Source organism: Tachypleus tridentatus, chromosome 13 (genome assembly GCF_004210375.1).
Source record: "Tachypleus tridentatus isolate NWPU-2018 chromosome 13, ASM421037v1, whole genome shotgun sequence".
Taxonomy (NCBI): domain Eukaryota; kingdom Metazoa; phylum Arthropoda; class Merostomata; order Xiphosura; family Limulidae; genus Tachypleus; species Tachypleus tridentatus.
Window position 1 is genome coordinate 35939357 of NC_134837.1, and position 272891 is coordinate 36212247.

Consider the following 272891-nt stretch of genomic DNA (forward strand, 5'->3'; position numbering starts at 1 on the left):
GCGAGGGGCCTGAAAGTGGATCAGCGATGAGCTTACACTCTTGTAACGCTCAAATCAATGGCTCGATTTCACGCAATTTATAGAGCGCAAGTGGTATTTTCTGTACCTTTGAGTTAAAACAGTTTTAAGAGGTACCTAATTAACTAAAGAACAATATGACGTTTTGAAACAGCTACATGTGGGATATCATGTTTATTTCTGTATAACGTTTCATCTATCCTCGCTGTTAGAGTTTGTTTGTTTGTTTGTTTGTTTTGGAATTTCGCACAAAGCTACTCGAGGGCTATCTGTGCTAGCCGTCCCTAATTTAGCAGTGTAAGACTAGAGGGAAGGCAGCTAGTCATCACCACCCACCGCCAACTCTTGGGCTACTCTTTTACCAACGAATAGTGGGATTGACCGTCACATTATACACCCCCACGGCTGGGAGGGCGAGCATGTTTAGCGCGACGGGGGCGCGAACCCGCGACCCTCGGATTACGAGTCGCACGCCTTACGCGCTAGGCCATGCCGGGCCTCGCGCGTTTTCTTATAGCAAAGCTACATCTGACTATCTACTGAGTCCACCGAGGAGAATCGATCTTCTGATTTTAGCGTTGCAAATCCATAAACCTACTGCTGCACCATCGGGGGGACAGTTTGTTTATTATAAAACACAAAGCAACACAATTGTGCTCACCACAAGTATTGAAACCAGTTTATGGCGGTGTGAGCCTATAAACTTGCCGCTGAGCCATAAGGAGCTATAATAATTTATTGTTTTATATTTTATCCACCAGGTGGCTAAAATTGATGTTATGTTTAACTTAGTTCAATTCTTTTCTGAGGGTAAAAACAGTTAAGCCTAATTGCGGTAGAAGTTGATGAATAGTTATTTTGCGTAAAGCACGAAGTTATAAAACAAACAAGTAAGTTCATAGATAGTTGCAGAATTATTTGTAAGCAAAGCTTTTCCAGGTATTTTAAAGTGAATTAAAATATTCAACACTAGTGGTATAGCCGCAGGGTTCGGTAAATTTCTGTGCAAGTTTTTGTGTTCCTTTAGGTGAGCAATGTAAGTGTAAAATTTATAAAAGTAATTGTAAATCAATGAACCAGCTTTATTTCTGCAGTGACTGGGAGGGGAGAAGTTAAATACATTCTATAAGTTAAAACTAAAAGTATACTGTAAAAGCTAGTACTAGTGCTGGTAGTAGCAGTGCACCTAAGTAATTCAAATTTCAAGTCATTACTGAATACTACATATTCCCTAAAGTATTACAAGTATTTCAAATTTATTTGACGTTATTTTTTGTTTTTTTGCTAGTAAAAACAGTAGTCAACATTCAGCTGTGATGACAAAGAATGTACCATTACTGGTCAAGTTTACAATAGGTTAGAAGTAAAGAAATAGGAAGAATCAACTTGTATATAGTTGCAGGTGAAATTCTGCCAGTATTCACTGAGTACTAGTGGTTATTTTTTAAGTACCAAGACTTATATGTGCTACTTGTTTTGGATGTGTGTTCCATTGTTCTGTCAGAAAGCATTTATGCATTGAAATTGTTTTTTATGTTTACATATAAATTGTTTTTTTCAAAAAGTGGTCTACTTCACCTAGCTGAGTACTTTTTTTGTTGATAATTTCACTCCTGCATACAGTATCTCACTGGGAGTAAGTGCGATAACAAATGTTAAGGTAAAATAAGTTATTAAACTAATACAATTAATAATATGTATATATATATGTGTGTGTGTGTGGGAAACTTATTTTAAAACTAAAGTCCCAGATATTATGAAATATACATTTTCAGTTAAACTACCACTGGTATCATTGTGAGATTGACAGATTAATCCACAATGAATTGGATAACACTCGTAAATGTACTTTTAGGAAAAATTATGTATGAAGTGCTAATTTTCTTTTGAGTTAAAGCTCTCAAAATTTGGACATTGTAGTTTACAGTACTTTTACTCTGATTTTAATATACCAACTCAAATGTCTAAATTGTATATAAAAACTCATTTTCCTATGTCTGACCTCAATTTATAATATACTAAACTAGTCTTCTCTTAAATTCTTTTAGTGTTGCAGTTTTTACCTCATCTGAAATTAAAATTTTCTGATAGGCTGACCATTGTATCAAAAATTAACACTGCTTTGATAACTAGAGTTTAGTATTTCCCAAGAAAATAGTTATCCTGATAAATCAATTTTAGCCAGAAATGTATAAATATAATATAACTTTATATCAAGACCCCAACCCATTAATACCCTTCCCCAACAAGTTTGCAACCCTTATAGAATTTACTAACACCAAAACTACCTACAAATAAATGGCTTAACTATTAGCAATCCTGTGTCACAAGTTCTGGCCAACAGTTTTATGACACAGATCAAATCTCAAGCGATCAATTCAGCCTTACACCTTCCATTATACTGGTACAAGTATGTTGATGATACAGTTGCTAGATTCATGCCTACAGAACACAATTTTTTCAGTCGCATTAACACCATATACCTCAACATTAAGTTCACCTGTGAACATGAGAAAACTAACCAATTAGTGTTTCTCAACCTCAAGATTACAAGAACCAATACACATTTCAAAACAGAAATCCATGGAAAAATCACATACCCTGGAATGCACATTCCCTGAGACTCAGCACATAAAAATTCAACATACTAAGAAAGCAAATAAACAGAGACACAAAGCTATGTTCACCTGACAAAAGTAATGGTGAACTCAACAAAACAATGGTTCATCAACATAAACAAATTTCCTCAAAAAAATTTTAAAAAACTTATACATACATACCTAGATCAACAACAAAAAAATAATAATATATTCCAAGAAACAACAAACTATAAAACCTTACACTGCTGCATACCATATATTCTTGAAATCAGCAAAACAAACCCACCAATATTTGGAAAAAAGAAACTTGTAACAAAACACAACATTCCAGTAAACACTAAATTTACTCAAAAACCAGGTCCAGGACTAAAGTCTATACTATGTATAAACTACACTGACAAACACAATACCAACATTATTTATTAAATACAATGTAACAGCTGCCACAACTTCTACATTGGAGAAACAAGCAGAGAAATGGAAACCAGATTCCAAGAACACAAAGAAAACACCTTTGCACGATTTTGAACACTGCAAATCAAATAAGCACAACATAACTGCAGAAAACACCCACATACTAAGTAGGGAAACAAATACAAGCAAATGTAAAACCAAAGAAGCCCTGCTTATACAACAACTCAAACTAAAATTGAACCAATATAAAGGAATACCTTATACCAAAACTAATAAATAACCTAACATCTAACTGCAATGCCTCCTGTAATCCCATACTTGTTTACACTCTTGTTCCTAAGAGGTGCCCACAATGGTCAGTTGCAACTCTTTTTGTTAACCTGAAGATGACCTAAGAAGGTTGAAACATTCTGTACTTTATTTTAATTAAAGTTTTAATCCATATCTGCTGTCTTGAGAACACATTTTCACTTCAAGTGGGTTTCGTGTCATCATGAATATAACCTAGTATGAAACTTAACATAAGTTATGTGCATTTCTGTTCTAGTGTCCTGGCTACAGCAGCGATATGAAAGTTACTGTAAATATTCTGTTATAGCTTACAAAATTGAACTGTAAGAAAAGAATTAAAGATTTAGATCTAGAGTGTAGAAGAACAAGAGACAATTTGATTTGGTGTTTCAAACTTTTACAAGTTTGGAAAATCAGTTTATAAATTATCTGAAAGATTAAGTGAAAAGGTTGGAAAACACAAACTTAACTCAGGAGGATTAAGATGGAATCTTCACCTTAATTATTTTGCTTGTTATTTCTGTGATCTTTCAGAATAGTTCGATGTTACGACATGTGTAGGGGGAATTATTTCAGACATTTATTTTGGACAGGTATACAAATATGAAGTTTGATTTAATGTTCTGGCTGATTGTGGTAGTGAGTGGGAGTGATGTAAATAATTTTATTTGTTGTCAACTAGTTTTATTTTATGTTCAAACTGCTAGGCAGGTGCTTGTAGATGATTTTCACTCTTGATTTTGTGTAAATTGTACACCATTGGTTGAGCTCCAAGTGTCTTAGTAAATGCTATAGTTATTATGAAGTATGAAGATTAAAAATCAGGACACAAACTAATAATACTTATGTTGAAAAAATCTTTTGATGGATGTTTTGTTTCAGTCGTGTTTGTTAATTCAAATATTTTTCACCAGTATTTTAATGGGTATATTATTGTCATGGTAATATGTGTAATTTTTTATTATTTTTTCTGTACAACTAAATTTTCTCTTTCACATCAATATTAAGTTAACTCAGTTTACTTTTATTAACTAAACTGTGCAAGAATTGTTGTTGACTTGTACTGTAATCTCTTTATTAGGGTTTGAATGTGTATCAGCTTCATGCTTTGTAAAGACTATTTGTCTTGCAATGAATTATTTAATTTTAGTTTTACTTGAATTATGAGGTGTGTCACTGGTCAACTAACGCTACTAGAACAAAGGTCTCACATGAATAAGTCTGTATATTCTAAGATTCTCAACCAACTTATTTTTAAATATATAAATAACATTAACAGTGCATTTGTTCAGTCCTAAGATAATCTTAGTGCTTCAAAAATTTCAGAATGAATTACAGTAATAATGTTTACCAGTTTCTCTATATCTATTATTAGGATTAAGGAATTTTTTAAAATGTTTTTCCTCATTCTTTTTTTACAAACAGTACTCCTGTGATTTAAAATAATTTAAAAATTTATTTACTAAAAATTATTAATTAATTTGATTATAAACTAACAGCTTCTGTCATGACTTAAACATGAGAAACTTTGGTAGAATGATAGTTGTTTTAGCCCTATTTGCACAGGTGGGAGTCAAAGTGTGTATGTCCTCATGTTGTATAATTTCATTCAACATGGTAGTTAGCATGCATTTGATTTCATGGTTATTGTTTCATGTTACCTCACATTGCTTATTTCACAACAGTTCATTTTAAAGTAAAGAAAATGCTAGATACAATACACAGAGATGCTCAACAAAATTTCAATGTGCATTTGGGAGACAGCAAAGGTTATTCAAATACAGTTTGCAAATTGTATGATGGATGAAAGTATTTTTATTCTTTCAGACTGGCATTGATATTTCAACTATTTAGAAAAACATTATTACTACATCTGATTTTTTTTTATGTAAAACAGACTTGTACTGTTGACTAAAACTTTGTAATGTTTCATGAAGAAATATTTTATCAGAATTATAGCTGACACTAACATCACTTTTGCCATACACAGTGAGTTAAAATGATATTAAAGTTAATTGCAATATTTATAATACTCTAGTAATTTTTTTCATATCCACAATTTTACTTCAAGTGTATACAAAGACTGTATTCTGTTTTTTGTTAAACATATTTTTGTGAAACATAGTTACAAATATTATATTAAAAACTAAGCTTATATTATGAATGTAAAACATTCAGTAAAGTAATAAAAGCATTTTTGAAATCATAATGAATCTCTTGATTGCATTTGTTTTAAGGGATACAAACAGTGAAATTAGTATTATACTTATTGGAAAATACTGTATCAATAACTTATTAAAATTAATATTAAAAAAGGAGAAATATTTTGAACTTATTTTGCATATACAAATTTTTCATCATTCTATTAATGTGGAGTCAAAGTATAAATAAAAATTATATCACTAAATTATTTTGGCATATCTTTCATCTTAACAATTAACTTGTAGGTTTATAACACATTTATATTTATTTAAGTGAACTGAGATAGATGAGCTTAAATATACAAGTGTGGATTATATGAGTGATTTGTTTCATATTAATCTTCCTTAATTTAAGCTCTGTAAGAATTACATTTTAAAACTATGCTATTAGTTTTGATAATTTGATTTTAAAATATCCATGTAGTAAAACACCAAAATACTTAACCAAAGTTAAAATTCTCTGATGTAGTTGAGTTAATTAATATAATATAAAAAATATAGCCTAAAAGATTGACTCATTTAGCACAGTTTCCAGGATGTGAAATAGAAATGACAACTGGCAGCTTCCAAAGATGGGACAATTGTATTTAAACAAATTTCATAATTATTTTGGTTTGTTGCACCAGTCCAGTTAATTCTATCATAACTTATAGTAGGCTATGTAAGGTGGTTATCAAATATTTTAGTTACTAGTATTTATATTTAGAAGTTACTAAGAAACCTTAAGAAATTAAAAGGAAAATGTTTGGTATAATGACATGTTTTTTTGTTTTTTTCATCAGACATGACATTTCAGTTTTAGTAATAATTTTGATACAGAATTTACAAGAAAATATGGTGGTAGGAGGTATGTTTGGTAACCTCAAGTCCTATGCCAATTTTCATCAGACTTATCTGTAGCCCACTCACATGCATATGTTTTTGTTCTGAGAAAAGGAGATTGTATTGAAGTTTACAAGATTATCCAAGAGATCAGTAAGATAAGGGCATCTTCTTTTTTTTTTTTTTTTGCTGTATTCAGAAGATAATAGGCCAAGAAGACACAAGTTTAAGATTAGAAAAAAGTTTTATTTAAAGATTGCTATTGTTGTATGTACTGAGTTGGTGTTCATTTACAGTAGTGGATGCTGGCAGTCTTAAGAGGGACATCAATGACTCCCTGTAAAATAAGGGATAGGTTTTAATTTCAATTCTTTGGATGTATGTTTTTGCAGGAATTGTCTTTGAGGATCCAATACTGTCCATATGTTATTAAAATATACATGTTTGTGCTCTAAAGTGGCACAGTGGTATATTTGTGGACTTGTACTACTGGAAACTGAATTTTGATACGTGTTATGGGCTGATCATAGATAGCCCATTGTGTAGCTATTCTCTTAACTACAAACAAACAAGCATTATATTTGTACCTTCATGAAAATATACATTTGTATTAAGGCATAAGAATTAGGCAGTGTTAGCAACTAGTAATGCTGCTACTTGTTAGATTTTACTATTGTGATGACAGAATCTGTCTCATTGAACTTAAGAGACATCCCAATGTAGTAATTGTAATGTAACACTGGATAAAAAGTACAAAACTGTAATATATTTCAGGATGTAATGAACATTTAATTATAATGATTGAATTTTCTCTGTGACAGAATTAAAAGGTAGAATTTAAATTATATAAAATGATGTGGATTAACTTGATCTTTGTTTTATAAAACACTGAGAAAAAGGTATTAAATCCTAATTACAATACAGAATATTGAATAAAATGATTTTTTAAGTATTTATCATTGACACTGGAAGGAAGAAGAAATATCTAAGGCAGTGAATTCTAAACTTTTTTCATTGATGACACCATAATCCGCTTACATTGATTTGCATGACATTCCTGCTACCATATGCAACATTTTTTTATTGATTTTTTTTGGTTTTAACCTGTTGACTGCCAAGTATTTCAGCTGCTATGGCAACTCTGAACCAAGTTCAAAATACAACTCTAACGCTTCTTCATTTTGTATCTTATTTTTGTGGCTCCATTTTGGATCAAAAGTGAAACAATTTGTAAGTAGGGCAAATGCACGTGTGGTGCTGACATCTAGTGTTGAAGTTAGATATTATTGAGAACGAATTAACTCGTCCATGGCACTGTGTTACCCATCGGTTTGGAAGAGTTGTCTTGTCTATGGCACTGAATAGGGTAATTATTCTGTTTGGTGAAACTTTTGCAACACTCCCAGCATCATGTTGCAGCACAGCTTGCAAACCACTGATGTTATGCTAGTATCTTTGGTAACTAGGATTATCGGAATACAGTATTTAATAAGTCCATCTTAATGATAGTGAACAACTGTGGAACGAAAATGTTGAACTAAAGATGGAATTCATCTGTTGTATTAGGGTGCAGCTTCAATACTTTAGTTATAATTACCATAAAAATCATAAAAGAAGGTATGTGTGCTTAAATAGCCTAAAACTATCACAATATTGTAAGTACACAATAATTTATTGAAGTAGTGTCAGGATTGTTGTACAACTCTGTTTCATTGGTAATCCTACCTTGTTATCGGTAGGTCATTTGTTAAAATAGTCTGATGATGATAGGGTATAATACTGCTAATAAAAATGTTAAAATATCTGATTTTTTTTTCATTTTCGAATGAAATCACAAGAGAAAATTCACCATTATTTACTGGAGCTGGATGATTAGCTTGATTGAGTGATATCATCTATTAGTTACGAGAATCAATTACGTTGATTAGTGTCCAATAAAATAACTGATTAATTAAATCAATTTATATCACAGAATTAATTAACTATTGGAAATTAGTGTTTCCAGTCATTACTGTTTTTTATTATTCCAACTGTACAACTGATCAAATTATTGCAATTATGATTTGAAAAATTTTTATTATTTTCTCATAATTCAACTTCTTTTGCATCATCAGTTAGTGTAATAATTCATAAAAATGATCATGTAATTAAATTTAATGTTTTCAGGCCAGATCTTGTGAGAAAAATAAATTAGTTGAATATAATCAATCAATGAATCCAATGATTAATTAATTATTAAATTTCATTAATCTCCCAGCTCGTTTCTCTACTATTTTTGTTTACTGAGAAATCTGTTTAGCAAATTGTATGCATGGGGCATAAAATACTCAACTTTCATAATTAGTAATTATCTAAATGTATAATATTAGTATATTGTATTTGATAATAATGCTTAACATATTAGAAACTATCAGTCATGTGTTTGAAATGTATTTCTGTTTCAGTTTTAGATAAGTTGTTTGATGTTTGACAGAACTTTGTGTTGGAACTGACTGTAGGTGTCACCTTGCAAAAACAGGGAGAGGAAAAGAAGTGAAACAGAAACCAAAGTGAGTCATCATGATAGCATTTTAGTCATTGTAGACTTGTGTTAAATTTATCAGTACTTAAGTGTTATCACATTCTAATATTGAAGAAAAAAAATTACAATCTTCTTGAATATCTAACCAAGGTTACTGCTAACGTTTTTAGTTGACTACTTACAGTGAATAATGAGAAATTTATTGCACTTTCTTTAAAAAGATGCCAATATTAAGTAGGTCAAAAGTCAGTGAGCACAGCATGAATTATGACCACTCCCAGGGTTTGATTATTCTTTTCAGCTGCAGCTTAAGCCCCATCCATTAAACTCAAAATTCAACTCGTGAAGCCACAGTGCTGATAGCTTTTTATGTGAAACTTATTATGTCAAAGTAGCTAGAAAATACTTCTGAAGTGTTACATTAACATCTCTTCCATTTATTTCTCAGTTACATGTAAAAGAACAGAAAAGAAAAAATATTTTAATGCAGTAAACATACTTGGCATGATGTAATATTTTTGTTTATCAGGTATTTTATTTTATTAAAACAATGTTTAAAACTGTAAAAAAGAATACTATTTGTAAAGGACGATGAGTGCTTCCAAAGCTTTTTAGAGTTGTAATATGAAACTGTCAGAAATGCAGTAGTTTGGGCACTTGAAGAGACTCGGAAGAAAGTCTGTAGTTTCATGTATGCTGGTTAGTGGTACATGCATTAAAATGCTAAAGGTTAAGTGTTAATAGTTTTATACATTTACCTTTGTGGTGAAGTGAAAATCACTTTTGATACTTTTAAAAATACAGTATTTGCTACTGGAATGAAAAGTCCATTGTATAGACTTATTTTGTTTTGGTAAGCATGAACAATTGAGAAAAAAGTTTATGTATTAGTGGATGTTTTATTTTTATCTAAGCAATATATTTTTTTATTTTCTAAAATATTTAACTTCTTTCATATTCTTTGTGATTTTTGTTTATAATATTACGAAGTGAAACTGATAATTTATTTTTTAACCTCAACTATTTTTTAAAAAGTTTTCCTTTGTAATATTGTTACTTGTAACTCAGTTTTGGAGAAACTGGCATGATGTAAGCTACTAGTATCCACAAAGTTAGACTAGAATTCCAAAAACACTAGCAAAACCTTTGATTTTTGGCATTTGTTCTTGTTTGATGGAAATTTCTGTAGGGTTAACTATAATGCACACATAATATGTGTAATACTGACATTTTCAAGTTTTATGTACAATAATTAAAACTTGATGCATGTGACTAACATGTAACTGTTTGTGACACTGAGCTTAGGGTATATCTGGTACAGAAGTGGTGTGGTCTCTCATCTAAGATCCTCTCCTGTGAAGGTCTCCTCTTTTTTACTATTCTTTGGACACTTCTTTTTCTTTTCTCACCCCTGTCCCTCTGCTGATTTAAAGTGCAATTCTAACTACATTTGTGAGAAGAAGTAATGTACAGTATCATAAGTTATTTTTCTATACTGAAGGTGTATTTCTTTTACTTATTTACTTATCTTGATGTTATTCATAACTTTTAAAGAAAACCTGTGTGTGATTCTGTAAGTAGTAGTAGGAGTAAGCTTTTAATTACATGTAGTTATTCTGTAGGCTCCTGTTTGCTGTGTACTTTCTATAAACATTAGACTGTTAAGGAAATATGCATTGGTTACTAGTCAAACAATCAGCTCATCATTCATTATTATTCTCTTTTGATTTATGGAATGTTTTATTTTACTGAAAGTGTTTTTTTGCAAGCTAAATTTTTTCCCAAGCTAACTTGTTGACATGCATGTTCTGTGTTTTACAGTTCCAGGCAGCTTTTAAACACATGATAAAAACAATGGTTTTATCATTTTAAATTTAAAAATATGCCCTTTTTTTACCATGTGGTACATAAATATACATGGAACAATGAATGGGTGGGAGTCATTCATTGTCTTTGTATTTTTGTTTACAAAGGGGATAAAGAACTAATGCTTTTCAAATATGTAATATATGAATAATACATCAGAAAAAATATATTTTGGTCAAACTATACATTGGTGATTTTGCTCCAACTTGAAAAAAGTATATTATGGAAATTCTAACTAGATTTGCATGAACAAGTTCCAAACTTTTTAAAACCTATTTTTAGTGTTTGATTAGCTTATATGCATACTGTAAATGTTTTAGCCTTGTAACTGGTATATTGATAAACTACTCACTTATTTTAACTTTCATTTCACCTCTCAAACTGTAAGGGTAATCTTTAAGAAAATAGGTATCTTCTAAAGTTTTGTTTGAGCTGTGGAATTCATATGAAAAAGGGCATTTGAATGATATATACTTTTCATTTTAATTTAGCTGTGAATCAAATATGTAATGTAACTTAGGTATCCTTAGTCTTATAGATATGTTCTCAAGTTTTTGTTGTAGTCTTGCAATTGATATGAAGGTCAGTTGTGTGTGATTGACATATTCTGAGTTTCAGTTTATTCTTGAGACTTGTATGCAAAATAAGCAATATCTACAATATTTCTCTTCTGAATTTGTTGTAGTTCTCTTCACAATACCCAATGAGTAATTAACCTTTCACCAATGACTAATATATATATGTTCTCAATGTTTTCACATTCATTCAGATAAGAAGGTTTATCTGCCCAGTTTCCTTCTGTCGACCTAGTTGTGCATGCTTCCTCAACAACTACCTAATAATTTCAGTTAAATATAGATGTGTATGTTCTTGCTAACTTAAAATATTATAAAGGTGGTTAGTTTTGAATAATATCCTGGTAATGGAAGTGAGAAGTATTTACTGTATCTGACAAAGGGGCTACTGTTTTAAATGTTGCATAGGTAGGTTAATGTTTCTCACACATTGTACCAAGGCATATTATTCCTGTGGGAAGGAAATTAGTTTAATACTTTTCATTTATGTTAATAATGTTCTGTAACCAGCAGGCAAGTTAATCAAGGATTATCATTTAGCATAAAAAATGTGATTCTAATCTATATAGTAAGATTTGTTTTAGTTATAAAGGAACATATTCTACCCAGTTTTATGTTGACTCTCTTGCTTTCAAAGCATCAGAACTGCTTCTGGCAGTGTAACCAATAAATTGAAACTTTTTAAAGTAATGTTAACACGTGTTGTAGTAATCTTGATTATCATCATATGTATATAGTACATATTAAATGCTCATTGTGGCATTTAACGTGTAGACAGTACACAGAATACAGTTCATACCATAAAACCTGTAGAATTGTTTATCTGATTCATTAACTGTTAAAGTTTGTAGTACTTCCTCCAGAGAACCTGGCATGGCCAGGTGGTTAAGGCACTCAGTTTTTAATCTGAGGGTCGTGGGTTCGAATCCCCATTGTACCAAACATGCTTGCCCTTTCAGCTGTGGGGGCATTATAATTCAATGGTTAATCCCACTTTTCATTGGCAAAAGAGCAGCCCAAGAGTTGACAGTGGGTGGTGAGGACTAGTTGTTTTCCCTCTAGTCTTACACTGCTACATTATGGATGGCTGGTGCAGATAGCCCTTGTGTATCTTTGTGCAAAATTCAAAACAAACCAAACCAGTCCTCTAGATATGTATTTTGATTATTACCGTCCAAATTAGGCAAAGTGACTGTCACTGCTATACATGCAATTTTTTGAACAGTTGTTGAGAAACCAGTACTGGTTGGTTTCCACCTTGGTTGTAGAAATCATATTTCAAGGTACTCACAGATTGTATCCATTCAAATGTCTCCACATTAGGTTTAATAAATCTATCTACAAAAATCTCAAAGTTACTTTTCTCTTCCATTGTATAGAAACTAACAGCTGTCATGTTGTAACACCATTCAAACTATTGAATGGTCTTGTGTTCAAAGTGGATTGCTGTTATTTAGAGCAGAACATGTGTACATGTGTTAATTTTCATTGCTGAAATTATTTTAGGTGGTTTGCAAATTTATTTCAAATCAAATACAAAACAAATATGTACAGGGTGTTCGGAAAGTCACTCTGCACTTGTATATTTATTAACAGACATGTTTCAATATAGAATACGGGAGCTAAATATGAATGACAATTATAAACAATGTTGAAAGTGACCCCCATTGGCATCAATACAGGTTTGGATCCTTCTTATTTTGTTTCTAAACACTGCTATCAGTTGCTGGCTTGAAGTAGACTGAATAAAATATGATTACAAAACTGCACAGTGACTTTCCAAACACCCTGTAGTTTCATCAGAAGTAATTACCTTTTTTTATATTGTATTTTTGTGAGCTAAATAATTTCCTTGCATCAGCTATCAGTAGTATAAACTAAAGTAATAATGCATATCTACTGGTGCTCTTGTGTCATAATCTCTTTATTCATTGTCTTTGGTTTTCTGCCTCATACTGTTTGTCGAATTCCAGAATCAAGAAATAATATACATTTTAACATCTATGAATGTTTACTTAATTGGTTTCTATAATAAACTGTAGTATTTTCAGTATTGTAGAGTTTATGGTACTAGAATTTGTAGTTCAATCCTTTCAGCAAGTGAACTTACTGATTATTGGAATCACCTATTGAATAAAATAATAAAGAGGAAAAACATACATTAATCTACAATATGAACATATTTATAAACCTACATTTCATACAAATGGCTTACTTTGCTTGCATGTGTTTAAATGTAGTGTTTCATTTTACAACCAAAAATGTTCCAGCTGTTGCAAATTTATTATATATTCTTTTATGAATAAATTTGTAAAAGAATAACTAACGTGTAGAATATAATGGTTTATTTGTTTACGTTTATTTTATCACAATTGCTAATAAGCTATTATTAAGAATTTGATTGAAGATGACTCGCGAAAATGTTTAATTAGGGTCCATATATACACACTGTTTTTTAAATGTGAATCTAAACCACTTTAACTCATTTCACACTTTTTTGTGTATTTACCTATTACTTAGTATTTTAAACACTAGATGGCGCTACGAATAATGTAGTACATCGGTACATACCGTGTTTCTCCGAAAATAAGACAGGGCTTATATTAATTTTCACTCCAAAATATGACACTAGGGCTTATTTTCGGGGGATGTCTTATTTTGATATATTAAAAAAATGAAGTTACAAAGTAAAACTATTAAACTAACCATTTAAAATAAACTATTATTAAACTATTAAACTAACTGATTAATACTTAAACAAACTAACTAACTATTAAACTAATTAATAAATTAATTTTTTTTTATTTCTTTCCTCTTCCTGCCACTCTTAACTAGGGCTTATTTTAAGGGTAGGGCTTATATTAAAACTATCCCCAAAAATCACACTAGGTCTTATTTTATGGGTAGGTCTTATTATCGGAGAAACACGGTATCTAAGTAGAGCACTTTCACAAAACGTATTTATATTGAAAACTGTGTTAGTTTATATGTGCATGTGTTTCTTCACAAAACGTTTCTTTGTAATGGGGCTTGTTCGCCTGTTAATGGTTTGTTTACGCTCAGTTGTCAAAATTATTTTTCGCTCGTGTTGTATTAATTATGATAATTTAATGAAGAGAAGACTAAGTATTTACGGGCCCCATAATCAAACCGGTCACTGATCATACTTTCCCTTTCAACCATGTGAGTGTTATAATATGACGATTAATCCCACTATTTGTTCGTAAAAAGTAGTCAAATGATTGGCGGTTGATGGTGTTAACTAACTGCCTTTCCACTATATATTTATTCCAAAGTGTGCACGGTTTTACGCATATAGCTCTTGAGAATCTTTGTGCAAAATTCAATAAAAACAAGCGAAAGTGAAAAAGTGGTTCATGTGCAACATATCCCGGTAATCTGAGGGTCGTGAGTTCGAGTACTCGTCCCACCAAGCATGCTCGGCCTTTCAGTTGTGGGGCGTTATAAGTGACGGTCAATCCCTCTATTCGTTCCTGAAAGAGTAACCCAAGAGTTGACGGTGGGTGGTGATGACTAGCTGCTTTTCATCTAGTATTTCACTACTAAATTAAAGATGACTAGCGCATATGGCCCTCGAGTATCTTTGCGCGAAATTCAAAACAAACATCAAACCCTGAAATCTTTCCCTGCGAAATATTGAAAGCAAAGGAACAATTGCAATACATGAAAGAAAAGAATGTTTCCAAAGTAAAATACAAAGAAAACTATAAGTGAAAAAAGAAGAAAACCATTTCTTCAACAGCAAATGATGGTTTTTTATTGATATCCTATGTAGTGATTCATAAGTTACGAAGCTCATTCATTGCCTCCTTTGCTAAAATATTTTATACACTTTTTATAGATTCCGACTGCTACTACTCACATTGAAATACATTTCAATATTGTGTAACTTGGAATATTTAATTTTCTGGCTAAGTTTATACCAACAGCAAAAGTCGAACCCCGTCAAAATGGGTTAACTTTGACAATCAATTTGGGAGTTGTATTAAAATCAGTTTCGGCTGTTACGCCAGTTTTGCTTTGTTTTTTCACCCACGTCTAATCAGCACAATTATCAAGTGAAGTTATAGCAAGGGATTTGCTGATGCGAGAAATTTAACACCACACTTAAAGGATATTGAACGGGGTACGTTGCATACTTAGGGCTAAATACCATAAATAAAACTACAAGCCCAACAATCTAATTAACTCGTATAGCGATTGTATTTTCTCTAACATGTTTCAATGAAACTTTAAATGTAAATGATGCTCCCTCAGTGTTTTCGCATATACTGGTACATTTTTCTAACTTGTTAATATGTGGCCCTACTAGTTAGTTATTAAGGTGTTTACGTTCCTAGTCGGTTATTCGTTTCCTTTTTTGTTATATTCAGCTGTTTTAATGTAGTGAGATTTCTAAAAATTGTATTAAAAGTATCTTGATCAGAATTATAATTATGCGCATATATCTCTTTAACATTTCTTACCCTGATAAAATGAATGTTTTATTATCTGTTATGTTTAACAGTTGAAATGATTAACGATAGTTCACATATTTACCAGTGTACAAACATTTGTACACACAACTGAGTCGTAGCTTGTAAACGAGATAAAGGTAACTCAGATGAGTTTGTTGCTAGTTTCCTTTTTCTTGCGCATGCGTTATGACCCATGTTTATGATATCCAGGAAGTGATTAACTCGTTACTTGCCTTTTTATCATCATCTCACATCCGTGCTTTAGTCGAATAGTAAGGGAGCGGCTTCCTTATCACGTTGTATAAGAACCATCACAGCCACATCAGTTTGTGGGTTTACGTGAAAATGCACGTGCCTGTTGTGGTTTGTCTTAGTTAATACTCGTCTATGGCTTATTTCGTTTGGGTGATGATTTAACAACCTCTTAAGAAACGATAGTTCTCGTTTATTGGCCACTTTGTTGATATATATGATTCATTGAGCAAACATTTCACCACATTTTTACAAAAATGTTTTGTGTTACTTTTATAATATACAATAGATAAATTTACATTCGATTCTTTTCTTATCATGCATATTTGTTTCAGTCTTATGTTGTCGCATATGTTTTTCTTTAAATCTGTCAGTAATTATCGAACGCAATTGTGAAAAAGAATCGTTTGTTTAATCCATTTGTTAAATTTTCCCAAACTTAGGTGACAAATACTCAGGATCAGAATTTGTTAATCTAACGTAGTTTATTCATATCAATCTTGTTTTGGTTGATCAATTATATCATTTGTTACGTATATTTATTACAGCTTTGTTTGTATTTGATATGTTTTTAATACATGGTTTTCTAACCTCTGTGCTTGCGCTATATTAATTATGCTCTTTTTTTTATACGATCAAAACTGAGCTGGGTGGTTAGGGCGTCTGACTCGCAATTTGAAGGTCGCGGATTCGAATCCCCATCTCACCAAACGTGCTCGCCCCCTTCAGCCGTGATGGCGTTATTATTTTACTGTCAATCCCACTGTTTGTTGGTAAAAGAATAGCCCAAAAGTTGGCAATGTGTGGTGATGACTTGCTGCCTTCCCTTTAGTCTTGCACTGCGCGAAATTCAAAACAAACCAAACCAATCGAATCCCCGTTCACCAAACATTCTCACCGTTGTAATCGTGGGGGCGTTATCATGTGAAGGCCGTTGGTAAAAACGTGGCTTAAGAGTTGATGTTGTGTGGTGATTACTAGACGTCTTCCTTTGGTCTTTCACTGCTAAATTAGGAACGGTTAGCGCAGATAGCCCTCGTGTAGTTTACACAGTACTCAAAGCAAACGATGAAAAACTTGATGGTGTGGTTGGTTTTTTGTGACTTGTTAGACGGCTTTATCATCCTACTACTACACAGAATGTCTTGAATACCAACATTAAATAACGCATCGCGTTGAATACATAATTTTAGTATTTCTGCAGTGAAAAAGGTCGCGGATGAAGTTTCATGTATTGGTAGGTTACATTCAAAGGCACTGGCATAACTGTATTCACTGAGAGATAACTCAACCAATCCGCTAGCAAAACTATTGATCATGAGTTTAAATCTCCACCTATAGGGAAGCCACACCTCTTGATACGTTAAAAAGTAATGCACAACACAACTGAAAGGTAATTTGAGTATGAAGTGCTGTATACAGATAATCCATTGAGCGTTTGTTGACCTGTTACACGTGAATAGTTCACATTAGCCTATTTTTGTTTGTGTTTTCAAGAAAATATAGGTCTCCTAAGAAAAGAAATCATAAAATGTTTCTCAGTTACCTTGACTTATAGAATAACAAAACGATAAAAAGTCGTTTATTGTTATTATCCGGTTTTAATACAAATATTTTACAAACGCGCTAATCTTTTGTAATCAAGCAGTGAGAAACCTTGGAAACGTTGGACAACAAATATTTTGTGTTACCCTCTTTTCCACGTACTTTTAAACGGTACCTGTTACAGTTTCAGTGAGATTTATATCGGTTATATTTGGTGACCTTGATATGCACAAACCTGCATTAATGACAAACATTGTGTCCACATGGCTCGGAATAAACATTTTTGATACATGAAAAAAATCTTAATTTCGTAGTGATTAGTTTGCTTTCTTAACAGTGAGTTTAAAGTAGTTGCTAGACAGTTACTCGGGAGCTTTTGTTTTTATTTATATAAATAATATTAATATAAAGTACAAAAAGTTTCAACTCAAAAATCATAATCTGAAGCACATTCACTGCAAAGAAGACCTAGAACTAACTTTGTTTTGACATTTGATGCAAAGGCAACAAAACCCTGGTCTCAAGAAGACGTGATCTCAAAGAAACGCCAGATGCTCATTGTGTTTATTTTGGGCGTCAGTATTTTTTGTCGCATTGTAGTAAGTCAAATGATATTACGCACATTTTGACACCTGACACTTCTTGATTAAAGCAGCCAGTGAAGGCGAATCCAGATAATAGCAACTAGGACGCCCGGCATTGACAGGTGGTTAAGGCACTCGACTCGTAATCCGAGGGTCACGAATCCCAGTCACACCAAACGTGTGGGCGTAATAATGTGACGGTCATTCCCACTATTCGTTGTAAAAGAGTAGCCCAAGAGTTGGCGGTGGGTGGTGATGACTAGCTGCCTTCCTTCTCGTCTTACACTGCTAAATTAGGGATGGATAGCGCAGATAGCTTTGCGCGAAATAAAAAACAATAACAAACCAATTAACTACGAATGTGAAATCTCGCGCGATAGCTGGTAGGGTGTGCGAACATTTTTAATTGACTGTTAATCCTCAACTAACCTTTTAATCTTTCGGAGCTAAAGGAAATTTACAATGACTTCTTGTATTGTCACATTAATTATTTCACCGCTGTACCCTCCAACTTTGACTGTAAGATAGAAAATTTTTTTTTTTTTAAAAGCGTGTTTTAATATTTCATTTCTTATCAGACAACCCTGACAAACGTTGAAGGAGAATACCCCTCCTTCTTAGTGGTTCAAAATTCGTGGCTGTGTTCTGGAGAAGGATATATTCCCAAGGCAGTGAAATAGTTGAACACTAATTTTGTTTTCTTTTCATGAATGGCCTAGGAATGTTCGGGGCACGTGACTTTGATATTATGACAGGTAATTTTTAAACTATTTCTGAAAAACAGAGACAGAGATCAACTAAATGAGGAGACATAAAACTTGTTGTACCGGAGACTGTGTTTTATTTTACTTGGAAGTTGTCATTGTTTCTTTTTTATTTTAAACAATACTAATATTAATATAAACTAGGAGACCCTCTCCTTAGGGGTAAAACGAATGTAACCAGATGCTCATGGTAAGACTGCCATTAGAGTACTGTTATTACAAGAGACTATTGTTTCATGAACGTGAATTGTTTCTGTGATGACGAGAAAACCCACTTGTAGATAAAAATATATATGTAAAAACGGCTGGTTATGAGTTGAACATACGAATTGTTTCAGTTGATAAAACTTTGTTGCGTACAGACCCTACACCTCTATTAACAATGTGACACGCAAGTTCGTCTCTGAAGTATTGAGAATGTTTGCGTTCCTCTAAGTATTACTTTTCCCACGGTTTACTGAGCAATGTTGTGAAACTGTGTGAAGAATACCACATAACAGTATTCGAAACTTACTGTTGTAGGTAAATAATTGATTTAATCCTAAAATAAACGACAAAGAAACCAATAAATTTAATCGTTTTTTGAGGTACACTATATTTCAGTAAAGTATTTCGTGTGAGTGTATTCGGTAATATTATTTTAAAAGACGTGTATATGATGCGCTAACAGCTCGCACTGGAAAAAAAATACATTTTTCCTACTCAGAGCAGCTTTACATTCGTTTCATTGTGTAGCAGTTTCGATTTGTTACGATATTTAATTTTGTAAATGAAAAAACAATCTTATATTAGAATTTCCTCTGGATGATTTACATTTGAGTGTCATCTGTCAGTTTGTTTACTGACTAGAATTATGCATATATCGAGGTCAAAAATCAGGTCGATAAACTAAATGCATTTTGATATAAGGAAATGTGCATAGAAGCTAGTTTGTAACTGTAATAATTCCAGTTACTTCTCTTCTGGCCATGAAATAAACTTGTAAAGTTCAATCAAAAAGCAGAACATGATTTGAGTATTAAACGTAATGACTACAAGAAGAGGTTTGTTTTTCGTGATTGATAATAGTTGTTTGATACAACTTGCTAGGGGGCTTTCATGCTCCACCTATTTTGCGTATGTTACCTGTCAGTTGTGACCCAAACGCAATAGCCTTCTTGTCGCCATCCAAGAGGTATGCATATATAAGGAAGTTGTTTATAGCAAAGAGTCTCAATTCCCATTTTTTTCCCCCTTTATTTTAGTCTTTGCCTTCTGGGGATTGGGTAGTAGCATCACATTGATGAATGCAATTTGTTGACATGATTTTAATGCTGTAGTAATTAAAGGATAACGTTTACGATTGGCCCACTAGTTTAATTAGGTAACCACTTCGTCGTATATTAATCTGCCTGCGAGTTTAACGTGAAAATCATGATAATTGTGTTGTCTTTAATATAGAAACTGCTATTTCGTGTAGGGTATTAATTATGCTTTTAATGAATATTTTCATAAAATAAATTATTTAGGAGAAACAGAGATAAATTTATACATGTGGATTACCAAATCGCGATTATAAAAGATCAGAAATAAATATTTAAAAACATCTCTAAAGCTCGAGTTTTCGAAGTGGCCCTTACATCGTTGTCCAAAACGAAAAAGCTTCTCAGTGCTGGCACTTTAATGGAAAGTTGTTTTTTTTTTAGTCTTTATTTAAATGTAAAACGAAGAGGCTTTTCGCCGCTAGAAGTTTTTTAAATTTTTTATTTTAATGTAAATTTACGAAGAGGGTTATGAGTGCTAGAATGTTTTTAAGTCATTATTTTGAGGTAAAATGTGCTAGAGTGTTTTAGTTAGCGTATTTGACCTTTCCTTCTAACATGTTACCGATCATCCATTTTTGTTTGTTTCGAGAGATTTTCATTTAGGTGGTTCTTCAGAAAAGATTCCAGATACATTTTCTGATTTCGTCTTTAGAACGTGTGTGTGTGTGAATCTGGAAGGTTTCTCATTTCCAGCCCTTATAATTAATTTCTTTTCACATTTTATATTAATTTCAGCTTTAGATAACCTGTTTTTAGCCGCAGCACAAGGGGCTCATAGCTTGTTTTTTCAGGGGTGAGTAGTTGGTGGTAATCATTTTGAAAGTTAATATGCCCAGGATTTTTTTTTTTTTTTATCTAGGCCAGTTTTCCAATTTTACGGAATCAAATATCAAACATTGAAACAAGAGAGAATCCTCAGTAGCCACGGCTCTCTAAATTCTTTTAAGCAGGATTAGAGTAAATTAATTATGATACTCACCACCCATTTCTATTAGTTACACTTTTTGTTTGCCAGCACAACAAAGCATGGGGCGCTCGTGCACCCGATTCGACTTTATTACTCATTGGGATCTATATTCACCCTCCCATAAATTGAAATTATTTTAGGCACGATTAAATTAATCTATGATACTTTGGGAGTAGTTAAATGCATCAGTCAAAAGGGTTTCATTTCCCGAGTCCAAAACTATAATTAGATCTCAAATTGGTCATAATGTAGTTCTAAGCTGAAATTTGTATTTGAAAAAACACCTTCAAAAACCATTCTGTGAACCACCACAAGCACTCATTCTGGCCTACAGTTAGTTCTTTATATTTCCATCAGTCCCAGTGAAACTTGGTACAAAGTTTAACAGCATCTCTCATAGACTGAAGAAGGCAGATGTGAATTTTGTCTGCCTATTTTAAAGTGCTCAATGTTAAAATTGTTTTCAAAAGTCTAGGGCTTTAGGTCTACAGTTACATTATATTATGATAACTCTGAATTAGACTTTGCACAACGACACCTTACGACAGTCCTTACAGGGTGAAACAGAGAGGTTTGGCATTTGTCATTTTCTAATTCCATCGGTGTCAGAGTTCAAAATATTTTTTATAGTCGGAGGTTTCGGCCGGACATTCTTCTTCATTCCGACCAATATAAATGAGACTTCTAATAAAGACATATCGCGAAAATCCCTTACGTTGAATAAGATTGGTTTTTGTCATTGTTTATAATTTTTATTATGCAGAGATAAAAGGTGAAAATTAATTGCTATGTATTTAATAGGGATCTCTGAACCTAGAGACGTCTGCATATGTAAATGTTACTATGGGTTAATAACAGTGTTGTGATTCTGATTCATACAATGCGTGAAATATATCTTGTTTACCCAGAAGTTACCAGCAAAGTTTTTGTTATTGTGAATATATTAATTTATCTCAGATACTGTTTATCATATGTATTGTAAGGTCACTGTATTTCTTTCCCTCATAGATATCTTATGTTGATACTGTGTTAAGTGCCTATCTCTGAGAAGTAAATTGTATTTTATTCACCCCTAGCCAACCTTGAATAAAATTACATCTTTAAATTTAATGTACTTCATACTTCTAGCTGACACTCCCCTCCACCCTAGTGGGGTTTTCACGCTAAAAATCGAGTTTTAGTACCTGTGATGGGCAGAAAAATACAGCCCATCGTGTAGTTTGCGCTTAACAATGACCAACCAACCAACTAGATGAAAATTATTTTTTATGTGCGAAGTATTTGCATTTTCAGTAAGGCCATATTTTCCTCGTATTCGTGTATTAGATATATATGGAAACTACAGATACAAAACAACGAACTTGCAAATTCTGTCGTTTTCGAGGTTGTCTGTATTAGTTTCTATAGTAAGTCTTCGTTCGAACCTTGTTATTGAGTTTCTACCTCTGTTGTAGTTATAAGGGCTGCCATTTATTTTCGTTATCCCTCATCACTTAATATCGTTAGGCACAGTCTTATGTTTAGGCCTGGTATAACTTGGGGGTTTAGGGCGCTGGATTCGCAATATTCTCATAAAAAATAATTTATGACGATCAATCCCACTACTCGTTGATAAAAAAAAAAAGTCACCTACGAGTTGGCGATGAATAGATGGTCTTTTCTAATTACTTTCCCTTTGGTCTGTCACTGTTAAATTAGGGAAAGGTAGCGCAAGTATCGAATACTTATGTGCGAAATTCAAACCAAACCCTCATCCTTAACGTAGTTAGGACATTTCCTCGTGATTTTAAAGGTGAATACACTTGGATGCGTGACTGTTTGTTTGAACTACATTTGTTGAAGGATTTTTGTTGCTGTTTTTTAATGAAATTTATCTCACAACTTTGGGTGTTCTTCCTTGTTACTTTGAAAGGATTTAAAAGAATTGCTAAACTCAGTTTTCTAAGTGATGGAATACAACCCTAAAAGAATTATAACATTGTATGTAGTTAAGTCAGTTGACGGTCTAACTACCTGTTATGGTTGAAAGCTTCAGAAGAAAGGTTGGTGTATAGACACGCTCACCGTGTAAATGTAATAACTTCTCGGAATTTACCCAACTTGCACGTGAAGTTATATATGGAACACGAAATAGATGAATAAAAGGACGTCGTGACAGTTCGCTATTCTTTTTCTCTCAAGTGAGGGATGTTGGCATTAAGTGGGTCGGTTAATCGATGATTTAAGCTTGCAAAGAATGTTATTTGAACATTGTTGAAAACCTTTGATTATTTTAATTAAATAAATTTATATTTATATACCTATTTTTAAAATCTGAGCAAAGTCTTTTAATCAGTTTAACGCCCGATCTGCACTGTGAAGATATTCCGTTCACACATGTCCATACAAAAATCAAATCTTCGTTTAACGTATTTATTTTCGGGTAAGCACTTCACCAGGGTTACTCCAGACAGTGGTTTTACAACTTTTTTTTTCGTGTCTCTTTGATTAAGGGATAATTGTGACACTTTTTTATGTGCACATACGCGAGAGTGGAATGTTGTAGTTCTCGTTTTTAAGGTTTTTTTTTAAGTGACGTGTATCAAAAGTTCTCTGAACGACTTGTCCAACTAGTTTTTATAGTTTAGAATACAAAGCTGCAACCAGTCGTACAGTCTGAGAGCGTCTACCTTTAATAACAGATCTGTGTAATAGTTCAGGCTGATGTTGCATCATCTCATCCGATTTTATCTGTTTTCCTTTTCCACACGTCTATATTTCACTAAATTAGCATTCCAGTCACACACAAACACGGTTAATAAAAATGGATAATTTCATTCGACAATAAAATACTATCGTTATACAGGGTGATCCAAAATTGGCATTCCTATTTTTAAAATTTAATAATTAAACAACTTAAGAAATATAACCATGCGTGTTTCAACATCTTCTAGTTCAACTCAAACAGTTTTTATTGTTTGTTTGTTTTCCATTCTACTGAATAGTGTTACTTCACAAAATGGTATCTGTGCAAGAACAGACTCAATGCGATGGATTGGTCGAGGTGGCCCAATTCTGTGACCTCCACGTTCGATAAACATCACTCCACTAGATTACTTTCTATGGGGGTATGTTAAGGACATCGTTTATCGCACACTACAGTAAATATGAAGCTGAAGACCAGGATAACGGACACCATCGCTACTGTAACTCTGGGCATGTTGCAGCGAATGCGAACTGAAATAAAATATCAGTTACGTAGCAGCCTACTGATAAGTCAATAAAAACTGTTCGAGTTGAGCTACGATATTTTGAAAATTGCTTAGTTGTATTTCTCTAGTTATTTGTTAAATTTTAAAATATAACTGATAATTTTGAACCACCTGTTTAATTAATTATATCCATGCTTCGCCATCTTAGAAATTTTAACGTGTTTTCTACATAAGCACTATGACTATTATAACGAATGTCAAAAAAAAATCGTACAAGAAGCTGCTCTACAGCTTATGTCATGGTTATTTTGGATCCTGCTTTTTGTAGTTTTTAAGTTTAAATGTTCACATTTTCCTAAGAAGTTTAATCTTCTTATAATGAAAATAGAATGCTTCAAAAGTTTGGAACATTTGAATCCGTAAATGTTAATAATGATATACCCTTCCCACGAGGAATCCACTTTTAACGGATATAACCTGCATGCGCTGACTGCAACGCTTAACACACTTAGTATACTTCAAACAAACCAGGTTATCAGTCGACTGTATATTGTTGTCCATAGCTGTGTTGTGGATACTCTGCGTGTACACTAGGGTTTTCTGACTACTTGTGCAATATCTGTGTGCCGTTATACATATGGTAAAATAACGTTTATTTTTCTTCTCAAAATCAGGTGTGGCGGTAATTGCCGTTAACAGCTGGTGAATTCAGATCTACTGTAATATTCATTAATTTGTTTTATAACTTTGCACACTTCTATAGGTAGACAGGTATATAAATTTCTTTGTAATTTTTACTTCTGATCTGTGTAGGTGTATCACTCTGATAACAAGTTATTGGCGATGACGTGTGATTCATTTGTGTGTCACTTTTAGATCGTGATAGTAAATGGTAGTACATGCGGTAATTTAGAAAAGTTCTGAAAATATATCTAGTTTAAAAACATTCTGACATTTATTATGGAGGGCTTGACACGGCCTGATGGTTAGGGATTGATTCGTAAGCTATGGATATTATTATCGAACACGCTCGAACTTTCAGCTGTGGGTCGTTATAATGTACGATTAGCCCTACATTTTCTTGGTAAAAGACTTGCCGATGGATAGTGTTGACTATTTGCCTTCTCTATTAATCTATGACTTCGAAATCAAAGCCGGCCAACGCAGATAGCCTTCAAGTAGCTTTGAGTAAAATGTAGCAAACAAACTTTTGTTATAGACAGACACTATACCGATAAACGATTTTTATATGAATCAGGGAACTTGTGTGTTTAGAGTCGAACATATCGATGCAACTATTTTCAGCTTTTAATTTTAAAAATACGTTTATTGATATGGTGAAATAATTTCACAGTGGAGTTGAGAATTACGTCGCATCTGGTTTACTCCGGTTTGTATGCGTGGTTGACATTGTGTGCACTTGCATATATTTTGATGTATTGCGAGAATTTTTTTTTTGGCCTTGTGGTTACAGCTGAACAAAAAAGAAACTTTTTGAAGCTACAGTGATGTTATTTTAACCGAATCTATTTGTGTTGGATGCCTAGAAGTTTGAGCACAACTGAAAAAAGAATGATATGTTATCAACGGAAACCGAGACAAGTGCCACTACATTAGAGCTACATAAACATACTGTTGCAGTCTCCTTGTTGTGTTATTTTTAATTGTAAACAACACATGGTGTAGCTTAATTTTCTGTAATTAAAAAGAGATTTTGCTTGGCCTTGCATAGGAGAGTGACCGACACCGTTTATTCGTGACGAGCCGTCGTTGTTTCCCAAACGAGGCGTACTTCCTCAACGTATACTTTGTCATCTTGGTGAGTACCTACTTAAGTAGATACAAACAAAAGTATTTCCGTAGATGAGACATGTTAAGAGCGACTAATAAATAGGTAGTGCGTACACACGTACAATATGTGACAGTTAAAGTTCGTAACGTAATCAACTTTACAAACAGTTAATTTCTTGGATTTTTTTTCTTTACAAAACGCAACTCAAGCGCGACATAAGTATGTAAATATTCGGGAAAGTAAAGATGTTGATAGAAGGGGTTCTGTCCAGGACTGCATATTACGTGTATATGTATATATACGCTGCTGTAATTTCTACTGAACTGTATACCTAAAGAAGCAGAGGTCAGCACTTCTGTCTCCGACTTCCGGTGCAAAAAAACAAACTATATTTAGCCTCGAGAAAAGTACTGCTGTAGCATTCAAGACAACTATGTGACGCAAAAAGTTACACACACTTTTAAACAAGGTCGGATGTACTTTGATATACGTAGGGCTAAAAGACATAATTATGTTTAATTAATTCCTATTACTGGTATAAATATAGATTAGGTTATTGGGAAACTAAAATTACACTGTACGACAATTTTTTTGAAAAGTTTTGCTTACTGAAAGGTTTATGCTGATTGTGACAGGTATCTGGTGGGTATGCACAAATATAGTTTTGGTTTTGCTTCATCACGTAGGAACTCTGAGAAGTAGACAGTTAACTTTTTACCGACAATAACGTATTTAAATGCGTTTATGTTTCTAATACGCTATTAAGTTCAACATAATTAAAAGTGTTTTGCTCCTGATTTTCGTTAGTGTTCAATGTCCGGTGCATCACTTTGCAGTGTCCAACAGTAGTCAGCAAGCATTGACGGATTCCAGTTGCCCTGATATCGTTTTTCCATTGTAGCAATGTCCTGGTGAAACTGAAGATTTCGATGAAACTGTTCGTGATGGGCAAATTTGGATGTGATTTTCGTGATCACCAGCCAAACATCTATAATGAACACTCAACAGTGTTCAAGAAGCGAAAACTTTATTGTGCAATGTTATCAGCAACAAAACCTGGGGCAAAGTTGTGTCTTTATTTTCATAGAATTTTATGGTATGGTATGTGTCGTATGCTTGTAACAGGTAGATCGGTGTGTGTGTATATATACGAACGATTAAACACTTTAAAATGAATTGTTATGAGTACCCAAAGCGCATATCTGCCTGAAATTGGCTCGTCACTGTGGTGTAAAATACATTGATATGTGTATCACGTAATATATGGTTTGTTTTTGAAATAATAAACTAAGAACAACTCATCTAGTTCAGAATTACCTGATACATTCCATCTTACTACTTGTGCCGATAGAATATCAGTGTTGAAATGGGTGAGTGTGTGTGTTGTAATGTATATATACATATAACTTGAATGTGTAATATTGTGTAATAAACTGGACAGGACATATTACCCAGGTTTTTTTTTCTTCTTTTCCTGTATTGAAATACATTTGATCCGCCTGTTAGACATGCTTAAAGAAAGACGTAAGTGAACACAAAAACTGTTACCAAGCTGACGAAACCTACATTGTACATGATACCTGTTGCTGTTTTTTAACATACGATAGTTACAATCTCGTGGTATTTACCTTGTATTTTAACTTGTTTTATCATGTTTGGAAGTTGCAGAGATCGCAGTCATGCATATCTCAATGTTTATATGAAAGATTAAATTCTATTGATTGTTCTAAAGCCTTGTTTATAAGGCTTGCCTTTATATAAAAGCGCGAACATTGATAGCAGTGTAAAATGATACCAAACATACGTTAAAACGGCTCTTCACTTTCCCACAACGATCCTTCCTCCTTCGTGTGCTGTATCTATCGACACACCCAACCTATAGATGTAGGAAATGGTTCATTTAGTTACATCCTGCGAAACTGTCACATGTGTATCGCACTGTGCGCAGTAGATGTGTGTAGAGTGATGCGATTTGGTGTGAAATAGCGGGCCACTTTCGGTGCATGTCCTTGCTCCAGCGTCATTACGCGCCACAGCTACGGACTCGAGCAGTTCACTTCCTGTCCCAATAGGCGTCGCGAGCCGCGTTCATTCAGATTTAGACTGACTACAGAGAGCGTGGGCGTCCACTCTGCTGCAGTCTCTATTCCCGTTGTCTAGGTTACGGGAACCTGAATGGATAGAACTACATCTGCACTGATGTGTTTCTGCGTTTTTCCTTGAGTCGACCTTGCGAACTAGTTGTAGTTGACGTTATGATGATCGGCCTCTTGATGGTGGTCGACAACTTAGGGTTACTTGCCCTTGTTGTCTTCTAAATTTCGTGTATTAAGTGTGTGCTGGTGACAATGTTGAAGTGTTTTCCCTTCGCTTATCATAACTTGCAAGAAGATGATTATTGTCATGTGTCCATAGGTAAACCATCGGTGCGGACGTTTCGAAAGACGGACACAGCGGCTACCTTACCAAGACCTAAGCCCTCACCACCCTCTTCGCAGTTCTTTCTAACTTTCAAACCGAAGAACACAAGACATATTGAGAAACAGGAGGCCCTTCGTACGGGGCTCATTTCGACGAATCAGGGGTCAGAACTTGCGGACCGCTACACTCGGTTCCCCAGGTCATTGTCCCAAGTTTCTGATCTTCCCGGTCACAGGATCGAGAATATGAGCCGCGTGAGGATCCACTGGGCAGGCGGCGGTGGTACGAGTTCTGCCGGTGGTGGGAATCCAGGTAGCGGTGGTCCCGACAATTTTATCAACAAACCTCCCCGAGGCTGGCTTCATCCAGATCAAGAAATTAGAGATGGCGGCATATGTTATGGAATAAGGGTGAGCTAAAATCTATTATTGTTTTTATGTGAATGTTATATTTCAATTTTCATGTTCATGAATATCTTGTTTATTACAATATTTTGTTTTGTGCCATATTTATAATTAAATATATAAGATATCAAATTTGCTACTTAAATACAGTAATAGTTGATTTAACATGGATAATATTGTGAAACGATTCGGTTGATAGAAAGGTTTATCACTCTTATTTTCGACACTATGTAAATTAAGACCTGCTAGTCACGTTTGACGTACAAAATACTGTTACCTGATTGGCTGGAATTTTAAGTACTGTACAATATGGCGGCGAATAGTATTCGTGCAGTGATATTTGTGTGTCATGAAAACTAGTAAATAATGATAGACTGTGATGTTCCAGTGTAGATTTTGTAATTAAAGAGAAGATTTTAACACGTGATGATAATTTTATATTTTCCAACACTACAGTTCATTCCTCTTCGTGCGTCTAGATCTATCATTATGATGATTTCTGGTATTCTACGAAAGGCCTCATCGGCACAAGATATATCATATCATAACATAGTCTCGTTTACTTTCACTACGGATTCATAGAATTAATGGTGAGGTTTAGGCAATCTCCAATAGAGGAAAACGTTGCTTTTCGTTTCGTTTTTTTCTTTATTTACATTTATTGGGGAAGAAGGTCGTTATGATTCACTTTGTACTGTAAGCAGCAGCCAGCAGCAGGTTTAATACTATATCTTATATTATTTTAACTTTCATATTATTTTTAGAAACTTTAAGATTACAAACTTGAAACAATAAGTTATTAACTGTGCATACTAGAGTTGATTCAATTTGTAAGCAAACATTCCAACAAAAGTACGTTCATGTCTTTTTGTATCATTATTGATTATATTTTGTGCTATATCACTAACAGTTGTGAGGTGTAAACTTGTTTATATCCTTTTGAGTTCAAAGAATTCGCGTTTTAAAAAAAAATTGTGTCCAGATTTTATCACTATACTATTTGCGCTATTGATATGTGGACTTCAAAAATAACCAGACAAATGCGTTATTGTATATTTTATGAAGTGTGTTTAGTCATTAGCGTAACTCTTTAAGCCCAGCTGTAGAATCATATTTATCACAACAGATAAATAACTTGTTTTTATCATTTACGTTGGGCCTAGCATGGCCATGTGGTTCAGGTACTCGACTCGTAATCTGAGGGTCGCGGGTTGGAATTTCCGTCACACGAAACGTGCTCGCCCTTTCAACTGTGGGGGCGTTATAATGTGACGGTCATTCCAACTATTCGTTGGTAAAAGAGTAGCCCAAGAGTTGGCGATGGGTGATAATGACTAGTTGTCTTCCTTTTAGTCTTACACTGCTAAATTAGGGACGGTTAGCGCAGATAACCCTCGAGCAGGTTTGCGCGAAATTCGAAACAAACTAAACCAATCATTTGTGATGTAGAGAAAACCCACTTGTAGAGAAAAATATATATGTAAAAACAGCTCGTTTGGGTTAAGAAAAATTTTTACGTTTTACGTTTTCAACCCAAACGATTTTGTTATATATATTAGACCATTCATTTACGTTGAACATTGGAGTGGTTAGAATAGACTTTACATTCATATCTAAAAGAACGTAAAGCCAAAAACGAGGGGTGATTATAACGAATATGCGCATTGGAATCCTAAAAGAACGTGTAATGCATTAGTTTATGTTCTAGTCATAGAGTTTAACTATTTTGGATTCACAAGTAGTTTAGTGTTGGAAATTAAAGTAACACATGAGTGGATTAAAATTTGTAAATAGTAATGCTGAAAACGTTTACACATTATTAAATACAAGTTAATGTTTTAAAGTTCCCCATTTAAAACTTAGTATATAATTGGTTAATTTTTCTCTGATGTGAGCCGTAAGTGCTTTGTGGAATATTATCTTAGGGTTGTCCGAAATTTAATAGTTAAATAACCAAAGAAATGTAACTATACGGTTTTCAACATCTTATAACCCGACTCAAACTGTTTTTATTTCCATGTTTTTTGTTTCTATTCAACTGAATGTTGTTACCACATAACATGGCATCTGTGCAAGAACAGACTCAATGCGATGTTCGCCAAACATCACTCTGCTAGAATACTTTCTTTGAGGGTATGTTAAAGTCATCGTTTATCACACACTATAGTAAATATCATGAAGCTGAAGACCAGGATAGCGGACACCATCGCCACTGTAACTCTGGACATGTTGCAGCAAATGTGAACTGAAATGAAATATCAGTTGGACGTGCTGAGACCTACTAATAGTGCAAACGTAAGAACCTACCGACATATGAATAAAAACTGTTTGAGTTGGGCTACAAGACGTTGAAAATTACATGGTTGTATTTCTTTAGTCTTAAAACAGGTGAAAGAATTTTGGGCCACCCTGCATTAGGCCTCAGTTTTCCTTTGGAATTTTTGATATTTTTTTTGAATAATACATCTTGTTTAATAATCCATATGATAAACTATTTAAAATGTTATGTTTTATGGTTTAACAAAGATAATATTGTGCAACTGTGGATCAGTGCTATGTTTTAGGGCATGTAACACTAAGATACAAGAGCTCGGTTCCTGTGGTGTGCAAAGCGCAGATAGCCCATCATGCAATTTTCAGTATAAACAAATCATAATATTAATATATCTAAGCAAATTATCGATAACTTTCGTCCCTTCATGAATGCTATTGCTTTCACTGATTACGTAATCAGTAATAAGTAGTTTTAGTTTTAGTATATTCGTGTTTTAAACTACTGCAATAAATATTGAATTTTACACGTACGAAAATTAGTTTGTATTGTAAGCTTGGTATATGGATATGGGACTAATCCAACTCTCCTGCGGGATTATCGGGATTACGGACGAAAATAACAATATTGGTAAAAATACACAACTGATGATTCAGTGCGTTTTATTTATTGTAGATTTTAGCTTCAGTAATTTGTTGTGTATTATAATTAATCTCGGACAAGTCTCCAATTTATTTTGTTATGGATACTACGTATTAAGATTTCAAATAGCCGGAACTTTTAATTTATAAGTTAACTAAATGTTAATATGTAACAAAGTTATGACATTTGCCAACAAGATCGATTCACGCATTTTTCTTTCCGTACACAAATATATCTTAATATATAAACAAACAATACAATGTATAATAACGGCTGTTACACGTAATTATTTATATACAAAAATTGAACAAACTCAACATTCAGTCTTCTACCTGGTCTGGACCTGAATATTTTAACAACGGTCCAAATCCACCTTTATATTGCCTCCCCTCGCTAATAGTAGCGGTAAGTCTACGGATTTGCAACGCTAAAATGAGGGGGTCGATTTTCCTCGGTGTGCTTAGCAGATAGCACGATGTGGCATTGCTCTAAGAAAACACGCACATCTTTATATTGATACACTTGACAAGAAAGCTTGCTAGCTAATTTTTTTTTTCCTGAAGTTATGTGATAGTTTCATAGAAATACTAACGTCCGAAATTACTTCATTTGAAGCTGAAAGTTTCGTATTATTCGGAATCTATAAACGTTTTCAGTCAAATATCCGTAGTTTTCCTTTTAATAAGCGTTAATTACAATTATAGCTTCCGAGGCTTGTAGTTTACTGACTGCAGCTGATCAACAATATTATACAACTTTCGTTTGGCGCATCGATTTATAAACTTTTTCAGGAGACGTTCTCGAAAGTTCACTTGGTAACAATACAGTAAATCACTAGTATTTTACATACATCGTACATTGTTGAATCTTACTCTCGAGAATCTTCTACAAATGTAGAGAACAGACGGGGCTTATGCAATGCAAATCCAACAGTGTACGTCACACGCATAAAAGAAACTATTGAAATAAACGTAAACACTAAAATAAATGTACAACAACACTGTTACAGTCCCCCGCTGGGACGGCGGTAAGTCTTGGAATTTACAACGCTAAAATCAGGGGTTCAATTTCCCTCGGTTAACACAGAAAATAGCCCGATGTTGTTATGCCATAATAAGAATACTCAAACACAAACCTGTTACATATTTAGCTAATTTTTATCAGAATTTACTAATAATACATTAATTACTTGTATTAGTATATTTTTATATTAAAGTGAAGTCATATCTTAAGGGATTTAAGATTTTTAATAATACTTCCAAGAATTTTTTAAATATTTAAATTTCATTGGTAGGTTCTTATTTAAAAGAGCTGAAATACTTAAATCGGTATTAATATATTGTAATTAAACATGTGTCACTGTGTGTGGATTTAGCTGGAATACGAGGTAGAGTGCTAAAAAAAAAAAAAAGACTCCGTAATTGTCAAACAAACAATGACTAAAACTATTATCGAATAATAATCTACTATTTACATTTTTGTGTGTGTGAAAGCTCTGGAGTTGTAAAATATAATTGAATTTGTTAGCAGGTCACGCTACGTAGTGTACGTGAGATACAGATTGTAAGATGTGTACATTAATTTCACGAGATATCCATCGTGAGAAGGAGTTCCAGTTGACTAGGCACTGCATTAGGAACTTCCAGGAAGTATTTGGAAGGGTGAAAAGATATCATTATAAAAGTCTGATGATATAACTATCCTTGCTACGTGGCGGATTCACATACAGTAGTCTGGAAGAACCATGTAGACCTGTTTTGTCTGGTGACCCTATAGAAACTCAGAAATTTGTATATAGTTGTAGACCGGCTGTGATTTTTCTGGCTTTCAGACCGGACAGCAATAGCAGAAGGCCAAACAAAAGGTTTTTGTGTCCACTTTCGTATCCTGCTGATACGGTTTGGCTAAACATCCACCCCATGTGTTGGTTAACGGGACGGGAAGCAGGCTTCCTTCCGGCAGCCGTGCCTATAGCTTACACACGGACTTCCGGCCTCCCCTTCACTCCCCCTACCACTGTTGTGATGGTCACATGGTAGATGGTATTGTAAGATCGAGTTTGTCTGAATGAACAGATCACACGCATGTATACTTTGTGCATGTGACACTGACACACATGTTTGGACCAGTTGACGCTCAAATCGTTTGGGAAAAATTTCATAACTTTGGTTGTGTGTTGTTGATTCCATGTGTGTGTGTGTGTGTGTGTGTGTATATATATTTCCTGGGTGTATATGCCAAAATCAGATGTTGAGGCCCCACCACTTCCTTCACCTGCAGCTCCGGAACTAAATCACCAGATGGCAGGACCGTATTAATATTAAATGGATTGGCGGTCAAACAGAATTTAATGATATAACGTAACCCTCTGTAATGCTTTAATTGCATAAAATCGTAGTTTTTCAAGTAAGGAATCTAAGAAACAGAAAAACAATTTTTGAAACATGATTGATTTACATTATTACACATGATGTTCTCAAACTCTTGGTTAAATTTATGTTTTATTTTTCATGTGTAACCTTTAACTAAAGTTATGTTCTGCTATTATGTTACTGAAAATTTCTCAGCATTATAAAATCGTGTTTTGTTACGAAAAAAAATTCCCATTCATCATCAGATATTAACACTTGCGTAATCTGATGTTTATATGTTAACGTGCGTCTGGTATCACGTATTTGGTAGTAGCAAGTTTTTGTTTTGTTTTTCTGTTAAAACTGTCCTGAACATGGCTTTTCCGTAAAGCGAGCAACGTGATGATAGTACAGCTCCTTTGTATGTCTCTACAAGGAAATGTATGTACTTGGCCAGATTTTTTCTCTCTCCATTACTGTCTTGCTAGATATATATATATTTGTGTGTGTATGTGTTTTAGTTTACGTTTCTTCTAACACAAAGAGTTATTATAGGTTATATGCCAGGAAATCCTTTTTTAACGTGTTTTTTTTTTCTTGTAGTATTGGTTACTAGCAAAACAAAGTTGTAGTTCAAGGCAGACATGAACATAATCTCGTAAGTTGTGTATTAGAGTAGTGATTCTCAATTCTTCCTGCATGAATCAAAGACAGTCTTGCGGATCGCCCCTTCCCTCAAGAATTGGATAGGTCTGTCTGCGGAACCAGCCCTACAGTTTATTAATTTAAAAGGGATATTAACATGAACGTCTCACTTAATATAATATTCAAGTTAAGGATTAATTATTTTGAGTTAATGAAAAATATTACTGGAACTATTGTATGGGCCACCTTTAAGCATGCTGTCTATATTATCGATACCTAGGGGTTCGCGCACTGTTGGATGAATACCGGTATTTAAAATTAAAAGTTAATTATATAATATTTAGAATCGCTGAAGGTTTTTTTTTCGTCTCCAGATTGTGTTCTATTCTAATTTAGATCGAATTTGAATGTAGTTGTGGATTATATTGGATGAAATCTCGCTACTTTGCCTTTAGTTACAAAAATGGTTTGTGCAAATATATCGTATTTGACTGGGACACCATGTTTTAATACGGAAGATTACAACTGTATTTTATAGTATTTTGACATTGTTTTGTTACCAAATGTCCAGTTGGTTTTTCTTCGTTTTATAATCGATGTACGGAGAACTATATAATCTGTACACTTGCAAAAGTCAGTTCAGTTCATATATAATGCATCTGACTTTTAAATGCTATATTTGTATTTTACTAAATAAAGTTTATTATTAGACTTTGCTCAACCAGACATTAACGTCCATTCTAAGTTTGTAACGGACTTGTTAGAACCTGAGTGCAGTGAAGCATTTTGTTTGTTTGTGGAATTTCGTACAAAGCTATTCGAAGGCTCTCTTGCTAGCCATTCTTAATTTTGAAGCAAAAGACTAAAGGGAAGACAGCTAATCAATACCACACACGGTCAACTCTTGGGCTACTATTTTACCAAATAATAGTAGGATTGACCATACATTTTAACGCCGCCGTGGCTAATGGGGCAAGCATGTTCGATGAAGATTCGATCCCGTGACCCGAAGATTGCAAGTAGTGTCCTAATCACCAGGTCACATGCCAGGTTCTAAAATACATTGTAGCTTATAAATACCATATGAAATCCCCTTGGTTGGGAAAGTAATGACTACCGTGGGGATGGGGGGAAGGGGTTTGCGGTTAACTGGTGAACTGCGTAAAAGGAACTCATAATCAACCCATTTATTCGATGACGTATATTTTTTCCATTTCCAATGTTATGACTCATCATCGTATTTCATACAGTTGTCATCACTCAATAAGTCACTTCATTCCTTCTGTGAACTGTCTTGACATCATGACAAAGTTAATCATAATGATGTCAGGAAGGGAATGTGGATGGTATTTTTTCCTTGTAGTGATGGTTGCTGTTATTAAACCAGTTACTTTCAAAATCTCCAATTTATTCAGTACGTGTGTTGAGTCAAGAGCTAGGTTGTATTTTTCCTTATTTTTTTACCTCAGTGATTCTCTCCCCCCCCTCCCGCTAACAATCTTACGTACTTTTAACTACACGTTAGTGGAATCAGCTACTCCCAAACCTGCTATTTTAAGCATTCAAAACTTAAACTGAAAGAGAATACTTTGTCATTGCATTAAAATTTATTTAATATATTTTTTAATATCCAGTTTGATGCCTAAATATAAATATTTTTGTTTATCGTGTAGTAAAGTCTGAATTTTTTAACATATTTTTTTAGTCTTGCAGTCAGGACTGAAGGTTAGATTAAGGGTCGTCGTTAGAATATAATACGCGGAAAACAGTTACATGAAGTTTAATCATGATGATTAAGAGCTATAGTGACAGCAATATAGCTGCAAAGCACCAATGGTAACTGTTGTACTGATGTTAGAGATCGTCGTCCTTGAAATATAAATTCGAATGAACATTAAAAACGCATCTTGGAGGTCATGGGCTATCCCGTGAAAAATTAACAAGAAATCCATTATAGAAGGTATGGGTTAAGATTTCACATGAAAAACAGAGCAATACCAGCAAATAACAAAAGGATTTCTGCGTGGAGGTCACAAATCTGTGGTCAGTTTACTCGTAACTTACAGCTAAGAGTTGAGTCGTGAGCCAAGTCATAGTAGTAATTCTGCAAAGTAAATGAAGGCACTTCTGCATTGCATTTTCGTAGGTGGTAGTTTATTAGTATCATAATATTTAATATTTGCAGCACATGGCGTTGATGAGGAGTGAACCTCGTACGTATTATATCTGACTGATGTTCATCATGTTATTTCGATCAAGTGTGTTAACATTTTACTATAAATTAACATTTTACATATGAATGCTACAGCATTCATTGTAGCAAAGACTACAAGATGCTATATGACTTTTCCACTTATGTATACATCACGAAGTTTATTCTCCCACTAGGTTGAGATAAATGATTTAGAAGATAACTTGCTTTTGGTAATGTCTGCAGATAAGTGTACTTGTTTTGCAGTATGCATTTAGGAAATTTTAAATTATCTGTTTACTAATCTATTTTACGCTTTAATTTGTTACACATATATTTTAATGGTTTTCAATTCAGTTTTTAAATATCTTAATAATATTAGATAAATTGAGTGAAGGCACTTTTCTAGTTCGATCTCTTATCCACGTTTGGCTGGATGAAATTATTGAAATTTTTTTATGATGATTTGTGTGATGGATCTGTAGAATTTTATTATACGACTTTGCTATACGTGGGTATTTTTAGTTTTTATTTAAAGAATAAAAGATTGATTAAACGTTTCTTAAAATCTTATAAATTGTAATTTGAAGGAAGGACTGAAATTTGACTGTTCACTGGTTACGTATGTAGTTCAACATAAATTATTTCGCTTATGTCTGTTAAATAATCCCCCCATCGTCTCAGCCGTAAGTTTAAGGAATTATAACGCAAAAATTTAGGTTTCGATCCTTATGATCCACAGATAACGTATTGTGCAGCTTTGCCCACAACACCAAACAATCGACCATATAAGTGTTTCAAAGTAGGTGATCGTTAAAATATTACACTTGCTTGCCTTTCCTTTTGACAGTGTTTTATCTAAAAGCTTTAGTGTAAGGCGATGAGTTATAAAAACACTTGTAACTTAAGATGTACGCGTTTTTAATACATCACAATTTTTAAAAAGGATGTGGAGGATGGGGCAACAGAAGTTGCTAATGTTTCAGTAAATTGACTCGCCGACCTTTAACCTGAGACATGAGGATATTTAAATATAGTTCAGGAAATGGTAAATTAATGTGTACCTTCAGTGTGTTTTTAGTGGCTTCCCTTTAACGCTATTCTGGCAAAGAGGAAACGTTAAATGAAGTAAATAAAAACTAAAATACATGTTGTGTTTCTTTCCATATTCGGGAAGATCTTTGCATAAGTGGGCAAGACAAGTTTTAAAAATTAATGTATCAGACTGTGAATCTGAGGGTCACAGGTTCGCTTCCCGTTGCTGAAAATAAAGTGGCGCTACACGTTTTAGTACTGAGAATACATTAATACTAGTGGTCTAAATCCCACTGTTCGATCAGAGTAGCCTAAGAGTTGGCGGTGAATGTTGTTAACTATCACTTATCTCTCTAGTCTATCCCTCCCCCATTGGCACAATGGTATGTTTGCGGATTTACAGCGCTAGAAACCGGGTTTCGATATCCGAGTTGGGCAGAGCACAGATAGCCCATTGTGTTGCTTTGTGCTCAATTCGAAATAAACAAAACAAAACCGTTTCGTCTATACAATCGTAATTAGAAAGAGGTACTCTTTATACAGCTTTATGTGAATATCTGAAGCAAAAACATCACGGACTAACAACATGTATGTTTGTACGTTTTGTTATTTTAGTTGTTAAAGTGGCCTGGTTACCGTTACATATGTAAAACGGGCTGATTATTAATTTTTCACAAATAATGATATGCACGACTTAATTTTTAAATTATCGAAACCTTTCGCGCCTGAGTTGATTTAATAACGGAATTCTATGGTCATACTACAGTTGTTATTTCAGGCTTAAAACGTACAGCGACTCCACTTAGCTGTTCACCCACGACCCAAATAAATGCACATATAACTAATAAAAATATATAGTTGAAGATTAAAGTCACAAATAGAAAATTCCCGTGTATTAGAACTAGAAGCTTGGCAGAAACACATTTTGTACTGAAATTACTTACTCAGCAGACTTGTTGTTTTGTTTTTTTTAGCAGGATGAATTAAATGTCATTTTCAAGTAAATATTTACATGCTTAAGACGCGTGTTGTGAAGTTGATCTTTGAAGCCTACAAATATCTCCAGTAAGGAAGCATAACGAACTCTTAGACGTAAAGTTAGTAAGTTAAGTCAAAATAGTTCCTAAAATTTGACAATTTACGTGACATAAATAGATCGACATAACACATAAAATTCAGAGTTCTTTGCACTAAAATAAACGCCGCACAACTGCAGAAACTGGCATTCAGATGTACTTGGGATTCCAAAACTTTTCCCGCGCCATTTTAATTCTTTTGTCTTTTGTAGAAAGAAAAGTTTCAATTGAACTTCTGTGAAGTGTAATAGACAATACCGTTTATTTAGACTTTTTACAGTGATTCTTGTTTTATCGCTTATTATACAAATATATTGGTTCCTGTTTTAGTAATTCTGTTTTTCAAAGTTATATTCAATAGCTAAATTATAATTACTCAATAAGCTGCTGTAAAGACAATCATCAAGAAACAAAGCAATCAGTGTTACTTTAAGTCGTATCGGGAATAATACCGTATAAGAAATATTTTAGACTGACAAGTTTGTTGAGCAAAAATATTAATTGATATTGTTCTACATTATCTAACTTCCATCATTTTCTTGAGCTCGTTTCTGTGGTAATTTGGATCGAAGGATTTATAGTTCGTAGCCTTCCGCATTTTGGGGTCGTGAGTGGGTTATAAGAGTGACGGTCAAATCCCACTATCCCATCAAACAAACACACGATCATTAGCGTGCTGCTCACGCCACCCTCTGTTTCTTCTGCTGTTTCATTTTTGATTTTGGAATGCAGTTTTATGTTTAACTTGTTTGTTTTTTTTCCAGATTCTTCCAAAAGTGTGTAAACTATTTTTTAAACGGTTTTACGATTGTACGTACAGTACAGCTCAGTCACAAGAAAAAAAAAACAACTAATTATTGTATGATCTTTTCCAAACTAAAATACTGGATTGTGGGTGTATGTATTTATATATTTATTTATTTTAGTAAAAATAATTATATTTTAATGAGGTTAAATAGGCAAAATTATAAAGAAAGACTGCGTTAAAAACAGCAAATCCAAACTTCTGACCAATTGTATAATTTATTATTTTAATATATAATTGTATTTTAAAGCTAATTTGTCATACAATAACGGACAAAATTTCACGATTTTGTGGTTTATTGTAACAGGTGTGTGTTTGAAAAAAAAATCACTAAAAATCAGTAGTTTTTTGATTGCTAAAGTAATGTGAATAAAAGAAACATGAGGTGAAATAATTGTAAGTAGAACCCTAAATATAATTATTAATAAATAGCATTTGATAATAAAACTGATCAATGTATTAGGTACTTAGTACCACCTAAGAATATGATATTTAGATTAATACCTAATTTAAGCACAACTTGAGTACAAAACATAAACTAAAAATCCATTTACAAAAATAATTAATTACCCGATTATACTCGACGAAACTAGTCTGGTACATAATTGAGCGTCTTTGTAAATTAGGTTTAGTTCATTTTTGCCTTAAAAAAAGTAATTGTTGGTATTAATACCAGTCTGAAACAGTTTTGACTTCTGAGTATTAGGACATACACATAAAGTGTCCAAATAACATAGGTTTACATTATAAGACTTTGACACATTTGTCTGATGTACCGGACATGTTAATATTGCCTTTGAGAAGTGTTAAAGTGAAATGCAGACATACAGGAGCCCCTGGAGAGTGGCGCTGAGGGTATACGGGGGCAGACGCAAATGTCAAACACCCTTTCTCAGGCCCCGGGTGCTTTCGAGATTTGGAAAAGATAAAAATAGTGAGAATGATGCATGTTCTTCCCCAGGGGGATCTGATTATAACTCCGAATCTCCTTTTTTAACTCCCTAGAAAGGGCGTAAAGGTATATTCGTTGTTTGATTGAAATTATTTTAAAACAACTTAAGGTGTAACGGCAGGACACCCGTAATCCTCTCGGAGCTTTAGGGTGTATACTGTGGTTGAATTCAGTTAAAGTGTGTAGGTGTAGAAATAAAGAGACAGGGATGACATTTGTTTTATATATACACAGTGGGATCAGTTGATTGTGAAGAAAATACTACAAAGATAACTGAAACTAGTTTGTTTCAGAGTAGGACGTAAGAAATTAAAACTATTAGTGTATTAGATAAGATGATCGTATAGTGAATTCACACCAGAAAACCTCTCATTTCTGTGTGCATTATACATCACACATAAAATGTAAATATCTTGGGGCCCCAGATGCTCAAATGATTTAGGTACACCCCTGATAAAATAAATAAAATGGCTAAAATAAAGATTCATGGAAATACAAGTAAAGTTCATTGAAGAAAACTCGAGACTTTTCATCCCTCTGAGCAAATTGTAAAGTTCATACAAAGGCAGATTAATGGATAATTATGGACGACGTATATGTAAGAAGTCGTGAAGCAAAGATATCTAACTGCAGATACGCAGTACGAAGTGAAGCAAAGATATATAAACGCGTGTAGTGTATAGCGAAAAGTCAAGCAAAGAAACATAAACGCGGTAATGTATAGCGAAAAGTGAAGCAAAGATGTCTAATCGCAGATAATATGAAGTAAAATGCTTTTTTAAAGACCCGATGATGGCAAATTATAAGTTTCTTTTGGATGTCTTTTGTAAGATGTTTTCTCGAATGTAATAAACAGGAACTAAAAAACTGTATGAAGTCATGGTAGAAGTTAAACAGATGTTGGAAATGGGGCCTATCATGTCGCTTGTTTCTTTTGGAAACAGTTAAGTGTTCACCCATCGATCAGTGCTTTTGTCTTGTAGCGAAGACGGCTTTACACTGTTCCTGTTGCTGAGCTGTGAGCCCGAAGAAAGTGTTTTCTAGAATTATTTGTGTGTGTCTAATTCTGTCCCTGACCTATGTGCTCTAAGCACGTGCCTCGTAGCCGCTAAAGGGCGAGCGGAAGTCGTAAAGTATGCCTTGCCTACGTGTCACAGTAGGTGCCGTTGACTTCAGTTGGCAGGCTCGGAGGTGTGGCGAAGCCAAAATGAAAAAAAGCCCTTCGCCCTTGTCAGCAAGAAGCTTTTGTACCAAGTTTTAAATGGAATCACATTAATATCTGATCCGTTGTTCCTGAAATACTTCAAAGTACATTTACACGTAGTCATTTCATTTTGGTTGAGTATTATTGAAACAAGTGATGTTTTTTTGAAAAATGCAAGTTATTTATTGTATTTTTTATTGTATATTAATCGATTCTGGAAACTGGAATCTTTATCAGTGAAAACTATTCTACGGAAATGTAATAAGATTTCCCGTATCGCTATAAGTAAAACTAGTTGAGTCTTTTTACAGAAACGTTATTTTTGTTTGCATTTGGATATTTTTGCTTCACTTTTTAGCAACCTGCTGTAGAGTGCTTTAGAAATATTGCAATGCTTTAAGAATAATCAAATATTCATTAAACATGGTGTGAACAATCCAACCCCAGTTTTCTGAAGTCAGGTACCTCTCAGCTTCAAAAGTTAAAATTATGTAAACCATTCCGTGTGGAAGTTATGAAGGAGAAGTGTGTTGAAACCTCGATTTTTATAGATATATTTGACTGACATGAGATGTTTTACTCAGAATGGTTCTGAAATAAGTTTCTATGTAAGATAGCGAAGAAGGGGTAAAGTATGAAGTAACAAACATCAGGTTATCAGAAACAGGTATTATTAGTTCACCCAAAGGGGCCGAAGACGGTCTGGATGGGTCACCTGTTTAATAAACCACTCGTACCTCTGTACAGTAGTGTGTTGTCTGTCAGCTCGTAAAATACCAAGGACGTCACATAAGGACGTTTAAAATTGCATCGTGACATCAGTAGAATGTGTGCACGCTATGGACCACGGGAAGAATTATTCACTCTGTGGGTTACAACACAGCATGACGTATGAACTTTAAAAGCAAGAATTATAAATATTTGTTACTGTTAATTAGGTTTTACTTAATTTTTGAAATTAACAATTTCAGGGACCTTGCTAAAGTACAACTAGTAAGGCGTAAGAACATGAAATGAGAGATAGAACTTTTAAAGTTATGTTTTATCATTAATTGTCACTCAGCATTGTTAAATAATTTAAGAAAAACTTTAAATCCACTTCTCTGCACTTTTTTTTTTATTAGTAATCACAGGTTAGTGTGGCTCATGTAAACTTAGCGCTTGTGAATTATTCAAAAGAATATGTGTTTTTATGTTAGGTGCGTTGTAGATGACACAAAATCGGTTTAAATGTTCAGCTAACCATCTATTTCATCCATTTTCAGGAAGTATTTAAATCGTGTTTATATATTCGTCAGAATTAAATTCTATCAAAGAGCATGTGTGGTGTTTAAACATGACTTAGTTTAAAAATTATATACAAGTAGTGAAACATGTTGAGCCACTGTAAGGGGAGGTTAATAGTAGTATCAACAGCTGACCTTGAGATCGCTTTTGAGTGAAACAGGTGACCTTGAGCATACGCTTGTTATCAACTTTCAAGGTCAGGAATGTAATGGTTACACTCGTCTTGATTGAATTATGTACACCTGTGTAGTATGTATCAGAAAACGGCTTCTCTGGTACTTGAAAGTAGCTGATATTTATATATTCGTTACCGTCGTCAGTGGAGTCAAAATAACCAGGAAGGTATAGATAGTGTGTTCTCATTTCACACAGTATGCAGTGGAAATTTGATAGAAGTCTACATGTGATATGTATTATTTGGTCAGTCACACGTTTGTTTGTTATTTACCATATTGTACTCATATTTCCTCTATTGCTCTCTCCTTTTTCTTTTTAATGGAAGGAGTGTGTGTCTTGTTATGGGAAGATTGTATTGGTTAACCAGAATCTTATTTACAAGTACATAATACCTCCTGTGTGTTTGGGTTTCATGAGATTACACGTGTTTTTCATATTCTTTTAAATCAATGCTTATATTACAAAGTAGAAAAATAAAAGTGGCTGGATTAAGTATGTGCCCCTTTCTCGGTGTTCTAACCATATGTCAGCCATGTTCTCAGTGTTATGCTATGGTAACTAATAAATAGTGTGTGTGTGTTACTGATAAGAGGTGCACATTAGTGAAGAAAATGTGGTTTTTTATCTTTTTATTAGCAGAATGGTGTTAAAGTATATATGATGGTGTTACCTTGTGACAACTGTTTATGTAGTAGTTTCGTGATGAAAAATATTCATTGGAAACTTGGTATATTTCTTAAGTGTGCATGATTTATTGTTTGTAGAATTGTTTGTGAGACTGTAAAATTACTTTTTTTCTTTTTATTCACTGAGTGTGTATTAAACATTTATGGAAAGTCTAAATTGGTTCATAAATAAATTCAAAAGTCATGACTGGTTGATTTCTTCATTGAGTGTGTGTTAAAAAAATTATGAGAAAGCTATATTGGTTCATAAATAGACAGGAAAACCAGGTACAAAACAGCTTAATAGTTGTTAAGTTGTCAAAAATTGTATCTTGTTTTGTGATTTTTATGGAGTTACAATTTTTAAATAATGTTGTTGTATCTTCTACACTGTATGTGATTCTTTAAAGACTGAAATTTAATTCCACACTGGAATGCTAGGTTGTTCTTGAATTGCATTTTTAACATTACTGTTTCAATTAAAGTCCACATAATATTTATTGTTTTTTTCAGTATGTTGGCTGCTTGGAGGTAAACACTTCGATGAAAAGTTTGGACTTTGATACTAGGTCTCAGATAGCCAAGTAAGTCACTTTGTTATGCCTTATTATTATTCTAATATTTCCATCCAACGAAAATGCAAACTTTTTAATATTTTTAATGGAACATAAATGAAATAACTATGGTTGAATGATGTCCATCTGAAAACTAGATTTTTATAAGTATATTCTATTTGTACTTAGCATTGTATATGATTTTAATTTAAGGTGAGTACACTGTGTTGAACTTAGTCATAAACCTGAAATTTGCACTAAATTCAGATCAGTTGTGTTACATACAAAACTTCTTTATTTTACAAAATCTGGAGATTAATTAAACTTTCAGATGTGGATAAAATTCTTGTTACAAGAACATGCAAGTATACTTACATTGTAAAATCATTAACTATTTAAACACCTGAAGGATTTGAAACTATGTAAAGACTTGGATCCACAGAAAAGCCAGTAATGTCCCCAAGTACTGTGATAATATTATGTTGAAAAAAAAACCTAAAAACAATAAAGAAACATGCTTTGTAGCAGTTTTGTCCAACTATCATATTATGGATAAGTAAATATTGGTGAACTCTTAGATCAGTTATTTTGAATAATTAAGTTATTAGTAAAAAATAATTTCCAAAAATTTCTGAATATGCTACTAGCACAAACTGTTGAACTTTTTAAATCCAACTTAATAGCATGAACTTACTAGAAATTTTGAAATGGAACAATTATTTCACTTGTTTTAAATGGGTTAGTATTAACTTAGCACATTTTTGAACAGGCTTGTTATCAACTAGTTTACTTTAGTTCTTTTATAGCCACATTTTATATGATGAATAAGAGTTACATTTTTAAAGATGTTTAGATTATAAATACTTCAATAATAACAAACTCTTTTTCTTCATTATCAAAGTAAATAATGTATCACGACTATTTTTCATTTTTTCTTCTCGTAGGGAATGTATTAACCGAGTTTGTGAAGCTGCTGGTCTTAAGACAGTTGACAAAAAACGAAAAGTTAGTTTTTTGTAGTATTTTTATTTATAGGTTAGTTATTGTACATTTATCAGCATTATTTTAAAATCATTTTAAACTACTAGTTGATTGAAAATAAGAAAAAGAAAGACAATACAAATGATAAAAGTTCATTGGATTTCTTATATTGTTACTATCTTTAATTTTTAAATTATTCATATTCCAAACTATTTGGCAAAATGCTTAACCTCTGGCAAAAGTGCTAAAACTTACATCATTTAACTTTTATGGAAGTATATGAAGAAACTTCTTGAGTTTGGTTTAGATATTTTTTTAAGCAGTAGGTGTATAAATATGTCTAATATTAGTAGATATGTTTATTCATTGTTTGAGATAGATCTGGGGTAGCTTTATATTTGTTTACACTTTTTCACTTTAATTATGAATGTCTGGGTTTTGACACAATCATCAAATAAATCTTAATTTTAATGTAATTTAGGTGAAGAACAAAATTACTTATCTTTGGGCTTTTGATTAAACAGTCTCAACTACGTGCAAACCTGTTACATTTTTAAGTTGATTGGAACTATAATCTGTATATTAAAAAATCTTTAAAAGTTGTATAATAAATTGTTTATAACAAAATGTAGTTTATAATAAAATACAGTGGAATATATGAATGTATAATAGACTACAAATGACAAAATGAAGCTTGTAATAATATAGAATGGAAAATATTACTGCTTTAGTAGTTTTGGTACTGAAATTACTTCTGTTTATAATTAGCAGTGTCTTTACTTTTGAATAGTACTTTATAAGTACCTAATTGTAGATGTTTCTGAATTTAATAAAAGGTCTTTATCCCTTTTTTTAAATATCTGATATGAAAAGGTAGTCAATTTAACTTCTTTACAGTGACTGAATAATAAAAATACTTGTTACTTACATCAGGTGGACAAAAGAATTACCAGAATGTTATCAGAAAAACCAAACATGGATTTTGCTGGCTCTAATGTCAATTTGACGATAACCAGTTCCTACCTAAGTTTGATTGTTATGGAATCAGGAGAGGTAAATAGCCTAAATTCATGAATGAAAACTATAATTTATCCAATATAGTTGTTTCTTTTCTCTCTGACTGTGCTTGGTCACATACACTAATTTTTATTCATTTACTAGTTTGTTTCCTGACTTTTAAAATGTTTTAGGAAAGAAAACAAAGCAAAGCTTTCAAAATATGTAACTTGTGAAAATTAAAATAATATTCTTTTCCACTTATGTGAACTTCTAGTAAAGATAATTTAGCTTTTGTGAACTTTCTATAAAGAACTCAAAGTTAACTAAGTCTCTTGAAATATACAGCAAAATATCTTTGTTTTTGGGATAATCAGTAATTGTGGTTTAAATGGTTATTACTTTTATTAATATTTAAAAGGTGTAATTTATTTACAAAAGTAGTGGTGGAAAGATAGGAGTTAGGCTTGATATAGCCATTTTATCCAATGTACTCTTGTTTAATCAATCAAAAAGTAGAAACCATCTGAATGAGCATTTTCTTATTTAACTTAATGAAAACAAAATTGAAAAATACAATACTTTTTTTTCAGGTTGTGGTAAATCATGAAATGCCAAATATATCATTTGCTTCAGGAGGAGATGCTGTAAGTATACAAGCAGAATAGATACAAGAAATATAAAGGAGGGTTAGATGTTAGAGTACATTGTGATTTAATATATAACTTATCTGTAGTTGTATGATATAAAGGTGATGGTAAAGGTTCTGTGATGTAAACCTGGAAGGCTAAAGATCTATCTTAAAATATTCATTTGTAAAAACCAATGTCAAAGACAGAAGAGAAAACATTTTGTGAAAAATATGAGTACTCAGAGCTGGGACACTGTTTTAGTGTTGTGGCAACATGCATGTATTATAGTTGCCAGTTAAGATTTTAGTTTGATTAATAATGACAGTGATTTTTAAAATTCAAATATTAGGCATGAATGGAGTTCCTCAAATGTCTGAAAAGAACTTTGAAAATTCCAGCTCTGAGACGAACACAACTAACACTGGCACATTTTGTTTGTCCCCAGATTGGTCTTATTCAGTGTTATCGAGATGTTCATAATTCTAATATTTTACAGATCTCTGTAATACTCTTAATTTATTTTACTTTTTACCCTGTAGGACACTTTAGATTTTATAGCGTATGTGGCAAAAGACCAGCGGTATGGCCGGGCATGCTTTGTTCTTGAGTGTGGTGGAGGTTTAGCACAAGAAGTGATTACTACTATAGGTCAAGCTTTTGAACTGAGATTTAAGGAATTTCTCCGTAGGGCTCCCCGTGCCATCAATGTTCAAGACAGGTAACATTCCTATTACATTTGTGAACCTAGTTTCCTGACCTATGCCTTTTTTGTCATTTTAAACTCATTACTGTAATAAATAGTAGTGTTGGTAAACTAGTAACCATATGTTTAAGCCTAACTTTTAGGTGTATTGATATTCTCTAAGTGCAAAGTGGGTTAAAGAAGTAATTTTTTTTTTAAATTATAAGCATATATTACTAGTAGTTCATACTTATAATAAGACATAATGAAGTTAACTTTCTGTCAAAGATGAAATAAAATGATCATATGCTGGATTTTAAAGAACACACATATTATACTTCTGAAACTAAATTCTTTTTCTGTTTTGTACCCTTTTGTAACTGTAAAATCAAAAGTAATATTTGAAATATTAGACCAGTTCTGCCTTCACTGCTAGTCACTTTACTTCTGGAAATACTGAAACAAATATATGGCATCTTATGTTTTCACTTTGTTAGATTTTCTTTTCTGAGTGGCTTTTTCACTTTACTTGTGTTGTTGTACTGTATAAAGTATTGCCCTTTCTTTACATATGTTATTTTGTTAGTTCACCAGTTATAAATAGTGAAATACTGGAAGTCATGCTTTCTACAGAATGGTTCTTCTAGTTTCCAAGTGATGTGTAGTGAAGTGTTGTGGATCATACTTTCGATATGGTCAATTGTTTTGTTAGTGCAGTAGTCATTCATGCTTTAAGTCATTTCATCAGTATTGACTTCTTTTATATGTATGAGATATTATGGTGTTATATATTAAATAGTTTTTGTTTTCTTTTAACTAGGAAACATTTCAAATATTATATTGGGGGAAGAAAACTATCTACAGTAGTAATATTTACATGCAAGAGATCTTTTAGTGTCCATGACTCACCAAAAACAATGCTTAATTTTGTGATTTTTTTTTTTTAAAGTTTAAACTTCTGCTAACACATTGATATTCAGATTGTGGTTAAAGTGTTTATTTTAAGTAAAGTAATAGCAGTTTAACATTGCTAGCATAAGGTGAAATTGTCAGTATCCTGATGCTAATAACGTACTTCATTTCATAGCCAGCGAATGGAGAATTCTGTAATTAACGGTACCAGATCAACTAGCACTGATGACCCAGAATACTATAATGACCTGCCAGGAAAGATCCCACCAGATGGACCACCTCCTGTTCCTCCACTACCTGATTATCACACAGCTACACAGAATGGAGCAATGGCAGTAAGTGAAAGAGAACAAATTTGGCTGTGTGTGTGGTCTTACTAGTAGTAATAGTAGGAGGTAAAATAAGACTGATAGCTTAGATTTTTAAACAACCAGAACACATTTAACTCATAAGTATAATGTTTCACATAGTTAATAAATGCACATTACTAACAAGCTTTTGGAGTTCTCCAAATATATAAAGTCAGACAGCATTAACTGCAATTAGCTATTTGAAGTGTGGGCACATTGATATGTATCTGGTTTCCTTTACATCTGGTGTTAATTTTCTAGTATCTGGAATTAAAAGTTGTTTGACATGTATGAAGATGGTACATCTGTATGGAGCTTATTTCTCTCCAAGAACATATGCATTTATAGGATTTGCTTCTTTATGTCATCTTGTTCCATAGATGAATAATATTAATTATTAAAAGAGAGAGGAACAACCATGTAGCAAATGAAAAAAGTTACATGTATAATAAGGCTTTAGTCTTCATCTTATAAATTAGGAGTGACAATGCTAATGATTTTGTTTTCTTTTTAGAACTACTGAAGTTCAGTACTTTTATTAATATGCAGGTTTAGTGTTTCATGAACACATCCTAAAAGTGATATAAATTTATTAAAACCTTACTTTAAATGTGTACAAGATTTAGATAAATTACTATCATATTTTTACAAGTATACAAGTTAACTATTGTAACTTTCTGAAATAAAAATAAATTCCCCTTCTCTTTTGATGAAGAAAGTTATTACAGAATTATTTTATTTAATTACAGGCATTACAGTATGCAGCAATAAAAGAACCAACCCCATCATCTGCTCCTAAATCTTCAGCTGTCACAGAAGAAAAAGAGAGCACAACCTCAGATAACTTGATAGACTTTGGTCCTGAAGGCAGTGTAGTTCCTCTTCCAAAAAGACCTGAGCCAGGTGTGAACCATATTGTCTATGTTCTTCTCACTTTTAGTAAATTGTGGTGTTTTGGTTGTTGTATATGGACCTTTGCATATTTTTTATTCACTAGGAAACATGCTCAAATAACGTACCATGAAATTGACGTGCATAATGGTTTCTTGTAAAAATTTATTGAGAATAAATGACATTAATTTATAAAAGGTATAATTTTTATTTAAAGTTTTCCTCACAGAGATCATTATATGATATTAAGAAAAATATGATAAATCTATAAACTTTTATTTTCTACCAGAATATGTAAACACCACATTATGTATGGGAACTAAAGTTGGAAATGACATACCTCCTGCTTCAAGTAACCATTCCCCAACTCCATCTCTATTGCTGCCTAGAGAACCTCCTGTTTCTAGGGATCCTTTTGACATGCGTAAGTATTGCATGTGGAGATAAAGAATGTATATAACCACTGTTGAGTGTAAACTAATAACATAGTTTAAATTCATGGCTTATGCTGTCCAATTTATTAAAAAAGAATATATTAACACAATTATATCATTATCATTGATATGCTTGTTATATTTTTAACAGAACCATTTGACAGTAACCTTCCATCAAATCAATATCCTCTTCCACCACCCCCACCTCGTCATGGACCTTTACCTTATAACAAAACCACTGTCCAATCAGTACCAAAAACTGTTTCACCTGCCACTCTGAAAGCAGCTCTCCAACAGGAAGAGTGGTTTCATGGACCAATCAGTCGGAAGGACAGTGAAGCTCTGGTGGTACATGATGGAGACTTTTTAGTTCGTGAGTCCCAGGGGTCACCTGGACAATACGTATTAACAGGCATGCGAAGTGGGCAGCGCAAACATCTACTGCTTGTGGATCCAGAAGGAGTGGTAAGTATAATAATGTTACTTTGTGACACAGCTGTTTGTATATTACAATTATTTATTTATTGGGAGTGATAGTCTCATTGCTAACTAATCTGATGCATTTAAAAGCAGTTTATTTACCAGATTGTGTATAACTTGAAAAACCTCTTGTTTTCATAAATGAGTTTCTCTTAACATATACCATAGATCTCGCAGGATAAACTAATCAACAAAGATGTGATGAGATAGCACTGTAAGACAGTATAGAGTGAAAAAATTATATGTAGTTTGAATTCCTCATTGTAGGAGTCTTATTTAAATACTTAAAAAGGGTATTTTTAAAGAGATAGATTGAAGTGCACTAAAAGCATGTATTCACAGTTTTAACCTCCATTTATAGGTAAGAACAAAGGACAGGACCTTTGAAAGTGTTAGTCACCTGATCAATTATCATCGTGACAATGGCCTTCCAATCATCTCTGCAGAGAGTGCTCTTCTCTTGCGAACACCAATCCCAAGAACAAAATCAGTTCGTTGAGGTGGAGAACTTTTCACATTCAAAATTTCATTTGGATAAACAGCTGAGGAGCAACTAGAGTCAAATGTGGTTGTCTTACAAAGAACACTAAAAACTGACAGGAAATAGTAGTCAGAAGTTGTTTTGTAAAGTCATCAGATATTTATCTTGTTGAGTTGCCAAAAAGAAAGTCTTGGCTAAGGAAAAAAAATTTAAGTATAAAAAGCACAGGCTTCCAACCACACCATTTTATATATTACAAACTGTAATAAGCTTTTTTGCAAAGTATTGTGTTCACTTTATTGTAGAATGTCTGTACAGAAAATAAAACAATCAAATGAAGGTTTACATGTTTCCTAAACAAAAAGCCATTAAAAGTAATTGCCATAAAGAAGGCTCAAAAGCTACACTATTAATACAGAGAAAGCAGTAAAAATGTAATATTTCTCAATGGCATTCTCTGAAGTTTTCAATAATATTTTACTAATGAATCTTGTTACCATCAAAAACAGTGATTTACAAAGTGAGAAAATGCCTTTAGAGAAAAAGTTATTTTTGTGGTAGCTAGCTGCAGATTGCAAGAGCAGTTAATTTTTAAACATACTCCATTTGAAGACTCAGAGCAAATCTGGGATTAAGACTTGTTGAGTTCACTACAATGGCTAAAACAGCTGATTATAAATGGATACTTATTACTTATACCAACAAATTAAGCTATGACATGCATGGTCAGTGTTGTACAGATTTGTGATATTATGTACTAGAAAATAGAAAGGCTCGTGTCCAATTATAAAAAGTATAAAACCATCAAGATAGTGAATTTTTGTTAATATTTAAACTAAAGGCAGCCAAAACTTTCCTGACCTTAAGTGGTGGCTAGTAACTGCAGTTCTTACTTCTCTAGAATAAGCTATCAACTAGTTTAGCACAAAGTTCCCGATAGTGCTTGTGCATTGCTACTACATTCCTAGGTCTATAAGTTATTATAATAAAATACTTTAACTATCAATACTGTACATGTTTATTAAAAAAAGACTAAGAAAGCAGGGTAAATAACTTGTTTCAAGTCTTAACATTTTCATTAAATACAATTTTTGTACTTAGTAGTATACCTTATTAAGTAATTAGTTTTGTTCTGTGTAGGTGATCACTTACTGTACTCTTTCTTTTTTAATGCTAATTTTAGCTCTAAGATGCTGTAGTTTTAAAATGTGTATAATGCTTTGTTTTACCACTAGAAAGAAAATTATTTTAAATGTAAATAAAAATGAATTTGTATTTAGGGTTTTATTGTATATCTAGATGATTTCCTTGTTAATAACTTTAACACTGATGTGTGATGCTGTTAGTACTCTTTTTGCCTAACATTGTACTTACTGTTCTATCTTTGCCAGAAGTATCTATTAAAAGCATATCATATATGAAAAATGTAAATATAATTTTACTGATCAGTGTCACAGATTATATATATATATATATTTGCTGACATATATATATGGAATTGGACAATCATCTTCAGCTTTATCTAATTACAGGTTACTGATGCTGAGAATTAAATATTCTTGCACTTACAATTGTGTCTTTTTTTTTTAATGGATTCAAAATATAACACAGTGAAAAATTCTTTTTATCTTTCCACTTTCCCCAAGCAACATAATAAAAGACAAAGGTATGATAATCATGGAATTTAAAACAACTCCATTTTGCCTTGTTTTACAACTAGAATCCCAAAATATTAGTTGTAAACACTTACAGACAACACTTTCATTACTGTGTTTTTTATATAAGGTTTCCAATCAGTTCATAAATGTGTCACTTTTCTATAACTAGTTCCTTGTATTCTTTGGTTTAGTTCTCATCAAAAATTGATGATTAAATATGACTGATCAATTTGCATGAAAACTTATTGTAATACTATTGTACAAAATCTATAAAATATCACAGAAAAATATTTGATTGAAAAAAAAGGTAATATATAATTTAAACAATACTAAGACATGAATCAGGTATTACAACTGAATACTTAATAAAGCCTTATTAGAAAGTGTAAAAATGTTGTCATCTTTTCTACCTTGTTGTTAACTCCAACTGCATTCACTTAAGGCTATTGATAGTTTCCAATTTTGTTATTGGAAACTAAGCAACTCAAAATTTCCAAATGTTTCAAAAATAGTTTGTATGAGAAGAAACTTGGCAAAAAAAATTGTAGCATTATACAGAAAAGACAGGCTCTATTTTCACATATTTATTGGAAACAATGCTAATAAGCTTCAATACTTTAAGTACATGGATGTACATAAAATTATTTCTGTGACCCATCATTTACACAATACTACCTTATAAGAATTTCACAATTTTTGGTTCAGATTTCATAATTCCTTGGTGTGAAATGTTTTCCATGGGCTCAGCATCTACACTTTGGGTGGTATCCAACGTATCTAGTGTGATACATGTTGTTTCTGGTTTGACAGAAGAAAAAAAGAATACTAGTAATATAGTGGTTTTCACAGTTGTCAGGTTATTCATCTCTAAGTAGTTTTTAACATTTAAATTATAGCATTAATTTGAAAGTTTAAATTCTAACAAAAAGAAAAATTGTTCATCCCTGTCGATACCAAGAATAAGATTGATCTTATAATTTTAAAATTGTTCTTATCAGAAAATTACACTGGAATTGGTCATATATATTATTACAATAAGGTATGCATCAGCTAATAATCTTTACTAAATTAAACAATTAGATGTTAAACATGGACAAAATGCTACAACATTTTCCTTATGTTAAATTCTGTATGGCAAGAGAGTGCTTAAATAAATACTATAATATCACCAAAGACAGAACCAGTATTGATCCTTTCATTATCATCAGCAATTCCTTCAAATATAGAGAAAATTAGAGCTTTCAGGCTAAAACAACAGCAACCTTTGCTTTTAGCAATATTACCATAATCTTCATACTAAGTTTTTACCAACAATTTGAAAATCTTTTCTGTTACAGATGTTTTATTGCACTGTTACTCACAACAATTATGTCTATGTCACATTAAACAAGCTATGTATTTTTAACTTGAAAACTTATAAGATGTGAAATTTGTTCAACATATCTTTGAACAAATACAAGTAATTCCAATGGGAGGTAAACTTTGCCAATAAGTTGCAGGTTTATGTTCCTTCAAACATAAATCATTGCAAGAAAAGCTAGAATAAAGCTTTAGGTATAAGTAATGATATCTACATTACAAGGTTTTTCTACTATTCAAACAAATTTTTATCCACTAAACAAAAGCTTTCATTGAAAACAAATCACATTACCTGGATTTATTTAAATATTAGAATCACTGATTAAACAGTAAATGACAATTTTGACGTTCTAAACTTGGAATATCCAAATACAAATATTCCAACCAAGTAATGTTTAATACATCTTATTCCCCATAATTCTTTGAACACTGAAATCATCATATTTTGCAGGGAATTCAACAGTTTCCTTAATACCAATCTCTTCACTATAGTAATACAACCTTACAATGTTAGTAAAGTTGCACAAGGTTTGCTAATTACACCTTGTCTTATTTACCATTATTGTTACTTTCTTTGTTAAGCCTTATTATTACTGAGATTTTCTCCAATCTTATGTTTATTTTTGGTTGTTCTTTTTTACTGAGGATTTAATTTTACTTATTGTCTTCCTGCTTGTTCAGTGTGTTTTGTAAAGCTACATTAATTAGTTATGCTAGACAACACTACACTCTATATTTAGTATATTATTATTATTTTGTTTTTATTACCTTTATCTTGGTTACATTTTAAATATAGTAACATTATTCTTGATAGTTATGATACAATTCAGTTATTTATTATTTTGTATCTTCATAAACAGTTTTTTGTTTTACTGTCCTGCTACCTAACTCTACACTTAATAAATAAACATGTCATATTAATACATCTTGGATGTTCAGTTACTAAAAAGTTACGTAGTTGGAGCAATTTAACTAAATAAAGTTTGGTCCACTGGACTGACTCCATAATATAGAAGTGATGTTGACTATAGTTCTGAATTTATGTAGAAATGTAGTAAATATTTAGTCAACAGGAAAAGTCTATTGTACAAAACAAATATCAAACGTATACTACATTTGTACCAGAGGTATGTCTATGAAATGCCAAGGTAACCTCTACAACTTCCTAAATGCATATCTAATATTTTCTTCAGTACTTTTGTATATTGTATCTGGTATGTTCTCTACTTTAATGTCAACTGTAGGGGTAACATGAAGTATTGACAACTGTAATATCTAATGTATAATACCATAGTGAATGGTACTCTGTGCAAGTTCAGGGCAAGCACATTTTGACCATCATTGATGCCTACAGGATTAATGGCCTTTCAATGGTCAAAAGATGATGCTTTGGATAATTGTGTAATGTTACAGGAAGCAAGCAATTAGGGTCCATGTGTTCCCATCAGTAAGGTGTGCTTTACTTCTGTTACTGTACTTTCACAAACAGTACTGGTTAAAATATTAAATATGTAAGTAAGTTTTATTTTATTGTATTTTTATTATAAAGATTATTTTCCATTGTTAGCTTAGTATATAGATCAAGGACTAATTTAAATCTAAGTTGGCTAAACCTACTGAGATATTATTGAGTTTAGAGTTAAAAATAAAACAACAACAAAAAAACAGCTAACAGAAATTGTTCCCAAATGATGAAACAATGCATTCTAACTTTTATAATAATTTAAGAACCATATAATTAGATATACTCATTATTTGGCTCATTTTAAGTTTTGTTTAATAACCTGTTCTAATTTTAAAAAAAATATATATATTATATAATAATGGCATGACCCAGAAAGAATCAAGTATAAATATATGTTTTGGGTTTTAAGAAAAGAAATGTACATCAATTTATTTTAAAAATAGGTTTTAGTTGTATCAACAAAGAAGCATATTTATGTTTTTGATACTTAAACAGTTTACAATTTTAAAATGTGTCAGAGGGTTAAAGACCAAATCATATAAAACTTTTAAAAAATATAACATATTACTAGCATTAAATAGATAAAAATCTAAAGAAAACTTTATGTAACTTGCAGTATCCCAACAGATGAACTTTTGATCTAATTAATCCAATATTAAATCTTAGTGGTTGAAAATATTACCTTCTTGTGGCTGCAGCTCAGGACAATCCTTTTTTAAATGTTCCACTGATCCACATGTCTTGCAGCTACCACCTGAAGTTAACACAAACAAGAAATATACAACAGACAAACAACCATGATTCTTGCATCATAATCATAAGTTTTAATGGTAGGTAATATTTACCTTTATGACTTGATAATCAGAGTTGAGTCTGATGATATTATTTTGATGCCTATGCTATAATCATTAAATTTATGTAAGTTTATTTAGCGTTATTGTTACTAGAATTACTGAAAATAATATTTTTATATCATAGTGAGTATAACTAAGAAATGTAACAAATTTTTGTTTGTTTACATAGGAATTAAGTACTTTACCTCAATTACACATTCAAACAAAATAACTACACACATATATATGAATAAATAACAACTTTACAAGTAGTAGTATAATTACCAGCAGAAAAGTCCCCCTACTGGCAGCTATTTGGGCTAGTAATTACTAAACGTAGTAATTACATTTCATTAGAAAACAATTTAAGAAGTGAACATTTTCAAAAAAAAAAGAACAGAGTTCAGATTCTACTGATATACATCAATATTTTTATATAAAAGTGGTATCCTTTATATAAAAAATAAGTTTTTTAATAACACTTTTTAGGACCAAATTAAAAAATTATATCAATAAAGATATAATACAACCCTCACTTACAGTCCAAGTAAAGGTTGTTGTGAGAAGAATAATTTTATTTAAAATTCTGTTCTGTGATAAATAAATGCTTGTTACACATACTGTAGTAATTTTTGTAATTGTCTGAGTTTTAAATACCCAGTGTGAAATGTTTTTGCTATTAGTCAATAGGTGGCACCACATTGTATACATTAATTTGTTCCCATACATAGATAAATATATACATATTATAATCAGACAGATATGAAACAAAATCACACATCAAATATACATAGCAATAAAAATTCTTAAGGAAAAAAAATTAAGAGCTTTTAAAACTAAAATGACAAAGTAAATCTCCATAAAGTTCTTTCGGTAACAGACTTGAATTAGTATAAAATATCATGATTCATTGAATATAGAATATTTCAGACTTCTGCCCTTCCAAAAGGGGTAGTTATCCAACTACCTATTAATATTCCACATTAAAACAAGAAACAGAACTAACTGACCAGATCTATTTACCACAAAGCAGTGATATCATATATTTTGTAAAATTGTTTCTTAGTTCTGTTTCACATAAATAAATGGAAGGGTCCAATGCCAGCAAGTAGAATGATAATCTTACTGCAGAGACGAGCCGTTACATGTGTCTGTGTATGTGTGCATTAATAACCATTATCCAGAGTTAAATGGTTCAATTACTGGAAACTGTTGGATAACATAACACGGGCTATCTTGTTTTAGGATGTTTTTCCCCAGGAAAAGGGATAAAAACAAAACACCCTGAAAAACACAAATTTCTACTTTTGGTTTTGAATTTAAAGACACAAGTACTTTACCAATTATGACCTTTCACAAATCAGGGTATCCAGTTAGCATCTTATGAGGTCATTAGGTATTTAATATTATAAAAAAGAGAAACATTATCTAAAATTGTTTTTTGTACAGTTTTTGATTCTTTAATGGATATCTTTAGCTAGTAATTTACAAACATGTATTCAGTAACAGACAATACATGAATCCCAAAGAATAACAAACTAAAACACTGATCTATTCAAAATATCAAAATATGGGATATTATAAAAATTGTAAAGACTGTAATTTTAGTCCTACCTTTAGGATAAAGACCATTGGGATTCTTACTGCATTGTCGACTTAAATGCCCTTGTTCACCACAAATAAAGCATTTAGCAAATGGAAAACTTTCTATGGAAATAAATAATGATTATTAAATCTTTTAGAAAAAACAAACATACAACGATAACTTTGCCATACCTTTTTCATATTTATAATTTCAAAAACAACAATTAAAAAGTACATACTGATATTTACCACATAAATGTGACTGAAATGTGTTAAAACTTGTTTCATTCGGTCTTTACCAGAAGTTTTTATAATTTATACAACAATCGTAATAGAATATACATTTAATGTTTGTTTTCTTTTATGAATGAAGTTCAAGAAAATAATTTGGGCATTTTTGAATAACTCTATGAAGATTTTAAGACATACACTGGATATTTATTAATGTATATTGATCCAATTTAAATAAACTGTGAACACAAACATATATCACAAGCTGTCCTTTATTACAAAAAGGCTAAAAAGACAAACAAAAACTTCAAATGAAATAAAAAATATTAAAATATGTTTTGGTGGAAACAATTCAGAGTCAGTGGTTAAAACAACAATAAAACAAAGTTAAATTCATTTTGATAAAAAACTTACCCTTATAATCCAAATGTGTATAAACAATTTTAAAAAATTTCAATCAACATTTCACCTTTGCAGCTTTACCAGGGTTAAGATACTCAGTTATTTGATGTTAAAATATCACATAGTTGTGTACCTTAAACCTGTTCAAGCGACAAAGGCTAAATGTTGGTTAAAATGGAAAAAAAATATATTTTACATATATCTGAAGTATAAAGGGTCATTTTTTCTAAACTTTTAATAAAATATGTAAATTCCTCAAGTTTACACTACAAATTTTGTAAGAAAAAATTTAATTATGTATGAACAATATTCTAGTTGCCTAAATACACATGAAATTCGACACCATGTATTAGCAGTCAACATATACTAAAGTGGTTCAGATCAGATCACATACTTTAGCTATATTTAAGTGGTGACCACTATTTACTTAGAGAGAAATCCATATTCTGAATCACTCTGAAACATTTTTATAATGGAAATATACAGCATGTTTCTCAGTTTGTTGATAATAACTACATAAAAGGTTATTGGATTTGGACCAGCTTTCAATTGCACACTGAAACCAAAAATCCAAAACCTTGTACAGGAGCAAGGGTTGGCAATCTCTCTGATTGCTCATTTATTTCAAAGCTGTTGTGCTTTGTATCACTAGCCCCTTAAGAAATAATAGAAAAGCATTATAAAGAATAAAACAGTATGTTTATCAAGTATTGGAAATCACATAAAATTATAACTACAAACACAACATTTTATTTGTAAAATAACTGTAACAGAAGTACCACAGTATCATACAGGCTTCATGTTCTTTTGTTTGCTGGAACAGACAGACATAACTCATTTTAATTCTTATAAGCTTGTTTCAGCTGCCTTTATCACAAGGTGACAATGACAATAAAACAGGCAACTTGGATATTACTTGATGTTTAATTTGACAGTACACCTTGTTATTAGCACGAAAAATAAGATTTAGTCCTAATTTAACAGGACAAACATTCAAACAAATAAATCATTCCAGCAACACAGTAATGATAGAAAGAAAATAAATATTATCTCAAAAATGTTATCTAACTGAGCAGAATGAAATCTGTTGTTGGACTGTCACCTTAGTCACTGAACAACAAGTACTAAACTTTATTTTACCAATTTTCCAAAACACAGTTATGTTATTGTTTAGACGTATGCAAATAAACACTAATAGTGATATGTCTTGGAATGTATGTTTCAAGAAAGTCATTATGTGAATTTGAGAAAATAAAAATAAGTTTGATTAATGGGTGTGTGTTTTCTTATAGCAAACCCACATCAAGCTACCTGCTGAGTCCACTCAGGGAAATCGAACCCTTGGTTTTAGTGTTGTAAATCCATAGACATACTGCTGTACCAGCAGGGGACTAGATTAATGGGAGAAACAAAATATTCATGGGCCAAGCGACAGACCCTCAAACCCACTGGTCATATGACCCCCATATAGGTGTAACAAATAAAAAATCATACATTTTGATAAAAAGAGCTACACACACACACACAAAATATATTTAACAGATTTCTGCTCTATCTCCCTTCTAATGATTTAAAAATACACTGTAAACAAAAAATAATAAAAGTTTATGTTTTTAACTTCCTAGTATTAATGCACCAACAAAACCTGCTGGTATCACATGTATATGGTATTAATTTTTTGCATATCACTTATGTTTATCAAGATGTTATTCTTATGATGTGGTGACAGTCTACATTTAACACATGAATTTCTCACCATTGATTTATGTCATTCAGCATTCTATCATTTTATAGTTTTTGAATCCAACCAGCTTTTTATCAATATCTTATTTATACAATATTAAAAGTGGGTTGCTGTTTTCCCAAAGCTTAAATGTATAAGCCCAATAAATGATCTTTAAGAAAACATTAAAGTAATAAGGGTGGCCGTTGGTTATAAATCATATATTTACTACAGTAACACTGCATGTTGTGATTTCATATATATACACACACACACACACACACACACACACACAATTTTTCAGACCAGTCCTTACAAGTAAAAAAATATGAGCCTAATTACCAGGTCATAAATCCGCGAGGTTCAGACAAAGTCATCCCTAATTTAAAATTGCTGACCAGAAAGAAAATAACCAGTTAACAGCACTCACTGACTGTAGGTGACTCTAAACTGAAGAACAGAATTGACTGTCACGATTATAACACTCCAAAGCTAAAAAATGTAAAACATTATACATTATGGCTCCAAACTACGACCTTGTAATTCACAGTCCAGCACACTAACTACCAAGCCATAACTCTTACAATTAAATAATATAGTTTGTTAACATACCTTTCCCTGATTTTCTTGCTGGACATTTACTAATCATGTGTTCTGTTGAGCCACAAATGAAACAGATGGATGTTCCCTGTTCCATGTCTTTCTCTAAAATTGGACATTGTGCTACCAAATGACCTGGTTTTCTACATCGGAAACAAACCTATTAAAAATGTTAAGCACATGTGACCAGCTGTTACTCATGAAAAAAAAAAAAAAAGCATAAAAACCTTGAAACTGAGAGACAGAACAAAAAAAAAGTAGATAATAATATTTTTAATATACTTAGAAGAGGCAGAATTACCTATTCCCAGTGATGGGAAAAAGTGTAAGTTAATCTGTCAAGTTAAGTTATTTCATGAGCATTAAAAAGGTTGTGTTGTACTCTTTGATTTCAGTCAAAGCCAATGCACCAAGCTACTTATACCACTCAATTCAAAAATTAATAGCTGAGTATTTCAGTCATGCTATAAGTGGCTAAACAATAACATACAGAAAATCTACCATTTTATTCTTTAAATACATTACATTTTGAAATGTAATATTAGTGTAATTAATTCATAATGTAGTATATTCTGTTTGTAAAATAAAATTTGGCATCAGCATCATTCATGTTTGTCCTTCTGTCATTTCAAAAGTGAATGATAGACTCTGCTGTGAGTGCAGCTATTCAACTGGGAGACAGACGAATCCTCAGACAGAAACCATGGTTTCAAATATATATTATTTTCTTATGTTTTTGTACTTTTAATTTAATCTACAATAGTTTGCTGTCCATACTCATAATAGATAAAGTGACAATGTAGAACTTGGAGAAATAAAATAATGATAATTCCTATTTAATTATGAGTACATTTCTCTATATGATTATTGAAATGGGATTATTCTGGCTAACCCTATATTAATTTAATTTGTATATTTCTGTGTATGTGTATGTATGTACATATGTACATCCAACTAACTCCTCTCATAGTTCTAAAACTGATACAACAAAACCTGATAGGGAGGCTTTGTATCCTTATCTACATGTGGTCTAAGACAGGTTTACAGGGTTGCTCACCCCAAATCTGGCATTGGATTTGTGTTCCTGATATGTTATGATAGTTGGGTAATGCCAATATTTGTGTTACTTTAAATGAAGAAAAACATGCATTAAGCCTCAAGTGTTTTAAATTGCAACAACAACATCAATTTATGTCTAGTTTGTTTTTTACTTCCAATTTTTGCAACAGAATACAAGATAGTTTTATGGTGGATGTTACTGGAGTAGGATATTATTAACTAAACTAACTCTCATGAAAGTTGTAGAGCTTAACTACTTACAGGCTAGATGGTGACTGATTGGAACTGTGTTCTTATTAAAATCATTCTAGAAATGTGTTGCTACTGAATCTGTAGAAAGATGTGTTTTTAGAAGCTGAAATCAGTATTACTCTTGGTAAAAGTTTCGAGTTAATAGCCACTGAATCTCATGCATCAACTCATAATGATGGAAACTTTGTAACAACATTTCGTTTATAGTAAATCATGGCAATTTGGTTGTGAAAACCAAAAATATTTGTTTTTAATCTTTTTTATTTATTTTTCAAAATGGAGTTAATTTTAAACACAAGTATTGTTCAGTCAGCATCAGCCACTTGTTATCATTTATATTTATTCCCACACTATATTGAAGAATTTGCCACTTTCTCCTATTTCCAATAGTTTGCTTGGAGGTCTTCTAAAAATAATGTCCAATTCAAAACAATTTTATTAAGCATCAGTACTTTCCACATACTTTTATTCATGCTCCACTTTTAAACTACAAGTATCTGTCCTACAGTTGACCAGTATCATCTCCATTTCATATTTCCTTTTTCCCTCAGTCTCCATGGTCTTTACTGTTAGAGGTCAATTAGACAAAATATGTTGGAAATGTGCTTAAATCGAATACAATAAAGATAATCAACTATAATACTGGGTTTCTGGTCAGCACAACCTGTGATTATCTCAGCTATTCAAGTTATAAAATACTGCAAGAACATTCTATTCACTGTTATTCATTTTAAACTAGTGAATAGAGGAAAGACAAGTGTCTGGCAGCACCATCTGCCAACAATTTTTGTTGTTTTTTGCAGTTTTTAAATTACTGACTAAAGAGATTGAAACTGATAAATGGAGCCATCATATAATCTGTTAGCAAATACCACTAGTTTTCCAGCTCTACTAACAGATATTTGACTATAAATAAAAAGATTCAAAGTATATTTGAATTAAATATTATACCACTTTTCATATTTCTGTGAATGAGCCCCTGTGTGCATACTTGCAGTTTAAAACCTACCAAGGGGGAGAAGTAAAACACAAACCAATGTATTGTACACAAGAACAAATACAATTATATGAATCATGATACAATAGTCTATGTAACTTGACTGGGGTAAACCATAACATTTAACGTTCCTCACATGGAAGTTTTTTCTAGTTGTTTCCAACTAGTTATTCTGTGGTTCAAAGTAAACCTACTACAGACCGAAAGAAATGCTTCATGTAACATAACACATATATACATACAGGATTTCCTATATTTATGGAATCATACAAATAGCACACTGTGCAACATAGTTTGTTTTTGTGAACCTTGTCACAGGAGTTCATTGGAAAGGTGTATCGAGACAATAACTAATATATGACAAAGTCGCAGTATTTGAATTTTGAACTAAGACCAAGATGATCTTGGTTTATACAAATTCACTGTATTAGCTACATCATCAAACTATATAAAAAATTACTTGATAATTTACGAGTAATATGCTAAGATAGGCCATACGTAGTCTGTTTAAATGTTCTTAGGCACATTTGAAAAGTGCTTGGCTACTGACAAAAATTATTCTTTTAACACTAAAGTTATAATTTTCCTATACTGAAAATGTATTTCTGATAGGTACTTATCTCCACAAGATTAGTTATTTTCTTTCAGTGCTGCCCTCTATATGCACACTTTATGCATGCCACAAGCCTTACGTCCTCCCCTCATTCAAATTAGTATATTTTAACATCTCTCATGCAAATTACCATGTATCATCCATCAACTAATAGTAGTGTAGCATGCTCACTTGAGCATGTGGCTGACTCTACCACACCTTCACTTCAAAGTTTGGCAGAAGATTCAAGTTTTGGAAAAATGGAGAGGAGGTAATTATCTAACTGAAATACATTTTCAATATCTAAAATTACAAGTTCCAATAAATTACTTACCTCTTCTCACAAGAATACCATTCTTAGGAGGAGGAGTAGGAATAATCTGAGATCTGGAGATCAGAGGAGAGGAGCAGTACCACTTGTAAGCCAAGTATACTCCTCACTTGTGCATATAATTTGTATAACACAAGGGCATAAGTCATGAGGTTTAAAGCAGCTCAGGTGTGTCGGTCCAAACACACAAGTTAGCAACATCCAAAACCTCCTCTATAGGATGTCAACATCCATGCAAGGGTAGGATGAGGATCACACTTCACCTCCAAACCAGTAATCATGGATTAAGACCTACACTGATTACTGGATGCTAGACAAGGATTAACACTCTATAGTAATCCCTGACTGGCCATTCAGCATCAAGACAATGGATTCAACTTGTGTAGGAACTTAAGTTGACTGATTCACTCAAATCCAATATGCCAATGCTGGGAACAGACATCCACATGAAATTAGAATGAGGACTCCTAATAAAAAAAAAAAAAAGGTGAACTATGTTTGCAATGGATCAACTCTAGTGGTTGTGGATGTTGTTGAATGTGTACATAGTATAAGGAGGTCACATCACTCAGTAATGTTACAGATCAACACATGCAATAGTGTAAATAGTTTCTGGAGGCAATGTACACCAGCAAGGCCACAGATCAGCAGAACACCACCTCTCTACTCTCAACTTTTATATTTCCAGATTCACCTCAGCGGTTTGGAAGTAGAAAGTGATAAAGACTACTGTATACATATATTACTAAGAAGAGTGAGAATGCATTGGACAGTCTAAGGCACATCACCTCTGAAGAAAGCACAAAGGGTGACCACAACATCCTATTTTGAAACAGACTGTACCAAGTTATTCACTCTAGGTATGGCAGGGATGAGCCACTCAGTTCATGATTGGTACAATCTGAAACATACATTATTATGAATCAATCATTATGAGGTAAGTAAACTTCAAGTAATCTTGTAGAGCACCCCATCTCTACAGTGAGTGTGTGGAGCCATAGACAACAGACCACAAGTCAATATGGCTTACAGTGCAGATTGGTCAGGCACCACTCACCACAGAGCAGAATCCATGTGATAAAAGGGAAAAAAGAAAGGTCTCTGAAAAACAAGATAAATGAACAACATACAAGTTAAAGTCACATTAAAATCTGGAGTACAGCCACAGGTGGAAGACAAAATCCTGACATGGACGAAAGCACTATGTGAAGAAAAATAGTGGGAGATGAATATACTGGGTGTGAAAAATTTCCTTCAATGGACAATGAAGACAAAAAGTGAAGAAATATGTAAGACGATGTAGTGGCTTAGAAGAAACATGAGATAAGGTAGAGAGGTGTAAGCCAAACAGACCCAATCTGTAAGAGAGAAGGTGAAAGATTACAAAGGAAGTATTGTTAGGGAATAATAATATGGTTGTGACTAACCTAGAGGGTAGCTGTATGTGCACTATCACATTTGAGGTCCCTAACTAGACACAAGGTCAGGACAAAGGTAAAGATGGGAGACAGAAGGTAGAAAATAGAAGGGGGAGTAGTTCTCCTGAGAAGCTGCAGACATAGGAAGAAAGGATGTGTACATGAAACATCAACAAAGAATTTAGACTGGCAATGTCTGCAGGCCAAAAGATGAAGGAAATATGTCTTTAGGGACAAATGAAACAAGAAGTAATTCAAAAAAAGGTAAAGTAAGAACATGTAAAACCACATTAACCAATCTATAAGGGGAGGATGACTTAAAGGCCTTTGAATTCAGAAGGAATGTATAAGCAGAGTGAAAACAGGGTAAGTAAAAGCCCTACAATAGCCCTAGAAAAGCAGAAGGTATGGAAGAGGGCCAACTGACCAACAGTGGAAGACCTTCTACCTGCACTGATACACTTGCATAGAAGATTGACAAATGGAAGGAGCTAACAGGGAAGTGACTCCACATGTAAAGACAGATCGTTTTGCAACAGACTGGACAAAAACTAAGCATGTAGATTGGGTGTACAGCAGGAGATTGAGACTGACACAGAAGGGAGAGAAACAGACAGAGGAAAATGAACAGGTGGTAAAAAGAACAGACATTGGAGCCTTAGAAACCAAGGTTGTACTGGCTAATGGAATGCAATTAAAAGGACACAACAAGGGGTGGAGTGTAGCAAAGAAATCACCAGATAAAGCAATTCAATGAAAGGGTACACATAAAAGTATGTGCAAGACCAATCATGGATGAAGGCATTGACAACCAGAGTTGTGGAAGATGTATAAGTAACCAAAAGAAAAGCACCTGTGTATTGAGATCCATGGCCCCTGAAAATGAGTGAATTAAATGATCTCTCTATTATAGAGATTCAGCCCAGGTGTGAAAGGCAATTTGCAACTGGATTGAAAGCACTCTGCACATTACAAGCAAGAAGATGAATGTGATGAGTATGAATCCAGTACAGAAGATCTAAAGTCCAAAGACAAGAGATCTCTGGGCTGATTGATCAGAGCCACCACTGTAGACTTGTCTAAAAGAACAACCACCAGATGGAGAAGGGCAAGAAAAAGAAAGTTAATGTACTGCCTAACAAACTGCAAGAAGGTTGAGAAAATCAATAAGCAAAACCAACAACCTTAAGCTTCCAGCTACCACTGCAGACTGTCTCTCAGGAAAGGAGGAATGTAAATGATGACAAAAAGGATACAATGTGAGAGTTTACTGCCAGCAGTAGTGACCATACCAAGAGGCCTTGGTGAACTTAAAATGTCCATGGAACACAGACATAAAGAAGGAAGAGAGCTACTGACATTGTTGTTGAAGATTTCCAAATGCATAGTAACTGTGTAGGTCAAAATAAGGACCTCTAATGTAAACAACCAGTCCCTAGGAGATGTTGAGTGTGAATAGACAATTCCTGCTCACAATGATATAAAAAGAGCCATATGTCCATGTTATAATGGAATCATAACCTCAGAGCCTGAAAATGATGAACAAAAGCTTGTACAATGTGCTAAAACACTAAGAAACCAAGACAAATCCAAAGATATTGTCTGAAATAAGCAAACCCAAGAGAATTTTGAAACTGATGTGCTAAAGGGATGTGGAGGTAGGCATCCATTACCAGCACCTACCACCAGGTGAAAACACCAATCTCATGGTGAAAAAGACTCCACGGTGAACTTGTGAAATGCAAGGAAGTGGCTGAGGTGAGAAATCAATGACCAGCCATCAATTCCCAGTTGCCACTGGGACAATAAAAAATGGAAACAAAAGCCCTCAGAGGGACAGTGAACTTGTCTAATTGCTCGATGCAAAGTAAATCCTGAACTAAGTGTAAAAGATAGGGGCATGTCACAGGAACTCAAGGAGGAAAAAAGAAAACTCGGTAGTGAAACCTTCTGCAAGAACCTTTAGCATTTATTGATAATTGACAAAGGGAAGACAGCAAGGTATAAACAATAAAGCTCCAACAAGACCCAAACTTTTACTAAAGTTGTCACCAGTACAGGTGGTGATGAGTGGTAGTCCATCAATGAAATCAACAAAAAAACATACCCAGAATTAAAGGAACAGGGAAAAGTTAGGAGGAATAGGTGGCTTATAAGGTTCCAACAGAGACATATGGGCTACAAATGATATAATGGTAGATTGTTGTCAAGCTGATATCACACAAAGCTTGATATTTTCAGACACTATGAAATGAGAAAGCTGTAAGACCCTGAGATATATCAATGGTAAAATGACCCAAGTCAAAACTGATTTCCTACCTGGAAGGTCCAAACAACAATAACAAAAAGATAAGGCCAGAGTCAAAAATAAAGTATAGATTAAAGTGTAGGAGATAAAATGAAAAGTGTCAGCAAAAATCCATTGTGATATTGGTAGAGATCCTCTGAGAGCCAATTAAAGGAAGGAAAAACCAGAGAAAGGTATGTGTAAGACTAACAGTATACCAGAATTTAGTTGGCCAGTTCAATAATATCATCTAGTTAAGAAACCAACAGATTAGGACTGCAAAATAGTGTTGGAGGCATATCAGAGTCACTTCAAATTACATTCTAAGGTGAAAGTATATAGTAGTGAACAATAAGCTTTTCAATTTGTTGCTCATTTAATATGTATAGTCATAGCAACATTAACTAATTTTCCAGCTGAAAGTTGCTACTACTTTCAAACATCAGTGGATGCCTTATCAAACAGGTTTGGAGAAACATACCTGAAAATAAGTTAAAACAAATTTCAGAAGCAAGGCAAGAAGGAAAAATGAGATCTTAACAAAACTTCTGGAACATGTGTAAAAGATTACTTAGTTCTTTTATCTGAATGTTACACATGAAATGATGGATTTATTGATTTGTGACCATTTCACAAATGCCAAAGTGGATGAGGAGATACAAATTAGGTTAAAGCATAATAGATGTACATTTTTAAAGAAGCAGTGTAGTTGACAATCAAACTTGAATCAGTTAAAGTCATAGATAACCTACTAAATTCTCCATCTAGGAATTATAAGATCAAACAGTATAAAAGTATCAGCTCTATCTGATGAAGTAAAATAAGAACCCAAAAAATTCAGTAAACTTTTAATTCAGAATGGAAGAAGTAAACCACAAGACAGAAGGCTTTTAAATGCCACTTAAAAGGACATATTGCTTGAAACTACTTTTAAATGATGATAGAAGCTGGTAGAAGTGTGAAAAACAGTAAATTGATGTGAAGTTAAAGCAAGAAGGATGTTGGAAATCACCCATACCATGGAGAGATTCACTATATAAAATGATGTGTGGGCCACAGACATTAGAGAAGAGAGTATACTGAGAACAGACTTGATGTAGAATCAAGGATGTGATAGTAGACTATCTTCAAATAGCTTCACGATCTATGACCAGGAAATGCCCATGTAATACTTTATAATAGTTACAGCACTAGAGGTTGGTTTTCAAGTAAGAACAAAGATGAGTGCAGAGGGTAATGAAGACAGCCAATCTGGAGTACAAGAGAACAGAATTCGAAAGAATAGGTAGTCCAAACCAAAAATTACACTTCACAACTGTCTTAGGAAGTATATCAATTGGAAAATAGCCAGATGCTTAACTTCAGTGAAGATTCAACTAGAAGAATGCTGTTGAGACCATTTCCAGTGTCTTCAAGGCTGGAACCACTACTGGATTCCAATGACATCTACTGGGAGAGAAATAGATTGTAAGTAACACTAAAGGGCAAGAGGCCATCCCATCTCCGTACCATAAACCATGGGGGGAAAAGAACCAAGATTCAATGGTAAGATAATTTAGATAATATTAATCAATAAAGAAAAATATTTCCTTGATCAAAATTAAGATTGTAGTTCACATTTTTTATATTTAAGTATTGATTCAATAATTATGGTTAGATGTATAAAAATAATGTTAACTGTAAATTGTGTTCTTATCACTAATTATCAGATATTAAGTTTAATGTATTAGAACTGTTCAGGGAATCAAATTCCAAGTAGGGGCAGTGTTGGGAACTGTGTTTTAATATGTTAATTTAGTGATTTTATGTTATTTGTCAGGGTTTCACACGATGTTATGATTATCTGTGAAGTGCACCTGATCATCTAGAGGCTTGGGAATAAAAATAACAGTATAAAAATCAGAGAGAGTTAGTCAGTTGATTAAAATTCATTTACTTAGTTGGTAGGTCTGTCACAGTGTTGTATTCATTAATTGAATTAACAAATTTTTGAGTCGCTACAGACAGGAGAATAAATTTACTACTGAAGTTGTTGTTAAGCATCACTTGTAAGTTAGGGTTATTGTTAAGTTATCTTAGTTCATGAAACTATGCAAGTTGTGAAAGATTCAGTGAAAGAAAATATAAACTCTTTCCTTTCATTAAGCAGAATAGACTTTGGATTATTTTTACTGAATAATGAAAAACAGGACTCGGTGATAGAAAGTCATAACATGTAATCAATGTCACCAGTGAAATAAACACAAAAAATTATATTTAATTCTCATTACAAATTAAGTCATCAGAGAAAAAAAAAGGTTTAGATTATGGAAATCTGTATATTAGATTTGTATTAGGATGACAGCAGTGAAAGTGTTATCACAGTCAGAATTTCAGCTTTTGAGAAATTTTGATGAAGTTGGTAAGCCACTGACAAGTTAGGTTACTACTTTAATGTAACTTCATGTTTGGATAGGACACTAAAAACTTTATAAACAAGTTTTGCAACAGTTAAAATGAATGAATACAGCTAGAATTGTGATTATTTTTATATAAAGATTTCTGACACATTGAAGTAGTGAAGCAATTTAAATGTGAAATGGTAAATTAAGTACATAACTCAAATGAAAATTAAGCTCTTCATTCATTCTTAATACATGTGCAAAGTTTAAGCAACCTTACTAACTCATAGGGGTCATTCCATGTCAAATCATCAAGATTTTGGAAAATTTTCCAGGTGACCCCCACAGAATGCCTTGAAAAAATTTGAATGTACTCATCTACCCATACAATGAAAAACTGCCAAAGATTAGATCAATATCTCTAATAGTTTCTGATTTACAATTTTCTAATTTCCTATAACATATCAGTTGATAAATCAGCAATTGTTGTAACTAAAGTCTATAAGATATCCTGTAAAAAAATGTAGTTGCATGCAACTTTTTATGATTTAGCTTAAAATAGCCCTACTTCAGGCCACAGTATGACCATGTCACCAGTTATTCAGCCTTTTCAGATTTTTACCATATATTCTTACATCTCTGAATATGATCTACAAAAAAATCAGGATGGTGTTCAACCTACTTTTTGAGTTATAATTTTTTTAAAGTATCCTCTGACCATATGTTGTTTATTTGAAAAAAAAAACTTCAATTCAGATGTGTTACTGTGTGCAAATATATTCATATAATTTTGAAATAATTTATGAATCCCATTAAAATATTCTAATCAGCTTTTACCATACATTCTTACATCTCTGAACATGATCTTAAAAAAAATCAAGGTTGTGAAAAATAATAAATTATCAAATTTTAAGAGTCTGTGATATGTACCATTGGACAAATGACCACATTCAGGACATTCAGTTCTTTCTTGTCAATCAGTAATCAGTCTTGCAGAATTGTGTAAAGTTTTGTCTACTTGAGCACAATGAAAAATGCAAAACTGTGGCAGGTATTAGGTCACATCATAGCTTTATTCCTCACTCTACCAACAAATTGTATATAAGAAGGCTATCAGATGATGTGTACACAGTTGTAACTGTTGGTAGTAGCAGTGAAAGTCATGCTGCAGCAGCTCAAATAGGGTCTAATGATAGCAATGCCAATTATCAGCCAGGGAAATATGTGGCATGCACATACAATCATGAATGGTATGTGAGAAAACAAAAGATAGATCAGATGAACATTCCAATGTGTTGGTGTCATTTATGAAGAAATCAAGAAACGAACTGTTCTCATGGCCTGCAAGGTCACAAAGATGAAAACTGGATTCCTTTCCAACATATTCTTTGTCTGATAAGTGCACCTACCATGCAAGGCAGTAGTGTTCACCACTATGTTCTAAGTCAAAGTTATCTCAACATAATCAAACTCGAATTTTAGAAATGTATTCAAGCTGTCTGAACAAAGCAATGTTTATTTGATGTTGCTAAGGCTAATTTATCACCAAAGCAGTTTTTGAAACATTTCATTGTCACGATTATTGCAGTTTGGTGTGACTATAATCTTTCTCAGTTATCCCCTGTTGTAGCACTGTGCTTTTTGTGTCTGATTTACCTTTGTATTTATTATATTATGTATGTTAAACTCAGCCATATCTGCATAACTGTAATGCATACACAATATATTTGCATTGCCATGTGATCTAACTAGTTATGCCAATAAACTTGTTCAGAAATGAATTAATTCTTTCTTGTTTTTACAACTTCATTATTTAACACTGTGAAAGGCCAGTTAGAATATTTCAGTGGGATTTATAAAATTCTGACAGGTATTTTTCAAAATTGTATGGATATATTTGCACACAGTAACACAACTGAATTTTTTAAAAATAAAAAATGTATGATCAGAGGATACTTTAAAAAATTATAACTGAAAAGGTAGGTTGAACACCATCCTGATTTTTTTCATAGATCATATTCAGAGATGTAAGAATATATGGTAAAAATCTGAAAAGGCTGAATAACTGGTGACATGGTCAAACTGTGGCCTGAAGTAGGGCTATTTTTAGCTAAATTATAAAAAGTTGTATGCAGCTAAAGTTTTTTACAGAACATCTAACAGACTTTAAATTACAACAATTGTTGATTTATCAACTGATATGTTATGGGAAATTAGAAAAAAAAAATCAGCTTTGTATCATATTAAGTCTTAGAACTATAACTTATTCAATAAACCAATGATTTTTACAATTTTGGGTTTTCAGGTGATTTTACTGCCTCACTATGCAAATCCTAAGAGAGATAAACTTGGTTTGAGACCATTTTTGAATTCTGTGAGATTAATTCAGTCAGTGTAGCAACTTTCAGCCTTCTACCACCATCACTCTTGCAGCTTTAAGCAGCCAAAGTTGCCCAAAAATGAATTCGCCTAAAATAAAAATAAAAAAATTACTTAAATTTTACAGGGCTGTAAATCAGAAACTATTAGAGATATTGATCTAATCTTTGGCAGTTTTTCATTATATGGGTATATGAGCACATGTGAATTTTTTCAAGGCATTCTGTGGGGGTCACCTGCAGCCCCCTGGATGATTTGACATGGAATGACCCATAAGAATGTAGTATGTTATCATATTAAACACTTCTTTATCTTTTGGTTAAATTAATAAACTCATGATAGCTATAACATATTATTACCTTCAACAGTGTCTTTCGATACTTCAATTCTTCTCTTCGTCTCTTTTGGCGAACTACGTGACGAATGTCTTCTCCTGATAATCCTTTATTTCGCAAACTCTTCTTTAATTTGTAAATTTGTTTTTCAACTTTTGGTGGTAAGAGAATTATCCCCTTTTCTTGTCTTTTTTTTAAAAGCTGTCTTCTTTTTATTAACTTCTTTTTGTTTCTCAATGTTTTACTAACATCAGTCTCTATCTTCTTTTTCTTTTGTAGTTTCTTCACTAAATGATTTTTTGTTTTTAGTGTTCATTGATATTTTTTGCTCTCCTGACTTTTCTTTGCTTTCTCTTTTTTTCTTGATTTTCTTACTTGGTCCATTTTCAACATTGTCACTACTTGTTTGAATAAATGCTATTTTATTTTCATCTTGGAGTACAGACTGACTGTTCATTCTCCTCTTGGATTTTTTAGATAACTGTGACTTTTCACCAGACTGTTTACTCATATGAAGCACTTCATTTCCTTTACTTTGAGAATCAGACACCTCACTTTCTTGACTCTTAACATTACACAGATTGGTTATAGATTTAGTTGGTTCACCAGATTTGCAAGAATTTTTAAGTTTAGCTTTTCTTTGTTTTTTGACAATCAACTTGGACCTTTTATTTTTCTTAGAAACTTCTGCATCACACCTATCTAAACTTTGTAAGTCACAAATACCATTTCTACTAGTTCTTACTTTCTGTCGGTGTGTTTCATTCCTTTTGTCCCGAATCACATCAACTGATTTATTTTCATCATTTTTTAACTGAGATGATTTCTTCACATCTTTCGATCTATGAGCCTTTGATGCATTTTCCTCACTAGTTATATGCCCAACAAATTCTGACCACGGAGTAGAGTCTGTAGGAAGCCGCTCATGTCTATGAGCACTCTTTGTTCTTGCCCAGCGTGTCATACTTACGAGTCAGACAAGTATCTAGACTGAAAAGATGAAAAGAAGCCAACATCAATTGAACATTATACAACTGTCTAGTTTGTAATTACACTTATGCAAAACAAACTTTTACAAATAAGTATATACTTACTATAATAAAAACAGTTCAGTCTCTTATCTGTTTAATACACTTAACTGTTTGAAAATGGCAAGTATCACTATTTTAAAATAGTTATATCCAGTTCTTATATATAACATTTATCTGTTTTACTTGACGTTGTGTATAAAAATGTTCTAGTGTGCGTGCGAAAGGGGAAGAGAGGAGCTTAAAGCTCTGATAGCTTAGTTGTGCCAGACATCCTAAATTCAAACCCTTAAAAGGGCTGACTGACCCAAAACAGTTGCTGGCTGTTTGGAATACAAAACTAAAGACCTTCAAACACTTACCAGATGGAAACACAAAAGAGCAAAAATTAGTTACCTATATTCTCAACCATGGTCTTCAATTTACAATACATTAAATCACAATAAAGTTACCAAAGATAAAAGTATGTGAACAATACATGTTACAACTTTTGTTTATTCTTGTTTGCATGTACAATTGAAAAGTTGGTTTTTAAAATTATTTATGGTTTCTAATATTGAGTTCTTCATTGTTAAACCAAAAATAATTTTTCTCATACCAGAGTATATGGTGATCTTTTGTTTTAGTGTATAATATAATATGTAGTCATTATGGTTAACATGTTAAGATACAAATAGAGCTTAACAAGGTAACTGATTAATGTCATGAAAGTAATCAACTAAGTGAAATTAGTGTTTTCAACTATCAACTTATCAAACTATGACTAAACTGCCTGTCACAAAAATAACAAACTAAGTAAAATTACATGCTCTAATTTTTATTGTCTTCAATTATTTCAAGAAGCAATTGATCAAAATTAAGATTAAAATGACAATCACAAAAAATAATGAATTAAGCAAAATTAGTTATTCTGGTTACTGCTATTTGTAATTATTCTTTCTATTATATAATAACATAATGAGCCTGTGACTGGTGGGTCTCAAGTTCAATTCCTACTGCCCTTAAACTTTGTTATCCTGTCTGTGTTATTGTAAAGCTACTAGAGTTATCTGGTGATACCACGAATTTTGATTTCCTGAATATAGGAAGGGCAACTGTCTGCAAGCCCCCAACAAACAAACTCTTTGGCTATTGTGTTATATTCTTAATTTATAATTGCTTAACTATATTCTTTAATCTCGTATAAGCAAGCATAGATTTTGGGAAGGAGTTTAAAGGGCTGGATTCCTCTTGGCTTATTTTTTCATAAATTAATAACTATATTATCTAATGCTGTATAAGCAGATGCAGACATAGAGTAGGTCAAGACCCCTATCCCATTTGTTTTCAGTAAAACTTTATATGTTGTTTTCTGTGCTCTTTGTGGAGTTTGTCATTTGACCAACCTTGTAACCATCATAAAAAATTAGGAAATAGATATAAATTATGCTTTTTCATGCTAGAATGACTACATATTTTAATACAAAAATACAAATGTTTAGTTTTAGTAGGTGAAGTCTCATAATGCTATATATTTATTTTTTATTATATTGACCTTCCAGTTATGCCTAGCTAACATTACACATTTTGCATTGATGCAATGCATGTGTACTCATGCATCCAATGATATAAAAGTGACCTTTTGTCTTCCTTGTCTTGACTGTGTTTTAGTGGACTGGTATTTTGTAATGTACAGTCACATTTCAATTACTATACATTATATATGTATATAAATTATTACTATTTAGAAATAAATTATTAAATTTGTTTTTCTTAAAATATAGAACAATAAATCAAGAATAAAGCAAACAATTATCTCTTCCAACTATAACCTTTGAACTTGGTTGTTGCTGGACATAGGTTGCTAAGCCTTTTAAAACTTCCTATGTGGAGGATATCAATTTCAAGGTTGAATAGCCTAAAAATCATAAATTTTACTATAATTTATTAAGCTTAGTAACTAAAATGTATTTAGATTTTAAAAAATATGAAACTTCAAGCAAACTAAAAACACGACCTATATTCTTAAAATCTTCATTTGAAAGAACGTGGTAGCCTTTTCACAGATTAAAATGGCTGAGAAAACCACTATTGGGACATTCTAAGCTGTTGATTGGTTATTTACATCATATATTGAAGTAAGTGTATACAAGGGACTGTTTCCAAAAATGGAAAACATTTGAATGGTGTCACTGTGTTTGATTCAATATATAAGCCATATCTCAACAAAATAAAAATATACGAGAACTTAGTTTATATTCTACCTTTTTAATATTAGTAATTTGAGTTCCTAATTTTTATGAAACTTTAAACTTAGTATTTTGACATCACAAACATCTAATTTTAAACAGTGCTGCATTCAAGATACCACATGACTACAATTTATATTTAGGTGTGTTCTTTTAATATTTACTTTTATATTAAGAAATTAACTCATATATAATATTAAAGGTTGAATTATAATCTACAATTTGATTCCAAACTTATCGACATGAATTCATAAAATAGTTCAATAAAATTTTGAATGAAGTCAACAAATGTAATGGCATGGCTTTTAACCTGCGACACATTGCAAAAGGGTTAATGTTAAATAAGTAGATGTAGATCTATGACTGTTTGCATTTATCATCATTTTTTCACAAATTAATAACTTTACTTATTAATTTTACTACAGCCAGTGTAGATCTGCAACACTTTGACACCTCACTGTGGTTTTTGGAAATTAATAAAAACAGCCAGGTGTTTTTACATTACTAACCAGTTTCAAAGAAACATACAATGTCATTGTTTTTAATTGATTGGAGAATTAATTACCAAAAAAGCTTTACTGAGGTTTTCTAAAATCAAGACACATGGTAGTATGTCATGCAACCAAAACAACTTGCAGGATACACTGTGTGTTATTAATAGAAGTGATAGTTTAGCAACCTTCCACTTTCTGTATCTCAAACTGTGGTAATCTAAACTACAACATATTATTAATGGATGTTCTCTACTGAACCCTCACTTCACACACCAAATTTCAAGGCAAACTGTTAAGCAATACCTGATACAAAATCTCCAACTGCAATTTAATTTCTTATTTTATTTTTTTTCTTCTTTGCACTGAAAATACAGGGTGTTCGGAAAGTCACTAAGCAGTTTTGTCTGTTAATGAACATATAAGTACACAGTGACTTTCTGAACACTGTGTATAAAGATCTTATCTGATAGAATACATACTTTAAAGTTGTTGTTTTCCAAATTTGGTACACTAATAATATGTACAACCTACAATTAGGTGTTGAATTAGGTGTTAGGTCTAAGTATAAGCTATATGTGCAATGCTATTTAACAAAAAACATTCAATTTTGACCAAAATTTTTGTGCATGCCCACGCAAAATGTCACACAACTAACTGGTCTGAAATATTTACTACAGCTTCATCTGAGTGAACAGATGGAGTATGTTCAGTATTTTGATACTTGGATTAAACACAGCTGATATATAGAAAAACTACAAGGTGAAAGCATATGCAGATACATAAGTATTGGTTAGGCCAAGCAAACTAGATCAAGTAGTTTCTAGCTCAAATTTTAAAGAGAATCATACTGGTGGACAGTTATTATACATTGCCTACTTTTAAGTATAAATTTGCTAAATTTTATGAAATTCTCCCAATTAAAGACTGTTTAATGTCACACAATATTAGCTTAAGCAATTGGCATGTATAATGATACTTGATACGGCTGTACCAAGTGCACATAGGTGATGATAAGCAACTTATTTCCCTTGATTGGTTACTCAGTATTTGAGTAATATTACAGTTATAGATGCAGCAGTTATGGCTTCAAGACTGTCAAACTAGGGGTGTTAGAGTAGACACATGAATGTTTTCAAAAAGTTTTTAACATTTAAACATTAATAAATCAATTAAAAAACATTGAAAAAGGCTGTTACTTTCTTGTACACAAAGGTTTATATATATATATAAGAAGTAACATGAAAAATAATTGCATTTGGGACATGATAATGACCTGTTTCAATTACACAGTGAGGATTAATCACATTATTAGAGAAGTAGAACACCAGTTGTAAAACTGTCTCATTTCTGCATAGCTGCAAAAATTTTTGCTTATAAACAAAACAACACACTTGTAAATTTATTTTAGAATTTTCATGTTCATCTCAAAGAATAACCTTGTCTTTGCTATGATCTTATAATAATATATTATATTTTATCCATTTCTTGATTTTCAGGTACTTCCCATAATTTTTGCACATGCCTTGATTGAAACCTCACTATGATGCCATTTCAAGTGGTTTGATCATTTAATAACAAAATACAGCTTTAAAAACAGATATAAAAGATGTTTCAATATGAGTGGATAGAGCAAAATATAGACTACCATGTAATAAACAGTTTGTTGGTTTAATATTTTCTTTCATAATCCTTGTACATACTCCTTTCATATTTGCTTGCTTGTGAATTATGAGATATTTATGTGTTAGTTTACATTTGAAAGATACAGAAATATTCTTCAATGAGAAGACATCAGATAACCTTAGGTAAGGTAAACTTTATATTATAAAAAATGGGTTGAAATGGGGAACAAATAATTTACCGAGACACAGAAATAAAGAAGTCACATAACTGGAGACTGTTTAAAGGTTAATAAAGGTACTTTGGTTGATGTTTGGTTCTTTATTTAAATATAATATCTTTACTTCTTGATGGCTATACTAATATTTTATTGAGTTACAATACTGAAAATATGAGTTTTTTTTAACCATTATTATATTAATGAGTATGGTAGGCAACTAACAAATATTTTAATGATTCAAATCTTTACTACATGTTTTTACTGTTATACTATTCAAACAATGCACATAAACTGGCTACTTCTAATTGCAATCAAATTATATAAAAATTCTATTGTAATTTTAGGTGACAATAAAATATGTTTTCAGTACTTACCTGGTTATTTGATTTATGAAAGATCAGTGAATAATTACTACAAACAAACATGATGACAACCTCATTATGTTATCTACCCAATATTAGCAATTCACTGACCAAGTAAGAAATGCCAGGTTAACTTAAAAAAAAGTTTAAGGGAAAATTTATTTTCCAGACAAAATGTGCAAATATATCTTTCAGAAAAGGTCTATTGTATAAATCAAAGGGTAAATAAAAAATACTTAGAAATGAAAACACAAAACAATAATTGATTAATCAAATGTAATAAATTAATAAGCTAGTCTATTGATCAACTAACAAATACCATTATCACTCAGCTCTAATTACAAATGCTAAATTGTTCTTAACTTTATGCATTACAATTCTAATGTACCTTGTTTGTCATTAAATTCTTCATTTGATCACAATCAGTTATTTATAATACTCTCCATGTGTCAAATGAAGCAATTTGAAACAGAAAAGTAACACCATATTTACAGCAAACACTTTACAATTGAGTCACCATCCCATAACATTTTTGGGACAACATGGGATTTATTGGTCTATTTTGTCTATTTCATCCTCCAAATTAAATTTAAATAATTTTTAATAAATATTAAAGCCAGCCCCTATCATTCATATACTTATTACGTTTTTCTTAAACTTACTTAAATTTACTGCTTCTCAATATGATAATCATATAAACATTTCTGCATGTGCTAAGAACATAAACATGGAGTGTTAGTTATGCTTGAAAGTTATATCTTAGCAATTTCTGCACGCTTGCACTTTACTCATAACTCAGAAAATCACACACTGATGATGTAGAGGTAGAAAGAAATATAAAATGAGTAAATTAAAGCAAGTATCACATAATATAAATAATTTAAGAATAATATTAAAATATTAATTATAAACTACATTAAGCCGCGTATATTCACATACATTGACAGTTTTAAAGTATATATGAAACTAAATAATTTTATCACCTGTACCTTTCAAAATACTGTCGGTGTAAAATTCAGTATCACTCTTTCACTGTCCCAGGGATTTTTCTCCCTTAAACTTGGCCTAAAAAGAGCACGAATACTAAGTAGTATAAGTAGAAACTTAGGCAAAGCCCTTATACTGTTGTCTAATACAACATTATTTTTATTTTTCACTCATAGTTTCTGTAGATCACAAATGTATTTTTTATCTTCTTGTGAACAGTAAATTTGTAGAAATGGTGGTTATAATAAAAATTGAACTACTTAACACCGCTCCTCATCAAGACCATTCATAAGAAATCACGCGCGCCATCTTTGTATACCTTTTTATTGTAAAATAAAGAGAAAAGTTTTTAAAAACTCAGAATTATTTGTTTCATAAACAATTAATTTTGAAGGTATATTTAAATATTTCATGCCTATGCGTAATATATATGTACATAATTTTTTCTATTGGATTTACTTAATTTATGAATGAATTTTTTAAAGTGTTTATTTTCGTACATTTAATAGTGGTAGTGTAATAATTATCAGACACCAAATGACCCAGGATGTCTCTAACAAGGAATAAAGATTACAACCGTCAAGTATTTTATTGTGTTCCTAGCAGCAGAGCGAAATGTCTGCGGACGTATAACGTTAGGAACTATATTTTAATACCCGTGGTAAAATTGTTTTGTGTTTTTTTTTTTTAATTTCGCGCAAAGCTGCTAAATTAGGGACGGCTCGCGCAAATAGCCCTTGAGTAGCTATCAGAGTAACGGTCAAGAGTAGTCCAAGAGCTGGCGGTGGGTGGTGATGACTAGCTGCCTTCCCTCTAGTCATCACCACCCACCGCCAGCTCTTGGACTACTCTTGACCGTTACATTATAACGCCCTCATGGCTGGAAGAGCGAGCATGTTTGTTGCCATCAGGATTCGAACCCGCGTCCCTCGGATTACGAGTCGAACGCCTTAACCCACCTGGCCATGCCTGGCCACCCCCGTGGTAAGAAGGGTAGTGATAGCCCTTTCTGTAGCTCTGTGTTTAACTTTAAACAAACAAACATTTACTGCAATATTAGTTCCCCAAATATTTGTTCAGTTATAAGACCTTGTATCACATACTGCATTTTTGTGTTTTTTATGGTAAAATAACAAAATTTTGTGTATTAGAAAATTTTACGGTTGATAAATAATTAATTGTCTTTCCCTATTTGAAACAAAGTGTTGAGGCCTGGCATGGCCAAGCGCGTAAGGCGTGCGACTCGTAATCGGAGGGTCGCGGGTTTGCGCCCGCGTTGCGCTAAACATGCTCGCCCTCCCAGCCGTGGGGGTGTATAATGTGACGGTCAATCCCACTATTCATTGGTAAAAGAGTAGCCCAAGAGTTGGCGGTGGGTGGTGATGACTAGCTGCCTTCCCTCTAGTCTTACACTGCTAAATTAGGGACGGCTAGCACAGATAGCCCTCGAGTAGCTTTGTGCGAAATTCCCAAACAAACAAAACAAAGTATTGATTTGAAATTGCTCGTAGCTTTTGTGGGCAATAGACCCATAAGTTAAACATTAGTTAGTAACGTCAGTATTTAAGGAACACTGTCTATAATATAGACAATTAAGTAAAATCATATATAAAATATGCTTAGATGTTTTCAGATGTTATTACCAAGTTTTTACTTTTTCTGCGTGGTGGTGCTGGACGGGAATGTACGTACATCTAGAATTCTTGGTTTTGAAAGTGAGAATGAATACCTCACTAATTCCGATACTGATGAAAATCATAAACCTCTATCTCTCACTTGCAGTTGAGATGATAGTGATTCAGATAACACCAAAGATAATATAATAGAACAAATCACAGTATCTGTCCTAATACTTTAGCTTACTTGTTTGCAATTAAGCACAAAACGAAACAACGAGCAAGCTGTGTTGTGTTAATTAACAGGAAATAGATGAACAGTATATCAAATGAGTCTCGGAATACAGATAAAAAACTGGAGCTGAATGTAATTTTAGAGAAAACAGACATTATATGTTACAAGCAATCTATATCAGTCTTTAGATTACTATTTAACAATGATTTTGTGAATGGAATTTTATTTCAAACCACGTATATAATAATTAGCATAGTCAAGAGTACAGTAGTAGGCCTTTGCTCGAGATCTCTAAGAAATGACTCTTGCAGGTTCTATGTGTTGTATTATATACGGAAATTATTAAACTCTCTCCTGAGATGCATCTATTAAACCACTGCAACGGTTGCTGACAGAATGCCTCGTTATAGGTTTAGAGAGATTTTGAGAATTATTAATTCTAGTGATAATATTTTGCAGAAACAATAATTCGAAGTAGAATACACCTACAAAAAAAATTAAAAGAAACATACCAACCAAATGATGAGATGATTGTGCCATTCAAAGAGTGACATAAGCTCAAACAAAACATGTTAAAAATAACAAAATAAAAAAATCGAATGAAACTACAAGTTATGGCACCATGCTGACATTTCAAGTTACATTTATGATTTTGAATTATATAATAATGACACAAAAGGCAGATCTGAACTTGTAATGCAATTCTTACTGCAACTACTAGAGAGCATAAGTGTTTAGTTTTGAGATGAACTGAGATAGAATTATCTTAAACTATTTTTTGACAGTTTGTTTTTATGTTCAGAATTCTCAGAAAATATTCGTGAAAAGTGATAATGTGGTGTTTTAACATTGCAAAAAACACAAATATACTTGAGGCTAACCTATACCTAAGGAGAAATACTTGAAAATCTGGCATTCATGCGATAAATCTGAATATTGATAGCAAAGTTAATGTTGTTTCGAGTGCATGGCCAGACGATTGGAAAATTTTTTTTTAGTCGTGAGGGCGTTATAATGTTATGGTCAATCCCACTATTCGTTGTTAAAAGAGTAGCCTAAGACTTAGTAGTGGGTGGTGATGACTAGCTGCCTTCCCTTTAGTCTTACATTGCTAAATTATGGACGGCTAGCGCAGATAATCCTCGGGTAGCTTTGGGTGAAATTCAAAAACAAAACAATCCTAACAGGGTTCTGTTTTACATGAAAAGATAAAGTTGAATCTTGTAACCGAAATGGAAGAAAGTCGTAACCGTTACCTACCCTGCTATAATAGAGTCACACAACAAAGGCACGAGAAGCATTAATGAAAACGACACGTTGTTGGTCTTGTATTGGACAAAATAGTATTGTATTGTATTGGACACAAAGAAATAGTACATGCATATATTTTTCTATTTAATTAGCCTAGGTGTGGTCAATTTCTAGTCCTTATAGGCATTTGAATGGAATGGAGTGTTCTATTGATTTCCTACTTCGTGTTGCTTCCTGTCTCATGTATGGAATGAAACCTGATCCCGTCTAGTAACTCATAGCGAAATGTCCTTTTAGGTCACTAAAACATTGTGGTACACCCCAAACAATAAATTACAAATAGAATTACTGACCACTTCAAACAGATGGGAATACACCAAGTTTTAAAAACTCAGGACGTCTCAAAAGAAAGAAATTTAAATACAGTAAATATGAGATACATCTAAGTGTGTTTCAAGCACACTGCTTTCTTGAATCTCACTTTGTCATAGGACATGGTTGAATGAACAAAATGCATCTATATGATCTTTGTAAACTTGGAAATAATATCCAACATACATTTAGCTTCTTTATGCTTTGTTTTTCAAATAAAATGTCTTTGAAGTAATTTGAGCAGGTATTCATATACTGTTTTAAGGTTTCATTTTATGAAAGTTCCTGGTGTCCACACCTGTGTTTCTTTCTTGTTGTATACAAAAACATACAATATGTTATCTGTGGTATGCCTACCACAAGTATCAAAACTCAGTTTGTAGCGTTAGAAGTCCATAGACTTGCCGCTGAATCACTGAGGGCATATCACGTATAAAACACATATCCTAAACGTACAATAATTTTACAAAGTGTACCAGAAAATTGATAAAAGAAGTAACTAGATTTAAGCCTGATACAAAAATGTCATTGTAAGTGTGCAAATTTACCGTTGATACGGTGGAATACATGTAAAAAACCAAGAAAATCTAGTTAACAGTATATATATATATATATATATATATATATATATATGTGTGTATACATATGTATATGTATATATATATGCATCGTTTTCATTGTTTAAGCGAAAGAGACAACTAAAAGGAAGCTAACACACTAAACGCAAGCAAGACTTTAGCAACCTTCTTAAAAACATGGCCAAATATTGCGTTTAAATCTGCGTTTAAATATATGAATCACATATATGGACGTATTAAAATTTTGGTTTATTATGAAACTTATCAAAACAACTCAAAATATATGAAGAAATGATAATTTTTACCTTATATATCATTGATTTTATTTTATTAACTCAAGACTCTTCCCAAACATTGAATGATTAAATAAATTACACAGTCTGTAATATATAATATTAAAGTAATATTTACAAAAACAGATTACACTTATGCTGAAAATAAAAAGTAACTGAAGTTGTTTTCTAATGTTAACAGTTGTTAATAATTTATAGAAACAAGCAAATAAATAAAGTACAACGTTTATCAGAACAAAACTACAAATATTTTAATTACCGTCTCTAAACACACAAGAGTGTTTTTGAAAGGGATGCTATATGATAATATCAATAATTATGTTTGAATTGTATACCGATAAACGTTCGGTTGATTGTTGTTAAACATAAAGTTACACAATGTGTTATCGTAATTTCTCTCGAACCTTCTATTTTCTTAGGCTTAGGTTCTTGTCTTAAGCGTTCACAGATTGAGTTATTAAATTAACCTTTTGATCTCAGTAACCAATACTTATTACTGATGAATACTCGTTTAACGCGTTTTTTTTTTTTCTGTTTATTACTTTCTTGTTTCGTACTCTTGTTGACTTTTAAGATTTAAGCTTAGTTAGAATGTTTCTCAAGATGAAGAATTTATGTTCAGGAGAAAGACATGCCCACTGGAGTGAAGTTGACGTTGGAAAACTTGCAAATGGGCCAGGATAAATTATCTCCTGGATACGGAGTCTTCCTCAGCACTCTGCCGAGCCCTGCAGGAATAACAACGCGACCTCCGAGTCAGGGAGTTGAACCACAGCAGGGATCTCTCGAGTTGCTGACTGGGTTCGCTCTTCTTACTTCTACCACTTCTTGGCCAAGTCACACTATGAATACCAACTGCTCTTGAACCTCCTGTTTGGGGGTTCACTAACTAACCCACTGATGCTAAATTTCACCTTGGAGCGCCGCATGCATGTTTCACCGAAATGTCCTTCATACACTCTAAAATGTATTAAAGGATTGCCATTAATCACACATCTCTATGATTTATTGTGTTATTCACGCACATTTGTTTCTTATAGCTGCTTAATATGCACTGGAGTTCGTTTGTTTCATAGTTTAGAAATAAACCAAAACAAATGCTACTTTGCATAGCCGTCAACAATTTTAAACCAATAGTCTAAAGGGAACGACAGCTAGTTAACAGCACCCATTTACAGCTTTTGGACCGCTCATGTCTCATCGAATAATGCACCCACAGCCCCAATGTGCAGAACTTGTTTACACCAACAGGCCGTGACTCATGAGCTCTCGGCTACACAATCCAGACCCATTAACTACTAAGCCACGCCCGTTCCTGATGATGTTGTTGGAGTTTTTAAAGCAACATAATGGGCTATCTGTGTGGCGCTATCCTTCACGGGGAAATCGAATCCTGGATTTTAGTACTGTAAGTCAGAAACTTACCGCTGACTTGTCGCGGTATCTTATGCTGAAGAAAAACATGTATTTGTTTCCTGACGGATAAGTGTGGTAGTCAAGTTCACTGATGTTTAGAAGATTGCAAAGTGTTCGCAAAACGCAGATTTTAGAAAAGTACTGTTGTAAATTGTTTGTTTGTTTTGGAATTTCGCACAAAGCTACTCGAGGGCTATCTGTGCTAGCCGTCCCTAATTTAGCAGTGTAAGACTAGAGGGAAGACAGCTAGTCATCACCACCCACCGCCAACTTTTGGGCTACTCTTTTACCAACGAAAAGTGGGATTGACCGTCACTGTATAACGCCCCCACGGCTGGGAGTGCGAGCATGTTTAGCGCGACGCATGCGCGAACCCGCGACCCTCGGATTACGAGTCGCGCGCCTTACGCGCTTGGCCATGCCAGGCCTACTGTTGTAAATAATTTTGAACTCGGGCTGTAAAGGAAAGAAACACACAAATAGCAGCGAACAATAACAACAAAATCAGTACTGTAATTCACTTACTGGACGGCATCCAAAGTTTTACTATTCAGCTATAAGTGTGTCTAACAAAATTTGAAAGTAAGTTAATGTCTAAGTAACTGGTCGGAGAACATTCAAGTCCTACACTTGCTATAAACAACGAATAATTGAATACGGCTTCTGTTATAATGCTTTCATTTCAAGACAGCAGGAAGACATTTTGTACTAGTAGTCTGTTTTTCTACACGTGTATTTGAAAAGTTTTTGTGATTACGTTTCATTCCTACTGTTTTTTTTTTTATCCAGGAAAGTTTTGTATGTGTTGATTATTCATCGTTGCTTGTGAGAATTTTGGGCCTTTTGGAAGCACGTCCGAATCTTTACGTTGACATGAAGGACAGTGAACTTATTAATTTATGCAAGAATTCATTTCGATATAGCGGATATAATATTTGGTAATAGAAATAGTAGATTTTGTTGTTCTTGCATGAGTGTGAAAATAATTTTGAAGAAGTTTTCCTAGGTTAGAGTGGTGAGAAGATCAGTTAGAAGATTTCTTAAATCGAGAATAATGTTGTAAGTTGCCAATCTGTTGGGGAGGTTGATTAACTGTGTTTATACTTTGTGTTATCTGTTTTGTTTCTTCACATCTTTGCTTATTAAAGGTTATGGTATTTGTGGTTGAAGCAAGCGTGTGTTCTTATTAGAGATGGTTTTTTTTTTTTTAATTTGTGTAAAGACGGTGCTAGTGTTGTATGTTGCGTACTGACCCGGCAAGGCCAAGTGAGTTAAGGCGTTCGACTCGTAATCTGAGGGTCGCGGGTTCGAATACCCGTCGCATCAAACATGCTCGTTCTTTCAGCCGTAGGGCCGTTATAATGAAAAAAAAGTAGCCCAAGAATTGACGGTGGGTGGTGATGACAAGCTGCATTCCCTCTAGTCTTACACTGAAAAATTAGGGACGGCTAGCGCAGATAGCCCTCGTGTAGCTTTGCGCGAAATTCCAAAACAAGCAAACATGTTGCGTACTTGTATATAAGTTGATGTTTGAAGTGTTTCGTATTTCAAATAATTTCTTTTTTTACTTTGTGATAATTCATGTAATCTTCATACTTTACACAACCAATTTTGTCTGCAAATACAGCAGCTTGGCTTGTACGTTCTGGGATGTTGTGAAATGTTGTTTTGTCTGTAATTTATAGTCACTGCTAAATGATCGTTGCGTTGACAGTAGGTGACTGACATTGCCGGAGTGTTACTTGCTGTATCAGAATGTGAGTTCATGGTAATCATAATTTAATATAACGTATAACTCTTGTGGAGTTATTTTGATTACACTTGTTGGTGTTTTTGTTCTGTTTGCGAGTTTTCTCCTTATAGATGTTGACGGAATATTTTGTTCCAGAGGGGTTTCTTTGACATATTCTTCTACACTGACGTAGACGCCCCTGATAAAGAAGGTTAGTTTCTGAGTAAACTCACAGATGACTGTCTGCTATGTTAATCGCAGGAAATTGAACCCTGGATTTTAACGTTAGAAGTCCAAAAGCTTACAGCTGTCTCACCGGGGAATAATAACGAAGACTTTAGGCTGCTATTTAAGTACCAGGAACGTGAGTTCTCACGTTCCCAGATTTAAACGCAATATTTGGCTTTTTAAGAAGGTTGCTAAAGTCTTGCTTGCGTTTAGTGTGTTAGCTTCCTTTTAGTTGTCTCTTTCGCTTAAACAATGAAAACGATGCATATATATACATATACATATACATATGTATATATGTATATATATATATACTGTTAACTAGATTTTCTTGGTTTTTTATATGTATTCCACCGTATCAACGGTAAATTTGCACACTTACAATGACATTTTTGTATCAGGTATAAACCTAGTTACTTCTTTTATCAATTTTCTGGTACACCTTGTAAAATTATTGTACGTTTAGGATATGTGTTTTATACGTGATGTATACATGTGTGTTGTGTTTACTAGAATACTTTTTGTTTCGGACTTCATAGTGTTTAGTTTGACTGTTGTAATCTTTGCATCATTTGATGTTTTCTATAGTTTTCAGTTATTTGCATTAGTGAGTGTGTGTTGTTGTTTTTTCTGCTGGTATGGGTTGTTGGCTGTTTCATGATGTGTTCATGTCAGTGTTAGAGAGTTTGTAAACAGAATTTTCACTTATTAATAAATAATTTACTTGAATGAAAGCATTAGTACATGTTTGCGACTTTTCAACTTCCAATTAACGATAATGTGATTAAATATATCTAGAAAAAACTTGAAAACCATTGTTCTAGAAGACAGTACCTCAATTATTACATATTTTTTTTATCACATTAGAGTATCTGCAGATATAAGATTTACCCTGAAAACTATGGCTAAGCATGTCTAATATAGAGAGGATTGAGTGCATTATACTAAAACGTCTCTGAGTATGTAAATCAGCAAGTCACATGACAACCACCAAAGCGGATGGAATGTATCAGAATTACATTTTTGACATTGTTTGGTGTTTCTTAGGTATTGCGACGCCATCTATGACTGATTTTGTTTAGAAAGGATATGTAACAGACCTTAGAATAGAAATATTCATACACTCAGATTAAACAGATGTGTTCAGATAAAGAATTTGGGATTTTCAAGACGAAAATATTCCATTTACCTAAAAGTACTGGCAAACAAAGTAATACGGATCAACTTGGAGGATAGGGACAATCCAGAAACAGACCTGTGACAAGTCACACACAATTCATGGTAATCAAAATGTTCAGTTGGGGTCTTGTAACAGGAAATAATCCAGGAATACATAGGTCAATATCAAAAACAGTTTATGTACCACAGGTTACAGTACATAATTTCATTGAGAAGAAATTTCATCTGGAAAAGTGACACAAGGCACGCGAATACAAGCAGTTTCTATAACATATCCGTTCAACCGTAGTTGACCTCTTGCAGCTAGAAAATGAAACGAGTATCCATTTTATTTCATTGAAAATTATTGGCCAGGTTGATGGACACATTGTCAATGGATTTCTGTGTGAATGTACTATTGAAATTGGCGTTGGGAAACCACTGTTTTAATACAATAAATGGAATATAGAAAGCACTTAGGGAAGAGTGGTGTGGTTTGGATGTGAAGTCTTTACAACGGAGCCTTTTGTCATGGAAATTACGCTGCAGAGTTATTGTCAAATGCACGATTACCAAACAGAGCATGATGGGCCACGGCGATTTGAACTGTAATGTTTCAGTACACACGAATAACTTACTCAGCATTTGTACATGTACCTATTTGTTATAGAGAATAATAATATTGACAAAGTTAAGTGAATTAAAACAAAATTAAAAGGAAGGACTGCATTAAAAACAGCAAATCCAAACCTCTGACTAATTATATTAGTTTATTATAACAAAAAAAACAACAAACGCTGCACTAATTGAGAGTATCCCAGGGAAGACAACTGCTCTTCAAAGTAAAGAAGAAGAAGAAAACAATTAATTGAAAAACAGAAAGAAAAAGATGATAAATAAGACAAACTGTCTGTGGGCAGTGAATGGTGATGTAGATGTGAGACTTTGTGGACTTGAGCATTCGCATCTCGCTCTCCTAATTTCCATTTCTATATCTATTATTTTTATTTTTATTTCTATTGTTATTTTTTTATTTTATTTACTTATGTGAGACTGGCGAATGCAGGTTAAGACTGATAGACGACGTATCCCCACCGCAATGTGGGTCCTACTTACTTAGTCACCTCCAAAACCTAGGGTACATTTTATATTTCACGTTATAGCTGGGATCCTTTCAATTTGTGCAGCGTTTTTTATTTTTTATTTTATTTTTTGTTTCGGCTTGTTTTTGGTTATAGCAATCTATATATGTACTTAGTATTTTTTCCTTCTTTAATGATACATGACATTAAACTTTGATTAGTTAGTTCAGTCTATTAGATAATAGTATATAATCTTTTATGTATTTTTTTGCGCTAGGATTATTACACTTTCAATTACACTTCGAAAATATAGTCATAATATAGGCAACATGAGTGGACTAAAATAAAGTGATACTGAAGGACTGTTCGTGACTTTTGCTGCATTTGTTTAAGTTTTTAAATAATTTTTGTTTGACAATGCAAAACCTAAATGAAAAGCAACAGTTAGTTTTATTTTCGTAAGGTGTCAAATAGTAGGTTTTCAACATACTTGAGAAGACTAAAAATCATATAATTTACAATTATATTTGTTAGCTCACTTGTGACGTCAGTTGAATATTTCAATCAATATTTGTGATCTGTTCAGATTCGTTTTTACTGTTTATTTATTTGTTTGTTTTCGGATATTTGCATAAAGCTATGTTCAAGGGCCATCGAGTGTTTACTAGTCCTACCTTTGCACTGATAGTCTGGACCAGTGGTTCCCAACCTTTTTTATGCCCCACACCCCTAAAACATTTTAATATGTTCTCGCACCCTTCACAGTAATTATTTATTTCAGAATAAAGGTGAAGGTGGCCAAAACAAATGTTATCTCGCAACCCCTGGAACGCTATCTCGCACCCCTGGTTGGGAACCACTGGTCTAGAGAGAATATAATAGTCAATAGCAGCAACCACCAACTCTTTGGCTACTCTTGTATGAAAAAAGTGTGTGTTTTCTTATAGCAAAGCCACATCGAGGTATCTGCTGAGTCCACAGAGGGGGATCGAGCCCCTAATTTTAGCGTTGTAAAGTTGTAGACTTACCGCTGTACCAGTGGGGAACATTATATAAAAGAACAGGGGGTATTAATTACCACCTTTATAACACACCACTGCCCTTATTATGATAACTAAGTGATCTATAATTTATGCACGATATTGTACATAATTAAGTATAAGTTTAGTTCATATATTTGGCTTTCTCTGTTATTTCTTGTATCAATTGATATATGTAAATCATAGCATATATCATTCTTTAACATTTTGAGAGGCTGACAAAATAAACTGAGCTGGAATCAGCGATTTTATAATTTATTCGTTGGTCGAATTTTAAACGTCAGTATTACAATGATATGTTACTGAAAAGTGTTGGGCTGTTTGTTTACTATTACAGTGTTGGTCCGGCATGGTTAGGTAGTTAGGGTTCTCGACTCGCAATCTGAGGATCGCAGGTTCGAAGCTCCGTCACATCAAACATGCTCACCCTTTCAACCATCGGGGCGTTATAATGGTACGATCAATTCCATTATTCGTTGGTAAGAGAAGTAGCCCAAGAGGTGGTGATGACTGGTTGCCTTCCTTCTAGGCTTACACTGCTAAAGTATGGACGGCTAGCGTAGATAACCCTCGTGCAGCTTTGCGCAAAATTCAAAAACAAACAAACATTGTTAAGCATAAAGCTGCATAATAGGCTAACTGTGGACCCGGATTTTAGTGTTACAAGCCCAAAAGCTTATCGCTAAGCCACCGCAGGTGGTGGTGTGTTAGAGTATTATAAATAAGTCCAATATAATTGTACAATCGAAAAACATATTTATGACTCTTTTCCTTTTTTTCTACGTTGCACTAAATATCAGCATTAAAAAATATATTTGTTATTTGTTAAGCACAAAGCTACACAACGGGCTCACTGTGACCAACACGGTGCCGAAAAACAGTGTTTAGCGTTATAATTCTTCATATTTACAACTGAGCCATTACGAGGCTTAAAGTGTTTCTTCTCACGCATTCGTATGTGTTCCCTAGCGAGTCGGGTATAAGTTTACTGGCTTACATATTATTTATTATCCGTGTCTCGTTTCACCATAGTTTGTAGAACGCAGGTAGCCCATTATGTAACTAAGCGCTACAAACAAAAGCCATTCCTATGTTCGAAAATTACTTACAAAATTATGTCTTACTGAGAAATATTAATCTGTATATTTTATTTTATGTCACTGTTGTATAGAACACTTGTTCGAGGCTGTTTATATCAAAATAAATCACTAATTTTTTTCACAAGAATACCTCTGACGACACTGCATGTATTGCCTTTCATGGTACTAATATTCTTTAATAACTTCCAAGAAACCACTCTTTAATATATATATTCATAATTTATAAATTAATAAAGGTTAAACCTAAAATGTTAGCGATAAAATAACTTAGAATCCGTTTTATTATCGCGTACCTAAATGTTTATAATGTTTTAATTTTATATTGCACGCATGTACGCGAGGGGGTCGGCCGAACCCACGATTTTTGTGATGTAAAACATTTAGGCTTATATAGTTGTAGCTAACCGGCTTATGATAGTTAACAATTTCAATTTAGTTTATTTCCTTTGATAAAGCATTAGTATTTTTGGCTTGGAACAGTCTCAAACCATGGCTTTTGTTGAAATTTATTCCCGAACCCGCATTGCTAGTGTTATGTTTTGTAGGCCGGGTTCTTTACAGTAGGTGTGTGTGTGTGTGTTTTCCGTATAGCAAAGCCACAAAGGGCTATCTGCTCACACCGAGGGGAATCGAACCCCTGATTTTTTACAGTAGGCGTCTGTGATTCTTTTGTCGATACATTTCAATACTAAACGGCCGGGCATGGCCAGGTGGGTTAAGCCGTTCGACTCGTAATCCTAAGGTCGCGGGTTCGAATCCCCGTCGCATCAAACATGCTCGCGCTTTCAGCCGTGGGGACGTTATTATATAACGCTCACTCCCACTATTCGTTGGTAAAAGAGTAGCCCAAGAGTTGACGGTGGGTGGTGAAGACTAGCTGCCTTCCCTCTAGTCTTACACTGTTAAATTAGGGACGGCTAGTGCAGATAGCCCTTGAGTAGCTTTGCGCAAAATTCAAAAAATGAACTCATTTGGTTAAAAGAGAACGCTAATTCTACGGCTTTTTCGTGAAGTTCAATTTTCCCCTTCATTTTTGCCTACAATTTGGTAGCGTTAATATAACTTAACACTTGTCATAAAGTGGGAATTTCTATTTCCTCACTATCTTTTCCATTTTGTTCATCTTCTGAATCTCTCATACTGTTACCACCTTGCGATTCTATTATAGATTTTAAATAAATTTCATCAGTTCCTGTTAAAACATTCTTGTCAACAAAAGTTTGACAACAAACAAAAGTTTACGTGTTCATAGAATCATCTGCATCAATTTTCTCAGAGTTTGGATTTCACTAGAATCGTCATAACAAACAAATTTTTAAAAAATGAGGGTATTAAGTAAATTTTCCCTAAATAGAATAAGATAGGAATTTATTTTATTTCGTGAGAATTATTCAAACAGTAGAATTTTGCACTTAAAAACAAATATATTTCTACAAATCATGAATCTTATTTAACTGCAAAAATAATGACGGCTGAAAAAATAACAGAATATATTTAACCAACACTTACTGTAACAAAATTTCCGAGAGTTTATTAATATTTAAATAAATTATTAAGCAAACAAGAATTTGTTAATATTAAAAAAAAATATTAAGTTTGCTGGTTTGTTTTTTTTTTTAATTTCGCACAAAACTACTCGAGGGCTATCTGCGCTAGCCGTCCCTAATTTAGCAGTGTAAGACTAGAGGGAAGGCAGCTAGTCATCACCACCCACCACCAACTCTTGGGCTACTCTTTTACCAACCAATAGTGGGATTGACCGTAACATTATAACGCCCCCATGGCTGAAAGGGCGAGCATGTTTAGCGTGACGGGGATGAAATTACTAATTAAACAAGAATTTATTAATATTTACAGAAATTATTAAGTAAACAATAATTTATTAATGTTTAAAAAAACTATTAATTAAATAAGAAATGAGTATTTAATTAAAACATTTTTCCCACCTTACTCAGGTTTCAATCCTACTTGTAGATATATGAGGTAGGTGAAAAAGAGTTTCCGTCCAATTTACACAGGTTCCGCCCTATAAAGGGCCTTTTATAAGAGAAATCTTAAGATAATGCTGCAATATTTTTATATTTCCGGCTTGTACAGATTTCCGCCCTATGCAGTTTCCGGCTTAGACAGGTTTTACTCTATTTATTTTATTTTACAAATTCACACCCTTCCTCCCGAACAACATTAGCAGTTTTGCATACCGATTGGGCTTCGCACAATATATGTGTTGGCTTTTGACCTCACAAATTAGAAAACCCATTTTCAAACATTCTATGTTGGGCCTGAATTGGGTATTTGCAATATTCTGAAAATGAATAGAAGAATGAAAGGCAATCGTAAAGCAGTGCCTGTTAGGAAAATTGCGCGGTACCTTTCTGGTCCACTTCTCACTTTTTGTACTTTCTAAATAGAATTTAATTACTGCAGGATGGGCCATTAAAAATAAGAGTGCTGGGAATAGTTTTGAGACCACCAAAAGGTTTCCTAAAAGTTAATTCGAGGTAATCATTGTACTTAAAATGAGGCAAGGCGTTAAACCTTAACAAAAAGCTGGTCGTAAGACTCCAATTATCATGTTCTCCTTTCAAGGGCGTAGCCAGTACCACAGAGTGGGGAGACTTTTTTCGAAAAATAATGTTGGCTATTTCTTTTACACAAATACTTTAAGTGATTTATATGAAAGCCAAGTATTCATTTATTGTTTCTTAAATCAGAAGATAATGGATGTGTTAAATCTTTTAGAATTTTGCAATTCTTATTTGGCCCCCTATTTTTTTTTTTTGTGATAAATACAGTAAATCGTCGTGTGAAAGATATTCTGATGTGTGTATTTTTCGTTTATATTTTTGCGAAATTGTTACAATGCATGATAAAACACGAATGTTGTACTGTTTAAAGAAAGTGGACAGTATTGTTTTGCTCAATGAACCACAAGCTTAAAATCACGTTTATATAATACTAAATATAGCTTCCTGGTGATTATAATGTCTATCATATTACCCCCATTCAAACCACGTTTAATTCATCAATTTGTTCTTTATCGAAAATTACAGATAGTCTCAGATTATTATTCAATCATGTGAAATAAGTGTACTTACATTAATTTGTTGAAATACGTGTACTTACAAATCATGTGAAATATGTGTACTTATATTGATTTGTTGAAATACGTGTACTTACAAATCATGTGAAATATGTGTACTTACATTGATTTGTTGAAATACGTGTACTTACAAATCATGTGAAATACGTGTACTTACAAATCATGTAAAATATGTGTACTTACAAATCATGTAAAATATGTGTACTTATATTGATTTGTTGAAATACGTGTACTTACAAATCATGTGAAATATGTGTACTTACATTGATTTGTTGAAATACGTGTACTTACAAATCATGTAAAGTATGTGTACTTACATTGATTTGTATTTGTCAGAAAATAAATATTATTATTAATTTTCTAGAGCCATATTCTCGATACGTGCATGCAGAAAAAAGTCAACTTTTATGTGATTATATAGTTTTATTACATTCAAAAAAGCAGATACAAACATTTACTAATCAACATACTGACATGAAACTTACTAGAGCTATGAACGACAAACAAGATACATATATATTGAAACTGTAAACATCAAATTTATTCATATTATAAACAAAATATGGGCCATCGCTCTCATATTCACATAATTACTGACTATTATATTTCACAAAACTAAAACAGTAGTTTGAAATATAGAGAATAGAGATTTACATCGTCTTTGTTTGGTCCTACGACTTTAATGAAAGTTACGGAAAACTGAAACAACTGTTTGTATCAACTTTTATCAACTCCGACAAAAAACAAATGGGTGCTTATATCCAAATTTTTACTGCAATATTGATCTCACATTCAAGATAGTTGGTGTAAAAATAACATTTACACATTGGTGTAAAAATGACATGTCTACGTTTTTAAAACTATTGCTTACTTTGGTTTCAAATAATGATTTTTTTTTCCGTTTTGTTTTATAGTTAAGCACAACGCTACACAGTGGGCAATCTGTGCTATGCTCACCACGGGTATCGATAACCGATTTTTAGTGTTATAAGTTTACAAGCTTTCCGCTGTACTGCTGATGAGGGGGGATGCTAAGAGAACTAATAAAATCTAACATAGTACAGAGATATCGAACTCACAAGTAAAGCACATTTACGGTTGTAGCGCAACATCCCAAAGTCAATATTTGAGAATAAAAAGACTTACAGAGTATAAGACTGTTATCGTTATTTATCTATTCAATGTCTCTCACACATTAATTTATAAAAGTCTTTCATCTGTTTCTCTAATTCTTCATTGACGTAAGAAAGTAGAGTTTTCCAGATCTTCCATTTTCATTAAAATTTTAGGACAAATGCAATCTTCTTTCAAGATTGAAGAAAGAGAGAAGAGGAAAAATAAATCCATAGATATTTTTAACTTAATCACAAATGGTTGTGCATCTTTCAGCAACTATTGTAGAGAAAAAACAACATAATACGTTAAAGGATGGCTTTTTATACAGCTTTTGTAAGTGGTCTAAGTCAATTCACTTAAATCTACACAGAAACATAACAAGCGTTATACTGTTGTTTATCTATTTGTAGGACAAAATGTTTTACATAACTGTGAATAAATCGTTGAATACGTAAATATGTAGATTGTTATTACATGCGACTGCTGAAATGCACGTGCATGTTCATAGAATACACTGAAAGCAGCAGAAGTCAACCACACTCTTCGTATTCATCCCCTCATTAAAAAAAAATCTATCTGTCCTGCCTTTTTTTTAAATTACTAAACTATTTTATGTTGTCATAAATTTTCTTAATATTCTTAGATGGTCCCTTACCGTTGCTCGTATTTGTTCGTCAGTTTGTTTATTTGTCGTTAAACACAAAGATACACGACCACCTGTGCTGTGCCTACCACAGGTATCGAAATCCAGTTTTTAGAGGTATAGGTTGCACAAGTTAGTTCATTTCTTGATTGTGTAAAAAACTACAGTCAGTTTTATTGGTTTTTGTTGTACCCAATAAAAATATTTTGCATATTTTTTTATTTAAATTTTCTTATTATTATGTATACAGGTCAACTAGTGTTTGACTAAAATAATATATATTTTTTTGCAATCACTCAAAGTTTTTCCTCGAAAATGTATAAAGGCTAAAGTATAGAGAGGAAATAACTTCATGTTATTGGTGATATTTTAAGCTGTCCATACAAGAGTAAAGTGTTGCACAAGGATCTTCACAACATAGTTCAAAATACACGTAACCGGATAAATTAAACAAAATACAAACAGTTGACTTTAACTGGGAGACGAAATAGGAACCTTTTGTTTTTGTTAACGCCATTTTAACCATTAGTATGAAATTTCTGTAAAAAGAGCTCAATTTTATTCGGTATGTAACTCATAATTTCCATTTATAAATAGAAATATGAAGTATATTTCATCACTCCGATATTTAGCGGAATATTTGCGCAATAGAATTATGCGACTTATTAGTTTACTCTTTATGAAAAAGTGATTGGGCGGGAGTTGATTTAACTGACAACTCTGACATCTTTTGAACACCACTTGTAAAACTTCCAACTGATAGAAAACATTTCGAGTTTTATTTGTAACATATTCTGTAATAATAATAACTGTTACTAAATAAACGGAAATTTCTAATCACTCCACCAGTTTTCTTGACAATTTTACAAATGTGTACAATTTGAACGATTTTGACCTGCATGTTTCAATACGTGACGTAATGGTGACGTATCTCTTCTGATAATTTTTAATATGCTGTAGAAAATATAATGGTATCGTCAAACGACTTATCAAAATATTTGTTATTAATTTTCGCAGGTTACCAGCGATGTTCTCGTGTGTACATGTGTCGAATTTGATATGTTTTATTCACTTCTATCTATTAGTTCTGACCCCAAGATGGTCCGTACAGTTGCTAGAATTAGAGTGCAAGCCATGTATGCACGTTACTGAGAAATAAAATTATATCTCTTCAGTGTTAGTTGTTTTGAAATATAACTGAGTATAACTTTGAAAATAAATGTTTGGTTTTGCTTCAAAATCTCATAATTATTTACTTATGTTTGTTTAGCTTTATACTTAAAAATAAAAGAGATTACCTAAATAATATTAGTACATACCTCAAAGTTTTATAATGCACTTTTTTTTTTGGCAGTGGCTAAAACCTAAAGCAATAATGAGTTTAAGTTACAACACATTTCTATAAAGTGGAATAATGTTTTAACGAAGATTCTTGTTTTCAAATAGTAATAATACCAAGTTTATTTCTCTATTTATCTTTGTAATGATAGGTGATCAAGTATTTCATTTATTAAATATACATAAAAGTTAAATATGGTATAATAATTACAAATCCTTTTATTATTACAGATTAAATGTTTAGACTGCCAAGTCTTAACTGAGGTTAATTATGATACTTACTAGAACTACATAAAATGAATACCCTATAATAACATATTAAAATTTACAGCTAAATATCTATTGTAAATATTCAGTATTACGCATTCTGAGAATTACTACTTAATTATGCGTACTTTCTTTCAATATTAATGACCGAATGCACAAATATTACCTGAAATTTATGGAGGTATGTGTTAGCGATTAAACAATAACAAAATATATCATAAATTGCATATGTGTCTGATTCAACCAACAGCCAGTACTTATAGGAAACGCGCGAGAAATAAACGAAAGAAGAAAAGAAAAAGAAAAACCTGGTAATTAAAAACAGCAGAGTCAGTTAATTGATTATTAAGTTTCATTAACTCTTTCGTAATTAAAATGTATTCAGTCATGATACAGTTAGCTTATTTGATAGCTGAAGAAAAGAGTGTGAAATTAACTTTATGGGCAAAAACAAATAACACAAACTAATAGCTTACAATTCACTAATTATCAGTTTTATATCACTTTTATAAAAAATAGGGTGGCGTAATCAACAGTTTATGTACAGGTGAAAAGAAGCATTGAATGAAAATAACTTAAGTTATGTCTATGCGATTTCTGATAATAGGGAAATAGAGGAACCCAATAGCGTCAGGTTAATCAAATAAATATTTTATATGTAGTTACATGATAAATAATTAACACAATAAAGCAACTTAAAAAATTCTGGTGACAAACTTTATAATATGTGTGATGCAATATTATTGCTTTTCAGAAAAACGGGATAAACAATTAACTGTCAGGAACAATGAGTTAAGTTTGAATTTGCTTTTTAAGCAAAGTTTTAAAGCGATTTATACTTTAAAATGTACATACGATAAGTTATTACACAATTTACTAACTTATGATTAAAGTAAGATTACAAATGTAAATTAAGCTATTAATTAATTCAACTAAATAAAAAGTATTTATTTTAAAATGGCTAGAGAAGTGCAGTTGTATTTAATGTGAAATAGTATTTTAAGAGGGAAAAAGAAACAATGCAAATTAAGAAATGTATGAACTACATTACATAAAATTAAGCCTTTCGTAGTTCTTCTCGTAGTTGTCATTTCTAAATATTAATGATTTTTTTTTTTTAAATTAAGTATAAACAATGACTGGAGCATCTATACTATTTTTATAGAAGCAATAACATTTTGTGTCATGAATTGTATTTATACATCTTTAAAAAAAGCATTAAACACTAAATGGCCCCTTAATATTATGGGTAATTTTACACGCTAGAACACTAACACAAATGTTTACATAAGCAATTTATTCGGCTGCCAACAACTTAGTTTGAGATTAACTATTATACGCTGTTTTGTGGTGACGAATTTTACTAATTGAGATGTTTACGCAAGTTTCAATTCGAATGACAACGATAAAAAAAATAAAAATGAATACACTTTATTTCGAACTCAATGACAAATTATTTAGTATTCTGATTTTATGGAACTAGTTTTTTTCATGTAATTATACAATAGTCGTCGGTGAGATGCGGCTTTGTTATGTGTCAGGTAATGTTAGAGGCAACTATGACTATACACCACGCTACTTTGCCAGGAGCAATTGTCATTATTTTACAAATTGGCTTCCAATACCCGTTTTAGACAAACAATAAAAGAAACATTAACATTTAAATAAAAGAAATTGTTGTTCAAATTTTTGCCTTCACAAGAATTCTATTCATGCAAGTTAACAACAACAAAAAAGTACAAGTTTCCATGGCTATGACCCGTATATCTCAACTGTGTGTTAATCTTGAGTAAACACAGGAGAAAAGAAACATTTTTCACTCCAGTTATATTATAGTTTTAAAAATAGGCTTCATATAATGAAAGAATAACTCAAACATAAAGTGAAAAAATGAAGATTAATTGTTTACTTTCTATAGTACAAATAACCTTTGGTTTCACAAAACTAACGTCATCTGTCAATAACCATGTTTGTTTGCCAATAAAAAGTTATGACACCAAGAATATAAAATTAATTTTAAAAGGAGTAACAGAAATACCGAAAATTATGTTTAATAAATAGGATTAGGCTAAAACATCCAATTAGGAAGCATAAATATTAAATATTCTTATTTCAATATTAGTTTGTACATAAAAGTAAGCTTTCGTCCCCTTTTAATCATCCATTTTACTAACAGATGGCGCAATTTACGTCTCAACGTGTATATTATTTTTCAGATCGATGGTCATTTTAAGCATGTCACCTGTATTAAAATCGTCTGATTGAAGATTAAGTATAGTTTATATAATTTTCAATTAGCTTTATATGTATATATACTTCAAATTATCTATTTTACAAGTTCAACAATATTATGTTTTGATGGAGGACAAAGATTGTAGATGTCGTTTACCCATATAATTAATTATGTATCAGCCGAAATATTTTGTTATCATACCAGTAATAAACAAATAATATTACTACAAGTTTTTCGAGGTCATTTGAAGATGAATGCGTGTCTTCATATGACCATCTCGACATCGATCAAAGTATGAGAGTCTATTTCATGTTTGTATTATGACCTCAGTGACTGCCTTTTAACCTCCAAAAGATCGTCGATTATTTCTGCAAGGCGACAATATTAAAAGCATTTTTATAAAGAAAGGAGACATTTTCAGAAAGCTAGTCGCCGGAATGTGAAGGTAAATTAAACAACAACATAACAATAATATTATATGACCGGGCTCAGGTTTTACCAAAGGTCATCTAAACAAAAGTCCTTCTGCTGATCTGTCACATGATTTCTAATATCGATTATGTTCCAAAGGATTCACACTCGACTTCGCCAGAGTGAACTCTAGAAGAAAAATATATTTAACGTTCTTTAAATATGGTTACTAAAAGTTAATTTAATAATGTACATGCCTAAAAATGAAAGACAAAACTATCGATACCCTAACAAATAAATGGTTGTTGGAGAGGCATTTTTAAAAATCACTTACAAAAACTACTAGGTCGAAACGAGGTTGAAACTCCATTTTCTTTGGTCTCACTTATTACTATGCTTTTGATTTTCTCAGTGTTAGTAGGATTTACCAAATAATAACCCATACTCTAAATGAACAGTGTAATTCTTTCACTACGAGTGGGTTCTTCTTAGAACAGAAGAAAAGACTGGTTATAAAGTGAGATCGTCTGTTATTTTACTCAACTATTCAAATAAGCAGTGTTTCAGACACTCATTAAATAATTCAAAATACGTACTATTGCAGTTGTGGTGCTAACTCACTAATTTCAAAGTTCTCATTGTTAAGGTTTCACTTAAGCCATAATCAGCATTCGTCTTACAATTTCAGTTATAAATGTTTGTTTTCTTATAGTGAAGACACATCGGTGGTGCGTCCACCGAGGGGAATCGGATCACCGATTTTAGAATTTTAAATCCGAAGACTCACCGCTGTCCAAGCGAGGGACTTCTTTAGTTTTAAATTGTTCAAACTTCCCGTCCATCCCAATCAGTTCAATAGTAACAAACAGGTATATAAGTATATAGTTATAAGTATATGTGATTCAATCATTTCAAACGAAATTGAATAACATAATAATTTTCAAAATATTTTCGCAAGCTACCCATATCTTAAAATATTAAACACGGTTATAAATCTCCATAGAAAACATATATATATATATTCAGTAAGAAGTAAGATACATATCATTAATTGTTCTTTTGCCACAAAGAAATGAAATTTTAAACATTAGATGTCAGCTGTGTAAGAGTACTTCGTTAGTAAAGTGTGTACATAATAACCAATTGAAAAAAACACAATAAAACCAAAACCAATTACTTTGTTTTAACAAATGGCCGTTACATTTATAAATTATTCTCGACAAAAACCTAGTTCAGGGTCAAACCAATTTTTGTTTTTTTAACGTTACTTGTTGTTTGACCCTTATTAAAAAGCAAGGCAGACACACTGACCGCTAAACGACAAAGCATTACACTGAGTGAAAGTTATGACACTCTGGAATCCTCTTTCATTAGAAAGTAAACCATCAAGGACCATTTACGACCGCAGACGACCAAGGGAAACACGTGAGGGTGGTGCAACTGTTAACGCCCCCTACTGGAAGGCGACAGGATCAATATATTTACTCCAGTAACACTCTGGGGGTTAAATTACTATACATTTTCTGAAACTGCGAATTCTTAAGAATGTAAGGGGTCCTTTTATTTATTGCTTCTGCAGTAAAATAAAAAGTAAAAACTCATACATTTTAATAGATAGACTGCATCATCTAACTATTGAACTAGCTATACAAGTGTGTGTGTTTTACAACTTAAAGCTTGTTCATTCTTGAACTATGATTTTATATCCTGTCATTATCTGTTTCTATTACTTTTCGAAAACATCGAAGACAAAAACACGTTTCCAATGTCACTTCAAAGTCACCTACACGCTTCTCTTTCCAAGTCACTTCCTATCATGGCAGTAAAATTCTCAGAGAGGAGTAGAAACGTTGTCCCACAAAAGACAGTCAAAATAACTGTTGGGGCCAGGAGACATACATGCACAATGTTTTGAGAGGCATGCCTCGAGTGTCAAAGTGATGATTTTACAGCCCACTCTAAAGGGGTCTAATTAGAACTTCACTTACAGGCTCGGTACTCTGAGTTCACCCTACAAAAATTAAGGTGTTACGTTTTAGAGAAAAAAAACAACAAAAAACAACAAACCGAACTAGTAGTAACTGGCACGTCAGTTGTGTGGGTTCAAAAGATACAAAGCATAATAACTGCGTGCAAAGTTAACCACTTGAATAGTCCGTCGCAGGGGTCGTGCTCTATTCAATCAAAGAACTTTTCGAGATTAGCCTCAGCCAGAAGATAGAGCATAATCACCATTATCATGTCAAAACACGTTACTTTTGGTTTTCAACAAAACTAGCGTACATTACAGAAAATTGTTACCATTAACTTCATCACAGGGTCTACTTTGCCTGGTTTCCAAGACAGCTCCTATTCTGCAGGAATCCACCATCATTTCGCACCAGCTGCCGTAAGTCTCATTGTTTGTAGCACAAAGTGGGATTGCAGGTTGCCAGGAGCACGTAGGTGGACACCGAACACACCTGGGAAGCCCAGAGTTAGGGTCACTCAAACACTTTTTATTACGCCGACATTTGATGGTTTCACAAGTGGCAACTGCTAAAAATACAAAAACACTAATTATTTCAGTGCAAACACTTACTACACTATATCGAAACATCAGAAGCATAGTTTTGTAAAATATGGATGAGTTGTTTTATTTGGTTTTAAAGGATTTCATTTAAAGTTCCAGCAACTTTCTTCAGCAATTTTTTTACATTGTTTTGGGCCCGGCATAGGGTTGTTGGTTAAGGTACTCAACTCGTAATCTGAGGGTCACGGGTTCGAATCCCCGTCACACCAAACATGCTCGCCCTTTTAGTCGTGGGGCCATTATAAGGTAATGATCCCACTATTCGGTGGCGAAAGAGTAGCCCAAGAGTTTATGGCGGGTGGTGATGACTAGCTGTCTTCCCTCTAGTCTTACACTGCTAAATTAGGGACGGCTAGCGCAGATAGCTCTCGTGTAGCATTGCGTGAAATTCAAAACAAGCCAATCCAATTAGCCAAACATTTTTATTCCACCAATAACCACAGGCGACATTTGTTTAAACACAAAACGTTCATAATTTTGACACAAATTGATTGAACTAAGAAGAAGAAGGAAAAAATATCAGACGGTAATTAGAACTGTAATCAAAATTTCGTGAAAAAATTACAAAATATAACGTGTAATGAAGAGCAAAAAACCCTCGTCTTGATATTTCAATGAAGTTATATCATACACACTATGAGTTATAAATGGAACTGAACTTAAAACATAATTTTCTTAAATGATCACTTATAGAGTTATCATTTAAAGATATCGTTAAATAAACTTTCTTACCATTTTATGTATGTTGTTATTGACAAACTTTAAACCGTAGTAATTTACGAAAAAGGAAAAAGGGAGGAGATTCTGAGAACTCTTAATATGTTGATAATATCAGACAATATTGACAAACTTGTAGAAAATGTGCATTAGAGGGAGTGGGAGATAGCTTACAAAACAAAAGTATATAGACCACCAAATCGCTCTAACGGGAGGCTAACGACTTATGAATTAAATAACACTGTACGTTCGTTAAAGTAGAACAAGCCACTGAATTTATAAATATCTGAACTTTTACTTTTTATATTCAAGTGCCATTATTATCTGAAAACGTTTCCAATGAAAAAATAAAATAATAACCAAGTGTGTTTTCTTTATTTAGTGTCGCGGCTACTTGAAATTGTTTTTGGTAGGATTGGAGTACATTAATCTATGAGACCTTTGTTTCAATTTTTTATTTGTTATATTTTTGTGCACCAGCAATACCAAGTCTGGAGCGCATGCAACGAAATCCGATTTTATTACTTATCTATATATTTACCAGCTTACTCCCAAATTGAAATACTTTTAGGTAGGATTAAACTAATCTTCGAGACTTTTGGTTTGACCAAATATATCAATCGAAGGGGTTTGACCTCCTGAGTTGAAAACTGTAATTAGACTTCAAATCGGTCAAGAGATGACGGAGTTATGAACTAAACGTTTGTACTTGGAAAAACAACAAAACACAAAAAAACTCAGGTATGTTCTATGAACCGCTATGCTTCGGCTAAACATCGGAATTTACACAAAATACCTTTAAAGTTAATCGACATTAACGAAATAATTTGAAAATGTCCAAAATTTTTACGAATTGATAGCTTGAAAACAATAAGACAAAACGAAAATGCAATCTAAAAACTAGATTATGTTGTTGAAGGAAATATGCCACGATCTTATCATGTGTATAAAGGAGAAAAAGATAAACTATTTAAGTGAGCTGGTAAAATTGGAAATAGAAGCTTTTAGAATTTTATTAAATTATTTTGCTGCTAATTTAAAAGACTAGTTTGAATGGCATTAAAGGTGAATTTTCAACAAATTTAATAATTGCCTCAGAAACTGTACTTTGGTTAGGTATAATACCTGTGTGGTTGTCATATTTTTAAACACTTTAGTTTTTAAGTAAAAAATGAAATGAAATATGCGGGTCCTCGAACTCAAGTTCCTCTCGGTCGTTTGGTTGTTTCCGTAACGTTTTACAACTATGACGTAATAGTTGCCAAACACGCTTCGTTGCGCCCTTACCATTTTGTTCCTTTCAGTGCAGGTGTTTTATGTAAATCTATCGGCGATTTTTTCGGATTACATATACTGCGAGACTGTTTTTTGTGTTGACATTGCTACTTTATGTTTGTTTTGTGATAACATGATTTACTGCGTTGCTTATGTTTGTTAAAACGGTTCGGCATCGGGCAAAAGTTTCTTTTCGTTTCCGTGCAAGGAGAAGGAACCGGCAAGGTGGCGACAGTGGGTGCGGACGGTCATTAGGAAGAACTGGACTCCTTCACACCATGCAAAGCTTTGTTAAGATCACTTTGAACGCTCATGTTTTGTGTCGGATCCCACTATTTTGGATTCCGTGGGTTTCAAGCCAGGCAGGTTGAGACTAAAAAAAACTATCGGCAGTAGACAGGATCGTCCCCACCATCTTTCCTCGTGTAGAGCTGAGGACTGATCTCAGCCTGCAGCGTACAGGTTCCACCCCTCTGAAGCCATTCCTTGCCATCAAGAAAAGAACAAACTTAAAGGTATGTGTGCAGTATAAAGCGATAAACAATAACTAGTATAATATAATAATTTAAAAAGTACAAGTTTTTGAAGAATGTAACTAGACATACACATTTCACATTCATGAGCATGTTTTGCATTTATGGCACCTAAAAGTCAGTGAAACCTTGATTTCCTAGTCTAGACAGTGGACAAATCTATTCCAAATAGAGTATATTCCAAGTTTAAAAGCTGGTAGATCATTCTGCAGATGTTTTTGTGTCATTTTTACATGTGGAAAAGTTTGAAGAATACCATATTTCAAATTTAACATTTCAAGATAAATTGAAATAAGACTATGTCTTGAACATGTTGAAGTAATCAAGTACATGTTATGTATTTAAAAAAAAACATTGTAGACTTGTAAACAGTCAAATATAAACTCCATAACATATTTACATAACTCATCATAATAAAATTAATCTTAACACAGTACTTTGACATTGTCATATTAAATGTAAATCTCATAAACCTCATAAAGCATGTTGTTTTAATATATAATCTTATTTCTTCAGTATCACTCACAGTTCCGCTACTCTCGCTCGTGGAACTGTCCTCATCACTAGAACTTGTCAGATGTGTGTCAAAAGTAACTGTTCTAGGTTCGTTCAGAGTAGGTTTGAATTGATATGGTGCTACTCGACACTGTTCAGAACACAAAGTCAAAACAGACTCCGCCTCTGTTTCTCCGTTTGCACTGGCCATGTTTATTTACATTCAACGCGCTGGCGTTGGCGGTTAGTTTGGCAACTATTACGTCACAATACTTTTCCTAGCGGCAAACGTAAAAACTAAAACGTTCGGATTGTCGTTCGGAAAGAGCTCTTTGTGCACCAAGTGCTATGTTTCATTTATTAGCACATATTTTTTATAAAAAATGTAAACCTGCAAAATTAATCACTATGAGTAGTTCTTTTGATTGCAAAGTTTTCTTTTTTCTGTAAAATTCACCTTTAAGTGACCTCCCATTTGAGAGCCGAAACACAACTCTCAAGAGGTTCGAAGTGACACATTAAAAGAAAGTGTCCAGGGCAAGGAGCTGGAACAGGGTATACAGGAAATAAGAGAATTAACTGAAACTACGGAAGATTTGGAAAGGTTTGCCCAATTATTTTTTCTGGATGCTCCACATTAAAATGATGGATTCGTTAGTACATAACCAATTTATAGATGCCAGTTATTCTATAGTTATATAGTGTTGTCACAAATGCAATAAAAAAACGAACATGTACTTGTCTCCAACACCAAGGCCATGAATGTTGTAGGACGTAAGTAATGTGGAACTCAGAGATACTAGGTGTTGTTCTAGCCCAAAGTTATTTTCACCGTTATCTACATGGGAAAAAATTTAAATTTCAACTAGTCATGCAATACTGTCGTAAATATAGTTGAAAAAATCCAGAGGGACAGACAGTCCAAGCTAGAAGTAATCCTCAATGATTATTAATGGAAATACATTGAAAAAGAAATAACCAATTGTGTAATTCCAGAAAATAATTTGTCGAGATAACTTCCAGAAATTTGATAATAATAAAGCTGCTGACGGATTTACTAAATCACCTGCCCAAGAATAATTCTCCAAACGACAGAATAGCAAGCAATAACAAAGAAACCGAAAGCCTTCCCATCTGTATGACATGGCCCTAGAAAATAAAATCACTAAAAGGACATGTTAATGGACAGTTTAGTGTAAGGTTTTATTTTCGTATTAGGATTGTTCAAGGGTCTTTCCGGTCTAGAAAATGGACAGCGTTATAAGCAACATTCTCGTTATTCTAGTTTAGTGGCCTAGCGCGTTAATGCGTGCGCTTCGTAATCCAAGGGTCGCGGGTTCGCGCCAAACATGCTCGCCCTCCCAGCCGTGGGGGCGTTATAATGTGACGGTCAATCCCACTATTCGTTGGTAAAAGAGTAGCCCAAGAGTTGGCGGTGGGTGGTGATGACTAGCTGCCTTCCCTCTAGTCTTACACTGCTAAATTAGGGACGGCTAGCACAGATAGCCCTCGAGTAGCTTTGTGCGAAATTCCAAAACAATATTCTAGTTTAGATGTTAACTGGAGGACGCAAGATGTTAAGATAGAGTACGTTCGTAAAAGTAGTCGTAAAATACCCTGAAATTTCTCGATAACAATAACATCAGGAATCTAGTAACTTTGACTAATATCTTCAACATGAATACGTTGTTATAAATACGAAATTCAAAACAAACAAAACTGATACATAGATAACTTCAATTTAATGGTTCATCGTTTCGATCCACTTGGACATGCTGTGCGGGTTTAAACAAGAGTGATAATTATTCACGCATAAGCCTCATAACGTAATTAACTATTAATTTGATTTTCCAGTTGCCGTGTACGAACATCAAAGATAATTTTAGCTGATAATATGAAATGGCAATTTAATATTTTGATTTAAACGGTAAAAACGGTAGTAACTGAGTTCGATATGTTGGTCTGTTTTGAATTTCGCGTATAGCTACAGGGAGGCTATCTGCGCTAGCCATCCTTAATTTAGCAATGAAAGTTGTTGTTGTTTTAAATTAAGCACAAAGTCACACAATGGGCTATCTGTGCTCTGCCCACCACGGGTTTCGAAACCCGATTTTTAGCGTAGTAGATCCGCAGACATACCGCTGAGCTATTGGGGGGGCAGCAGTGAAAGACTGGAGGGAAGGCATCTAGTCATCACCACCCACCGCCAACTCTTAGACTACTCTTTTATCAACGAATAGTGGGATTGACCGTAAAATTATAATGCACACACGACTGAAAGGACAAGCATCTTTGGTGGGAGGGGACAGGGATTCGAATCTGCAGATTGCGGGTCGAGCTACTTGACCACTTGACCATGCCGGGCCTTTGGATATACACCATTTTAATTTCATTTAACTGTAATGTATTTCAAACATAAAATAAAGTTTCTTCCCAGAAAATATTAAACGTCATCTTTTTCATTCAGGTGATTAAATCTCCCTCGACCCACTAAACTCGTGACCTTATAGTTTTTCAACATTTATTTTTATTTATTTCCCGTACCTTCTTTCTTTGCGCTTATATGGACTGCGTTTTAAGATATGATAATTTTAGTTCATTATTTTTGTGGCTTTTTTGCTTTTGTTATTTTTTCTTCTGTATTTTTATTACTGCTACTACCCCTCTACCCACCCTCCTAGTGGTACAGCGGCATGTCTGTGAATTCACGCCGCTAGAAGTTATGTCGCGTTGTGCTTAAATCCAAACAAAGCTACTACTTCTATGTTATATATTGGTAGTAGAAACGCCGATGTTTATGCCTCATTGAAAAGAAAATTAGAAAGAAAAGTGAACTTTTTAAAGTTATTTTTCTCTGGGAAATACTGCACGGGAAAAGTGTTTGGGTTGTGCTCTTTAGTCATACGCAACTCATTGTATGAAAGTGATTCAATATAGATAACTCAAAATTTTCATACAGTTCAGTCGTATGAACTGGAAGGTTTATATATGTATTTAAAGTACCACCATTTATTGAAAAAAAAATGCAAGAAGGAATCCTCAATATCCGCGACACTTGAAATTCTTTTAGGTGGGATTTCTGTAGATTAATCTTTGAAACCTTGTTTTTATTATTATTTTTGAGCGCGTATACCCGACTCGATATTATTACTCACTAAGATCTCTACCAGCCTACTTTCAAATCAACATTCCTTTACACAGGATTTGAGTAAATTAATTTATGAGACCTTGAGCATTGTGATATATGTGATATAATGCTTTAACCTTCTGAAACAAAAACTGTAATTACACCTGAAATTGGTTAAGGAATGACGGGTCTAGGAACCAAAAGTAAATTTGTGCTTGAAAAAAACTCAGAGTCATTTTATGACCCGCTATGCCGCAGGTCATAATAGTTTTTAAAACAAATAACTGCAGTTTCTCAGTACTACATTGAAAAATTACATCAATAAAAACGTAACCAAACCCTCACTTACAGTCCTTGCGAAAGTTATGTTCTTGTTGTAAGGAGAGTATTTTATTTAAAACTGTGTTCTGTGATAAATAAATGGTTGTTGCACATACCACAGTTATGTTTCTAATTGTCTGAATCTTAAATATCCAAAGTGTGAAATTTATTATGGATATGTATGGGTGATGCTATTCAACAGATACACAGGAGTTGTGGTTACATATATAGATACTGAAATACATGTTACGTACATCACAGTAATATATATACATATCAAGTTTGCAGTGACTTTAGAAGCGCGAGACAGCTCCCACTTTTCAACCAATTCCCAGACGAAGCAAGGTAGTACAGAAGATTTAATTTAAAACCAAAGGGTTTCCAGGGCTCTATGGTGAACCCTGTACCCTGACCGTAATGAGTGCATTAGATTCTTTGTTTTTGAATTTCGAGCAAAGCTACACGAGGGCTATCTGCGCTAGCCGTCCCTAATTTAGCAGTGTAAGGCTAGAAGGAAAAGAGTTTGTCATGACCACCAATCGCCAACTCTTGGACTACTCTTGTCCCAACGATAGTGAGATTGATTAAGAGTCAAGCGCCTTAACAACCTGATCATGGTACTGGGTGTGCCAAATAATCCTTGACCCCCCACTTTTAATTTGCATTCCACACCTCTGGCTCACAAATCAGGCATTTTGTCCATTTAATAGAGCGCCTATAATTCGAAGTGAATATATATGTATATTTTCATTGTACATAGTTGAGAATTATTTTTTTATTTAAGAAAAACGTGAATCGGTGGGTCCTGAACTACACTGACTCTTTAATATACAGGAAGTGCCCCTATTAAACCTTCTTGAAGGCAGAATAAAATCTAAAACATCACACCATGGTTTTACAAACTTTAAATGGCGGCACCCACCTAATTCAGCAGTTTCCGTAACATCCATCCTTTCACACTTTAACAATTTTCGCAAATGATAATGGCAAAAATCAACATTTTTCTTTATCTGTTCTTAAACATTCTTATAAAATAAAAACTGTTTGTAAAAAGGAAGCACATGAGAGAGAGAGAGAGAAAAACCCCAAAAAAACTCTGAAAGCAAAGTGATAGTTTTGTTGGGATGCCATCATTTCCAGCTCTTCCGGTCATTTCGATTTCCCCTCCCGTCAGCTACCAGCACCCGCCACCCAACAATTTGGAAAACACTGCATTAGGAAAATTAAAATCTTCAAAGTAACTTTGAAATCTAAAAGTTTATGCACTTACTCAAGCTAATTTATAGCTTTAAACCAAATGTAAAGGGTAGATTTCTAAAAAAAAGAAAATAAAAAGTATAACTTATTAAAAAGCGAATAATACATCAAATAAAGTAAAGTCTTTAGAAGGACAAATCATAGTCATAAGAAAGAAAAACTAAAAATGCTAAAGAAATAAGTGCTATTTATTCACAACTTTACGCTGGCATTTGTAGGAATTCTTTAGTACTATGTCAGACGTCATATTTGAAATTCTAACTTTCGGCTCTAACAAATATGGAGAAGTAAAAATTTATTGTCTAAATAACAGTTAATAGGAAACTATAGTTCGGCAAAAAATCAAGAATCAAACAACTTTCGGTTGTTACCGCCTTTACTCGCGTTAAAAAATCATTAATAATACTCCACGTGCCGAACCAAAGTGCTTGTTTTGGCCGCTTTCCAAGAAAAGAACTCTGAAATAATTCTTTTTTATCACAGACGCACGTGCAGAATTCTTGAACGGTAATTACATAAGCACACGGTCTGAAGTAAGAACACCGAGCGGTGTGTACCAAGCATTATTTGTGGGCCTTTAAGGCATCTCCTCGTTTCCAAAACACGGTGGCGAAAGAAATTCATCCACATGATTAGCTGGAAAATAAATTCCTCCGTCAAATTAAAGACGTAAACTCGGGAATATCTGAGTGCAGTTTAACTTCGGCTAATCTAGCAAAATTCTATCCGCCTCATTTTGCTCAACTGTGATGCAAACAAACACTGCGATGAAAATATACAGTAACAAAAACCAAAACTCACTTCGTAAATTTAGGGTTATATATATATATAACAAAAAGCAAAGCTACGTTTAAATATAAATACTCGAATTTCTACGCTGTATGAGACATTTTTAGAAACTTTTCGAGTCAAACAAAGAATGAAAACGTTGTGCTAAAACGATCTATTTATACACGTGTTTACTATATTCTAGTTACGTACCTACAAGTTGCAGTATCGGACGTTTCAAAAAATGTGTCACACCTCTGGGTTTCCAAACATTCTCAATACACAAGGCCTCCCCCGGGACATTCCGCATCCTCACTGATGACCCTCACCCAATGAATCTATAGATACAGAGGGCCTAACCAGTACTTTGTATTTTGTGAAGGTGCTACAGCTCTATTGATATATTCTTGTGACCCATTAATTTTTTGAAAGAATCGTGTAATATCAACCGATATGTTAAGGTTGCTTTTTAATGCTGTGCTTAAAAATAATAATAAACACATAACACGGTAACATCTTAGTTTGTCTGCTACCATTGGCAGTAGACCAAACGGGAGTAGGCGGAAATGGAATAAACCTGAAAAACATACAATCATCAGGTTGTCAAATACAGAATAAGGTTCACATACAAAAATCATGAATCTTTTCTGGTTCATGTACTGCATTCAAATAGAAAAATAAATGAATGTAGTTTCTAACGATGATTTCAGTAATATAAATTAAAATTAAAAGAAATGATTTTTTTGTTAGGTTAGGTCAGTTTATGCGAGGTTAGATAAAGCTGAGCTAATTAGTGAACAAATAATGCTTATTTAAATAAATTGTAAATTTAGCGGTATATCTGCTTACTCATTCCGCTAGACATTAGGCTTCGATACTCGTGGTGGGAAGAGCACAGATAACCCACTGTGTAGTTTTGTGCTTAATTCTAAACAAACTAAACGAAAACTTTGCGATTTCGTTTGACGTCGTAGGCATGAAACGGATGATCTCTTGAAGCAAATATTGAAGAATGTTTCTGAATGTTCATATTAATTTGTTACATTGTCACTAGATACTTTCTATTATCTTGACGTTTTGCAATTGTTTTAAATACATTGGTATATGTGTAATGTTAAAAGTACTTCCTTTGTTTAGTAAGAAAATAGACAATATATTACTTTCATTTCTCTAAGTTTTAATTTATATTTCTGAAATCAGCATTAAAAACTACGTTTAAAATGTATATATATATATATATTTCTATTTGACCGCATTGCATGAAACAGAAAAGATATAAAATCACTTTGACACAGTTTTCGAAAAAAAAAGCATTTTTGTATTTATACTGTATACAGTATGACGCAATAGACCTTTAAAACATTCACACATGGATATTTTTTATGTATATGCATGTATACGTCACAAATATATCACATTATAATATTGATTTAACGAGTTTTTTTTCATTTACAATAAATTTACAGTAAAACATAAAACATTTATTTTCGTATGTAATTACATCACAACAGTGTGTGTGTGTTTTCTTATAGTAAAGCCACATCGGGCTATCTACTGCGTCCACACATTATAGTAGACTAAAATGAGGGGAAACCCGTAACACAACATGGATGATGTGACGAAAAACTGAAAGCAGTTGGTCAAGAAATCATTATTATTTCCATACCAGATGACCATACTATTTGCCCGTGACAACACACAGCCTCAAGTAATAAGATTTGACATAAGCTTTCATCCTGTCTAAGGCACAATGCACAGATTGTTTTCATCCACCTGGACAAATCTTTATTCAACATCGACAAATAAAATGCTGAAATGATACTCTGAAGATGAAATGTATTGTAAAAAAAAAAAAGAAGTAAACACATCAGCAAAACAAATATTAATTGCGATGATGGATAAAATTGTCGACACATTGTTATAGTATGTTTTTAGAAAGTACTTGCAAAGCTCTACAAAGAGCTCTTTCTACATAACCGTCAATAATTTGATGTGACAAGAGAGAGGAAGGCAGATAGATTGATAATCAACAAGGTTCATGGTCAATTCTTTATCAATTAATAACGAGATTCACTGTCACATTATAATGACCCCCGTCGGCTGAACGGGCTAGTATGATGTGACGATTTTAGTCTCATTTCTCGCAGATTGTGAGGTTACTGTGGTCTGAACGTCATTGATCCTAGAATGAAAAACGCGTACCATGAACCCTTATGTGACAATTTGATCTGCTAATCATTGAGACACAGCTTGTTCAGAAATGACCAAAAACCAACAACGTTGTTCAACAGAATCTCGTATGTGTGTGTATTTAACCGAAAATATATTATCCAGCTTCTTTACCACAATACAAAGATGACTTATGAACTTGTAACTCCAATATTACCTAACTTCTCTACCACAATACAAAGATGACTTATGAACTTGTAACTCCAATATTACCTAACTTCTCTACCACAATACAAAGATGTGTTATGAACTTGTAACTCCAATATTACCTAGCTTCTCTACCACAATACAAAGATGTCTTATGAACTCGTAACTCCAATATTACCTAGCTTCTCTACCACAAAACAAAGATGTCTTATGAACTTGTAACTCCAATATTACCTAACTTCTCTACCACAATACAAAAATGTCTTATGAACTCGTAACTCCAATATTACCCAGCTTCTCTACCACAATACAAAGATGTCTTATGAACTCGTAACTACAATATTACCTAACTTCTCTACCACAATACAAAGATGTCTTATGAACTCGTAACTCCAATATTATCCAGCTTCACTACCACAATACAAAGATGTCTTAAGTGGTCGTGGAAGCTATCATAATTAATTCTACAATAACTAGTGTGTAATATGAAAGAATAAATATTGTTTATTCTAAATACTATAATTATTAGGATAATAGATCTTGTCCGTATGATATCCCTTTTGTAGCTCGTCCTTTGTTCATACCCAACGTGTACTGGTATCAACTAATTAATTCGACTACAAAACGTTTTAGTAATACCCCTGCCACTGTTATTCTGATATAAACAGAGGAGGAGAGATTACATTCGTCTGTAATCCTTGGGTATTAATTCTCAAAGAAAAGGGTACATTCAATCAAACAAACAAACAGAGAAGCTGAACTAGCAAAGTGCCTATTTACCAACACTTTTACCAAACGAAATTATCCACACATCCAGTATTCTTAAAGATCTTCTGACAGTATTTCCCCAAAAATAAGATGTCGCTTTCCTTTTATTAACATTTCTTAGTATGAGCCCAAGTATAAGAATTTACGATTTAACTTGTTAAATAATTTTTTAAAAATTACTTGAGTGGAAAAACAACAAAATGAAGTGACAAAATGGCGTACATTTTATCGACAAACCAAAATAAAATAAGTTTGATTAAAAAGTTTCTCGTTGTCACGTTCGAAAGAACTAGCAATATTTACTAGACATAGTGTATGAGAAGAGTCACTTTTATTAGACCAGGTGGTTAAGGCACTCCATTCGTAATCTGAGGGTCGCGGGTTCGAATCCCCGTTACAAGAAACATGCTCGCCCTTTCAGCCGTGGAGGGCGTCATAATGTGACGATCAATCCTACTATACATTGGTAAAAGAGTAGCCCATAAGTTGGCGGTGGGTGGTGATGACTAGCTGCCTTCCCTCTAGTCTTACATTGCTAAATTAGGGACGGCTGGCGCAGATAGCCCTCGTGTAGCTTTGTGCGAAATTCAAAGCAAACCAAACCAAATCCCTCGAGCCTTTCACTGCTAAATTAAGGACGGTTAGCGCAGGTAACCTTCGTGTAACCCTGCATGAAATTCAAAATAAACAAACTAAAATATTCTGGAATAAAATGACAAATACAGTTAAAATTTATTAGTAAATTACATCGTGAGAAGAAATTTACTTAATGTTACCTACAAAATAAAAAAATATTCAAATAATAAAATCTCTTGCAAATTTAAATTACCAGAAAACAACAAGCCTGAGTCTAACATATATTTATATAAGAACATAAAATGGCATTGTTGGTATTCATTTGAAGAGGAAACACGTTTTATGGGCCAGACTATGACATTTTAAAGAGTTCTTAGTTCTGGTACTTTGCTGTTTTTTTGAATAGAAATTTCTTTTGTTACAACATGGAAGAAAGTTTACGAGACGTTTTAGGACTAGACAATTGTCCCACGTGTTAAACAAGCAATAAAATGTTGTTTTTATAGGATAGTGTTCAAGTAATCAACGCTTACCTGTTTGTCTTCTCTACAGTTTGCATATTTGTTTGTTACCAGTAATGTAGATATAAGCATTACCGTCACCATTAAATGATCCCATTTACGATATCGAAATGTCTTGGTAAAAAACAACAATAAATGTAACGATCTGGATTGATTTTGCTCCTAGCACACATCATAGTCCTTTTGAAAGATGTATTTCCTTGAAAATGTATAGTTTAATAGTACAAACCCACCAATTTATGGCTGGCTTATCTAAAACTTTATGGCCGTATTGATTGTGACGTGTAAACAAAGAGACGGATTATAAAATAGAACAGTGTCACCGAGATGGGGAAATACATTTTTTTTTTCATTACATAGGAACATGTGGGTGGCGAGTTTGATGCGGGTAGACAAGATGTTCATTTGTCCCAAGTTGCCTTCAGAACTACACACTTGTGTAGCCTTGACAACCTACTTGGAAGTTATTATTGATGAGCAGAAAAATCAAAAGGTGAGGGGGGGAAGCGACGTTTCAAATATCTCGACATCGAAAATCGCGGAACCTTCGTATATTTAAAATATATCAAATTATGATTTACGTTCATTCTGTACGTACGCCTCTTCTCATTATGGCTCCATGCCAAAAGCTTTAAAGTGCGTAATTTTATAAAGACGTTCATGAATGTAGGCAATGATATAACTAGTTAGTTCTTTGTAGAATGAAGTTTTTTTTTCCTTTTCTTTTATGAGAAATAACCACAAACCACGAATATTTAAACGTGGTGACAATTATTAATACTTATGCCTAAGGTATGGGTTTTACCAAGTCGGTACTTTCTTTGCTAGTTTTATGGTCACAAATTATATACTGAAATTCCTTCCTCTATTATCACACAATGCCACTCCTTGATGAATGAAAATAATGTCGTCTGGGCGGATTGTACTTTTTATTGTACTTTGCTGAAAATAGTAACAATACCAGGTTGTTTTATCTTCTTTTTTTTTACTCTACACATTTTCTACGCCTGATGGTTTTTAATTATACATTGAAATATTCCTGAAACCTTCATGCAACAACTGTTTCAAGAGAGACAAATCTGATTGCTCAATCACTAATAAAATGCTATTCATATGGTTGTTTATTACCAAGAACGTATTTGAGATACGAAAAGAAGCGGACATTTAGAGTAAGTATTACCATGAAACTGGCTTCATTTTTATTTAGGAAACGAAATTAGTTATAAGGAAGTTGAACGGAAACTGTTCTACATAAAAAAACTGTGGAGAATAAAAAACCTACAGACAGAAAACTAAGTATGAGCAACAACCATAGACTTCTCGTTTTCGTAATTCGTTTTATGAGTCATAGAACATTTCTGTGGATTAAATTATGGGTTCAGAGCAGTAATTTACCAAACAAAATGCTCATAAAACGTATGGACATTACGACAATCCGTGTTTTCTGATAAAAACGAAACACAGCTTTATGATCAAGTAAATAATGGTGTGCGAAATTTTTTACACAGCATTAGAACTTCATGTGTTGTACTGTTAACAATTTATTTTACATATTATGAAAAACACGTTTGCCCTCATCAGAGAATTTTAGGTTTTATTATGTCACAGAAATCGTCGGTCGATAACAAACTTTTAATTTGTTTGTAATGAAATGCTAATAAGGTCCATTTCATGAGTGTTTTCTTGAGGTCGGATTATATTTCTGTACTTAAAAACTGGGGTTTCCTCGTGTAGCTCACGGACAGATGTCGTTACCGGTAAGGATTATGGGTAATTATTACAGCCCCATGTTGTTTAAAAGATCTTATTGCGTTTACTTTAAACATGCTTTCATTACTTTATGCACTTCATCATATAATGAAGCAATAATATGCGAGGTCTATTGTTTGATTCTCTTTAAGCGCAAATCTGTGCAATTGGTGCAATTTGTGCAAACCGCAGGTACCTAATCTCAAATTTTAGCATTATAATTACCTGAGCTTACTATTGCATTGCGTCAGGGGAGTGAAATAATTACTGCTATATTATTTACATGTTTTATTAAGTGTCTTTCGTACAGTACGTCGCGTACAAGTTTTCCTGGCTAAGAAAAACTTAGATTTCTAAACGTTTTTCATTATGGGACTTTTTGTCTTTTTTTCGTTTGTGAAGAGGATTTCCTTTGTTCATGCAATTATAACTTAGAAGGGTTTTTCATGAGAAAAATTATCTCATGTGATAGATGAAATATAAGATGGATGATTATAAGAGAGTATTCAAGCAATTAACTTTTACCCGTTTGTCTTCTAAACTGTTTTAGGAAGTTGTACATTCATTTGTCGTCAGTAATGCAGCGATAAACACAAGCGTCACTATTAAACAATACCTTTCACAATATCAAAATTTTCTGTTTAGGTGAAAGCAACAACATTAAACACAAATATAAAAGTTTTAATTTGTTAATAGGAAACACCACAATAGATGTATTTGTTTGCTTTGTTGAATCTCAAGCAAAGCCATATGAAGGCTTTTTATGCATTTGCCGACCTTAATATTGAAACGATAGAGAGATTAGGTTTGTTTCTTTTTAATTTCGCGCAAAGCTACTCGAGAGCTATCTGCGCTCGCCGTCCCTAATTTAGCAAAGTAACACTAGTTGTAATCTGAGGGTCGTGAGTTCGAATCCCCGTCACATCAAACATGCTCACCCTTTCAGCCGTGGGGGCGTTATAAAGTGACGGTCAATCTTACTATTCGTTGGTAAAAGAGTAACCCAAGATTTGGTGGTGGCTGGTGCTTTCCCTCTAGTCTTACACTGCTATATTAGAGACAGCTAGCGCAGATAGCGTGTATCTTCGCGCGAAATTCAAAAACAAACAAATCTATGAATTTATGGTCGTTTCGATTACGATTTTTAAACAAAGAAAATTTTAGGACACAAGTGATCAACTGGGAAAATACACACTTGTCTTCTGTTGTTTTATTTTTATAACGCAGGAACAATTAAATTGTAAGTTTGATGTGGTGTTACGCATAATTTATCTCGGACGAGTCTTCAGTTTATTATTACGTACATTACGTATTATGGTTTCAAACAGCCGGAATTTACTATTTTAATTTATAAGTTAATTAAATGTTAATATATATTAAATTTACGACATTTGCCACTAAGATAGATATACACAATTTTCATTCTTAACACAAATAGGCCCGGCATGGCCAAGCATGTTAAGGCGTGCGACTCGTAATCTGAGGGTCACGGGTTCGCATTCCCATCGAGCCAAACATGCCCGCCCTTTCAGCCATAGGAGCGTTATAATGTGACGGTCAATCTCACTATTCGATGGTAAAAGAGTAGCCCAAGAGTTGGCGGTGGGTGGTGATGACTAGCTGCCTTCCCTCTAGTCTTACACTACTAAACTAGGGACGCCTAGCACAGATAGCCCTCGAGTTGCCTTCTGCGAAGTTCAAAAAACAAACAAACAAGCATTAACACAAATATATTTTAATATACAAATAACAATATAATTTATAATAATTATTACAAATGGCTATTACAAATAATTATTTATAAACAAAAATGTTACAAACTTATAAACAATATTCAGTCTTCTGCCTGGGGTCTAGAACAACATTTTATCGACGGTCCAGGACGAACAAATTATTTTTAGGGTAATACACTACACTTAACTAGTTCTATCCTTGTTGTTTGGCCTAACATAGTTTACGAGCTTACTTTTCACAGAGGGAAATAGTTATTTAATGTCCTCACAGAAATACTAGCTTCCGAGGTTAATTCTCTGAAGTTGAACGTTTTATAATGTTCGAACCCTATAAACGTTCCCAGTCAAATTATGTAATTTTCTTATTAATAAGCGTTAATCACAATTATACGGAAGCTTATAGTATACTGATTGCCGCTGACCGACGATATTATATTACTGTCTCTCCGCGTTCTGCGGTTGCTAGTTTTTATTCTCGTTAGGCGAGATTTTCGAAAATTTACTTTGCAACAACATTCGAAGGCACGCTAGTGTTTTTGTAAAATATATGTTGTTGATTCTTACACTCTAAAGTATTTTACAAATTTAGGTAGGCCCGGCCTGGCCAAGCGTGTTAAGGCGTTCGGCTCGTAATCCGAGGGTCGCGGGTTCGAATCCCGGTCGCACCAAACATGCTCGCTCTCCCAGCTGTGGGGACGTTATAATGTTACGGTCAATCCCACTATTCTTTGGTAAAAGAGTAGCCCAAGAGTTGGAGGTGGGTGGTGATGACTAGCTGCCTTCCCTCTAGTCTTATACTGCTAAATTAGGGACGGCTAGCGCAGATAGCCCTCAAGTAGCTTTGCGCGAAATTAAAAAAACAACAAAAAAAACAAACAAATTTAGGTAACAGTCGGGACTTGCGCAATACACATTTAACAGTATGTGTTACATGCATGAAACTGATACATACATAGCTATTATATTAAATATATATGAATAAATCTATTATAGTGGACAGGTAAGACAATCGTTTATACAACAAGTGCTTTTAGCACACGGTTGTATAACCATGATAACCTAGTTACAAGTTGTCGTGGTTTATCCATTACCACAGGGTCCTTTCTGAATTACGTTCATCTAGGACTTCTTAGGTGTTTTGACTATTTTCTTGAATGCCATTTGTCTCTGCTATTTACTAATGTTTAACTTTTGACCAATTAGTTAATTTTGAATCACGGGTGTGGTATAAGCAATGTGTACATATCACACTTATTGAATTCTGTATACATGTACGTGTGTGAACAGGTCGTGTGATGGGCCAAGTTATGACTCATTTCTGTATAGTATTTCATAAATAAACAATATTTTAAGACGTCTTTGATTAATTATATTGTCCATAGTCCGAAATCTTCAAATATTTGGTTATTTAAAAACACGATATTTTCAATAATTCCATTCGCACAAAATTGTATTTTGTTAACTAAGTAGTCTCTTATACAAACCAAATGAACCAAAATACCCTAATTTTTATTAAGAAGAACTCGAAGGTTTGTGTGATTTACCTTTACAACTTCCTTTATAGGCGGCTTGAACTGACTGTCCACTCAAACAAGAAGTTCGACGCAGCTCACAGTAGCTATTGTAAGTCTTGTTGTCAGACCCGCAGACCTGACGCAGACCAAGTCTCGGACGGCAGACCTTTTTACAACGGACGCAGTGAGGGTGGCGGTTCTGGTCCACAACGCATGACTTCTTCCCAGGACATTTAACGTTCTCACATCCGTTGTCTATGGTTCATAAGAAAATCGGATTGTGAATAAATAATACACATTACCTTCTATTCAGCCTGCTTATATCCATTAAAAAATAACTCATTTTGATCATAGTAGCTCAAATGGAGCAGAAAAAACTTTAAGAAATTAAATGTAGTATAAACTGGTGTGTAATTCAAAACATTTGACTTGCTTTTATTGAAAAAATAACATTAATTACTGTTAAAAGAAATACTGCCGTTCGTAACATACATCAACACGGGCAATATTTTTATTCGCTTATAGCTTTGGCTGTAAAAGGATCAGAGTTTCCACAGTAAAAGCACACCATAGTTTATTAAGTTACACAACGTATAACTCGTTTCGTCTGCACTTAACTAATCAAAGTGTACCGTAAAAATATCTTGTAGCACTTAAGGTGTAAGAAGACATGACCTACTTTCAGAAAAGTACGAGTTGCTATAATACAAATCACAATTTGTGGTGTATTAATACAGGAAAAAAAGTCTTAGTATTTTTACTTTTAAATAAGTTATTAATAAAAATATTAATGAAAGTTACTCCATACGGGGACGACCTCACATTAGCGTGGATAGAGAATCCACGTGTAAGAAGACATGACCTACTTTCAGAAAAGTACGAGTTGCTATAATACAAATCACAATTTGTGGTGTATTAATACAGGAAAAAAAGTCTTAGTATTTTTACTTTTAAATAAGTTATTAATAAAAATATTAATGAAAATTACTCCATATGGGGACGACCTCACATTAGCGTGGATAGAGAAGAAAATTCTGTTTCGCGAAACACTGTTACTACTAGACCTTCATAAGTAATTTCGTTTTTTATGACATGTAAAAACGTTTCAGTCTTCCCATTTTTCATTCCTAAAGTAAAATATTTTAGCCCTAGATAATCGATAGATGTCAGGTTAAGTGATGACGTGCCCTAGAAGCGTCTTCCAGTTTGTTTGTCGAATCTTGCGCAGTGCTACACGAGGGCTACTTGCGCTAGTCGCTCTTAATTTAGCAGTGTAAGACTAGAAGGAAAAAAGCTAGTCATCATTACCCAACGCCAACTCTTGGGCTACTCGTTTACCAATGAATAGTGGGATTGACCGTCACTACATAACGTCTCCACAGCTGAAAGACAAAAGCATGTTTGGTATGATGGAGATTCAGACCTGCAACCATAACGTTTCGAATCGAGCGCCATAATAACCCGGCCATGCCGAGCCCGCATCTTCTAGGTATATAAAAAACATTTAAAGTAGTTATTACAAAACATTTCTTCATATGCTTACTGGGGAGTTTCAGAACAATCACTACATTTTCTTTAATAGTTATAGTGATCGAATGTCAGTCGTTGATATGGTTACTAACAATACGTAGTCGATAGTATGTATAGACTAATAACCATGGTAGCATCTTGCCCTATACTAGAATAAACATATTTCCCTCGCCGTACGCTATTCGTGAGTAGAAGCAAATGCTTTGAGCTATGACCGTCTTTTTTTCTTCTTATTTGTCGTGGTTAGAAAACTATCTCTCCAGAATAGAATGGACACGTACTGCCTTCGACATTACCTAAATACGAAATTGATGATGCTTGAACAGCGGGAGGTACACACTTCATGGCTCTCAGTCAAACTTTGAGTTTGTAACTTGTCGTCTGCTTGATTTTGAACTGTTCATAAAATCTAAAGATATATTACTTACGTCAAAGAAGTTGTCTAAATTAAAATTCCTAGAGATTGAGAAGTGTTTCAGTAAATTAATCTGGAGTGTGTAAAGTTTGAGAGAGCAAAACCGAAACGTTTAACTACCGCACATAAACGACGGACAAAAAAAAAATTAGGGTACGAAGAGAGGTGGCTAAGACCAGGACTTAAATATTCTGCCTATTAGACCTAGTTACATGTAAACATACGCATCCACATGTGAGATTGTTTGTTTGTTTTGTTTGTTTTTTAATTTCGCGCAAAGCTACACGAGGGCTATCTGCGCTAGCCGTCCCTAATTTAGCAAGGTAATACTAAAGGGAAGGCAGCTAGTCATCACCACCCACCACCAATTCTTGGGCTACTCTTTTACCAATGAATAGTGGGATTGACCGTCACTTATAACGTATCCACGACTGAAAAGGCGAGTATATTTGGTGCGACGGAGATTCGAACCCCCGGCCCTCAGATCATGAGTTCAACGCCTTAATACACCTGGGAACACTTGTGAGAAGATAGTTTCTTGTGAAGAAGAAGAAAATTAAAATGGAAAGTTAAAAGAATCAACGGTTCATTACTAACAGATTTATTTCGTGAGGTGTGAATTACACTTCAATACAGAAAAAATTACCTAAAAGCCTAGTTACTTGACGTAACTTCAGTGCTCGTCACGAATTAAAGTCAAAAACATAGACAGAAACATATATGTGCTCTAAATTGCTCCAGAAATATCCTACCCCATTTTGTGTAAAATACGAACTGATTAAAAAACAAATAAAAAACGAAGTTGTTTGTTGAATTAAGCACAAAGCTACACAATGGGCTATCTGTGCTCTGCCCACCACGGGTATCGAAACCCGTGTTTTAGATTTGTAAGTCCGCAGACATAACGCTGAGCCACTAGGGGGGGGCAATAAAAAACGAATTACGTGGACCTGGTTACGCGATTCCTGGAAGAATCTAAAGAAGCACATGCTCGGTCAAGTGTATTATCCACGTGCGCTGAATCACGTGCGTCTGATATGGTTTAGGCGCTAAAAGAACTTACAATCTCATTGAAAATTACTGCTGTAAGCTACAGTACTTAATTTGTCTTAAAACAGCTGTAAGTCGACAATAATTATTGCAGGCTGCGATATGTAACTCGATTTAATACGGTTGTACATTCACTAAGCTGTTTTACAAGTACAATTATTAGCTCTGAGCACGGATGTGGAAAGAACATCCACAGATTTTTCCCGTAACAACTAATCAAAAATACAATATAGACAAAAGCTGAGAGAAAGAACAAATTCGTTTTCTTTAACGACATAAAACTGTAATAATATTAATACTAATAATGCGTTCACCATCATTATTTTTAATCTTTAATAATTCTGTTACAAAACGGCGAGGGGCCTGGCATGGCCTAGCGCGTTAAGGCGTGCACTTCGTAATCTGAGGGTCGCGGGTTCGCGCCCCAGTCGCGCCAAAACATGCTCGCCCTCCCAGCCGTTGGGGCGTTATAATGTGACTGTCAATCCCACTTTTCGTTGGTAAAAGAGTAGCCCAAGAGTTGGCGGTGGGTGGTGATGACTAGCTGCTTTCCTTCTAGTCTTACACTGCTAAATTAGGGACGGCTAGCACAGATAGCCCTCGAGTAGCTTTGTGCGAAATTCAAAAACAAACAAAACGGCGAGAACCAACAATCAGCAACGCAACTGAAGCCTTTTACGTAATATAAAAACGAGATGCGTGGTCTTTGAAAAACTGTTCACATGATTTAGTCGAAACACGCAAATTTCAACGAAATTGTTTAAATCAATACAGCATATTTAGAAATTAAACGTTCATTGCTGGTTTTCTAGGATGTTAAATGTTTGAATGACGATTCTACAACAAAACAAGAAAGGCCCAGTTACGCGGAATACAGTATTATATTATATTAGCCCTTTAAACGTACGTAGATCTAAACCAAGGTTGGATTAGGGTTACAAGTTTTCAGAATGAAAAAAATTGGGAGGTTTCCCTTTCCCTCATAGAGGGCTGGTCTTCAAACCATCAATTCTTGAGGCAGCCCAATGAAAAAGTAGGTTAAGAAATTGCAGCAGACAGGAAGGGAACACTGTTCCGTGTTATCTGTCTTTTTTTGGTGATTCTTCAAGTAAACTTTGAAGAAGCTAGGTATGACAACACACCGTACGTGACAAATGAACACTGAGAAACAGAGAAATGGGGATATTTTAATATTTTTACCGTTTCTATCAAAACAGATAAATTAGGGCTAAAAAACTGAGACGATTTCAGTTTTATTGGGACGTTTGCTAACCCCATCACTTAATGTACAGTTAGTAATGAAAGTCCTGAGACATAAAAGCCACAAAAAATAAAAAAAATACCCATAAGACCAGTTACGACTTCTACTTTTAATCTTATGGATTTATAATTTTAGATAGGTAACAGAATTCGTAGTTTCAGATTAACTTGGAATACAGCAACAGCAAGTGTCAAAAACAATCCACAGAGATCACATTGGGAATAGTGAAGTGTTCACATTTGCTTGTTTTTTTTTTTTCGTTGTGTAATATAATTAAAGATGATAAATAAATAATAATAAATATTAAGAAATTGTACCTAAAGAGTTAAGAATTTAAAATAGATATACAAATAAAAAATTAATATTACTGGTCGTAAAAAATGGCAGCCAATTATCTTCTTTGAAATAACCACTTTCAGTATCAAATAATCCTTTCAGAGATCTTGTGTATCGGTTATCCAAATCAAATGTCAAATAGTTAGTTTAGAAACCTAGCTGGCCCAGCATGGCCAAGCGTGTTAAGGCGTGTGACTCGTAATCTGAAGGTCGTGGGTTCGCATCCCCATCGCGCCAAACATGCCCGCCCTTTCAGCCATGGGAGTGTTATAATGTGACGGTTAATCCCACTATTCGTTGGTAAAAGAGTAGCCCAAGAGTTGGCGGTGGGTGGTGATGACTAGTTGCCTTCCCTCTAGTCTTACACTGCTAAATTAGGGACGGCTAGCACAGATAGCCCTCGAGTAGCTTTGTGTGAAATTCAAAAACAAAAACAGAAACCTAGCTTGTGTTTGTATAAACACCGACTGGGAAGAATTCAACTAATTAAGGTTGAAGTCAGAGTCATATTCAAGTAAAACCATGCGATTACCACCTAAGAACTAGGAACGTATACTAAACTTCATGGAGTGTAAATTACACAACTAGAAATCTGTAAGACCAATAAGAAGGTTAGGGTTGTTCAAGTCTTTAAAAACAAACAAACAACGTGTTCTGATGTTAATCGCACTTAAAGAAAAAATGTTTTAGGTTCTCCCTTTGGAAATACTTCTTTTATTATCGTCCAAATTCTGTCTGATGGCCATGATTGCTCTACAATGCAGTTCCCATGGCAGTAAGCTTTTACAAAGGATGACAAAGTCAATGTCAGAACACGCGTTTTCAGCAGTCCTTTCAAGACGTGTGAGCATCGGCTTTTAAGCCCAAGTTTAAAACAGACCAAAGATATACTCGTATAAACCTGTTGGAGCAGCGCGAAGGGACTGGCCACATGTGTGGCCAAAGTGCAAATCCGGTTTAATCAGAACAGTTATTGATTTTCAATTTATGAGTATCTATCAACTTTAAATCCTTGTCCGTCTTCTGCTAACGGTAACAGTAGGCATGTCCAGGTTAATCGCAATGACTCTTCGAATCGAAGATATTTCTTTTGTAACTATAGTTTCCAATTTGTGCAGTTGAGACCTTATTCTGGATTGGATTAGAGCATAGAGCCTGATGATGTCCTGAAGTCTCTGCTGTATGAGTTTTCTTGTTTCTGTGAAGAACATTGAACTTTCACTCTCCTTTCATTGAAACATTTATTGTCTCTACATCTTTTAATGGTCTTTATCAGAGTATTTCCCTTCGAAAAGGATGTTTCAATCGTCATTATATATCCATATATTATTCTTGATGAATTACGGACCAATCAGCAGCCATTACGATAGACATACGGCTGAAACTTTACGCCATACCTTTCTAAAGAGAATTATTCTTAAACGAATAAAGACAAAGAACACTGCACACACGCATATATACATACGCAGACGTTATGACTCGTACTTGTGGTGACACGTCACTCCTTTGATGTGTATCAATCATCCAAAAAAATTATCTTAACCTTATGTACATCCACTGACTTATATTCAAGCCTTTTATTAATACTTTAATGATACAAGTCCACTAAAAAGTAGAAAGCAGCTGTTTAACGGACTTTAAAACATAAATTATTTAACAGTATTGATTAAATTCAAGGTAACTTTCAAGTTATCGTCACTTACTAAACTGATTCCTCAACAAGTGTATAATAAAAGTCGTCTTCAGGTGAGTAAACATTAAACTATTATCAGTGAAGGTCAAAGCAACTTAAGAATGAATCCAAAAGATTAGCATTTGGAAATTTTTACGCACCTTATTCATTTATTAAGGGATAAAGATTATACAATTGTTTATGATTGCACATAGTCATATAAAAAAAGTCAACCCGAATAGGACCTCAAGCGCACGTGAACTAAAAGAATTGAGTTTCAGTTTTGAATTACTGGTCCAAGCAGCAGCACTCGTCATCACAAAATCTCGTCTTCCTCTTTGACCTGAATAAGGGGATTGACTGTTACTTTTACAACGCGTCCAGAATTAAAAGTGCAAAGCGTGTTCACATCTAGTTCCAAAAACCTTTCGATCCGTAGCCCTACACATTAACCAAGTCAACCAAGTATAGGTCTACTTGTCCCTACAATGAGACCTTAACTAGAACAATTTCCGTTTGTCGATTAGGAAACCTTCCACTGCATAAATCCATCGGGATAAAAATATCTGATCATACGAGAAAATGATCTCTCTCTCTCTTTTTAACGCGAGCTATCTATTTTACTATGACATGTGCCAAAATAGGCTGTAGTCAGGTTTTTAATTTTCTGGTACTAGATATTTCAGCAATCCTCAAATATCGGTAGAACTGTACCGTTTTGTGACTGTGCTGTTGTGACTATATACATCCCTAGTCGCTCAGCGGCGAGTCCGAAAACTTGTAGCGCTAAAATAGGGTTTCGATTACCCGTAGTGCGCACAGCATAGAGAGCACATTGTGTAGCTTTGTACTTGAGTACACACAAACAAATACACGGCTACACGTTTGGGGAAACCTTTCTAATCTGTCTCTGCTAACACATGTTTCCCTAATTACCGTACACTGTCACAAGACGACGCTTCGGAGAATCGACTGAAACAATGTATTTTTAAGTATAAAGTCACTTACTTAAGTTCTTTTTCTCTTTAATCTATTATTCGTTTCCTGACATGTAAAGGTTCTTATTACATACATATAACTATTATATAATATGAAATGATGCTAAGAAGCAATTAACGTTCTATTTGCCGATAAAATATGAATTTTGTTTCTCTTTATGAGGAAATTATAAAATATTAGATTCGTAAGATTCATATTATATTACGTCAATAAAAAGAACGTAATTTGAAATCTTAAGAACAATTCCACGAGATAACATTTTTCAATTGCAAGTTTCATGGAATGTATCAGATTAATTTTTACCACCAAAATCTGGCCACGGGGAAGGTCAACAAGTTCTTTACGACTCTAATCTCAAACCTTCATTATCTGTTTGTGATGGGAACTCAGTAATGGTCTAATTTCTTCAGATACTGCACTCATAATATTATAAATTACACACATATATATAGAGATATAATTTGAAGTGTCTACAAACAAGCCCGTAAATCGCAATTTCTGAGCAATTTTCGTATTCAATTAGATACTTTTAATTTTACTTTTTTGTACATCGGAACCTTTAAAAACAAACTAAAGGAAAACGTGATTGTTCACTTACTTGATTGTTTTATACAGCTTAAGATTTGTTCGTTGTTCAGTAAGAAAGAACTTGGAATTTTTTTTACTGGATTTATATATTTATTTTTGTTGAGAAATATCTCAACTTTAATGAGTTTATATATCTCAATTTTTTTTCTAGCTATGACTCTTCTAATGATACGTTTGGAGGAATAACTTTACTTAATATAATATACAGACGGGTATAAATGAAGATCAATTACAAATACGTGTCGAACACCTTCTGCTTATAAGGAAAAAATGTTTACCCACCAAAATCACTAGAATTTTTTTTTATTTTTTGTTCTCAATGTGATTTCCTTATTTTACCTTGACATGCGCCGAAGTAAGCCACAGCCAAATTCTTATTATTTCGACACCGGACCTTTAACAGTTTGCACACGTGCTTATACGTATTTCCGTCGTTACCACACACTGCACCTAAACGGCGTTTTCGTTTGGGACATTTTGGTCTGCAGACACACTGAGGGTGTCCCCGCTTAATTTTACACTTCTTGTCTTCTTCACATTTCACTCCATCACAAGTATCTGAAAGAAGTGATTGAAATGAATAACTGAACGAAATCTCTTAAGCGTTTTAACTAAGTAGCGCAAAACAGATACCTCATAAACACTGTTGCAAAAACAGACTGTTTTCTTACATTTACATTTGTAAATAAATAACAAAAATCACGCCATTAACTTGATAATCACGTGCTTTAAAGAACGTAGTTTGTTTTGAGTAACTCGTTAAACATAAATAGACAACAAAGATAGAAGTGTTAAGCTTAGATTTTGGTTTTAAACGAAATAAGTCAATAACTGATTACAAGAAAGGAAAACATTAAATAATTTAACCCGCATGACTTATAAAAGGTCATCCATAAACAAGCTGGTTGAAACACTATTACAAACAAATAAAATAAAAATAACTAAAGGATATGAAATAAACTGTTTATCTATCTATGTAATCGCCTGTTTGTTTATCTAGCTGTGTTTCTCTTCCTCTCTATCTGTGTTTTCTCTGTATCTCTTTATCTGCCTGTTTGCCGATTTATGTATCCTTGTATTTCAATCTATTTATCTGTCTAATAAGAAGTAAGAAACACTTAAGGTTCATGTTGAAAATATTGGTTCATGTAGCGAAATAAAGCAATTGCCAAACCGATGGACAAAGAACATACTTACCGCGGTGCTAGTCTACAAATCTCAGGGTGACAGTTCTACAAAAAAGGGAAACAGCGCCGTTGTTTGCCATGTACACGTTCAGAGGACCCAGACCCTTGTGAATAGATCAATAACAAATGCCAGCGACTAAGCCAAAATATGCCGACTTGCATGAATCTCATTGTGTAATTGAAAATTTCTTAAGAAGAGTTTGGTGACGCATGAACATGACCGTATCTTATTTTAATTGTCTATACGTCTTTGAAATTTATAACAGTGCAGATGAGGAACAGCGAGTTTGCTAGTGCGCACCTGGAGGCTACGTCTTTACTTGTTTGTTTCAAGTTGTAAAAAGTGGACTGCTGACCAGTAAAGAAGAGTGGTGATTCGGACACACATTTCTTTCAGAATGATTCGTCTCAAAGTTCAAAATACTTCACATAAAGGAAATTTAAAGCATTAATTTGTCTAGTTTAAAGTTAAACGTTAAATCATGTGAAAACGTTTATGAAGATTTCATTAAAATAAATGAGGGTTTTCGATTTTCTAGACTCAAACTTGATGATTTGCAATCAAGTAAAAAAAAGCGTTATTTTAAATCACAAAATCCTTTTGTTTTTGTGTGGATGTAAATTTATCAGGCATCGTATTTCAGCAGGAAGGTGAATCTGTGTATATTACACATAACTCCAGATAATACTGCTTTATGTGTTTAAATGCACACCTTTAATCACTATTACTCATTCAGAACATCGGCTCGTCTAATAACTCCAGATAAAATTGCTTTATGTGTTTAAGTACACATCTTTATTCCTTTTTACTCATTCTGAATATCGGTTCGTCTAATAACTCCAGATAAAATTGCTTTATGTGTTTAAGTACACATCTTTATTCCTTTTTACTCATTCTGAATATCGGTTCGTCTAATAACTCCAGATAAAATTGCTTTATGTGTTTAAGTACACATCTTTATTCCTTTTTACTCATTCTGAATAACGGTTCGTCTAATAACTCCAGATAACATTGCTTTATGTGTTTAAATACACACCTTTATTCATTATTACTCATTTTGATTATCGGTTCGTCTAATCGAAGGACAGTACCATATATTTAGTAAATAGCACCATAAAAAATGAGGTCAAAAGACATTGTGTCTGCTCCGTTTTCTGCTTCAGCTTTTTGCGCAAAGCTACAAAACGACTATTTCACAGAGCTGTCCGTTATGTTGGGTCCCTAAATGAGACGCGCGACAGGAAGTGAACTACATCTATCGCCCACTGCGAAGCTCCTCATTTCTGATCAACTAATGTGATTTGATTGTTACTGTTTTATGGTACCCATGGCTCCAAAACGAGGAGAGTGTTTCTGCGACAACGGTACGCAAACCATGAACATTTTGAATTCATTGTTCGGCTATGCTAGGCATTAGGCTACACTCAGTATATATTGTTTCAACATGTCATTATCATGGGATTGAAAAATAACTTCAATGCGGAAGGTTCCAGATAGAAATATCTATTAGAATAAATTACTTTTATCGGTACAGCAAAGAAAGCTTGAGTCAGAAATAGTACTTAATTTAATAAATCTTCGTAACGCTGCAGGTTCCTCCGGTGTCCTCAGGGGCAAGTCTATGGGCTCATAAGGATAAAGATCGGGTTTCGATACCTGTAGTGGGTAAACCACATTGGTCGTTAGTATGGTCTTGAATGTAGCTGCAGCACAGCAAGTTGGGGTCTGAATAAGATGCTTAAATAAGGAGTCCTTGTTACCATGGCAACGACTATACAGTAAGGGTTCCAAAGAATAATTTTTAGTATGAAATACGTTTTGTTGTTATATTACAAATAATAAGCAATACGAGAAATTTGAGGTAAAAAACAACAACAATAGTTTAATGAAATGTTATTATAGGTGTGAAAAAATAATTACTTTGTTGATAACAACTAGGACTAAAAAAGTGTGAATTCAAACTACATTTTTATTCAAATATATCTGGGATGTATGAAACTGTTCCTGTAAAGAACGACTGCGAAAGATAGGCTGGTATAAAGGATTGACTTTATATCCTTCTTCGTCTGAAACGACTTTAAAAGAAATGACTCTACCACACTTGACAATAATATTGACTACTGAAATTTCCAAGTAACAAGAAAGTATTTTTTTAAACAGTAAATATAATGAGCAATAAGTTTCATTTTAGTGGTTCTTCTTATTAAACTTACAATAATATTTGCTCTGATTGGATTATTGCAAACATCATGATGTAAAAACAACTACAAGTACAAAGATGACGCGATGAAAAGGAAAGAAACTGGAAACTGGTCTGGAAAGAAGAAAATATTCGTGTTAAAACAATGTAATAGGATAAAAATTAACTAAGTGGAATATCTCCCAGGTACTGTACGTTAATTATTATAAGAGGTTTGTTCAATTAAAGATATTTGTGATGTTTGTTTTGAATTTCGCGCAAAGTTACACGAGAGCTATTCGCGCCATCCGTCGCTAATTTAGCAGTGTAAGACTAGAGGGAAGGCAGCTAGTCATTACCACCCACCACCAACTCTTGGGCTACTCTTTTACCAACGAATAGTGGGATTTACCGTCACATGATAAGGCCCCTACGGATGAAAGGGCAAGCATGTTTAGTGCGACGGGGATTCGAACGCCTTAACCCAGCTGGCTATGAATGGATAACAAATGTGTCCTCTATTTACCAAGCTAAGGTGTCTAAAATCACATTTAAATTGGTTTAATACTTCGTGAAATTTAACGACAATTATCCTTGAAAGAAATAATGTTATGAATATCAAATGTGTTAACGTTGCTTTAAAGTAGGGATTCCATAGTTTAGTATTGTGGAGTTTTCGAAGTTTTGTAAAAAAAGCTCTTACGTTTGTTTATTGTAAGATATGGTTGGAATGTCAAGTCAGCATTTAGTGCCAGTCTGTTTTACAGTCATTTATAGCCCACGTAGTACATAGATAGTAACACCTGCCTTCCAAATCGGCGTTTTAAAAACGAATAAAAGTTAATTGCTAAGCGTTGTTTGTTTCACAACAAAGACCACATTGGACTATCAGATGTGTTCACCACAGAGAATTGAATTCCGGATTTTAATGTCATAATTCCAGCAACTTGCTGTTGTCCCATCGAGAACACCAAGCTCTGTGAGTATTTTTAGCAGTGAAGATGATTTGTCATATGGAACTAAAAATAAAATTAATTTGGACTTTAACTGGAAGATACAGTTCATAAATCTCTTCCTGTAGTTTCTAAAACTACATGTTTAACGCTTTACCCAATCAGCTGCATTACGCTGTATATGGGCAATAAATATATAATATATACATTTTTAGTTGAGTTGGTTTCCGCTTGAGATGTTTTTAAGTGAATTTCAACGTGGGACTTAATATCGCTCACAAATGAACCACTTCTTTCTGACACTACCCCAAAATTCCATTTCTTAGACTGAATACAATTTGCCTCACACGGAACGTGTCAACAGTTGAAGAAAGTACACAGCAATATTGAAGAAACACAATAGCATAGATCTGTGGTAGTAAAGGGAGGAGGGGGCTAAACCAGTGGTACGTGTACTGCATACTTAGTTTTGCCCCCTCTAGCTAATGCTGCATTAAATACAAATACCATATCATATCCAGCGAAACCATAGCAATCTGCCATGTGAAAACCACATAATTACGTGAGAAAATGTGCTTTTTTTAAAACACTTTCAGCTTTTAGTTACATCGTGAATTAACTATTCAAAAACTTTAAACACTTACAGTTCTAGAATAAATTCTTAACGGGCTACGATCACATAGTTTACATGATGTACATCGTTCTGTCATAATACATATAATTAAATCTTTACGCTCCAAAATTGTATTCTGAGTTTTCCCTTTAACAATTAAATTTAGAATAAATAACCACTGAACTGGTATAACGTGAACGTTTATCGTGAATAGACAGTCTTTCTCTCTCCAATTCCCACTATAATTCTGCCCTTTATCAAACTCTAGTGTTCTCCATCATTAGATTTAGAATGTCCACCACTCCTATTTATCGATTGTTTGTTTTTTACTTTCGCGCAAAGCTACTCGAGGGCTATCTGCGCCAGCCGTCCCTAATTTAGCAGTGTAAGACTAGAGGGAAGGCAGTTAGTCATCACCACCCTCCGCCAACTCTTGGGCTACTCTTTTCCCAATGAATAGTGGGATTGACCGTCACATTATAACGCCCCCACGACTGAAAGGGCGAGCATGTTTGGTGTGACGGGGATTTGAATCCACGACTCTCAGATTACGAGTTTTACACTACTAAATTAGGGACGGCTGGCGCAGATATCCCTCGTGTAGCTTGGAGCGAAATTCAACACAAACCAATCGTCTTTTAATCAGGAAAACACACACCGCCAATTCTTGGATTACTTTTGCATGATCATATAGTAAGTAGGATTTTATCTCTACTGTTATAAACCTAAGCCTTATATCTAGTTAATCTGTGCGAAAACTGCTATGCGTAGCTTGTGTTTGTGTAACTTTTCCAAAAATCGGAAATAAAAGTATATTGAAAAAGAATTAGCAAATTCTATGTGAATGTAATGACAAAATACTACTGTATGAAGATTTCAGTTATAGTTATTAGTTATAACAAAATCTGTTTCTGTTACACCCTTGAGGTACAAAAAACACATTGGTTTACATTTAAACTCATTTCATTTCGTTTATCAGGGTGAAAATAAATTAGAACTTCATAGCCGAATCGAAAAATAAATCAATACATCTTGATAACATATTATTGTGTATTCCTATTTACATATTGAGTTGTGTAAGGTATTTGGAAGAATTTGAACAAGTCCATAAATAAACAAATATACCACTTCTGTCACTTTCGCAATGCCTGTTGCAATATTTAATGCTTAGTGATAATATTTTGAAGAAACTGTCTTTACATTTTGGTTTTGTAAACTGAATTACAAAGCGATATTTCAAATCATATCGATGACATTATATAAGATTCCGAAACCACAAACCGTCTAAATTATACCCCTGGTATAATATGATTTTATATTTAGGATTTTTGTGTTTCATATTTATATTTAAGCTATCTGTCATTTGACGTTATTATTATAATCTCTTTCGTTAAAACTGAAGTATTACTTACTTAATGGCTTTCAAGTTTTTATGAAAACATTGAATTAACGCATAAATTAATATTTAAAAATATGTCTCGCATAAGAACCCTCTCTCGGTGTATTACTACAAAAGAAAAATTTCAAATAAGTGTAAGTAACATTTAAGATATGAATTTTACTAAGAAAATAAACATATTTAAATAAATTTGATTGATTGATTATTTGAAATTCAGCATAAAGCTACAAAATGGGCTATCTGTGCTCTGCCCACCAAGAGTGTCGAAAACCGGTTTCTAGAGGTGTGAGTCTACAGACAATTTCCCAGATATAAACGCACACCAATTTCCTTAAGAATTTCAATTGTATAAATAACTTTCTCAGGCTTATTAATTTGGAGGATGTTTTTTGTTGTTGTTATTTAACAATAACGTGACTAGAAGGATTAATATTCGTTTCCTCACTGCTTTCATGTAAAATTCGTTCACGTTATTGTACTATCTAAAAAAATATTAATGGTAAACAACCTGTATTTATTAACCATAGCTATTCATCTAACCTTCTTCAATATCTATATATAATTTACTTTTGTACTTAATTTATAATATTCAAACACGTCCGGCAAAGCAAGGTGGTTAAGGCACTCGACTCCTCATCTGAGGTTGGCGGGTTCTAATCCTTATCATACCAGACATGCATTTTTTGTTTGTCCGTCGTTTATGTGCGGTAGTTGACCGTTTAGGCTTTGCTGTATGAAGTTTATATATTTCCCTCGTGTCTTACACTGCTAAATTAGGGACGGCTAGGGCAGACAGCCCTCGTGTAGCTGTACGCGAAATTCAAAACAAACAACATTAAAAAGATTTTCTCTCTCCCTTTTAATGATACATCGTTGAGTAGGAACGGTGATAAGATTCATTATTTCATACCTAATTTCTAAGAACTGTAATAATTTCCCGAACTGTACGAAATTTCAATAGATGGGTAATATTGTGAACTTGTTATGAAATTATGCGTATGGAGAGAAATTCTAAGAAATAAATTTTGGATGTCCCCAGACTCCTAGGAAAAGTGATTCATCATTATTCCAGTAAATTGATGCTTTCGGAGAAGATACCAGTTACGATACGTTCACTTAATAGACGTTTCGAAATGTGAGGTTGTCAGTTGCAACAACTATCCACGCTTAAAAACAGAGTACCCAACACTGTTCTAGACTTGGGTCGGCGAGCAAGTCAAAACCGACAAATCTGGGACGATTTTCATAGTCCTTGGGGTACTGTAGACCCTCTTCCTGCTATGACAATTTTATAATACCATAACTTTCTGAAGTATTACATTAGAAGTAAAAAATCATTTGTTTTCCTTTTTACAGCTTAAGGCTGATACAGAGCACTGTTCCAAACAGTTATTGTGACATAGTTTACACTGCAAATTCCGGATAAAATGTGTGCTTATCTTATCTTCTGATCTTTCGTACATCAAATTATATCAAGTCTGGTACAGATAGAAAAGAGTACAGAATAAGACTACTATGCAGCTTTCATGTGTTTGATCTTTAGTTAGTTGAATATGATAGAAAACTGACACATTGGGAGAGAACGAAAATTACATTTGGTTCAACCAATACAATATATTAGCTTAGTAAAACTATTTGTCAATCAATACTGTCCATAAATAGACTTACAGAACAATATAACTTTAACCTTGACATAGAAACTACTTGATTAATCTTGTTTATTCGTCAAATTAAAACACTTCATCGGCGAAACTATGGAGAACTATGTCGGCATCATATTTACCAAACGTTTGACTTTTCTTTACTGGAAAAGATAACCATTAATTCCTGTGGAAGAATTCCACCATTACAACACTTGTCGATGGCATTTCCTTTTTTGACAATTTTACATCCAGAAAAATCTGGATTGGGAATATCAGAGGAAACGACTATTTCTGGTCTTAAATTTTTCTAGCCAAATAATATCGAAGTTTGTTCATGTTGGTGTTTTTATGGTTTTCTATGTAAACAACACAAAAACTATTCCAGTCTTACAAAAGATGACGCGACACAACTATTAGAGCACATAGTTTACTAAAGATTGTCACATACCTTCAACGTTTCTGGAGTCATCTTTACTTTCCTTGGAAATATATCTGTAGTGTTACAAATTGGAAAAGGTGGGTAACTGTTAACCATGTTCCTGAATAAGTGTTCTAACATTCATAACTGCTGATACTTTCCTGAATAAGTGTTCTAAAATTCATAACGTTGACACTTTCCTGAATAAGTGTTCTGACATTCATAACTGTTGACACTTTCCTGAATAAGTGTTCTCACATTCTTAACTGTTGATACTTTCCTGAATAAGTGTTCTCACATTCATAACTGTTGATACTTTCCTGAATAAGTGTTCTCACATTCTTAACTGTTGATACTTTCCTGAATAAGTGTTCTCACATTCATAACTGTTGATACTTTCCTGAATAAGTGTTCTGATATTCATAACTGTTGATACTTTCCTGAATAAGTGTTCTAATATTCGTAACTGTTGACACTTTCCTGAATAAGTGTTCTAAAATTCATAAATGTTGACACTTTCCTGAGTAAGTGTTCTGACATTCAGTACTTTGCGTTTATTTACTTCACCTATATCAAAATACAACTTCTGTGTGACTGCGACCTTGAAATACAGAGGTAATAGAATCGTATCGTCATCTGAGGGTCTTACAACAATTTCGTCAAACTTTTTCATAATGAAGCATGCATGCAGTGAAGGAGCACTCGAGTGTCAGGTTCTTCTTGGGACAAAATAACAACCCTGGAAGAGGTGTTATGTAATTACTCCCTCAAGGCTAGTGTATAAAACACAGTATAGAGGCTGAGGGACACAGAGATCCTATCGTCATTCAACCACGAGTACCTTGGCAAGATATTTCTTATCATTGCTCGACGGAAAATATATGCAGTCCCATGGTATCTTGATTCACGACCCTCTGACAAGATGTGCTTGAGAAGAGCTTTTCTTCTAAGCTAAATTAGTTTTCCTTGTATGTATCTGTAACAAATTCGATTCTTTAAACTTTAGACAGAGCTTAAAATACCTCCTGAGCAAGATGAATAAATGTATCATACAAATCAACAAAATGCTGAACAAAAAAAAATTCTTCCAACTATATAAAGCCAAATTTTACCAAATTCATTAAAAAAAACTGTATTTTATACACTTGCTCTTGGAGTAGGGTTTATTTTGTTATTTGAGAACATTCTGTGAGAAAAGCATCTATATGATGTAAATAATTTCAAATCTATATGATGACGCGCCGTAAAATTCTCCCTTATGTGATGATTTAAAAAAAAAATCTATAATATTCAAGGTTCTCCAGAATTATTTTGTTGTTAGTTAATAGCAAAATATATAAAATCTAAAAAAGGAAATTCAACATTTATTTTGGAGTCTAAAAACATAATAAAAATTATCATAAAATAATGATTTATTCTTGGTTTACTGTGGAGTGAGATTACAATTTAAGCACCTGGCACCTACTGGAAAGCCAGAAAATTACGACTTTGTACTTACTGAATAAATACTGCACTGATATTGTATTTATCCACCAACCACATGATTAATTAATATTTTTGCCAATAAAAATTTACAGTTTCAGTTTTTCATATATTCTTATAAATATTCATTGAAAACGAATTACTAATTAGGTCGCGGTATCAATCACTGGGGCGGGAATAAGCCTGCGTATTTACAACGCTGTTTGGTTCTGATACCTGTGGTAAGCAGAGCACAGGAGCGCACTGTGTAGCTTTGTGTTTAACAAACACACACACACCTTTCAGGTCTACAAATATGAACCTATGGTGCAAAATAATAACAAAATACTCAATTAATGCTTGGTAAAAATTATCTATGTTTATAGAGAAGAAAGATATTAAAACTTTTAGCTGTTATAAATATGCATTTAATGACTACATAAAGGTAAGTATTCGAAATTTTTGCTTAAAAATTGAAAAGTAAATTGTCTCTAACTTTTTATAAGTATTTACTTTCGATATTCGCTCAAACATGCAAGAAGGCTATTTCTTCTAACCATCCCCAATTTTGAGCGGATAATCTAGAAGAAAGGCAGCTTGTCAACCATACCAACCGCCAACCCTTTAGCTACTCTACTCGAATAACATGATATGATCGTCATTTTTGTAACGCATCCTTCCAAAGAGTGTAGCTCGTTGTTTTGCGGTGCGAGAATGGGAGCCGTTGACTCTCGAATCCACACTGCGACATGCTAATCACTAAGCCAAACCAGACCAATCACTGTATTTCTATCCCACGAGCCCAGAATGGCCAAGTGGTTAAAGCATTCGACTTGTAATCCGAGGGTAGCGGATTCGAATCTCAGTCACACCAAACATGCTCTCTTTTTCAGTCGTGAGGGCATTATAATGTGGCGGTCAATCCCACTATTCGTTGGCAAAAGAGTAGCCCAATAGTTGGCGGTGGGTGGTGATGACTAGCTGCCTTCTAGTCTTACACTGCAAGATCAGGGACGGCTAGTGCAGATAACCCTCGTGTAGCTTTGCGCGAAATTCAAAACAAACAAACAAACCTATCTCGTGTATTGTTGTTGAGTACAGTACTTGCTCAGTGGCAAGTTGGAGTGTTTATAACTTTAGGGTTCAAGGCTTGATCACCGCGGAGTATACAGTGGGATAGCTTTGTGTCAAAACAAACAAATATATGTTTTCCAATATCTTCTTCAGTATATATATATTCGTAAACTGATTTTATAAAACTATACACTTTAACTACAATTTGTCACCATAAGACGACAACGTTTGGTTTTTTTGTTTGCTTTTATTTAGAAGCTACCGATGAAGTGACACCTATTCGAACATGGGCTAGGTGACTAGATCAAAGATCTCCAGGTTTCAAGTACAGCCGTCCCTAATTGTGAACGAGACTGACTGTCACTCTTATAAAGTACTCACAACTAAAAGCGCTGATCACATTCAATGTCATCGTGGCTGAAACCCTGAACTTTCAAGCACGCAGCCCAGTTCACTAACATTTGGTCAATGAGTCTCATTATTGTGATTCTCCAAAACATGTAGTTTTGGACATTATAAAACTAAATAGAAAATCCACCAAGTTTGAAAGAGAGAATACAGTAAGTATAGATGATGATATATTTGTCTTAATGTTTATTAGACTGGTATCAGATGAAGACAAATTTAAAAAACTTCCAAATTTTGGCAATAACTTGTTTCTCGACTTGGTAGTTGTTGTCAATTATTATTTATTGCGGTCCGGCATGACCAAGCGTGTTAAGGCGTGCGACTCGTAATCTGAGGGTCGCGGGTTCGCATCCCGGTCGCGCCAAACATGCTCGCCCTTTCAGCCGTGGGGGCGTTATAATGTGACGGTCAATCCCACTATTCGTTGGTAAAAGAGTAGCCCAAGAGTTGGCGGTGGGTGGTGATGACTAGCTGCCTTTCCTCTAGTCTTACACTGCTAAATTAGGGACGGCTAGCACAGATAGCCCTCGCTCGAGTAACTGGCCCGGCATGACCTAGCGCGTAAGGCGTGCGACTCGTAATCCGAGGGTCGCGGGTTCGCGCCCGCGTCGCGCTAAACATGCTCGCCCTCCCAGCCGTGGGGGTGTATAATGTGACGGTCAATCCCACTATTCGTTGGTAAAAAAATAGCCCAAGAGTTGGCGGTGGGTGGTGATGACTAGCTGCCTTCCCTCTAGTCTTACACTGCTAAATTAGGGACGGCTAGCACAGATAGCCCTCGAGTAGCTTTGTGCGAAATTCCCAAACAAACCAAACCAAAACCCTCGAGTAGCTTTGTGCAAAATTCCAAAACAAACAATATTATTTTTTTGCACACAATCATATTAAAATATACATATTTCTAAAATAATAAAAGTTTATTTACTCGAGATTTCATCTCTTAAAAGAAAGAACATATTTGTTATTCCCCATATTATTTCATCGGTCATATTCGTTACGCAAAGGTTTAAGCGAGAAAATGCTTAAGTCAACATATTATGAATGATGTCTAGATAAACTTTATTTATATATACATATTTGGCCAGTGTTAAAAAAACAACCAAGAACTCTGAAGCTTAGGTTGCTAAGGTTTCTTAAACCCTTGCGTAACGAATGTAGCTCATAAAATAATATGGAAAATGAAAAAAAATGTTACCTTCTTTTCAACATGAGATCGAAAGTTTTTTAAAAAGTTTTACATTATCAAACAACTACATGTACTTTAACGAACAGGCAGTTTAAACTTTTTTCAAATAATTTCACACGAGAAACATACGATTGAATTCTAATATATAGCCATAAATAAGAAAAGCAATTTCTGCACAACTATGAAACCAAATAAACTTAAAACATTCTTTCTGATTGAATGTCTTCTACCGAGAACTCAAATAAATTGTTTATATCTCGTACTTCTTGTAAACTTTTTTTTTTCAGTTTACAATTATTTTATTAAATCAGTTAGATAATACAGCAGTTTCTCATCCACTCCCCACCCACCATCATTGTTTTATCGCAGAAATGTAAATTAGTGTCTGCCACCTATTTATCCAGAAATGAAAAGAAAAAGCTGTCTAAGTAGCTTTTATTAAAAGATGTTTGTAATTCATCTGATGAATCAATATTTATCACTGAGGACAAAATATGATCAATGTTTGATTAAGTGTCAAAATGTATCTCAGAAGGGCTGGTATTAACACTTTCATTGATAAGCAGAGAACAAAGTTTTGACCTTCCTAGGCCATCTTCAGGTTAACAAATAATTTTGATTAAGAGTTGCCGTTAAATAAGAAAAACAAGTACCTTCGAGTAAAGGATGCAACAGGTATCAGCGATTTGTTTAACGGATCTGTTTAGGACTTACAACCAAGAGATGACACCACCTAAGTTTGTTTGTTTTTTCCGTTTTGGAGCAAAGTCACATTGAACTATTTGTTGTGTTTATTGCTGGGACTCGAACCCCACATTTTCAGCGTTGCAAGTCCGTAAACTTAGCGTTTCGCCATCGGAGGACATAAATATTAGAAGCTCTTTTACTGCTCTGAATTATCAATATTTGAAAAATAAGAAGAAAGATTAAATACGAATCTATAAACAACAATTATATTTAGACAAAATATACAATATTATTAATACTTATACATAGTCGATAGGTTCTACGTATAAAATCCGCCATTTAACTAGACTATTTTTCTCTTAGATTTCAGTCGTCCATTAATTCTATAGATAAAATCTACTTTATAAACAGACAATTTTATAATACGATCCAGTCACGTTCCACTAACTGTAAATATAAATTCGGCCTTATAAATAAACCATTTTATTCCTTCTACAGCTCAATCATGATTGGCATATCAACCAGCACGCGGAATAAACGGGTGGAGGTCAAATATAACAATCTCTAATTTTGAATTAGTGGCGAAAGGGATGGCCGTTACAAGAACATTATCTGGATTTTTGAGTGTTGCTTTTATAAATACACTTACAGGTAAAAAGGCGGAGCGTGTTCAACAGTAAAATGTATCTAATTTCGGATCCTTCGATCCATAATCTCATGCTGACAAAAGGTCACGCTCACTGTGAGAAAACAAAGGTAGAAACCTACCGATAAAGGTCTTGAAACATTAAAAATGTACTAATTCTCGTACAGTTAAATTGGATGTGCTCATTATAAAGATAATTTAAGCACTGACTAACAAATCCACCTAAAATTAACAATCCACATAAAAAATCTAGCGTTCCAGATGCTGAAGAGCAGAAATATTCGTTGTTATTATAACTACGTTTTCGGATAGCAAAACATATTTAAGATAATGTAAACATTATGAATAACAAAGATTATAAACAGCACAGATATACAACCAGTATTATGCAAGATAGAATAAAATCTGCTAACAAGTAGAACTCTGTAATGAGGATCAGATTTAATACGCATTTTTAATGCTGATTTATTAGGTGTATATTATGCACTGAAGAAGAAGGGAATATTCTTAAGATTATTGATCTACCGACTTAAGTCTTAAGGATAATATACACCCGGTATTCATGCTTTCTGACGTTACATCTTAGTTTTACAAGAAAGCAATTCTAAAGGGGAGATATTTTCTTTGTTGGTTTTGGATTTTTGCACAAAATTACACAAGAACTATCTGTCCTAGCCGTCATTAATACTGAATTAGATAAAAAAAAAAAAAACTAGACAACTGCCCCAACCGCTAAATCGTACACTACTCTAATCAAATAGTCGGAACTGACAGTCACTCTTATAGCGTATCATCTACCCTCAGCCCCCAAAAGGGGAGAATGGGCGTGAACCATGAACCCTCGTATTCACGGTTCGGCAATAACCACTAAGTACACCAGACACAAGATACTGATTTGTCAGTGGTGTCGGTTTTTAAAAAATTAAAAAAACGTTAATTTCAATGTTTGTCAAAAAGTAAATTTCAGAAACAAAAAAAAAAAGTATTTACTTAGCTGTTGTTTTCAGAAAAGTCACAGTTATGACTGTAGGGAGGTGGGGTTTTGGAACAACAAAAGTCATTAAAATACAACCAACCAGTAAACTCAATCCATTAAAAATCCCCCCATGAAAAAAAAAACTGTACAGATACGAGAAATCTTAATTTAATCCTTTGGATGAACTGTCATTATTTGTTGAAAACTTTAAACATGCTCAATTAAATACAAAACACTGAGTGTATCATATGATTTTTCCTATAAAAAATAATAGTTCAGATGTTGAACTGAAATACGTGACTAGAAAATTAGTCTCTTTTACAACAAAACGGGCACTGCCTGACTTGTTCAGGATTATGTAACCAATAGCCTTACGCACATTGTGTTATACATTTATCTGTAAAAACATTCTGCAGTTTTTTGTTTTGTTTCTTGTCATGTCACACCAAACGTTCACCAGTTTTTGATTAATATTGTCCCATACCTACTAAAAATGTTTTGGATATAATATCAAAAAGACTTGCCTAATATATGCAGACCGCCCCAAAGTAAATTCAGGCTTAACCGGGAAGCTAATGAAATGAAAGCATAACACATTACTGCATCGCCGCGATCTATCTATCCATCTCAAAACAATAGCAATCTATCTATCATCAACAACACTTAGTGTTTATCAAAGCAGTGAATATTTTATTTTATTTTAACAATATGAAATGTATTTGGAGACCTTTCAGGGCACAAAATTCGTGAGACTTTAAATCAGCTTATCTGAAGATATTTATGGCTGCACATGCTTTCGAAAACAAGCTTTAACATTTTCTTCGGTAGAAATATTTTAAAACAACAATAAGATATTTACATAGTTTATACGAAAAGGCTTAATGAATAACCCACTATCAATTTAAAACCCAACAAAAATAACGATTGGTAGGAATACAATAAAATACATTTTTTGTTATAGCACTAGTCATTGGTAGAGTTAGTTTTCCTTCCTGTTACTGTTGCTTCATATTACTTTCTCTTTATTGGTGTAGAAGTACTTCACTTCTAACCTACAACCTATGGAAACAGTTCACCTCGTGCAAGTGCCTAATCTTTCACATAACCATCAATACGGCAGGGAAAAAATAAACTATTTCCCTCAGGAACCTACTAGATTTAGAAAGCTGTCACATATTGGTGACGTCAAGGAGACTTTCGTCTCCTGATATCATAAACACCCTGTTATAAGGTAAGTAACGTGAGAACACAGCAAATTATAAAACATCTAAGTATCAAAACACGTAAAAATACATTCAACTTTGCCTCCCCTGCTAGTACAGCAGTAAATCTCCGGATTTACGACGCTAAAATTAGGGATTCGATCCCCCTCGCTCTGCTCAGCAGATAGCCCCATGTAGCTTTGCTATAAGAAAACACACACACATTTCAACTTTTTAATAAGGTAAGTGTACTTCAAATATTTATAATGAATATACAACACATATAATAATTATACACTAAAGAGGTTTGATTATTTTTTTCAAAATAGTTACTCAGTGATAACTTACCTTTGGAGCAGGCTACATTATTCTATTAACAAGGTAGATTTTTATGAAGTGATATTAGTTAGGTCTTAAAATTTTCTTTTATATGATTTTAGTATTGTCTGCTGAAACTTAATTCTATGTTTTAATTTCCATAGTATTGACAAGTTAACCCACTGCTCAGCCATTTGAACAGTAAACAAGTGCTGTATTCATCTAGTACTAACCTGGCCACATTCAAAGGTACTGAGAAAGGCTAAGAGAGCCCTTGTCAGTCATCTAAGGTTCACAAGAAATCCAGTTATGAACCATTTACACTGTTATGTGTATGTACTCCTAAAGTATCTAAACAATTGCTAAACAAAGGTTGTGTGTATGTCCACTTATTACTGGCGAGCCGCTGTACCAGTTGCAACAAAATCCGGCACATTGTACCATCATCCCTCAGAGTGAGTTACATAGGGATTGGCGTTCGGATTTGACTCTCCTATGTCTTCCCTGTACGTATAACGAGTATGTAAGTTAGCAATAGTTAAGATAAAATATCAATGTTATTTACCCCAAACATTCTTCAATTATTGATAATTAACGGTGGGTTAATTAAAAGTTGTCACAGTTTTGTATAGATTGAAATCTCGTCCATATATTTACTTTTTAGTAGCCACGAAATCTATTTTAAGAAATATTGAAGTTTACTCGGTAAATACATAGTGGTTTGTTTATTTATTTCGCAAATCTAGCATTGGTTAGCAGTTAAAGCATTCTACTCGCAATCTGTCGAGGAACTTGCTCTATTTCTAGCCATGAGGGAGTTATAACATAACGGTCAATCCCACGAAAACCAACTAAAAATGAAGCACACGAGTTGCGGGTGGATGACGTTAGCTAACTACCATCTCTTTAGATTATCAATTCAAAATTAGGGACAACTATACGCAGATAGATCGACATGTAGCTTTGTACAAGAATGGAATAGACCGATTTATTTCGTTTTGCTTTCTGTTACTGATTTTAGTTTTATTGATCACGTTTCCTGGCTGAATAGCTTGTCTTCCTTTCATACTAATGTGATTTGTTTTCAGTCACTGTGTGACGCTATCTGACAGTACATGCTGTTTACAGAACTCTGAATAATATGATGATATCTACTTAAGGAGGAGTTAGTTTTAAAATTCAGTAAATGTTTACCATGTTAACGTTCAGATACATAACTCCTCGCAATTTAAGTTCTTTTCAGATTTTTGTCGGTTTCTATCCGTCAATCTTGTGGTAAACAGCAGACATTTTAGTCAATAGCGAACAATATGATTTGTTTCTAGACGAAATACAAATGCCCGTTTTGTTCTCTGTGCTTCAGCTTAGGTTACTATAGCATGATGTGCTAATATTCCACTGATAAAGGTAAAGTGATGAAAGGTTGGGATGAGAAAAATAAACGTTTCAGTAGGTGAGTTCGTATTATTATTTGAAATTTTGTTTGTCAGTTGTTAACCATTGTAACTCTATGTGTGGCGAACTCCTAATTTTATACAAGCATTTCATATCTAACACGTCTTCCGCTTAAAAACTGAGCAAAGGTATAAAAACTACTGAGGGTTAACATCAATTTTCAATAGCAGTAACATCACATTTAGAAGTCATAGAACCACATTTGATTTGTTTACATCTTTATTATATGAATCTGGTTCTTGGGGAACTCTGAAACATTCAACAGGTAAACTTACAGCCCTTTCCAAGGAAGAACGATTGTTAAACAATGTGGAGCCAAGGATCCTTACGTTCAAGGGAAGAAACTTTGAATGTCTTGAACAGATAATGACAAACTAAAACAGAATGTTTATATTACCAGAACCACACCCCAACCTTAGGAAAAACACAAGGTGAAGACCTCCTCCAAAACAGAAAACAGAGTTGAAATATTGTTAATTGTTTGTTTTTGAATTTCGCCCAAAGCTACCCGCTAGCTGTCCCTAATTTAGCAGTGTAAGGCTAGAGGGAAGGCAGTTTGTCATGACCACCAATCGTCAGCTCTTGGACTACTCTTTTGCCAACGAATAATGGGACTGACCGTCACATTATAACTCCCCACAGCTGAAAGGGCGAACATGTTTGGTGGGACTGGGATTCGAACCCGCGACCCTCAGCTTAAGAGTCGAGCGCCCTAACAACCTAACCATGGTACTGGGTGTGCCAAATAATCCTTGATCCTCTCCCACTTTTAATTTTCCTTCCACACTTCTGGTTCATAAATCAGATATTTTGTCCATTTAATAAAGCGTCTATAATTCGAAGTGAATGTATATGTATATTTTTATTGTACTTAGTTCAGGATTAAATTTTTATTTAAGAAAAACGTGAATCGGCGGTTCCTGAACAACACTGACTCTTTAAGATGCAGGAAGTGCCCCTATTAAACCTTTTTGAAGGCAGAATAAAATAGAAAACATTACAACAGTGTTTTCCCGACTTTAAATGACGGCACTCACCTAATTCAGCATCTTAATCACCTAACCATGCCGGGCGAAACCTTTTTACATTTAACAAGATAATAAACGAGGACTGGAAGTTGAAGACTCATAATTCGTAGTTTTTTTTATTAATTCCACATCTCGAAACCCAAAGGTTATTGTTGTTTTTTTCATGAGATAGGTAGCGAACGAAGATGTAATAACTGCAATCTCACTTGCGACATATACCTGCTAAGATCCAATGGACTTCATACCTCTAATATCCTTAAATACGATTTTATAAGCTGATGTCCACGTAGAAATTTGTCAGGATATGAGATACGAGGATGCCTTTACTATCTTTCGCGGAAGCTTATTATAATAGAAATTGTTACGTTGGGTAAAAGCCTGTAAAACATAGTATTCGGAATGGTCGCTAAGAATTATTTTATTTGGAGTGGATCATTTCTTCTAATATTAGATCAATCCTCAACACGTTCTAGCTTCCGGCCTTTATATGTTATTTTCACAACACGAATATCTAAGAAATTATACTATGGACTACTTGGATACCAGTTTGCATTATTATTTGGTACTGTATGCTCATTACATTTACCATCGCATTTCTAAGTTTATTCAAACTGGTGTCATGGCTGCATCGTAATGTTTCCGATGATGTTCGAAAAATATTCCTATAGTATAATTTTCTACACGTGTAAGAAAACATGGTTCTATTATAAGCCTTTTTTTCAATGCTTAACGGAAGCTGTAGCCGTATCAAAGAGTGTGCTAACATTCTCTATGTAAAGATGACAGAGACCCCCCGTATTAAAATAATACAAAAGTCATCTAGATTTTCTTATCTATGAATCATCAGAAGCTATATATGAAGATCTACCTGGAATACTTCTATCTTCCGTGTATATGCTGCTTTCCAGCTATCCAGAGCGTCTCAGAGTCGAAACTCGGCGAATAGCCAAAATTGATATTTCTTAATTTTTCGTTCGTCATCATATTTCTTCAACAGGTCTTAGGCCTATCTAATTCTAACAGTAACTATAATTTTGTCATCATTTGATAGATCAAAACAGAGTTCACGATCTTTGACTAAATATTTCATTATTATTATATGCAAAATGTATAAAGTTTTAGAATATACTATAACCTGGTAACCCGCGTATGCCATCTTAAAAAAAAGCAAACAAACCAGTATTAGGAAATATATATATATATACATAGCTAAATAGAAAAGCTATGTATGGCTGGCTATTGAATTTGGAAAAAAAAACAACAACAAAGAAACAAGAGACAGATGGAAGTGGACACATCACTCGATCCGATTAATAATCGTATAGCAGACTAAGCCGTTTCTATTTTAAATGAATAATAAAAACCCCTACACTATTGGTTTCCTCACTCTGGAGCCCCCAGTAGCACAGAGGTATGTCTGTCAACTTATAACGCTCGAAACAGGGTTTCGATATCCGTAATGGGCAGAGCAACAAAAGTCCGTCATGTAGCTTTGTGGTTAACTTCAAACAATACACTGTATTGTTGTTGTTTGAAGTTAAGAACAAGGGAAGAAATAGAAACTGAATTTCCAATCATAACATGTTATTGTATTGTAAAAAAATTATAAAAATAGTATAAAAGAAAAATATAATGAAGAAAGATGAGATTCTGTTAAAATATCAATAAATAAAGTAGGGAAGCTTGTAATGTAATGATTTTATTCTCTATGTAAAGACGAAATAGTTTTCCTTTCTTTACCGATCAACTGATATTTCCTCTTCCATCACTATCTTGTTTCGTTCCTTTTTCTCCTGTTAACTAGCCAGCTCTACATAGCTTTTCTATTCAGCGACAATTTCCCCCCTAACAGTTTTTATATCATTTTCCGTGGTGCACGAAAGCTGTGTATGAATTATAACGCCCCCTGTTGTATGCGGACGCTTTTGACGGTATTATAGCAAATTCCGATGGTGTATGGAAGTTTCCTCTGCAAAAATGTCTTTCTAACACCCCAAGTACGTTATGCAGCAAAACCGAAACAATAGACATGGAAGAACTAGTAATAAAGCAAAACTATTTCCCGAATGTATTTAGCAACGTATTGTACAAGTGTTTCAGTTACTACGTTTCTTCTGTATAGTATCTGGTAAACCTAAACGTTAATATACATACAAAATGCATAAACACGAATATATTCGTTTTCATTTAACAACTTTGCGAGTTACAAGTTACGACTATAGGCAATTTCCCAGGTTGTGAATACATATACTATTTTATATAGGTTTTAGTTTCAGTATCCCAGTTTGGAGATTTTTAAGCAATGTGTATGTACATATACCTACATTCTAGACAAACCTGATTTATTTCTTATCATTTTCAACCTCAAATTTTAATAGTTTTCTTTCTCCTTAGTTAGCGGAATTAACAGGGAGTTTTATCTTATTTCTATTTATCCAATAATTTCTTAATTATTACTTTGAACAAATAGTTTTTTTTAAATAAGTTGGCCTAATTCAGAAAATTGTAAAAAAGCATAGTCACGTAATCAGATGATCAAAGTGGAGCCAGATCGTTAGTTTGTTTGCTTTTTAGTTTCGCGCAAAGCTACACGACGGCTATCTTCGCTCTCCGTCCCTAATTTTGCAGTGTGAGACTAGATGAAAGGCAGCTAGTCATCCCCACCCGCCGCCAACTCTTGGGCTACTCTTTTACCAACTAATAGAAGGATTGACCGTCACATTATAACGTCTGCATGGCTGAAAGGGCGAGCATGTTTGGTGCGACGAGGGATTCGAACCTGGAACCCTCAGATTACGAGTCGAGTGCCTTAACCACCAGGCCATACCGGACCAGGAGCCAGTCAATGCTATATTAGTTCTTATAATTACCTAATGAACAGCCAATAAACTAGCAAATGAATACGAACTATAGTGTTTTACAGCAAGTGTTACCGGGTATGGGTTTAATAGTTCTTTACGAATGTACTGATTGAATCTGCAACATAAAATCTTTTTTTACAAGTATAGTTTTCGTAGGGTTGAACAATCTACAAAATAAATACTCTGGAATCACAAAGTCCAAGAATGTTATAAAGCATATTTTACAATAACTTTAATATCAATGTTTTAAACAATACATTCGTCATAGGGGAAAAAATTATTAAGACAAACGAATTTTTGCCATCAGTAATTTAACCCATTTCCTATTAGTTAATGGGTATATTTGTTTTAAAATATACTAATAATTTACAACCAATATCAACTCATTTTAGATGCGTTCATCATGGTTTGAAAGGGCTACCTTGGAGTTTGAAGAAAGAACAGAAAACATTAACAAAGAATGGAACACAAAAGACGATATTCTGTTTACTGATCATTAAATTTCTCAGTTGAACCAAGAGCGTTCTTGTTAGAGCTAGTAGAAATACAGTTCAACTACTAAAAGTGATTCTTCCTTTGTAACTTACTTAGAGAACATTCGAGTTCGATGTAAAAATAGACTGACTATCTCCTTTCTAGCAAATGATTTCGCTATCTTTTCATCAGCACAATGTTTTTCTTTTTTTGGTCTATTTTCGTATAGATCTAAATTTCAGTATACAGGTATGAAGCTGTTAATATCTATCTATAATAGCGTTATTTGAAAACCCTATTAGTATTTTTTTTTTTTTTTTTTACAATTTGAACAGACCCCAATGGCACAGCGGAATGTCTGCAGACTTACAATGTTAAAAAAAACCTGTGCTGGGCAGAGCACAGATAGCCCTTGGTGTAGTTTTATGTTTATCTTCAAAACAAAAATACTTTGAACAAAAGGCTTACTTTGTCACATTTGGGTAATTATATCAAAATTATCACTAATTAAGAAAAAAATATTAGTATTGACTTATTTCTAATCAAAGGGGAAGACGTTACGTCTCAATTACTTAAAGAACTAAAAAAACAAGAACGTCTAAAATGTAGATTTTTTTCTACCTTTACAGAGTTGACATGGCACTCCACCCCCAAGAACCCTCCAGAAGAACAAATCTCCTGAACGTAAGTCTTTCCGACTCCAAGCAGTAGTGGCGCTGTTGTCGGAACAACATTCTTCTTGAGAGACGTTGGCACGAAGAGATGCTGTACATCGGCCATTTCGATTCATAGAACTCCAACATAGGCCGGCTACCGTCAGCAAAATAACAATTATTACGTTAAAGTCTAGGATTTTATACAACATTCTTACAATATTTGTAGTTTGAATAAACTATGCTTACTTGCATTTAATATATAAAATATATAATATATAAAATGTCGCGTCTGCGGATCTATTATCTGTGTGACTGCCATAGTTCAAAGAGGAAAGCACCCAGAAACATGAAATTTTGTGTACATACTAATTGGACCCTGAGGGTTTGTACCTAAGTGTTATTATTTATCTACGTGCGCGTACGCATCTTTTCGTGAGGCAAGCTAGGGAAAAAAAAAGAAAATAATATGCGATCGCTATAGCTCCAAGAGGGAAACACCGAGAAACCTGAAATTTTGTATCTATACTAAGTGAAGCCCGATGGTGTACACCTAGGTACTATTACTTATCTTATCTAAGTGCGTGTGCGCATGCGCTTGCGCATCTTTTCAATAAGATAAGCTATTTAAAAACCACATAGAAAGTTTTCTTTATATAAAAACTTATTAAAAATAGAAAATCCAATGAGTTTTGGCTAAAATGTGTTCCAGCAGTGGTTTTTATGTCATGTTGCTTAGCAACAAAAAATACAGATTATATTTTTATGCTAAAATGAGTTCAGAATACACACACTATGAATCTAATAACCCGAGCGAAGCCGGATACTTTCGCTAGTATACGTATATATGTGTGTGTATGCGTTAAAAATATTACTTTATCCTATTTGCTGCATGACTTCCAAGCCGCAATCGTTGTATTGGTGGAATCCTCTCTTGTTGAGAAACGACACGGTATGCCAGAACATGCTGCGCTCGTCAACACTGATGCCATCAGTTTTGTTTTTTTGTTTTTTTTTGGGGGGGAGGCTGTTTTTAGCTTGCCGACACCACATGTAAGATACACTCCAAAACTTGTGCTGGTCATCCACCATGCTTCTTCATTATAGATGTTTTATATTAACAGTGACATGTCTTTTTTCTTCGCCATCGAACCATCCCGATTCGTTAATTGCTACAGAACATTTCAGAACATTAGATACTTCTATAAAGAACGCAATTTTTCAGGTTTGCTCATTCCACTCGATACCCCTTCCGACTTTTAAGGTTGATGATCTCTTTATAGCAGTGGTTTTGAAGTAGTTAAACACTCCCTGAGCTACACCATTTAGTGCTAATGTGTGCTTGCACCAAAATAATTGGATCTGTACTCGAGTGTCGACTACCTCGTAAAGAACATGTTCAAAGACAGATAACAAAATTGTCCCAAAGTGGTACTGTTGTTTTGTTTTGTTTTACTTCGACCGCTTTATTGTTTCATCTTTCTGTTCAGAGTCTTGCATACAGTTCTTAATGAAACGTTGAGTTTTAATACAGTTTTTTACGCAGTGTATCCTTGACTAACTTCGATTTTATACACGCTTTTCACGCAGTGTATCCTTGACTAACTTCGATTTTTATACACGCTTTTCATGTAGTGTATCCTTGACTAACTTCGATTTTTATACACGCTTTTCATGTAGTGTATCCTTGACTAACTTCGATTTTTATACACGCTTTTCATGTAGTGTATCCTTGACTAACTTCGATTTTTATACACGCTTTTCATGTAGTGTTTCCCTTCTGTAAATTATTACCACTACGTCTAGTGGTTATTGTATGATTATTTGTACTTTTGTAGGCTTTATACCGTGTTTCTCCGATAATAAGACCTACCCATAAAATAAGACCTAGTGTGATTTTTGGGGATAGTTTTAATATAAGCCCTACCCTTAAAATAAGCCCTAGTTAAGAGTGGCAGGAAGAGAAAAGAAATAAAAAAATAATTTATTAATTAGTTTAATAGTTAGTTAATTAGTTTGTTTAAGTATTAATCAGTTAGTTTAATAGTTTAATAATAGTTTATTTTAAATGGTTAGTTTAATAGTTTTACTTTGTAACTTCATTTTTTTAATATATCAAAATAAGACATCCCCCGAAAATAAGCCCTAGTGTCATATTTTGGAGTGAAAATTAATATAAGCCCTGTCTTATTTTCGGAGAAACACGGTACTAGTTTGGATTAGTTGTCATCCAACAAATCACAGTATAAACTACAAACACGTGGCTGTATTCTGGTGCAATTCGTTCTCACAAAACAAAGGGCCGGCATTTATGTACTATATGCCTAGTAATCAATTTCTCCCTTAACGTTTCATTTCCTACTGTATAGGAAATTCATGTCATTTATATCTCTATATAACGTTCAATAGAGTGCGTATCATTTTAAAACAAAGGTTTTTTTTTTACATAAAAGACAGTTTTAATTTTTTTCTAAGCCTATTTTATACACTTAGAGTTCTAACAATAGAGATTAATTGTTCTAAGGTCCTTCGCAGCACTTTTAAAATGTTTTTTTTTTTAAATTTCGCACAAAGCTACTCGAGAGGTATCTGTGCTAGCCGTCCCTAATTTAGCAGTGTAAGACTAGAGGGAAGGCAGCTAGTCATCACCACCCGCCGCCAACTCTTGGGCTATTCTTTTAACAATGAATAGTGGGATTGACCGTCACATTATAACGCCCCCTCGGCTGAAAGGGCGTGCATTTTTGGCGCGACAGGGATGCAAACCCGTGACCCTTAGATTATGAGTCGCACGCCTTAACACGCTTAGCCACGCCGGGCCCAAATAAGTTAATGCCACTATTACTAAATTTGAGCTGAAAATCCGTATTGTATTTTTAACGATGGATCACTAATCGCTATCAATCTCTCTCCTACATTTTAAGAGGGGAACAACAGTATATCTGCGGACTTACAACGCTTGACAGAGTTTCGATGCCCGTGGTGGGCAGAGCACAGATAGTTCTTTGTATAGCTTTGTGCTTAACTACAAACAAGCAAATAAACAGCGAAAGTAATATCTTCAACACAATCATAAAGTTTGATTTCCTTCGAATTGAATGCAAAACAACACGAAAGATATTTGCGCAAGCCATTCCACATTTAGCAGTGATATACTAAAGGAAAGACAGCTTGTTAGCACCACTCACTGCTAGCTATTGAGATGCTACTTTACCAACGAATAGTGAGATAGACTGTCACGTCATAACACTCCACAAGTGAAAGGTCAAGCACATTTGACAGAGATTTAAAAGCGTGACACTCATATTACGAATCGAATGCCCTCACCACCTGGGCATCCCAGGCCTACTAATTTTGATCATATTGTTTGCCAATCAAGTAAATGTATTCTATTCTTCCGAAACCTGCTCCCTAAGTCGAGCGCCCTAACCACTAGGCCATACTAGCCTCAACCGTAAGGTATTCACGTGTAGTGAACAGTCAACAATCACGTGAATCGTGCTGATAATTCAAATACCATATTGTACAATGGGATTCTAGTCATGATAAATGCTTCTTATTTTCATTTACACTGAGGTACCTTCAGCAGCTACGTGTGTTTGTTTAGACCTACTTACACCCAGACAATTCGATATGGTGCTTAAACTGAAAATTATAAATACCATCATGTCTGCCTTCTATTACACAAATGTATGCTAACTATTAATTGAAAAGGAATTTACACAAGTATAACTGTAACGTACACAATAATTTCAATTAAGTAATGGGTAGATAAAATCTAGTATCTGCCGATTCGTTAAATCTGAGGGCTTGTAACGCTAAAAACCGGACTTCGATACTCGATGTGGGCACAACACAGTTAGCCTATTATGTAGTTTTGGGTGTAGTTAGAAGCAGAAAAAAAAAAGAAAACAGAGGTAGTTTCCAATTTATTTCCAAACTCGCATGAAGTATTATTATTATATAACACGAACAGATTTACAACCACACAAATCTAATAAAGATATAGAGGAAGTTCCCTCAAACAAACAAAAAGAATCACGACGACAACTATAAAGATGTTCTTGCTAAATCTGTCAAGCCTTCATTACAATACTATCTTTTTTACGCTTGAGAAATGTGACTCTCTGGAGTTAGTTAATATTCAAAATATTCACATTGAACCTTCGGTGCTATACGTCCCCACATTTGGTTTTATCTTTTTTTTTTAAGTATGCAAGTATTTGATAAAATATCCTTGCTCAAACATCAGTTACACAACCCTCCTCACACTTTTGAAATCAGACCTTCGCCGTTGCATTGATCACTACGGGAGATAATAATAACATTTATTTATTTCTGTCTGATAAAAAAGTATGCTTGACAAATTCTAGTGGGTTAGATTTGAAAAAAGGCCTTCTGGTTAAGGCGTTCGATTCACTATCTGAGGGTTTCGGGGTCAAATCTCACTCGCCATACACGCTCGCCCTTACAGTCTTGAGGGCATTATAGTGTGACGGCCAATTACAGTATTCGCTGATAAAAGAGTAGCTCACGAACTGGCAATGAGAAGTTTGTGCAGACTAGCTGCCTTCCCTCTAGTCTGTCACTGTTAAGTTGGGGACGGTTAGCGCAGATAGCGCTCGTGTGGCTTTACTCAAAATTCATAATAAACCAAACTAAACTAGATTTGGAAGAACTTTAAAAACTACTTTACTATTTGCGTCTTGTTGTAAAACAGAACTTTAAAGAGTTGTTTATTTGAAAAAGAGCACAAAGCTACATAATGAGCCAGTTGTGCTCTACTCACCATGGGTATCGAAACCTGCTTTCTAGTCTTGTAAGTCCGCAGACATACAACTGTGCCACTGGGGTGCGGGCAATTTAGAGACAACGCCAATAATTTAAATTATAGAAGTAATCTACTGATTCTTAACCAGCAAGAAATTAATCTTTATTCTTAAAGTACAAAACGTTATAAGCCCGACATGGCCAGATGGGCTAAAGCGTTCGACTCGTAACTCGAGGGTCGCGGGTTAGAATTTCTGTCACACCAAAATGCTCGCCCTTTCAGCCGTGGGGGCGTTATAATGTGACGGTCAATCCCACTGTTCGTTGGCAAAAGAGTAGCTCAAGAGTTCGCGGTGGGTGGTGATGACTAGCTGCCTTCTCTCTGGTCTTACACTGCAAAATTAGGGACGGCTAGCGCAGATAACCCTCGTGTAGCTTTGCGCGAAATTCAAAAACAAACAAAAACAAAAAGTTATGTCCAATATACTACGATATTTATTGTGAATTTGTACACAGACTCACTCGTTTTACGAACTGGATATAATTGTCTCCGGAAATAATAATACTCCCTCTTTCCAGATACATTATTATATTACAAATGAACTAAATATACCTGCTGAAGTACATTATTTCATCTATAGCCAGTCATGTGACTTTCAAACAGGCTTACCAACTATTTAGCAAATGCATAGTTAAAGCTGCACATTTGTATACACGTTAATCAGCTAGCTTTGGTACTAGGTTAGGTATATTTAAGTTTTAGATTCTTTATTATTGAAGTAATATTATAAAACACATTGCTTTTACGATATACGTGCCTAGCCTTTTTTTGTATGCATGCCACTAACACGAGTTTAATTAGTCTAAACACCATTTTCCTAAGCCTTATTCACAACACCGATATTTGCTATAAACTATTTACAATATTTACTGAGTACTGATCTATTTTTCTCTCTGTTTTTAGGAATCTGTTGTTTTTTTTTATGTTCCCCTAGCTAAACCTTACTCACTCGCACGAACTCTGACGTTGAATTGAAGTATCACTGTTAGAAAAGATCGGTTTACGGCTTAGAGATATATGTTCTTTTGGTGACTTATTTTCAGACGCGTTCGCTTTTGTGCTCAAAATAGTTCCTGAGTCTTCGACACCTGGTATTAAAAAGCCATTGTTTTCAGTTCGACAGTGCGTCTTAAAATATCTTTCGACCTATCATTTACTTTAGTAACAAATATATAAGCTTTGCTATACATGAGAAGGGTGTTAAATATCTGTATTACATAAATGTTTCAAAGTTAAATCATAAATTCAGTTTTATTTTCCGAAATCAGTTTATCACATGACTGCTAATGAGCATTTACAGATTTAGTAAAAATCACTCATTTGAAAGACGTACAATGTAAATGTTAAGATGCTACAATACAAAAACATGTATAACCACGCTGGCCATAATTTACTTTCTTGCGTTAATGGTACGAAAGTAATGATTAGAAATGAATAGTTATTATTACTATTGTTATTTTGCAGCGTGATTTCTATTTCTGTAGAGTGAAAACAAAACGAAAGGTTTGACCTTAATCTCTTCATAGAACTTTTAAAAGAATGGTATTAATTCAAGACAGCTTGACGCCGATTGAACTTGCTGCTCGCTGAAATTGTGCATCGTCTGTCCTTTTTGGGAAACTGTGTCGAATTTCAAGACGCCGGAACTTCGCCAGCGAAAACAGATGTTTGATCCACATGAGCGGGATGCATGCGATAAAGCGACCTTGATAGCACTTAGTAGCCAAGCACATTAATGATGAGTCATGTGCTCAGTCGTGCCGTAAGGTGGCAAATTTTAACCCTTTACGATGGTGTTGCCATGACAACTAACCACGAGTAGACAGCTGATCTAAGTAGGCACGTGATGCTATTTAAATCTAGAAAGCTAGACAAAGAAAGTATCACCTGCTAACCGCCGCTTCCTCTGTTATTTTCAATGTCAACAGGTTGGACTATTTTTGCCACAGTAGAAGGATTAGCCATTAGTTCCCACAATAGAACCCCATGGGGAAATATAGAATTTTGCTCAAGTAGAATATAGAAGCAGCAAAGGTACCTTTCTCGGCTTACCGCCCCCAATAGTCTGGCAGGTTCACTATCATAACAGAGCTGGAAACTTGCCAGGGGTAGGGTCTTAGACACTGCAGGGACACACATAGTTTAAACATTTGTAAGCCTTAAATCACGTATCCTCTGTAGAGAAAGAATGCATGATTTTCATCACTTTTTTTTTTAAATAATCATAATGGATGAAAAATTATTCTCTGAACGTGAGCTATCTAAAAACACGACTGACTTGCATTCAGAGAACATAGATAACTAAATTGCTTGTATTCCGAAACGTTTAACCTTCCTTGATTTTGCTTAAATTAATCTATTGTGAATAAGAAATCATCTAAAATGATTGTTTGTTTGTTTCTGAATTTCGCACAAAGCTACTTGAGGGCTATCTGTGCTAGTCGTCCCTAATTTAGCAGTGTAAGACTAGAGGGAAGGCAGCTAGTCATTACCACCCACCGCCAATTCTTGGGCTACTCTTTTACCAACGAATAGTGAGATTGACCGTCACATTATAACGCCCCACGGCCGACAGGGCGAGCATGTTTGGTGTGACAGGGATTCGAACTCGCGACTCTCAGATTACGAGTCGAGTACCTTAACCACCTGGCCCATCTACGGGTCGATTGTAAGAATGCAAAAAAATTCGAATGAAATTGCAGGCAAAGTAGCCAGAATCATTAATGAAGAATTGTCAACAACGCGATAATATTATACATTCTCATAAAATAATTTTTAACACGATAATATTGTACCTTCTCATAAAATAATTTTTAACACGATAATATTGTACATTCTCATAAAATAATTTTAACACGATAATATTGTACATTCTCATAAAATAATTTTTAACACGATAATATTGTACATTCTCATAAAATAATTTTTAACACGATAATATTGTGCATTCTTAGAAAATAAATTTTTCTCTTCTTTCCAACTCTCTAAAGTATTTCCCGCTCTTTAAGCTGTTGGTACATCACAAGAGTGATAGTCAATCCGTTAGAGTGAGTGGATGGTGATGGGTAGTAGGCTGCTGACTGGAGACAGATATATTTAGTAGCTATGATTCTCTGTTACTTCAGCTTGCTGTCGTTTCAGGTTTAATACCAATAATTGATTGCTCAAAAGTTTATGTTTATATTATAGTTCCAAAAATATATGTAGTGAAAATTTTAAAATTAAGATACTATGTTGGAAACCGTACAAGGAATGATGATAATACCTGACGACCTTGTAAATAATAAAAAATAACACTATAGTAAGGACTATTGAAGCTTAAATAAAAAATAACCTTTTTACTTTAAGCAGGGTGTTGACAAGAGTTTATAGGACTTATTATCAAGCTTAGTGGTTAGCGTGTCGGTATATGAATCCAAGGATTCATGGTTAGTGTTCATTACTCGCTGCACCTTTTGAAACCGCATGCGCGCTCTAAGAGTATTAGTCAAATTCCAATATGTGATCAAACATAAGTAATTCGAGGTTTTGGAAATTGGTGCTGTTCATTAGCTGCTGACCCTCTGGTCTATCCATTTAAAAATCTGAAACATGGGCTATATTATTACTCATTGAATTATTAAGACGTTTGGTAAAAATAATTCTAAACTTTTTTTTTTATGTTAAGAGTACCCTAACGATTCAGATCTGTAATACTGAGAAATCTACGAAGGGTATACATCGATACAAGTAATGTTGCTAGGCTACAGTAACCTAACAAAGCGTAAGCGAATAACAATAAAATTCACTGCATTGAAACTTTCTTAGTGAGAAGGTTCTCCTAATTTGTGAAATTAATACATTAACTTCTTAAAAATCAAGATGGCCGATAGAATATTTTTTGTCTTAGAATCTTGCCTTATTTTATTAGAACAAACTTTTCAATTGTAATTATTAATTATTGGATCAGTTAATTAGCTTCACCTTTTCTTTCATTCATGATCACTAAATAAAAATTCCAAAACCTGAAATACAGAAGTCTTAAAATATATATATAACTTTCCAACTCTAATCGTTATTTTTTGTCAGTTTCAAAAGCAATGAAATATTTTCAATGAAACCGAGCACCAACTTTACCATAAACAGATAGCTGTATTCTTAGGCAAACTTTAACGCACTTAAGAGTTCGGTTTTGTTTGTTTTGTTTTGAATTTCGCGTAAAGCTACTCTAGGGCTATCTGCGCTAGCCGTCCCTAATTTAGCATTGTAAGACTAGAGGGAAGGTAGATAATCATCACCACCTACCGCCAACTCTTTGGCTACTCTTTTACCAACGAATAGTGGGATTGACCGTCACGTTATAACGCTCCTACGGCTGAAAGGGCGAGCATGTTTGGCGTGACGGGGCTTCGAACCCACGACCCTCAGATTACGAGTAGAGTGCCTTAACCACTTGGCCATGCTGGGCCTGCAAAATTTAGACATGGCGAATCGCTCTAGTTGGGGCCGGCATAGCCAGGTGGTTAGAGCGCTCGCGTCGTAATATTAGGTAAGGGCTCGACTCTCTGTCCGACCAAACATACTCACCCATTCACCTATGGAGTAGTTATAAACTGATTGCCAATACCACTCACTATTTGTTGGTAAAAGAGCAACCCAAGAGGTTCACGGTGGGTGATGATGACTAGCTGCCTTTTCTATGCAATATTATGGACGACTAGCGCAGATAGCTCTAGTGTAGCTTTGCGCAAAATTTAAAACAAATCAAACCAAAAACCCTGGACCCTCAATTCTACAGTACGAAAATGTTAAATATTGGGCTGCACTCAGCCCATGAAACATTTTTATTGTTATAAGTTGTACCATGTTTGTAGTTACATGGAACTACACTAGGCAGAATGAAAATTTTCTTCCATATGTATATCCTACTCCAGTGGCACAATGGTATATCTACAGACTTATACAGTTAGAATCCGGGTTTAGATACCCGTGGTGGGCAGAGCACAGATATATCTTTGTGTAGCTTTGTGCTTAATAACAAAGAACAACAAAAGCAACCGTATCTAAACCTTATCCAAAAATACTACCCTCTTTCTGTAAAACTCTAAAGTTGAAACCAAGCTGTGGTAAAATTTTGTCTTGTTTCGGTTTTACTTACTGGTGTGTGTTTAGTAATAAAATTCTTTCGAGTTCCGTAATTGATCAAAATCAGAAGAAATGTTTAAAAAGAAACAAAATATTAAGGCAGCGATTCGTGCATGAAATTAACAATGTTCTGGAAATTTCTTGTGTTTTATTTTAGTTCTAATAAAGAATAGAGAGGGAAAAAAAAGGGGATTCATCTGGCTTCAAGTGTTACGCTCAGTTATTCACGTGCCACAAAATGGAAGAAGACTTCATTACGAGCACGCGATGCTTGATTGAAGCGGAAATAAGTACAGCAAAGAAAGTTCCCGACTCGGAGGTAATCTGCGACGCGACTTAAATTTCCATCAACAGTCTATATACAGTAACTCACAGCTAAATACAGCAGCAATCCTACAATTGAAAGAAAAAAAAAGGAAGTCAGTCAAACGAATATCCAGCAGAACAGAAAGCAAAGATTGTTTAAGAATATGGCCGTTTTATTACAGATCCAAATTCCGAATTCACTAGCAAGTGCCTATTTTGGATAATACACACATACATATGTATATATATATATATACTGGCTGTTAGCCAACTTCACTTATGTTGCTTATATAGATAGGAGTTCTATTTTTAAGTTTTACCGACATTTGTAATCACGTTTTTAGAACTCAGTAGAGGCGAATCAAAGTGAAAAAGGTTAGGTGGTTAAATAACGTAATGATTTATTGAATACTTTTAACAAATACCAGTTTCATATGCAGTTTGCCATTTCTACACCACAGTTTTTTTAACTCAAATTTTTATTTCAAATAAAATATCTCAATGTCAAGCATGATTTTTTTCGGGTTGCTTTCAAATAGCCCCCCAGTGGCTCAGCGGTATATCTGCGGACTTGCAACGCTAAAATCCGGGTTTCGATACTCGTGATGGGCAGAGCACAGATAGCCCGTTGTATAGCTTTGTGCTAAATTCAAAACAACAACAGCTTTCAAGTAATAATTTTCATCTCACAAACTAATTATTATTACAAGGGGAATCGCACGAACGCATAAAAAGAAGTCTGTTCTGGAATTATATAAATAATCTTAGGTGATTAATAATGAATAATGTAGCGCTCTTCATCCACCTGTTGATCCCCTAGTGACACGGCGAAATGCTAACGGACTTATACTTTTAGAAACAAGGGTTTAATGCCCGCGGTGGACAGAGCACAGATTGTCCTTTGTGTTGCTGTGTGCCTAATAACAACAACAACAGCCACCTGTTGACGAAGATCTGTACTACAAATGTGAAACGTTTTCTTCGAAGTATCACTGTAGTTCATTAAGACCCACTCTATCAATTCGAAACGTTATCTCCAACTACGACGCTAGTTCATTGGGATAATTTGTTTTAAGAGTTCGATTTTCTTTTTCAAAATAACATACTAGTTCATTAGGACCCGCTCTAGCAGTTTGAAACTACCACGCTGGTTCGTTAAGACCGCTCTAGCAGTTCGCAGCGTTGTCTCGGAACCTACCAAACTAGTTTATTAAGACCAGCTCTAGCAGTTCGAAACGTTATCTCCAGCTACCAAAATAGTTCATTAAGACCTGCTCTAGCAGTCCGAAACGTTGTCTCTAAATTACCGAAAGAAGACAGAAACTGTTCAAGAAAAAACCAGAAAGTACAAGCTTTATGAAGCTTACACACGTTACATCTTGCAATAATAATATTCCGTCTTGTTTTGTAAAAACGACTGTATCTTTTAAAAACTGCCTTTTAGTTTTCAAATTTTGAAACACTTACTTTGGTTGGGTTGACCAACTAGAAGTTTGAATTTACCTGAAGATGACCTAAAAAGGTCGAAACGCTGTTCTGTACTTTATTTTGATTAAGGTTTTAATACCCATATCAGCCGTCTCGAGAATACAGAAGTTAAAGTTGGGTAGTGAAAACGGTTCCAATAAGAGGAGTATTAATTTGTAAAAACAGTTTTATAGTATTTTTTTAAAATTAATCGTTTTATACAAACCTTCAGCTCGGTGACCACAAAATAACCACTGGAATGGTAATTTCTGCCTCTTTCTTTACGTAATCAGTCAAGAAGCTAAGCATCGGCAGTGAACATTGATTTTTGTTTAATTGTAATATTGAGGTTGTGTTATAAGTACGTCTGTAAAGGTGTTTAAGCTGTAATTACTAGCAATCAAAAATAAGTTCTGCTTGAAAAACTTGTGTGTTTTTTAAAGCAAAACCACATGGGGATATCTACCACGTGAACTTATCGTCGGATCGTAGCGTTCCAAGTCCATAGACTTACTGACGTCCCATCGGACAGCTTTAAAAAAAATCACTTGTTACATAGGTAGATATTTCACAATCCAGTGAACTACAATATATCATTAAGTTTTATTTCATTACTATTTTCTATTGGAAATTAGAAGTAAAAACGACTGGGGTATGGAAAGTAATGTCGCTTTAAAAGATGCAATTAAACGAACTTTTATTATATCAACATTCAGTCCTCAAACTAATTCGAATTATAAAATAATTTGAAGAGCAGGAAGGCTCCTTTGTAGACAATTCAAATTAACCTTTTTATGTAATTTAAACTAACATTCAGAGTATAAGCAAATAACCTTCTATCGCACGTGAAAAATATTTTCGTAAGTTAGGCTTTCCCTTCCACAAAGCAAAAAGTAGTGTTTCGGTACACCTTTGTTTTTTCGTGCGTTTTTTTTAAACTCCAGTCAGTCGTCATACAATACGCCCTTTTAAGTCAATAATTAGAATGTCGTACGATTTTTACTTGTTTCAAATTGTTTTATTGTTTTGGTGCTTTCCTAGTGCTACAGAGAAATAACTTTTGTCCTGTGCTTCAATTTGTCATACAGCATTTTATTTTTTAGATGGGGTATGCTTTATTATTTCATGATCATACTTTAGATATATGTTAGTGGTAGAAAGCTGAAAAACCCCAGGGGAATGGCGTACAAAAATTAAAATGTCTTCAAATGATGCAATTATATGTGCTCTTAATACATTAAGTTTCGCCCCTCTAGCAGATTCAAATTATGAAGTAGTTTGAAGGTCGGGGAGGTTTCCATTAATAATCTGGCCACTTGAAGTTAAATATTTTAATGTAGTTTACAATATTGTAGGCAACGCATTACACTCATCTTTTTGTGCTAAAGAGCTCAGAAAATGCGAAATTATAGATCTTTATGAGAATTATATCTTAAAACTTTTTATAGAACACTTTTGTTTTGTATTTAGGAACTAAAGTAGATAACTGTCAGATATTTTGAAAGGTCTTCTTGTGTATAAACTACGGACCCCCAGTGGCTCAGCAGTATGTCTGTGGACTTCCAACGCTAAAATCCCGTTTTCGATACCCGTGGTGGGAAGAGCACAGATAGCCCATTATGTAGATTTGTGCTTAATTCAAAAATAACAACTTTAAACTATGATAATATTGGAGACCCCTTTAGGCTACAAATGTGTGACGTTTGACTTTCATATTAAAAGTTAGTTATTAAAAGGAAAACGTTCCGGAATCAACGTTCTATGCAGAGAATTCATATTTAAAAATAAGCTTAAATCATGTTATTTCAAATGCTCAAAAAATAACCTTTATTTAAAATTTTGGCGATTTTTGAAAATTGTATATAATGCTTCCTTTCCAGAAAAAAAAATGTAATTCCAGCGCCAACTTAAATACTTTTCTTTTTATGTATTGGAAGGTTATGGAATTCAGTTAAATTGTTAAATACTTAGCCCAGTTCATTGCTGTTTCTTAAGTTATAACCTTAGTTATTTTACACGTTTTTTAAAATGAAAACAATTTTGTTATTCTTAGAGTTTCTATCCATTTAGAAGTGTATTTATTTATATTTTGATAGTTTAAATAAAAGATAATCAAGACACACAGAAGTGTGTTTTACGGTCGAAAACATTGTCTGCTGCGGGACGTACTTGGTTATTAACAGGAGAGATAATTTAGCGATTTTTCACCTTTTGTAGTTCGCAAAGGGGTAATTCAAACTATGACATATTTTCAGTGGACGTGTTCTACTGGATTCTTGCTTCATATACCAAATTTCAAAGCAATACATTAATATAAAAATGAGATATAATATCCCCAGTTTTGATTTTCTTCCTTTTTTTTTTACTTCTTTTTATCAAAAGTAACAAAATTTTACCTGTTAGAAAAAAATATACTTAACTTTTATGGATTTCTTCAAATTCGTCATACTGATAGATCTTTACATCCTACAATTAGGAATCCCATTTGGTGTAAATATAAACCGTATGTATAAAATTATTCAACTTAAAAACTGCTTAAATGTAATGAAACGTTTTGCAAAAAATCACGTGAGCTATCAGTCTAACATTTTTGCCACAGTTTCATCTAAGAGTAAAAGTGGATCGTTTTAGATTTTATTTTATTCTGATTAAAGATGACTGATTTAGAGCAACAAAACAATGAGATGAAAAGATGTGCAGATATATAAGTATGAGTTAGTCCAAGCAAACTAAATTAGCAGGTTCTAGCTCAAATTTAAAAAAGAATTATATCAGCGGACGGTTATCATTGATTATTCGTTGCCAACTTTACGGCACAAATTTAATAAATTTTGTGAAATTATTCCAAGCGGAAATAATGATGTGATATTTGATGTGGCTGTATCTAGTGCGTGCTGGTGATGACGAGAAACGGTTAGTCTAGAGTCCATGAAGTTGCTACAAAGAAGAGGCAAACTGCCATCATATATTTTAAAGAATGTGATTGGTTCTGTAAAGTATAGGACCGTTCTGAATAATAGGGTTGCCTTCCTAACGCTAATATTGGTTACTGTCGAGTGTTAATTTCATTTTTTTTATGTGCATTGCCAAAACAAATGACGATTAGGAAGGGTCTTGCTCCCTCCTGAACAGTAAATAGTGTTCTGGTAAATTCTTATATCAATTTCTTTAAATCTTATTCTGATAACGATTTTCAGGTTTTTCATTTTAGCTATCATCTTGCCCAAAGTTGAACAAACAATGATGCTTGGCTCACTAATTAATTAATATTTGTTGTAAAATTCTTATCAATGCTGTACGTGTAGCCAGTTTTGGTTCTATTCCTTTAAGTCGCACGCTGTATCCTTTTTTTTTTTTTTGGCCTCACCTTTTTGTTGACACCTAAGATATTTTTATTAGATTTAAATGACATCAGAAAACAATGTTTAATTGAGAACTATTCATTGTAAATGTAGAGATCTCCCCCCGTTGCATTGTTACGTTTTTTAATGCTTATCGATTTCAAGCTAAAATTACAAATAATATTTATTAAAAAAGAAGGTGATGGTAACATTATTGATTGGAATTTTTAACGAAATTCCGCTGAAATCTTTTTATTTGCTTACATATGGATAACCCAAAACGAGTACTGTTCTTTGACATTTGTTAAGCACAAATCTATTCAATGAGTTACCTGTGCTCTGCCGACTGCAAGTATCTAAATCCGATTTTTAACGTTATAAGCCCATGCATGGACTTATCGCTGAACCACTGTACGGCTAGTTCTTTGAAGAAATGAAAAATAAGAGATTAAAAAATTTATTGTAATTATAAAGAATGCATTAAAATTTATTAGATGGTGTTTTATCTTGTAATTCAGAAATAATATAAAGAAATAAATTATGTGAAACTAATCCATTTGTTTATTTCTTATAAGAATTTTTAACAGAATGATATCTTGAAAATTATAAATAAAAACATTTAATAAGTTTTTCGGAGATAAAACAGATCAGTTAAATTTACAAAATACACAACGATTTATATTTCTTAGAAAGAAGATTGGATGTTGTTTTGAATTAAGCATAAAGCTACACAATGAGCTATCTGTTCTCTGCCCACCACGGTTATCGAAACCCGGTATCTAGCGTTGTAAGTTCGCAGACATACCGCTGAGCTACTGGGGGGCGAAGAAGATTGGACAAATATTAAAAAGATATATGTTTTACACTTTATGTCAATTAATTTTAGGCCCATCAGGGTCAGGTGTGTTAAGGCGTTCGACTCGTAATCTGAGGGTCGCGGATTCGAATCCTGGTTGCGCCAAACATGCTCGCCCTTTCAGCCGTGGGGGCGTTATAATGTGACGGCCAATCCGATTATTCATTGGTAAAAGAGTAGCCTAAAAGTTGGTGGTGGGTGGTGATGACTAGCTGCCTTCCCTCTAGTCTTACACTGCTAGATTAGGGATTGTCAGCGCAGATAGCCCTCCTGTAGCTTTGCGCGAAATTAAACAAACAACACAAAGTGTGGAGCGTCAGTATACCCGATTCGATTTTATTACTCAACGGGATCTCTACCAGCACACCCTCAAACTGAAATTCTTTTAGGCAAGATTGGAGAATATCAATCTTTGAGACATTGAGCATGATCAAGTACATCAATCGAAATAATTTGACCTCCTGTGTCCAAAATTGTAATTTTATATGAAATCGGTCAAGACATGACAGAGCTATGAGCTCAAAGTTTGTACTTAAAACAAACAAACAACGGAATATATTCTATGATCCAGTATGTCGTGGCTAATAATGATTGAGAAATAAAGTATACAAATTAGATGAATTAGAAATTAAAATTGTAATATACTTGCAAAGAAAGGTATGAGGTTAAACCATTGCATTACCAGCAGGATGGGTTAAATCTGGTGCCTGATGAAAGATCAGGCATAATAGATTTTTAGTATGTCAAAAAATTTAATTGTCATAATACATGTAGTACTAATAAATTTATATCAAAATAACATCCAACAGAGAAAAATATTTTAAGCCTGATCTTATGAATTGTAAGAAGATATGTAATAAATTTGATTTACTTTCTTTAACAATGCCTGCAAAATATTACAAAAAGAAATTCTTTGAAATATTTAACCACACCAAAAAACGTGAAAGCTCTCGTTTAAATATAGAAAGCTAAATATCTCTATTGGATCTGATCTTTTTTTTACGATGAGTGGCTTAATGTATAAATGTTTTTTTTTCTAATTTTAAAATTATAAGGCAGCACAAACTAATGTTATTACTAATATTTTCAAATGAAAGTAGAAATAAAGGAGTAATCTACTTTGATTTTATATATCAAATTCGAAATCTAAAGTAGAAATAAAAAGAAAGATCTTGTTTCTTATTTCTTGTCTTTCTATCTGAATAAATGTGTGATAACACCTCATTAAGATATGATATTGTGAATAAGATGTCTAACAAGGCTAGTTTATCAATAATGTAATAACGTTTGATGACCTAGTAAGCTAACATTTGTATTCGAACTTCAAGGTTGCTGACATCTAGACCCTTAATTTCAGTTTATAGTTGAATAACATAATTTTAGAACGGCATCAATAGTATTAAAATAAAGAATACTTAATTGTTTTAGGATAAACAAGTAAATATAGCCCAAAACACTTGAATTTTGGAAGTTCCGTTTCTTTTGTATACAGATTCTAAGAGGGTAGTTTGGTTTGTTTTGAATTTCACGCAAAGCTATTCGAGTGCTATCTGCGCTAGCCGACCCTAATTTAGCAGTGTAAGACTAGAGGGAAGGCAGCTAGTCATCATCACCCACTGCCAACTCTTTGGCTACTCTTTTACCAACGAATAGTGGGATTGACCGTCACATTATAACGCCCCCACGGCTGAAAGGGTAAACATGTTTGGTGTAACTGGGATTCGAATCCACGACCCTCAAATTACGAGTTGAGTGCCTTAACCACCTGGCCATGCCGGGCAAAAAGGGTAGCTAAACATATAACTTTGGCATTATATTTCTAATATTCTAGACTACTTTTGTTTTCGCAATTGCTGTGAAACATTATTGTTTAAATCCTAAATATATATTGATATATATATTATAACCATAAATTTTCAAGCCATAAACAAAACACATTAACACGAAATAAAATACGTTGCATATTTTTTAAAAAGGATCCGAGGGTATAAGCTACAACGTGGGATTATAAAATGTATCCTAGGTTTTGGAGGTGACTGAGGATTTAGGCCCCACATCGCGGTGGCGATGTACCATCTATCAATCTTAACCTTCAATTCGCTAGTCTCACACATTAAAAGTAGAAATTAGGAGAGCGAGATGTGGGTGCTCAAGCCCACAACGTTCCACATCTATATCACCCTTTACTCCCTGCAGATAGTTGTGGGAAGTTGTCTGCTCTCCCAAGTTAAAATAAGAATAAGAAAAAGATGAATATAAAAAGATGAAAAATAAAAAAATAAAAAAATAAAAAATGAAAATAAAGTACTTGGAAATTTATGGTTATAATATAATTTATCAGAGATTTGCTGTTTTTAATGCAGTTCTTCTTCAAGATTTTGTTTATTCATTTAGCTTCATTTTGATGTAATTATTTGATTTCACTATTGATATATGTAATAGTTTCTTATAAGCAAAAATAAATTAATATTATTTTCCCCCTGGTGGACTCAGCAGATAGCTTGATGTGGCTTTGCTGTAAGAAAACACACATACACACATTAAAACTATTTACAATGCTTTTATATTTTACAATAATCATGTTTTGAAAAACGCAATACGCGTTCTATGGGGTCTAACTATTCTACTTGTATAACAAATTAATATCTTTAATATTATGAAAATAGATTTATTGAAAAGTACACAAATCCAGATATTTTTACCTTAACTTACAGATAGATATAAAATGTAATTAATATAAATAATTCTGAAATAAATAATATTATTAACACTATCTTTTCAGTAGAATTATAAATTCATAATACTTCAATATCTAATACAAAAGCACATTATTTAGGTTTATAAATTAAAATAATTGACAAGGATATCAATGTAAATGTTTTAATAAAAGAAAATATTTTGCCTTTCCAAGTTAAGGTTTACCCTCTTTAAATAGTAATGTACCATATTCTTCTGTTATAACTTCCCAGTTATTCAAATATTGTAAAATTTATAGTAACTTACAATATTTCATCAGTAATGTTGAAATATTGAAATAAAATTAATAGTTAATGGATTTAATAAATAATTTTTAAATAAAATTATTAAATTATTCTATAACAAATATAAAAATGTATTAAATAAATATAAAGAGATAAAAAAATACCCAAAGGTTCTAATAACTATTCTTAGTTATGAATAAGGCAATTTACAAGTTGACACTACTTTATGCGTATGTACATCTTACCGCATATAAACGCTTGTTTAGAGCATTATAGTTACAGTAGACTTAATAAATGGGTGACGGTTGGGAGCTATACTAGTTATCAGTGATTTCGAGAATTTAGATAACTGGATGGGACCTTTGATACTAGTAGAATTCGTTTGCTGGGCTATCACTTAATGCCTCTCTGCCACAATGGGGGCTGAAATGATAATTTCAAGAGGTAAGTTTATTTAACTTACTTATCCCCAACTGGTATTTTGTTTTTCTTATTCGTATCCTTATTTTCAATTAATCTGTTTTCTTTACTTTGGAGAGCAGTCACCTTCCCACAACAGTCCGCAGGCAGTGAAAGGTGATATAGATATGTGGGACGTTGTAGGTTTGAGCACCAACATTTCGATATCCTAATTTTTGTTTATATACCTATTATTTTAATTTCTACTGCTATTACCTTACTTTATTCTTTTTTTTATATGAGACTGGCGAATGGAGATTAAGACTGACAAACAGTTTATCACCACCGCAATGTGGGTCCTACTTCCGCAGTCACCTCCAAAGCCTAAGGTACATTTTATATCCCACATTATAGTTTGTACCTTTTGGATTCTTTCAATTAGTGCAGCGTTTTTAATTTTTTAATTTATTTTTCGGCTTGTTTCTGGTTATAACAAATTAATATAATTAGTCAGAGGTTTAGATTTGCTGTTTTTGACGTGTTCCTTCCTTTTCATTTTATTTTAAATTTACTTAACTCTATCAGTATTAATATTCTCTAAATATATTAAAGATAGTTATAAAATATATTTTGATTAATATAGGAGTAAGGAGTATGAAAAAAGTAATGTATTTTCTAGGCATCAAATTAAAGGGTTTACTCATAGCTTTAACTTTTGAATATAAAGAACGTGATAGACACGAATTACGTGATTAAGGCAAAATAATAAAAAAATCAATTGAGCAGTTGAATACTAACTTTGAACACAGATATTTTAATCGAAATTATGATTTTTATCAAAGTTAAATCAGTTATTTGTTAAGAATTCTTAATTCACGTGAGTTACAGCTAAAAAGTCGTTTTCTTTTCGTTTGGACTAGATAAAGTATTATGAAATTAAAACGCGTAACATGAAAAGATTTAGAAGGTAGAGCTTTGACAAAATATATTGTAAATGTAAATTATACCATGAAAATAAAATAGGCAATTTGCAATAAAGTTGTTGAAAAAAAATGTTTTTGTTTGAGGTAATATATAAAATATCAGATTAATAATATTAATAATCTCATGATGTAATTGTTACGGTGTAATTTTTTTAAACATTAAGAAAGAATACATGTGTATGGAAAGTCATAGAAAGAAAAGTTTATGGAATAAGTTTAATCTATTCGATTATAATATTTATGTTCGTAATGTTTCTGAAAAACGTAAATTTATTGGATATATTAATACATTGTATATAACAAAATGTATAATAATCCATTTATTGTAAGCAATGCAATAATATGTATTAAATATAATTAGGAAATCTGATATTTATTCAAATTGGAAAAAAAAATTACATGCGTGAAATTGTATTTTTAAAATTCACGTGAATTTAAAATGTTAGGTAAAAAGTATGAATTATGAACATATGCATATATATAGGATCAGTGACGGAAGTGAAACAGGCTTAAATAGGTTGAAAATTAAATTACTGAGACCGGACACGTCGCTATAGTTGTAAGATCTTTTCAAATGAAAAATAGAAAAAAATAACTGAATTGAGACAAAATGCCTTTCTAGAAGATACCAGAACAATGTTTGAGTGAGAATCGGAACAAATCTATCGCGCAACTAAACTTGGATGAGAGAGCAAAAATTGTTTTGAATTTCCTGCAAAACTACATGTGGCCTATCTGTGCTAGCCTTTAGTAATTTAGCAGTGAAATACATCTAGTCACCATCCGCCGTCCACTCTTGGGCTACTGTTTTATCCACAAGTAGTGGGATTGATAGTTACATTGTAACGCCCCCACGGATGAAAAGGCCAGTGTGACGGGGATTCGAACCCGTGCTCGTTAGATAACGAGTCGTGCGCCCCTAACCACATGGCCATGCCAGGCCTATGAGCAAAAATAGATGCATTGCAAATAAGAGAATACGAAACAAGTAATGTATAAGGCCAACGTTTTGCTTTCCGTCTATCTATTCAGAACACCGCTCCCTAACGTTGTTAATGTCCAGTATTGTAAAACCAGATATCTTTGTTATTCTAGAATCTTTTTTCTGTATACTAATCACGTTTTCCTTTATATATTTATATCATTTTCCATTTATGTTTAAAAATGGATTTTTCTAGAAAAAGAAAGGTATTTGTGAATTAATTTATATTGGGAAGGCCTTATTTATTATCTGCTGTACACGTATTCCATAAGTATTATAAGGCGAAGTAGTTTCCTTCTAATTTTAATATTCCATCTAACTCGTCTAAATGATTAATAATTAATGAACGATTTGTTTTTGGAATTCTTTGTGAGATAATCTAAATCGATCAAAATAAACATTATCAATATTACCAACGTTCTTCTACTTAAGAGGAGCTAATATTTATTAAACACAAGCTAAATGTCTGTCATGTGACGGGAAATAATCATCAATTCTTCTCATTATTGTACTTAAATAAATATTTATGAACATATTTTCTTTGAAAAATGATTATAATCTAGTTACAGTATCTGTATGGAGAATGAGAATCATATTACAGTATTTTTAGTACTTCACGAAAACAATATTTTTTATCTATATTTGGTTACCCCTTTAAGTAATGCTTGATTAGTACCCTGCAAAATTTTAACTGTATTGGTAAAGACGGTGAATTTCAATATGATTTTAGCAGTTTTATTTTTGGACTGTCTTCCTCTTTTTGGCTCTTTTACCTTGCTGAGTTGAAGAAGCGATCTTTGTGTTGGGCATTTTTAAAACTGAAATGTGCTGCGGGTAAGCATGCCGTTTATTATAAAGCTGTAACCGAAAGTTCCACTTAGACAAAACCTGGTAATGCTGTGTCGATGTAGTAATGTTGTTACGAACAAACGTAATTGAGAATTTTAGCCAATTATTGTGATTTTTTTTTGCGCAAGCAATACCAAATGTGGGGCGCGTGTGTATCTGATTCGATTTTATTACTTAAAAAGACAGACGGACGACGTTCTATCTTTATATAATAGATGCTTTATTGAGTCTTGTAAAATTATTTATGTTACAAAATGAAAAAAATTCACAGAATTGGAATATATTATATTCTTTTAATGTGCGCGTTCTTTATCTTTTGTGAGAGTATTTTAAAATAACGAAACTTTATCAAGGCTTTTGTTGAAAATGATAAAAGGTATAGACAGTTCACCACTGTACTACATATAGCTACATAGTGTTGTAATTATCGCTCGTAAATGTTGCATAATATTGTAATCATCGCTCATAAATCAAGATGCCACGAGCAAGATAAGCAAATTGTATCCTGCAGCAAAGTGGATATTCCTCACCCACACACAACTTCGCTTCTTGACAGTCATTACTTATATAATGTCAAATCGAATTTTGGTTGATTGACATACACTGTTGATCAGTTTTTGCACTGCTGCAAAAATAAACACATGTGTTATGTGTTACAGCTTGTGTTGTGCAAGTAACCTTTAGATTATTAAAAAATAATTTCGGAACGTTTCAATGAAGAAAAAAAAATTCAGATATGGTAAAGATTAGGCTTAGAAACACAGCAAGATTCACAATAATTTTAAACCCCAGCATACGTTTAACTGCATATAAGATAGAAATCAAACAGTTAAACGAAAGCTGAAGTATTTTACGTATAAGACAAATGAAAATATTTGTTAACCAAATCGTATATTCCAGTACTGATAATGTTTACTCTAATATAGCATCCTCGAAGATATTGTTTATGACTACTGAGTATTAACCTAAACACATTAATTACATACAAGTGCTTTAAATGATGCCTTTCTTTCAAAATTAATTGCAGCATTACTAATTAATTTATTAGAAGAATTTTCGCTATATTAGTTTTTATTATCAATTGTCTAAATGCTTGAGTGATTTTTCATTTAATAGCTTTTGTACCTGAGGATTTTGATGTTCCAAGAAAACAAAATACGGAGCTTAGAAAGTAACATCTTATCACCAACTTGAGTAATCAGATAAGGTTAAAGCTTTTATTGCTAAATTATTTAGAGGTACTGGTAGTTTAGAGAGATCTTAAAGTAGTGTTCGAGTCACACTTGCATTAAAAGAAAAAAAACAACAACAAAGTCGTTCACCAAACTTTCTGGAAGAAAGAAAATTCCAGAAGGTAGTGAGGAAAGCTAAAACTAGCAAAAAAAAATGACAGTAGTTCTAGATTGAGTAAGTTATTGTGTTTATATTGCGTGGACTCAAAGAGTCAATACACCTAGTCGAATTCCTCGTAATTTGAAGATTTTCATGCGTTTACACATTGACATATTTAGAGTTTTCAGAAGCATTTCATAAGTTAATGAACGAAGTATGCAGGTCAGCGACGTTGAACAACGCTTTTATTACAGCTTTAAAAGTACGTCGTAGGCCGTTTCCGTGACTTGAAACCTGAATATCTCTGGTGCCATCTATAAGTTTTCTACCCGTCAAACAAGGTGTGTTTCCATCACGAGGCAGGGCAGTAAGAAGTATTTATTGTATTTGTTTCGGTGACCATAGAACACTACCACTTGGCTCATTTATCACAAGTAAAAAAGAACGTCTATTGAAAATGAAGACTTTTTTTCTCACTCTCGCAAAACAATTCCTTTTCATTTAAGCATTTTAAACAATAGTTCTGGTATTTGCCGTAGGAAAACGAAACGATTGAAGCTACACTACACCAGTTCACATTCTTAAATGAAAGAGGCGGTGGTTTGGTGATGGTGTTCGTTTTAAATTTCATGATAATTTAAAAAAAAATCAAATGCCGGGAATAAGTCTATGGGGCTCGCATTTTAAAGTGAAGTTAAACGTATAAAAACTCATGCGTTCTATAGTTCCATGTCATTCATTCGTACATTTACTATAACTCGACGGTATAAAAGGAACAATAGCCCTAGATGTTTTTCTAAGCAAAACAAAAAAAAACCTTCGCAAATACAACTATTTTACTGTAAGTTTTACATTATGTTGAAATGAAGACTGTAATATATCTTTCAAATAGAAATTATGTGTTTTAAATTTATAAAGATCTTTCATGAATTACAAGTAACAACATTATGGTAGTATTACCGTCAAATTGTTTGTAAGGCAAAAAGTTTTAAATAAGATCTTGCCACAAAGATTTAAAACTCACACCCATGTGGTTAAGTTATACAAAGCTAATTTTTAAAGAGTGGGATTCCCCATTCCCCACTCTAACGACATTTTTTACCCTACATTTCAGATACTGATTTAAAGCAGTTTTGAGCAAATGGGTTTAGTTTGTTTTGAATTTCGAGCAAAGCTACTCGAAGGTTATCTGCGCTAGCCGTCCCTAATTTAGTAGCGTAAGACTAAAGGGAAGGCAGCTAGTCATCACCACCCACCGCCAACGTTTGGGCTATTTTTTTACCAACAAATAGTAGAATGACCGTCACATTATAACTCTCCCACGTCTGATAGGGCTAGCATGTTTGGTGTGACGGGGATCGAACCCGCGACCCTCTGATTACGAGTCAAGTGCATTAAACACCTGGTCATGCCGAGCCTGCGAAGCGAGAGAGAGAAAAAATGATGCATAAGAAATAATGAAAGTAAAACGAAACTTGTTCCCTTGATTATTGAATTTTGTGCACAGCTTTTCAAAGGCTAGCTGCCCCCCTACCTTCCGAGGCTGACCGTTACATTATAATGTCTCCGTAACTAAAAAGGCGAGCATGTTAGAATCCAACATCTTAACACCGTGTCATGCCACTAATCCACGAAGGTAAACGACGAGTTTATTCAAACACATCCAAAACGTAAATGTTAAAACTCGTAATTGATTGAAAATACAGTGTTATTTTTATTACTTAACAGATACTTAAACATTTACATTTATAACACACATCACAGCTTAAAGAACGCTAATTTAATTAAAATAGTTTTTAAAAAATTGTTCAATAAAGAATAAATTTAACAGTGATACCTCAGCATCCATCAACAGAAAGACAAGTATTGTATTTCGATAATCAATTACAGCTAATGGAAACTTTGTGGTCTCATCGCTAAAACGATCTTTCAGAAGAAAATCGTGGACATGGAACCATGTCTTATACCAATATAAGTAAAAAGTGTATTTATTAAACATAACAAAACGGTTTCATTTTTTTGTTTTACGAAGAAACCAGTATGAAACTAGGTATACAGCTGTGTGGTGACATAAGTCCGTATAGGGGTTAGCTTTTCAGCCAGCGTAATAAGCTAACGCACAAGTCACACAAACAGGTGAGATATATATATATAGAGTGTGTGTGTGTGTGTGTGTGGGACAAACAACCTCGTTACATTAACCCAGCGTCCTTCTGTAGGACAGTGACCTCTACTTGGCAGAAGTCCAGAAGAAGAAAAAAAAAAAAACAGTTGTGGAATGATATAGACTCCTGCTGGGGGGAAGGGAAGTTCCCTAACATAAATTTCAACTCTAGGGTATATTAATGATCAAATGTTGTTCTCAATTGGACAAAAGTTACACAATGCCTCCGACTTTGAACATATTTCGAATCACGTATTTACTGCTGTAATTCGAAGGATGTTTAGGGCAATATCCCAATAACCTGAAGATGACCTAAGAAGGTCGAAAATTTTAATTAAAATGTTAATAGCCATACCAGCCGCCTTGATAATGCATACAGCCCATCTTGATTTGGTGTTTCTTCAATCTAATCCATGTTGTTTCATTCTTTACAATAGCTGTCCGAACTCACATTTTTGGTATATCTCTAGGGCAAGACGCACATTTCTGGACTTAGTACTGAAGGAATAATCTTTATCCCCAAATTTTTCTTGTTCCAATCTAATTTAGATGTTTTTATTCTTTCAAAGACATTTAACTATTACAACAGTTAGTTTGTCAAATATCACCTTAAGCTAATACAATGCTTAAAATTCTGGAAATTCTGCATTAGTTGATGTAGATATTATTTATATTTAGGCACACATAACATGTTTACGCCAAACTATTTGACCTACAAAAAAAAAGTTTAACCCGAGATTAGGTTCAATATATTATGATGTTGTTGATTTATACATATATATATATATGTGTGTGTGTGTGTGTGTGTGTGTGTGTGTATGTATACCGCTTCTTTCAATTTCAAACTTTCTGATTTCTCATAATGATAAAACACTTTTAGCACTATTCATAAATATTATTTTTTATGCGAAACCCCAGTACTAACTTGATATACTGCAGTGTACACTTACTATACGTAAAGTGACTACACAGTATCAAAATACGTGGAACTCAACTGAGTTACTCCTTGTCGAATCCAATGATAAAAGAATGCTCGATATAATGGGCATTTATTTGTTAGATAGAATTTATAGATTTTTATGAAGTTCAAAAAACAGTTATTATCTGGTTTTTACTACGATCCTACGTTCGTAATGGTTTTCTATTTTATTCTGTTTCGTTAGAAATAAATAAGATGTTTTTCATTGTTGTTGTTTTTCTAAACTGCAAAGAGTATTTCCTAATCCTTTTAAGAGTTTCCATTTTTTTCCCCTTAGATTAAAAGTTCCCTTTCCAATAAATCAAATATAATATTTAGAGGAATGAAAATAAGTATTTTGGGTTCATTTTTCCAACAAAACACTACCTAACCTGTTGTTAACATGCATAATACATATTTCGTTTCCATAGTATACAAAGTCGAAGCAATTAAGTTTGTCAGTGAACAAAGGGTGGATCATTTGCTTCAGATACCAACCATGACTATTAACTTTTTTATTTTTTACTCTTAAATCGTTTACTTTTCACCTTCATTGTGTGATCGACCTGTTTAACTGCAAACTTCTGATGAAAACAAACACTGAACTTAGTTTTTAAAATGACAAAGGCCACAGAATTATAATAAGGCGTTTACATGAGGTAAACTGCTTTAGAGATGCTTATCGGTAGCGTCCAAAAGTCAAGAGATGGCAGAAAACTTCAAAAGTACTTATTGTAAAGAAAATGAAGCATTAAAACACACATTTAAAAAATGTAAATAGAAACCAGTTGAAAATGATAGCATTTAATGAAAGTAATGCAAGACTAAGATAGAAGATTGCTAAGAAATTCCAAAAGTATCTAATAACTTACAGGCATTCGTGACACGAAGTGGCTACAATGAACTTTGGTCAAAACATCTGAAGACTAAGGCGAAAGCTAAGTTAAGATTTCAGTAGTATTTAACCCCTTTTAGACAACTGTGATAAAATCTAGTTAATAAAATCACAAGGTCTGAATATTACCACTGAAGCCGGTATCCATATATATATATATATATACACTTGTGATGATGCAAAGTGCTTGAGGTGGTAACAGCTTTGAGTCGCTTTCTGTAGCTGATTACCAAAACTATCTAAAATTAATGAAAGGCTGTGGATAAAAACTGACTAACCTAAGGTAATCATCTGGAACCTTATGTAAAACTAAACCAGGAACTAATTTAGACGTGATAATATTATATAAAAATTCCGAATAAAAATTATTTCACGTGATAACAGTTTTGCTAAAAATATGACGATACACTTATTTACAAAGCAAAAATATTAACCAAAGGCCAAGTTTTAGGTGGAAAAAACAGAATCGGAATATATATACACTAGGCTTCCATCAAACTGAAATGACGACAAAAGCCCGTCAGAACGTTGCACATTTGTGTTACTTTCACTGCCCATTCAAGCTGTCTCCAAACTTAGTTCTTTAAAAAAAAATGGATTCCACATCATCAAACACGTATCACACTAGTTTAGAGCATACATTGCAGAGCAGCTAAAGTTACTTAGACCAACTGCTATATTATCCTTTTTGTTTTGCATTCTATTTATTTTTATAAACTAGAGACACACACGGGACATTAAAGTCATCCTATATAAGGATGTGCGCGAAATAATTAAACAAACATTTGCAAAAACCTCACGCGTTTATTTATTACCTCAAGATAAACTTTTTTTTTCTTGAACGATTCGTTTACGATAAATTAGAATCCGGTTTCTCTTTTACACAACATTACAAGTAATTTTAATTTTTGAAGCATCTATTTTCATAGTTATATCATTATAGTAAGGAGTACAAGCCTTGAAAGTCAAAGCCGTAGGTCTGCTTATCATCTTAATACATAGTTAGTTAGCTATTTCAATTTGGATCAGATACGATAACATTAATTTATGCGATCAAATTAAGTTCTCCAAGGTTGTTGTTGATTAATGTTGATAACATGGGTAGAAAGTCCTCTTGGATATCACATGAGGAGATACAACGTGAGCATTTGGACGGCTCAGCAGGAATTCCACAGTGTGGAACATAAGAAGTACTAAAATAAGAATAGATGTACACAAAATCGAACTGATACGGTCGAGTTCTCATCACACTCGCTTACTGGAATATTTTAAATTACAAATAAGCTGAGATATTCGAATTATGTGAATTTAAAACCCCATTGAATTATAGTTTTTATATTACGTAAAAAATAAGTCTGGAAAGCACGCCATCTGGAGACCATGTGACTCAGGCTTAAACATAATTATGCGCAAGATATAAGCTGGTGACTTTTGACTTGCGTTTCATATGAAAAAAGTATATGTAGACCTAATGATTCCACGAATATCACAGGGAGTTGTTGTTTGAAGGAGCGATATACTTCCCATCTGTCTCATATTTCTGCAGCAAACGAGGCCTTCTTTATATGATAAATTCAAAGTTACGCTTAACGTGTAGAGCCTGGGGAGCCCTAAACCCTAAAAAAAAAAAAAGCTAAAAAGGTGTTTTTCTTTCTATACCCGGTTGACTTCACAGCAAACTACCCAATCAACGTACCTGAAATTCTGCACGTGCCCTTTCAAAAAAGAAATGCCCGTAAGACGAGGCTGGCAATTTTCCAAATTAAGCGAAGTCTTGTTTCTGTTTTTTTATTTTTAATTCTTTCAATATATATCTACTTGAAGGTGAAGTAAAGGGTTTTCGTGGGAACAGTCACGTCGTTATTATAACAAGATAAAGCTGAATTTAACAATAAGTTCGTGATTCGTTCGTTTCGGTTTTTCAGTTATACGAAATCAACGCGTCCAAGGGACCCGACTTTCTGATACAGTGGTTACGACGAATACTGCCGACTTGTCGTCATCGTTTTAAATTACAACTGTTGGTATAGCTTATCACGACTTGATAGATTGCGTCCACCGCAAGATTGATACGGAACGTGCTCAGTCTTTGTTGTTGTTGTTGAAATTGTTATTTTTTTAAGTTTCGCATGCATTGCGATCAGTCCGCAAGTGTTCAAATACGGCTAACTTCACGTACTAATAATAAGAAATAACATGCGTCTTACGTCTGTGTAAAAAGAAAAACAGCAGATCTTTAGGGCTTTCCCGATTATTCTGAGATGATTTCACTTGAAATCAGTTATTAATTCCGAACACTAAAGATTCACATTATAAATCCTAATTCAGGATAACGGCTTATAGACTCTATATTTTGTATACCACTGGGTATGATAAAACCATATTAATGATTTACGCCTATAATTTAAGCATTGAAAACTTCGTGGCGATTGGGTGTTTTCAACAGAGATTCTGAACATAACGAGTTTTGAATGTAAATATACGCGAAGTGACAGCAAACCGTTACACGGATATTAATTGACACATTTATGTATAATACTAACAAACCACATGAATTAAACAACGGTGTGAACAGTTAACAAATTTACTTTTGGTATGACACAACGTTCATAATGCTCTCAAAAACTAAGTTGTATCTGAAGGTTTTATTATTTTGATTGATAGCAATGAAAAGCATTTAACAGTTGCTAATTTAATTTCTAGCGCACAAACTAACCAATTATTTAATACCCTTTATTGTTTCTCAGATTAGAATTTTTCCGCTAATGTCCCGTATCATTAGAAATGTTAAATAATTAAAATATTCTACTTAATAACGTAGCTACTAAAATTACATAGCTCAAAATAACTGATATCCTTATCTCCATAAAGCTAACAGTAGTGTGTTGTCTGTCAGTCAGTCAGTATACACTAAAATGACGTCTCTTTAGGAACACTTAACATTGCAATTTGCACTATCGTGACGTCAGTAAAAATTGTGCATGCCATGAATCACGAGAAGAATTACGTACTCTGGAGGCTACAACACAGCATGACATATAAATTTCTAGGTAAGTAATAAAAATATTTAATACACATAATTTTGGTTTTATTTACTAGTAAAACAGAAAATTTTCTTTCACCCTGTGAAACTACATCTGATATTCTAAACGAACATTCACACAGTAAGTACAAGGAAACAAGCATATACTAATCTTAAAACTACCCTGAATCAGATATGCTTCAAAATCGTAAGAACTGTTTTAAAAATTTCATAATCACTTAAAGCCCCTTTTTTTTTCACTGCAAGGAGTGCTTGCTTTAGTCCATGAAACAATTCCAGAACAACGATGTTTGAGTTTCTATGTGGAAATGAAAATACTCCTGTTCCCAGAACGGAATATTTGATCATTAAATATTTCGCTGTGATTGCATTTTTTTTTTTAGAATACCTAAATACTTGTAATACGTACAAATACAGGATGATAAAAAAATACTGAGCAGTGAGGAACGGTTTAGCACTCATTAAAAATTATAAACAACAATTGTTGTTTTTTTGTTTTTTTTACAAACAATGACTATTTGTGTTACTGTTAACCAGCTTTTCTATGTTAAATACTTGATGTACACTTAGTGAAACAAGTGTTCCCAGTTTTCTTTGAATAGTCTTAGTTTTAAAAATGTAACTGTATATGAATAAGAATTTCAGAACATTTAACCAGATTAGCTGACTTTTTTGACAGAAAGGCATAAGAGAAAGATGAACAGAAATTATTATAGGATACGAAATACTACGAGGTACTATGTATGTACAGGTAGAGTGAAAAACATGTAGATTTTTTTATATAGGCTTACAGTATGTGTAAAATGAAAAACAGAAACGTGAACCTGACAATGACCGAAGGAGGTCGAAACGTTGTTCGCTCTTCTAAACAAAAATTTTCTCAACCCAAACGAGCAGTTTTACATATATATTTTTCTCTACAAGTGGGTTTTCTCGACATCGCTGAATAACGTTAAAAGTAAATTGTGGAAGTACAAATTTGCAGGTCTATTATATATGTGTCACTTTCTTGTTTTTGTTATTCTCTAACTGTGTTTGCTAAAAACAAAATGCGATCTTAACTAAAAGGTGACTAGGAGGGAAAGTTCTGAACATTTCGTGAACTGATAAGTGTGGTTGTTGGAAACGTTTGACTGCGAGATCAAGTCATAAATCCTTCTATTAGTAATGAATTTTACGAGCTTTTCCTTGCAGATCTCTATCGTGAGACATCTCCACTTCAATGACAGCACTCACGTGGAATGTTTGTTGATACCGGAAGAGGGAGTCGCAAACGTCATACTCGCGTCATCCACTGACGTCACTAAGAGGCTTTACGCATCTCGGTACAAAACCATATGAGGATTAAGCAGGAAGTAGGGTCTAAAGACATGATACTAAATCAGCTTGTTTTAAGCCATGCATTACACGACGTAAACTCGTATGATCAAAATAGAAATCACATAGATATTAACTGTATAGTTATTTAATGTGTGCAGTCTTAAAAATAGAGAAAAAGACAAGAAAAAATCATGTAATAAGGTGTACACGAGTGCAATTAAACAAGCCGTGTGAAGATATATTCTATACTACATGAAGGAAGGAAAACATGGTGAATTGCTTTACTTATAAAGGAAGCAATGTATTTATCTCATATATATAACACATAAAACACTAGATTACGCTCTGTCAGCTGTAAGACATAGAGCTAAAATACACATTACAACTTTTATGCCCAAATATCAAAGGTTACATCTTTTTCAAACAAGGGTTTTCTTCAGAATTTATATTTTTAAAAATCTTTACTAAAGAACAAAAACTATAATAATGCAGAAACTAGAGAGCGTTGATGACGTGCCAGTTAAAAATAATGCTTAGTAGTTATGTTGTCAAGCAGAAAGCTGTACATTGAACGACTTTCTGAGCCGTTCCTACTGCAAAAATTGCGCCTAAGGTTTTAGCGTTATAAATCTCAAACTTACCTTTGGGCTATTCAGATGTATAATAGTAATAGTAAGCAAAATGTGACGGTAATTAATACATACTTATGTCTAAACAAGATGAATATTGTGTTAACGACCATACATTGCCATGGCAAACTGCTTTACGTTTTTCGTGACAAAATATGAAGAAATTGCACACAAAAATCCCATAAATCCAATAAAAAACACATCCAGCAAAGATTCGTCGTCCAGAGAAGCTTACGTTGTTCATATTTGTTCGATTGAAACTACATTAGCTGAACCGCCAGAAATCGTGTATCGTTTCCAGTGGTGGGCAGAACACTGATAGCCTTTTATGTAGCTTTGTGCTTAATAGCAAAACTACAACATCAACGGGTCAGTTAATTCTAGGGTCCGTGGTAGTCAAAAAATAAGGTCTGGATTTACAGTAAAGGCGCTACCACTACTGTCTGGATTTACAAAGTAGTACGCAGGAAAAGATAATATCTAAACAGCCTCCGATTGTTTAATAAATTTAATAAATAACAGTCGCCTAAAAAAAATACACTCTATCTGAAAGTAGCGTAAGTAGCTAATTATCTGTACTGTGCCAACTCGGGTATCGAAAGCCGGTTTTTGGATTTACAGATCTCGAAACTTAATATTATGCCACTAGAGGGCGAGCATTGGCTTAGTTAAATTATGCACATTATTTTTTGCTATAATACAAGTAATAAAAAGTGTATTTGGAAACAATCTTCATACAATATTTTTTCGTTATTTGAAAGTAGAAAAATAATAATAGTTAATTTGTCAGATAAATATTTATGAGCTTCATACCCATAAAACCAATTCGAGCTCACTGAATAAAATCAACTCAAGTGAAAATGCAGAAATCTTATTCCATGTGACAAATAATAATAAGCCTGAATTTTAAATTGCGGTTTAGATTAAGGTAGGGTTTTTTTTCAAACTTAGGTCAAATAATAGTTCAAACTAACCACTTTAAGTCAATAAAGACAAACAAATGAACCGGATTAATATACGCTTAGAACGAAGGTCAATTTCGTGATTATGAGTTTAATAAAACTATTTCAAGTTTAATGACTTTATCTCAAACTATGGGAAATAACTTTAACTATAGATAAATTGAAACGTAGTGCAACTTAAAGGTTTCGCTGTGCAAAACTCAACACAATTAGGTTTACTAACAATAATGACTTACAGGTACTATTGTTAGACTAGTGTGTACGTGTGTTTTTATTTGGGAATATAATAGTTAGTGTCTGAAATTTATTTTGGTTTCCCATTCAATAAGATATAAATGGTAATAAAGTTGTTTTGGTTTTAATTTCGCGCAAAGCAACACGAGTGCTATCTGCGCTAACCATCCCTAATTTAGCAGTGTAATACTAGAAAGGAGGCACCTAGTCATCACCACCCGCCGCCAACTCTTGGGCTACTCTTTTACCAACGAATAGTGGGATTGATCGTCACATTATAACGCCCCAACGGCTGAAAGGGTGAGCATGTTTGGTACGATGTGGATTTGAACCAGCGACTATCGGGTTAGAAGTCGAGTGCCTTAACCACCTGGCCATGTCAGGCCAGGTAAAGATATACGAAAATAGAACCAAGTTAAAGGGATGTAGCTTGAGATAAATCACTTTAAGATACAAAAATGAAACACCGTGAAAAGTGGTTAAACTTAGAAGCACAAAACCATGTATATTTTGATCGTGTTTTTACGGAATAAAAAGGGAAATATATATATTAATACTATTAAGCCATCCTTTATTTACTTATTCTCTATGTGAGTCGCTATGTTTAGCATTACTCTCTCGGTTTTATTGCATTAATCGATACACGTCCAAATATTAGAAAATAACTAAAAGTGTCATACGGCTCTTTTTGCTACCAGTTGTGCGTGAATGATAATTATAATAACAAAAGTAATAAGTGGGTGCCTTCTAATTTTCATATTATTAAATTGTCACTGTTACTTTGATTAATTTATTAGTTAGTATATGAACATATTTCATCAGACGTTTTCACACGAATATGGGGTTGTTAAAATATGAGAAAAGTAAGGAGGGCGTGCCTATGCATGGCTTGTGGACACGACTCCACTACAAACAACAACAAACAGCTATAAAAGAACTTTTAATGTGGTAACATTAAGATCAGTTTGCTATACAGATGTGTCACTCATTAATCATTTTTCACATGCCCATTATGATGTAGCTTTTGCAGTAATCTCAATCACAATAAACTCGCAAGCTTCAAAGTGCACGGTAAGTTCAGTTGTTGAACAATTCGGTTTCCTGTCTCACTCGTAGCTCAGCGGTACGTCTACGGACTTACGTCGTTAGAAACCAGGCTTCGATATCCCGCGATGGGCAGAGCACAGGTAGCCCATTGTGTAGCTTTGTGATAAACAACACAAGAAATAAACAAATAATGCTTCTTTGTTCGTGCACCACACACATATATAAAGGGTACGTGTCAGTATAGTTGGGCTCGGCATGGCTAGGTGGTTGGGACGCTCAAATTGCAATCGGAGAGTCGCAGGTTCTAATCCCCGTCACACCAAACATGCTCTCCCTTTCAGCGTTATTATGTAATGGTCAATCCAACTATTCTTTGGTAGTAGTCCAAGATTTAGGTGGGTGATGATGATTAACTGTTTCATCTAGCCTCGCCTTCCAGCGGCTCAGCGGTATGTCTGTGGACGTACGACGCTAAAAACCTGGTTTCGATACCCGTGGTAGGCAGAGCACAGATAGCCCATTGTGTAGCTTTGTGCTTAATTCAAAACAACAACCATCCTCTAGCCTCACACCGATAAATAAGGGACAGCTATCGCAGATGACTCTCGTGTAGTTTTGCACGAAATTCAAGACAAATAAACAGTATCTTCATTCATCGTCAGCACAAGAAACTTAACAGAAGTGTTTTAATGACTAATTTTGTCAGAAGTCACAGTGTCATCAAGAATTGAAAATAAAATAAAGCAAAAACAAGCTTAAAAAAACGTTTAAAAATAATATCTAACGAATCGTTAAGTGATTTTGAAGTATATATATACCGCTAAATAAGATATCCGATAGCAGGAAGATAAATTTTCAATTTCTAAAACTTTCCCCACTAAATAAAGATTATCTAACTTCCAAATATTGTTACCTATTTCATGACAAGGTAAATACGGCGCTCGACTCGTAATCTGAGAGTTGGAGGTTAGATTCCCCTTCGCACCAAACATGCTCGCCCTTTCAGCTGTGGGGCGTTATAATGGTTCGGTCAATCCCACTATTCGTTGGTAAAAGAGTAGCCCAAGAGTTGGCGGTGAGTGGTGATGACTAGCGGCCTTCCCTCTAGTCTCACACTACTAAATTAGGGAAGGCTAACGCAGATAGCCCTCCAGTAGCTTTGCGCGAAATTAAAACAAACAAAGAAATACAATATAAGAAGAAATCCTTGGAATCTGTCAGTTAGAGTGTAATAGTCTAAACTGCTCTTCAGTTTCTTCCAACGTCTTACTATTTTGACCGTGTTTATTGTACGAGGGTTTGTCCTGCATTAAACTTAAACAACAAAATAACTGTGCGCAGAAGTCACGCGCATAGTTTTATATTTCCCGCTGCGAGTAAGGTGTTGCATAACAAACTGTGTATAAAGTAATAACGTTGGAAATACCTTGTGCCTTTTGCATACGTTTTTGTTCATGCATCTGCATGCTAATTTCTAATACAGTAAACTCTCCCCTTCTCTGTTCTTGTAAAAATTAAAATGAGTGTACGCTCTGGTGTTCTGAGTCATGACCATCAGCCTGCACGTGAAAAATTAAAAAATATTTCAGTTTTATAACGTACCATTCACGTGAGCATGCCTTAAATAACGTTCGAACACATGTAGGTTTTCAATATTGAAAGAGAAATAACAAAAAAAGAACTGCATTACATTTAGAAATAGAATAGAAAAATCGATGTATGTTGCGTACTAAGCTAAAATGCACTATGACCTTTAGTTTTTTTAATCGGAAATATCACACAGTTCTTTAAAAAATAACAAAAACTGGTAATCATAAATAACAATTATATTAAGCACTACCGCTTCTTAGTGAGATTACTCAATGTAAAGCACGCTGTTTCGAAAATCAATCGACTAACATCCCAGCAACAGCCACGAAATATGCTCTACTGCCTCGCTAATTAGATTCGCTTGTAACAGCATTTTCTCACCAAATTCCTTCGCAATCTGTACCCCAGCAGGCTGTGAGACGACCTCACACTCCAGCGGTTCGCTCGCTCGTCTGAGTGAGAAATCTGAAGGTGATGCAGTCAAGGTCGACGGAAAGAGAGAATATGTGCTGACGAGAAATAACCTGACAATCTGGTAGCTGAATAGAATATCCTGTTTTTGTTTTGTGATTTTTTTTAAGTACCTGTCACAATGACTGATATAGTTGAACCTACTTAGAAGCCACTACTTACCTGCTGCTAATGTACAGCTTAGCCACATCGTTGAGACTGACGCAAAAAGGATAGTTCCAATATACATGGCTCTCAGAAGCTGGAACAAGGGCGAAAGCTTCACTGCACACTGCGAATACTGGCCGCACTTTGAAGCTTCTGGATTTGGCGAGCACCGCCGCTATCTTAACTGGCCAGGGATGAAAATAACAACACGGTTGTAAAGTAGCAGACTGAAGGAAGCACGTGATTCCTGGAGGTGTGGCCTGGGAGGCTACGCCCATTCATTCACTCACCATTCACCGGCACAACTAAGAACGTGACATTGACAGGGTTTCCAAAGTGAAATGCAAACACACTATTGGCTCCTAGTTTGAGAGCTAAAACTGTCGACTTTATTGCTAAGTTAGTTCTGAGGTTACCTCAAGACGAAAGACTCTACTATCAATCAGCTAGTGGATTTCGAAACTCTGAGTTCAATCCAGGAGCTATAACATCGCAACGCGTACTCGGTGAACCCTTACTGAAAACAGTTGTCATAAAATATCCGTACACGCCAGTGAATGTTATCAAACGTTTGACAAGTGTCCAAGTTTATGTCATAAGATCTATCTGAATCCCATCCAAGAACAGCATAACCTGCATGGTTCAAGAACGTTTGTCCCATTACACGGTTTTAATTATTGGAAACTTCTCATTAAAAATAGACTGAAGTGAAACAACTTATAAATAACACACACCTTGCTGTAGACAGTCCTATATAAAATTGACGAGAAGTACTTATGTTAGTTAACATGTGTTAACGATGTTTATGGTAGTACTACAAATAAAAGATTTAGACTGAAGTACAACAACTTATAAATAACACACACCTTACTAAAGAAAGTCCTATATAAAATTGAAGAAAGAGGTACTTATGTTACTTAACATGCGTTAACGATATTTATAGTAGTTTTACAAATAAAAACGAAAAGGAACGACAACCTTTGACAATTTAGGTTTGTTATAAATTTATGACTTAGTTTGTTCACACATTAGGCCTATAATAATTACAATTAAAACTAGAGAGCAGGAAGATGAAGATGTTTGTTTGTTTGTTTGTTTTTTTAATTTTGCGCAAAGCAACACGAGGGCTATCTGCGCTACCATCCCTAATGTAGCAGTGTAACACTAGAGAGAAGGCACCTAGTTATCACTACCCACAGCCAACTCTTGGGATACTCTTTTACCAACGAATAGTGGGATTGACCGTCACATTATAACGCCCTAACGACTGAAAGGGCGAACAGGACGATGAAGAATTATATTATACACATGTCTACTGAGTTTCTTCCAAATCTAATAATTTTTGACTGAGTTATAGAGCAAAAATAGTGTGAAAAATTGGTCACTATGTTAGAGTTTCTTTATTTTGTGACCTTGCTATAACCTTGACCCTCCAAACACTAATCACTTATAAGTTGGGCCAAAATTCAAATGTAAACTAACTTTCTTTCAAATTGGCCCGGCATGGCCAGGTGGGTTAAGGCGTTCGACTCGTAATTCGAGGGTCGCGGGTTCGAATCCCCGTCACACCAAACATGCTCGACATTTCAGCCGTGAGGACGTTATAATGTCACTGTCAATCCCACTATTCGTTGGTAAAAGAGTAGCCCAAGAGCTGGCGGTGTGTGGTGACGACTAGCTGCCTTACCTCTCGTCTTACTCTGCAAAATTAGTGACGGCTAGCGTAACTTTGCGCGAAATTCAAAAAAGCAAAGAAACAAACAATTTTTTCAAATCCATTCAGTCGTTTTTGAGAAATTTTCCTGACAGAGACACAAACACGCGCAACAGGGTTGTAACATAACCTTCACTTACTTTAATGAAAGATGTAAAAATCCAGTTATAAAGATGTCAAAATCTTGTTATAAACATTTTTGTCAGTAAAATTTAATGAAATTAGTTATAAATAAAAACTCTGCTCATTACAAAGAAATACAAAGATGTAAATTTATCTGATGTTTGCTGTAGCATAAATTACAGAGAAATCAATTGCTTCCTTTCTGAAGAAACAAATTCCGAGTAATTTCTACAAATAATAATCATTGTCGGACATAATCTCTAGGAAATATGTTAATAAACTAACTTTAGAAACCATTGTCCAATGTTCGTAGTCAGATAAGAAACAGATTTTAAAAACTTTCAAATATTCCAGCAAACTTGTTCAATTATCACTAATATTAAAAAAAAAAAAAAATCAGAGAAAGGACGCAAATTGTGAATCAACGTCATAGCCAATCTCCAGAAAGCAGCCACTGGCTAGATTTAGTTTGTTTTGAATTTCGTACAAAGCAACACGAGCGTTATCTGCGCTAACCTTCCCTAATTTAGCAGTGAAAGACTAGAGGGAAGGCTGTTAGTCATCACCACCCATCGCTAATTCTTGGGCTACTCTTTTACCAACGAACAGTGAGATTAATAGTAAAATAACAACGCCCACACACTTGAGAGGGCAAGAATATTTGTGGGAGGGGATTCGAATTTGCAAACCTCAGATTGAGAGTGGAGCGCCCTAACCACTTGGCCATGCCAGGCCCTCACTGGCTAGGAGACATTTAAATTCCACAACATTTTTCGGTAATAACTATTTCAGTAATATAGTATGATTTATGTACATATGATAAATTTAAACAATTTATTAACTACTTCACACTAGCATTACAACGTGGTCTCCGTTATATTCTTCTATTTGGTGAAATTGTAACCATGGTAAGTCTGTATGTTAAACAGCTAGAAATGCTCATTAATGTCAATCAGTCAATGAGAGCGAGAAATTTGTAGTTTTGTGAATGTTTCATATCTGTTATTTTGACTTTTGCAAGTAACTTAATGAGTTATAATTTTGAATGTTGTGTGTTTATCACCTTAGGAAGTCTCTCAAATATTTTTGAAAATTAATTATTAGGTTGTTAAAGATGTATTATGGTAAACAGTTTGTAATACATGTATTGTGCATCGGTCTAATTCCTACTACAACAACTACTGTGTTTAATACAAGACAAACACAGTAATCTCCCCAGTTCATTCTTTTCTTCTTAAAAACAAATACTGAATATATTACCAAATCGAAATCGATTTTCATTTGTTAATATTTGAATTACATTACAAAGGATAACAACCTGTTTTTGATAATAATTATCAGAAGACATATCTTCTTTTTTTTTTTCAGTAAACTGCCAGCTTCAGTTGCTCGAAGTTGAAATAATAATTAATTTTATACAATAGTTTTTTTTTCATAGTTTAAGAGCCTAGAAGATCCTTTCTAAAATGAGTTATCAAACAGATTCCTTTTTTTTTATGGGCAAAATTTATTTCATCAACAATTACCAGTAATTTGTGTACTTTTAAAAATGTTTAACGGTTATTTGTAATTAAAATCTTGCTCAGTTTCATAATATCACCATTTCCTGGGGAAATTCGAAAACAAAACAAAGAAATATATTAGTTAAACCCACACTTGTAAAAGGCATTAATCCTAATTCCTTGGTCGACAGACTTAATAGAATCAGCTGGATACATTAATTAGATGAGATATTGGGCAAATTCTTGACCAAAGGAAAATAGAGAACAAAATCATCCGGATAACACGACCAAATAAACTTGTTGAAGACTGTAGAAACAAATAAACATACGTCCGTGAACGTGATAAGTATGACATCAAATGTTCTTTGGGGGATGTCCTCTTCCTCTTGAATACTTGTCCTTGTGTAGGTCTTTTGAGATAAAGTGATTCCACGGGTAGAAATTAAATCATTTTTACCACTGATTAAGACAGAACATTTGCTCTTTTAACTATATTTTTTGAAAGTTTTGTTCAAAATCCATCGTTAATCTATGGCCAATCATAGAGTAACTTTCTTTCCTATATTTCATCAGGTTGTTGCATTCTCTTCTTTAATATCAGGAAGATTCTGGTGTTGTACAGTAGTTAATACTTGACGAATCTTTTAACAACTGTAAGCCTCTTACCGTTTTCTTCATCATGTTTCGAACTTTTTTAATACTCATGGCCAGTCAGCTTTCTACTTCAAACACTAGTAAGAACTTTCTGTAAATCTTAACAGCCATATTTTCTAGAAAATTCCAACCCTTAGATTTAGCTGTAGACTTTCCTCGCCGATGTGATAAAGAGAACCAGCTCAGTTTTGAGCGATTATCTAGATAAACAAAACAAGTAGAGATCTTGAGATGAGCGCATTAGCTCGATTTTGAGTTAATCTCTGACAATGAGAATAAGTTCAAAACTTTAAAGAAATAAACTGGTTAACAAGTTCAGTGAAACCTTTTAAACTGGGACGATTAATTAAATCAACCGAACAGATTTACTAACTGGTTATGCAATAAATGTGAGCGATTCACAATATAGTAACTGATTTTGTGAACAGAATTAACTGGATGGCTCCAGTAACTGCTCTAAATGCAATAATTAACTTTAGGGCTTTATTAATTGGTCTGATAAACAAAATTAGCTAAAGGACTTCACTAATTAGTCTGATAGAAATATTTAGTTGTAGGTATTCATTAACTGGTCTGATTGACAAAAGTAAATGGATGACTTTACTAACTAGTCTGATAGCAATAAATAGTTGTAGGGCTTCATTAATTAGTCTAGAGAACTTAAGTAACTAGAAACCCTGACCAAAGCAATTAAAAATCAAAACCATTGAATATTTTGACCAAATTTACAAGCAAATAGAACAGTGATAGAGGTAGAGTAACTTATTAACTACTCAGGTTAACAAAACCAACTGTTAACCACTTAACTTATTAACTACTCAGGTTAACAAAACTAACTGTTAACCGTATAACAAATTAACTATTCAGGTTAACAAAAACAACTGTTAACTGTAAGTGAAAGGAATTATTGGACAGAACTAACCGATTTCATATACATAGTTTAGTCTATAATTTTCAAAATTATATTTAATCTTTAGATGTGTGTTTTGTTGTTTTTATTTTTTTATATTACAGCCACAGCGAGTAATCTGTTTTGTCCACCGAGGGGAATCGAATGCCTTATTTTAGCGTTGTATATCTTCATACTTACCGATACCCCACCGGGGAACAATTTTATACGAAACATACAGTTTTTGAAAATCTGTTAACGATGGATTCGTATATTATCTGGCACATAAAAATTTGTTTCAGTCTTATCGAAGCTACCAACTAACAGTTATATTAGAGACTACCACAGCTAGCACTGACAGTTAGGATCCTTCACTTACATATTCACTACAGCTAGTTTCACAAAACAATAGTATATCGCGTCTTATTGAAAAAATACTTTAAAGGCCCGACATAACCACCTGCTTAACTCGCGATCTGATATTTGCATGTTGGGATCCATATTCCACGAAACACCTTTCAGCCGTGGGAGCGTTGTAGTGAGTATTCAATCCACATTTTGTTGATAAAAGAGAAGCCTAATGTTTGACGGAGGGTGGCGATGACTAGCTCCCTTCCCTCTAGTCTTTTAGTGCTAAATTAAGGACGGTTAGCACAGATAGCCCTCGTATAGCTTTACGCGAAGTCCAAAACAAACAAAACCAACCTTTATAAGGTCTTGTTTATTCTACCTCACTTTATTGTTGTTGTTTTTTTCAGAATTGTTAGGGCATAATGGAGAGACTTGGGCATTTTGGTAATAAAGTAAAAAACAAACAAAACAAATGACACTTTTCAATCCTGATAATAAGGATAATTTTCACTTCTGTCACTGCGGCTTCATCAGGGCTAGTTGAACCATTTCTTGTACTGTTAAAAGAAGCATTAGCGTGATGAAGCCGCAGTGGCGAAACATTGACTCAAATAAAGTATTTCATTATTAGTTTTTTAAGAGTAAAGACGGTTTCTTTTGGACTTTAGTACTTAACTTTTAGATTTCTCATTTTCTAGTTTATAAATATATGTATAATGTTATAATGCTCTGTGTCGGAACTTTCTCGCCATTCAGATACATTTTAATTAGGCCACACTCATTATTTCGCAGCATTTAGCTTTAATATTTGTCTTGACCCGGCATGACCAAGTGGTTAAGGCACTCGACTCGTAATTCGAAGCCCCGTCTCACCAAATATGTTCGCCCTTTCAGCCGTAGGAACGTTATCACGTTACGGTCAATCCCACTGTTCGTTGGTAAAAGAGTAGCCTAAGAGTTGGCGGTGGGTGGTGATGACAAACTGCCTTCCCTCTAGTCTTACACTGCAAAGTTAGGGACGGCTAGCGCAAATAACTCTCGTGTAGCTTTGCGCGAAATTAAAAAAAAAACAAAAAAATTATTTTACGAGTATCAAAATATGTCAGAAAGAAGTGCCAATAGGCTAACGTTGAAATTCTTGTAAATTTTAACTCATTGTTCTTTTTTGATCTTACTACTACAAGATTACATATATATCTGTTTGTTTGTTTGTTTTGGAATTTCGCACAAAGCTACTCGAGGGCTATCTGTGCTAGCCGTCCCTAATTTAGCAATGTAAGACTAGAGGGAAGGCAGCTAGTCATCACCACCCACCGCCAACTCTTGGGCTACTCTTTTACCAACGAATAGTGGGATTGATCGTAACATTATAACGCCCCCACGGCTGGGAGGGCGAGCATGTTTGTCGCGACGCAGGCGCGAACCCGCGACCGTCGGATTACGAGTCGCACGCCTTACATATATATCTAAACTACATCTTAGAAAGCGAATAATTGTTAAGTAGAGAATTAGTCCTAAAATTAGTACTCGTCTTTCCCACCTAGTAGAGAATATGATAAATTAAACAAATAAATGGTAGCAGACGTGAGAGCGTGTGATGCCACATCAACATTAGGATGAGAACCTATGTTAATCTTCAGTGCATGTTAAAATACCAAACAAAACAAAAAAAATCATCATCTACGAAGGTACTAACAGTAAAGGTCGGGTGGTTAAATATAACCTTGCAGGTATATCGGAAAAATTAAAATATAAATATGAAATACAAATTGTAAAATATAACATGGTGAAACACATTTTTTATTTACTTCTTTTTTATATTTGGCTATAGTTAAGCGCAAGAATACACAATAGGCTACCTGTGTTGTGACCACCACAGGTATCGAAACTTGATTTCTAGCGTTGTAAGTCCGCAGACATGCCGCTAGGCCACTGGGAGCCTTTTCTTTATAAGTACTTTTCCTATAGTTACTGGAATTAACCTAAGTGTCTTATGTCGACCGAAATATTTGTGCAATATACTGATGTAACAAACTCTGTTAAAAACAAAAAAAGATGTACCTCTCAACAGAGTTAAATCATATTTCAGTTGGCGGACTAATACACGTTAAGAACTCATGTCTGCATTAACTTCATAATACTCTGTTTTTTCTCTGCAAAATTGTCAGGGGGTCATCTGTCATAACCTTCTTCCTCTTAGAAACGATGGACAGCTGGTCAACAGCACTCACCATCAGCTTTTGGGTGGTTATTATTTGACCGAATAGTGAGATTTGACTGTTATCCTTGTACATATCTACAGCCTCAAAATGAGGAACGTATTTCTGCGGCGACATGAAACGCGCTAACAACTTTCGGATTCATAGCTCAAACACGTTAAACAACTAAGCCTGAATCTCGTTCTAATATAAACTATTAATTTAGAAATGCTTATTCGACTTGGAGGATTTCTTCTTTGTATTGTATCGTGTTTGTTTGTTTGTTTTTTTGTTTTACTCAGGTTTTAATTACACCTTTTGATTTGTATCTTAACATGGAATGGAAATTTCTTTCATCATGTATTTAAATCGTCACGTCAGAATACGCAAAGTACCGAAACATAAAAAAACAGGATACATCAATATTGTAAAGGCCTTGTAGCATACTTTAATCTTTATTTACGTGAACTTAAGTTTGTATTGCAAAACGGCAACTGTTGCTACTTACGAGAGCGCATTTAAAACCATTCGTGTCCTTATATTGACGTTGGCAGTGCTTTATAGAATATTTTCATACCTACTCCTGTGAAGTATAGACGTTGTATGTATATATATATATATATGTATATTAGTGCATGTGGAAAGGAAACTGTTGCTCGGTAGAAGACACACAGAAAACTTATCAAACATTATATGTTCAAGTACTTATTGTTGATTAAAACGTTACAAAGTAAATACACACTTTAGAAAATGAAATTAAATAATTCTCGCCAACATTCTGGATGACCAGGAAATGATATTTTTATTCTTATGATAAGTGTCTGTTTTATTCTTAAAGAGTTTTTTATTTTTTATTATTTGTAATAAACGACGGGAAGTGTTGGTATGCGAGTTAGGTGTTCCCCTCACCTACCCAAACTAAACAACCTTGAAACGTCCGTCTGGTCTTATTGTGGTAGTAAGCGAATGATCAATTAGACCAAAGAGAAAATTGTTCTTAGAAAAATGATACTATTACTGACATAGCAGTAAACGGGATAGAAATATAAAAAGGGGCAATTATTTCGATAGAGGGCGTAAGGAATACAAAAACTAGTTAAACCACTCAACCACAGAAGTACTGTATGAGATAAATACATTAAAATTGAGTTAAGCTACAAGCAACGAGAGAGGTTAAGTAATTTTTGATATAAAGTCCGAATATACCAATCATATCGCATATATTTTTTATTACTGATCAGATAACAATAACAGAAAATAAACAGTATTTCTTTTATTATTCATTTTGGAAATGTGTCAGCAATTATTGTATATATTGAAGAATCACAGGGGTTGTGTGCACAAGGATAAGCAAATCTCCGTACCCTCATAGTTTTATGCATTCAGATTCGGTCGATTCGGCCCAGCATGACCAGGTGGTTAAGGCACGCGACTCGTAATCCGAAATTCATGGAAGAACCACATATATTACTTTCAAAATATGATTCGAGATATCTTCAAGAAACAGGAAGACAAAATATAATAAGCTTAAAAAGTTAGTTATTGCAATTATATTTATAGCAGAAAAAGATAACTCTTCTTTCAAATAAATAAAGCCTTAAGGGCGTTATAATGTGACGGTCAATCTCACTATTCATTGGTAAAAGAGTAGCCCAAAAGTTGGCGGGGGAGGGGTAATGACTAGCTGCCTTCCCTCTAGTCTTACACTGCTAAATTAGGAACGGCTAGTGCAGATAGCCCTCGAATAAGTTTGGGCGAAATTTAAAAAAAAACGAACAAATCAGACTCGGTCATTTTGATGAGAATATTACTGCTTATTTCCATGCATATGACGTATGTACATGTGTTGATTTGTGTTATACCTTTATGCATTATTTTTGTGTTTAACTGGTCTCCCCATCAGCTGTATGATTAAATTTTCTGCGAAGGGTCTTAAATTTAGAATCAGTAAAGTGCATGTATTGTGATGTAAATGAATGTTTTCGAGTTTCTTTGTTTCTTTCCACACCCGTGGGATGGAAAAACACGTGATTTATTATATTTTCTAAATAAAACAAATACTCCCATTGATTATTTTATTTATTTGATTTGTTTTTGAATTTCGCGCAAAGCTACACGAGGGCTATTTGCGCAAGCCGTCCCTAATTTAGCAGTGTAAGACTAGAGGGAAGGCAACTAGTCATCACCACCCACCGCCAACTCTTTGGCTACTCTTTTACCAAAGAATATTGGGATTGACCGTCACATTATAACGCCCCCACGGCTTTCTTTATTTGAAAGAAGGGTTAACTTTTTTGCTATAAATATAATTTTAATAACTAACTTTTTAAGCTTATTATAATTTGTCTTCCTGTTTCTCGAAGATATCCCAAATCATATTTTGAAAGTAATACATGCAGAGATGCCAACCATTACGATTTGAACGTAATCATTACGATTTTGGTGTACGAGGTCTGTTCAAAAAATACGCGGACTGTTTGAATTGCGCGGCTACAGTTGGTTCCAGGGGAATCCGCTTGGTGTCGCTAGGTTTGCACAGATCAGCTGATTACGACGCCATTTCTCGATTGCAGATATCTTCATTTGTGTATTTGCTACGCGGTTTCAAGTGAAGTTCGATTTTTTCGTTTGGCGGATTTCAGAATGAATGACCTGAAGGAGCAACGACTTGCTGTGAAATTTTGTGTTAAACTTGGAAAATCTGCGACTGAAACTTTGCTATGCTTAACACGGCTTACGGTGATGTTGCTATGAAGCGTACGGCGTGTTTCAAGTGGCATGAACGTTTTAAGAATGGTCGACAGTCCATTGAAGATGATGAGCGTCCTGGACGTCCTTCCACGTCAACTGACGACCCACACGTCGACAAAATCAACACCTTGGTGCAGGCAAATCGACGCCTGACTGTCAGGGAGCTTGCTGAAAAGTGTGGGATATCAGATGCACCGCGTTGCTGCGAAATTTGTGCCTCAGAACTCGTAAGTTTTTGGCCAAACACTCGATCACTGTTCTTCCCCACCCCCCTACTCACCTGACCTTGTTCCTTGCAATTTTTTCTTGTTCCCCAAACTCAAAGGACCCTTGAAAGGAAGAATATTTGAGACAATTCCCGAGATTAAGGCAAATGCGACGAAGGAGCTGGAGGACATTACAAACGAAGCGTAACAGGACTGTTTCAACAAGTGGAAACACCGTTGGGATAAGTGTGTGCGTTGGGGAGGAGAGTACTTTGAAGGGGTTCCAGACCTGTAACTTCTAAATAAAGTACATTTTGTTTTATGACGTCAGTCCGCGTATTTTTTGAACAGCCCTCGTATACATTACGACTATACGCTCATACAGACTAATATTACGCCTTGTTGCAACTTCCAAATTATTATATATTATATAGGTCTGTACAATAAAGTGATAAACTGTTCTTCCAGGGCTTGAAAGGGGTGAAAAGAAAATTTCTAGTGAGATACAAATACATTTTGATAATAAATAAAAGACATAGTCCAAATGGCTTCTTGCGATAATCATGTTTGTGCTTGAAATAATAAAAAATATTTTTATCTCTCCGACGTCTACCAATAGATTGAGTGCGGTGCTTCTCCATAGTGGGTACGTGGGGGAACCCATAGTTACGTCATCAGTGCTTGTAAGCCAAACAGCGCTCGCGTAGATGGGCATTTCTCGATTTATAAGCGGCATAGAAACATCAATGCGAACGTTCACAGAATGGAAAAAAAAAAGAGGCCTCGTTCACCAGATTGTCTTGTTTCTGGCAAATTTAAAAGGACTAAAACTGTGAATCAAAAATTTAGGAAAGAGTATAGTGCAAAATATCCGGTCATTGCATAAAACATCAGTGACAGTCATGCATTTTGTACAGTTTGTCACATCGATTTTTCTGTGTCGCATGGCGGAATAAACAATTGTTTCAGACATACAAAATCGGCATCTCACCAACAAAAGGCTGAGGCGAAGACAAAAACGATACAGATAACGACATTTATGAGTAAGAATTAGAATATGAAACCATAAATGCAGAAGTGATGTGCACGCAATTCGTCATTGCTCATAATTTACCCCTAACTGTAGCCGATCATGCAAGACATCTATTCAGAAAAATGTTCCCAGACTCTGATATAGCGAAAAAATATGGCTGTGCTAGAACCAAAACTACAGCCATTGTACAAATGTTGGGTTGTGAAGATGACAAAATGATTTCAAGCACACTTACTAACAGTGTTTACAGTTTAGCCACAGATGGATCCACAGACCTGGATGACTCCAGTGGTGGTTGTACGATATCTGTACGGGCTCTGTCTACAATCATTACGCTCAGTCGTTTGAAATAGTTGGCATCTCTATATATGTGGTTCTTTCATGAATTTCAAAATGTACAATCTTTTGTTAACTCCGTGATAACGAGAAACCCACTTGAAGTAAAAATGTATTCTCAAGACGGCTGGTATGGGCAATAAAGCTTTAATTGAAATAAAGTACAGGACAACGGTTCGACCTTCTTAGGTCATCTTCAGGTTAACAAAGAGAGTTTGGGACTGTTACTAATGATTACTAATGAATTTTTAGCCCATAACATTCTGAGGAATCTGTTTTGTTTTTAAAAACAAAAAAATGGATGCAGTGAAAACAACGACGCTGTTTATGTACATAATATCATATAAATGCTTTAAAAATAATGCAATTATAATGTTAACAATGCCATTTTTATTATAATTAAGCCAGGGATAAAACTATTTTAGCAACTTTGAAGTGTCCTCTTGTGGTAGTTCCTCTTTGTTTTTATCACGTTTACATTATTTTCTGAAGTAAAAATGAATATTTTTTGCTATAAGTTAAAAATACAAGTTTAAACAAATGTAATATTTTGTTAAAACCTAAACAACAACATGTTAAACAGCGAGATTCCGAAAATCCTTTTATTGTTAGGTTGTCTGAAGTTAATCACGAAGCTGTCTGTGCTCTGCCCATTATGGGTACTGAAGCCTTGTTTCTAACGTTGTAAGTCCAAAGACACACCTCTGTACCACTGGGGGGAGGAGCAGATTATATTGGTCGAGCTTTGGTATTTTCATAGGTTTACTAAGAACAATACAAATCATTTTAATGTAAATAAGTATAAACTGAGGAAAACGTGCAATTTTATTTTGAAGAAATTCCAAAAAACATTAGCACTTCGGCGAAAATAACTGCACATACAGTACTAATGGTCAAGCGGTGGTCATCTAAGTTGAAAGGTTTGTTTGTAGAATGTTCATGACTCCCCTGTCTTCCAAGGAACGTTTTCAGTGTTAAATTCTCTTTTCAAACTACTTTTGATCACTGTAAGAGCTGTTTTTTTGTCGCTATTTGTTTTCAGATTGCGTGAAGGTCAGAAGTTACTGATTGGTACGCAAGTATTCTCGGTAAGTGCAAGTATGTTTTCTTCTTTAGTAGCTAGCGCGCATAGTTTACTTGAGTGAAGCAAGAATTGCTTTCGTTACGAGCGGGACTACTTCTGTCGGTACTGTCTTTAGAAACTTCGTTCTCGTAGCGACAAATGTTATACTCCTGACTACATCTTTACGAAACACTTGATTAGTGAGAATAAAACATGCAAAAGGGGAAAATAACTAACCATAAAGCACATTTTTAGTTTACAATAAAATCCATGAAATTCAAAATGTCATTAAAAGTGAGAGACAACGAAAGTGGTGAACTGTAAGGAAGAGGTGTTTCTAGAGACTAAGGAGATGTCAATAGTACAGCAAGTCTTACTTCACTCTGATGAATAGTCGAATGTCAGCTATACACAGGCTTCTATTTTCATTGCAAGACTGTGTTTGTTGTTAAGGTACTTTAACAAGCAATGGATGTTCAGCGTCTTCTGAGAATGTTTCCAAGTTCTGAAGAACAAATAACTATTCACAAAACGAGTTTCGTGAGAAATCTGTCAGTTACTCGTTGCTAGGTATGCAGACACGTTTTAATCGGCGTATAATTACACGGGATAAGCCTGCATGCCGCCAAGATAACAAAACAAAAAAAAGAGGGCGTAACTGTACTTTGTACTTGACACCACCGACAAGCTCTGCCTATGCACGAAAGTTATAGAATGGTGACCCAAAGCCTTCAGCAACAACACAGTAAACCAAAGTAACCTACAGTGACATGGCTGTAAGCTTCTAGAAACCGGAAGAACACCTGTTTCTAGTAGCCACTTCTATTGGTAGTTTTGTTTGTTATACATAATACAGCTGCGATTAAACAACGCCCGTTTTCGTTCATCGCCATTAACAGCATTAACCATTTGTGTGCAAACAGAAAACTTAACCAGAAAAACACGAAACAGCCCAAGGTCAAATAAAATCATGCAATGCAAATAGTTCTCAGCAAAAATAACACAAAAACCAAGGTTAGAGCAGCACTAACTTGACTTCACGTAAAAAGAGTGTGTGTGTTTTCTTATAGCAAAGCCACATTGAGCAATCTGCTGAGTCCACCGAGGGGAATCGTGTAAAAGAGAAACAATGCAAGTAAATTGCATAACACGCCTATATTAGGTGATTACTTGGAGAAAAAACTATTTTATTTTTAATTCTACAGACACAGAGAAAAAATAACAACTTAAACCACAAATGTAATGGATATTAGTGTAATATATCACCTACAATTCATGTGGTTTGTTTGTTTTGAATTTCATGCAAAACTACACGAGAGTTATCTGTGCTAACTGTCTCTAATTCACGAGGGTTATCTATGGTAACCGTCCCTAATTTAGCATGTTTGGTGGGACAAGGATTCGAATGCCCAACTCTCATATTACGAGTCGAATGCCCAACTACTTAGCCCAATTTATGTTGCAATGTACTTATAGTTATCGAATTACTCATGGAGGTTAAGCATTAGATTTTGTATATTTTGTTAAATATAAGAATCTGATATCTTCCCTATTAACAAGCACTGGCTTGATTATTTTATGAAATCTCACATATTTTCATAATTAATAAAATTATTATATTCACTTTATTATCAAACGAATAACAAATAGTTTATGTATCTATTACGACTATACTTAAGTATTCCCATCATGTAAATTTCATTAGTATGTTTTGTTGAATCAAGAGTTTTAAAGATTTTTAGCATTTGGGATTATTACACCTACAATGAGGTTAATTTACTAAACAATGGGATACCAATTCTCGAACCCTGAATTTTAACAATAGAAGGCCACGAACTTACCGCTGACCCATCGAGAGAATTCACCCACCAACAACAAATTTTTATGTATACATTAAATGCAGGAGGGGTAGCTAGTCAACATCACTCGCCGCCAAGTCTTCAGCTATTATTTTACAAAAGAAAAGTGGAATTGAGCGACCAATTATAGCACTCTAACGAATAAAATGACAAGCATAAACGGTGAAGGGTTTCGAACTCATGATCTGCAGATTGCGAATGGAGTGCTCTAAACACCAGGATATACCATATACAACTTACAAGAACAAATAACACTGTACAGCATTTCTCCTCTTTTAAAAGTAAGACCTTAATATGCGTATTATGAATACGTAAGCTACCTTAATGTCAGCATGAGTTTTCTTTCTTTACGTAAGTTTGGACATTCACGACATACCAATTTTACGATTACGACGCAAATCAACTTGCTCACCCTTATTATAATCCTCTAGTGGCACAGCGCTATATCTGTGGACTCACACCGGTAAAAATCAGGTTTCGATACCCATGATGAGCAGAGCGCAGATAGTCCATTGTGTAGCTTTGTGCTTAATTACAAACAATTACAAATTTTTTTTTTTTTACTCGAACTATAAAGTTACACAATGCAATGGGCTGTCTGAACTCTGCCAACCAAAGGTTAATCCTAATTTTTTGCGCTAAAAACACTCAGAATTGCTACTGAGACGGAAGGGCATATTTACTATAGTATAAGTATAATAAATCATGTTGATAAATACAGATACATCTCTTGTACTAAGTTACTCAGAATTTTAATTATTAACCAAGACATCTCGATACCTGAATTTCAAATAACTCTTATATGTATGGATAGCAACTCTTTGTTGTTTTTTCTATCTCAATATTACTTTGTCCTTTTGTGAGTCCAAATAACAAGATGGCGGCTATTTCTTTATCTTTTTTGACTTGTAGGCTTCAGATTTTATCATTCTTTAGTTCTACTTACTTGAAATTAAACCTAATACACTTGAAACAATCGCTTCTCATAAGCATGAACAAAAATCTTTACGAAGCAAAAGCGTGAAATTTAACAACCATATCGATTGAGCGATACGCGTTTTTCACAATGTGTATGTTGGATATGATGTGATTGAACTTTTATTATTGTAATAAAATCTTTTAACTGTTGTAAATCCGCAAGGGGTTAGATTAAGAATGTAGTGTTTCAAAATATAATAGTTCTAACAGATGTCTTATGACAACTATAATTATAACAGTTCTAACAGATGTCTTATGACAACTATAATTATAACAGTTCTAACAGATGTCTTATGACAACTATAATTATAACAGTCCTAACAGATGTCTTATGACAACTATAATTATAATAGTCCTAACGGATGTCTTATGAAAACTATAATTATAATAGTCCTAATGGATGTCTTATGACAACTATTATTATAATAGTCCTAACGGATGTCTTATAACAACTATAATTAATTATATTATGCTTAGCAAGCTTCTAAATAGCATTCACACCAAAACAGTAGCTGAAGATTTAGAGAAAGTGTCCTTTTCAAATGGTCCGACATGGTAGGGTGGGTTAAGGCGTTCGACTCGTAATTTGAGGGTCGTGGGTTCGAATCTCGGTCGCACTAAACATGCTTGCCCTTCCAGCCGTGAGGGCGTTAGAATGTTACAGTCAATCCCACTATTCGTTGGTAAAAAAAGAGCCGCCCAAGAGTTGGCGGTGGGTGATGATGACTAGCTGCCTTCCCTCTAGTCTTACACTGCTAAATTAGGGACGGCTATCGCAGGTAGCCCTTATGTAGCTTTCCGCGAAATTCAAAAAATAAAACAAATGTTAATGGATGATTTACGCTCAGTCTTGCGTAGCTGTAGTAATAAAAATTACCATTATTATTTTCGTGAGTTGTGACATTAACCGCTTCAAATGGAAAACCTCCAATTACTTAAATTAATCGAAAGCAAATATGGCAATATTTCAGTTACTTGGATTATCGAAATAGCATAAAACACTAACGTCAGTTAGTTACATTAGTTAAATTATCCGTGATACTAATTGATTCTCGGCAGTTTTCAGTTATTTTGTGTAATCACACAGCTCTAGTTAAAACTTATATAAAGTTAAATATATCTCAGTCGTCAAGGCAAGTAAAAATGCAAGTGCTTCATTAAATTATTAACTGCGAACAAAAAAGACAGGTTGTGTGAAAGCAACCCCACTTTATGGAGTGATTCATCGTACAAAAACAGCAGTGATCTGTGTCTCAAATGATAAACGAGACCAGTGACTGTGTTTTCGAAAAGGAATGGTCCAATTACGCCCATCGCTGATAATCCACACCACACTGTAACCCCTAGTAAGTTTACGTGATGTTTTAGGTGCAATTGTGGCGATTAACTGAGCCATTTAACTTAAATGTGGCCATCGCTCCAGACAATCTTATTTGGAAACTGTGCATCCTCTGCAGATTTTGCCGGATACCACTCACAAAATTCAAATCTGACGGAATAAAAATTTTCCAATGAACACGCTTCAACATGCGATGGACGCTCGATTTTGGAATTCCTGTCTCACGGGCTGTGTGCAAAACAGATTTTCTTGGAAATCGGTGGAGACTTTCCAACATCTCTGCCTCTTGTATGGGACCGGTGGACGACTGCGATCTTCCAGAACGCCCTTTATGAACGTTTTGAACAGTTCCATTTGTTTCAAACTTATCTCTGATGCGAGTACCGGTGAGTCGCATCGGTGGATCTGTTTGAAATTCCCTACTAGACCGTCTTTACACTTCAGCTACGTTCTCACACTTCCAGTAATAATTTAAGATAAATTTCCTTTTCTCAAATCTTAGTCTTGCTTCTGCCATTACTTCAAATCAGTTGCACCTGTAAAAGAGAAAGTTTAAGTGAGTTATAATAACCATTCGACGTGTGTATACATTTTTTGGAACACCCTGTATATCTCTTCATGACCTGTATCAACAAACACTGTCATAATTTTTCACAAACAAGCCTACTCATGTTGCTCTATTAGAACATTGTTTAGAATATATAACAGCAAAAACATGTTTCTTAAACCAGACGGATCACAAAGCTATCTTGTAGCTGTTTTCATTTTATTTTATTAAAAGAACCACATTTATATTATGTAAATTAAAATCATAACTATTTATATTTGTTTAAATTCATTTGAACAAAACAGTAAAAGTTAACCAGTTTGATTAATGTCAAGGGGGAAGGGAGCACCATTAATGTATGTAATCGCAATTTCGATTAATCATTTAGTTTACGTGACATTAACCGATATAATCGCTTTTCATAGGTAATCACTTATATCTGTTAAATTGCCCAACTCCAGAATTAGTTGACCCAGATAAAGCAGATAAGTCAGGGAATTTCAATCATATCCTGAACCATAACACATGTACAAACAGGGAATGTTTGTGCAGAGAGGATACTGGAGAACCAGTTAGTTGTACGGTTTGTTTGATAGACCTAAAATTGTCTTCGTGTAAGGAAAACCCACGTCTTTATCTTTACTGCTGTTACATGATGCAGTTAGCACAGGCCTATGATGGTTTTATTGTTTTCAATTTTTTTTCCATGTGCTGCATTAATTCCTGTACGCTGAACCCGAAAATAATACCTGTTTTTCTCCATCACGCACACATTTTTCACCAAACGTCATATGCACTTTTACATAAATAAATCATTTTCATTGAAATGTGGTCACATTTTGTCATGTTTAAAATATTGATAACCACTGGCTATAGATTTCACTAGACCAGTCGCGACGTGAGAATTTCATCTATCGTTTCAGAACCCAAACATAATAAAGGTAATAATAAAAAAAGTTTCTTTGTGGTAAACCAAATAATAATTTGTGCTAAGTAAGGGTTTATTTCTTCCCGATTTAAAAAAAAAAACCTTGCATGATAGAAAAAAAATGAATATTATCATCAAAATATGCGTAACTGAATAATGGTTTGTTTGTTTTAAATTTCGCGCAAAGCTACACGAGGGTTATCTGCGCTAGCCGTCCCTAATTTAGCAGTGTAAGACTGGATGGAAGATAGCTAGTCGTCACCACCCACTTCCAACTCTTGGGCTACTCTTTTACCAAGGAATAGTGGGATTGACCGTAACATTATAACGCCTCCACGACTGAAAAGGGCGAGTATGTTTGGTGTGACGGGGACTCGAGCCCGCGACCCTCAGATTACGAGTCGAGTGCCGTAAGCGCCTGGCCATGTCGGGTCCTGAATAATGGAAAATCTGTTTTTACAACCAAAACAACTTTGAAGAAGTACAAGTTCGAAGGCCTGTGTAGTTGCTAAAGAAATAATTTTGTATACTACTGTTTAGTTGATTATGAAACCATTTTTTTCTTGGAGTAAAAACGCTAGTTATTTTGTTAGACATCAATTCTCTATAAGTAAGTAAGCACCTCCACTCTTGTTCAAAGGCTGCAACCAATAAAAATGCTGTAGCTGTTTCTCAGAAATAAACCTTGTCAATACAGTCAATGTAAAATGATCATTGGTTTTTAAAGTAAAAGAAATAAATTTACTCTTATCTCAACTTAATTAATCGTGCCTAATATTTCAAAAATAAGTTCAAAAAACAAGTAATAGATTATATACTTAGTGTAATAAGGTGATTAGTGAACTATTTTGAAACAAAATATATTTCCAAACAATCAGTTACTTTTATATGAATTGCATCGTTATCCAAAGCTCTGTTTAATAATAAAAGTTCAAAATTTACTAGACCAAAAACAATGTACTTGCTGTTCTTTTAAAAATAAAATAGGCCCCAAAATTACATACTTCTGAGCTAAACTAAACCATGACTATTGAAGGGATCTTGACCTGTATAAATACAGAGAAAATTTTATCAAGATATCAGATGATTAAACAAAGAATATCTCGACAACATTAACTTGGCCAGTAAATATTTCGTTTTACTATCATATATCCTCATTGAAATTATTGTAGAGCAACAGATGTATCCTAAACTCTTTATAAATCATGTGAAGAGGCCTCTTTCTCTTAAGCTAATATGGAGAATGTGCGGAAAGTCAGAATGGTTGAAAAACATGCTATTTTCTGTGAGTGTATCATACTTGTGACAATAACATGGAGTCTCTTTCTTCTCGTAGTATTCCATATGTTAATACCATCTCCTGCTTTTTCTCACATCGTTATTAAACTATGGCTGGATTAATAACCATTATCCTTTTGTTCCTGAGATTCATCAGTTTGTGCATTGGAAATATTTCCAGGTTCCTACCATACGCAGACATAACTATCTTTGATATGAGTTGAATTTGGTCTTTTCTCCTTGACGGACCCTTCCGAAAGTTCAGAGGCACCATTACATCTGGACTTTGATGATTTTGAAGAATGTCTATTTCTGTTTTCAAAATGATCCACAAGCCCTTATGAAGACACACACAAGTTCAACAAATTTTATGAGCATCACCAACACTATATCCACTAAAATGAAATATCTAAGGTTATGTGTGCAACAAGTTAATTTACTCATTTACAAGTTGCTATATTTTTCTATTTAAATTATATCTAAGGTTAAGTGTGCAACAAGTTAATTTATTCATTTACAAGTTGCTATATTTTTCTATTTAAATTATATCTAAGGTTATGTGTGCAACAAGTTAATTTACTCATTTACAAGTTGCTATATTTTTCTATTTAAATTCTTATATTTCTGCCATACAAGTCAACATTTTTAATCAAGTAGAAATGGCAGGAGTGTGACAAAAATGTTCAGAAAAATTTACTAACATTATGACTTCTTAAATTATTTCCCAATATAAATGTAACGCTTTCTTTTACAGGTCTATAATCAGTTCGATACTTTTTAACAAGTCTCTCGAATTAATAACAAAACACCTTTTAACGACAAAACTAAACAAAATCATTCTTGACATAGCAAGGAATTTTGTAATTGGATAACTACTAGAGACTATGAAATAAGTGGTTCGAACAATAACCTGAGATATCATTCATATTAAGGTCGATTAACCTCAATAGTTCTTTGTAACTTATATGAATATAACTCAGTGAAAATGATCTAAATCTATTACTGAGGAGCTCCTCATCATGGATTTCGGTATGTATGTCTGTACATTTATGTAACTCTGAAGAGTTAAGCAAATCCTACTCTTGATGAATATTCTTGTCAGAAATGTAAAGTGGATCAGCAAGTTTTATTCTTTTATTCATAATAACACTTTCATCAGAGATGTCGAATAGACTAGCAAGTTTTATTCTGAATAACACTTTTTATCACAGATGTCGAGTAGACAAGCAGGTATTATTCTTACTAACACTTTTTATCAGAGATGTCGAGTAGACTAGAAAGTATTGTTGTTAATAACACTTTTTATCACAAATGTTAAGTAGACTTGCAAGTATTATTCTTAACACTTTTATCACAAATGTTAAGTAGACTTGCAAGTATTATTCTTAATAACACTTTCTATCACAGATGTCGAGTAGACTAGAAAGTTTTATTTTTAATGACCACAATATGTAAAAATAAAATTAATAAAACATGAACATTTTGATGCATGTACATTAAATATACATTATATTAAACTATATATATGATACAGGTGACTCTTGTACAATCTTAACTTCTCTGTTGTACGGAAATTGGAGAGATGAATATGCTACAGAGTATATCAAAACAATGCTTTCTTTTGTCACCAAACCTTTGTTATTGTCGCTATTGTCTTTGGAATTTTTGTTGTTTCTCAGACTTACAGGTACCAGTATTGGTATTTTCAATCTGAATGCACTTTTGTGAGACACAGGATAAACAGTCATGTCACAGACCTCGAGGGTCAGATTTTGAACTATAAACAAGAGGAAAGACAGCCGGTTAGCTGAACCTGCTGCAAAAAGAAATGTTTGGCTGATTTCGAAACAAATAACAATATTGACCTTTATCAGATAGTCGCATTTGGGAGTACAGTGTGCATTCAGCACTATTTGTGATGCAAACCTACTATTTTCTGAAACGCAGCCCGTCTTTATGTTATGACCATTAGACAAGACAAAAGCTCTCACTTTAAAATCATCTTGCAATAGTAAGAATATATAGAGAGACGGAGAAACTGTTGCTTCACTCAATAATTTTCACAAATTTCTTGGTCCCTATAATTTCCCACGAGATTGTGTATTGTGGAAGTGTCAGATCTAATTTACGACGGTTATGGACAACGTGTGGTGGAAAATGACTTGTATTTCACTTATTCAGACACTTACATGCGTCGTTATGGACAAACCAACCGTGACAAACGTTGTACAGTAGATGATTAACAAACACTTAGTAAATATGGAAACGTTCTTTGAGTAAAGACACCTAGATTTAAAGGCAACCTCCATAATGTAATTGAAATGAAGTGGTCACAGAGTTGGTTTCTTTTATCTATATTTGTTTGCGCCCCTCTAGCCTTGATAACTGTTTGACATCGCCGTTATACAGAATGCACGAGGAACTGAAGGGAGGAAAGGGTGAGTTCATGATGCTGCATGAAGATTAGGGAGTTCGTGCATTTCTTCTAATTCACTAAGTTTCCCATTACCTTTCAGCAATTTCCGATAGGGTTGGGTTCTGGGCTGTTACATGGTTAGCATAGTTTGTTGAGTCTCTCTCTCCGAAGATAGTCCTTGAGCTTAAGCAATAAAATAGGAGTTTTGAAACATTTGTTACTTTTTGATGTTTTAAGCTAAGTTGCACAGTGGGCTCTCTGTCACGGAAATTGAACTTCGTTTAGCGATATAAGCCCTCAAACTTACTGCTGAAACATCGAGAAATAGAGGGAGAAAAAGAATAAGTAACTGCTTAGGTTTATTTCTAAAGTATTATGGAAGCAACCTTTCTTGTTTTGATTAATTAATAAACAAGCCACAAAACAACTACAAAACGCACAAAAATTCGCAGCACATGAACTTTTATTACACTTAAAAACAAAACTAATGAAATATGGAAACTTACCCTCAGTCTTTATCCTATAATAACACGAAACATAAACATTATCCTTCCTTTTCCTTTCTTGTCATAAATTTAGAACTGTTGTGGTGTTTGATGCACGTTAGACACGGGCAATACTTTTGTTGTTCTTGTCAAAATACCGCCTGAGGACATTTTATGCAATGGATTGTTAAAGTTGGATTAGCCGACTGTGTTAGACGCAGCCAACAGCATGTTTAATAAACATTTGTACTGTTTATTATACAGTTTTGGTTTGTTTTCATGAACATCAGTTTTATGCTATATGATCTGTGTGTTCCTATTAGCCAACTCTGTGCTCAGAATACCATATGTCAAGGAAACTTATTTCAGATGTTAAATGATATTTTAAAAATTACACCATAAGGACCCTTGATTGGTTTTCATTGACCATTATAATGTTGTTATAGACAATTATATGCACTGCATGGTGTGACAGTTTTGAAGAAACGAATGTCGGTAATGGTGTATGTGTATTGCAAGTGAGTTATGTTCTATTCTTTGTTTTTAATGCTACTGTCTTTAAAAGCATTGGTTAAATTTATTTATATATATATATATATTATACAATTTTATTTGTATTATTTTGTTCTATTACTATGTAAATTTGGATGTAACATGAATCTCCTAAACTGGCAGAAGTTCATAAAATATTATTGGAATTATTAGTTTCTAGGTCTGAGTGTAACGTAAATCTTGTCAGTTGGTCAAAACTTATGATATGTTATTGGGATTACGGCCGAAGACGTCGCTCACAAAGAGAGCTCTCAGTGGCTGGATCAATGTATTATAATCATTGTAAGGAAGAACGGTATATCAAATTAACTACTAACTATGTTACTTGATTGTTTAATCATTAGTTTCTATTTATTTAGGTAGTCTGATTTGATGTGATTTTATTGAGAAGCTTTGGAAGTTTGTTTAGCTTACTAGGAAAATTAACCAAAAAAAATTGGACTTCTACAAAATATACAAATATACTTTGCAGAAAATGATTAGTTAGAAACAAAATCACTGGACAAACTGCTGACAAGAGCGAAATGTGTCTGAACGTCTTATATGTGTAAAAATGTTCAAACGCTTTGAACCATACAGTGATGCCATGAAACAGAAGTTCTGGATACAATCAGGCGCTGTTATCTATAGTATTTTATTCCATTCAGGACAGCGCAGTGATTTGTTTTAATAAGTTGTTTGCCCTTTCAGCTGTGGGGGCGTTATCTAACTGTTCCTTGGTAAAAGAGTTGGGGGTGGGTGGTGATGATTAGCTGCCTTCCCTTTAGTCTTACACTACTAAATTAGGGACAGCTCGCGCAGATAACCCTCGTGTTGCTTTGCGCGAAATTAAAAAGAAGTTATTTATTTTTAATTAAGAAGAGCTGTTGAAAACTTTGATGTGAATTTTTAAGTATGTAAAAATATATTATTTCATAATACTTTTGTTTTTAGCCAATTTAAAATAGTTTCAATTCCTGTACAAAAAATACAGTCTCAAAACATAAAACATGCAGTTTTAAGTCAAATTGGATGTTTGAAGCTTATAAAACTAATTTTTAGCAACTTTCAAAGCATCCTTTTAATACACCCTTGTGCAAATTAATTGAAACACGACGGAAAATTACGATTTTTTCAATTTTTTGCGTTTTATTTCTGAGAATCCAAAAATTACTCACAAATTAATACATGATATGACCACCTTTATTTTCAGAAGATCATTAATCCGCTTTGGCATCGAGTCCACGAGTTGACTGCAATCTTTACTAATTTTTGGATCGCAGTACCATACCTCAATTATGGCCTCAATTATCTTATCTTTCGTAGTACAGTCTTTTCCTCGAAGTCTTTCTTTACAAATCGCCCAAAGATTTTCAATAGGATTTAAGTCCAGAGAGTTTCCAGTCCAGTCCAGCACTTTTGTTCGTGTTGTAGTCATAAAATTCTTCACAAGTTTCGATGTGTGGCACGGAGCCAGATCTTGCTGTAAAATGCCAGATCCATCTGGAAATCTATTTTTCAATTCTGGAATGACTCTTCTTGGCAAAACTTCGATATACTGTGGTCCTCGCATCATATCTTCTACGATATGTAAGCCTTCAATGCTGTAGTAGCTGAAATAGCTCCAAAACATCTTCTTCAAGGGATGTTTTACGAACTGATTGATGTGAGATTCTCGAAGTTTGTCACCTGGAGATCTGCAAACATACAGACTTCTTTGACCCTGTACGAAGAAATGAGTCTCGTCACTGAATAACACCTTTCTCCATTGTTCTTGCGTCCAGTTCTTGTATTTCAGACCCCATTGATACCGTTTTTTCTTCATTGAGTTGGTAAGAAGTTGTTTTTTGACTGGTCCCCTTGCCCTTTTAAGGCAATTTTGAATGACGTATATTGCTCAAAATTTCGTCATATATCCCAAAAATATATCGACCGTACTACAAAACACAGCTAATGACGCCATCTGTGTGAAAAAATGACTATTAAAGGAAATCAGCGGGTCCAGCGAGAATACACCGACCGCCATATTGAAACTATTGTAAAATGACCATTTGTTTCAATTAATTTGCACAAGGGTGTAGTGAAAGTTAGTACTAGAAAATTACATAATCTTCTTATGCTTTTAACTCCAGTACCTGATAAAACAGGCCTGCTATGGGTTTATTGTCTTGAAACTTTTACATGTTCTATAATAATTCCTGTTCGGTGAATCCAAAAATAATATCCATTTATCTTTACTACATATAGAGTTTTCACCAAATATGATATGTACTTTTACATAAATGAATCATTTTCATTAAAATCTAGTCATATTTTGTTGTGCTTAAAATGTTGACAACCATTGGCTACAGATGTATCTGGACCACTCGCGAAGTGAGAATCTTATCGATCGTTCTAGAACCCAAAGATAACAAACATAATGGCCCCCCGCTAGTACAGTGGTAAGTCTTCGGATTTACAACGCTTAAATCAGCGGTTCGATTCTCTTCGGTGTGCTCAGCAGATAGCTCGATGTGGCTTTGCTATAAGAAAACACACACAAATATAATGATAAAAAATGTTCATTGTGGGAAACTAAATAACAATTCGTTCTGAGCAAGCGTTTATTTCTTCCCGATTTGTAAAAACATTCTTATGCGATTAAAAAAAAATTAAGTAGCTGAATTATGGAAAACCCGTTATTACAGAATACGTTAGGAAAGCGTATTTTGGAATAACACTTGAGGACCAAGACAAATCATGAACTACACATAAAGTTTACACCATTTATGTCAAATAGTTGAGACAATGGACTAAAGGTAAGAAAAAGTCGTTGCCTTTTGGAATCACAGTAATCTGGTGTGAGCCTAGAAACCACGGAGATGAATGAATTTTTTGCTTATCTAACGTGCAAGGCTACAACATTCAAAATTTAAAAGGAAAATTTTTATCCTATAAGACCTGTTGTTCATGGATTGTTGTGCCTGTACCAACTCCATTGAAGATTTTCGATAAAGTTTCATCAGATTTTGAATCTGATGTCAAAAGCAATGATGAGAAGAATTATTTTCAACTTGATAGGTTTAGTGAATCACAACCCTTCTCACAAGTTGAATTAATAATTTGATGAGAGATTTAAGCCTTCATTTTTGGAGTCCAGAGTTTGGACTAAGAGCTTACTTCTCCAGAGACATCATTTTATTGGTACAGAAAAACATTTACACAATACCTTTCGCAAGAAAGTTTGTTTGTTGTTTTTTTGTTTTGAATTTCGCACAAAGCTACTCGAGGGCTATCTGTGCTAGCCGTCCCTAATTTTAGCAGTGTAAGACTAGAGGGAAAGCAGGTAGTCATCACCACCCACCGACAACTCTTGGGCCACTCTTTTACCAACAAATAGTGGGATTGACCGTCACATTATAACGCCCCCACAGCTGAAAGGGCGAGCATGTTTGGCGCGACGGGGATGCGAACCCGCGACCCTCAGATTACGATTGGCACGCCTTAACACGCTTGGACATGCCGGGCTCGCAAGAAAGTTTTCTGGTTTATTGCTGAGTGGTAAGAGATGCAGTCTATGAACTAAGAATGGCGATTGTTATCCGATACCTTCAAAAGAAATTTCAAAGGATGTTCTCCTTTACAATTGTAACATATATTCATTTGTTCCTGTTGCTTATTCAGTTCACTTGAAGGAAACGTACGTAAATCTCAAACTCCTTGTTATTAAGGCCAAATAGAAACAACATGGTTGGCTAGTTTGTGGAAACTTAAAAGTCCTTTGTATGTTTTTAGGTAAAGAATTCGGTTATATAACTTTTCCATTTTGTGTATGTGTGAATGGGACAGCAGTGGATAAAGAAGCAATGGCCACACAAAGTCAGCCCGATAGTAGGATCTAAAAACACTAAACATGAAAGTTGGGTTGACACAAATAAAGTTCTATTACCTCCACTTCACATAAAACATTTTCTAAATGCCTTAGAGAAACATGGCAACCGTTTCAAGTATCTACGCGGGCAATTTCCAGGTCTTTCGGTAGCGAAACTTAAATAAGAAATTTTTGTTGGGCTTCAGATTAGGAAATTAAATGTGGATGAATAGTTCGAAAAAACAATGGCGAAAGTTGTAAAACAACAATGACGAAAGTTGTAACACAACAATGACGAAAGTTGTAAAAGAAACGTGAATTGCCTTTATGATGTTATTGGCTTTTGTTTTAGAAAACAACAATGACCAAATTACGAAAATATTGCTCGAAAAATCTGAAATAATGAGCTGCAAAGTTCAATTCCTCACATTGTCGGTGTCGTCAGCAAAATCAAAGGGAAGGGTTTCGTCAAAACATCGGGGAAAATGGAGAGGAAGTGTTAGAGAAGGCGGAACATCCACATGACAGCTGATTGCTGCTGGTCATTCAAACGAAATGCTCCAGACGAAACACGTGAAAGAAAGACCAAAATACTTAGTTTTGAAACTAAAAGACGTGCACTTCACCACAAAAAAATCAAGATACATGTTTATACAACATCAGTGTTCTTCCTTATTATTTAGTGTCTCTTTTTTTACAAAATATTTAGTTTGTTTGTGTTAAGTGTATGTGTGTTTTCTTACAGCAAAACCACCTCAGGCTAGCTGCTGAGCCCACCGAGGGGAATCGAACCCGGATCCGGAGACATACAGCTGTACTAGCGGGGACGTTAACAAATATAATAATAAAAAAATGTTCATTGTGGTAAACGAAGTAATAATTTCATCTAATTAAGAGCTCTTTTTAAATTCGCAGGTTTGTGCAATTATTATTTTTGTTTGTTTATTAAGCACAAAACCACATAAAAGGTGTCTTGTGCTCTGCCCACCACGGATATCGAAATCCGTATACATATCATTGTACCACTGGCGGTCCTGTGCAATTATTCAAGGCTTACGATACTGTAAGAATTACTACGAACCCCATAATTAAAACAGTGTGGTAACACAAGAATAAATAAAAATAAGATTGTTCAAAGTACTGTAAGATTCATGAACCCGATTACTAAGAGCTGTGGTGCTACTGGGATCATTATAAACCCGGTTTCTCAAGCCATGTGATGCTGTAGAAATGATTTTACATCTGGTTAACTAAGCCATGTGATAGTATAAGGGGTATGATGGCCCACGTAATGTTAGGATAATTATGAAACAGATTACTCGCTCGAGGTACTGGAAATATTATTATACACGTTATTGCTCAAAGGTACTGTAGAAATTGTTATAAACCTGTTTACTTAAGCCATGTTATACCACAACAATGGTTACGAACTAAGACCTTAACGTCAGGTGGTATTTGTAAGAATGATTATAAACAGGAACACTGAAACTACGTGACACTCCAATTGACACTGTGAACCTGACTACTCCAGCCAAACGGTACCGTAAAAGTGCTTACGAAAGTTGTGGGTCCGGCATGGCCAGGTGGTTAAGGCACTCGACTCGTAATTCGAGGGTCACGGGTTCGAATCCCTGTCACACCAAACATGCTCGACATTTCAGCCGTGGGGACGTTATATTGTGACGGTCAATCCCACTATTCGTTGGAAAAAAGTAGCCCAAGAGTTGGCGGTGGGTGGTGATGACTAGCTGCCATCCCTCTAGTCTCACATTGCAAAATTAGGGACGGCTAGCGCAGATAGCCCTCGTGTAGCTTTGCGCGAAATACTAAACAAACAAAGCAAAATTCACGCTTACTGTATTCTGAGAAGGAAAATTTAGTTTGGAGTTAAAAATTCACGCTTGATTTGCTCTGGGTATAGAACTAAATGTGGAAAATCTCAGCCGTGGAATCCACGCTTGTCTAAAGTCAGTGCTGTCACGTTCATCACGAGGTACGCTGAAGGACAAACTCCTCTTGACTCACACCCAACGAGAACATGCTACAGATAGCTCGTGGTTTTAATCTCACGTTTTCTGGGTTTCTGAGAAGTTTATCCTATCTGCTTAAATACAACCCGAAATTTTGTTACAAATGTCATTATCATTCAGAATTTTCCAGTAGTTGAGTCACAAGGGTAATTGGTTGCTCTGATCCCTGCGCGCCTGATTTCTATCCCATGACGAAAAATAAACAAAAGAACTGTGAAATAGCAATAATGATCAGCTAAATAGTTCAGCTATTGTTTAATTTTCGTGTATGTGCGATCAAAGGGAATTTTTGAAACTTTAGAGAAGAAAACGAATGCATGCGTTCTGGGGGAATAGAACTGATCCAAATAAGTATTTAATAAATGTAATTTTAGTTAGTTTAAATAGGACCCATATGTGACCGGATAATCTCCTGGGTGAACTAAAACTCTACTCTTCTTTCTTGCTTTCCATAATACAACGATCCATATCTCAAGACCAAAAAGAAAATAATTTTGATAGAACACAAGAAGACGTTCTTATTTTTATAAAGAGGGAAATATAATAATAACTAATAATAATAAAACTTATAAGATTCTAATGGTGTGTGAAAAACGAATGGTTCAAATTAAAATTCTACCGCCAACTTTAGAATTCTACAGGGTATTCCGAAAGTTACTGTGCAGTTTTGTAATGATATGTTATTTTATTTCAGATTTTGATTTCAAGCCAGCAACTGATAGCGGTGTTTAGAAACAAAATAAGAAGGATCCAAGCCTGTATTAATGCCAACGGGGGTCACTTTCAACATTGTTTATAATTGTCATTCATATTTACCTCCTGTATTCTATATTGAAACATGTCTATTAATAAATATATTAGTGCACAGTGACTTTCCGAACACCCTGTACATTATTTATTTCGACAAAAAACTGTTGCAGAAATCATTCACGTATTAATAAAATGCTCTAAGTTTAAACTTCTTGCCACAACATGTTTACCGTCTTAGAACCAGACGACGCCAAGTTATTAGATAGTCAGGCTGTGTGTCGTAAAGTTTAAGGTTGGAGCCCGCGATATTCTGCTGAACGTGTTCCACACTCTCAGCTGTTGAATATCAATTAAGCTGTAGTCAGTCCCGCTGTTCGACTGCCATGCACGTTAGGACTGCTTTCTCTGTGGTCAAGACTTCCAAAACTAGGGACGCTCACTCTTAAGCCCTTTGTCTTTGATAAAACCGTTTAGTCGCATAAGATGCTGCTCAGTTTTAAATACCAAATACATTAGCGAACTTTGTTCATGGTGATTATAAACTGTAACCACAAATTGCTCAAAGGTCGAGCGCCTTAACCACCTAGCCATGCCAGGCCATTAATAAATATGATACACACAGTTCTATGCCAATGAAGCGTGATTTATCATACGACAATAAATCCACTCGTAGTTTTTGACAAATCTTTCTGTTTCCCGCTCTTTTTGAAAATAAATATGTTAGAAAGTATTAACGTTCTTGCTGTGATATAACATCAAACAAACCTCCCTTCTAAAGCTTGTGATATTTTAAACTATTTATTCTGAACTCGGAAGGAGTTTCTAGCAAGAACACAAGCGAGTCCTGAGCTGTCCTCGATGAGTCATTTCGATCGTCAACACACTGGGACTTCGGCAAGTGAGTTCTTAGTTGAAGTTGTCTTTGAAAACAGCTATGTCAAAATATAAAGCTTTATTGTGTATAACGCTGACTTTGGTGAAGGGAAAGCTGTTTATGTTGCATAACTTGATATCGTAAAAATATGACATTCCTTCACGCTCTGGTTAGGGCGCTCGACGGGAAATCCGCGGATCGCAGTTTCGGATCCCGATCGTCGAATACGCTCGTCCTTTCAGCCGCGGTGGCGTTATAATGTTCAATCAATCCCGTTATTCGTTGGTAAAAGCATAGCCCCAAAAATGGCGATGGGTAGTGAGAAATAGCTGTCTTCCTTCTAATTTATTACTGCTAAAGTAGAGACAGCTAGAGCAAATAGTCCTTGTGTAGCTTTGTGTGAAATTCAAAACACATCAAACTCAACCATTTCTGGTATGTACAATCAAAACGCTTTAGTAGACTGAATAGCATTGAATTGGTCTGTAATTCTATTTGCTGTCGAATTTATAAGAAAGGGGAGTGAGTGGAAGTAAACATACTCGGAACATTAGTGTGAAGTCACATTGTAGTAACTTGCAGCACTGGCAATATGTCGCGCTTATCTGCATATTATGAACACTACACGAAGTCGCGTTTGAGTTACATTTAAAATTCAAACCCTAACGTTCTTATAACAGAAAATCTCGCTAATAGTGTTCGAATCTACTACATATCTTCGATACTGATAAATATTCTGTATAATTTTGATTGGACAACGTATAGTTTTTTTTTTACAGCTATGTGAACTGTTGACGAATATTTAGATTTAATTCACCATATATATGACTAAAAGCTGCATTGATGTTATAATGTTTTTCTCAGACTACAGCGTGCCTCTAGAGAGTGTTTACTTGTTATGTTATGGCAAAGCCACATCAGGCTATCTACTGTGTCCATCGAGGGGAATCGAACCCGTGGTTTTAGCGTTGTAAATCCAAAACATAGCGCTGTCGCACAGGAAGATCCTTTAGAGAGTATTTTGTATTTATGGCAAACGTATTAAATCTATCTGCCTCTCACATTTATGCTAAGGAATTGACTGTCACTCTTATAACACAGCTATTCTTAAAGTACCATGAATATTTTGTTAGAGAGACTGTGTTAAAACCAAGAAACAAATCTTTGGTATTCAGCTCGTAAAGTAAGGTGTCGAAGTGCATGGCAACATGCCGAAAGCCGAGACTTGCGAGCCATGATTTTGCTCAGTGTATCTATCTAATTTTGCACAAGTGAATTTAGCTACAAGAAACGATAACGTCAAAAGGAGGAAAAAACATCACATACGCATGACTAAATAAGTAAGGCAGCTACGCATGACTAAATGAGTAAGGCAGCTACGCATGACTAAATGAGTAAAATTTAAAGTTAAGGCAGAGAATTATGAATATTATTGCAGCTGAAACCGAGCGTCTTGGTTTCTAGTCGAGCACGTGTTTTTCGAGCTTCCTTTATATTTAACTTTTGTTTATTTTAAGATGTAGATAAATAGCACAGAATAGTTTCAAAATTAAGTGCCCCTTTCAGTAGCACAGCGGTATGTCTGCAGAATGACAATGCTAGAAACCGGGTTTCTATACTCGTAGTGAGAAGAACACAAATATTCCGCTGTGCAGCTTTATGCTTTACTGCAAATAATCGAACAAACACACGTTGTGAACTAATCAGTCTACCGCTGGGTTACTAGTAGACTGCAACGGTATGTTTGCAGCCTAACAACGCTAGAAATCGGGTTTCGATACCCGTGATGGGCAAAAACACAGATCACTCTTTGTACAGTTTGATAGATTGCTTAGACAGAGTATTCATGATGAAACTTTGTAGAATGGACGGCAACTGCCTGTTGTGGAGACACAAGTGTAGAGGACTACGTTTTGAAAGTCTTCCGCCTTTCGTCTTCTGGTCTGACGTTTCAGCCCTTTGTATAGCTTTGTGCTTAACTACAAACAGACACCAGCAGACCACTCTGATTTTACAAATATTTACAGTTCTAGAAATATTACTAACCAACTCAACAATAGAAGAAAAACTACATTTTTTTTTTTAATTTCGCGCAAAGCTACTTCAGGGCTATCTGCGCTAGCTGTCCCTAATTTAGCAGTGTAAGACTAGAAAGAAGGCAGGTAGTCATCACCACCCACCGCCAACTCTTGGGCTACTCTTTTACCAACGAATAGTGGAATTGACAGTCACTTTATAACGCCCCCACGGCGGAGGGCGGGCATGTTTGGTGCAACCGGGATTCGAACCCGCGACCCTCGGATTACGAGGCGAACGCCTTAACACGCTTAGCCATGCCGGGCCCAAAACTACAAATATACGGACTACATTGTCGTTGTTTTTTTCAGTGGTTCTTTTAAATTATTACACAGTAAACTGAACTAAATCACCGCTTTCCGTTATCATACCCGCTCATAAATAAACACTGCATTTAAGAGCACTCAGCAGTTCAGCACTAACCCAGCGTGTTGGTTTTTCTCTTCACAAGAAACAAATTAAAATAATAAATGAATTAATATTACTAATGTCATTCACATCATATCTAAGATATATCTAATTTTGTCCATAAAAATGCTTTTTTCTTCTTTTTCGAATTTGTTTGAATGCAATTGGAAAATGCGAGATACAAAGTACAATTTTGACATGCATTCGAAAATAAATTCCTTGACTATACATACATCTTTCACCTATAATATAAGGGACTGAAATGGTCATTAGCAAGCGTAGTTTGTAAAGTTAGCATGAAATACAGGACCTTAAAAATTCACTGAATGTACGATAACTTCAAAACAGAAGTAGCGAAATTACGTTAATGTATATTATGTCCCCTTTTCCCCCCTCCCTGTAAAATAAAAAATAAAAGAAGCTTTTTTGCATGTTATCAAATTAGTCTGATTTAATACATTTTTTAAAATATATTGAGCTCCCAACAGATGGCACTATGTATAGCACCAGTCTTTCAAAAACAAAATATCTTGGGCAACGCACTACAGTGTAATAAGTTTGGTAAACAATGTATATATTGGCACTGAAAAATTCAATAATAAGAAAACAGTCAAAGTCTACTCTAGCATTTCCAGAGGTTATGAAGTTTGTTTGATACAGCGTCATATATGAAGTGAGATAGCCAGCTGTCACTCCCGTCATTAGAACTGATTTAGAACATCATTTATACTAAAAAAATAATTATCAAAGAATCACCATGTTTTATACCAGCTCTCACCCAAAAAAGAATACAACAGAAACAGTCAAATCGACAAAATCCCGAAAACTTTCAAACATTCCGTTTCTGTATATATGATTTCCAATAATAAAACGAGATCAGACAAAATTGTTACTCAAGTTTTAAATAGCTTATATACATGTGTGTGTATATGCAGAAAAAAACAAAAAACAACATTAAAAGGGCTCGAAATAAACAAACACATTCGACAAACTTTTTTTAATTTCTTTCTGATAATACCAGAGATAAGTAAACAAACCTGAATCACGGAGAAAGTTCTAATTAGGTTTATAAAGCACCTAAGCATCGTCCCTAAAAATAAGTCGATAGAAAGAAAGGAAAGTGAAATAGACAGACAAATAAGTAGCGTCTAGAAACACCTGACCTTGATAAGTAGCACGCACGCAATTAACAGAATCAGGCGCTCGAGCAGCGGCAGCAGGTGCACGTCTGTCATGTTAACCACCTAGACGGCAGACTGCAAACTATAGTATACGGCACACACGTATAAAAACATAGGAAAGAAAGAAAACAGAGAAGTATTCGAAATATTCACAGCACTTCCGCTAACATTAAGTTTTTCTTGAATGTTATCTTTAAATTATGCTATCCAATGAACAGCTAGATAGAGTGTTAGAAGATAACGATTACATTTAAAAGAAAAAAACGTAGTGGTGAAAAAGAACGGAATCACAAAATGTGTTCTTCAAGCAAATAGTTATAAATTAGTAAGATATTATTAATCATATATTTAGTTCATATGTAGCTTGACGTTATCAAGATAAAATAAATAAGGTAATTTAAAATATATACGATTTTTTTCCATTTTGTATATATATATATATTCTGAAACCAAAATAGACCTTTCACGAATATCCCTAAAAGGATCTGTTTCAAGTCGCTCAATATAATCTCTTTCTATCACTATTTTCCTTTACTTTACGCTTAATTTAAACATACAACATCAAGATATCGACATGTATAAGGCACTCATCAGCCGTGGGGGCACTATAATGTGACGGTCAATCCCACTATTCGTTGGTAAAAGAATAAATAGCCCAAGAGTTGGCGGTGGGTGGCAATAACTAACTGCCTTCCCTCTAGGCTTGCACTGTTAAATTAGGGACGACTAGCGCGGATAGCCCTCGTGTAGCTTTGCGCAAAATTCAAAACAAACAATCGCTTCTCGGCCTTTTGGCTAAGATCAAAGTGTACTACCTGTTCGTATCACGTTAATATCTGATAAGGTTCTCATTGGACCCCATGATACTAGACTTTTATTATTTTTTTTTGTAAGGCGGCGGAGTACTTGGAGCTTGCTCCACTCCTGCCACGGAGGAAGAGTTCTTTTGCACCTGACCTTCCTGGGTATCTAAAATCCAACATACCTAAATACCCACAATGAAGAAGCGAAAACAAAACTACAAAAACAAAAAATTCACAGAGACAAATGCGTTAAAATGTTTATTACTTTCTATCTACTATATTTCCGCTTTGAGCTCAAGTACCCTGTCATCAAAATGACAGGTAGTCAGGATTTAAACAGTTTAATACTAAACGAAACGTCTACATCATGACGAAATATTTTATTTTGCTATGCATGAAACCTACAATGATGAAATTCTTCAAACATGTGCAGTTAACTATATGTCGGTAAAAATAAAGTAAAATAGCTTGGTGATATGCCAAACATCAAATAATGTAATGTAAGTAACTATATACCAGTAGAAGTACAGAAACACAGCCATATTATATGCCATTAAAAAACAACAACATTTAGTTAATTATGTGTCATCAGAAATATACAAATTTTGTCTTATGAAACGTTGATTTTTCAAAATGTTGTTAAATATGTTCCTACAAATGTGGTATAACCTTGACGATACAGACTTAGTATTTAAACGCTACAAGTTTTAAATTCAGTGCAAAGCCCCAAAAATATAAAATGAAATAAAAGATGTCATGACAGCTAAATTCAAATTTAAATGAACTTTGACCTAGAAATAAAGGAACGTATACAGATACAATGCTCTATTGTCCTCTTCTGCGAGTTCATTTCAATAGAGGCTCAGCACGGCCAGGTAGGTTAAAGCTTTCGACTCGTAATCTGAGGGTCGCGGTTAGAATTCTAGTCGCACTAAACATGCTCGCCCTTTCAGCTGTGTGGGCGTTATAATGCGACGGTCAATCCCACTATTCGTTGGTAAAAGAGTAGCCTGAGCGTTGGCGGTGGGTGGTGATGACCCTTCCCTCTAGTCTTACACTACTAAATTAGGAACAGCTAGCGCAGATAGCCTTCGAGTAGTTTTGCGCAAAATTTAAAAAAACAAGCAAACAAACTATTTCAATAACAACCTAGTTAGAACAGGGCAGAGCTATATATATGTGCTAATACAGTGTTGTGCAATTCTTTCCAACTGCAAACTATTACTGTACGCTTCAAAAATACTAAAGATTGTTGTGGAGCCAAAATAAACAATATTGAAAGGTATTTAAATGTTGCTCTCCATACAAAACTTTCTGCTTGAAACCACTTTTTAAGTACTTTTCCAGCAATCTTACTCTCTTACTGCGTAAAACATTCCGATGTAGGTGTTTTTGATATTTGATTTTTATAATAATTGTACGCTCGCCTGGAACATAAAACGATATAAAAAGTTAATTCAAAAATTGAAATATATAACAAAGGAAAGTTGTATAAGTCTTCCAATATTTTGTCTTTATATATAAATCAGTTCCCTGAGAAAGAACATGCTTTCTGTAAAGTGTTTTCATATAGCAAAGCTACATCAGGTTATCTGTTGGGCCCACTGAGATTAATCGAACCACTGAATTTAGCGTTGTAAATCCGTACATTTACCGCTGTACTAGCGGGGAGCCCGTCTGTAAAGGAAAAAAAAAAAACCTCAAGAGAAGAAGGATTCATGTATTTAACGATGGCTGGTATGGATATTAAAACTTTAATTAAAATAAACTATAGAACAACTTTTCGACCTTTTAAGCTCATTTTCAGGCTAACAAAGAGAGTTTGCAAATGACCGTTGCTGGGCACGTGTCTTAGGGACGAGAGAGTGTAAACAAACAAACAATAATAAGTTAAAAAAAACAACAGATTATAAAATCTCACACTGTTGTATACCATGTATTACCGATATTAGCAAATTATAACCAACATTTGGAAAAATTTACAAGAAAACATAACATTCCATTAAACACTCAATTTATTCAAGAACCAGGCTCAAAACTAAAGTCCATACTAAGTAAAAATTACACTAACAAACATAGCATCAATCTTATTCATAAAATATAATACAACAATTGCTTCGACTTCTATATTGGAGAAACAAGCAGAAAAAGGGAAACCAGATTCCAAGAACACAAAGAAGACTCCTTTGCACGATTATGAACACTGCAAATTAAATAAGCACAACATAACCGTAGAAAACACCCTCGCACTAAGTAGGGAAACAAATACAAGCAAATGTAAAACCAAAGAAGCCCTGCTTGTGCAACAACTCAAACTAAAATTGAACCAATAAAACGGAACACCTTTATACCTATTTTAATTAATAATATCGTACCAATTTACACACTCGTCCCTGAAACATGTGCCCGGCAACGATCAATTGCAAACTTTCTTTGCTGACCTGAGGATGACCTAAGGTCGAAACGTTGTTCTGTAGTTTATTTTAATTAAAGTTTTAATATCCATACCAGGTCATCCTTAAATACATCAATCCTTCTTCCCTATGGATTTTTTTTTTCTTTACAGAAAGCATATTCTTTCTCCGGAAACTAATATATCTAAAGACAAACTTATAATACATTTCTACTTCAAGCGGGTTTTTCATCATCATGAATAACAAGGATTATTAAGTGATTTGAAACCACTCTGTACAAGTGATATCCATATTAGAACTACAGTACAACAGAAACTAACACAGCAAGTAAATTTCAATAGTGAAATATGGTCTTTGAGCTTTCGTTTGTTTGTTTCATAGCAAAACCCCATCGGTCCGTGTCCACCATGCGGAATCGAGCATAGGATTTGAGCGATGTAAGTTTTTAGGCTTATTGTTGTTCCACCGGTGGAACTATATGGACTTGCATCGCCAGTTGTAGCTAGTGTTTAAAATGATTGCGTGCGTGATTGAAGTTTGATTGTTATCCCATTGGAACTATAGCGCTACGTATGTTCTTGAAATTGTTGTAAGTACAGCTCTTTAAAAAAGAAATATTATAGCTCACCTTTAAAAAAAAAAAAAGGTTTTACATCTTTGTCGTCTGTTTCACTCAGCACACTAGCACACGTCATTATTTATGTATATATATATATGTATAAATAACCAAACCACAAATAGATAGAACACAACAGCAGATAGAAAATTATACACCATTTTACTGAGAAACATGTTCACTATTTTTCCAATCCCCATCACACTAAACATGCTCGCCCTTTCAGCCGTGGGAGCGTTATAATGTACTGTCAATCCCACTATTCGTGGGTAAAAGAGTAGCCCAAGAGTTGGCGGTTGATGGTGATGACTAGCTGTCTTCCCTTTAATCTTACACTGCTAAATTAGGAACGGTTAGCGCAGATAGCCTTCGTGTAGGTTTGCGCAGAATTCGAAACAAACCCTTCATGAAAAATAGACATCTAAAAATATCCCCCGTACCTACAATATGCTCTCTGTGTATTTCATAACTAAACCTTTGGTATTAGTTTATAATCATCTAGCCGATAATTTATTATAATAAAATTTATATACTGAAGTGAAACTTAGAAGAAGCCAAAATCGTAGCTGCATCAAAAGCAACTTTTTTTCAAACGTTTCGTTAAGAAACATTGCCCATAGCAACAAAGATCATCCAATTCGTATTTCCTTAAACGACAAAAATAAAGACCATATGTGTTTGTTTCCAGTACAGTGATAAGGCTTTGTGCCTTTTATTTTTTCAGTATTAACTTGGCTTCATTCTTTCTTGTCTTTCTCTCTTTCATGTCACTTGTTTGATCTTATCGTCCAAATCCAAGAGCAAGGAAGTGAAACAGTTAACAAGGAAATACCAGCTGGATGTGAGCATGCGCAATGAAGAAACTAAATTGGAACACCAGCCAAATACATTTGACTAACAGTAACAAAAACAAAAAACGAACAACAACTGAAAAATAAAAGTCTGCATGTCTGCACATTTGACTTCAAGGAAAAGAAACGCAAGTACCACATTTTTTTATGATTTCTATTTGCGTAAGAGCTACGTCACATTTTAAAACCTTTTAATAGCAGCAATAAGAAACAAAAACACTGAGAAATGCCATAATTATCATTATATTACAATCACGTGTATTAGGTGACTTTAAATCCATAAATATCTGAACGTGACCCAGCATGGCCAGGTGGTTAAGGCACTCGACTCGTAATCCGAGGACCGCGGGTTCAAATCCCTCTCACACCAAACATGTTTGCCCTTTTAGCCGTGGGGGCGTTATAACGTAACGTTAAATACCACTATTCGTTGGTAAAAGAGTAGCCTAAGAATTGGTGGTGGATAGTAATGAGTAGCTGTTTTCCCTCTAGTCTTACATTGCTAAATTAGGGATGGCTAGCGCAGATAGCCCTCGTGCAGCTGTGCGCGAAACTCAAAACACACAAACTGTACATTTCCAGAAGATGAAAAAAAATTGAGAGTAAAACCAGTCATGTTTACCAGTCTGAGTTTGTTTATCAAAGATTCCTTCCAAAACATATTTATTTGTCTTACTCGAATCTTTACAACAACTTCTTGCTGAGTGAACACAAAAACTGCAACGCGACATTAAAAAAAATTTAAATGATGATAGTTTTAACAAACGTTAAATGAACGCGGAAGTGTAGCACGTCCTTTTATGTTGTTCAGTATAAACATTTAGAAAGGACAGAACGAATAGAAAAGTATTTATATTTCTTTGGCTGGAAAACAATAAAGCAGAAGAAAAAAGAAAGAAAAGAAGAAAACAAATTAGGAAATCTAAGTAATATCGAGATATACAAATTAGGAAATCGAAGTAATATCGAGATATACAAATTAGAAAATCTAAGTAATATCGAGATATACAAATTAGGAAATCTAAGTAATATCGAGATATACAAATTAGAAAATCTAAGTAATATCGAGATAAACAAATTAGGAAATCGAAGTAATATTGAGATATACAGATTAGGAAATCTAAGTAATATCGAGATATACAAATTAGAAAATATGAGTAATATCGAGATATACAAATTAGAAAATCTAAGTAATATCGAGATATACAAATTAGGAAATCGAAGTAATATCGAGATATACAAATTAGAAAATCTGAGTAATATCGAGATATACAAATTAGGAAATATGAGTAATATCGAGATATACAAATTAGGAAATCTAAGTAATATCGAGATATACAAATTAGGAAATCTGAGTAACATCGAGATATACAAATTAGGAAATCTAAGTAATATCAAGATATACAAATTAAGAAATCTAAGTAATATCGAGATATACAAATTAGGAAATCTAAGTAATATCGAGATATATAAATTAAGAAATCTAAGTAATATCGAGATATATAAATTAAGAAATCTAAGTAATATCGAGATATACAAATTAAGAAATCTGAGTAATATGGAGACACACAAATTAGGAAATCTAAGTAATATCGAGATATATAAATTAAGAAATCTAAGTAATATCGAGATATACAAATTAAGAAATCTAAGTAATATCGAGATATATAAATTAAGAAATCTAAGTAATATCGAGATATACAAATTAGGAAATCTAAGTAATATCGAGGTATACAAATTAGGAAATCTGAGTAATATCGAGATATACAAATTAGGAAATCTAAGTAATATCGAGATATATAAATTAAGAAATCTAAGTAATATCGAGACACACAAATTAAGAAATCTGAGTAATATCGAAATACTCAAATTAAGAAATCTAAGTATTATCGAAATACTCAAATTAAGAAATCTAAGTAATATCGAAATACTCAAATTAAGAAATCTAAGTATTATCGAAATACTCAAATTAAGAAATCTAAGTAATATCGAAATACTCAAATTAAGAAATCTAAGTAATATCGAGATATATAAATTAGGAAATCTAAGTAATATCGAGATATACAAATTAGAAAATCTAAGTAATATCGAGATATACAAATTAGAAAATCTAAGTAATATCGAGATATACAAATTAGAAAATCTAATTAATATCGAGATATTATTACAAATTACATTATATTATTACATATTACAAATTAAGAAATCTAAGTAATATCGAGATATTATTACAAATTACATTATATTATTACATATTACAAATTAAGAAATCTAAGTAATATCGAGATATTATTACAAATTACATTATATTATTACATATTACAAATTAAGAAATCTAAGTAATATCGAGATATACAAATTAAGAAATCTAAGTAATATCGAGATATACAAATTAAGAAATCTAAGTAATATCGAGATATATAAATTAAGAAATCTAAGTAATATCGAGATATACAAATTAGGAAATCGAAGTAATATCGAGATATACAAATTAAGAAATCTAAGTAATATCGAGATATACAAATTAAGAAATCTAAGTAATATCGAGATATATAAATTAAGAAATCTAAGTAATATCGAGATATACAAATTAGGAAATCGAAGTAATATCGAGATATACAAATTAGGAAATCTAAGTAATATCGAGATATACAAATTAGGAAATCTAAGTAATATCGAGATATACAAATTAAGAAATCTAAGTAATATCGAGATATACAAATTAAGAAATCTAAGTAATATCGAGATATACAAATTAAGAAATCTGAGTAATATCGAGACACACAAATTAAGAAATCTAAGTAATATCGAGATATATAAATTAGGAAGTCTGAATAATATCGAGATATACAAATTAGAAAATCTAAGTAATATCGAGATATACAAATTAGAAAATCTAAGTAATATCAAAATACTCAAATTAAGAAATCTAAGTAATATCGAGATATTATTACAAATTACATTATATTATCACATATTACAAATTAAGAAATCTAAGTAATATCGAGATATACAAATTAAAAAATCTAAGTAATATCGAGATATACAAATTAGAAAATCTAAGTAATATCAAAATACTCAAATTAAGAAATCTAAGTAATATCGAGATATTATTACAAATTACATTATATTATTACATATTACAAATTAAGAAATCTAAGTAATATCGAGATATACAAATTAAGAAATCTAAGTAATATCGAGATATATAAATTAGGAAATCTAAGTAATATCAAAGTATAAAAATTAAGAAGTATCAATATATACGTAAAAGCAAGGCCTCAATTTCCTAGGATAGTTTTGCCTTATCTATTACAACTATATTACGATATTTTTGGTGTTTTCGTAATTAGGTGTAAATTGTATTATAGATTAGGTAACGTTGTAGATACGTGAAAATAACATAAGTTTTTGATGTTTTAAAATCAGCGATATGTTAGTGTAGCACATTCCTTGTACACCCAACTCAAATACATATATTTTTACAAGATAATACAAGAAAATTTCCTAATCTTGCCTCATTTTATTAGAACAAACTTTTCAATAGTAATTATTAATTATTAGATCAGTTAATTAGCTTCACCTTTTCTTTCATTCATGATCACTAAATAAAAATTCCAAAACCTGAAATACACAAGTCTTAAAATATATATATAACTTTCCAACTCTAATCGTTATTTTCTGTCAATTTCAAAAGCAATGAAAAATTTTAAATGAAACCGAACATCAACTTTGTCATAAACAGTTGGCTGTATTCTTAGGCAAACTTTAAAAAAACATATACGTACTGTATGATTTGGACTTGGCGAATCGCTCTATTTGGGGCCCGGCATGGCCAGGTAGCGAGAGCACTCGACTCGTAATCTGAGAGTCGCGGGTTCGAATCTCCGTCACGAAAAGCGTCATCGCCCTCTCAGCCATGGGGATGTTATAATTTGACGGTCAGTCACACTATTCATTGGTTAAAGAGTAGTCCAAGAGCTGACGGTAGGTGGTGATAACTGGCTGCCTTCCCTCTAATCTTGTCTACGGTAAGTCTATGGACTTACAACGCTAAAATCAGGAGTTCGATTCCCCTCAGTGGACTCAGCAGATAGCCCCATGTGGCTTTGTTTTAAGAAACCCCCCTCTTATCTTACACTGCTAGATTAAGGACAAAACAAACGCTCTATTTGATCAAAATTGTAAAATAAAATTAGACTGATTGTTTATAACCCTCAAAATATTGTTTCGATGCTCTCAGTGCGCAGAGCACTGACAGCTCAATGTGCAGCTTTATGGTTAACTACAAACAAAACATAATGAAACTTAAAACTATATTAGTTTTATACACTGGATGCCATTGACATATTCTAAAGTGTAACTGTTGAAGACTCCAAAATTAGAATGTGTACAACCTTCATTGTTAAAGTTAAATCTTGTAATCTCTAAAATGTTCAAAGTTGGAAGAGTTTGAGTACAGTTACCTTGTGTCGAAGTCTGGCATGGCCAGGAGGTTAAGGCACTCGACTCGTAATTCGAGGGTCGCGGGTTCGAATTTCCGTCCTACCTGCTCACCCTTTCAGTCGTGGGGGCGTTATAATGTGACGGCCAATCCCATTATTCGTCGGTAAAAGAGTATCCCAAGAGTCAACGGTGGGTGGTGATGACCAGCTGCCTTCCCTCTAGTTTTACACTGCAAAATTAGAGGCAGCTAACGCAGATTATCTCGTGTAGCTTTGCGCAAAATTCAAAAACACAAACAAATCTAGTGTAGAAGCTTTTCCTTTAGAGGTTAAAATATCTAATTTATAATATGCTTTAATATTTATCAAAACATATGAGTTATTCATGTTGATTGTTAAAGTTTCTAAAAATGTAAATACAGGATAAAATCTGCTTCTTTCTTTCTTTTGGTATGCGTGTGTGTATGAGAGAGAGAGATACTTGTTCGCTAAAATAAACAGAAAAATAAAGCATTTATAATACGTTTTGTATCGCTTTCCTCCTAGCAAATTCCGCTAAAACTATATTGGTGGTATAGAGCAGCCGTACAGAAAGTGAAATAATAACAAACCAATCAGATACGAAAACTCGTTTTGTTAATAACAAACATCAAATATTTACAAGGTATCTTGTTATCTCTCATGGTTTGTTTCTACTGTTTAAAATTATTTAATACTGGTTGAATGAATTTTCAATCTGAACATAAGAGAGAAAGCTGGGGTTCAAGCTCTGCCAACCCAGACAGAACCATGACTAAAATGTTGACATGGCTGACTTGGGTGCAGCAGTATGAACAACATACCACTTAATTTTCAAAAATTTTGGTATAAAAACCTTTCGAAACTACACAGTGGTATCGACAGCCGTGTCAAATTGATTTCATCTACTCAGTTCGTTTTACTATAAAACAACTACGAACATTCAGGTTCAACAAGTCTTTATTTTTCCTTCTGACCAGAGATTCGACTATCTCAAAAGCTTCTGCTTACACAGCGTATTTTTTACGGTCGTTTGCAGCTAGGACTTTATTGCAAGGGAGTATCTAAACAAATTTGTGTCCTAGAAGCTTCAAAGCGAAAGAAGATTCTTCCAATTAGCCGTCACGTACACGCACGCACATGGAATTGAAGCTTTTGCGTCTAGCAGTACCTAGTGGCGTGTCGTGCCAGGAAGCTGTAGATGGAGGGGCCGCAGTAGACGTGGAACCGCAATCGCACCACCCCTGTGAATCGAATGACGGGGAGTTTTTCTCTGTCTACAATTTCCGCCTGACTTGCAATCCGATCTATCCTTGAAAAACTGTTCTAAAAGTTTCTCTAAGCGTCACACAAATCCAGACACGAAGCTCTGTCTGGATGTTTGCTCTGTTTCAACCTGTCCATTGAATCTATGATGCTGTTACGGGTCGACCAAACTCAGAAAGACCGATTGAAACACAACTATGCATGCACCGAATTTTTCCGTTTCCTGCCAACTTCTGATATAAATAGCACTCCGCACAAACTTCTCCAAACAAAGAGAAATCTATACCTATTACGATTTCCCAAATTAGTTAGATGCGTACTCGCGGAAGTAACTTTAGACAGAAGTAACTGGAAACTATCACTTTACACAGACTGTTCCTTCGAGCACCAAAGTCTCTCTCACATAAAACTATAGTTTTACCCTAACATTCGAAGCAAAAGTCACAGTTTTATCTTATTGTTCAAAACACTTAAAATTCAACTATATCTTGTCCGCCTTTTGATTTTGTGTTTACGGAACACACGATAATTATAACTCATATTTCTTAAAAAAGAGAGACTGTTATCACATTTGTTTAAAAAAAAAAGACAAAGTTTCAGATTCTTTGACTATTTTCTGGGAATTTTGGTTAATTTCAACACTAGTATAAATTATAGAGTTAAGTGGAACTAAACACATGGTCGAAACTATATTGGATGTTTTCGTTTTTTTCAATTAAGCACAAAGCTACAAAATGGATTATCTGTGCTCTGCTCACTACGGGGATTGAAATCTGGTTTCTAACAGTATAAATCCGCAGACATACCGCTATGCTACTAGGGGGCGTGACGAAAATGAACAGAAATACAGTGGTTGCGCAACCGTCTATAGTTAACAGTTACGATGTGATCGTGCTCCACAACTGAGATGCACAACAGATGTCCACACGCTATATATGCAAAAACGGCTCGTTTGGGTTGAGAAAATATTTTACGTAGAAGAGCGAACAACGTTTCGACCTTCTTCGGTTATTGTCAGGTTCACGAAGAAGGTCGAAACGTTGTTCGCTCTTCTACGTAAAATATTTTCTCAACCCAAACAAGCCGTTTTTACATATATATTTCTCTACAAGTGGGTTTTCTCGACATCACTGATGTACACACACTGTCTACCACGGGTATAAAAACCCGAATTTTGAGCGTTATAAATCATCGGACTTTTCTTTGTGCCACTGAGAGCGCTGCATCAGAATTGTCTGCGCTGTGCCCAGCACGGATATAGGAACCCAATTTTTGGCGTTATGAAGCTTCGTGCTTAATTTTAAACAAACAAACAAACAAAAAATCGTTTTGTCAACCTCTCCCACTTACACATTAAGACGAAAGTGCGAAAAGACAACGTTCACAGTTTCACCCTGTGAGTCTTGTTATATTAGAAAATATTAGTGAAAGTGAGTTTATATCCAAACAATAATTCGTTGAAATATGATTACTACAGTTTTTGTTTGTTAATTTTTAGGTATATTGATTTATAAACTTAAGTATCTCTAGTCAGTTTGATTTAAGACTTTCATCAATAACGTATATGTTATTCTCATATGTTTTAGTTGTGGTTTATATAATCAGCTTATATCTTTTATCAGAAAAGTTTCAAGTTTGGCGTAATTTTGGTAGTATCTGACACTTACATATATATATATATGGAAATAAAATTACCAGGCATTAAGAGATAGTTGTTTGTTTTAGAGCAAAGCCGGTCCGGCATGGGCAGGTGATTAGGTCGCTCGACTCGTAATCTGAGGCTCTGGGGTTCGAATTTCCATCACACCAAACATGCTCACCCTTTAAGCCGTGAGGGCGTTATAATATCACGATCAATCCTACTATACGTTGGTAAAAGAGTAGCCCAAGAGCTGGCGGTGGGTGATGATGACCAGCTGCCTTTCCTCTACTCTTACACGGTTAAATTAGAAACGGCTAGCGCAGATAGTCCTCGTGTAGCTTCACGAGAAATTCAGAAATAAACACTGCAGAGCAAAGCCAGGTTGAGCTCTTTGCTCTGCCCACCTCTGGAATCGAATCTCGGATTTTAGAGTTGTAAGTTACTACTAGTTACTACTGTCCCAACGGGGAACCTACATACGTGCAATACAATTTAGGAATAGAGGAAGTTATTACAGAATTGGTTTGATTTTCGTACAAAGCCACAAAATTACTACCCACCTGCGTTAATCGTCCCTACTTTAGCACTGAAGCACAGCTAACCATCACCATCCGCCGCCAACTCTTCTGATTCCTTTTTATCAATGAATCACTCTCACATTATCACGCACTCACGTCTGAAAGAGCGAGTATGTTTGATGGAGCAGAGATGAGAACCCACGATCTTCAGAGTGCGAATCGAACGCTTTAACCAACTGGCTATTCTAGTTTCGTAATTATTAAAACTTTGATTTACATATCAGTGATTATCTCAAACATAAAGATTGTTTAAAAGTCGACACCCTGCGTGTGTGTACATTTGTTACTACACAGAACATTTTAATCATTAAGAATTAGATAGTTTGAATGGTATTTTAAGTATGCTTTCTCATTACTATATATAGCTTTGTTACATGCAGGTGGTTTCCTTTGATCACAGATTAATATTAATTCTCTATCCATAAAGAGTTCAGAAGTAGAACTTTTCTTTCTTGTATATGAACGTCTCAAATTATGGGTAAAAGTGGTCTAAATAAATATAAAGTGTGGTAAATTGATAAAACACTGCATCATTCAAGTTACAAATGTTCTAAGGCTAAATAGCTATGACTAAGTTAAGGCTTCGAAATGGTATCTAAAATATCGGTCTCAAGAAAAGGCCTAAACATAAAGTTTAAAATATCAACCATACAGAGGTATAAACAAACGAAGGCTTTAGGATGAGTCCGAAACATTGACCACACAACTATGGACAAACGAAGGCCTCAGCATAAAATCTACTATCAGCCGAATGACTATGACGTTCACAACATGGGGCACTCAACTATAACAAAAAAACGCCTTTAGCATAAAGTCTGGAATGTGGGCTACATAGCTTTGACTAACACAAGTAAAACAAATTAAGGCCTCAAGGTGAAATATATGCAACATTGGTCAGACAGCTATGGCAAACAAAGGTAAATTTCAAAGATCAATAACATAACATTGTCCTAAAAAAGACCTCAGCATGGGTCGTAGACATCAACCACACAACCATGACCACAAAAGCTCTTAACACGTAGCCAATTGTGTAAATACGTTGAGGCACATAAATGAAATGATTTATTGAAACATGGTTATGCTATTATCTATCATTAAACTGTGATCCACTACTTAACAAAATAATACTTAATTTTAAGTTGCATATAATCTCTTTGATTTATATGCTTATAAATATTTCAACTCTAATTTGCCTTATTTTTTAAACACATAGAAACTGATCACTTTATTAGAAACATTCAAAATCAATTGATTTTATAAAATGTCAGTTTATTGCCGGAACTATATAATGAGAATAAGGACCTCCATAAATTTCTAAGGTCACACAGTATCTGTCTAGCAGAAATGTAGTTATCTTACAACGTTTTTTAGCCGGTTGTTCAAAAAGTGCCAGTCAAAAAGGTATATATATATAGCAGGGGCGTAGATCCTGGGGGGTGTAGGGTATACATCCCCCTTCATTTTAGGTGGGAGTATGGTGCATACAATCAGCCCCCCTACAATTTGGTCTGTTGAATTGTTTTATTGTATCACAGGCCTACAAAATGTGTGTTTGTTCTTGTGTTTCTCGTGTTCTTACCAATCGAATTACATAATTAGGCCTAGATGTAAGCTTTTTCAGTAGCCGAAATGTACATCTTTAATATAGGCGTGCTTTTAAGCTTTTTGATCCAAGCAATAGTTCGTAAGTATCAGTCAGTAGGCCTAATTATACATGCAGGTATCGTGGCAACAAGATTACTCTGTGACTGCATGTTTACAGCTTTCAGGTTCACGTAATCAGAGATTACCAATTTGCAAATTGAACAGTCCACATAATTGGTTGCAAAAATCATCCCCCCATCGGGTGTAAAAAATCTACGCCCCTTTGTATAAGTTATTATAAAATAAAACACAAACAAACATGATGGCTATCATCATCTAGTTTCATTTCCGTCCAGTTTGTCCACAGCAGTCGGCTACTTTTTTCAACAGTGACTAGAATACCATTATCCTCAACAATACTGTTAGCAGAACATTACAGGAATTGTCACATGGGAACCAACCACTGCTAATTTCATAAAGAAGAAAAACAACAACACGAGTTTAGATGATCTTAAAGTGCAAACGTGAAAATTAATGACTTGAGAACATGTGATGTGACCTGGTGCATGGTATTTTAATTTCTTTGTTTTTTCATGTTAGAGTAATTTGTGAAGAAAATTACGAGATACATCACCCTACCTGTGTTGTTCTAACAGTGCAAATCACTGAAAGAAGTGATAGTAGCGCTAGTAATGTGTTTGTGACAGAAACTGAATTTAGTGTTTCCTCTGGAAAGACAAATAACATCTAGAATATACCTGAGCATTGTCGTTCATCTCTGCTATTCTACAATTGTTCTTCTAGGATATTATTGCAATAATATAGCAAATACACACGAGATTTTGATTTGACCATTCAGATGGACTGTAATATTGGTCGTATTCACTGCGTTTATATGTATGAACCAATTATGCATCACATTCTTATAATCGACCAAGACATCTGACACATAACAAAATCTGTGTCATGCTGAGACCAGACAGTGTTACATATTCAGTTGTTACGTGTAAAGCATTTTTCTTTAGAAGTTACCAAAAACATTTTAAACATCGTAGTAACTCTCTGTATTTTATTACAGTAAAACCTCTCTAAACCGGAAACTGCATAGGGCGGAAACATATACAAACCGGAAATATTAAAATTTTGCAGTATTATCTTAAGATTCGGCCTGGCATGGCCAAGCGCGTAAGGCGTGCGACTCGTAATCCGAGGGTCGCGGGTTCGTGCCCGCGTCGCGCTAAACATGCTCGCCCTCCCAGCCGTGGGGGGCGTTATAATGTTGCGGTTAATCCCACTATTCGTTAATTAAAAGAGTAGCCCAAGAGTTGGCGGTGGGTGGTGATGACTAGCTGCCTTCCCTCTAGTCTTACACTGCTAAATTAGGGACGGCTAGCACAGATAGCCCTCGAGTAGCTTTGTGCGAAATTCCAAAACAAACAAACAAACAAATCTTAAGATTTGTCTCATAAAATGCCCTCTACATGGCGAAACCTGCGTAACGCGGACAGAAAACTATCTTTCACCTACCTCATCTATCAACAAGTTGGACCAGAACCTCAGTAAGGGGAAAAATGTTTTTGATTACATATTAATTTATTTAATTAATAATTTCTTTATATATTAACAAATTCTTGTGTACTTAATAACTTGTTTAAATATCAATAAATTCTCGGACATTTTGTTACAGTAAGTATTGGTTAAATATATTCTGTTCTTTTTTCATCCGTCATTATTTTTTCAGTTAAATTAGATTCATGATTTGTATAAATATATTTGTCATTTAAGTGCAAAATTCTACTATTTAAATAATTCTCACGAAAAAATAAATTCCTATCTTGCCTAATTTAGGGAAAATTTACCATGGGTAATAGGTAAAAGTGAAAATCCGCGCTGTTTCAAAAATGTAAGGAAGAATCAACTTCCTGTGAAATGGAAAACGAATAATAAAGCGTGGACGACACGTGCTATATCCGAGGAATTTTTGGAAAAAATAAACAAAAGAATGGGACAAGAAAATCGGAATATTCTACATTTCCTAGTTAAAGCAAGTTGTTCCCCAAAAGTTCAACTTTCAAATGTTCATTTAGTCTTTCTACCTCCATGTACAACATCAGTTCTACAGCCGCTAGATAATGGAATTATACAGTGTATAAAATTGAAATACAGAAAATTGATGCTTCAGCATATTATTGCAAACATGGACGACTGTAAGAGAGCATCTGAAATGACCATAAAAATTGATGTGTTAGATGCAATTGCATTTACAAGCCATTCAATTAAATGCGTTAAAGATGAATGCGTAACAAAGTGCTTTCGAAACTGTGAATTTATTCTTGATAATGGCGGAGATTGTGGAGAAGTTGTTTGTTATGGCGATTCTAGTGAAATCCAAACTCTGAGAAGATTGATGCAGATGATTCTGTGAACGTTGAAGAAAATGTTTTAACAGAAAGTGATGAAATTTATTTAAAATCTATAATAGAATTGCAAGATGGTAACAGTATGAGAGATTCAGAAGACGAACAAAATGGAAAAGATAGTGAGGAAATAGAAATTCCTACTTCTTCGCTAGTGTTAAGTTATATTAATGCTATCAAATTGTATGTAGGAGGGAAATGAACTTCATGAAAAGGTCGTAGAATTGGTGTTCTCTTTCAAACTCATGAGAAAGTCCATTAAAAAAAACGAAACAACTGTACACTTTCTTCAAATAAATTTGATTACGATTTTGTGTACTTATGTATATTTTGAATGTCTATTTTTGTTCTTATTCTAATAAATATAGCATAAAGAGTATAATAACATACTAAGAAACCAAATAAACACAGCCATAAAACTATGATCACCAGATAAAATTAACGACGAATTAGACAAAATAAAACAATACTTCATCAACATCAATAAGTTTCCTCCACAAACCGTGGAGACATCTTTCTAGACAGAAAGCAAAATCAACCAACAAAAGTAAATATATCTCACGATTCAAAAAATCACGAAACCATATACTGCTGCATACCATATATTCCCGACATCAGCAGACAAATAATGAACATTTGGCAAAAACTAGTAACCAAATATGACATTCCACTTAATACCAAATTTATTCAAAAACCAGGCACAAAACTGAGGTCTATACTATGTAAAAACTACACTGACAAACACCACACCAACATTATTTATAAAATACAATGCGATAACTGCCACGAGTTCTATATTGGAGAAACAAGTAGAAAAATGGAAACCAGATTCAAAGAACATGAAAAGTCACCTTCATACGTTTTCGAAGACTGCAAGTCAAATAAACACAACATAACCATAGAAAACACTCAAATACTAAATAAACAAACATAAACAAACGCAAAATTAAAGAAGCCTTACTTATACAACAACTTAAACCCAAAATAAACCAATATAAAGGAACGCCTTTATACCTATATTAAATATAATAAAATAAAATTATATATTCAAACATCTAACACCGCCATCTACATTCCAACACTCAGTTACATAACCCCTTCCTAACATGTGGTCAGCTTCCGGTCAGTTACCTTCTTTGTGAACCTGACGATGACCGAAGAAGGTCGAAACGTTGTTCGCTCTTCTACGTAAAATATTTTCTCAACCCAAACGAGCCGTTTTGCATATATATATAATAACTTTATTCACAAACGTCTTACTTCCCTTGAGTCGAGCAAGTATAACGTTCCGCTCAAAAATTATATATAATTAAGGAAACGCATGTTCATTGTCTAAGCCAGAAAACCTGCTTAAGCCAGAAATTTTACTCGTTCCCTTGCGATTCCGCCTGAGACAGGTTTTACTGTATATATAGCTTGAAAATACCTTGAGGCAGCCGCTCTTCATTGGAACACCTAACGTTTTCACTCTACGTTGCTCCTCGGAAACTCAGGAAACTCAATTGTAAGTATAAAGGCTTATAGTACTAAAAGTTGGGTTTCTATACCCTCAGTGAGCATAAGACAGATAACCAGTTTTGTAGCTTTGTGCTTAACAGTGACAAAGAACTGTCTTTATGAACACTACAGCAAAAACGTAAACTACAAAATTTAAATATGGTCTCGAAAATTATATCTTCATCCAATTTCAAGTCCAAAACGTACATTTACTTTTTTATTGTGTCTATTTGTGTGTCTTTGGGAGAATGGACGACTTTCTATGCGCAGTTTTTTATGTGCTACCAACCCTTGCATGCTTGAGTGCTTAATTATTTATTTTATCTTGTAACACTAAGCTAATGATAAATGTTGGTATTCAGTGGAAGTTTTTGGAAGAAATACAGAATGTTAGAAATGTTTGCATGTTGAAAACTGGATAAACATTTCAATGTAAACAGATGAAGATCGATAGTGTTAAGATTATGGACATGTCAAAAGATGGCGTTTCAATGCATTAGTTAGTTTGGATGATTTTGTTTGTTTGTTTTGAATTTCGCGCAAAGCTACTCGAGGGCTATCTGTGCTAGCCGTCCCTAATTTATCAGTGTAAGACTAGAGGGAAAGCAGCTAGTCATCGCCACCCACCGCAAACTCTTGGGCTACTCTTTTACCAACGAATAGTGGGGTTGACCGTAATATTATAACGCCCCTACGGCTGAAAGGGCGAGCATGTTTGGTGCGACCGGGATTCGAACCCGCGACCTTCGGGTTACGAGTCGAACGCCTTAACACACTTGGCCATGCCGGACCTTTTTTGTTTAGAATTAAGCACAAAGCTACTCAATGAGCTATCTGTATTCTGCCAACCACGAGTATCGAAACCTGCTTTTTAACGGTGTGAATACGTAGACATGCCGCTGTGCCACTGAGAGGCGAGCTTGAGTAATCTTTTGGAAATTCATCTCGGCCACTTGATGGTCACTTTTCAAAACCATGTTCATTACGAATCATAAACTGAGTGTGAAATTGATAATACCAAATGGAGTGATTACACAGGCCTGTGAATTTAAACTTCATAAAAGCTGTTTCGGTTTTAACTACGGATTTTCTGTAATTCAGCTACGCAGATGTCGAAAATAATATTCATTTTCTTTTCTATCACGTAAGGATTATTTTTTGGAAATAGGAAATAAAAGTCTTATTTGGATCAAATTATTATATCGCTTTCCAAAATGAACATTTTGTATTATTAGGTCGCGATTGGTCAAGAGAAATCAAAAACTAGCGGTTGTCAAAATTTTAAGAATAAAAAAATATGACCCGATGTTAATAAAAATGATTAACTTATGTACATGCACATATGACGTTTTGTAAGAAAAAAGAACGTTATACGTGATGGGAAAAAAATGGACATTTTCGAATTCACCGTACACAAATTACTGTAGAAGAAGCAAACTTTCCAAGACAGTAAAACCATCACGTGCCTGTGTTATCAATGACTAAGCGTGGTAGGGAATGCCCCACAGATTTCGCTTGTCTAAACAATCAGAATCGGTATAATCGAAAGTGGGTGCGTGTATTTTTCACAGATTTGTCAACTTTGAAGTTTCGTATCTTTGCCAATGATCTACGCGTTCGTGTCTGATGAGACACACTTGTGCTATATACTCAGAACAGCATCGTTAAATATAATCGTTATGATGTAGAGAAGTGAGTGGGTGTAGTGTTATTTATTGTGCTTCCGACAAGATCGGTATATAAAACAGTTCTCAGATTAAACTGCTATTGTGTTCAGATCAGATTTTGTCCTTATCCAGTATATTTCGCGATGTCCTTTAGCAAGAAGCCACGGATTAGTCAGTATGAATTTGTGATTTAAATACTTTGGATTATCTCGAAGACTCTCATTAGACATCGCCTTAAATCATTGTGTAATAGCTAGAAACTTATTGTCAAACAGACTAAAGGAAAGGATTAAAACGTTGCATTAGCTAACTAATCAGAAGTATCGCAACAGAAGCATCAATAGCAGATTGTTACAGAAGCTATTGTTTCTTGAGGGGAGCGGAAAATTTGTTTCTTTCAGAGATAATAATAATACAATCACACTCTAACGGAGCTTCCTAAGATTATAATGAACTATATTTAATAGAAAAAAATTTAAACTTCCAAAAATATTAAAAATATACGTTGTCCATTTGATTGAAAACCAAATTAACTAAAAAAACTTTTACATTCTAATTTTTGGAGTAGATGTGTTATATTTTATATTTATGCCAAAGCGACTAAGGTGGTACCTAATTTAATACTACTAACTCTAGGGAAGACAGCCAGCCTCTACCTAATCCACGATAAGTGATTGAGTGACACTTTTATAACGCGAGCATCCACAATTAAAAGTGGGATGAATTCGAACCTGGATCGTCAACTTAAAAATTCAAGGCTCGACTTTCGGAGTAATTCGATACCGTTTTAATATAAGGCAGGTTTAAGTTTACTTCTGTAGGTCCAGCTAGTACCTAACGAATCTAGTAAAACTGAAATTTCAGTGTTGTCACAAAATGTTTCAGAATAGTTCACAGGATATTAAAAAGTTTACACTTTTTTTAAATTAAGTATAATATGGCGCTTTTATATGCTTAAAAAAAGTTAACAGCTGCTATAAGCTGTTTCATTTTCCACTTTGATGTTTGTTTGTCAAATTTCTCGCAAAGCTACTCGAGGGCTATTTATGCTAGCCGTTCAAATTTTGAAGTAATAGTCTTATGGGAAATTAGCTAGTTGACACCACCCATCATCACCAACTTTGGGGTTACTTTTTAACAACAATAGGGAGATTGGCCATCCCATTATACAGCCCAAACAGCTGAAAGGGCAAGCATGTTCAGTGGCCGAATTTGAACTTGCTACCCATAAATTGTGAGTGCCCTAACCATCAAGCCATTTCAGACTAACAATAACGAAAACATTTTCAAAGTAAGTGTCTCAATATAATTGCCCTACACTAGCACAGCGCTAACTCTGCGGACGTACGACGTTAGAAACCGGGTTTCAATACTCGTGGTGGACAGGCACAGATAGCCAATTGTGTAGTTTTATGCTCAAACTACAAACATAAAATGTAATTACTATTATTTCTAATTAGGATATCCGATTCTAATTGTTTTTGCACTGTACAGAATTTACAAGTTGCTCTATATTGTTGCTTAATAAAACATAATGCAGCGAATAACTTTAAGATCAACAAGAAATACAGTTATAGGTAAAAGAATAATAACTCCTCAACGTACCAGAGTTCCCCATAACGGGCCTGGCATGGCCTAGCGCGTTAAGGCGTGCGCTTCGTAATCTGAGGGTCGCGGGTTCGCGCCCGAGTCGTGCCAATCATGCTCGCCCTCCCAGCCGTGGGGGCGTTATAGCTTCGTAATCTGAGGGTCGCGGGTTCGCGCCCGAGTCGTGCCAATCATGCTCGCCCTCCCAGCCGTGGGGGCGTTATAATGTGACGGTCAATCCCACTATTCGTTGGTAAAAGAGTAGCCCAAGAGTTGACGGTGGGTGGTGATGACTAGCTGTCTTCCCTCTAGTCTTACACTGCTAAATTAGGGACGGCTAGCACAGATAGCCCTCGAGTAGCTTTGTGCGAAATTTCAAACAAGTTCCCCGTAAAATGGAGAAAAACAACACCCAAACGGGGGAAACAGCAGGCTACGAGTATATAAGAATTATTCACGTTATATTAATACATTTACAGGACGAATGGCAAAGATGAAAAACGAACAAAATTTTGAAAAATAGTACATTTATTTCGAACTTATGTTTCCAGTAAATTCTAACTAAACTATTGAATCAGGAGAACGATGTCAATTGGGTTAATACCTATGATCATTTTGTTCATTTTTGGTGTTTTAATGTGTTGTTTCGGTTTGATATCAATCAGAAAGCTACAAAATAGGCTACATGTGTCGTGTCTACTGCGGGTATCAAATATTTGTGTGTTTGAGGCAGAGCAAAGACACATCTGCTGTGTCCACTGCAAGGAATGGGTCACTGGATTTTAGCTTTGTATGTCCGTAGACCTACTGTTGTTCCACCAGTGCAAATATACTAAAAATCGAAACCCTATTCTTAATATTGTGAGTAATCCGACCAGAGAGGGGCGCTGTAGTATGAGTAACATGAATGAATGTCCAATTCTTATTACATTCTTACGCACTGTGAAAAACTGACTGAAGATTAGATCAAAATAATAACTTCGACAGCAGTTGTTGTCTTGTCTTCAACGTAAAGGTTCAGTCACATATTCTTATGATTCTCTGGTAAATATTGCACTTAACGACATAATTACTTTATTGTAAAGTGTTTGTGAGGTCTGAAAACATTATTATATTGTAATAATTTGTTTTGTTATTGTGCACAAATATACACATAGGGCTATCTGTGCTCTGCCTACCGCGAGCATCGAAATTCAGTTTTTAGCAGTATATGTCCGCAGACATACAACTGTGATAGTTAAAAAAGTCTCAGTTCGTAGATCAATCGTTTGGCCTGCGAAATGTTCTACGCACAATCCTGTTGGCAAAAGACGCAGAAATCGAATCACCATTGTGCCATACCAAGGAGTAATGTACATTACATTAAAGGAAATTGTTAAAAATCCAAAAGCAGTATTACTTTTAAAAACACGCATTTTTAGCAATTATAAACATAAATTATTATGTTATTAAAACATGTCCACCGGTGGCTCAGCCGTAAGTCTGACGGGGTATGGGCCCGGCATGGCCTGGTGAGTTAAGGCATTCGATTCATAATCTGAAGGTCGCGGGTTCGAATCCCCGTCACACCAAACATGCTCGCCTTTGCAGGCGTGGGGGCGTTATAATGTCACGATAAATCCAATTATTCGTTGATAAAAGAATAGCCCAAGAGCTGGCGATGTTTGGTGCGACGGGGGATTCGAATCCGCGACCCTCAGATTACGAGTCGAATGCCTTAGCCCACCTGGTCATACCGGGCCTAGCGTATAAAGCTAAAAATGATGCTTCGACTCTTGTGTTGGGCAAAGCACAGATAGGTCATCATGTAGCTTTGTGCGTAAGAAACAACGAAACTTGGTAAAGGATACAATACGTAAGCATACAATATTTTCTGCCGTCCTACTTGTCCCATTAACTATATTGTAAGCCTCCGATGTAAATAGGCCCGGCATGGCCAGGTGGGTTAAGGCGTGCGACTCGTAATCTGAAGGTCGCGGGTTCGCATCCCCGTCACACCAAACATGCTCGCCTTTGCAGGCGTGGGGGCGTTATAATGTGACGGTCAATCCAATTATTTGTTGGTAAAAGAGTAGCCCAAGAGTTGGCGGTGGGTGGTGATGACTAGCTGTCTTCCCTCTAGTCTTACACTGCTAAATTAGGAACGGCTAGGGTAGATAGCCCTCGAGTAGCTTCGCGCGAAATTCAAAAACGAACAAACAAACCGATGTAAATAGTACTGGGAATTGTTTATACTTGAACTTTAAAAAAAATGCATTTTTGCGGAGACATCTTATTAATCAGTCATTTAGTGCAACTCACCACTCCCACAACTCAAACCCTATATATACATATACATATATATATACATAGCATGCAAAAAGTTGTTTTAAGAACTAAAAAAATATCAATAGTCTAAAGATAAGCCATTTTTAACGAATAACCCGGAAGTGTATACTTGCTATTTTATCATATACAGACAGGCCTTTGACAGAAAACTTGTTGTTATATAGATAACTACCGACTGCTAGATTATTTGACAACCATTTCATTATATAGAATTAGAATATCAAAGTAAGATCTGCGCGCCAGACAATGAGAGCTGTCGATATAGCATGTCTGATCCTTTTTAAATTCTGCTGCCTTATCTCCGGTTTCCCAGAAACCCCGCGTTCGTCAATGTGAACTTCCTTCTCACTGCGCTTTTACAAAAGCTTATTTGTTGAACGCTAGTTCTCGGTATTGACAATATGACAGAATACATGGCAAACACAAGCTAGTTCGTACTAAAATATATCTGTCTATTCGGAGAACGTTCTCCTTTTTGTTGGGCTAACCAATAAGATTTTCCTTGAAAAGTTAATTTTTCATTTGCAAGAATTATGCAAAAAAGGAACCATTTTGCATTTTCGAAACTGTAGAACCATGGTACCCTTCAGCCTCAAAAATAATTTCTTACGAACAAACGCCCTTTTTTGTTTTTGTTAGGGACTAACATTGATGTCTTTATTTAAAAGACATGCATAACAAAATTTAAGATTATCTGCTATCTCGTAAAGACAAATATAACTAACTTAGAAAATGAAATTACCCAATACTACCATCATACGAATTAGTAAGCGAAGATGTGGTAAAACGACCGCCCTTACTTTAAATGAGGTTTTCATCAATTAATATAATTAATTAATATAAATGCCATGGAAAAGGTTAGAATAAAGATTTTTTACTGTATATATTTCATTTTACTTAAAAGGAAAATGGACATACTTCAACATCTTGCAGTTTTTCCTGTGAGATCGAATAAAACAGGCTACTAAAAGTGGAATGGCCCTCGTGTATCTCATTACATGTGAGACGTAAAATAACTTCTGCATTTAGCAATTGTATTAAAATCACTTACTAGCTTCTGTCTTGGATCCCGAAGGTGGTGCATCATGCGCAAGATTCGCATAACTTAGGACAATGACGCAAAATAACTTAGGGTATTGACATACATATCAGTCGAAGCCTATGGAGAAAATATACATCATGTGTGGGGGTAAAATATCCTAGTCTTACTCTAAGTCACTTATTGTAAAGAATCGCGTTATCAAAAATCATTGAACTTGAATTGTGTTTCTTCCACGCCTGCTTCTCAATCCAGAGCTCCACTACAGAACCAATTCACGCCCTCGTTTAAACTCAAAAACAACTATATGAAGGGCATAATACAAGAGAACGTACTCTTCAAAGTCACAAAAATTTATCATTGATACACTGGATTAAACGTGTTTAACTTCTCCAAACATTGCATCTCTCCTTTTATAGTCACAGCTATGCAGGTGAAAGCCAATATTTAGTATTGATATCATAGTATTTATCTCTGAGAAAAGAGAAAATGTTGATTTCTTTTTCAGAGGGGGCGACAGTAAATTTCTCATTAATGTATAAGTATAATCAAACGAAACTATTATTTCAGCAGGTTAAAAAACAACAACAACAGTGAGGTAGTTTGAGATAATAATTATGTTTATTCATTTAGTTAACAACTGTGTAAGAATTATATATATATGAACAAGAAAGAAAAGAGTCTTTCTATATTTAAAATAGGCCATTTTTGGAAACACGTGGAATTTTTAATCGATGAATTTTAATAGGAAGCCTATTTGACAGGATATGCACATGGAAACGATGATCTACAAATTGAAACTGAAGTAAGACAATCTTAGTACTTCTTGAATTTTATTTGACACAACGTTTCTTATAAATACTGACTGAAACGTCACAGCTTTCGGTTTGGTTTGGAATTTCATGCAAAGCTATACAAGGGCAATCTGTGCTCGCCGTCCCTAATTTAGCAGTGTAAGACTAGAGGGAAGGCAGCTAGTCATCACCACCCACCGCCAACTCTTGGGCTACTCTTTTACCAACGAATAGTGGGATTGACCGTCACATTATAACGCCCCAACGGCTGAAAGAACCAGCATACTTGGTGCGATGGGGATTCGAACCCGCGACCCTCAAATTACGACTCGAATGCCTTAACCCACCTGGCCATGCCGTGCCACGTCACAGCTTACCACATCCTAACCATACGGTTATCTACCTACAGGTAGTTAAAGTATTAAATAGTTAATAAATAATAAGACCAACGCTCTTGTATATCAACATACAGGAGGCTGTAATATTACATCTGTGTAGTAAGTATCCTAACATCTGTGTTTGTGTCTATATCATATGGCTGTAATATTACATCTGTGTAGTAAGTATCCTAACGTCTGTGTTTGTGTCTATATCATATGGCTGTAATATTACATCTGTGTAGTAAGTATCCTAACGTCTGTGTTTGTGGTGTCTATATCATATGGCTGTAATATTACATCTTTTCAATACTCCAATTTTCTCATACGTGAGTCTATAAATAGGAGGTTGTTATATATACATATTGCAATAGCCCAAAGTTTGTGTTTGTGTGCCCATATACAGAAGGCTGTATTATAACATATTTATAATATCCCAACGTCTGTGCATGTGTGTTTATATACAGAAGATTGTAATATTACATCCTCAGAATATCCCTGTGTTTCTATGTATGTAAACATTACATCTTTACAGTATTCTGTACTTGTGTGTCCATATGCGACTGGAACCCTGAACTTTTATTAAAGTCTATTTATGAAACTTCTATTCTTTGTAGACATTCACCTACGAAAGGAAACTTTTCCTTATCGCTTAATAATAACTTTGGCCCTTACGCACCTACGCTAAAAAAAACAAAAAAACAACAACACCAATGCCACACGGGTGTTTGAGGAAAGCCCCCCGCTAGTACAGCGGTATGTCTACACATTTACAACGCTAAAATCAGGGGTTCGATTCCCCTCGGTGGGTTTAGTAGATGGCCCGTTTGAGGAAAAGCAACCTTTGGCGATAACTTGATCAAATGATTGGCTATCTAATTAAAACAGCGACCAGCTTCAGTGTTTAAGTGTTCAGAAACTGCTATAAAACAGCGACTAGCTTCAGTGTTTAAGTGTTCAGAAACTGCTATAAAACAGCGACCAGCTTCAGTGTTTAAGTGTTCAGAAACTGCTATAAAACAGCGACCAGCTTCAGTGTTTAAGTGTTCAGAAACTGCTATAAAACAGCGACTAGCTTCAGTGTTTAAGTGTTCAGAAACTGCTATAAAACAGCGACTAGCTTCAGTGTTTAAGTGTTCAGAAACTGCTATAAAACAGCGACTAGCTTCAGTGTTTAAGTGTTCAGAAACTGCTATAAAACAGCGACCAGCTTCAGTGTTTAAGTGTTCAGAAACTGCTATAAAACAGCGACCAGCTTCAGTGTTTAAGTGTTCAGAAACTGCTATAAAACAGCGACTAGCTTCAGTGTTTAAGTGTTCAGAAACTGCTATAAAACAGCGACTAGCTTCAGTGTTTAAGTGTTCAGAAACTGCTATAAAACAGCGACTAGCTTCAGTGTTTAAGTGTTCAGAAACTGCTAGTTTGCGACAGCCGCCAAGTAGATTTTATAGTTTTTCGCTGACAGGTTTTATACTTGAATTAGGGCCGCGTTCATCACGGGCAGTTAAATCCTAAGTTGGAATATACCACCGTTAGCCAAAAGTCTCCATTTTATATTAGCTTTAGCCATCCTAGTATTTTAGAAATTACGAGAATAGTAAGAACATAAGAATGCTCAAAATAATAAATTTAACTCAATGAAGGTAACCAAAGCTTTGATTAATTAATCTTGATTATTATGCATATTTACTTAATTTGCTATCAGTCCAGTTAGAGAAAATTACAAAATAATATTTTAAACAATAATATACCAGACTTGTAAGTACTTTATTTGGAGTGTCAAGAACTTGGCATTAAGTTCTCTCTTTTTTTTTCTTTTTTGCTATGACATGTCACACACGTGTATTCACGCATCTTCTGATGTCACGCTGCAAACAGCACAAAAACAAGGCTTCAAACAGTGCTACAGGCTGTGTCACAATCGGTTGATTAATGACTTTCAAATAAGTGTCAGCAAAAAGAACCGAGTTCTACAACCTCCCGGTCTAACGGAGTAATTTGCTGGAACTATTTTAAATCCACAAGAGCGGTGGTTGGACAAGTTCACAATTGTCTACTAAATGTTTGCTTTAAATATTTGTCCTCTGTTTGTTCTTGCAATTTCCATGAAGTATTTATGTGTCAATTAAGCTGCTGACTTAACACAAGTACTCTCACTGATAAGAGTGTTGGATGTGAGAAGCCAGGGAAGGTTATTCTTGAACACAGATTGCACATATTTATGTATCTCTAATTAAGCTCACTGTGAATTACGACCCCTTGTACTTACCATACAATCTGATTCTCAAGCTCTCAGGAAATTTTCAGGACGCCGAATTTACTAACATTTGTCCATAAATGTAGACCCAACAATATGTCTAATCAAAAAATTTGTTTGATTCACAAGAAAGCCACATCGAGTTACCTGCTGAATTCGCTATGAGGAATTGAACTCCAAATCTTGGCGTTGTAAGTCCGTAGATTTACCGCTGCTCCACAGGAGTGGGAGGCTCTCTAATAAAATAGGAATATCGTTGTGTGCCCAAGAAAACATACCTACCATTTATCCCCAGTCATTATATATTTCGCCTTCTATAGCTATTCATTTTGTCAACATTTTGTCAACATGAAACTTGAAACATTTTGGCCAGACACGCCGTATTTGTTTATTATTTTATTTTCCCATATCTGAATTAGCGTGTGAATTTGAGGTTGGTATTCGTGTGTACTCTATAGAGTTACAGTCAGATCGCACCATTCGTCCACAGAAAGCAAAATCAACCAACTAAAGTAAATATATTTCACGAATCAAAAAATCACGAAACCATATACTGCTGTATACCATATATTCCTGACATCAGCAAACAAATAACCAACATTTGGCAAAAATTAGTAACAAAATATGACATTCCAGTTAATACCAAATTTATTCAAAAACCAGGCATAAAACTGAGGTCTATACTATGTATAAACTACACTGACAAACATCACACCAACATTATTTATAAAATACAATGTGATAACTGCCACGACTTCTATATTGGAGAAACAAGTAGAAAAATGGAAACCAGATTCAAATAACATAAAAAGTCACCTTCACACGTTTTCGAACACTGCAAGTCAAATAAACACAACATAACCATAGAAAACACTCAAATACTAAATAAAGAAACAAACATAAACAAACGCAAAATTAAAGAAGCCTTACTTATACAACAACTTAAACCCAAAATAAACCAATATAAAGGAACGCCTTTATACCTATATCAATATAATAAAATAAAATAAAATTGTATATTCAAACATCTAATACCGCCCTCTACATTCCGACACTCAGTTACACAACCTCTTTCAAACATATGGTCAGCTTCCGGTCAGTTACCTCTTTCTTTGTGAACCTGACGATGACCGAAGAAGGTCGAAACGTTGTTCGCTCTTCTACGTAAAATATTTTCTCAACCCAAACGAGCCGTTTTTGCATATATATATCCTACGAACTGATGGTAGCGTTCAGACAAGAGTTAGCAGAAAGGGTTGTCTTCCTTCTACTCTATTAGCTCAAAAATTAGTATTGTGGTTGTTGTTTTCTTAAAGCAAAGCTACGCAATAGACTATGTACACTTTGTCCACAGCGAGAAAGCGAACCACAAATTTTAGCGTTGTACACTTATCGCTGTCTCACCAGAAGACTCAAAATTATGAACAGTTGTGTGAAGATAGCTCTTATATGGCTGGGAGTGAAAATTTTGAAACTAGTTCCGAAACATATTATTAGCTCGTCTTATTTATACAACCTGTAAAAAGGACGGAAGTTTCCAAAGAGCTTACAGAATCTCGTTTTTATTGAAATGTTAATCACTGTGTTACCCTAAGATTTGGTTTGCGTGTTTCGGAAAGTAAACCTTTTTTTTTTAGCTTTTTGCTTTAAAACAATAGTTAATTTGTCACGCAATATTTAACATATTTTACCTCCACATGTTTTAATAGGTTCAGTTTTTACGACTATGCGTCACCATGAAGTTAGTCCTACCCCAGACAATGAAAATATTAAGTTTTATGGCAAGATTTGTTATGCATAATAAGAAAAGTAAAGTCTATGGAACTTCAGAGATGTTTTACCGCGCACTTACGTCGTTTTGGTAAAAAACAATAAAAATAACTACTTATAGTTTTTGTTTTACCTCAATCAATTGTGAGAATCTTTACTAACTTTCAATTCACGCTTATCTTAGTAGTTACAAGCTTAAATATTCTACCTGTGTCTTTCTTTTGTTTTAACTACTTACCTGTAAAAGAAAACAGTTGGAGATTTCCCGTTACTATCCACTAACAATGACATTAAACATGAAAGGTTTAATCTGAGATAACGAACGACAATAGCAATTTATCTTACATGCCAATAAGTAAAAACAATAAGGAAACAAATCAAAATGTCGCTCTACCTTTCGCTTCTGTTTTCTTTGGGCAACAGGTCTGGTTTGTTTTTAATTTCGCGCAAAGCTACACGAGGACTATCTGCGCTAACTATCTCTTATTTAGCGGTGTAAGACAAGAGAAAAGGCAGCTAATCATCATCACCTACCGTCAACTCTTAGGCTACTCTTTTACCAACGAATAGCGGGATCGACCGTCATATTATAACGCCTCCACAGCTGAAAGGGCGAGCATGTTTGGTGTGACAGGTATTCGAACCTGCGACCCTCAGATTACTAGTCGAGTACCTTAACCACCTGGCCACGCCGGGCCTAATTAATTTGATATTTAGAAACAAATGCTGTAAGCGGTAGTAAATAAATCACAGTTAAAATAGCCTTACATCATAAAATATAAATCGCAATTCTTACATTCAGTGAAAATCATTTTTACGTATTCTACGTCTTACTTTCCTTTTGTAAAAAATCTACATAACAAAAAAATTTGGTTTTTACGTGTAAGTAAACACTTCATAACGAAAGATTTATTTTGGTCAGTATGTCGAAATAAAATGTCTGGTCAGTGAAAAACAAATATCTGGTAAAGCAAGTGCAGGTTGGTATCTGACGACATAGCTAACAATCATATGATGAAAGTGGACACAACTGTCTGATTATAAGAATAGCAAGTACATATTTATGTAAAAAACAAACATACGGTACATAGCACAGTAAGGTCCCCTAGTAGTATAGCGGTACATCTGTGGACTTACATCGCTAGAAATCGGGTTTCGATACCTGTGGTGGGTAGATTACAGATAGCCCCTTGTGTAGCTTTGTGTTAAATTCCAAACAAACAAATAAGTACAGTAAGTGTTTCGTAAAAACAATAACAATATCTGGAACGTTCGATAATAATTAGTTGTTTGATAAAGTCAATAACAAATATACGGTCAAGCAACTGACTAACTAGGTAACACCTTTCTGGTAAACTGCGAAACGTATTTATTTAAGTGAATAGAGACTATCATTACCATTATTACTTAAAGGGACTTTGTATAATTACATCATTTTTATAATATGTTATAAACGACACTTTTTAATATTTTTATCACAGAGTAAGTATTCTTATATAACTCAATGTACAATGAATATTCGAAAAAGGATGAGGTTTAAGGATTTCAACACGAAATATGATAAATATAATTTAGTTTAGAGCATAGCAACGAAACAAATAGCAAATTATTGTAATGTAGTCCCAATTAATTCTTACAGACCCAAATATTAAGACGTGATATGACCGTACACTGAACAAAAACATATGTATATATACTTCAGCTACAAAATAAAATGTCAAAAAACGGTTATTTCTGCTATTTCGCACCTGCCATCTATTGCACAAAATCATAAATGCATTCATAAAATATAGATGAAACTCTTCTGAGCCAAAAATAGCTTTTAAAATCACTTTGATAACAAATAAAAGTAAACATTCTATTTCTCGATGTGTATTTTATTTCCTAAATAGAAAACAATGTTCACTCCAGTATGGTGCGATGCCATTTTACGCTGAACAATGACGAGTGGAAGTAGTACTTCACTTACAAATGGTTATTGTCATACTTTTCGTTGTTGTTGTTGGTTAATGTTTTTATAAAAGAAAAAAAATCATGTTATTAATATTTAGATTTCTTTTTATTTCTACCATTGTCTCAAACAAATAAAAAATTAAATAGTCTGCATAAGAAAACTAACTGCAAGTTAAATAATAAACCTTGTTTAACAAAGAGATTTTCTGTCAACCAAGCAGTTTTCAACGGTAAGTCTGGAGATTTATAATTCTAAAGAGTGGGTTTCGTTATGAGTGGTGGGAACAGCAGAGATAGCACATTGCATTGCTTTGCGATTAACAACAAATAAACAAACTTATTATAAGAGTGAAATTTGTATTTTAATTACCGAATGTAGAAAATCACTCAAATCACAGTCTTTCAAGCGGTGAAGTTGACTTAAAAGTTATTTTTAATTAACATTATCTGTAATCAAAATGTGGTATTTTTCTTTAAAAAGTGTATTTTTATACATCATTGTTCAATGTCATTTGTTCCCTTCGAAATATATTTGATAAATACATGTTTATTACTTTATCGTTGCAAAATAACTTACCGTTAGAGAGCATTACTTCATTGAGGAAATGACGTTTTTCGTTTACGAGCGTGATGATAAGGGAGAGGTATGTGTGTGATTTTTGTTGCATAAGTAAATAAAGTGTCACAGAAAAAAATATATTTATCGAACTTTTCCAAAGATAAAGCATATTCAAAGAAAGTTGAATATGAACCACTGTAATTTATTATCACTGTACTATTCGTAGAAATCGATCTTCAACCTTTAGTTAACCTCACAAAGTATACGTTACAACAAGTATTACAAAGTATCAAAATTTTTATTAATACTGTTATGTTTAACGTTAAACAAAGTAGTACATAAGCTTCCGAATGTCTTGTACTTATGCCTAGAAATAGAACAGACAGTGGCTTATTCTGAAGCATCTTCATCATTTTCACAATTGTTTTTATAATATATGTACGTAAATACATAAACACCTACCAGGGCTTCGCGTGTGTGCACTCACATTTAATGCTTGGTACACTACAGATGGATTAATATAAGTAATAAATTAGTTTCTGGGTTAGAGGTTTTTCAATAGTAACAATCCGTACTGGTCCTCAAGTTCAAAACAAACCACTTATGAAGTTAACCAATTAACCGTAAGCAATATACAGGGTGGCCCGTAAGTCCCTACCCATCCATATTGTGTCTAAACAACGTTATAATACTAATGATGAATTGAAGCCAGTTGTTACCACGCATTTGGAACAATAACCTCTGTTACGTTGAGGAAAGTGTCACAGAACATGGTGTCGCATAATATTATGCAGCGAGAATGAGGGACAGCACACAAATACACTGGATACATAAGTAATATGGATGGGTAGGAATTCATGGGCCGCTCTGTAGTTCTGTTGAAATTAGAATAAAGAAGACAATAGCGGTATATTAGTAACACAACATGGCAGCAGGTTAAAGTTAAGTTATGTAAATTGTTTGAAACGTTAAAGAGGTAGGTTTAGAAGCCATTCTTTAAAATATTATAATACTCCCAAGTATTAAAAGTGACCATAGAAAAAGAAAAGTTCAAACCTGGAGGAAATATGTAGACTTGACAACTCCGAATACCATTAGCAATGGAATTAGTATTAAATGTGAACATGTATCATCTTGCCCCTAACAAAACAACTCTACATTTCGAAAGCACTTGGGTTATAGGGTTTCATATTTTTTGTCATTGTTTTTTTTGTCTTCAAGAATCATTTATGTACCAGCATGATATAGTAAATTTTATGAGTTTATCAAAGAACATCAGAATTTAGTTTTCACTTTTAACTGAACCTTTACAGTTCTTAACAATAAGAATTAACATGTTATTAATATTGTGGAGATTGTAGAATGTTCTGAAACAGTGAAATATGAAAAAAGCTAATTATATTATTTGATTTATTTTTTGTATTTTTAGTTCTAATTTAAGGAGATTACTTTTACATTGTACAAAACTGTGATAAGATCTCACTTAGTCTTGCATTCAGTTTTTTGGTTCTATTATTATAAAACATACACTGATTTGTTTGAAAAAATTCAAATAGTCCATCGAAATGACTCTTGGTTTGAAAATTTTAAGTTTTGAAAAGAAACTTGATTTTCTGAAGTGTGAAAGAACTCAAGGCTATCTGATGGGAAGGTTTTTGGGTGGTAAAAGGTTAAAATTGAAAATAAGGTCCTGAAAGTTGGATAGAATACTAAAGTATTGAATATAATTCAGAGGAGGGCTACTATATGATACTAAGTATGACAGGGTTAATATTATAAGGGCAGGTTAAGACTTATTTAGTTATCTTGGGAAAAAAGTATGGGAGGTGATTTTGTTAAAGTTTTGTAATTGTATAGAGGGACTCTTGTAAGATAAAGACCTCAGATTTCTTTGTGCTGAATTTTTACTGTGAGAGGATACAGGTTTTGGAAAATCAATACCAGGTTTTAGATTAAAAGTTTTATTCTAATAGGATGATTGACTTGTAGAGTAAATTATATTTTAAAATAGTGGAGATTGACATCTTACCAAAGTTCATGAGGGAAGTTGATTTTGTGTTCAATTTCTACTTTCTTCTTTGTCTATGGTGGGGTATAGTGTATGTGGACTGTGTTGAAAGATCAAATAGTTACTTGTTCTATATGTAATGCAAGTCCAAGTCTAAGCTGATTGTTGTTTACTGGACAAATTGTTTTAATTTTTACAGTGTTATAATTTTTTTTAAATTTATGAAATGATTGTAGATCATCAATATGGTGTGCGATGTAGTTTGAATTTCTACAACTAAAAATTTGGAGAGGTATCTTAAAGGTTTGACTGTTTTTTCTGACACTAGTCTAATATCCTTTTTATTTACAATGCTTACCAACTCTAATCATAGCACTCTTAGCATAATAAATAACATGCAAAACCTAGATGACTATTGAGAACCATATTGATACAGTATCCCACTTCATTGACTGTGCAAAAATACATGATCCAGATAAGTGCTGATATATTTTTCATAGAGTATCAAATATTTTAATGTTTATTGCAACTAATAGCTTCTCTGCAATTCCTCTAATCTTTAGTATTTCATCTGTATCCTTATCTTTATACCATTCATAACAGCCTTGCAGTTATCCAAGCCCTTGATCATTTTATGGTCATTGGTAATTTTTCTTTGCTCTAAAAATTGAACACGGTATTTTAAATGCGTCCTTACTGAAGTTTTCTATGGTATGGAAACTTCCCTACTCTTGAGCTCAACACTTCTTTTAAATAGAACTAGGATTTATTGTTTAGTCTTTTAAACATTTGGCCCCTTGATGTGGATTCCTACAGATGGTTAGGAGACCTCCCAGAGACAATTCTATATATTTAGTTTACCTTCTCTGGGATCTGAACAACCACTCTCATGTTTGCCACGCATGGTGAATCATGAAAGGAAGAATATCCTGGTGCTTGAGGGGTCCAATCCCAATACTCCACTATGGTTTTGAATTCTTATAAATGGATGGTCATGGGATACAGTGTTTATGAAATCCTCGCATTGCTGCAGTATTCTTCTTTGGTATTGTAGTGTGTCCTCTTGTAGGATTTCATTTGTGGGCACTGAATCTCCTTCACTTTATCATGGATTTCCCAATCCTTGAGAAAAATAAAATAATAAGAAAACAGCTAATTAGTAAACAACTATGCACAAACAACACCATTTCAATCATCACCACCACTATCAGATCCTACACCTTAAATTTTTAATCCTTCATTTTTTATCTGACAAATCTTTGGGGCAAATGTTTCCCATTTTCATTCAGAAGGGATTACAGGGGATTGCTGACTTTTGCAATTCCATCATGAAGCTATGTTCTGGAGACATCTTGGTGGAAACATCTACCCCAAAACACAGTGAACTCTTCTTGAATTCTAAGATTATCAGGGGATATGCCCATTGAGGTTACTTCTCATGCTACTCTGAATTCCTCCCAAGGAGTGATTGCTGGGAGGGATTTGAAGAACATCCCTGAGTCAGAGATCCTTGCTGGTTTCTCCAGCTAAGGCATTTCTGCTGTGTGCTGTATCACTGCTTGCAAGGACCAAACTTTACTGCTGACAGATGTCTTAATTTGATGTTTACATTGCCACATCTGCCTGCTTTTGTCAAAGCAGGTAATTTGAACTGTAAGGTGCAACCATACATTCCTAACCCTCTCTGATATTTCCTGTGATTTGAACATCTTTAATGTTTAATGGTTTTTTGATGTGTACTCGTTATGGTGGCAAAGACCATGATGTCTAAAAGTGTGAACTGGAACCACACTACATTAACTGTAGTGGTTCCTGCCCCTTTTACTTTCATTCTTGCCCTAGGTGGGTAGAAGAGAAAAAGATACAGTATTTAAAAAAGGTTAAGAACTTTTCTTTCCCCAAGGCTCCAAAGTTAGTGCCCCAATTCCACCTCAGACATATGCTGCTGCATTGTGTTCCACTGTTACAGTGGGAGTGCAAACAGATCTTTCCATGCCTTCAACAGAGTTGTTTTCCAACCATTTGAAGAGTCTTTTGCTCTCTGTGGATAAGCTACTTGACAAATCAGTGTCTAATCCTGCCTCTGTTTCCACAATTCCTTCCAATGACTGCCCAGATCCACTTCCTTTGGCCCCAACTTCTGGCATCTGCTCGGGTACACCTGCTTCGGCCCTGAGATGAAGAATGATAATTCATTCATGCCTTCAGTTTTTATACAGAGACCTGTCCACTCAACCAGGGCAAAATTCATGGAAGTCAACAGATCTCCTTCTAATAAAGACAAATGGTGTTGTTGTAAACCAAAAGGTTCTCCTCCACCTTAGTAAAAATGACCACTTAAAGTGGAACTGTAAACATTGTCATCCAAATCTGGATGGCATTAATACCTTGGTTGATTACCATTGTCCTGTGGGTCTCTCCATACAGGAAACATTTCTGAAACCTGCTGAGGGATGAGTTTCAGCAGTTTTCTTTATGCAAGAATTATAGTTTGTGTGAGGGATTAGTGCATGGAGGGGTAGTACTGCTGATCAACCAACATATTCCCAAATTGTCTTTGCAGCTTTATACACCATTGGTAGCTTTTGCCAACTGTGTTTTCTTGGATCATACCATCACTCTTTGTTACCACCAGTTGCCTCTTGGAGAGACTATAAATTAATCAGACCTTGATGCTCTCATTGAACAATTGCAATCTCCTTTTATAATCCTGGGAAATTTTAATGGACACAATAGTTTCTGGAATGGTGCTGGTATTGATGAGAGGGGTATTTCCATAGAATGTATGCTCTTGGATAACAACCTTTCTCTCTTCAATACTGATTATTATACTTATTTTCATGCACATACCTAGTCAATTTTGTACTGACATTTATCTCTCTTTCTTCTCCCCTTTACTTTTCTATCATTTGTCTTGGAAGGTTGATGGTGATCCATGGGGAAGTAATCCTTTTGAGGGAGATTAACCATGGTCAAAACCACTTGACCCACATACCTCATTGGAAGTTGGACTAGGCCAACTGGCCCTCTTTAACATCTCTTTCACAACTTGATCCTGCCATCATCTGTCTGACATTAATAGACGATTGAGTGGTAGCAGAGAATGACTGTATCATCCAGGCAGCTGCTCAGTCTGTTCCTGAGACCTTGACATGTTTTTCACAGCTCATCCAAAGTGGAGTCCTGTCTGCCAAATGGCATGGAAGTCTCAAAAACAGGCCTGGGATACCTGCTATCACTACTAAATTTCCACCCCTGTTGTAAATGGGCACTATGTTAATGACTTCTACATCTCATGTCAGTTGTTGAACAAGAGGTTTATTGAGCAGCGGTGTCAGACTTCCATCAATTGCTTATTGAAGTAGACTATAGCAAACAGTTTTTAACTTTTCTTTCTCCAAAACTGTTTACATGCACTTTTTTCTGCCAACATGGTTTACATCCTGATCCCAAAATCTGTCTTAGTGATGTTGTTATTCTTGTGGTCCCTGAGGCAAAATTCTTGGGGCCTATCTTTGACCATAAGCTGACTTGCATCCCTCACATCAGGTAGCTACATGTCAAGTGTATGAGGGCAATGAACATCTTCTGTGTCTTCTCTTCTACACCTTGGGGAGTCAATCAATGTTCTATGCTCATGATCTGTCATGCCCTTATTTGCTCCAAACTGGACTTTGGGTCTCTGTTTATGATTCTGCCAGGATCTTGGCCTTGAGGATGCTGGACCCAATTCACCATCTGGGGCTTTGGCTTTGCACAGGAACTTTTTGAACTTCTCCAGTTCAGAGTTTGTACACCGAGTCCCACAAACCTCCTCTTCACCTCCACAGTTTGCAACTTTCTTTGCAGTATGCCATTAAATTTTGATTCTTGCCACTCATCCCACATGGGGTTGTGTCTTCCTTTTTAAGTGGACTCCTTTTTCAGAATAGATGGTCTGACATTCTTTCCTTTGGCCTTCATATCCAAGCACAGTTAGCTGAGTTGGGTGTGTCATTGGATGATGTTGCTGCTTCCAATGATCAGTTCATCATGCCATGGCTTATTATCTTGTGATCTTACTTTGAGTCATCTGAGAAAGAGAGATACTTCTGATTGAAAGTACTGTCTTCTCTTTGTGAAACATTTTTCAAAATAATTCTTCCATTCCTATTTATATAGATAGTTCAAAATCAGGTGACTCTGTTGTGACTTAGTGATCGCTAGCAGGATCCCCTCTATAGTTTCTGTATTCACTGCTGAGTTGTATGCCATTTTTCTTGCCCTGGATTACGTAGAAGCTATACAGTATGCCAACTGTGCTATTTACATTATTTATACTAGAATATAGCCTGTCAAAAATGGCAAGGCATGTACTGCCACACCAACCCCATAGTATATCCTAACCTCACATTTCAAAGTTAACTGAAATCAATAAATTTTGTGAAAGCAAGCTTGATTAACAAATGTAATTAAGGCAGTTAAATGTTGGTAAATTCCTTTCTTAGCCAATCAAAATGAAGATCATTCATGAAATGAGTTTGGAACATATTTATAGAATAATTATTGGTAAAAATCAGTTTAACAGTTCTAATATACTGAAAAGTCAATGAATTTTGGTGATGCCACTTTCCAGCATTGGCTTTGTGTTATGTTGTTTAGTGACAAAAGTATAAACTAATATTGTTTTTAGTTTATACACTGAAAGTGTAAAATGAAATGTATAGAAAACAAAACTAGAAAAATATATGTTGATTTTTTATTTATAGAGTCTCTGTTGATTAAGGAGGTTTTTTTATTTAAAACATTGGTGATATTACACAGAACAGCTTAATTAAGAAACAATTTAAGTTTAAAATTAGATTGATATTTTTACTTTTGTGATATATTTTAGGCACTTGGCTCTAGTCTAGATGATTCCATGTTACATCTTTACTTTAGGCTTATTATACCAACACTCACTACACTTATAAGGTTTCAGTGCACCACTGTCCTCTTTTACTATCATCATTAAAGTCATAATGGTCAGACTGTAATGGAACTATTCTATCTGGATAAATTTCAAGAAATTAAGTGTGGCAAAACACACACTAGGTTTAGGTAGGTGAAATGTAGTGAAAAGTTTTGTCCCAAAAATTATTGGCCAATTAGTTTTACCTTTATAGTTCTAGAGAATCTGATGTATTATTTTTTCCTTAATTAAGTTGGGCGCTGTCCACGTACCCACTTGTACAAAAACCTCACGTTATGGATATTACAGCTATATGAACATTAACATTGATGTGAAAATGGTTACAGAAAGCAATGGAGTAAAAAAGCAGGTTAGGGAACTATTTAACTGACTAGTTGTGGCATTAGAAAGGTTATAATATTGAGAACTGTTAAATTTACATGGATGAGACATAAGTATAAGAAACATTGAGTGTAAAATATTTTTATAAATATTTTAATGAAATTGTGTGTGTGTTTATATATATATGCTTTCTTACATTTTTCTCCGGGTTATTTTTATTTACATAAAGGATAAGATGACAAAAACTTGCTGGAATATTGTTTTATATGTTTCATACTTTGAGATGTTAGAGGTTGATACTGAGTTTTGTAAGTGAATATGATATATATAACAAGTATAATTGATTCTGTTACATGCACTTTTATTTTGAACTAACAATCTTGTGCAAAAGCTAATGAAGTGCAAACCATGACAGATATTAATCAGTTCAAAACTGAAATCCTAGGGTCAGGCTTCTTTTGAATGATATGTTGTATGAATTTGTTTATAAGATATTGCAAATCTTTTCCAGTTAGTAAGTTCTCAGTATGGACAATTGTCATATTCCTGCATATAACCCTGTCTTGATTTTGATTCTGAGTGGTAAAAGAAAGAATGGTAAAGATTTTGTGGCTGAGCTGTTAAAAGAAAGGTAATGAAAATTTTATTAGCACAATATAAAGTTTTATTGTAATGTAGGAATGTCTGGTGAAAATTAATATATTTTCATTATTTGTATCAGGTGTTTGTATATAGGCTTACTGTTTCATTTATAGCACATTAGGTTGTACATATAAAGCTGATGTGTGGTATGAAACAAATTCAGTAACAATTAATGTATTTAAGGGTAGTTTATAATGTTTAATGTAATTCAAAATTAGGAGAATTGCAATTATATCAAATAAATAATCTTTTTTTTCATAATGTCCAGAATTATGTCATATTTAATATTTCTACAAAAGTTTACATGACAAACTATGAAATACATGTAACAACTTCCATATGTAGTACCAATAAGCTGTTGTAGCCTGTTATATGTGTATTTTGAATGCAGTTGTATAATCATTGTCTTTTTTTTTATTTGCCAAGAATGGGTATACAAAAATCTGTCATAATTCGACTGTCAGGTCCTTTGAAGGAACAATATGCAAAGGTTGGTAATTCTCTTATGTATTTCATCATATACAATTTTTTAATAATCAGATATATATGGTTGTTTAAGAAAATGATGGATACAGTTAAAGATGCTTAGTATCTGAAAATACAGAAATAATAAAAATAGTTTAAAATATAGCAAAATTACTCACTTATATTTTGACTGGATTTTTTTCTTGCAACTATGCTAATCAGATGATCATGAAAACATATTTGAAGTTAATTTTCTGTAACTTGTTTTATTTAAAAGAATTGTGTGTTAGAAGATAGACCTTCAAGGGATCAAATTTGGATCACTGTGAGGGTACTGATCAGTTTATAACCATCATAATATGCTCAGATTGATTCCCAGTAAGATTAAATTATTAATCATCAAATTCTAATAATGGTTCAAATGTGGGTCACCCTGCTAGTGAATGGTGTTTCCAGGGTAAACTGATTTCAATGTGAGTATGAGATAGAACCACTTTAAAAGGGAATATTATTTCATGTAGATAATTGCATAATAAATCTGAATTTAAGTAATTGACTGATTTTCATCTAATAAACTAAGATGACTGTACACATGATATAAAGTGTAAAGGAATCTTTATTCAAAATGTAAAGCAAGAAAAAACTTTAATTGCATAGGCATTGGACAGAGACTTTTCTACAGCCTCAGTGAGTTAATTAACAGTTATTATACTTTTAAAAGACTATGTTGATAGACTCATGTCTCAAGCCAAATAAAACTCCATTCTCAATAAAACCAGTATTCCATCCAAAACACGAAGTCTCAGTTTTACCCCTAAGTGAAAAGTGTAACTGACTATTCTTTTACAGTATAGATAGGTTGTAAATCACAGATATCATATATTTAGCCAGTGTAGGACACTGCTTTCAATTACCTATCTTACATAATGTGAAAATTCCAACAATATCTCCAAGGGTAAAGTAGTTACTATATCTGCTAGAAAACAACAAAGAAACAAATGTAACTTGAAACAGAACAACTATAGTTTTCTAGAATCACGTTTGTTCCAAAACTGTATACAGTAAGACTAAGTGAAAAAAATGTTTTAAGCTCCTTTAGTAATTAAAGCTGGTAGAAAATGTATGGTATGTCTGCATATCACAGTAATGATCAGCTTAGTTACATATATTGGTCTAAAGTCATGGTGATCCTCATTAGGCCTAACTTATAAATCATGAATCCTTACAAAGGGTCAAGTAGGGCTTATTATGGTGATAGTGTTTTAAGCTATATTTTTAATATTTTAACTCAAGTGTTTGTTTGGAGTTAATCACAATGATGATGTAATAATCTAGAATGTAAAGAACAAGAACAATTAAGTTCTAGAGTGAGTAAATGAATATATTAGTGAATTTTTCAGTGCCATTTAGAGACTTAAACAGTGAGAGTTATACTCAGTTAGTAGCTTAAAGTATTTGTTATGTAGACCATGGAAGTTGCTGGGATTCTTTTTGACTTTTTCTTTGTCCAAGTAGTTCCAGATAACTTCAACAACACTAAGATTTTGAATTTGAAGAAGCCATTACATGCAGTGAAAGACTCCAGCTTCATCTTTCTTTCACAATTATGTTTTAATTATTTCTGCTGAGTGTTTTGTATCAGTATCTTCCAGTAAGATGAAGTTTGGACCATTAAGTCGTCTACCACTTGGGGTAGCATGGTTAATTAAAATTTGTCTTGCAATCAGTATAACATCAGTTTTACAACACTACTTGATTTAAACCTCTTCCATGCTCAGTGGTTGGTTTCAAGCAAGGTTGTTTATAAGTTTCAGTAGTTCATCATCTTGCATACCATCTTCAGTTAGATCCAAATAACTGAAACTTTGACTCATCTGTCCAAAGCACATCTGACCATCTCATTGTCCAGTCTTTGTGTTCTTATGCATATTTTAATATTTTTAGTCATGCTCACCTTTTTCTAAAAGTTTTTAATTCTTGCAGCATATCCTTTAAGTCCAGATTTCAAAAGTGACCTTTATACTGGACAGTGATGACACTAGAGCCTTCTGCAGATTTTCTTTTCAACACTCGTCCTTTTTCTATTCTTTGAGTATTTTATTATCTTCAAGTATTGTGCTTTTGGGGTCTTTCAATCCTGGGTGTTCAAGTACAGATAATGTACAATAACTCTGTACTTGAGTGAATCAAACTATTTATCTTCACCCTTTCACTATGGACTTGATATAATATACATGAGTTTGTCCACACATTTGCACTATAACTTTTGATACAGCATGTGTTTCTTCACAAATTTTGGTAGACTTTTAGTAAATATTACAAGTATTTTGTATGCATAAAATAATATTTTTAGTGGAATATTTTTACTGTAGATTTGTTTGTGAAAATAGAATCTTTTTTGTTACTTGTCTGACTGCAAAGTGATTTCATGTTATGATTACAAAAAATTCATTCCAAAAACCTCAAATATTTGTGTAATGCCTAGAGACTCATAAATACATTTCAAACACTTGTTTTCAGTGAGACTTTGTTACTTTCTAACTCTTAACTATGTGGGGTCTGTCACTTGACCAACTTTGCAACCATCATAAAAAAGTAGGGGATATTAATTATGCCTTTTTCATGCTAGAATTACAACATATGATAACACAAAACTACAAATGTTTAGTCCAAGTAGCTTAAGTCTCATAATGCTATATATTTACACATATAATTATTATTTTTTATTATACTGACCTTCCAGGCAATGCCTAGCTAACATTACATAACTTGCATTTATGTGGTGCACATGCACTCATGTTACATATCCAGTAATATAAAACTCACCTTCAGTCTTCCCTCATGGATGTGTTTTAGTAGACAAGTTTTTTGTGATATAGGCACATTTCGATTATTATACATTATATATATGTATACAGATTGTTACTATTTAGAAGTAAATTATTAAACTTGTATTTCTTAAAATATAGAGTAATGAATCAAAAAGTAAAGCAAACAATTATCTCTTCTCGCTATGACCATTGTACTCAGTTGCTTTTGGACATAGGTTGCTAAACCTTTTAAAATTATGCTTATGTAGGATATCAAAAATAATTTTTTTTAGGTTTTATATATACAGTTGAATAACCAAAAAAACATACATAACTAAACTGATACCACAGCATCCAACCATAATTTATTAATCTCAGTAACTAAGATTTTATAAGATTTGAAACTTCAAACAAACTAAAGACACAACCTACCTCCTTTAAATTATTGATCAAAAGAATGTAGTAACCTTTTCACAATTAAAATGGTTGAGAAAACCAACAGGGGACATTCTAAGCTGTTGATTGGTTATTCACATGTCATACATTGAAGTACATGTATAAAAGGAACCATTTTCAAAAATGAAGAGAGGTGAATGGGGCCACTGTGTTTGTTTCAGCACATAAGCCATATTACAAATGATTGATCAGATTATTTTACTGGTAAGTGTAATGGATTGTCTACTACAACACTTTATGTTGGCTTCTCATATATTGTTTGCTTTGAGTTATAGTGGTCACAAGTTCCTGATCAACATGATTTAAAGATTACTGAATGACAGGCTTGATTTCATCTCACTCTTTAAGTAAGCTGTATTAATCACAGTCAAATTTGTCTTTACAGCAGAAAACACTAATCAAAGTCTTCTAATTTGACTGATGCGAGGTATTATGGCTAAAAAATATAGTTAACAGAGAGGCTACTGAACTGATGAAACAATGCAATCTAATCCTTAGAAGCAGACATGTTTAATTAGCTACACTGATCACCAGCTTGATTTTTAGTTTTACTCTTCAGGACATAACTCATAACATTACATGTGTTGAATGTTACTTATTACTTATAAGTAGGGTGTTTTGTGAGAGCACAACAGCAGTCAGTTTGTTTTAATATGATATCTCTATTCAGGAACACCATCTTGATTACTCGAGGCTGCTTGATGCTACAGAATACAAAGAATTCTACAGAACTGACATGATTCTATGGGGTGAAGAAATTCGCCTTAAAATCCAGGTTACTTCTGTTACCATGCATTACTTCAACAGAATGCTGATGAAAACCTGTATGGATTGTAAGTGATGCTCGAAGAAAAACCGATATTTCTTTCTTCAGGACCAACTACCCATCTGCAACCAAGACTGTTCGGGTGTGTGCTACCTTGGAAACGAGAAAATCACGTGGATGGGTTTTCACACCAGGTTGTTCAATTATACAAATATAGTTTTCTCAATGTTTCACCATCACAAAAATAAGATTACCATATTTCAGCTCCTGAAATAAACTGTGTTGCTGAAACACAGTAATTTTGTCCTCCTGATAAAGCTGTAATGGTGAAACATTAGGTGAAGTTTCATTTACTGAAGTATTGTTGTATATAATTACACAAACATGATTTTTCATTGTAAATTACAAACATTCAAATCTCAACAATTCACTGTTACATATTATTTAAATTGGTGATAATACATTTCTGAATTTTTCTAGGTGTGGATGATGTGGAATCAGAATGTGGTCTTGATGATGTCCAAGACTGGGACTTTATAATAAACAATGATGGAGGTGATATTTTATTGAATGATGGCATTCAACCCATTTTGGATTTAGGAGAAAAAATGATTTATTTAAATAATGTTTGACATTTATTTCACCCTCAAAACACCTTCAAATTTATTTATGTGCTCTCATTCCAGCCACATTTTGATAAAATTACTTTATAAATAAAATAAAATATACATTTACTTTTTTATGTTATTCAATCATATATATAAATATATACAAGCATGCATGTGCACACATAAAGAAAGAGATGAAAACTTGACTTAGAAAATTGTAAAGAATAATTTTTACATTCTTGTCTAAAATTAAAAAAATTTCTAAACATTTCAGGAAAACACTATTACTATATTTCATCTTCTGAAATAAATCATAGCTGAAATCCATGACCTTGTCCTCCTGATGAAGCTGTAAATTTAAAACATTGAGAGTGACAAAAATATTAAATATAAGCAATTTTTTTTGTATTGGGTGGTTTCATTTTTGCTTTAAAAATTTTGCTTACCAAGTCCAATATAATCCAGTGGTTATAGACTGATAGCAGTTAAATGGATAAATGAAAATTTGCTTGAGCCTAGTGTACTGAAGTTGAGGAGCACCTGGTAATATATTTATTTATTTATGTTCAAATATATTTACCACTGGTAATAACTGTGGCTGATTTTTACTCACACTATGAAATTCATAGCATTCTGTTGTTAAAGATCATATGTACAAAACAGTAATGGTGAACATAATACAAACAAAATTAGTTTTAAGAAATGCCAACTGCAAGATATACTTGTATTGTGTATTTTTTAAAGACTGAAATCACCAGTTTCCTACTCTGAATATTAATTCATGTTGTTGTTGTTTCATGTGGAGTGATTCATCAATTAGCAATCCTGGTTATTCTGTGGTCAAAGGTTTAAGTACAAACATTTTTAACTTATTTTAATAGATTACATATTAATTAATTGCTTAAGTATGCCAAGACAAATACATTTCACTTTTAGTGTGTCCCATAGCATTAGCTTAACTTTTAACACTCCTACGAAAAGACGTTTCTAGTCCTGATTTCTCCAAGCCCGTTCCCCTGGCTGTGGTTTCGCTAGATAGTAGATAGGGACAGTGGGAATCTCGTTAATCCATTCATTAATGGATTTAAATGGCAATTTCATTTAAATACAAAATTATTAGCCTAATATTAATAACCTTTCAAGTTGCTCTGGGGCCTATTAGGCCCCACTTTTCATAGGAGTGTTAATCTGCAACTGGCTGGCTGCACCAGTAATTTCTGTAGTGATTTATAATAATAGAGACAAATTCTTAAAATGTTAGAGTTCAATAGTTAACGTGGTGAATTTAGTTGAATGGGTAGCTTCCTATTATGGAAGACAAATATAGAGGATAGTGTTTAGAAAGTCTTCTGATATTCTGTTCAGGCCAGTGTTTATTGTAGTCTAGTGGACTGTGAAGAACATGTTATGATTGGATGGAGTATCTCTATTTTTAATTGGTATTGAGATTTCCTGTAGATTCAACCACTGATAGTCACAGTTTACTTACCAATGATGCAGAATTTAGGCTAAGTAAAGGTGTTATTGTGTTAATGTAAAAGGATTATTGTTTGCAAAATTGGTCTGTGCCACTGGCTTGCTGGGTATAAAACAAGTGCCTAAAGATTTCTTATTGCAGTGAAAAAGTTAACTCTTTTCAAATATAAACAAAACAAAGTAGTAAAGTTTTGAAAATGTTAAGAATGAAAATTACAATGCATGATTTTATATATTTAATTAATAAGCCAATTTTATCTCTCCTGTATGTACATATTTCATTTTTTAAGAGTGTGGACTTTTAAAAGGTTATAAAATATGTATCTTTTATTCAAAAGCTTCAAAGAAGTACATGTATTTAAGTGTATATTTTTATTTAATATAACAGAAAAAAAAGGTTAAATGTTTTTCTTTGATTCTACTTAAAACTACTCACACAGGTGACTTCAGCCATATAAAATACTGATATTTATATTCAACTGTATACAAAACGTTTACTATTCCATAACCTTCTCGAAGACAACACACAGAACAAAAAAATTTAAGTGGGATTAGTGAATACTAAACATAAAAACTCACTACATTAAACATCCCTAATGGATATTTATTTATGTTTTGAAACTTCTCTAAAACATTAATCACTTTAAACAGACAAGCTGCTTTGCAAAAAAACATAAGCATTTAAAAAAAAAATCAAGACTATATATAATCAAACACAAAAACATGTCAATAAACTTTTTCGTTTGAACTTCATGGTCAAGAAGTAAATTTACAGGTACATTTTGTTGGAATACATAAAAATATCGAAGTAAAATTTAATTATATGTAATCTTTAAGTCTCTTGCACTTGTGCAGATTAAGGGATGAATAAATTATAGATAGTTACACAGAAGTGAACTTGTAAAAAAAGTGCTTCTGTGTTTCAACTTTTATTTTCAGATGAAATTAACTATTTGAAGTATGTGGCTTATAAAAGAGGAACAAAGAATTACCTGCTATGCAGCATTTTACTCTTTGTTTTATGCAGTACTGTGTCTTCCATTGAAAATTATTTAATTATCTTCTCTCTTACTCCATTTATTTGTAAGTGTTATACTTTCTTTTTCTAATTATTAGCAAATACAAACAGGTCTTGAAAGAAATGTTGAACAAATTATAAGTCACACTTAATTTTACATTCTTTCGTGTAGACAGTTTCATACCTTTAGTTTCTAAATCAATAAATAAAAAAATTTCAACATCTTATAAAGCTGACAATATTTCAGTAATGTAACTTCAAGCTTATGTTAATTGTTTACATTTAAATTAAAAAAAAAAGGTTTTGATTTACAAAAAATGTATCAGGATAAAACCTGAAATGTTAGAATTTTATTCTTATAAAACATATTTGCACAGTAACCTTTTCAAATGGGATGCTTAATTATAAAGTATATCATCATAATACAGGGATTTAATAAGCTTTATTTTCTTTTGTAAAAAAATTATTTGTGTATAAATTTTTTTAATATTCTTGTGCTATCATGTAGTAAACAATTAGAATGTTAATCGGTAAAAACCAGAGACCTGCTTTTGATCTCAAAAGTCAAACAGAATTATATTGAATGAAAATAACAATCTTTCATTATTTCCCAAAATCAAAAATAGTGTTAAAATAAAGCACACTTATAGTTTAATTCTCAATGGACATAAAATTTACAATTTAAGATCTATATACTAGTCCAGTCTTGTATCAAATACTTTCTTGGTCAGTGGAGTTTTGATTTTAACAAAGTCAAAACAGTCTGAAAGAGACCCTGCTTCCCATTTCGTAAAAATTTTATCCAATAAGAAGCTGATGTTTTTCACCTTTCTTCAGTATGCTATCAATACATGCTGATCATTTAACTGAAAATATTATATATTATTATAATATATTGCCTAATAACTTACATAATGATAAGTTTCCAAA

The 272891-nt window shown here is 33.9% G+C and overlaps 3 protein-coding genes, 1 long non-coding RNA gene, 1 other non-coding gene and 1 pseudogene across 12 annotated transcripts; 4 read left to right on the forward strand and 2 right to left on the reverse strand.

The window, feature by feature from the left end:
* Positions 1-770: 770 nt before the first annotated feature.
* Positions 771-53276, forward strand: Shc (SHC-adaptor protein). Of its 6 annotated transcripts, none has more exons than XM_076483222.1 (13): positions 771-908; positions 8791-8895; positions 28601-29016; positions 44826-44896; positions 45811-45871; positions 46781-46900; positions 47437-47490; positions 48015-48193; positions 49245-49404; positions 50169-50322; positions 50600-50734; positions 50896-51209; positions 51586-53276. In XM_076483222.1, the coding sequence occupies exons 3-13, from the start codon at positions 28852-28854 to the stop codon at positions 51721-51723; spliced, it is 1551 nt and encodes a 516-aa protein (XP_076339337.1). In that variant the 5' UTR covers positions 771-908; positions 8791-8895; positions 28601-28851; the 3' UTR covers positions 51724-53276. The 6 variants fall into 6 exon arrangements, with proteins under 6 accessions (XP_076339337.1, XP_076339340.1, XP_076339339.1 ...); XM_076483225.1 differs by having other exon boundaries at positions 778-908; positions 8845-8895; XM_076483224.1 differs by having other exon boundaries at positions 786-908; positions 8820-8895.
* Positions 53277-53932: 656 nt separating this feature from the next.
* On the reverse strand, positions 53933-80838 carry LOC143240569 (uncharacterized; annotated as a pseudogene). Its single transcript, XR_013021822.1, has 6 exons — positions 80533-80838; positions 73616-74581; positions 61573-61720; positions 58635-58727; positions 56870-56941; positions 53933-54161 (listed from the first exon to the last, which is right to left on the reverse strand). The product of XR_013021822.1 is annotated as an uncharacterized LOC143240569 (transcript).
* A 15327-nt stretch (positions 80839-96165) lies between these two features.
* LOC143238553 (follistatin-like) lies at positions 96166-189808 on the reverse strand. Of its 2 annotated transcripts, none has more exons than XM_076478899.1 (6): positions 189644-189808; positions 152686-152874; positions 130235-130453; positions 122075-122299; positions 104044-104277; positions 96166-101931 (listed from the first exon to the last, which is right to left on the reverse strand). In XM_076478899.1, the coding sequence occupies exons 1-6, from the start codon at positions 189708-189710 to the stop codon at positions 101879-101881; spliced, it is 987 nt and encodes a 328-aa protein (XP_076335014.1). In that variant the 5' UTR covers positions 189711-189808; the 3' UTR covers positions 96166-101878. The 2 variants fall into 2 exon arrangements, with proteins under 2 accessions (XP_076335014.1, XP_076335013.1); XM_076478898.1 differs by having other exon boundaries at positions 104044-104280.
* Positions 171929-217528, forward strand: LOC143238554 (uncharacterized). The gene is made up of 3 exons (XR_013020637.1): positions 171929-172067; positions 172326-172411; positions 217405-217528. It is a non-coding gene; the product is annotated as an uncharacterized LOC143238554 (long non-coding RNA).
* Positions 217529-224753: 7225 nt separating this feature from the next.
* On the forward strand, positions 224754-224947 carry LOC143241137 (U2 spliceosomal RNA). The gene has a single exon (XR_013022203.1). It is a non-coding gene; the product is annotated as a U2 spliceosomal RNA (small nuclear RNA).
* Positions 224948-256506: 31559 nt separating this feature from the next.
* Positions 256507-272192, forward strand: Pmvk (Phosphomevalonate kinase). The gene is given in 8 exon segments (XM_076482001.1): positions 256507-256525; positions 263632-263748; positions 264232-264351; positions 264789-264852; positions 268764-268860; positions 268863-268910; positions 268913-269053; positions 269340-272192. Coding segments are annotated over 6 exon segments (606 nt in total). The 5' UTR covers positions 256507-256525; positions 263632-263748; positions 264232-264247; the 3' UTR covers positions 269492-272192.
* The last annotated feature ends 699 nt before the right edge of the window (positions 272193-272891 follow it).

Coding starts and splice junctions, on each gene's coding strand:
- Shc (XM_076483221.1), top strand. CDS start 28,534: ATGTTGAAGTGTTTTCCCTTCGCTTATCATAACTTGCAAGAAGATGAT. Junction 49,405..50,168: donor CACAGAATGGAGCAATGGCA/GTAAGTGAAAGA, acceptor ATTTAATTACAG/GCATTACAGTATGCAGCAAT. Junction 51,210..51,585: donor TTGTGGATCCAGAAGGAGTG/GTAAGTATAATA, acceptor CTCCATTTATAG/GTAAGAACAAAGGACAGGAC.
- LOC143238553 (XM_076478898.1), bottom strand. CDS start 189,710: ATGTATATTGGAACTATCCTTTTTGCGTCAGTCTCAACGATGTGGCTA. Junction 130,454..152,685: donor GCCATGTCAACTCTGTAAAG/GTAGAAAAAAAT, acceptor CACTTCTTTCAG/ATACTTGTGATGGAGTGAAA. Junction 101,932..104,043: donor ACCCTGTGATGAAGTTAATG/GTAACAATTTTC, acceptor TTTTTCTTCTAG/AGTTCACTCTGGCGAAGTCG.